Source organism: Staurois parvus, unplaced genomic scaffold, assembly GCF_062004578.1.
Source record: "Staurois parvus isolate SC_StPar_1 unplaced genomic scaffold, SC_StPar_1.0 ptg000327l, whole genome shotgun sequence".
Classification (NCBI taxonomy): domain Eukaryota; kingdom Metazoa; phylum Chordata; class Amphibia; order Anura; family Ranidae; genus Staurois; species Staurois parvus.
The window spans coordinates 32,674-321,031 of NW_028318123.1; positions in this window are offsets into that span (position 1 = coordinate 32,674).

The following is a 288,358-nucleotide window of genomic DNA, read 5'->3' on the forward strand; positions in this document are numbered from 1 at the left end:
CGTCTGGGTCAGGAGACAGACCTGTCTCTAGACCGGCTACCGAGCCACTCTCCTCGCCACTACTTCTTCGCCTGGCTGCTGAAAAGGCGGATGTCTCCCCCCGTTCCTGACCGCCCTCTGTTAGCTCTTCCTCACTGTACAGTGGGGCTGAGCCCACAGCATGCGATACTTCGCTTGGTGAGGGAACACCAAAGGACAGGGGCAGGTAGAGGACACGTGATTTCAGTGGGCTTGGTCCCGGGCCATGCCAACTAACGGTTGTGTCTGACGTACCCACCGACCGTTGGCTGTAGGTGTCAGAGGTGACCTGGGAAGAGGAAGACGACCGAGCCAACCAATCGACGACGGCAGGGTTGTCGGTGGAGACACGACCGCTGGATGACACCGGGAGCACTGGCCTCTGGCTGCGAATAGTGCTGCCTCGACCCCTTCCTCTGCTGCCACGTCTGCTCGCTCCTAAAACATTGCCTCCTCTGCCACTCCTCTGCATGTTGTCTGACATACTCTTTAATTAAACGATTATGTGTCCCTGAGTAACAATTCTGTGTCCCTGAGTAACAATTCTGTGTCTGTGCGAGTAACAATTCTGTGGCCCTAAGTAACAGTTCTGTGGCCCTCAGTAACAATTCTGTGTCCCTGATTAACGTTTCTGTGGCCCCAAGTAACAGTTCTGTGGCCCTCAGTAACAATTCTGTGTCTGTGCGAGTAACAATTCTGTGTCTGTGCGAGTAACAATTCTGTGGCCCTAAGTAAAGTTTCTGTGGCCCTAAGTAACAATTCTCTGGCACTCAGTAACAATTCTGTCTGTCCCTGAGTAACAATTCTCTGGCACTCAGTAACAATTCTGTCTGTCCCTGAGTAAAAATTCTGTGGCCCTAAGTAAAGTTTCTGGGGCCCTGAGTAACAATTATCTGGCACTCAGTAACAATTCTGTCTGTCCCTGAGTAACAATTCTCTGGCACTCCGTAACAATTCTGTCTGTCCCTGAGTATGAATTCCGTGGCCCTAACTAGCGTTTCTTTGTCCCTAAGTAAAGTTTCTGTGGCCCTCAGTAACAGTTCTGTGTCTGTGCGAGTAACAATTCTGTGTCTGTGCAAGTAACAATTCTGTGGCCCTAAGTAAAGTTTCTGTGGCCCTAAGTAACAATTCTCTGGCACTCCGTAACAATTCTGTCTGTCCCTGAGTAACAATTCTCTGGCACTCAGTAACAATTCTGTCTGTCCCTGAGTAAAAATTCTGTGGCCCTAAGTAAAGTTTCTGTGGCCCTGAGTAACAATTCTCTGGCACTCCATAACAATTCTGTCTGTCCCTGAGTAACAATTCTCTGGCACTCAGTAACAATTCTGTCTGTCCCTGAGTAAAAATTCTGTGGCCCTAAGTAAAGTTTCTGTGGCCCAGAGTAACAATTCTCTAGCACTCCGTAACAATTCTGTCTGTCCCTGAGTATGAATTCTGTGGCCCTAACTAGCGTTTCTTTGTCCCTAAGTAACAGTTCTGTGGCCCTGAGTAACAATTCTGTGTCTGTGCGAGTAACAATTCTGTGGCCCTAAGTAACAGTTCTGTGGCCCTCAGTAACAGTTCTGTGTCTGTGCGAGTAACAATTCTGTGTCTGTGCGAGTAACAATTCTGTGGCCCTAAGTAAAGTTTCTGTGGCCCTAAGTAACAATTCTCTGGCACTCAGTAACAATTCTGTCTGTCCCTGAGTAACAATTCTCTGGCACTCAGTAACAATTCTGTCTGTCCCTGAGTAAAAATTCTGTGGCCCTAAGTAAAGTTTCTGGGGCCCTGAGTAACAATTATCTGGCACTCAGTAACAATTCTGTCTGTCCCTGAGTAACAATTCTCTGGCACTCAGTAACAATTCTGTCTGTCCCTGAGTAAAAATTCTCTGGCCCTAAGTAAAGTTTCTGGGGCCCTGAGTAACAATTATCTGGCACTCAGTAACAATTCTGTCTGTCCCTGAGTAACAATTCTCTGGCACTCAGTAACAATTCTGTCTGTCCCTGAGTAAAAATTCTCTGGCCCTAAGTAAAGTTTCTGTGGCCCTGAGTAACAATTCTCTGGCACTCGGTAACAATTCTGTCTGTCCCTGAGTAACAATTCTCTGGCACTCAGTAACAATTCTGTCTGTCCCTGAGTAAAAATTCTGTGGCCCTAATTAAAGTTTCTGTGGCCCTAAGTAACAATTCTCTGGCACTCAGTAACAATTCTGTCTGTCCCTGAGTAACAATTCTCTGGCACTCGGTAACAATTCTGTCTGTCCCTGAGTAACAATTCTCTGGCACTCAGTAACAATTCTGTCTGTCCCTGAGTAAAAATTCTGTGGCCCTAATTAAAGTTTCTGTGGCCCTAAGTAACAATTCTCTGGCACTCAGTAACAATTCTGTCTGTCCCTGAGTAACAATTCTCTGGCACTCCGTAACAATTCTGTCTGTCCCTGAGTAACAATTCTCTGGCACTCAGTAACAATTCTGTCTGTCCCTGAGTAAAAATTCTGTGGCCCTAAGTAAAGTTTCTGTGGCCCTGAGTAACAATTCTCTGGCACTCCGTAACAATTCTGTCTGTCCCTGAGTAACAATTCTCTGGCACTCAGTAACAATTCTGTCTGTCCCTGAGTAAAAATTCTGTGGCCCTAATTAAAGTTTCTGTGGCCCTAAGTAACAATTCTCTGGCACTCAGTAACAATTCTGTCTGTCCCTGAGTAACAATTCTCTGGCACTCCGTAACAATTCTGTCTGTCCCTGAGTAACAATTCTCTGGCACTCAGTAACAATTCTGTCTGTCCCTGAGTAAAAATTCTGTGGCCCTAATTAAAGTTTCTGTGGCCCTAAGTAACAATTCTCTGGCACTCAGTAACAATTCTGTCTGTCCCTGAGTAACAATTCTCTGGCACTCCGTAACAATTCTGTCTGTCCCTGAGTAACAATTCTCTGGCACTCCGTAACAATTCTGTCTGTCCCTGAGTATGAATTCCGTGGCTCTAACTAGCGTTTCTTTGTCCCTAAGTAAAGTTTCTGTGGCCCTCAGTAACAGTTCTGTGTCTGTGCGAGTAACAATTCTGTGTCTGTGCGAGTAACAATTCTGTGGCCCTAAGTAAAGTTTCTGTGGCCCTAAGTAACAATTCTCTGGCACTCCGTAACAATTCTGTCTGTCCCTAAGTAACAATTCTCTGGCACTCAGTAACAATTCTGTCTGTCCCTGAGTAAAAATTCTGTGGCCCTAAGTAAAGTTTCTGTGGCCCTGAGTAACAATTCTCTGGCACTCCGTAACAATTCTGTCTGTCCCTGAGTAACAATTCTCTGGCACTCAGTAACAATTCTGTCTGTCCCTGAGTAAAAATTCTGTGGCCCTAAATAAAGTTTCTGGGGCCCTGAGTAACAATTATCTGGCACTCAGTAACAATTCTGTCTGTCCCTGAGTAACAATTCTCTGGCACTCAGTAACAATTCTGTCTGTCCCTGAGTAAAAATTCTCTGGCCCTAAGTAAAGTTTCTGTGGCCCTGAGTAACAATTCTCTGGCACTCCGTAACAATTCTGTCTGTCCCTGAGTAACAATTCTCTGGCACTCAGTAACAATTCTGTCTGTCCCTGAGTAAAAATTCTGTGGCCCTAATTAAAGTTTCTGTGGCCCTAAGTAACAATTCTCTGGCACTCAGTAACAATTCTGTCTGTCCCTGAGTAACAATTCTCTGGCACTCAGTAACAATTCTGTCTGTCCCTGAGTAACAATTCTCTGGCACTCCGTAACAATTCTGTCTGTCCCTGAGTAACAATTCTCTGGCACTCAGTAACAATTCTGTCTGTCCCTGAGTAAAAATTCTGTGGCCCTAAGTAAAGTTTCTGTGGCCCTGAGTAACAATTCTCTGGCACTCCGTAACAATTCTGTCTGTCCCTGAGTAACAATTCTCTGGCACTCAGTAACAATTCTGTCTGTCCCTGAGTAAAAATTCTGTGGCCCTAATTAAAGTTTCTGTGGCCCTAAGTAACAATTCTCTGGCACTCAGTAACAATTCTGTCTGTCCCTGAGTAACAATTCTCTGGCACTCCGTAACAATTCTGTCTGTCCCTGAGTAACAATTCTCTGGCACTCAGTAACAATTCTGTCTGTCCCTGAGTAAAAATTCTGTGGCCCTAATTAAAGTTTCTGTGGCCCTAAGTAACAATTCTCTGGCACTCAGTAACAATTCTGTCTGTCCCTGAGTAACAATTCTCTGGCACTCCGTAACAATTCTGTCTGTCCCTGAGTAACAATTCTCTGGCACTCCGTAACAATTCTGTCTGTCCCTGAGTATGAATTCCGTGGCCCTAACTAGCGTTTCTTTGTCCCTAAGTAAAGTTTCTGTGGCCCTCAGTAACAGTTCTGTGTCTGTGCGAGTAACAATTCTGTGTCTGTGCAAGTAACAATTCTGTGGCCCTAAGTAAAGTTTCTGTGGCCCTAAGTAACAATTCTCTGGCACTCCGTAACAATTCTGTCTGTCCCTGAGTAACAATTCTCTGGCACTCAGTAACAATTCTGTCTGTCCCTGAGTAAAAATTCTGTGGCCCTAAGTAAAGTTTCTGTGGCCCTGAGTAACAATTCTCTGGCACTCCATAACAATTCTGTCTGTCCCTGAGTAACAATTCTCTGGCACTCAGTAACAATTCTGTCTGTCCCTGAGTAAAAATTCTGTGGCCCTAAGTAAAGTTTCTGTGGCCCAGAGTAACAATTCTCTAGCACTCCGTAACAATTCTGTCTGTCCCTGAGTATGAATTCTGTGGCCCTAACTAGCGTTTCTTTGTCCCTAAGTAACAGTTCTGTGGCCCTGAGTAACAATTCTGTGTCTGTGCGAGTAACAATTCTGTGGCCCTAAGTAACAGTTCTGTGGCCCTCAGTAACAGTTCTGTGTCTGTGCGAGTAACAATTCTGTGTCTGTGCGAGTAACAATTCTGTGGCCCTAAGTAAAGTTTCTGTGGCCCTAAGTAACAATTCTCTGGCACTCAGTAACAATTCTGTCTGTCCCTGAGTAACAATTCTCTGGCACTCAGTAACAATTCTGTCTGTCCCTGAGTAAAAATTCTGTGGCCCTAAGTAAAGTTTCTGGGGCCCTGAGTAACAATTATCTGGCACTCAGTAACAATTCTGTCTGTCCCTGAGTAACAATTCTCTGGCACTCAGTAACAATTCTGTCTGTCCCTGAGTAAAAATTCTCTGGCCCTAAGTAAAGTTTCTGGGGCCCTGAGTAACAATTATCTGGCACTCAGTAACAATTCTGTCTGTCCCTGAGTAACAATTCTCTGGCACTCAGTAACAATTCTGTCTGTCCCTGAGTAAAAATTCTCTGGCCCTAAGTAAAGTTTCTGTGGCCCTGAGTAACAATTCTCTGGCACTCGGTAACAATTCTGTCTGTCCCTGAGTAACAATTCTCTGGCACTCAGTAACAATTCTGTCTGTCCCTGAGTAAAAATTCTGTGGCCCTAATTAAAGTTTCTGTGGCCCTAAGTAACAATTCTCTGGCACTCAGTAACAATTCTGTCTGTCCCTGAGTAACAATTCTCTGGCACTCGGTAACAATTCTGTCTGTCCCTGAGTAACAATTCTCTGGCACTCAGTAACAATTCTGTCTGTCCCTGAGTAAAAATTCTGTGGCCCTAATTAAAGTTTCTGTGGCCCTAAGTAACAATTCTCTGGCACTCAGTAACAATTCTGTCTGTCCCTGAGTAACAATTCTCTGGCACTCCGTAACAATTCTGTCTGTCCCTGAGTAACAATTCTCTGGCACTCAGTAACAATTCTGTCTGTCCCTGAGTAAAAATTCTGTGGCCCTAAGTAAAGTTTCTGTGGCCCTGAGTAACAATTCTCTGGCACTCCGTAACAATTCTGTCTGTCCCTGAGTAACAATTCTCTGGCACTCAGTAACAATTCTGTCTGTCCCTGAGTAAAAATTCTGTGGCCCTAATTAAAGTTTCTGTGGCCCTAAGTAACAATTCTCTGGCACTCAGTAACAATTCTGTCTGTCCCTGAGTAACAATTCTCTGGCACTCCGTAACAATTCTGTCTGTCCCTGAGTAACAATTCTCTGGCACTCCGTAACAATTCTGTCTGTCCCTGAGTATGAATTCCGTGGCCCTAACTAGCGTTTCTTTGTCCCTAAGTAAAGTTTCTGTGGCCCTCAGTAACAGTTCTGTGTCTGTGCGAGTAACAATTCTGTGTCTGTGCGAGTAACAATTCTGTGGCCCTAAGTAAAGTTTCTGTGGCCCTAAGTAACAATTCTCTGGCACTCCGTAACAATTCTGTCTGTCCCTGAGTAACAATTCTCTGGCACTCAGTAACAATTCTGTCTGTCCCTGAGTAAAAATTCTGTGGCCCTAAGTAAAGTTTCTGTGGCCCTGAGTAACAATTCTCTGGCACTCCGTAACAATTCTGTCTGTCCCTGAGTAACAATTCTCTGGCACTCAGTAACAATTCTGTCTGTCCCTGAGTAAAAATTCTGTGGCCCTAAATAAAGTTTCTGGGGCCCTGAGTAACAATTATCTGGCACTCAGTAACAATTCTGTCTGTCCCTGAGTAACAATTCTCTGGCACTCAGTAACAATTCTGTCTGTCCCTGAGTAAAAATTCTCTGGCCCTAAGTAAAGTTTCTGTGGCCCTGAGTAACAATTCTCTGGCACTCCGTAACAATTCTGTCTGTCCCTGAGTAACAATTCTCTGGCACTCAGTAACAATTCTGTCTGTCCCTGAGTAAAAATTCTGTGGCCCTAATTAAAGTTTCTGTGGCCCTAAGTAACAATTCTCTGGCACTCAGTAACAATTCTGTCTGTCCCTGAGTAACAATTCTCTGGCACTCAGTAACAATTCTGTCTGTCCCTGAGTAACAATTCTCTGGCACTCCGTAACAATTCTGTCTGTCCCTGAGTAACAATTCTCTGGCACTCAGTAACAATTCTGTCTGTCCCTGAGTAAAAATTCTGTGGCCCTAAGTAAAGTTTCTGTGGCCCTGAGTAACAATTCTCTGGCACTCCGTAACAATTCTGTCTGTCCCTGAGTAACAATTCTCTGGCACTCAGTAACAATTCTGTCTGTCCCTGAGTAAAAATTCTGTGGCCCTAATTAAAGTTTCTGTGGCCCTAAGTAACAATTCTCTGGCACTCAGTAACAATTCTGTCTGTCCCTGAGTAACAATTCTCTGGCACTCCGTAACAATTCTGTCTGTCCCTGAGTAACAATTCTCTGGCACTCAGTAACAATTCTGTCTGTCCCTGAGTAAAAATTCTGTGGTCCTAATTAAAGTTTCTGTGGCCCTAAGTAACAATTCTCTGGCACTCAGTAACAATTCTGTCTGTCCCTGAGTAACAATTCTCTGGCACTCCGTAACAATTCTGTCTGTCCCTGAGTAACAATTCTCTGGCACTCCGTAACAATTCTGTCTGTCCCTGAGTATGAATTCCGTGGCCCTAACTAGCGTTTCTTTGTCCCTAAGTAAAGTTTCTGTGGCCCTCAGTAACAGTTCTGTGTCTGTGCGAGTAACAATTCTGTGTCTGTGCGAGTAACAATTCTGTGGCCCTAAGTAAAGTTTCTGTGGCCCTAAGTAACAATTCTCTGGCACTCCGTAACAATTCTGTCTGTCCCTGAGTAACAATTCTCTGGCACTCAGTAACAATTCTGTCTGTCCCTGAGTAAAAATTCTGTGGCCCTAAGTAAAGTTTCTGTGGCCCTGAGTAACAATTCTCTGGCACTCCGTAACAATTCTGTCTGTCCCTGAGTAACAATTCTCTGGCACTCAGTAACAATTCTGTCTGTCCCTGAGTAAAAATTCTGTGGCCCTAAGTAAAGTTTCTGTGGCCCAGAGTAACAATTCTCTAGCACTCCGTAACAATTCTGTCTGTCCCTGAGTATGAATTCTGTGGCCCTAACTAGCGTTTCTTTGTCCCTAAGTAACAGTTCTGTGGCCCTGAGTAACAATTCTGTGTCTGTGCGAGTAACAATTCTGTGGCCCTAAGTAACAGTTCTGTGGCCCTCAGTAACAGTTCTGTGTCTGTGCGAGTAACAATTCTGTGTCTGTGCGAGTAACAATTCTGTGGCCCTAAGTAACAGTTCTGTGGCCTTCAGTAACAATTCTGTGTCTGTGCGAGTAACAATTCTGTGTCTGTGCGAGTAACAATTCTGTGGCCCTAAGTAAAGTTTCTGTGGCCCTAAGTAACAATTCTCTGGCACTCAGTAACAATTCTGTCTGTCCCTGAGTAACAATTCTCTGGCACTCAGTAACAATTCTGTCTGTCCCTGAGTAAAAATTCTGTGGCCCTAAGTAAAGTTTCTGTGGCCCTAAGTAACAATTCTCTGGCACTCAGTAACAATTCTGTCTGTCCCTGAGTAACAATTCTCTGGCACTGAGTAACAATTCTGTCTGTCCCTGAGTAAAAATTCTGTGGCCCTAATTAAAGTTTCTGTGGCCCTAAGTAACAATTCTCTGGCACTCAGTAACAATTCTGTCTGTCCCTGAGTAACAATTCTCTGGCACTCAGTAACAATTCTGTCTGTCCCTGAGTAACAATTCTGTGGCCCTAATAACGTTTCTGTGGCCCTAAGTAACAATTCTCTGGCACTGAGTAACAATTCTGTCTGTCCCTGATTATGAATTCTGTGGCCCTAACTAGCGTTTCTTTGTCCCTAAATAACGATTCTGTGGCCCTCATTAACAAGTCTGTGTCCCTGAGTAATGGTTCTCTGTCCCTAAGTAACTTTTCTCTGTCCCCAATTATCGTTTCTGTGGCCCTAACTCTGTCCCTGTCCCTAGTACAGAGCGGTCTGCCTCTGTTCAATAACTGCAGGCAAATGAAGAATTCCAAAATGGCCGCTATTTATAGCTCGACCATTACACAGTGCTGGCTGGCTGGCTGCTGATAGGCTGATGCGATCACATGTAGTTGAGGAATGCATTATGGGTCAGCGCGCCTTGTCTGCGCGCCTTCCCAGACATCCCCGCTCCGTCGCCGCACATGTCAGCCGCCATTTTCTGAAAAATTTCGATTCGCGCGTCCGAATTAGGCTATTTTTCGGATTCGGCACGAATCGAAATTTTTCCGATATTCGACTCGAATTCCACTTCGGATACTTCGATTCGCTCATCTCTATTGGCGATGCTAGGTGCGAAACGGGCACCCATCGCCACACCCCTTACTTGTAAGTAATACTCTCCTTTGTACCAGAAATAATTGTGTCTAAGAGAGAATTGTATGCATTTAATCAAAAATTTAATTTGTTTTTTGCAAAGAGAGGAGTATTTATTCAAAGCCCATAATGCTGCATCTAACGCTCCTGTGTGATCTATAATGGTGTATAATGAGGAGACGTCCGCTGTACTAAGAATCAAATCACTATTTACCTCAATCGTTTGTATGGTGTTGATAACATGTGTAGTATCTTTAATATGTGCTTTAGTTTTTTCTACCAGGGGTTGAAGGAATTGGTCTATGTACTGTCCTATCCTGGATGTTAATCCATCTATTCCATTGACTATGGGTCTCATGGGAGGATCCTTTAGGTCCTTATGTATTTTTGGTATAGAGTAAATAATTGGTATTTTACTCACCGATGGCACCAAATATTTCGCCTCTTTCTCATCTAAAATATCTTTTCTCTTTCCATATTCTATTATTTTATTTAACTCCTTTTTATATACCTTTGTAGGATTACTGGTCAGTTTGCAATATGTTTCTGTATCTTCTAACATTTTACTCATAGATGTTTCATATGATTCTTTTGATAATATTACTATTCCTCCCCCCTTATTGGCCGGTCTTATCACTATATTGTCTCTATCTTTCAAGGACTTAATGCCTTTGTTGATGTCAGATTCTCCTTTAAACGTTTTGATCTGTAATGTTTCTATATCTTCCATTACTAATTTTTTAAAACTATTAATATATATATTATCTTGATTTTTTGGATTGAATGTAGATTTATTTTTCAACGTGCTATGTAGTATGTTACTGACATTCTGGCTGCTAGTTTTAATCGGATTTTGTATAAAATACTTTTTTAAATTTAATTTTCTCACAAATTTTTGCACACTAATATAAGTTTCAAATTTATTCAATTTGTTGGTTGGTGCAAACTTTAAGCCTCTATCTAGTACTTTAATCTCTTCTATGGTTAAAGGTATTCCACTTAGATTGTAAATGCCCTGACCTATGGGTCTCTTCTCCTTTTGTTGTTTCCTGTTTCTTCCTCCTCTCTTTCCCCTCTTTCTGATCTTTCTATATTGTGTGTGGGGTTGGGATCCCAACCTAAAAAAGGGTTAGGAATGGGGTTCTCTTGTTGTAACTGCTCCAAAGGTGAATAACTATTGTGAGTGGGTACATTATACACATGATTAGGTGGTGGAGGATAACCTTGTTGTTTGTATCCTGGGGATCTATAATAATTAGGTCTGTAACCCTGTGTGTGCCTGGGTGGATGGCCATAGGGTCTTCTATAACCTCCCCCTCTATATCCTTGATTGTAATATAGTTTGTAGCCTGGATGGGGGGGTCGGTAAGAATCTCGATTTTGAGGTGGGTACTGATCATATTGTCTCCAATTATCTCTGTTGTGACCATAATGGGATGGTCCCATCTCTTTTTTGGATATAGGTGTTTTCTGGGTTAGGTTTGCATTTTTAGGTGTTGTAAATGCTATAGATTTTTTCACTACTACTTCACTATTTGGTACAGATTTAGTAGGTGTACTTTCTGTAGATGTAATGCCTGTGTTGTTAGTTTTGCTTTGCCATTTGTACACCTGTTTAGAACTATAATCTTGTGTAACTCTTTGATATTTCCTTTTTTTCTTATTTTTATTTTCCTGATCTTTATTTTTTACGTACTTATTCAATTCACTCATATATTTGCCAAACTCAGAGTGATCCTTAAATGCATCTATTTTTTCTGCTTGTTCTTTTACATTTATTTCAATCTTCCTCATTTTCCTTTGTTTCCTTTTGGTAAGAAATACCAACAATTCTAAACTTTTCTCACTAAAGAAATTGTACCATTCAATTTTGTCCTCCTCCTCCGTTAGTCCATCTGCAATGGGTAAATCCCATCTCAATTTCCTAGGTATTAGTTTTTCTTTTATGTATTTTTCCATGGTTATGATGTCCCACCATGTATTAATTTTTTTCTCCATTAAATGTCCTGCCCGTCTGAACACGTTATGAATATTTATATCATTTTTATCATCTGCCTTAAATATAGCTTCAATATCTATATTTCTATTTTCCAAATAGGTGAATACTTCCATGTTGTCTCTAGCAAGTGTGGTAGATTGTTAATCAATTAGCAGATATCTGTGTGACTTACGAGCCAATTTATATCCACCCAATATTAACCTCCCAAAATCATCAAAAAAATCAAAAAAATGGACACACACTGTCCCAAATATAAATAGGATCGCTAACACTCAACACACTACTACCTCTGTGTCCATAAAGTTAATAATTCATATTGTGTTGCGCTCCCAGTGAGAAAATCTGTGATATTAATAACTCTATTTACCCTTGGTGAACAAATATATAATCAGGGGATTTTACAAAAAATATACAGAATAAAAAATATATATATTATTATAAATGTATATATTTTTATTGGCATATACATTTTATATAAAATAAATAATTGTTTATATATGGGTGTGTGTGGTTCCACACATACATCTATATGTATTATTGAACTTGTTATTTTTGAGGTATTGGATTGATACATTGATGTATATAAATGATTGATTTGCATACCGCTCAGCCGTAGAGTCATGTCACTATGTATCTCCCCGGGTGGACATAGCAGTAAGGATACAAATGAAACAATTGGCACTAATATCGCTGTGCAAAGTGCCCCCAATAATATGGCCGCCTCCATGGGATAGACAACAAAATGGCGCGGCTGGGCTATTTAAACCGGCAATGGAAGAGTGACTAACCTATCACAACCCCCTGATGAAGCCACGTGACCAGTGGCGTAACGCGTAGGGGTGGGGCTGCGGTGTCACTCGGAGAGAGCCGGAGTGTTTTACAGACGGCGAGTGCATGGCTAGACGGCTGGCGGATTACTTGAGCTGAGCAATTCATCCTATACCGCATACTATTTATGTGAGTGTACCTGTTGGAGAGCAATAAAGCAAAACCTTTTTATAAGGATAAAACACTATGTTTGGCAATTTGTCCCCACATATGGAAAAACGCATATGGGCTAATTGAGGATAACGGATATCCACGTTTTTACAATCTGTAAAGGAGGAATTCCATCTAAGCAGGTTCCATAGGAGGTGAACCACAAGTGTGTATAGCCTAATTGCAGGCTAATAAGGAGGTGAGCATACATCTTCACTAATTAAGGATTCAAAGAGAGTCACGGATTCACAATAAGTCACCAAATCAAGATTTAATCAAGCACAAAGTCACTGTATTTAAAGGACATTAATATCACAAATTAATTTGCAGTACATATATATATTTTAAGTTATTTGTATTTTTTGATTATTCACCAATCATGATGCATATTGATTTATTTATATTTATGTTTTAGTACACAATATTTTATCACTTATTGTTTCTGGGGATATTATTTCCACATTTATATTTTCATCAGTGGATTATATATATATAAATTTTTAATAATATATATATTTTTTATTCTGTATATTTTTTGTAAAATCCCCTGATTATATATTTGTTCACCAAGGGTAAATAGAGTTATTAATATCACAGATTTTCTCACTGGGAGCGCAACACAATATGAATTATTACCCAATATTGGTATTAAGGGCCCCAGCCTGGAAGAGTAACCATATGTAGTAATGATCTTGTCCCAAATGTATAGAAGTGAAGAGAGCAAAGGCATTAGTTGTGATATGGGCGGGCAATCATTGGGGTGCAACCATGGAAGAGAAGTCAATGGGACAGATGACAAATCTGACTTAAGAGTGACCCACTGTTATGAAACCAGCCTAATACCCTACTGAGCAGTGCTGCAGCATGAAAAATTTCAGGTGAGGCAGGCCTGCACCACCATCCTCTCGCCTCTTCACCAAAATATCATACCGAAGTCTAGCCAAAGACCTGCGCCAAATGTCTTTAAATAATAAAGACTGTGCCAATCGAAAGAATGAATGTGGGCCCTGAATCGGAATTGTTTGAAAAATATATAGAAATCTATGGAGGATATTCTTCTTAAAGCGGGACTTGTGACCCAGCTAAGAATGGTGCATTAACATGTTACTAAACCCACATCAGTAAAATCAGGTTATATATGCAGTAAAGCATGCTTGATAAACTCACTGTGGAACCTGAGGGGTTAATCTTTTGCATTGCGTAAAAAGGCTGTTTGATCCTGACTTCTCTGATCCTTCCCTTCTTTCAGTGTCCCCCTCTTATCTCCTGATAAGACATATTGTGTGTCACTCTGCACATGCTCAGTTTGGTGCTAGAGAGGTTTTTTTTTTCTTGGGAGAGTGCATGTGATCAGCAAAGGGCCAATAAGCACTGCCCAGACAGAGGTCAAGGATTCTGCATCCTCCTAGAACATAAATTAAACTCTTCCTACAAGCTTTAACGAGTGCTCTGCTGAACATTGATAGAAGTCAGAAGACTGTTCTAACTGCTGATGAGAAAGGGTATATAGCAGTTTATATTTACTAAAATAATTGCATTTTCATGTTGTATGTACTGTGGGTTTAGTAACACTTTAAGGAACCAGCAGATATCCACTGAATGGGGACAATTGGAAAAAAAGACCAGGACAGTAGCTGGCTGACAGCAGGAGGCAGGTGGACACTGCCAACAAGCTAAAGGATCAGAATCGGAGCTGGAGCTAAAGCAGAGGCTAGATCGCAGTGCTCACTATCAGGTATTGCCTGTCTCCTGAAATCTCCTCCATGCTCTTGATACTGTGCTGGGAGACACAGCAAACCTTCTGGCAATGGCACATATCGATGTGCCATCCTGGAGGAGTTGGACTGCCTGTGCAACCTCTGTAGGGTCCAGGTCTCGCCTCATGCTACCAGTAGTGACACTGACCCTAGCCAACATGGCCATATCTGGGGGGGTACTGGGGTGGGCTGAGCCCCTCCAGATTTCTGTTGTGCCCCCCCTGGCTGACGGCTAATGGCCGGCCCGGGATGTGAGTGCACAGCCTAGTGCAGTGATCTGTGTTCAGGAGAGAGGCTGTACTTTGCCCTCTCCCTCCTGTCAGCACAGCACTCCTACACACATCACATCACACAGGATCGCTAGCTGGGATGGCATACTGTTTCATTACCTGCACCCTGCACATATTTCCTTCTGCCGGGACTTGGAGGAGGCAGGGTGCAGGTAAAGTAAGTGTGTATGTGTGTGTGTGTGTGTCTGTGTGTGTGTGTGTGTGTGCTTGTGTGTATGTGTGTATCTGTGTGTCTGTGTGTCTGTGTGTGTGTGTCTGTGTGTGTGTGTGTGTGTGTGTGTGCTTGTGTGTATGTGTGTATCTGTGTGTCTGTGTGTGTGTGTGTGTGTGTGTGTGTGTGTGTGTGTGCTTGTGTGTATGTGTGTATCTGTGTGTCTGTGTGTGTGTGTGTGTGTGTGTGTGTGTGTGCTTGTGTGTCTGTGTGTATCTGTGTGTCTGTGTGTGTGTGTCTGTGTGTATCTGTGTGTCTGTGTGTGTGTGTGTCTGTGTGTATCTGTGTGTCTGTGTGTGTGTGTGTGTGTGTATCTGTGTGTGTGTATGTGTGCTTGTGTGTCTGTTTGTGTCTGTGTGTGTGGGTGAGTATGTGTCTGTGTGTGTCTGTCTGTGTGAAAATAATTGTTTAAGATTAGAGGTGGAGGGATTAGCGACTATTTGCACTGGGGAGGGATATTTGCTAGGAGGGGGGATAGGAGGGGAATATGTGCAAGGAGGATGGATTGGGGGGGTGGGGGTGATATACACAAGGAGGAGGGATTGGGGGGGTGATATGTGCAAGGAGGGGTGATTGGGGGAATATGTGCAAGGTAGAAGGATTGGGGAGAACATGTGCAAAGAGGAAGGATTGGGGGGCATGTGCAAGGAGGAGGGATTAGTGGGGATATGTGCAAGGACTAGGGATTAGGGGGGATATGTGCAAGGAGGGGGGTTAGGAGGGGATATGTGCAAGGAGGAAGGATTGGGGGGACATGTTCAAGGAGGAAGGATTGAGGGATACATGCAAGGAGGTGGAATTAGGGGGGATATGTGCAAGGTGGAGGGATTAGTGGGGACATGTGCAAGGAGGAAGGATTGGGGGGATATGTTCAAGGAGGAAGTATTGGGGGGATACATGCAAGGAGTAGGAATTAGAGGGGATACGTGCAAGGAGGGGATATTAGAGGGGGTATGTGCAAGATGGAGGGATCAAGGGGGGGATATGCGCAAGGAGGAGGCATGGGGGAGGGGATACGTGCAAGGAGGAGGAATTAGGGGGGATACGTGCAAGGAGGAGGGATTAGGAGAGATATGTACAAGGAGGAGGGATTAGGGGGGACATGTGCAAGGAGGAAGGATTAGGGGGCATGTTCAAGGAGGAAGGATTTGGGGGCTTCATGCAAGGAGGATGGATATGTGCAAGGAGGAGGGATTAGGGGGCAAATGTGCAAGAAGGGGGGGGTGGGGGGATTTGTGTAAAGAGGAGGGATTAGGGGAAATATGTGCAAGGAGGAAAGTTGGGGGGGATTTGTGCAAGGAGGAAGGATTCGGGGGGATATGTGCAAGGAGCAGGGATTAGGGGGGATATGTGCAAGGCCAGCTACATACTGTGCAGATGGATGCTGTGTCTGTAAGAGAATCTGATCTCGGCTATGTGCTGTGTGGGGTGGAGGAGATCTGAGTACCCAGTCTGTTTGCAGTGTGGAGAAGGGAGGAGCAGACCTGCTGTGTGTGTGTGATTTTTTTTAATACTATTTTTTTCAATATTTGACATTCAGAAAGATATTTTGTATTTACTTAAGGTATATCTAAACAAAAAAATTTTTTTTTTATTTGGATGGGGTGGAGAGGTACCAGATTTACCATTATCATTGAAAGTGACATGAAAAGAATATCCCAAATTTGAGGTTGTACCCAGAAAAGTAATAGAGGGGGCATCTTCCAATAGGGACACAGATGGCAAAAAATAAAACAAAGAATGACAGGGGTTATAGCCCTCTCTTACTCTATCCAAAATTAAAAAAAAAGTGCTGCCTATAGTTACACATTCAAGCAGCCTTTTTCAACCTTTTCAACACCCTTGACATATTTTTCTAGTCTCAGGAAACTCATGATGCATTTGTGTGATGGTGAGTGGGAAGAATTATTATTATTATTATTATTATTATTATTATTATCACCATTATTCAAAATCATTACCCAAGCAAAAAAACATTCTTATAGTTATACATGCAATGCAATAAAGTTATACGCATGCAAAATGTTTACAAAATGTTAGGTCCTCATTTACTGTTTTTTTTAAACATACTTGCAGTAGTAGCATGAATACCAGAATATACATTAATGCTTAAAGTAGAACTATAGACAAAACATCTTTTTTCATTTTGGACAGAGTAAGGCAGGGTTATAACGCTTGCCGTTTTTTTTTGTTTTGTTTTTTGTATTGTGGAGATTTGCATTCACTTACTGTCCCATTACCAAAACTGGAAATAAGAGAAAATTCCCTTCAAATTAAGGGAATCCCCTGGAGCCCCCTAGTCACCAGAACTAGTGTCCCTAACTTTCAATTATAACAGTAAACAGGACATATAGAGAGGTTGAATCTCCCTAATAGGGGCACAGACCAATAAAAAACTGTAAGGTGTTTTAAGCCATCTCAACTCTATCCAAAAAAAAAAGTGTTGCTGTTATTTATACTTTAATTTAAATATAACTGGCATGTCTACCAGTTGTGTTGTCAGATAATATGCCAGCAGAACCAGTATGAAAATCCAGTAATATGACAAAAGAGGAGGAGTGGAATATTTGTTCAATTCTTTAAATAACAGCTTGTTCAGCTGTACAAATCAGTTCAACAGGTGTGTAATAATCCTCCATTTATCAGGGCAAACTGAATTTAAAATATTTTAGAAGCCCTATTTTTAGTTTTGAATAAACTAGATAATTGTCAGTTTGTAAGCTTTTTTTTTGTTGCCTGCACATCTCACTGAGGACATTTGCCACAGAAATTGTATAGAAACACAGTAACAAATATCCTCCTATAGAAAGGCATCACTAGAATGGATGTCCCCATTTAAATACATTTGTTCATTTACTGTTTTAGTGATGACAATTGTAACATGTAACATTATGGATAATCAACAATGGTCATCATGGTGTATAAAATGAATAAATCTCTCTAGTAGTGACAAGGCAACAATAAAAACTTGCAACCTTTAAAGCTGTATTGACATTCTATCAAAGAAGTCTGGACACTAATAGTACTTAAAATATCTTAAGCCTACAGTTACATCATCACATAATTATCAGTAAAATGTGTATCTTAGAAGTTTATCAGATGAACAAAATTACATATTCATATTCATTTCTGAATGATCAAGCTCCTAAATCCAAGAGGTGACAAAACCAACAACTGTAGATAAATGCTGAATATAACAGTCCAAAAGTTTAAAGTTGACCTTTCTTTCAAAATTGTATTAGATAGATAGATAGATAGATAGATAGATAGATAGAGGTGAGTCTTATTCATTGTTCATATGAACATTGTTTCTTGTTTTCTAAAGCTTTGATTTGAGATTACATATTGGTGTTTAACTCTCAGAAGCCAGCACTAAGAGGGGATATCAGACAGGCTGTAACAGCCTGAACGCAGAGAGAGGAAAAAAAACCCACCACCAAACAAAAACATACCACTCAAACTTACCTCTCAATAATGTTAACCCATCTAAAATAAAGTATCATGATAAAAAAACCACAGTATCAAAGTATGGAAAGAATAGCCTTACGTGACTATGTCATCTCTGTAAAAAAAAACAACTTCAGAATACGAGGGGAATACACACAGTCAACCCCTTCCTGCCTACCACATTTCATTGACCTATTGCCAGGCAGGAGCAATGTCACATGATGAGTGAAGTTATAATACACTAGTTACAGGGGTGATGTACAGTATACTGTGCATGCACTATTAGATGTCCTTATTTATGAATTGCTGTGGAAAAATATGATGAAATATGTTGTTGTCTGTGCTACATAATCCTGTATTATATTTACAACTTTTTTTTTTTGGGGGGGGGGGTAAGCTTTAGTAACACAAGTACTTGTAGATGATAATGTAGCAATTTAGTTTAAAGCAACAAACTATACTCAAGATATGTTAAGCAAATTAGCAGTGTCAATGGAAAAGCCTCATTATTAGGGGCATTGAATTTCCCGCAATACACCACTCTCCTGCTGTCCACACAAATGCTTTGCTTGTGAATCATGTCACAACAGAAAAGGATGAATGTCATCCTGTGGGGTTTGTTTGTTTGACTTTTTATAAATTAGAGAGCTAACACAAGCAATAGACTAATCGGGCTGCCAGAAACACAGTGCAAGAGCTAATCCATCTTCTTTAAAATGTGCTGACAGGGTAAGTACAGATTGCCTGGTTCTCCCATTACTATTTTCAGTGTGAAACTCTCTGCCAATCACACTTTATTGCATGATGTACATACAGTGTGGTTTCTGTTTGTTCAACATACACATATATCTATATTATCATTATGTATGTAAGTACATGAGAAGCACCAAGTACCAAGCTTAGTTATAGTTTGTTTATATTTTATGTAAATATTATTTTATGTCAGTTTAATGCCACAAATAAAACATTACGTTTAATTAAACAGGATGTTCAGCTTATGACTAGGGAAGATCTCCCGGCTTGGTCCAAACACAAGGTTAGATCAAACCTTGCTTGTGCAGGTGTTCATCTGAATGCCAGACTTTCAGGCCATTTGGCAGGATTATAATATATAATATAAATAAATAAATATATATGTACAACTACTATTATTTATTATTTATTTCAGGTACTTATATAGCACCATTAATTTACACAGCACTTTACACATATATACTGTATATTGTGCATTCACATCAGTCCCTAACCCTCAAAGGGTGTACAATCTAAGGTCCCTAACTCACATTCATTTACTAGGGCCAATTTAGACAGGATCCAATTAACCTACCAGCATGTCTTTGGATTGTGGGAGGAAACCGGAGTACCCGGAGAAAATCCACGCAGGCACAGGGAGAACATGCAAACTCCAGGCAGGTGGTGTCGAACCAATGGCCCTAGTATTGCCAGGCGGAAGTGCTAACCATTTAGCCACTGTGCTACCCACTTTATATATATATATATATATATATATATATATATATATATATACTATATATTACAACTACTATATAGGAAAGTTTCTCTTACTGTCAAAGTCATTATGGAAGTGGCCTTAGCAACCGTTGATACTGTTCAGCCCCATTAATTTACTGGCTAAGAATCCCTGGCCATGTAAACAAAGTTGCGAGTATAGTTTGTAAAAAAAACAGCATGCCCCCCCCCATCATTTATACCAGGCCCTTCAAGCCTGTTATGAACTTTAAGGTGGACCTAATGGAAAAAAAAAAGGCACGGGGTTCCTTCCAAATTCCACACAAACCCGTACACATAAAAATTAAAAAAATGGGCATGGGGTCCCCCTCCAAAAATCCTCACCAGTCCCTTATCTGACCATGAAGTCTGGTAGGACAACAAAGGGGAAGAATGAACATTTGCACCTCCCCCCAAACCATGCCAACATGCCCTCAACAAGGGGGAACACCTTGCTTATGGGGATGCTCCTGGTAAAACATTTTCCCCATGTTGATGAGGACAAAGACCTCTTCCCCACAACCTTGGCCTGGTGATTGTGGGTGTCTGTGGGCAGAGGGCTTATTGGAATATGGAAGCCCCCTTAAAGAGGACTCCCAGGTATGGATATGCTATAGCTAGGACCAATGTATCATACCAGACTGATGTCCCTGGAAGCTGGAAATCACTGAAGTAGACACTGTTACTCCAGGTGATCTCCACTTGCTTACCATACCTGAAATTCATCTTTACTAGAGAGGGGATACCCAGATACCTGTTCCCATGTGAATAAATAGGAGAAACATAGTACCCATACTCATTCACAAACAAATTGAAAAGGAAATAAAAATACACACAGTGTTTGACAAGTCCTATGATAAAAAAAATTCCCACAATGTAAACCCACTGTCAGCCATATCATCCAGTGATGTAGATCTATGTCAATCACAATGAATGATGATTGCAGACCTGCCAAATACCCCCCTGCCAATAACCAACAAAATCCAATCCCAACTACTGCTTGCCTGCAAATGACAGCACTAGCAGATGACAGCTAAATATAAACAAAGGGGTGGGGTTTCTTGTGTGATATAATTTATCAAATATGGATATAAACATGTTTAGTGAATGACATTAGTTAAGAAGAAAATAAATGTGCACCCTTTCCAGCTGATTCAGAATACAATGCTCATTTTGTTGAGCGGATGATGTAGCACTGAGAAAAACTTAAAGTATACTATGGTCCTGCATACTGTTTCCTGTAGTGCTGATCAGTCCCATGAAGCCTTTCTTCCTGCCACTCCCTGACTGGTTGTGTCTGCTCATCACTGCAGATCCTGCTTTCTATGGGATGACATCAGAGGTCTCACTCACATTCTGGAGTGGGAGCAAAAAGGACCACAGTCAGCTGTGGGATCATGGAGAAAAGGTATGTTTTACTCTCTTAGATCATATTCTAGACAAAAGGAGTGTTATATGTTATAGTCTTCATAAGTCATGGAGGTGGGAGCATCGTTTTTATTTAGTGCTGGAAGATCTGCTTTAAAATATTTCAATATTTACATTTTTCTTCTATTCATCAGGTCCTGTTCATAATTCAGTTTAAAAGCTCTAATATATAAATGTTGAATACTTAGGTAACATTTAGGCTAGATCGCTTTTCAGAGGGTCTAAATAGGTGGTGAGGAGGCAAAGTGAAACCTGATTTAACCCCATTTTTGCCTACAAATGAGCTGCGACTGCTTGCATTGCATGTGATAATGGGGAGTTTGTGGCACTTCCCTCTTCCTTTGAATGGGTCGAGTTCAGTGGGCTTGCTGCCTGACAATTGCAACATGTTGGATACTTTTTGTTACGAGTATGAAGCGAATCGTCATGACCACAGCATGCAAATACCCCCGTTCATTACCATTGCAGCTTGCTGTAAAAAATTAAAAGTCAGCAGCTACAAAAAATGTAGCTGCTGTCTTTTAAAACCAGCCACTCATCTGTCCCACTATCCCACGGTGTCCTCCCCGCAGCCTGTTTTAAAGCATCTTCAGTGTGGGCACCCGGCTGTGAAATCTTGTGGCTTCACAGCCAGGTGCCCACTGTGCATGCGCAAGTAGCGCTGCGCTTCCTGAATGGCCCCGTAGTCTTCTGGGACCTGTCACATGTCCCAGAAGACTACGGGGAAGGAGGGTAGGAGGACAACTCCACGTCCAATCACCTAGGTGATTACAGCGGAAGTGGGAGTGGGTACCTGTCAATTTCAGGTACCCACTCCCTCCCACTCCCCAAAGTTGCCAAGCGTTAATGAGGAACGGGGGACTAGTCTTTAAAACGGAACTTCCCCTTTTGGGTGGAGCTCCATTTTAACTCCTTCACACAGGCCATATGCATATATGTGGTCTCTCAGTGGGTAGGCCTTAATGTCGAGAGGCTGCACATATGTGTACCTAAAGACAAAACAGAACTGTGCCAAGTTCTACTTGTGATCGGGAGCTTTCCGATTATGTAACTGCTGTGACCACAAATCATGGCGGTCACATGATCAGAAACCCCACCCCCGCCTGCCGGGGTGATAAAAATCCCCAACACAACCATGCACTTATACCACCCCCCTAACTGCATGTCTAAATTTAGTGCTAATCAGGTAATGGCAGTGTGGCTCATACTACATATGTGTTATTCTCTAGTCTCTAGTGTCTATTGAAAACTGTAATATTAACAGTAGCATGTTTTTCAACATGTGACATGCATACTTTTTTAATGTTAAAGTTCACATATAGGCAAGAATATGTAAAATCTTTTTGGAGAACCACATAATTTGATTCTGAATACGGCTGCCAGACTCATTCACCTTTCCAACCGCTCCGTTTCCGCCACCCCCCTCTGCCAATCCCTCCACTGGCTTCCAATTGCGCAACAGATCAAATTCAAAATCCTAACACTGACGTACAAAGCTGTCCACCATACTGCCCCGAACTACATCACTGACCTAATATCCAAGTACCGCCCAGCACGCACACTCCGCTCCTCACAAGACCTCCTTCTCTCTAGTTCCCTGGTCTCCTCCTCCCATGCCCGCCTCCAGGACTTCTCCAGGGTGTCACCCATCCTCTGGAACTCCCTGCCCCAACCCATCAGATTATCACCTACTCTCCTCTCCTTTAGGCGCACCCTGAAAACCCATCTCTTCAGGGAAGCCTACCCCACCCCCTGCTAACTTGCCAAACTCCTCCACTCTTCCTACCACTCCATCCCCCACAGCTATCTCCTCCTGTGCCACCATCCCCTCCCTCCTAGATTGTAAGCTCGAAAGAGCAGGGCCCTCAATGCCCTCATGTTTTGCATTGTATTGGTATTGTTCTGCAACATGTTCTGTCCCCCTTTGTAATGTACAGCGCTGAGCAAACCATTGGCGCTTTATAAATACTGTATAATAATATTAATAATAATAATTTGTTTTTGACCAGAAAACTTCTGACTGCTGTGGTAATTTTGTATTATTTTAGCTTCAAAGGTCAATTTCACACATTATACGTAAATGCTAAATGTCACTTGTGGCCAATCAGCTGTAAAGGGCAAGTTTCTCTGAAACTCTGTACCATCTCTTAGTGACCAAAAATGTATTATTGTGGCAGTGCTACATCTATATTGTATACCTTTTACACAGTGTTTAAACAGATTCTGTAGAACTGCACATAAAATTATTGTACCAGTCCACAAATGTACCCTGTACCCCAATTTGGTCATTTTCAGTCCAAAGCTTGTCTTTTTTTTTTCTGCAACCATGTTTATCAATAGTCTTTTTTTAGGGCTCCTTACTTCAGGTGCAAAACTGTTTCTTAACTGCTGCTGAACATGAACAATTAAAAAGACTCGGGTTTATTTACTAAAGCCGGTTTAGAATCTTGTGCACTTCTGCATGGAAACCAGCTTACAGGTATAATTGCTAAAGCTGAAGTTAGAAGCTGATTAGCTACCATGCACAGGTGCACGAGCTTCTGAGTGAACCAGATTTTGTCCTCATGCACACTGGACGTTTTAAGTCCTCATGCACACTTAACGTTTTTACAGCTGCTGTTTTTTGGCTTTTGACATTTTTTTCTACAGCCACTAAAACACACATAGACTGTAATCAACGTTTTTTTGGCTGTAAGAAAAACCCAGGACTAGTGGGTTTCTAGAGGAGTTTTTTAGCTGTAAAAACATGGCAAAACGTTGCTGAATGCTAATGCAAAAATGCTAAAAAAGCTGAAAAACTCACATTTTTAATGTGACTTTACACAGCTAACTTTACCATCTTTATCAAAACATCCAATGTGCATGGAGACTGAGTAAATCTCCCCCTGTAGCTGCAAAACCTTTGATATAGTATATTTAAAAAGGCAGGGGAACTTTTGAAAATGACCAGAAAACCCTCAAAACCACAACCCTAATTAAAAAATATATTTTGCAAAGTGTCCATGCACACATAAACTGTAATCAACGTTTCTTGGCTGGGATGTTTCTTGGCTGAAAAAAAAACAGAATTAGTAGGTTTCTAGAAGAGTTTTTTAACTGTAAAAATACTCTAACTCTGAAAAACCGGTGCTTTTGGAGGTTTTTTTGACCAAAAAAAACGCTAAAAAAAGCAAACGTGGAAAAACGCTGCTAACCGCAGCAAACGCTAATGCAAACACGCTAAAAAAAGCTGCAAAACTTATGTTTTAAACATGACTTTACACAGCTAACGTTACCAGCATTATCAAAATGCCCAGTGTTCATGGAGCCTAACAGCTGCTGTTTTTGGCTTTCGACATTTTTTTCTACAGCTCGTAAACCCCCCAGCATGTGTCCATATACACATAGACTGAAATCAACTGTAATCAACATTTTTGGCAGGGACGTTTTTTGGCTGAAAAAAAAAACAGGACTAGTGGGTTTCTAGAGGACTTTGTAGCTGTAAAAATTCTCTAACACTGAAAAACATGTTAAAATGCAGCTGAACGCTAATGCAAAAATGCTAAAAAAAGATGAAAAACTCACATTTTTAATGTGACTTTACACAGCTAACATTACCGTCTTTATCAAAACACCCAATGTGCATGGAGACTGAGTAAATCTCCTCCTGTAGCTGCAAAACCTTTGACGCAGTATATTAAAAAAGGCAGGGGGACCTTTTGAAAATGACCAGAAAACCCCCAAAAACCACAATCCTAATTAAAAAATAGATTTTGCAAAGTGTCAGAAGGGGTTATTGTTAAATATCTTGAAATAGTTTTTTGGAAGATCTCAGGTCATGTGTTGGGGTTCATTTCCTAAAGCAAATAGACTATTCACTTGACAGGGAAGTTTCACGTAGCAAGAGAATTATCTCCAGAGCTTATTGAATGAGGTGAAGCTGCTGACTTCCATCATTGAAACACGTGCAAGCAAAAATGCTATTTTTTTTCCCCTAGCACAAAATTGAGCATTCTTTGCAAAGTGAAATTGCACTAAGTTCAGTAAGTTCTGGGACAAATTCCATCCACAGTGCAACATCTCTTGTAAAGCAAACAGCCTATTTGCATTTAGTAAATCTTTGGATTTACTAAATCTTTAGAACTTTAGATGCAGTAGTGGGGAAGTCCTTCCTGTCTATATGCATGCAGTCCAGTGATGGTGGCTTCATGAAATTGTTTAAGACAGGTTTCCTAATGGGGAAAACAGTGGACCATGCCTGCATGATGTGTGAATGCTCAGTTTAAGTCTATATCAAAAGGAAATGTGGCCAGGTGATACACAAATGCACAGAAGGAAAGCAGGGACAAAGCCTTATCCTATTGCAGGAAGTGTCTGCAGAAGAACAGTATCTTCATGGTATGATCATCAGATATTATTTTAACCAAGTTGCAGATTTAAGATTTTTGAAAAGTACTTTAGCATATTAAAGCTTATATTTTAGTGGTTGAGTCCACACATACTTTAAAGGATAACTAAAGGCAAACCTTGTCTTGGTTTTAGAAAAAGTGGAGAGAGATTAGAACACCCACATAAACCACTGCTATGCAACACTGTGCTACTTTAACTGACAACAACGCAGTCATGCAGCACTGTACTGAAATTAAAGTTATATAATTTTTTTCACAAAAATTGAACTTTCTTTTGCTGGCATTTGATCACCATTTGATTTCTTTTATTATTTATTATATAAATGAAAAAAAGATCAAAAATTAAAAAAAAAATAGTTTTTCCTTTTTGCTATAAAACATATCCAATACAAAGTTTTAAAAAAAATCTATTTTTTTCATAAATTTAGGCCAAAATGTGTTGTGCTACATGTTTGTGGTACAAATAAATCTCTATAAGTGTATATTAGTTGGTTTGTGTGAAAGTTATAGTGTCTACAAATGACAAATGGAATTTTTATTAATTTTTTTTATACTAGTAATGGCGGTGATCAGCGTCTTATAGCAGAACTGTGATAGCACAATATGACACTAACTGACACTTTGTGGGAACTGACTAGCTGCCACTGACATCATCAGTGACACTAATATTGTGATCAGTGCTAATAATATGCACTGACAATGTACTAATGACACTGGGTAGGAAGGGGGTTAACATCTGGTGTGCCTAGGAAGTGTTAATGTTTGTACTGTGTGCTGAGTTTACTAAGAGATCTTGCTGTTTTTTTCCCTGCTTTGCAGGGAATAAAAAAACATCATGATTGTCTGATACTATACAGAGCTCTGTGATGTTTACCATCACAGAGCTCTGTCTGTGAATCACTGAGCCAATCAGTGGGTCATGGTGGGTCCCACTGATCTGCTTGTGCTGTAACGAATCACAGCACAGCAAGGTAGGCGATTGTACGTACCTTTCCCAAAATTGCTGATCACGTACTAGATACGTGATCTAGCACAGAAGAGCTGCTCTGCCGCCGTATATGTAAGTTATACAGTTAAGAAGATTTACTCTTTCTATTTGTTGTGTTTACTGTTTTGATTTCTTTTAGATTACTTTCGATTATATGAATGTGAAATAAAAATAAAATTCCAATTTTTGGGTTGTTCCCAGAAATGTAATATAGGGAAAACCTTTAAATGAGGACACTAGTTCTGGTGACCATGGTGACAACAATGGATTCCCTTACGTTTAGGATATTTCCTCTCACATCCTGTTTAGGCTATAGGAAAGGAAGTAAAGGGCAATCTCCCCAATGGGACACAGATGGCAGAAAAAAAAAAACTGACAGGGGTTATTCTCCTCCCTTATTCTATTCAAAATGGAAAAAATTGCAGTTAGCTGTACGTTATAGCTTGTGTCAATCATTATATTGACTATTGAAGATATTTATTAAAATCAGTGGTTACCAAATATTGCTGGCTTAGCTATGAAATACATGTAAATACATATGGCCTTGTTAAGTAAACAAAAAAATAAAAACAGACAGAAAATGTATTTTACCTTCCCAGACTAAACTAAATCCTCCTTTATTTGCTTCTCACATGCTCTCCCTTCCAGACACTGCAGCTCACAGTGGGAGAGTTTCAGCAAAAAACAGTGCTGTCAATCCAGAAAGCAGTGGTCAGGACTAGGTACAGCCAAGGGCCGATTGACAAGCTACAGACTTGTTAATCACTGGTAACATTGTTGATAGACCTACCTCCTGTAATATCTCATCTTGCTGTACTGCAAGCAGACACTGCCTACATGAGCATGATAAAGCTGCTCTAAATTTAGGAGCAGTGCAGCATTTTTTAAAACATTTTATAATGGAGGAAAAATGTATATGTGTGTGTGTGTGTGTGTGTGTATGTGTATGTGTGTGTTTAAATGGTTTTTATAAATGTTTCCAGAGAGTGTTAACAGGGTAAGAAAAGCAGGTTCATAGTTGTACAGTATGGACAGGCTAAATCTTAGATATTCCAACATAACAGGCAGTATAATCTAGGAGATTACATGTGATTGTCAAACATAACATACAAATTGTGATATAGCAAAGAACCTGGGGAAAGGGTTGAATGGGAGGTGGGGGATCAGGATAGGGTGTAGGAACAGGAACGAGCTAGGACAATAACCAGATCAATTATGTACCAGTGAAGATAAAGTTAGTAGTACATACTCCATATTTTGCAGGCTATCAGAATTGAACTATACAATTAGGATTGCATGGCCATAGTGACCAAGTAGGTTTGAATTTGGGATAGGAGAAGTTGTTAAGGGCAAATCTTTTTTCCATTTCACTTTGGAAGTTTAGATCATGAATCATCATAGTCATAGATGGTGGAGTGAGAGCTCCACAATCTGGTGATACTATTTCTGGCTGCAAATAGTATGTGTATTATTATGGTACGGGAGTCAAGAGGGAATTCTTTTATTCCTACATGTAATAGTGCTAGGGTGAGGTTAGGGACAACGTTCTTTCTATCTAGTTCAGATATTAGTTTAAAACACTATATTAAAAGGATCTGAGATATTTACAGGACCGTATTATATGAAATGTGGATCCTGGATAGTTACACTGTCGCCAAAAGGGTGGTGAATGAGTAGGGTATATTTTTGATAATCTGACCAGTGCAGCATTTTTGCCACTCCGTCACAAGAAGCTGCATTAGGTGAACTTCACTGGCAATCTCAAAATGTATTTGTGGATCTTTGCAGGGGATTAAGGGAAATTGTAAGTGCAGATAACCTTTTATCATAATAGAAAATAAAAAATAAATAAGTGTGTCAGCACATATTTTTTATTAATGGGAGGTCATATATCTGCTTTAAAGAACTCTGTACAGTGAAACACAATAGATTGCTATGGATTGTAACACCTTGCTTGTAGTTGTACTGTACTCTAACAACAGTGTCTCTAATACATGTCTAATGTTTATCAATCCTGCTACCAATGTGTTAAATCTTCTCTCTCTTGCAGAACTTTTCTTTAGGTCATCCAATACTTCTGGCAGCTACATCACCAGTGTTACCAACTGTATATTTTTCTTTTTCTTTGACTTCAATCAGGCTTTAACATTTGCTTTACTGATTAAGGTTGTGTCATTTATATAAGCATGAGAATATACATGCTAAATATAATAAGAACAAACAAAATGTAAATACCATTGTTAAAAAAACAGCCGGATAACGGTATGAAAATCTGGCAGATTTGTTACTTCTGTTCTTTGTCTACCCAACATCACATAGTAATAGTTATCTCTTAGTGATAGCATATTGTTAAAGGCTAAATATTTAGAATTAGAAACACTAGTGAAGCTTCCTTTTGTCTTTTCTTTGTTAACATATATAATGGCCTGAAATCACAGATGCAATCAACGCAAAGCATAATGTGCTTGCACATGTCCAAGATTATCCAAGAAAAGACATGCTGTCTGTGCAAAAATAGTGTTCTCTGCAGTATCATAATGTGATGTTCTAAAACCATTTCTAAAAGCGTTATTTAAAAATAGTTCCCCAATGTCAAACTGTTTTGCTGAGAAAACATCTAAACTGGATACAAATGCAATATATGAGCAGCAGTAACCCACAGAAGCTTTTAAGAAAACATTAAAGCTTATCTTAAAACACAACCATAAATTTAATATATTGCAACTTACCAGTCCTTCGAATTGGTGGCTTCATTACTTTTTTCTCTTTTCAGGCCAAGAATGTTTTCAGCAAGTACTGAAAATACCTGCATATTGACAGAAATGCAATGTCTTTGTCACATCAGGTGAGCTTAAAAGAAAACACAAAAAAACTGTATCTTCATTGTGTAAACTACTAGTGTCATAAATCCGCCATTTTATGGGGATGAACAATGGCAGCATGTTTGAAGTCCAACCTGTATGACAACTATGGCTGTCTCCTCACATATACAGTGGAGAAAAAAACATAGACAAGAAGGGATGGAAAGTGTGTTATTTGCAGGATTACCAGATTAAATAAGGAAAAAAGGCCAGGGATAAAAAGAAAACTAATGCAGCCACCACATGGTTGCTACAATATATACATTTTTTAGCTTTGGGTTTAGATACGCTTTAAATTTGGTGATTTATTTACAAATAATATGCATGTAATAACATGGCTAACATGGTAGCACTACTAAAATGTCATGTTACTAGTGTTTATTTCTATAGCAATCTGTCTAAAAACATTTCTGACTTCAGAGCTAAGCACAGGTATGAGAGTTTATTGGGCAATAATATATAACTCATTAAATGCTTTCACTTGTGCTACAATAACTCATTACAAATCTAACAGCACTGGTTCCCAGATATCACTGAAGTTTTCTAAATCACAATCACAACATTTTGTGTACTCTGATGATTAGGGGTCACCAATGGGTCTATTGGATATTTGGTGCACTTTGTAATCATGCTCCAGAAAGCTCTTGAAAAAATGTCTAAAAAAACCATCAGATCAACTATCTAAGAAAATCTGAATCAGCTCTAGAGTCTCAATATTATGAACTTACTACACTCTTAGAAAAACAAGAGAATGATATTAAAATACCACAAAAAGCAAATTCTGTTTTACACTCTCAATTAGAAGATCAAAAATATTGAGAATACCGTTCTAACTTCTATATATGGGCCTTCCTGAGTCTATGATAAATACAGGTGAAACTCAAAAATTAGAATATTGTGCAAAAGTTTACTTATTTCAGTAATGCAACATAAAAGGTGAAACTAATATATGAGATAGACTCATTACATGCAAAGCAAGATAGTTCAAGCCGTGATTTGTCATAATTGTGATGATTATGGCTTACAGCTCATGAAAACCCCAAATCCACAATCTCATAAAATTAGAATATTGTGAAAAGGTGCAATATTCTAGGCTCAAAGTGTCCCACTCTAATCAGCTAATTAAGCCATAACACGGCAAAGGGTTCCTGAGCCTTTAAATGGTCTCTCAGTCTGGTTCAGTAGGAATCACACTCATGGGAAAGACTGCTGAGTTGACAGTTATGCAGAAAACCATCATTGACACCCTCCATAAGGAGGGAAAGCCTCAAAAGGTAATTGCAAAAGAAGTTGGATGTTCCCAAAGTTCTTTATCAAAGCACATTAATAGAAAGTTATGTGGAAGGGGAAAGTGTGGAAGAAAAAGGTGCACAAGCAGCAGGGATGACCGCAGCCTGGAGAGGATTGTCAGAAAAAGGCCATTCAAAAGTGTTGGAGACTTTCACAGGGAGTGGACTGAGGCTGGAGTCGGTGCAGCAAGAGCCACCACACACAGATGAATCCTGGACATGGGCTTTAAATGTCGTATTCCTCTTATCAAGTCGCTCCTGAACAACAACAGCAGAATCGTCTTACCTGGGCTAAAGAAAAACAGACCTGGTCTGTTGCTCAGTTGTCCAAAGTCCTCTTTTCGGATGAGAGCAACTTTTGCATCTCATTTGGAAGCTAATGATCCAGAGTATGGAGGAAGAATGGAGAGGCACACACTGCAAGATGCTTGAAGTCCAGTGTGAAGTTTCTACAGTCTGTGTTGATTTGGGAAGCCATGCCATCTGCTAGTGTTGGTCCACTGTGCTTCAAGTCCAGGGTCAATGCAGCCGTCTACCAGGAGATTTTGGAGCACTTCATGCTTCCTTCCACAGACGAGCTTTATGGGGATGCTGACTTCATTTTCCAGCAGGACTTTGCACCTGCCCACACTGCCAAAAGCACCAAAACCTGGTTCAATGACCATAGGATTACTGTGCTTGATTGGCCAGCAAACTCACCTGACCTGAACCCCATAGAGAATCTCTGGGGCATTGACAAGAGAAAGATGAAAGACATAAGACCGAACAATGCAGAAGAGCTGAAGGCCGCTATTGAAGCATCCTGGTCTTCCATAACACCTCAGCAGTGCCACAGGTTGATAGCTTCCATGCCACGCCGCATTGAGGCAGTAATTGCTGCAAAAGGGGCCCAAACCAAGTACTGAGTACATATGCATGCTTATACTTTTCAGAGGTCTGATATTGTTCTATGTACAATCCTTGTTTTATTGATTGCATGTAATATTCTAATTTTCTGAGATTGTGGATTTGGGGTTTTCATGAGCTGTAAGCCATAATCATCACAATTATGACAAATCACAGCTTGAACTATCTTGCTTTGCATGTAATGAGTCTATCTCATATATTAGTTTCACCTTTTATGTTGCATTACTGAAATAAATGAACTTTTGCACAATATTCTAATTTTTCGAGTTTCACTTGCTATTATGTAATTATTACGTATATAAAACCAATATAAAATTCTATTTTAGTTACCTAGAAATTGCTACATTTAGTTAACAACTTGCCCTCTGGAAGATATTCCCCCTATTCGGCACTGCGCTATTCCAACTAGTAATTGCGCGGTCATGCGCTGCTGTCCCCAAATGAAATGTATGTCTTTTTTCACACAAATATAGCTTTTTTTATATTTGATCACCACTGGGTTTTTTCATTTTTAGAGATATGAATGAAAAAATACCAACCATTTTGAAAAAAAAAGATATTTTCAACTTTCGGTTACAAAAAATATCCAGCTAACTCAAAGTTAGTCATAAATTTAGGCCAAAATGTATTCTTCTGCCTGTCTTTGGTAAAAAAAAATCACAATATGTGTATATTAATTGGTTTGTGTGACAGTTATAGAATCTACAAACTATGGTGTATATACTGGAATTTATGCAGCTTTTACTTTCACATTTCTTGAGGCGCTAAAATGCCAGGGAAGTACAAAGACCCCCAAAATTACCCCTTTTTGGAAAGTAGACACCCCAAGAAATTTGCTGAGAGAGATGTTGAGTCCATGGAACATTTTATTTTTTTTGTCACAAATTTTTTAAAAATGACAATTTTTTTTACACAAAGTTGTGAATTAAATTATATATTGCTTATGTACGCAATGGATATATGTGGAATAACGCCACAAAACACATTCTGCTGCTTCTCCCAAGTATGGGGATACCACATGTGAGATACTTTTTGGCAGCCTAGCCACATTCAGGTCCTCAAAATCCAATGACCACTTTCAGGCTTTCAAAGGGTATATTTCCTCATATCACTTCCTCACCACCTATCACAGTTTTGAAGGCCCTAAAGTGCCAGGATAGTACAACCAACCCCCCCCCCTCCCCCCAAATGACCCCTTTTAGGAAAGTAGACAATCCAAGGAATTAGATAAAAGGCATGCTGAATATTTTGTGCAAAACACCACCTCAGTACATATACAAAAAAATAACTTCCAAATTAATAATGAAAAAATAATAATATATAGTGAAAAAAAATTAATATATGAATTAATTATATAGTTAAATAATAATGTGATATAATTATATAGTGTCCAAAGCAACTAAAAAGTCCAAGTGAAACATCAAAATAAAAATAAAAATCTTTTCTTTCTAGTGCCAATAGTGATCCTTCCACCATCCACCAGTGAGACAACCAACATACACCGCACTCACCAGATTTTGGTGAGTATTGCACCTTTTAGGATTATTATGGGCTCCTAGACCCCCTTTAAGACTTCCAAGATTTCTTCCACCCAAGATGGTAGATAATCCTTCACTTGCTCCTCTCACCAGCTCCACAGCAATGTAGGGAAAAAAATTCTAATAGTGTAATACTGCTACAACTCTGTAATAAGTTTAAAAACCTTTTTGCCAGACCACTCACATTTTCCATGATCATAAACAGCGTTTATTATAGCCTTTTGAAGCTTCCACAGATTCACAGATTCCACATTCCTTTAAAATCGAGACCTCACAGCCTGATTCAACAACAGGGCACAGAATGCACTATTCACAATAAGCAAGATGGCCGTTTGGAACGCACCACTCAGCGTGCGTTCCACTCACCTGAAATGACGCGGGACATCAGGACAGCCAACCAGAAGTACGTTGGCACGTTTCGCCCCACCCACAGGGCGTTCTCAAAACGCACACCTCCTGTCATAGGCCGCTTAAATAGCAATGGGAAGTCCCTCCCCTCCATCACCATGGGGATTAACCACAATGTACACAGTATGTCTCTGTCATCCTATGTTCACACTCCGTGAGGTCCCTTCACATATGGGATACATTTAAGTCCCTCAGCTTTCCATACAAATAACAGAAACCCCATAAAAGGAATTCCAATCCATTATTATTATTATTAGCTATACACGCCAATATCCATGAATTAGCTCACATAAAATTAAACATAATAAAAATAATAAAAATAATTTTAATAAAGTAATTAAAAACCCTTATATACATATATGCATAACCCTCACATATATCCATCTAAAGAAAAAAAGAAATCAAATAATAAGTTTAAAATTAAATGAGTATAATTACAAAACCATATGTAGGTGCATAAACTCCATCAAAAAATAAAATAAATTAATGAAAAAAAATTAAAAAAAATTAAAAAAATGAAAAATAAAATAAAAATAAAAGTGAGTCTAGTGAATTTAAAGAAAAGGTTAAGCACATTCAAGATTTTATCAAAAAGGTTGATGAGGACACACACAAAAAAAATAAATAAAAAGTATTGTAGAGACATTCAGGATCCCATTGGTTCCCATGTTTCCCACTTGTCTGAGGGACAGTGGTGATCTGATTAACCTGCTTAGGGGGATTAGTGTAGAGGGAGTCTGTGTTATGGCAAGTGTTGATGTGAACTCCCTCTATACAAACATTAGACATGCAGATGCGTTAGGGGCAGTAGAATGGGCTCTAGATATCAAATCAGGACTGAAATCCCGACAAAAAGAATTTATACTTAATAGCCTAGATCTAGCCATGTCACATAATTATTTTTGGTATTCCAGTAAATTTTATCGGCAAGCAATGGGTGTGGCTATGGGAGCTAAATATGCGCCGTCAGCGGCGAATCTGTTTATGAGTAGGTGGGAAAGTGAAGCCATTTTTGGGAATATGAATTTGGAATTGTTACTCTACAGAAGGTTTATAGACAATATTATCATAATCTGGAAAGGTACAAGAGAAGGATTGGAGGAATATATTCAAGAAATGGGGAATAATTCCTTCAATATATCATTTACTAAGAATATCAGCAAAGAAGCAATAGATTTCTTGGATCTTACAATTTATAAACAAGGTGACAAATTTTGTACTAAAACACACTTCAAGGTAGTAGCCATAGTTGTCATCATAGAAACTGGCTGAAGTCCATCCCTAAAAGTCAATTTATTAGATTAAAACGTAATTGTGATGATCAAAGCATTTGTTTAGATCAATCAGACATGTTATTACAAAGATTAAGAGAAAAGGGATATGGAGAGGAAAGTCTAGCTTGCTCACTGGAACAGGTTAAAAACATTAAAAGTGAAGACCTGCTGAAGAAAAAGGAGAATAGGAAAAAGGTAGGTGATTTGGCTTTCGTTACTGGATATTCGAAGCATTATAAATTGGTTGAGAATATAATTAAAAAATACTGGCCAATTTTGAAAAGGGATGAAGTCCTGAATAAAGTACTACCTGTGAAGCCTATGTTCATCTATAGGAAGCCACCAACTTTGAGAGCGCGACTTGTAAAAAATGTTCCAGATGTGCCTAGGAAGTTGGTAACCTTCCTTGATAGGGTTGGCTTCTTTAAATGTAGGAGGTTTATAGCTTGTAAACATCTAAAAGGTGATGACAAAAGATATTATGATTGTTTCCAATCATGTTCTAATGGCGCATCTTTTAAAATCCAGAAATTTATATCATGTGACAGCTCATATGTCACCTATTTGCTGGAGTGCTCTTGCAAACTCCAGTACATAGGGAGGACTACGAGAAAGCTTTCTGTTAGACTGGGAGAACATATTAGGAACATCAAGATGGGATTCAAACATCATAGTTTGTCATACCATTTTAGAGTCCATCATAACAGGGATCCGACATCGTTGAAATTCTGTGGGATAGACAGGATTGAGATCCCTTGGAGAGGGGGTGATATGGTCAAAAGTGTATCTCAAAATGAAACGAAATGGATATACCAGATGTGGACATTGTACCCCAAAGGGTTAAATGCAGATATTGGCATCAACTGTTTTTTATCTAATTGGTAGTATTATCCGAGTGCTGTATATGTGTATGTGGGTGTATACATTCTTACATTTGACATTTTTTTATTTTTATTTATATTTATTTTTATTTATTTATTTATTTTTATTCTTATTTTTATTTATGTTTCTATTTTTATTTTTACTTTATTTTTATGTTTATTTTTATTTATATTTTTGTATTTATTATTTTTTATTTTTATTTTAATTCAATTTATTTTTATTTTATTTTTTATTTTTCATTTTTTAATTTTTTTCATTAATTTATTTTATTTTATTTTTTTGATGGAGTTTATGCACCTACATATGGTTTTGTAATTATACTCATTTAATTTTAAACATATTATTTGATTTTTTTTTTTTTTCTTTAGATGGATATATTTGAGGGTTATGCATATATGTGTATAAGGGTTTTTAATTACTTTTTATTAAAATTATTTTTATTATTTTTATTATGTTTAATTTTATGTGAGCTAATTCATGGATATTGACGTGTTTAGGTGTTTAATAATGGATTGGAATTCCTTTTATGGGGTTTTCTGTTATTTGCATGGAAAGCTGAGGGACTTAAATGTATCCCATATGTGAAGGGACCTCACGGGGTGTGAACATAGGATGACAGAGACCTACTGTGTGCATTGTGGTTAATCCCCATGGTGATGGAGGGGAGGGACTTCCCATTGCTATTTAAGCGGCCTATGACAGGAGGTGTGTGTCTTGAGAACGCCCTGTGGGTGGGGCGAAACGCGTCAACGCACTTCCAGTTGCCTGTCCTGACGTCCCGCGTCATTTCAGGTGAGTGGAACGCACGCTGAGCGGTGTGTTCCAAGCGGCCATTTTGCTTACTGTGAATAGTGCATTCTGTGCCCTGTCATCCTGTTGTTGGGTCAGGCTGCCCGGTGCCTGCTGTCGAGCCAGACGATCCGGTACCTGATGACCCGGTGCCCGCTGTCGTGCCAATTGACTCAGAGCCCACTGTCGTGCCTGGTGATTTGGTGCCCACTGCCTTGCCAGATGACGCGGTGCCCGCTGTCGAGCCAAATGACCTGATGCCTGGTGACCCGATGCCCGCTGTCCAACCAGACGATCCAATGTCTGACCCAGTGCCAGCGGTCATGCCAGTTGACTCGGAGCCCACTGTCGTGCCTGGTGACTCGGTACCTGTCGCTCCGCCTGGGGGTCCGGCGCCCGCCGCTCCGCCTGGGGGCCCGAGACCTGTCACTCCGCCTGGGGGTCCGGCGCCCGCCGCTCTGCCTGGGGGCCCGAGACCTGTTGCTCTGCCTGGGGGCCTGAGACCTGTCGCTGTGCCTGGGGGCCCGAGACCTGTCGCTCTGCCTGGGGGCCCGAGACCTGTCGCTCCGCCTGGGGGCCCGAGACCTGTCGCTCTGCCTGGGGGTCCGGCGCCCGCCGCTCCGCCTGGGGGCCCGAGGCCTGTCGCTCCGCCTGGGGGTCCGGCGCCCGCCGCTCCGCCTGGGGGCCCGATGCCTGCCGCCCCGCCTGGGGGCCCGATGCCTGTCGCCCCACCTGGGGGCCCGGTGCCTGTCGCCCCGCCTGGGGGCCCGGTGCCTGTTGCCCCGCCTGGTGGCCCGGTGCCTGCTGCTTTGCCTGGTGATCCGATGTGCCTCTGCCCGGAGTCCAGCCCGATGTGCCTCTGCCCGGAGTCCAGCCCGATGTGCCTCTGCCCGATGTGCCGCTGCCCGGAGTCCTGCCCGATGTGCCGCTGCCCGGAGTCCTGCCCGATGTGCCACTGCCCGGAGTCCTGCCTGATGTGCCGCTGCCCGATGTGCCGCTGCCCGGAGTCCTGCCCGATGTGCTGCTGCCTGGAGTCCTGCTCGATGTGCCTCTGCCTGGTGTGCCGCTGCCCAGAGTCCTGCCCGGAGTCCTGCCCGGTGTGCCGCTCCCCAGAGTCCTGCCCGGTGTGCCGCTGCCCGGAGTTCTGCCCGATGTGCCGCTGCCCGGAGTCCTGCCCGATGTGCCGCTGCCCGGTGTGCCGCTGCCCGGAGTCCTGCCCGGTGTGCCGCTGCCCGGAGTCCAGCCCGGTGTGCTGCTGCCCGGAGTCCAGCCCGGTGTGCCGCTGCCCGGAGTCCAGCCCGGTGTGCCGCTGCCCGGAGTCCTGTCCGATGTGCCGCTGCCCGGAGTCCTGCCCGATGTGCTGCTGCCCGGTGTGCCGCTGCCCGGAGTCCAGCCCGATGTACCGCTGCCCGGAGTCCAGCCCGGTGTGCCGCTGCCCGGAGTCCTGCCCGATGTGCCAGTCTTTGATATCCCGCCAGTTACCAGACCCGGGCGGTGGAACATTTTGCCCAGCTAGGACTGTTTGGAGCGTCCTGAGGCCGCTCCTTGAGGGGGGGGTACTGTTAGGGATGGACTTGCCAGTAATGGTGGGACTCACCTGCCTTGTGGGCTGCAGTACCAGGGCTGGCCAGCGGGTGCTCCCAGCAATCAGAGACTCGACCCTGCAGCCAGCCAAACACCTGAAACTGCTTATGTAGGTGTATTTAAGTGATGGCCAGACCTGCAGTCTTTGCCTTGGTGTGTGTTTTTCCTGGGCCCCCGTATCTTGTTCCTGCATCCCTGTTCCTGTTCCTGTTCCTGTCTCTGTCTGATTTGTTGCTGACCCTGCCTGATCCGGACCTCTGCTGACTTCTCCTGTTTTATCCCTGGCTTGTGACCCCGACCATTCTCTGCCTGACCCCCCTGTACCTACCTGCCTGATTGTTATTGACCCGGCCTGCCTGACGACGCTTGCATTGTATGTATTATCTGTGGGTGGTTTGGTTTGGTTCGTTTGCACTGTGTTATGTTTTAGTATTGCACTGCGTTTATGTTTGTATTGTTAGTCTTTAATAAATTATATTGTTTATAACTTATCTGAAGCCTGCGTTTCCCTGCATCAGTCACATACCTCTGGTCATACCCTGGAGCCCTGACAATAAGATTTGTTTCTGCCTGTGTGTGTGGTCAGCCAGCTAGATTGGAGTCTCCCTCTAGTGGTGGCCAGAGGTTGTGCAGGTTATGAAAGTACTATGAAAGTATATGAAAGGCCGGTCTTATATAAGTATATATATTCAGATTAAGTCCCCCTTATTCCCTCTTACCCCAAATCACGGCTGGACATGCACGCCTTGGTTAGCTAGTCGCTGTGGGCGTGAGCGTGCGGGTCGGATCCGTGACAAACCCCCAAACATTATATATTCATATTTATAGCAATGGCCCTGTAGAATACAATGGTGGGTGTTACAATTTTTTATGTCACTTTTTTATGTAACCGCATTTGCGCGGCAATTTTTAATAGCTATTTTATGGGGAAAAAAAACGTTTTTGAATCTTAATGTACAAAAACGTAATATATTGCCCAAGTGTTTGATAAAATATTAAAGATGATCTTAAAATATTAAAGATGTTATGCCAAATAAATAGATACCAAACATGACATGCTTTAAAATTGCACATGCCCATGCAAGGGTGACAAACCAAGTACATTTTTAATATCAATAGGCAAAACTTTAAAAGCCTTTACTGGTCAACACTTTATATTTACACAGAAGATTTAGTGCTAGAATTACTGCCCTTGATCTGACGTTCATGGTGATACCTTACGTGCATGGTGCAATCTCTTTTACATACCGACACAGGACCTGCACTTGCATTTGCCTTTGCGAATGAGCACAGGAAGGGGGGCAGGGGCATTTTTTTTTATTTAGATTTTTTTTTCTTTTATACTGTCCCTATCTTTTTTTTTAATCACTTTTATTGTTATCGCAGGGAATGTAAATATCCCCTCTGATAGCAATGGGCAATGACGGGTATTCTTTTCTGAGAAATCTGAGGTCTAGTGTGAACCGAGTTTAAGGTAGATATACTTCTAACTATGATTACTGTTGAAACCTATGTATGTTTGTTTATTTAAGGCCCCCAGTTAATATACTTTATATGCCTAACTCAGTGTTAAATAATTAACATGATATTGTATGTTAAAAATAAGCAAAAATATTATTTTATGGTTTTTTAATGCTTGTTTGACAGCTCGTCTCCAGAGGTGATACATCATTGCTTGTGAACTAGATGAGCCTATAGATCATCAGAAAACTTTACTACCTACACCTGGCCATCTCAGATTTAAAATAATTCATATGATGAAAAGAGATCTAAAAAACATTTTCATTTAATGTGACATTTTATCAAATGTAAAAGCGAGAATGTTCCTTAACCACTCATCTTCCACTTCCAGTGTTATTTAAAAAGGGTGATTAATGAAATGTAATATTAAACATGCTACTTTAATGTGTTTAGTTGTTTTAAGCCAAGTGTGAGCTTTTAGGTGGATGTGATTTGGGTGGCAGTAAAGTCACCCAGTCAGTTCACTGCCCTGCCAGAGGTACCACCCTCAGCCCAACTGCCCCTGCCATGTATTCTGAGCTCTGCTGTCCCACCTGCACATGCGGAACTGTCATTGCCCCAGATCTAATCTTGATATTATTTCCTATTTCAGCAAACCACATTACCAACCGGGGCGGACTGAACAACTCATGGGGCCCACAGGCAATAGGGGATCATGGGGCCCCTGTATCCTTGCCCAAACTCAAAAAAGCCTATGAGAAAGATGCCAGGGGCATCTCATGGGGCCCCCTAATGACCCCGGCCCTCGGGCACTGCCCAAGTTTCCAAATGGTCAGTCTGCCCCTGTTACCAACCCTTTTGCAGGAGGACTCCTCAGATGCGCCTTTGACTGGAATTTTTAGGAGCGATTAAAAATCTTAAAGTGGGGAAATGCCCAAGCCCTAATGAGTTTACCCTTTGGTTTTACAAGACCTTCACACCACTCCTGACACCACTATTAGCAAAGAATTTGATTTGATAGACAATTCTCACCTCCCATCACCACACTTTCTCCAAGCTCAAATTGTTGTCCTGCCCAAACCAGGCAAAAACCCATCATCCTGCGGTAGTTACAGACCAATTTCACTCCTCAGTGTAGACTTGAAGCTGTTTGCCAAGGTCCTAGCCAGTCACATATTATCCTTGTTCTCCAACATCATCCGCAAGGATCAGGTGGGTTTTGTCTCCAGGCGTGAAGCCAGGGACAACACCACTGAAACCATACACCTGATATCTTTTGCACACCAACATAAGATCTCAGCTTGTCTTCATTCTTTCGACGCAGAAAAGGCCTTCAACCATGTGGACTGGGTCTTTCTCTCCCAATCTTTGGAACAAGTGGACATGGGCTCCAAGATGCTTTCTCAGATCATGTCGCTATGTTCCTCCCCATCCGTGACCGTCCCTTGTCACCCCTACTATTTGCCATAGGCATTGAAGAACGCCTAACCCAAGTACTCTATCAGAACTCCTCAGTCAAAGGTATTCAGACCCCAGCTACATACTGTAAACTTTTCTTTTACGCTGACCTCATCATCCCTTCTATCTTACCTGAAATACAAAATCTTTGGCTCCCTAAGTAATTACAAATTGAACTTAGCTAAAATCAAAACCCTTAATATCACTCAGATACTGCCCTGTCATTTACACAAGCAACTTTTGCATTCCATTGGCAACAAAAATCCATTGCTTGGGGGCACATGCGCAGCAGTCCAAGATGGCAGATGCATGAAGTCTGAGCTCAGCTGACCCTCAGACTTCAAGGCCCTCCTGCTCCACTTTTACAGGCTCTGCAGCTTTGGGAGAGCCCTCTCCTAGGTTGTGACACACCCTGAAAATCTCCATGGAAAAAATGGGTGCTATAAGCCGCTCATGCCACCTCCTCCAGATCCTCAACCTTCAGTTCTGGACTGCTTCTTCACTAGGTCTGCATCCCCGGCCTCGAGTAGCGGCGGCAGCCCTAGTGAGTGCTCCAGAGGATCTGCTGAGATGGAGGGGACAGACACAAATTCCCCTGCAGCCTACATCCTTCACCGTTGGTCCCTTCTCTGATGATGGATACCTTAGAGGGCAAACTGCAAGTATTTTTATGTAACATTACTTCCTGGATTGGTGAGCCCTGCCACCTGACTCATCCACATGTCAGGTTTCACGCCATGTTAATTTGGGTCTTTTTTTCCCATGTGTGCCTTAGCGTTTTTTCACATTGATGTGTCTTGACTACAAATGCTATATTTTTTACTGAGGTAGGGATCTGCCAAAATGGGTCAGCTGCCATGTTGCCCCCTGCAGCATCAGGCCCCTAGCCCTGATGACTCAGGATATTCCCATTATCCCGGGTGTTTATCTTTCATGATATCTTTGTTTCTAGCCGTTATTCCTACGGCCTTTGTTGTGAGTGATACATTTGTATGTAATAGGCCTGTTGCCTTGATAATCACCTTGTTTTCTATCCCTATTTTCTGTTTTGCCTCCTCGATGATAATATTTCTGTATACTCAGGTTACCCAGCCAATACACCCACTGCTGATTTATAATGGCTTTAAAGCTGTTGTCATATAATGTCAAAGGTCTTAACTCAATTCAAAAATGGTGGATGGCTCTGAAGGAGTTCAGATCCTCGGAAGCAGACATCATATTTATCCAAGAAACTAATTTTAAACAGAGTGGCTCTTTTTGTTTTGCTTCTAAGAATGTTCCACAATCCTATTCAGCTTTTGACCCCTCCAGGAAAGCCGGAGTGGCTATTCTGATTAGAAAAAACTGCTCCATGAGGGTCTCCTCCTCCAGGGTTCAGCTACTTGGTTGCTACGCTTTATTGGAATGTATGTATGAGGGCTCTCCACTTGTGCTTCTGAACTTGTATGCACCTAACTCTGGTTAGCTACTCTTTCTCTCTCAAACTTTAGATAGATTATATTTCCTATCTACTCCATGCATGATTGTTGGATGGGATTTTAATTTGATTATGTCTCCTCACAAGCATAGAAAGGTTCTACTCCATCTAAAAGGCTATGCTCCTCCTCGATGACCTTCCGTAAACTGATCCGGGAGCACCGCCTCTTTGACGCCTGGTGGGTAAAACATCCACTCCATAGGCAATTTACATTTTATTCTACTCCGCATTGGGTATTCTCTTGCCTAGATAACTTTTTTGTCACAGCCCACCTGCTACCCTTTCTGTTTTCTTCTGAGATCAACCCTATGATTTGGTCTGATCATGCCTCACTATCGCTTAATCTCCTTCTCCCTAACTCCTCCCCTAGGGTCTTTCATTGGTGCCTCAACAAAAGTTTCTTGCATTCGGACCACCTTCGAGAGGAACTCTATCGGGGACTGGAAGCTTATTGTCAACACAATGTTGGCTCGGTAGCCTCACCTTCCGCCCTCTGGGAAGCTCACAAAGCAGTCTTCAGAGGCCTTTGTATCTCCATGGGCTCTCATTTAAAGAAGGCCTCTGTCTGTACCAGACAATCTCTCTTGCGCCAACTGTCCTTAGCCAAAAGACGTCTAATAGACAAGCCGTCTAATAGACAAGCCGTCTATACCTCAGCTTCAGAAAGTGTCCCGTATACGTGACCAACTCAGAACCCTTGACCTATATAAAACTACCCAGTCCCTTGCTTGGGCTATGCAAAAATTCTATGAGTTCTCTAACAAATGCATTGCAGGCTTGTAAATAGGCTCAAATCTCAAGCATCCCCCTTGCTACCAGGTCACTTACTCCAGTCACATGGCAAACCAACATATGACCCATATGTAATGGCTACTGTATTTGGGGAATATTATGAGAATTTCTATAATTGCCTAACCCCTGATACCCATCAGCCTCTTCAGATTGCTGCCTTTGATGCTTTTTTTTACTCCTTACGACTACCAAGTTTGTCACCTGCTGATGTAACAGCTCTAAACACGGACATCTCTACTGAAGAATTACTGGATGTTGTCAAATATCTCCCTACACACAAATCCTCGGTACCAGATGGTTTTCCTTACACCTATTACAAGACCTTTATCGGCATCCTGGCTCTCCACCTTTTGTCTTTGTTTCAGGATCTCCTGAAGGGGTCACATCCACACGATGATTTTACTCACATCTCAGTGATTCCCAAACCGGATAAAGACCACTCCTTTCCGGATAATTATTGTCCTATAGCTCTATTAAACTCTGATTATAAGATCTTTATGAAAATACTAGCCGACAGATTGGTCAAGTGTGTTTTCAAGCTTGTACACAGAGACCAGGTGGGTTTCGTGCTGGCTAGACATGCTGCGGATAACACTAGGAGGACTATTGATTTGATCGATCTTGTTAATAAGTCCTTGACTCCTACTCTCTTGTTGAGCTTGGATGCCCAAAAGGCATTTGACCAACTTAGCTGGCCTTATATGTTTCTGGTCCTGGAGAGATTTGGGTTTAGAGGTCCGTTTATAGCTGCTTTGAAAGTTCTTTACTCCACCCCCACCTCCCAGGTCAAATTGGTGTCATTTTATCACATTCCTTCTGGATGTCAAATGGTACGCTCCAGGGATGTCCACTTTCCCCTTTGTTGTTTGTCCTCTGTTTTATAACCCCTGGTCATAGCTTTTAGATCCAACCTGGATATCCATGGGATACGCACCCATAACAGTGACTATAAACTGTCCCTGTTCGCTGATGAATTCTAGTTGATGCTGACGGATCCCTACACTACCTTACCTGTTTTGCATCGCACCTTACAGCTCTTTGGAGCCCTATCGGGATATAAGGTTAACGCATCTAAAACTGAAGTACTACCACTCCATATTCCATCTACGATTTTATCTTCCCTCCAGTTAAATTATCCATACAGTGGTGTCCCCATTCCTTGAAATATTTAGGTACCAACCTCACTTTCTCATATCACTCTCTTTATGATGTTAACTTCTCTCCTCTATTTCATGCAATTTGTCAATCTTTAAAATCCTGGGACAACCTTCCCATCTCTTTCCTTGGATTGATCAATGTCCTAAAAATAACCATATTGCTCAAGCTTTTGTATCTGTTTGAGACGCTTCCTGTTCCTATCCCCATGTCCAAATTACACTCCCTTCAGAAATCCTTCCTTCACTTTATTTGGCATAATAAATCCCATCGGATTGCCTGTACTGTTCTACTCTCTCCTTGATCTCGGAGAGGGGTCTGGGGGCCCCAGAAATTGTGTTGTACTACTTCGCCACTCACCTTTGGGCCTTTGTCTCATGATCCTCCCAGCACTCCCCTAATAAATGGGGCAAGATTGAATGGCTACAACTAAGTCCGATGCACCCTTGTTCTCTCCTCTGGTCTAAGACCAACACTGAAACCTCCTCCCATAAACATCTCCTGCTCAGACCCATGCAGTTCATGTTATCCATATGGAGGTGATGAAGGGCTATCTTCACCCTGTCTTCCCTGTGTTCCCCCTTGTCCAATGTCATATTCAATCCCTGTCTCCCATATAGCCTGGCCTTGACTCGTATGCATCCCTGGCCTGAGGCCAATCTATTTCATTTGCAACATTTGGTCCAGCCAGTGACTCGTAAGTTTAAATCCTTCTCTGAGATTCAGAAAGCCACTCGTATGCCACCCCATCAATAGTATGTTTATCTACAGATGTGTCACTTCTTTTCCTCCTAATTCTCTTCTCCCTTTGAGCGTATCTGTAGCCAAGGCCCATACCAACAGGGCATATTTTCCTCTATGTATAAGCTGCTTTTAGACTCCCATCCCCTTTCTATTGATACCCATCTTTATATGCATAAATGGTCCCAAATTCTCCACTGTGATATTACCCTGGATCAATGGAGTAGGATTTGGGAGGCAGCCTCCAGATCTTCTAAATGTGTGGTATATAAAGAAAACACTTATACAATTCTAATGTTTTAGTATAGGACTCTGAAGTTCTCCATGCTCGTAATCCGACTGTTTCTTATGTCTGCTGGCAGTGTGGTGAGGAAACTGGCACTCTTTTCCACATTTTTTGGGCTTGCCAGTGCATTACACCCTTTTGGAGAGAGGTCCATAGCCTACTACGGCTACTTTTGTGGGCCCCTATTTCATTTGAGCCCCTCCACTTTTTGCTGGTCCTACCTTTTTCAGACCTCTCCAAATTTGCACAGAAACTTTCCTCCCACATTCTAACAGCGGCCATCATTTGCCAAGTACTTTGTCTCAATTCCAGGGGTAAGCACAGTGGCTAAATGGTTAGCACTTACACCTGGCAGTACTAGGGTTGTTGGTTCAAATCCCAACCATGGCATCTCTTGCCTGGAGTTTGCATGTTCTCCCTGTACCTGTGCAGGCTTCCTCTGGGCACCCTGGTTCCTCCCACACTCCAAAGACATGCTGGTAGGTTAACTGGATCCTGTCTAAATTGGCTATAGTATGTGTATGTATGAATGTAAGTTAGGGAACTTAGATTGTACACCCCTTGAGGGTTAGGGACTGATATGAATGTACAATATGTATATGTAAAGCACTGCATAAATTGACAACACTAAGTACCTGCAATGCAGAAATAAAAATAATGATACTTATTGAACATGAAAAAGTAAAGCTCTGCTTTTAGTATTTTTTTTGCTATCAGGCTGAATTCACACCTATACTTTTCCTCTGATGCATTTTGCATTGACATCAAAGACAACACATCAAAACACATGTCAATGTGCTGTGATGTGCATTAATGTGTGTTGTCATATTTTTTAATGTGCGCTGCAATAGATTTTGTATTAAATGTCAACACACATCATAGCACAGATTGATGTGTGTTGATGCATGTCATGATGTGTCAGTGTATGTCAGGACATGCCTTGATGCATGTCTTAACCCATGCATTGAGATGCATTTTGATGCATTAACACTGATTTCAGTGGAAATGCATGAAGCAATAATGCAAAGGTGCAATTCTAGTCCAAAAGTTTTTTTCTTAACCCTCTTATATGCTATTAGCACTTGCTGGTATTTGGACTTGTCTTCCTAGGTTATTATTATAACTCATACAGCTAAATTGGACACAAATGCAGTAAACAACAGAAATTTTTCACAAGCATTAAAGTAGAAGTTCAGTCAAATCCTAACTATACTATACTACTAATAAACCTGCCCCCCCCTTTCTAAGCCGAGTCTAACTACCATGTAAAGGAAAGACATCTACACTTTCATATGCTGAGGTGCTCCTGTCCAGTCATGTGATATTTCCAGTGCCTAGCTTCAGTGAAGAGGAGAGATTGCCGACAATGGCTGCTTACTATGGGGTATTTGTTTTCTATGCAGTGACATCACCCATAGTCTTACTAAGGGGCATCTGTTGTTGGCTGTTCCTCCACTACACTGGAGCTAAATCGGGAGCTGATAAAGTGACCTATCCAGCATGCTGTCAGCATAGGCATGTATAGACATCTTTCCTTTACATGGTAGTTAGAATAATCTTAGAATAGGGGTGGAAGCAGGTTTAGGTATAGTAAGGATTTGACTGGGTTTCCACTTTAGATTAAATAAAGCTAAATATGTTGTTAATCCTTTTTTATATCCTTTCAAATAAATCATACCAGCATCCACAGGCACATCCATTTTCTAGGGTGACAACGTTTACTTTAGCTCCAATGATGTTACCCTTTCCCATGTACTTGTGAGTTGGGCTCTAAGCCATGTCAACACATTACTCTGGCACATACTGTCATAGTCACAACAGTAAAACTGTGATATTTAGCCACTACTGAAGCATGCACACATCTACAAGAACTCCCTACAGAAAGTCTATAGGATGTGCATAGTGCAGGGGAATCTGCATTAAAGAAAAAACTTTAATTTTACTTACTGTGCTCTAACAACTAAGGGGTCTTGGGGTTTTGTTCAACAAATATCTGCACAGATCTCATGTTGTAACCAAACAATAGATTAAAACATCCTATGGTGGATAATGCATGGTTATCATGTGAACTACATTCAGCTAGAAAGTAATAGCTTAGAAAGTCTGACCCAGGAAAAATGCTTAAATCTTAAAGTGCAACATTATCCACTTTCAATGTGCTGTGCTATGAATTTCCAACACGAGCGGCCGCAGACATATTGATACACCCAGTACACCCAAGTCAGCACATGTGATTGATGCCTCGTTTGATCTGTTCCCATGTAAGTGTGCATTTGTCTTTACAATAAATTTGATTAATTTACAATATTACACTATGGAAGCCCTTTTTCTTGTCTTCCTGGGAGTGCTGTGAGCTGGCTGATTTTTACGTGTCCAAAGGTGAAAGATATATTACCACCCCTGAACAGTATGGTCCACCAGTAAGGGGGATATCATCCCTACATCGCCCCTGCAGTGGGTGTCCTGAAAGCCTTTTGGCCCCTTGGGGTCTGGGCGCAGAGGTGAGGAGGCATTTTAGTCAGTGTAGGATTCACTAATCATTTACCTATCCACGGTTTGTCTTTTGTATTTTTTTTTGGATGTGTTTTTCTTAGACGTTTTTGCACATGGACTTTATGTCGCATTTATGATTTTTTTTAGTCACGTGTTATTTATTTCCTTATTGTGATTAGCGTAACATCAATTTTCTGTTTGTTAAATATAAAAAATAATGGTCTTAATCAAAGTTTGAAGTAAGTCAGTAGTATCCCCTAAATATAAAAGCGTGTCATCTTCATAAAGGGATATTTTTTCTTCTACTAAGCCTCTGCGAAAACCTACAATAGAGGGTCTATGCAGATCAGGATTGCCAAGGGTTCCACCACTAAAGCAAATAGAAAGGGGGATAGAGGGCAACCCTGATGAGTGCCCCTATACAACGGCAAGCAAGGGGAGAGCACGTTATTAATACAGAGCCTAGCATAGGGTGGTGGAGTAAAGCACCGGCACCCAATTAACAAAGCGCTTCTCTAGCCAAAACCGTGTTAAAATTTACCAGAAGTAGGGCCATCAATACTGTTGAAGGCTTTGGCTGCATCTAAAGAGAGAATAGCTCTACCTCTGGGATTAACTACAGGTACCTGAAAGTTAAGAAACAAATGTCTAATATTATTGGCTGTCGACCTAGAGGGGATGAATCCAGACTGATCAGGATGGACCAGTTTGTCAATCACCCTAGATAGTCTGGTGGCAAGGGTCCTTGCAAGGAGTTTTACATCTGCATTTATTAATGAAATGGGACGATAGGAATCTGAGTGCAAGTTATCTTTTACAAGATTCGGGATCACCACAATTATTGCCTCCTCCATAGAGTCTGGAATGACCCCAGTGTCCACGGCTTTATGCAATCCACAAAGAAGAGGGGGTGAAAGAATGTCTCCATATCTACAGTATATTTCAGATGGGAGCCCACCAGATCCCTGAGATTTATTAGAAGGGGTAGGGGACAATGCCACTGTACATTCCTCATTAGTAATAGGGGAATTCAGTTTGGCTATATCAGAGGAAGGTAATTGAGGAAAGGGGCTAAAAAAATCCCTAACTATGATGATGTGGCAGAAGCCTTAGATACATAAAACTCAGTGCAAAATTGGTGGAATGTATAAATAATAGCAGTATTAGATGTAACCACTTCTCCAGTCGCCAATGTAATGGCGTCAATAGAAGAAGTATCCCATTGTGCCCTTGCCAGTAGAGCCACAAGATGACCGGTGTTCTACCCTTCCTCATAATAATGCTGTTGAAGAAAATAGTGCTTCTTCTCCACTGCAGAAAGCACTACCAAATTATACAGGGATTGTGCTTCCATCCATTGCTGCTGAGTGGTAGGATTGGGCTTTTCCACTAATTCAATCTCCTTGAATTGTAGCTCCATGTGAACTGTCTCTTCCCATTCCTGGGACTTATGTTTAATAGTAGTAATCTCTTGTATGATTAACCCTCAAATGAATGCTTTAAGCATGTCCCAAAGGATAGCCGCTGAAGCAGAGCCTGTATTCAGTAGAAGGGGGTCAGAGGGCGGAAAGAGTGTCAGCCAAAGTGGACTGACATGCCATAGAGGATGAGTAGGCAGCGCAAAGATCCATAAATGCCCCCAGAATGGGGAATGGTCTGAAAAAAGACAGGGTTCATATGCGGAGTCCTCTATGTAGGGCATTAGCGCAGTTACCTAACTCCAAAACTATGCGGGACAAACCACCATGGGAGGCTGAGTAGCAATTAAGGGCTACATGTTTTTCCCTCCACACATCTTTAAGACCTAATTCGAGGAGATTAGCAAAGGGAGTACACTGAGTAGCTGGAGGCGCACTCCGCAAAGTGAGAGACAATTTATCTAGCATAGTGTTTCAAAATTTGTTAAAGTCCCCCTAGAGCTAGGACTGGGACATTCGGATATGGGGCTATAAATTGAGCAAGCCTTTTTGAAGGTTCTGAGGAGAAGGGTGGAGGGACATACATAGCAGCAATTATACAAAGAAAACCATTCAATTTGCATATTATAAAAACATATCGGCCAGTTTTGTCAATCTGTTGCTTTAGACACACAAAAGAGATTGAATTTGAGATCAGTCACTCACTTCCCAGGAAGAAGAAGAATACGTAGAGTGAAACTGGATAGAAAATTTTCAAGATCGCAACAGATGGATGCAATCGGGTTTTAACAGTTTCCTGCACACATATTAAGGACGGCTGTAGATGAGTAAAATAACCAAACATAGCCCTTCTCTTGGTCTTATCTTTTAGGCCTTGCACATTCCAGGACAATAAGAGTGAATATTATGTACTGTGTTCTGCATAAAATAGAATATCAATGAATCAGAGGGGAGCCCAAGGGCTTTCTCCTCCGTACAGGGTAATGACTAATGCAATATTTTGCAAGGCTACAGACCCCAGTAGCACTTGGATGTTCCAGCTTATTATATTATCATAGTAGTTAGAGTGAAGGCCAATAGACAAGAATATATTTTTAACTAAAAAAATATATCTTCTATGACTTCCAGCCTCCTCCAAATCTCTTGTGCAACTGGTTTAAACAAGTTAGACAATTTTATTCTCAATGTATAGAAACCCACAAACACAGCCTGATATAAATCTCTTCCTGCCTGACACATCCGACACATCCTGTACAATTTAAGATTCCTTCTCAAATACATTCCTGCAAAACAGATTTTTACCTTCATCACCAAGGGGGAAAACTACTCCACAGTATGATATCTACACAATCCAACAGAATGTTAGAGAACTTTCCACACAACCACAAGAGGTCTCCCACACCCAAGCAGCAATGGACAACAATATGAAAGCCCTGCAATGGGTCAACATCATGACTGCAGTCCTCCTCATGCTGATTCAACTACAACGTGAGGACCTTGAGGACTACAGTTGTGGAAATAACAGCAAGATAGAAGTCCACTCTAGTTTCTCACTCCAGACAAGACCAAAGATTCCAACACTGAGCTGGTCAATGTACATGGGAACACAGCCAATTGTTTACTGACAATAGGCCTTGCAACCTCCTCGGACAGGTAAATGTTTTATGGTAAAAGAGGAAATATTCCAGAATTCTTGGGGTATAGGCAGGTAGAATTTACATTGTACATTATTTTGAACCTTTCCAGGATTACCCTCTGACTCCATACTCTCATGAGGTGCTTGCTGGATAAAATCCTTTAGGTTGGAGCCACATATTTATGGGGGTATACTCTCCAATTCATTGCTTGGAAGGCCTCCTTAACTCTCACAGTCATATAACCTGCTGATATTCCAGGCCTCTGCAACATGCTAGACATACATCTGCCACTGTGTAAGACCTGGTCATGCCACCTGTCTGATCATGAACCACCTGGTACATGACAGGGGCTCTAGTGCAAGATCACTATCTCAATAAGTTTGATGCCACTCCTGCTTCATTAGATTGGACACAATTCAACACAATGAACCTGATAACTTTCCCACACTCAGCACACGACTCACGACATGTATGACTTTTCATAATTGCTAGTGAATACAAGGTATGACATTGCTAATGGAGCAAGGGATTAGATGAAATCCTTGTGGCTGACACTTCAGAGGGATATAGCACATGGTAATTTAGTTGTGGGTGTATGCCTCAGGTCCCCTAACCTGAAGGATGAAGAGGAGACCAATTCCTCTCACAGTTACAAATAGCAATAAGACTGGGCAATGTTATTGTAATAAGGACTTCAATTACCTGGATATTGACTGGGCAGATGAACTGCTCACTCATCTAAAGCAGGGTATACATGTAGATTTTTTTTTCATTCAATATAGGAATCTCCCCCGCTGTGAGAGAGAAAGGAGAGACATATAGTGAAAAATAGTAAAAAAAGAAAATGTATTTAATTTATTAATAGTAAAATGGTGAGGTCAGATCATATTGGCCCAATAAAGGATACTCAGGGGAAGTTGTTTACAACTGACAAGGAGAAGGCAACTGTATTAAATATATTCTTCTCCAGATTGCAAAAGATAGCAGGGCAGTTCTGCTTTAACAGTACTTTGCATTCTCAATAACTAATGATACCTAAAGGGCCTCCCAATGTCCCTATTGTTTTCATTTTAACATCAGGGCCAGTCTAGACATTCTAGAAATTCATATTGGGCAAATCCATTCATCTAAAGTGGATGCATATGCAAACAATTTCTTTTTATAATTCGTTTATTTATTTATTTTATACTCTCTGGATATCTCTATTCCTAATCCTTTGATTTATATATGCAGAATTATCCAACTTTCAGATAAACTTTCAGAATTTAGAAGCATTGACAGGAACATATTCCTCTCTAACATCCTATACAGTAGAATTCAGCAGAACTTTTATTTTAAGTGGGTACACCAATCATTAAAATATTTTAGGATTTACCTGCCAAGAATTGGTCCCAAATTTACATTACTTCCAAGACTCTCTGGTGTGTATTGTAGGGAGTGTCATCATCCCTACTACAAATTACATTTATTTTAGATACAGATATTGGAAATATGCTGGTATCAGATGAAGATCCACAGTGGCAACTCCAGTAAAAAGAAAAAAAAATTAGTTTTAATTAAAAAAAGTTCAAATGTTGTGTATACATCAATGCATAAAATCATACAGGCCATATATTGCAACATGCACAAAGACATAATAAGATCTTCAACAGTCGCTTCTCTTATCATACTTAACCATATTATTATAACAAGCATTGTAATGTGACTTTGTTCTCTCTACTTGTTTTGTGCAATTCATTCACTTCCTCAAGAGAATATGATGAAGGTTATCTATAATGTAACATAATGTATTGGTACCATTATACATATTTATACCAAGTCAAAAGATAACAGGAATGTTTACTTACATCTATATTACACAAAAAGTAAAAGAACTCCCTTAAAGTGATATTATAACCCAAAAGCAAGCATTAATTATATTTCATCTTACCATTTCTTGGATGTGAAGGCTGTGTTCATTTTCTTTTTTAGGCTTTCTTTCTTCTATATTCACCTGGTAATCCAGCCAATATGTATGTTGTTTTTCAAAAGAAGAAGCTCTCCAGCAGAATATATTAGTTGCAGAGATAACCACTTATCTATCAGGGGTGCCTACAATGATCAGCTTTTATTTATTTATGTAAAACCTTTATCTTAAAAGGAAAAAAAAACTGTTTGCTGTAACTGCTTATTAAGTATTAGCTGGAGTTTGGCATCAATTTGTTAGTTTATTTAAATCTGATAGTACAGCTAACACTCCCCTCCAGTCAGACTGACAATGCTGCTGTTCAAAGGTTCCCCCTCATCCATCTTCAAGCTACTTCATCCAGAGAGGGGGCACTCCAATACAGGAGGTGTGTTACTCGCCCGTTCATCAGATGAAAACTGAAGGAAAAAAGCCTTAAAAAATAAAACTGATTCAGCCACCACATCTAATGATTGGTAAGCTGCAATACAGTACATTTTTAAGTTTTAGTTCACACAGGTACATCCTATCTCAAGGGAGAGTTAGTGGGGATACAAGGTGATAAGACATACAATCCCCAATCAGATGCATTTTCAGTAAATGTATCATAACATGTTTTAACCAATCACCTCGAGATTCCCACTATATAGATACACAAAAATAATAAGTGGCTCATACCTCTCCATGCATGACTCTATGTATGGGTAATCACACAGGCATGCAAATGGTAATATACAGTATATACAAAGGCTTCATTATTCCATATGGTCAGATCCATTCCCTCTATTCATTCCACACAGGAAACAAGCTGGTTTATCCAGTTATATTAGATCCCTAAGCATGCAGGCATCCATATTAAACGTAATATGTCTCAAAATTACTACAGATTTCTACAACTCCTGCAAAAAAAAAAACAAGACCTCAATATATGAACTCAAGGGACATTTTCATAGCTTGATAGGAATAACACCTTCAAGCAAAACATTTTTTAATTCTAGACCAAGTTTGCAAGGTTTGCTCATACTAATTCTGCATTATCTTTGTAAACAATCCAATTAGCCCTCTCTAACTTTGTGTGGGCCAACAAACCAGCCAGATTAAGACATAGCATATTGTGCAAATCTGAAAATGATTCTTACCTCATATAAAATTCTATTATATCTTGATCCACCTTACAATATATATAGATTGGTTCAGACGTTGACACAGTAAACTTTGGATTGACAGGGAATAATCTTTCATTTCATTCCATTAGACATACTTCCATTGTGTGATATATACCTTGTTATCTTTAATGACTTCCTGGTTGATAGAACAAACCTTTGGTATATGCTTGTCCCCTCAACCTTCCCCTCTAGTCCCTTTTCTGGAAATACCACCTTCATTCCTAGCAAAGATCAAACCTTTATACATGTGAAAAAATGGGCAGGTATAGAGCTAAGCCCTGCATTGCAACTCTCCAATATTGTTCTCATACCATCATGTCTAAATATGTTATACTGTATGTTCATGTTTGAGCAGAACTAACATGCTGTTGAGATATAACAGTATACAACTGTAGCACTACCCCCTTAGAAGTCGCTGAGTTTTGGGTCCTCCTAGAGTTCTGCACAGCCTGGCAACACACATGTTCCTCCACACTTGCACACTGGAGACAGTCAACAGTCCTTGAACTTGGTTTTGTAGTTTTATTAAGGGGTATTGAACTTGGATGGGGTTTTGGCATGCATGGGATGCCGAAGGGAACTGCAAACTGCCAGGACAAACTTCCTAGCAACTATGTACAAGTTCGTAGACAAAGTCTCTCCTTGAAGAGCTCTCCACCCCTTCTGGTGTACCACCTCAGACCCCAGACTAATCTTCTCCTTCCCTGAGCAAGAGAGACCATAAACTGCCACTTTAGAAGAACAGACCCAAATGAGGAGCTAGTTGGGTTTCCCACCTGACTACCCTCTCCCCTTATCTGGCCCATGGGGTGTAGTATTACTCACTCTTCCTCTCCTGTAAGCTTGTTGGGTTTGTGGATGCCTTCAGGCCTTACACTGGGCTGGTTCCTTCCCTGCTTCCCAGTCTGTTCTTTCTTAGGGGATGGTTGAGGATGGTTGAGGTAGAGAGATCCTCCTATACAGCACCTGCCTGTAGGTAGGCTTCTCCCTGGGTCCCCTCCCAGGCTGCACACTCCAGCCTCTCACTCCATCTTCCTCCCGACACAGACCACTTCCTGATCAGGCCCTCTCATACTTAAAGGCTGTCCTGTCTTCATGCCAAGCCTTCTGCTTGGGGATGGGTCAGAGTCCCTTGAGTATGCAGATCAGTCCCTCCTCCCCCACCCACTGTATTTGACATAAAGTAACCTGACTGACTCAACCCAGACTGACTCATCCCAGGCTGCTACTCAGTCTCTATATAAAAACCTAAGGTAACTAGAGGGGCACTACACAAGCTTTTTTTATATAATACTGCTAATTTGTAATTGTAATTTGTAATCTTGAGAGGTTGCTGTCAAAGAAGAACGCAGTCTATAGGCCCCAACAATTTTTTCCATGAAGCATTTGATATTTTTCAATTAAAGTTTTCTTTAGATTTAATTTAGTTGAGGAATAGAGAAATATACAGTATATTTGAGGTAACTTATCTAGCCACTTTAGCTGCTCAAGGTGCAGGTAGTAACCCATGGGTTCTATCAATGGCAAATAAACTTTCTTCTGCTGTTTACTGTTCTTTATTAGAGATTAACCAATCTATAGCTATTACAAATGCGTTAGTACTTATGTGGCCACCAAGCAAAATGACAGGAATCTTTTCACCATGAGCCCTAATGTTAAGACTATTACAGTATGTACTGGACCTAGAAAAGTACTAGTGTTAACACCATAAATATATTGTGCCTTCTCAATAAAGAACATTGAGCTTACTCAACTGACAATTAGTGAGCATTTTGACTAGTTACAGATTATAGTGTTTCATTATATAATTTTGCAATATCTCTGTCAACACATCACATTTGAAATACATATGAAATACATATAGGTCAACATTTGCTACTGATATTTTTATATTATATATAAAAATCTAAAAGACCAAGGTGAACGGTGCACTTAGACAATATAACCTGAAATAAGAAAAAATAAACAATTCTTAGAAAAAAATATTTATCATGCGTCTGCATTTTATAGTTCTGCATTTAAGATGACTAGATAGTGCAAAGAGAAAAGCTTAATTATGCTCCAAACAGAATACTGAATGCCTGGTATATAAAATAATTGGATTATATATTTCTGTATGTAATCAGGACTGGCTATGAGCACCAAAATATACCATTTCCTGGCAACAAAACAATGTGAAAACAGTGGTTATTAAAACTAATAAATATCAAAACCCATGAACTAGAGCAATTTTATAGTGTGAATATGCTTCTTATAAAAAAATATATCTATATATCTCTATCTGGAGTCACGGGTGGGCTTTACATTCTGCTTTCTCTAAGTTTTTTGTGCTTCAGGCTGCTGCCATTTTGATGCAACAACAAGTTTATCAGTAGAATCTGGCACCGAAGCAAAAAACTAATAGAATGTTGGCTGCCCAGCAGAAAAATGCTAATGCAAATCATCAAGAAACTAATAAACTGTTGGCTGCTCAGCTGGTGAGAACTGAGGTTCAGATGACTACACAGGCCCAGGTCTCTTAGACTCAGGTGATTGCTTTGGCCATAAAGAGAGACCAACAGGTCTTAACTAATGTGCATCAGGTGTTAGGTGTTTCTTCTGGTCACATCTTTTCCCATTCAGGCACAGTAAGCCACCTCCTACAAAGGATGGTGATGCAGCATGATGTGTACTTTGGAAAGAACTGTGAAAGGCCAGGCCTTCCCAAAAGAATAGTGGGCAGGACCACTATATTGTTATAGGGAGACTCTCAAAAGGCATACTTTGACCTGATGTCAGTTGATGGAAGGAACAGCAAAGTCTGTAAGAACGGTTGGAGGATCACTTTCTGTTAGAAGGCTCCACTTGGCAAGCCCTGATAGAGCTCATAGGCATCTTCAGGGTTAGTATTATAGTGTGTGGGTCTTATTGCTGCCAAGTGCCCTTTAACCCAAAAGCCTATGAAGTGTGACCTAATCTGGGTGGTTGCTGATCCTGTTGTGCCAGTGGTAAGTTGACTATGAGAGCCTGGTTACCTTGATCCATACCCAGTTTGTGGATCCTGAGCAACTGATAAAGAGCTAAGTAGGAGTAGTGTACTTACACAGTGACTATAAGAAGTACATCACTGCATCGTTAACTTCTAAACCAGTGGCAGAACTGTATGCCATGCAGTATCAATATCCCTATTAATAACTGATGGAAAAGACTTTTCATTGTTCCAGGAACTGTGCAGTGGGGAGGAAATGACCCTTGAACTTAAAAACACCATAGTGTCTGTGGAATGGATGGCTGATCCATTTGAGCATAACTCTGATAATGGTATTGTAGGGTTGGACATTGATGAAAGTGTATCTCTTTCCCTAGCAGTTTTTTATTTTCTGGTGAATCAGAGGTATCTCCAGGGACTCCTAAAATGCCCTCTGTATCGGAGTTGGAGGCTTCTCTGGACAGCATTGAAACTTCTTAATTATGTGACCCAGCTCTTGGAAAAGCATGGAAAAATGTGAATGTGAACAAAAGGAACCAAATAAATCCAGGAGTTGAGATTGCGTTTCCTCATATAGCTGTCCAGAAAAGTTTGTTGTACCATATTGATAACATTTTGCTGTGAAATATTAGAACAGCTTGTGGAGTCTGGATCTCAATCGAGGACTGTGCTGGATTTGGCCTTTACACATCCCTGGAGGATACCTTGGCTTATGGCTTAAAGACACGGAACATTTTTTACAGCATTTCTTCTAGCTCAAAATACATGCAGACAGTGGGGGGACAATTGTAAGTCTTGTCCCAAGTGTCAAATGTCAGCCTCTGTGCCCCATTACCACAGTCCACTGGTACCATGAGGTAAAATATGAGTGAATAACAATAAAAAAATATATGGCCAGTGGCTCAAGTCCACTCGAGGCCACAGTTCATCTTGGTGGTTATGGACTATGCCACCGAGGCTGTTCATTAAAGAAAAACGTCCTTCAAAACACTCACCAGAGAGTTATTCCACATGTTTACCTGCAAATGGATCCCAAAGTAAATCCTAACAAGCCAAATGACTTCCTTTATGTTGAAGGTAATTTTGAGTTGCACAAATTGTTGTCAGGAAGTTTAAATGATTAATCAAGTCAGTGATATTTATTATCTAATCAATTGATACACAACAGAACCTCCAATAAAAAATAATTTAGTAAATATAAGTACACTGTTAATAATTTCCTCAATTTGTTGTTCGATATGGATATTTTAAGCATAATAAAAGTATAGATTACTCAAAAAGAAACATAAATAAACATTTATTTTAACAATTAAGTCATTAACAATCACATGTATCAGTAGGATTAATTGCATAACATAGAAAGATTAAGTTAATTTCCCACAAATAAAACCACAACTGATATGGCTAAAATGTATGCCTAAGAATAGGACGAATTGGATAATTTACTTATAATCACAGTATCAATTATTTGCCTAACCTAGCAGACAACCAGGTCCGCACTGTTAGACCATGCCCTTTTGCTTCTTCTGCAGCAGAATAAAAGGGTTTGAGTCTATGCTATAGGCTGTGTTAATGCAGCCTGGATTTGATTACGTATTCCGTAAGGGACTGTGATACTGTGAATGAAGTATAAGATCACAGCAAAATCTAATACCCGATTATTGTAATGTACAGCTAGTCAAATTCAGAAGTAAGAGGAACTTTTTTCAAAGTAATAATCAAACTATACTTTACCCAAAAAGTTATTGGAGCTAAAAATAAAGCCATAAACCAGGAGGGCCTTCAAGAAAAGTGATCATATCTTAGATCGATATGGCACGATGTATGACAGGGCAATAATGATGATTATCTGTGTAGAGTGATGATCAGAAGAGAGAGCAAAGATCACAGCTCCAAGATGGGTATGGTGATGATGATGGTGATGATGATAATGATGGTAAATCCCTGTCCTCTCTGAATTTTATTCCCAAAAATCCTTTTAACCAAGAGGGAGAAGCCTAGGGCGTGTAACTTGGAATATTTACTCTGATTGGGGACTAATATTACCAATGAACTGTTTACTAAGTCAGTGGTTTCACTTGTCCACCAGATGGCAGAATAGAACTAGGAAGCACAATGAGAATCTAAGGGAAAAAAATGCAATTTAGGCTGGAGAATACCAGGATCACAAGCCCCTTGTTGTATAAATAAAATGCTGATCAGAAATATCAGTAAAAACAAATATATATAGAATTACAGAGGTAGACTAGGTAGACTATCAGGAAGGTATATTGTTGGGAATCCCATGTATCCCATTTAGCAAAAAGCAAGGATAATTTGTCTTGAAGAATGTAAACAATTGTTTCCATGAGCATGATGGAATCAATTCTGATTGTAGAAAAATGGATAATTTCAGATTTCCAATGCAAAGCTATGGACCACAGGGTAGCAATATATTAATGATATGGATGAGCTTCTCTTTATACAGTGAAGCCCTTGGAATAGGCGTAAAGAGAAGACACATCGAGAGGGTCAAGACTAAGGTATAACCATTGATTTTAGGAGGAATATGACAAATTTTACACCAGAGAGAGTGATCCAGGTGCATCTGTCAGACAGAACAGGCCGGTCTGATCCTCCCTACAGATTTGCTGCTTTAAGAAATGCATTCTGATTGAGAATATATCCAGATCCAGAACTGATTCTAACCTTTGACTTGACCGAAAAATACCAGCAGCTCACTCATGAGGCCTCCCTGTTCTAATCCTTCCTGTAAGCATCTTTAGTGCAAGACTGATGTTGGTCAGAATGTTGACCATACTTTTGCCAAGCAGAGTACTTTGCAGGAGAGAAAAGGAGACTACTATTAAACTGTTTCGGATACTTTATTATATGTAAAAAATACAGTTAGAGATTGTTTAAGTGACTATCCCTTTGAATTAAATTGTGTTGTTATCTGTCAAGAAGCCAGCTTTAATAATAGCTATTGCATGCATAGACAGAAGCCATCACACAATAACAAACATGTAAGCATGAAAGTTTCTTTTTTGATAACTAATTATGATAATGGTTCCATCAAACTTTTTACCGATTTTCTATTGCATACAAATTAGTTTTCTCAAATGCAGTTATTATAGGCTATGCAAAGCATGGAATTTAAAGCAGTAGTATATTATCTTAAGAAGACATTGATTGCACATTCTTGTGCATAAGCATGTTCAACTGACCAATGCTCTACAATAGTAATGTGTGAGATCATAACAGGATTAATTAATGGTAGTCATAGGTTAAGCTCAGTCCAGACTTACAGTATACCAAAACATTGTCAATAAAGCAGAATACTGTGGGCTTTGATAAAATATAGAGGTAACCTATTGTATTTTGACAGAGGGACTCCTCCACTGTCAAAGTACACAGATCAGCGCTGCAACCGATAATCAACAAAAGTTTTCCAATATTCCCATTCAACAAAATTTGATCGCTAGATCAACTTCTGTTAAGCAAAAACTGCCATAGATGGATTGAAATTCAGCAGGTACCTGCTGAACCAGCCAAATTTTGATCCATCTATGGCTAGTTTACGTAATTTACAAAGCAGCATATATGGTGCAGCAGTCAGGATGAGAGGGGGGTAGAAAAGGGGATGGAGGGAGAGGGAGAGACAGAAGGGGAGAGGAGGGAGAAACAGAAGGGGGTGATGGGAGAGAGGGAGATGGGGAGAGGGGAGAGAGGGAGGGGGCAGAGAGAAGGAAGGAAAGAGAGAGTGTGGGGAAAAAAGAAAGGAAAGAGCTGAGAGAGGTCATTTCCAGTGGTATTTATGCAGGGGTTACTCCTTTTATAGGACTCTGCATCTCTGCTTTTTTCTCATTATTCTTTCACAAGGGATTCTTTGTGAGGTAAAACAACGCAGTTGAGCTGAGGTTTTACTGCCCTCCCCCTTTAGTTGACAAGGCAGTGCAGGAGGTGTACACATGCTACAGCTGTAATGCTTAACTTCATGGTTGTGGCAGTAATTATATTTTCTTTTGCTTTCAGGGGGCACTATTGCCCACTGAACGTGACCCATTCAATTGAATGTGGTTGTGATGCAACCACATGCAATGCAGCATTTAGAGGGTTAAAATAGGCAGTACGGAGCTGGCATATCACCTTTTCACTGCCTGTCACACGTCTCTGAAAAGCAATCTACAGTCAGGGACTTACACATGTATGGTAAAAGTGATCCCTCATCATGTTTGGTGGGCAGTACCACCCGTTGAATGTAACCCATCCAAGTGAATGGGGCTGAGCTGCAACTGCCCTGTAACCACATACAATGCATGCAGTTTTGGGGTGGTGGTAAATGATTTTAGGGGTTTAAAGCACATGGTGAGGAGAAAAGTGTTCCAAATTGGTCTTCAGAGGACTACTACAAATAGTTATGGCACTTTCATACTGCCACAGTGTGGTTTGGCCAAAGTGAGGTCACAGTGCAGTGTGCAGAGTGCGCTGTCAGGCACCAGTGTGGAGCAGAGGAGAGTGGTGTTCCATTGGCAGCCTGACTTGTCCCAGCATCTAAGCTGTCAGTCAGACATTATAACGACCAGTGAACTGCGGAAATAAATCCCACTTTGTGTTCTGATATACCTGTTTATAGCTAACATTGTGGGTGCAGCTTTAAGTGGATCTGGGTTTTATGCAGAAATTACTATCAGTTTCTTTCTTTTGTATCCTTTATGGGTTATATCTGAGGTTTGGGGCTGTCTGGTTTGGAGAATTTAGTAACAGCAGAGTGCCAGCCACCTTAAGCTGATCCCAACTCTTAAAGGGGAACAATCTTGTTGAGACCAAAGGTCCACAATACAAGGTAAGTGGTTATCTTCTATTTGGTGGTGGGGTTCTTCTTTTATGTCAACTTGGAACTCAAAGAGGATTTTTAATTCAAGTTTTTATTCACCATGTTGTGATGTGGACCTGCAAGTGGATAGACTATTTATAATCATCATTATAATCATAATCATTTTTCGTGCTTAAGAAACTCACCTTTTTATTTATGTGAATAAATTAATTTCATATTATAACTTTGGATTTTTACTTTGCACAATTTGATTAGCATGGCACTGATGTAGTATTATAATAAATGTACTCTGTGTGCTCATAAATGTGCTAAAACAAGTCAAGGCATGTCAGTGGTGTATTGTCACCTGAACACATGACATTAGACAATCACTTACTGCAGGTACATTTACAGGGTGATAAACATATATATACCTAAACATAAAAAGGCAAAGACTGAACTCTTCTGACTTAATTTTCTCAGCTGAATATATTGCAATCTAGTAGTCTTGCTTACTTTGTTCCTTGGATTAGACAGACTCAGCTGGGGTTTATTCAGACAGTGAAAGTCCACAGTTCAATTTCTCCTTTCCCTTTGGTCATGTTTGGAGAAATTGTAAGGAAAAGAGGAATAACACAGTATGCCCTTACTCAGGTGAGTTCTCAGCATCTGCATGCCTTCTCTCTTCCACCCCCTGCAAGCAGGAAGGGGGAAACAGCCTAATCCTCCATCCAGGAACTATTGGCCACTGCTTCTTACAACAGGAGTGAGGCTGAAGAAATTCCTTCAGTGAGGAGAAGGACAATCTCCAATTCACCCCCCCTCAACATGGTACCTGGGGCATATACCCCTTCTCCCCCCCTTCCCCTGCCATACAGGTCCTGCTCACATCCATATCATATGACTAAACAGGCTGAAATACTGACGCTCAGTGGCTGAATGCATCCTAGCTATGGGAACTCTGCCAAATTGAGACATTGTTATCTGTCAAACCCAGCTCTAAAGAAGAAGGGATCACCCTTCGAAATGCGTTAGTTTTTATCTCCCCTTTGGATGGAATTTGCATGTGACCTGTAACCCTGTGTGGACTATGGTTATTTTATGCCTGTTTTATCACTATAATTGTGAGTATATTTCTTTAATAAAATTATTCATTGTTTACTGAGGTAATGCACAAGGTTGGTGCGCCCTTTCTTTTATCCCCTTCTACAGTTTTATCAAGCTTCCCCAACTTCATGATAGAGCTGCACAAACTTTGATTAGCATTGGATAAACATACTGTTTGGTAAATAATCTTCCTCTGGTCTGAGTCCTGGAGCGCAGGAGATAGTGGATGTGTGTGATCTGCTCATATCCATCCCTTGAGGCAAAAGATCTGGCTAGGCTAAATGCAATGCATCACATTGAGTAATTGCTTCTCATTGCAATTTTAGGCTGGCTATATATCATTAATTTTGTTTCATTCAACCAGGGGGTGGAAAGAAAAAAAAGAGCTGACCTTGAATGTGTGGATGGGGAAATTCTTCCCATTGTGGTATTGTATTCCATCAGAACACGTTGCTGGCTATGGAGGGCAGCACTAATCAGTTGGGAAAACCTGACAGGCTGGTTGTACACAAGTGAAACGACAGATCGACTTGTGTACAACCAGCTAGCTCATATATGGATCAAAATTCGGCTGGTCCCTGCTGAACCAGCCAAATTTAATTCCATGTATGGCTGACTTTAGAAACTCTCTATGTGAAATTCTTCTCCACTGTGTCCTTCTACAAGCTAAATATACAAAAGAAATCCCAACCAACAGCAACTCCTGTAACCTAAGTCAGTCCACTTTTCAGTTCAGCTATTCTCATGCTTACCTTTCTGTATTTCAAGTGATTTTTAACCTCAGAATGTGTATGTGTAATATACATTATATTGCCAAAAGTATTGGGACAGTACTTAAAATCATTGGGTTCAGATGTTCTAATCACCTCCATGGCCACAGGTGTACAAAATCAAGCACCTAGGCATGCAGACTGATTCTAAAATTATTTGTGAAAGAATGGGTCACTCTCAGGAGCTCAGTGAATTCAAGCGTGGTTCTGTGATAGGTTGCCATCTGTGCAATAAGTCCATCCGTGAAATTTCCTTGCTACTAAATATTCCATGGTCAACTGTTAGTGGTAAAATGACAAAGTGGAAGCAACTGGGAACAACAACAACTCAGAAAGTAGTAGGCCACAAAGTGGTAGGCTACATAAAATAGAGTCACCAACTGTCTGCAAAGTCAATAGCTAAAGACCTCCAACTTTGTGTGGCCTTCAGAATAGCACAACAACAGTGTATAGAAAGCTTCATGGAATGGGTTTCCATGGTCGAGCATCTGCATTCAAGTCTCACATCACCAAGTGCAATGCAAAACGTTGAATGCAGTGGTGTAAAGCATGGACTCTAGAGCAATGGAGACATGTTCTCTGGAGTGACAAATCATGCTTCCCTGTCTGGCAATCCAATGGACTTGTCTGGGTTTGGCAGTTGCTTGACGTTACTTGCCTGACTGCATTGTGCCAAGAGAAATGTTTGATGGAAGAGGGATTATGATGTGGGTTTTTTTTCATGGGTTGGGCTTGGCTCCTTAGTTCCAGTGAAGGGAACTCTTAAGGAGTCGGCATACCAAGACATTTTGAACAATTTCATGCTCCAAACTTTGTGGGAACAGTTTGGGGATGGCCCTTTCCTGTTCCAATATGACTGCACCAGTGCACAAAGCAAGGTCCATAAAGATATGATTGAGTGAGTTTGGGGTGGAGGAACTTGAATGGCCTGCACAGAGTCCTGACCTTAACCCAATAGAACACCTTTGGGATTAATTAGAGCAGACTTTGAGCCAGGCCTTCTCATCCAACATCAGTGCCTGACATCACAAATGTGCTTCTGGAAGAATGGTCAAACATTCCCATAGACACACTCTTTCCAGAAGAGTTGAAGCTGTTATAGCTGCAAAGGGTGGGCCAATTCAATATTGAACCCTATGGACTAAGACTGGGATGCCATTAAAGTTCATGTGTGTGTAAAGGCAAGCGTCCCAATACTTTTGGCAATATAGTGTGTATATATATATATATATTTATATATATATATATATATATATATATATAGACATTAGTCCATCCAAGTCAAAATTGTGTGTGTATGTGTGTGTGCATATTTCTGTCACTGCCATTTTCCATATCCAATTTACATTGCCTTCTCTAAGAAACACATCTGAAATTTTTTTGAATTTACCTACATTTACTGCTGATTGTGGAAGGAAGTTCCACATCGTTACCACTCTATTAGTAAAGATCTCTTTTATGTAGCTTAAGAATGAACTGCCATGTCCAATATCATTATATGGCCACGTAACTTTTTAGCAACTTTAAGTTAGTTTCCTCCCAATGCTTAATGTTCTGTCTCTCCAATCTAAGCATGGATAGTGTGATCTCTGTAACTTACTGTGATCTCTGTAACTTGAGATAGCGATAACTTCAACCTCAGCTGGATACTACAGTCAGTGACTCAATCGATAAGACACCTTGTAGATCTTGTGACGTTTATTCCATAAACTGAGAGAATCTTACAACAATGAACATTCGATAGGTCAAAAGATCATAATGTTTCCTGCTCCATGACATGAGGCTACAGCTGCAATGCATTTCTGGGAAAGGGGGAGGGCTATCTATACAGCATTAACTAAACCAAACGAAAGGGAGGAGCAGAAACAAGATATAGAAACACTTAAAGGCATATGACAGTCAATATGACAGTCATGTGGAACATGACACTTAACATTTAAGATTTGTATATCACAACCAAATCCCCTCTAAAGCATCTTTTTTCCAGGAAGAATATGTTTAATTTTTGTAGTCATTCCTCATAACTACGATCCTCCACCCCCTTTTTTATCTTTGTTGCCTATTTCTGGACTCCAGTTCATGGACATCCTTGAGCATTGGTGACCAAAACTGGACTGCATAATCAAGATGTGGCCAAACCAGAGTTTTGTAAAGTGGTAGAATTATAGTCTTATCTTTTATGTAAATACCCTTTTAATCCTTGCTAATAGTCTGCCAGCCTTTCTTTCTGCAGCTTGGCATTGCCTGCTATTGCTGAGTTTCTGATCTGATTCTTTACCATCCTTGATTCCCCTAGAGGTTCTCTCCCTAGCGAATAACTTGAATTTATACTTTTAGCTCCAAAGTGCATTACTTTGCAAATTGTACTAATTTCATGTAGTTGTCCATCCCTCTATTTTAACTTTCTGTAAAGTTAATACAGTATATCCTATTGTGAAGTTATTGACCTGCTTAGATTGGTATCATCAGCAAACATAGAGAAGTTATTCCAACTTTTATATAATTTATAAACAAGTTAAACAGAGCCCTGGGGTATCCTGCTCATAAGTTTAGACCATTTAATTGCAACCAGTTTTCTATCCACGTACATAAAATATCATCAATGTCAGAAAAACTAAATTGTAAATTAAGTGTTTAAGGGCTACTGTAAAACTGGCATGTTTTAGTAAAAGATAAAGCATTTTAGATAAATCATGGTTCAAGATAACTGTCCTGTTGGTGGGATCTGCTGAAAACCCTCTGGTATGAAACCCTAAAGGAACTTATCTTGTAGTCATTCTATTGTATATCTGTTAATTTTAACAATGGTTGCAATCACAAAGCAAAATTGTTGTGTTGTATTGTATTGATATGTGTATACAGTTTGTCTGATAGTGGTAAGAACTGCAGTGCTCATAAGACTCATGAAGAAGCCAGTTTATGACGAAACATGTTGATCGGAAGCTGCTGCAATAATCCACTAAAAAAGTCACAGTGATTTCCAGAGTATTTAAGTGTTGTTTTACCAATACCATATTTTCAGTGTTTGGTTTATATGTTATCATACAATAAAAATGTTAAATTTTACATGGTTGTTAGCATCATGGTTCTTGGCACCTATAAAAAAAATCTCTTTATTTTTTTCATTTGTGTATCTTAATTGTTATTTGGGATTGGTGCCTTTGTCTCTGCCCACTGGACTATTTGTATTCAGTTTTATTTCTATCCATTAGTTTACATAACCTTAATGTTAGGCTGACTGCTCTGTAGTTTCCATATATATACTGTATCTCAGCCCTTTTTGAATGTTGTAACCAATTTTGCTTTTGCTAGTAAGCTGTGCCTTAAAATTTGGAATAATGGTCTGGCTGTAACATGGCAAAGTTCTTTGAAAACTCTCAGATATAAGCCATCTGGTTCTGGTATTCACATTCAGTGCAGTTGCTTTAGATCTTTTACATATCTTTTAGTATACACTGAAGAGAAAAAATCTATTTAAAACAGTTACCTTCTCCCTGTCACTTATAACCAACTACCCCTAATTATCTTGTATGGGGCCAATATGTTCTGACCTTACTTTTTTACTGCTGATATATTTGAAAATATTTTGTGGATTTTTTTTTATTTTTCCTCAATTTATATCTCATAACTTATTTTAGCTGCCCTGATCACTCTCTTGCATTTCTTATTGCAGTTTTGGAATGCTGGTGGTGACCTTTCACCTTATACTTTTTAAAGGACAGTTTTTTCTCATAATATGGCTTTTTACCTTAGTATTTAGCCAGCCAGGGTTAACTTGTGTTCTTTTATATTTCTTTTCCATTGGAATGCAGTTGTTTAATATGTCCTTAATATATTCTCACCTTTTTTCAGTGTTCTTTAATGCAAGAATTTGATCCCATGCAGTATCATGTAGTATGGAGTACAGTTTAGTAAATTTGGCTCTTGAAATTTAGTGTTCTTGTCCTAATGTCTCCTTTTCTTATAATTTATGGCAAATGTAATTACTCTGTGATTACTAATTCCTAAGTTATCCCTCACTTCCTCATCTGCAATCAGATTTCTCGTTAGCAATGTCATTCCTCATATTCACTAATAATTCTCTCTTGAAATACAGACACACCCCTTTTCCTTTTCTACCTGCCTGTCCCTTTGATACAAGGAGTACCCTCGGACAGTCGCAAGTCAGTCATGTGAGCTGTAACAACATATTTCTGCTATTTCCACAAAGTCAAAATCCTTGTCATATATCAAAAGTTCTAGTTCTTCCATTTTATTAAGCAGACATCAAGTATTTGTGTACAAGCCTTTTAACTTTGCACAAGCACATATTTTTATATTCTTGCTCACTCTTCGGTTGCAGCAAGTTTCAGCCAGCCTACAAGCATTAGTCTTGGATATTTTGGTTTCCCTATCATCTGGTTTGATGCCCCTCCCCCCCCCCCAACTTTGCACACATCTGCACACTTTCACCTTTGTTCACTGCATGATGTACCTCTCACTGGTCCCTCACTCCACATCCTAATATATTGCAAGGGGGACACAGAGGAACAGTTCAAGCAGATTTGCTCTGCAATGTTATTGATTGAGGCAGCAAAATAAACAAAGCTTCAAGTCCAAAGAAAACAAAACAAAACCTCTGCTCACCTGAGCCACTAGTTACCTCAGATCAGTTCCTGACTAAGTGCCCAGTCATACCGGTGCAAATTCAGGTGCGATTTATGGATTGAAATCGCACCTGAAATCGCATCTAATGAATGTGAATGTTAGTATCATAACATGTGCAATTACTGCCATGTGATTTCTAAAGTAGTTCTTACATTATTTTTTCTGAAGTTTGTTGCGATTTCACACAACGAATATAATGGAAATCACACTGCAAATTGCAAAAAATCATTGAAAGTCTTCACAAGTAGCAATAAAGTCTTCATAAATCGCACCTGAAATTTGCTCTGAAATTGCACACAAATTGCACAATTTTAAATCGCAGTGGTGTGACCGGTGACTTAAAGGGTGTCCCCTAATAGGTTCCCCAAAACTAACAAACAATACTATACCTTTTTATTGTTCTGTTAACAGTCATCCTTTTCAAACAGCAGCAGGCTTCCACAACTGAAGAGAGAGTCTGGAGCACCATTCAGCTCACATATATTTAGCACAGCTGAGACTAATCAGGAAGTCTGGCTACCAGGTAACATGTGGACCTAAGAATGGAGGCTTTATCCCTCTTAAAGCTCTACAAAGCCTCCAGATTTCAGGGCCCAGACTAGGACTTCCACATCACTCACAAACCTTACAGCCCCTCACCAAGTGTAGCTGAGAAACCTAGGTGACATATGCAGTATACATCATCCACAGTACTGCAGTCCAGTGCCTCACTATATATATATATATATATATATATATATATACATATATATATATATATATATATATATATATATATATATTTGTTTGTTATAGTTTTGCCATCTCAGTTCACTAAAAGCATATACTGTATAATTTATGTAACTGTATAGAAACAGTAATTGGAACGTGGTCACACTCAGACTACATATTACATACTGAACTTTTAAACACAATTTTATGCTAAAATATATATTATGCGGTGATAATATTGGGTCTCTGTGAATTCATCAAAATATACATTCCACAGAAATGTGATGCTTTTAATAATATCCAGCTGCTATAACAGTACAGTCTTGTTGTCAGGACAGGTTGAGACATATCAATCTGAAAATTGCATCACAAAATAAATATAAAACAAGGCTAGTGTTTGAAATCTCAGTACATTTTGAAGCCACCTTTACAGACTTTATTTCCATTTCCTGAATGTGGAAATGAAGGAGATCAAACCAGAAAATTTTAATTCACTCAGAGCATGTATTATATTGAAGGAACTCTTCCTATTTTATATTATCTAATTGTTTTCATTATTCTCCTTTTGACATATGGTGAAATGACTTTTTTAATGACTTAACTATTGAGAAGGCATGTAGAGGATACAGTAGCACAAAGCCATTGAAAAGAAAAAGAAAACTTTACCTTTCTTTCTATCACAAAACAAAAAGAAAATAGAGAATGCAAGAATGCTATCTAATCATTCTACCTTTTTTGTCACTCATGTGGTCTGGAACAAAGCCTTAACCTTTTCATGACACTGGGTATTTTGTGCTTTTGTGGTCAGTGTCTCCAGTGAAAAAGCGTTAAATGATTTTAAGAACCTGTTTTTCTCCTTAGATGGCAATAAAGCGTTTGTACACAGTATAGCAGCGCTCTCTGCCCTTCACAGCATAGAAGATGGATATTTCTGACAAAGCAGTGTTTTTGCAACACTGCTTTGTCAAGTGATCATGGTCAAATTACACTGTAAAACCAATCACCTTTATTTTGTTGTAGACTCTTACAATTAGAAAAATGTTATAGTTTGATCTTGTGATGAGGGAATTGTCATTAACTCATGTATAAAATGTAAAGACGTACAATCCTATTTTAAAATATTTATTTGTTTTCATTATTCTCCTTTTGATATATGGTGAAATTGCTCTTTCAATCACATACTGTAACTATTGAGAAAGCATGTGTAGTGTACACAAGCAAAGAAGCCATATAAAAAAAACAAAAAACAAAAATAAACAACTTTTTTTTATTACTAACAAAAAGAAACATGAGAATGCAGTAACTGCGGTAGAGTCACTAAAACTGCATTTTATTAGAAAAATTGCATATTAAAAGCATTCAAATCAATAGACAAAGCACATGAAGTTTATAGTGTATATACAAATAAAATCAAAATTATACAAGATATGCTTAATCTGCATATTACATAATAACATGAAACATGCTCTCTACAAAAATCTTGATGTGTTTCCTGAAGCAGAGTTTGTTTCTTCAGGAGGTAACAAAGCTTGTAGATATACCATATGGAATGGTGTCTAGAAGGGGAAACCAGGTCAGTAGGAAAAAGAAAATTATAATATGAAATCTTACCACAAGGTTAATCAAAAACTGATATAAATCAAATGAAGGGCTGGAAATCCACCCAACAACACATGGTGACTGGAGGACAACCACCCAGGAAAGGCTATCCTGGCCAGGAGCTGTGAAGAGGAACAGATCATCCCACTAGGGAGATACAACCAAAGGTGTAGATGGATACATCAGAAAATAGACACTATAAGCATATATACAAATGAAAAAAAAGAAAAAAGCGAAGAAAAACTATATTGACTGCAAAAAGCCCAAAAATCAATAAATAGTGCAAGGTGTGAGTAAATATGCCCAGAGAAAGCAGGACATACACAAAATATGTGTAGTCAATATATATTTTTTTCTTTTTTTCTTTTCTTTCCTTTTGTATTTCTGCTTATAGTGTCTATTTTTTGACAGTATCCGTCTGCACCTCTGGTTGTATCCCCCTAGCAAGCGGATCCATTCCTCTTCACAGCTCCTGTCCAGGACGATCTTTGCTGAGTGGTTCTCCTCTAGTCTTTTTGGGTGGATTTCCAGCCCTTCACTTGATTTATATCAGTTTTTGATTAACCTTGTGGTAAGTTTTCATATTATAATTTTATTAATTTATTTTTTTACTAATGACCTAATCTCCCCTTCTAGACACCATTCCATATTGTATATCTACAAGCTTTGTTATCTCCTGAAGAATTTAATGCTGCTTCATGAAACAAGTCAAGATTTTGTGAAAATAGCTTGTCTCATGTTATTATGTAATATATGAATCATGCAGATTTTGTATAATTTTAATTTTATTTGTATATGAACTGTAAACTTTATGAATTTTGCATATTGATGTTTCTAATATTCTTAATATGCTATTCTTTCCAATAAAATTTGATTTTTTTATAAAGTATAGTCTGTGTGCCTCTCCAAGTCCCTTGGGCATTTTTTCCATTTCGTATTAATTGTATTTGGGATTGAGTCACACTTCATCCACACTCACTACAGCCTCATACTTTTATTGTCATTTACTAAAACTGGAGCACTCAGAATCTAGTGCAGCTGTGCATGGTAGCCAATCTAACTTCAACTTGTTCAATTATGCTTTTACAATAAAACCTGGAAGCTGACTGGTTTCTATGCAGAGCTGCCCTAGATTTTGCACTCTCCAGTTTAAGTAAATTCCCCCTAGATGTCTAGTTATTCTATCTTTGTTCACTTATATGGTTTGGAACTTTTTTTTCTCCTTAGATGGCAATAAGGCATTTTTACAGAGTATACCTGTCCCTTCATAGTATAGGAGATGGATATATTGGACAAAGAAGTAGTTTTTATTGCTGCATTGTCACTTGATTATGATTAAATGATAGTGTAAGACCATTCACCTTTATTTTGTTGTAGGATGTTACAATTAGAAAACATTATAGTTTGATCTTACATGAGGGACGTTGCACATATTCATGGATAATGTTGTGTTAACTTAGAACTGGGCTAGCTTTGTGACATGGATGCAATGGTTATTTGATCACCCATGCTCCCTTGCCCTTTGTTAGCAATTACACTGTTTTGTATTAGCATTCAGATATGAACATTGAACATCAGTCTTCATCTACAGTATATGACAGTTTACATCTGACAGTGGCGTTGGTTAGCTTCTTAATGTATTGTTTAATTGTGACTGGCAACAGTGATAATGGTGGTCTATCTACTCTGTCTGACAGTGTGAGGCCCTGCCACAGTGTGAGACTGGAAAATGGATCTAGAAATGACACAGGATTCTTAAAGTTAAAGCTGAATTCCTGGCATAAACATATTTTCCATAGCTTTACTGCTGCTTTCCTGCATTCATAGAAAATTTAGTTCATCTTCTGGTTGTCTCTGTAGTTTCTGAAAAACAGCATGTGCATTTTTTAAATAATGGGGTTAATTCCCTGTTGTTTCCTGTTTGCAAAATCAGTGACCGCTATGCCTTGTATTCCTCCAGCCATAGGTCTTGTCACATCCCTCCTGTAGTTCTTAGTTCAGTGAGAAATTCCTGCTAGTTGTAATTGGTGGACCAGCTAGTATGAGACCCCTGGTCTCCTGGTGCCCCTCCTACCATCACAAGCTGAGCTGCAGCCAACAAGTTCACTGAAAGCATTTAACTCTACACATGTTGCACAACAACACAGGCAGGCAAGGTGTATAGATTTCACTGGTGAATTCAGAAGGCACTGTGATAGCCAAGCATTGAGATAGACATCAGTCATCACTATTAACAGTGCGGGTCCCTGGGACACACTGGAAAAAGGGGGGGGATACAACATTTTATGGCCATTCTGTATAAGCAGAGGAGAGCAGGATATGAGCAGCTGCACAGACGTAACCTCATAGCTGATAGGGAGGGAGCTGAGCCTGTGGCTAACAGTTAACACCCTCAATTGCCAGACACCTTTACCATGTATTACTCAAATCACTCACTAATTAACTTAACTGTCTGGCAGTTGAGGGGTTAATTTTTAGTCACATGCTCAGCTCCCTCCCCTGCAGCTATGGGGTAAGTCTGTGCATTTGCTTATCACCTGCTCTCCTCTGCTCCAGGGGGCAAAAAAACCCTATTTAGAGGCCAGGAATGGGTCTGTGCATTGAGGTTCTGCAACTGTGGCTGAAGCTCCCATGGTCTGGGAGACTAAAGAGAGCAGTGGTGTTGATGACAAGGAGCAAGGTGACTTGGATTTTTTCCAGCTGTTTGCTTTTCCCATTAGGTCTTCCCTGGCAAGGTGCCTCCCCATACTGAGTGATGGGGGAGAAAGGAAGTCACATGACCCTCCCAATTCCTGGCTTGTCAGGCTGCATGTTTGGATAAAGATCTGGTATGGATTTTTTTTTTTGGGAGGGGGGGGGGGTTTCAAGCTTTCTTTTTTTGTGCATGGCTCCTCTTTAAATTTATATGAAGTTTGGTGGGGACCCCATGCTATTTCCTTTTTTAGTGTGTGTCCTCTATTAACTTCTATATCAGACCTTCATCTAAGATAAAGGTCTGGTACATATGGCAGGAAACTTTGCTTACAAACAGAATACGTGCCTGCATGTCAGTTGTGCTGTAGTAGGTTGTATACATCATTCAAGTGTACAGGTAGGACACAGTTTTTAAGAGTAGGGTGGAACTGGGCATGAAGATACCATATAGACCAAGCTACTTATCTGCACCACATACTAGCAGTGCTGTTGTTACCTGACTGATGCTGTCTAAATAAATTATATGTGGGTAGTAAGGAATCTAGTCTCCCTGTTTGTAGAAAGCAAGCATCAATGACTGGTCACTTTGACAGGTATTTGGCACCTTCTTAAATAAAGAAGCCACATGTTCAGAATATTATGGACCTCTGGAAAATTGTTGGTCAGTATAAGGGTTAAACCTTAGTCAGGTGAGCACCCCAACTCTAGGAAAACAAGAAAGGGGGAAATGTACCATAGCACTCATCTTTTCCATGTCTTAATAATCTATTCTTACTATCACAAATCCACAAAAACACATTTGAAACCATTGTAAAGTGATCTTCAGGGTGCCAGGTGGTCTGAAGTAGCTTGATGTTCTCATCACTGCTTTGGCTAACTGGTCGTGTGCTCTCCTTTGTGTGGCATTACTATTGATTGTTGTAGGACCCCTGTAAAGGGTCAACTAATGGGCAGAGCACATATTATTAGTAACAAATCTGGACACTACACTCAAAACTCTCCTACACTACCAAGCAGTGGAAATGAGACTGATCACCCAGTGTGTCACTTGACCATGGATTCAGGTGAGTAAGCAGAGCTTTTTGTTAAATTATTTTAAACAAGGCCTTCAGATTAATTAAAGGGGATGTTAAGGGTATGTATTTTTTTTGTTTGAGCTTTAAAATCTATATAGTTAAGAGATAAGGCATTGAGGCATTGACTGTCAGGGTTGCAGATTGTGTAAATGTCACCTAGTTCTCTCACCTACACATGTTGAGGGGTTCCATGATTTATGTCCATTATGCAAAAAATAGAAAAAACATTTTGTTTTCTCAGATCTTAATAAATTCTGGTCTGGGTGCTGGAGCGTAGAAGCGTTCCAAAACTTTGGATGGGAAAGAGCCTTCATATCTAGGTCTGCTAGCCAGACCTTTCAGTGTCTGCCTTGCACTGGTCTTTTTAATGTAAGCTGTCTATCTCACTGTCTCTACTGTTAGAGCCTGCTGGTATAGGTATAGGTATAGATGTCTGTTTGTTTGGGAAAGCTGTTTTGGGGCAATCTGTTAGCCAGGAACTGACACAAGTTTAGTTAGTATTTCTAAGAAGCAGATGTTTGGTTTGTTTTCTGGTATGAACGTTCTGTACAAAGTACCTCCTGCACTGAACTGTATATGTTTGATTTGATTAACAAAATTGCAGGACAAACCTGCATGAACTGTTTCTGGGTGTCTCTGTCTCATGCATGGTTTACTGCTGCCAATAGTAGTTGAGCCTGAACCCTTTACAACAGGTACAAAGTGTGAGCTGCATAAATAAGGTTAATAAAATAACTTAGATTATAAAATCTTACATTTTACTCAAATTAACTGATGCAAAAATGATTACACCCCACAACAAAAACACCGACATCTAGTATTTTGTATGACCTCCATGATTTGTAAGGACAGCACTAAGTCTTCTAGGCATGGAATGAACAAGTTGGCAACATATTACAACATCTATCTTCTTCCAACAACTTCTTTTAGAGCCTGGATGCTGGATGGAGATTGATGGTCAAATTGTCTCTTCAGAATTCCCCATAGGTGTTCGACTCGGTTCAGATCAGGAGACATACAATACTTTGCCACTGAATCACGGTTCTTCTTTAGAAATGCAACAGTGGTCTTAGATGTGAGTTTTGGATAATTGTCTCTTGGAAAAATGCACGATAACAAAGGGCTCGGAGTGATTGTAGCATCTTCTCTTTTAATATAGAGCAGTACATCTGTGAATTCATGATACCATCAATGAAATGCAGCTCCCTGACACCAGCAGCACTCATGCAGCCCCACAGAAGGACATGTTTCACTGTAAACACCATTTTTTGTACTCCTCAACTTAGCAACGCCATACAGTTTTGAAATTTTCATTTCCAAAAACATTTATCTTGGTCTCATCAATCCAGAGTACAGAGTCCCAGTAGTCTTCTTAATTTTCAGAATAGGCCCTGCAATATTCTAGGCAGACTTTTTTTGTGCAATGGCTTTAGGAGAGGATTCCTTCGTGGATGACACCCATGCATGCCATTCCTCTTCAGTGTAGACCATATTGTGTCAAGAGAAACAATCACCCCAGTTTGGTTTTCTATTACTTTAGCTAACTGCAGGCAACTTGCATGGTGATTTTTTTCAACCCTTCTAATCGGAAGATGCTCCTGTGGAGGTGTTAACTTCTATGGACAGCCTGAACATCTCTGTGAGATGGTTTGTTAAATGTTTGCATCACTTTTGCTACAGTATTCTGACTGATAAGTAAAGCCTTGTGACATTTCTCTTCCATATGGTGCCATTGCTGACAGCTTGAAGTGGAAAGGGGTTTTCTTTTTAATCAACTGTCTGCTGGACATCTGTTTAATGAATAATCAGACTCACCTGTAGTTGAATTCACTGAATTAATTAGAATTTTGTTGTCTAAAATTTAGCTTTGCTCCTTAGACTTTCATTGGGGTGTATTCATTTTTGCAACATGGTCTTAAATGAATTTGTTAGTAAAATTAACAAATCTTGTTTGCAATCAATGGTCCGCATTTGTGGTAGCATTTTGCAGTATAGTGTCCCATAGAAAATGGTAATTAATTTAAATATTACATTCTTGTGTGCAAATACAAGTACAGCAACTATATTATAATAACTTTAACAATTTTGTAACTCAATAAGAAATTAAAAGAAAATTATTGAGTAGGAGTACTTTATGTTGATATCATGTAATGAACCTATCCTTCAATGAAAACTAAACTGATATTAATATAACATGGATTAGATTAACATACATTTTTTTTCTTTCAATAGATTTTTGTGGAAAGTTTTAACTCAACAAACATATCATTATCATTGGTATCAAAATAGACTAGTACAAGAGAATGGAGGATAATGCATACATAGAAAAGCACATATTCTGATCGCTTCTAACTTTAACAGAGAAGCTCAAATACATCCAAAACCAGAAAGAAATAGAGAGGGTGATAGTCAACATCCCCTGTGTATCGCACAGTTCCCTCCCACAAACAATTAAAACAAGAAACCCCAAGGGACTGCCTGAGATATCCATTGGAACATTATAAACTGGTAACAGACTAGCAGAAAAGAAAAGAAAGGGAGAAAATAGGGGAAAGGAAAGGGGATTAGAAAGACAGATCTGGAGTAGGATGTTAAGGTGGCACATACCCCCTGCGTCCACAGAGCAATCATAAAGCAACATTCATATATTCAGCCCAGGGTTCCCATGTTCTTTCAAAATTTGCCACCGTATCATGAAGCATACTAAGGCTTCATGTACATGAGCAGCTCCTAAACTCGAGTTTTTTTATATGTACACATAGACTTCTAGCAGAGTTTAGGAGCTGCTGCGTATAGGTGAAGTTAAGCCTCCCTCTCCTGAACGTGGAAGAATCACGTTCAGGATAGGAACGGTTTTACCGCAAAATTGCGGTACCGTGATTGCCACATTTTGCCTCGATTTGCATTTTCCCACAGCCGGCAGTCAGGGTAGGCTTGTGCACATGGAACCTAACAGCATTTTCCTGCAGCATAATCCAGTAGACATGTACAAAATAAAAAAATGTGTTTAGTTTTGTTTCAATTCTAAATCTAACAAATTTTGTGCAGTTGGATTCGGTAAATTCGTTACATTCGTTTTCGGGATTCCTTTCTTTAATTTGTATTCTAATTCAATTTAAAAACATTTCAAACAAATTCAAAAAGTCATTCACATTCAAAATTGGTTCAACCGAATTCAAATTTGATTCAACGAAATTCAAAAAAATTCAACCAAATTTGAAAAGTTAAGCTGGCCATACACATGTACATTTTCATCCAAGAATATTTGTTTCAAGAATATTAATTTGATTTTCTAACCATTAGTGGGGTCAAATTGATGTTTGTTTTCAACAGCAGTGAAAGAAAAATTCGAAGGGGCAGGAAGGAAAACTTTTGTCCATCAAAAGAATTTTCTGCCAGTGTATGTGGTTCTCATTCAGAAATTGCATTCATTTTAAAATCGAATGTTCAAAGCAAAAGACAATTTTCAGATGACATTCGTCCATTCATCGAATGTGCAAACAATTTTCAAATGACATTTCTTATGAATATTCTAGGCCGAAAATCTAAATGTGTATGGCCAGCTTAAGGCTGGCCATACACATGTAGATTTTTCAACCGAGAATATTTGTTTCAAGAATATTCATTTGATTTTCTAATCGTTAAGCTGGCCATACACGTATACATTTTTGTTCTAGAATTTTCATTTCAGGAATATTCATTTGATTTTCTAATCGTAAGTGGGGTCAAATCGATGTTTGTTTATGACAGCAGTAATGGGAAAATTCGAAGGAGCAGGAAGAAAAACTTTTCTCAATCAAACAAATTTTTGGCCAGTGTATGTGGTTATCGTTCAGAAATTACATTCATTTTAAAATCAAATGTTAAAAACAAAGGACAATTTTCGAATGACATTCATCCATTCATCGAATGTGCAAAGAATTTTTGTATGACTTTTCTTTCGAATATTCTCGGCCGAAAACCTACATGTGCATGGCCAGTTTAAATCAGGGGAAAAAATGTTTAACTTTGAATTCAATTGAAATCTTTTGAAATCGGTCAACATTTTTTTAATTTGAACAAGGCTAGCCATACATGTGTAGATTTTCATCCGAGAATATTAGTTTCAAGAATATTGGTTTGATTTTCTAATCAGTAGTGGGGTCAAATCGATGTTCATTTTCGACAGCAGTGACAGAAAAATTTGAAAGGGGCAGGAAGAAAAACTGTAGCTGCTGATTTTTAACAAAACAGTGGATAAGGAGGAGGTGGGAGGTGGAGTGAAAATAGCTCTCCCAATCCTTGTAAAATGGTTTTACTGGTACCACACCACTAATGAACTAATTGAAACAAGAACCCTAATTTCAAAAGCTAATGCGGATTTAAAGGTACCATATCATACCAGTACAAATTAAGTGAAAACATGAAGACAGTAGCTAAAAATGAAATCCTTTTATTAGGTTAACCTCTTCATGCCGGTGCCTCCAGGCCCTTTAAGGGTTCCAGAAGCCAGGAGGCGGGGAGGGGTTTAGGGTCATGTGACCGCTGTGACACGCTGTCATGGTGGTCACATAATCTGGAAAGGTCCCGATCGAAAGAGGAGATTGGGACCTTTCTGTGAGTACTGGACATGTGTGCTGGGAGCGCGCTCTCGGCACATATGTCTTTTTTTAATAGACGCAAATGTGCGGCCGCTCGGGGTCTAGGCCCAGATGCCGGGAGGCAGCACATTTGTGTGCGGCTGGCGTGAAGAGGTTAAAAAACCACCCATTGGTGGAAAAAGTTACTCAGACATAGACACAGAAAGGCATTTAGGCAGACATATACACAAAAAGGCATATGGTTAAAATCAACAAGGGGTGGCTATAGTAAGCAACAGCTGCTGCCCAAGGTGTAAAGAACGTCACGGGCATCAGCAATGGCGAACTACAGCCACTAACTTAGAGCAAGAGAGACTCAACTGTACAGATAACATATGAAATGGTAAATAGTTATCAGTGGAAAAAAAAAAAAAAAAAATATATATATATATATATATATATATACATATAGATAGAAAACACCCAACCATAGGACATAATAGGTGTTAATGAAACTGGTAATACAGTATCCACTTGAAACCATGAAAAATGCTTTGCATCATAGATTTGAACACGTTTCGTGGGATGAAACCCACTTCTTCAGGGAAAGAGGGTAAATCATGAGTATCAGTCGATGATATCAGCACACACTGAGACAGCACAAACTAGGCATAGATCAATGGTATCTGAGTGAACAGGAAGAAGCCTCCAATGACCACAAGAAAGGGTCATCAATCAAAACAGAGTTCAAAAGTATTTGAAGACTTGTGGAAACCAAGTCAACATTCATTCAAAACAAGAATGCAATGGCCAGGTGGTATAGGTCATCATATATAGCCAGACATAGATTGCCTTACATAGGTGTTGAGACAAACATCTTGTCAAGAAAGGGGGAGGAATGAACCTCAAGCTCACTTCCCCCTGTGTAGTTCTTTTAAAAAACAGTCACTCACCTGTCCCTCGATCCCACAGTGTCCTCCCCACAGCCCATTTGACCGGCCACCCTGTGTTCCCAGTGACATCAACTTCAGTGTCGGCACCTGGCTGTGATAGCTTGTGGCTTCACAGCCGGATGCCAACTGTGCATGCGCAAATAGCGCTGTGCTTTGTGAATGATCCCGTAGTCTTCTGGGACCTGTCACGTGTCCCAGAAGACTACGGGGAGGGAGGGGGGAGGACAACTTCTAATTCCGATCGTCTTAGGCAATCGCAGCAGAAGTGGGAGCAGGTACATGTCAATTTTGGGTACCCGCTATCCCCTTTGATCCCCAAAGCTGCCAATCCTTAACGGGGAATGGGGGACCAGTCTTTAAAGTGGAACTTGCCCTTTTGGGTAAAGCTCCACTTTATTTATTCCATAATGTTCATTAGGTTCAAAGAGACAATACAAATCAAAAAGGGGGTATCAAAAGGATCACAGTGAACAAGGCAGGTAAGAAGGCACAGTGGTTTAGGTGATACAGTTTGTCTGATGTACACAATCAATACACAATGTGAGAAGAGAATGCAGACTGCAAGGGATTACATAAAAAATAGAGGATAGGCTATTCCTATTCACTGTTCCGGCATAGGTCTCTGCATAAGGGAATGGATGTATGTCTGACCGAGAAGTAATATATCTTGAATTCATTGGAAGTTCAATGAGAGATGAGATGTGGAATGAAATCAGGTGAATCTACATATGAATGAATTGCAGATCTGGATCTGTAATAGCCTCTTATTAAGTCAAGGGTTAGGTATCGTGTTTTCAATAGTGGTATGTGTGCCTATCAGTATCATCTGAAGAAGGTCTGGAAAATGTGAATGGGAGAGTGTTAGTGTATCTTGTGGGGAATTAAGTAAAATTAGGAAGTTAGCAAAAAGAGGAGGAAGGGGGGAGGAGGGCAGGTAGGAGGTAGCTAGGGAAGGAGAAGGGGCGGGGAGAAGGGGAAGAAATGAGGGGGGGAGAGGGAGAAGGAGCGAGAGGGGGGAGAGGGAGAAGGAGCGAGAGGGGAGGGAGAGGAGAGGGGAAGGAGAGAGAGGGAGGGAGAGAGAAGAAAAAAAAAGGGTGGGGGGACAGAGAATAGGGGTCAGCGTATTCTGAGTGGTAATAATGACAGTTTTTTATGTTTCACAGGAGAATTTAGGCCCTGGGTGTTATGAGAACAAATTCCCAACTGCAAATTATTAATGGGACACATAATAAAAGACCAAACAGAGTACATGCTCAGTCAACAGACTACCACTTACCACTCCCGTACGTGATAACTGGAGACCACTGGACCAGCAATAACCCTGAATGTAATGAGGAGTTGAGGCACCTCAACTCCAGACACAAGAGAAAGAAAAGAAACATAATGAGAAAAGGATAAGAAGAACATAAAGAAATACAACCAGACAATATACAGCAAGTGAGAGAGGACCAGCCAGCCCCCACTGACCGCACCCAGAAAAATTGTGGTCCATCTAACAAGGGAGCACTTGAGCCACAGTATCACACAAGATACAATGGATTAGGTGGGGCATCGTGCCACCCCAGATCAGCCTATAAGCCACCATAGAAAGCACAAGCATTATTAAATAATGCTCCAATCATAAAACTGAAGAAAACTGTCTGGACTTACCCCCTCCGGAGACCTCCGTGCCATCACAGCAGGCTGACCCCGGGAGACCCCAGGAGGAGCCCTCCTAATCTTCTGGACCTTAGAAACCTAGGAAAACCCGACCAATATAATTGATCTAAAACTGGCAGTTAACAGAAAAAAGGTTTATAATTGTCAACATAAGTCCCACAGAAGTTCTGAGATATCACAAATATCCCATTCCAACACATGGATAAGTAGAAGATACTTCAAGTTGCTTGTAGAGCATCATGGGGGTGGAGAGTCCCTGGTTCTTCTAGACTTGGATCTTTCCACAAAGGTGAAATTGGAAGTGGTGGCAAACTGCATTTAGAGGAACAGGAGCCACTGTGATTTGGAGAAGAAACAGGGGGACCCTGAGTGATGATTTCCAGCTGCAGTAGTAAGAGTTCCCCCTTCTGGAAGGATGGGAAGCTATAAGCCTTGTTCCGGAAAAAGAAGGCAAGCTGGAAAGGGAAGGACCAGAGGTATATGATGTCTTTCTGAGTAAGGGCCAGCAGCAAGGGTTTGAGGGCCTGCCTTCGCTGAATGGTATAAGGTGAGAGATCTGCAAAGACATGGATCTCATGGCCCTAGATATGAAAAGAAGGGGTGTCCCAAGAACATCTCATCACAGCTTCCTTGACAGTGTAAACATGGGGCTTCACTATTATATCTCTTGGTAACCCATCAGGATGAGGGGGTTGTAAAGCCCAATGTGCCCTATCCACCTCCAACTTGTGATCAGGGATGTTGGGGAGAAGTCCTTTTAGGAAGTCATGAACTATAGCAGGAGTATGGATTCAGGGACCCCCCTATTCTGAAATTATACTTTAGTATAAACGGTTCTCCAAATCATTAATCATGGCAAAAGCACTCTCAAACTGATCCTGGAGATCTTGGATGCACGCTGTATTCTGATTTGTTCTGGCCACAGTTAGTTTGTATTTTTTTTTATTGTATCAATGTGATTGCCTAGTCCCTTCAGATGTGCCTTAATATCAGCGGAAATCTGAGACGCTATCCTGGTCAAACCTTTATCCAGTAAGTCAGAGAACTTAGCAAACATAGCAGCAACATCCAGGCAGCTGGGGGATGTAGGGCCAGTAGCCAAGTTATGGGAGGTAGGGCTGGAAGGCCTAGGCTGTGAGAGAACCAGATCATCCATAGTGCGTTCAATGAGGGATTCTGTGGATGCTGCCAAATCCCTCCTATAAGCTGAAGTACTCACATGAGTGCTCTGAATGTCCAGCAGGTCTCACGGGTCCCCCCTCCTTCCCCCAGTAAGGAAGGAGATAGACCACATGGCTGTGCAGTGGAGCCAGGAGCAATCTTGGAAGTCTCAGCCTGAAAAATGTGGTGGGAGCGGGTCCATCTCCCCTGGTTCCTCTCACCGCTGGAGCCCCTGTACCTCAAGGGTGTTGCAAATGAGGGCTGTAGGAGACATGGCTGTGTATCCTCGGCCATCCTGGGATGGAGCACTCAGCTCAAGTGGCCATCTTGGAGAGCTCTGAGCATGAGCATTTCTAACAAAGATTAATTTTAAAATACAAAACTAAATTAACCATTTTCACTTTTTTTCTTCAAATATTTTTTATTGACAAATATTACTTTGTTAATATTTAAGCAAAAACCCCTGGAGAATTATCAGTGCTTGGAAGTAAAGCAGTTTTACACCATTCTCTCCCTTTTATCTATCCACAGACTGAGAGCAAATGGAACTAAAATACACGAGGTCTTAGTAAAAAAATAACTTTTTTTCATTTCATTTTAGAGTATATACCTACTAGTGTCCAAATTTCATGAGGTTTTCCAGCTTGTCAAATTCCAATAATGAATGGATACACCAAAAATTATATAGAAATATGTACAGTGTATAGACTCATTATTACAAAAAAAAATATTAAAAATAGGATTAGAAAAACCCTAAGCATATTAAAAGCACATTCCTGTTGTCCTCCATATTTAATTCTCAATCTATGCAACTGTGTAAAGACAATTTATAGCACATAACTTAATTATATAAACAGTTTTACATGAAATCATCACTACAAAATATCAAAAAGCTTCCTGGAATCCCACACATCAACTCGTTTTCCGGGTTACCCCCATTTCCTCAGGATGAAGAAAACCACTCAGTGAAGCTGATTAGAAACATAAGCCTATTACAGTGCACTGTGTATCCATGGATTATTTTGTTTTATACACATTACTTTTCATACTTTTTATGTTCTAAACACTTAAAGTCCAACTTTTTGTATTTGCATACCAATGGTTATGAATGAAAAAAAAACCTTTATTGCTTTCAGCCTAGGAGACTGAGGACATCTTGTGCAGGAAATTCAAGGAGTCATGGACTCTACCCCTCACAGGATGTCACTATGCTGCCCAGCACTCACTGAATAATGATGCAGAGAGCAATGTTGACATTCTTGTTTTTAGCATTATTTGGGACTACCTAGCACCAGCAAAGAGGTGAAGTGAAAGAGCACTTTGGACATCATGTGGTAAGTATCAGAAAAGCATAAGTATACAATAAAAACTATAAAATACTTGGCGTGGTTTGAACGCCGGTGCAGATGGCTGCACACCAGAAGAGCTCTGAAATCTCTCCAGAGATTTCCCGGTCCCTGCTTGCTTGAAAATGGGCAAACTTACCTGACATAATTCGCTCACACGTCCACACCATCCAGTGATGGCATCTTCTAGCACAAACATCTTGGACATGTTCAGATCTCAACCCCCTTGATCCAGCGTGGCAGTAGGCAAGATGCCGCCGGCCCACATGGAATATAACTACAGTGAAGAGCCTCCCTCAGCATTGGAGGACACAGTAAGAGAAGCTAATGACTTTCCTCTCACATACTATAACCACTATAGCAGCTGACATTAAAAATACTCTCTCGACTGCCATTACTGACCTAAAAGCTGATTTCTTAGTCCTGACTGAGAAGCTAGCCACTACTGAACATGATGGGAAGAGGAGGGCCAAGGCTATATCTAGACAGGAAACAACTGCTGAATCTCAAGCCCGCCACCTTATTGCCATTAACAGGCACATTGAGATCTTGGATAATAAAGGCAGGAGACATAACATCAGAGTAAGAGGGACACCAGAATCGGTTCTGGCCGACGAACTACAGCAAGCTTTACAACGGGTCTCTAATAATTTATTAGAAAGGCCAGAAGATTCCCTCACTGAATATGATCAAGCTCACAGAGCGTTAAGACAGAGGGGCCCAGGAGACGTGCCACCGTGCGATGTGATATGCTACTTACAAGATTTTAAGCTAAAAGAAGCGATCCTAACAAAAGCCAGGCTGAACAAACTGACTACTTTTAATGATGAAACCATCACTCTCTTTCAGGATTTGTCTCCCATTACTCTCAACAATAGGTGTGCCTTGTGCCCCCTTCTGGAGATCCTAAGACACAAAGGTATCCCATATTGCTGGCGCTTTTCCTTCACCCTTTGCATTACTCTCCAGGGGAAACAACACTTTCTATGTACACCAGAGAACTTGCCCATATTCTGCGATACGCTACAGCTACCCAGCTTTGATCTTCCAGAATGGTATCAGGAATTCCGTTTGCCTCCTTTGATGTATACTCCTCCACAGACTCTGCAGGCTTCTCCCTCAAAACCACCTTCCAAGAAGGGCAAATACCACAAGTCTACCCCTGTAAAACAGGGCTACCATGCTCTTCTGCAAAATCCTTCAAGCCATTAGTGGATGATGGTCTTACATGAAGTGCTGCCATTTTATATTGTTCTTTGCAGAAATCCTGTTAACCTCTCTAAGCACTTACAGCTCTAACAAAGTTCAGTTTTGGAGACTCTTACATTGTGGTCACCATGCACAACTCTCTTGATCGCCTGGTGTGAAAGGTGTAAATAATTTCCCTGTGTCTACTGGTTACCGAGTGTTCCCAGGGTCACTTACCGCTACATAATCTCTAGACAGTGTGATGTGCTTCTCATCATATTGTATTAGAGACAAGTTTGCTGTAGTTTATACATATTTGTTTATGTTGAAATGACATAGAGAAGTTTGCATTCAGGTTATCTTATCTGCTATTGTTCTCCTATTCCCTTTCTACCCCTCCCCATCCCTCTTTTTTCTTTGTGTTCCTTTACCCCCCACTCCCCTCTCCTCCCCTCTTTTTCCTTCCACCTTACCATTCTCCCCCCTTTTTTTCTCACCTTTTCCCCTCTCCCCCCAATCTTTTTGATGTTTATAACTCATAAGGGACATGGAAAAAGTTTTAGCAAACTGAATATATTTTCTATGAGGCGCCGCGGTATGTAATGAGCACCTATTGGTTAATTAGACTTTCCTCCCACATCACCTCACAACTTTACATGTACATACGAGTGTATAAGTTATTATACGTTTTCCTGTCTTTTTATTTACGCCACGTTGATTGTTTGCCTTTGGAATTTGCTGTAGTAAGGCATTACTTCCTGATTCGTGCCCTTGTGGAGTGACAGTTTGACTACACATAAGTGTACTATTTTCTATCGATATTTGTGCCCTCCACAGGGTGGTATACTTTATTGTTTCTCAACAGTTAGGTTGTAGTATTCAGGTTTTCTGTGTGTGCTCTCTGTTCTTCCCCCTCCCCCTTTTTTTTTTTCTCTTTTTTTTTTGTTCTGCAGGACATATGGGTTCCAGGCTTGAGCTTCACTAAGAAATCTTCTACTATCCTCTCTATCTACTCTCCAGTAGGATACTAACGTGCCAACAATGGCATTGTCTGCAACGTGTAAGAACCCTACTGTAATTTCCTTCAATACCAAGGGCCAAATATTCCTGAAAAAAGAATGACTTTATTGTGGGAGTTGAAGAAAGTTTTTCTGCAGGAAACACACTTTGAAATAGGACATATCCCTAAACTCGCTTCAAAACTCTACCCTCACATGTATCATGCATCCAATCCTCTAGCAAAGACAAAAGGGGTTTCAATTTCAATTAGTAAGGCAGCACAGTTTTCCTTGGATGACCAACTTGCAGACCCACAGGGTCACTACATTTTCATCAAGGGCACCTTAGAGGTTTCCCCGTGACTTTCGCCAACGTTTATTTGCCTAACACAGCACATGTGAACTTTTGAAAACACGTAGTTGATGAATTGAAATAGTTCTCATCTGGTTGCTTAATACTTGGAGGCGACTTTAATGTCCCCTTGAATCCACTCCAAGACACGTCAACGGGTAAGACTTGCGTGATATATAGGATATTGAAAAAATTGAAGAACCTCCTACAATCCCTGTCGCTGGTTGATACTTGGCAATTCGCTCACCCATCAAGCAAAGATTATCGCTTTTTTTCAGCGAGACTTGGATAATAAACAGACCTGGTTCCAATACAGAAAGAAAAGAAAAGGGCAGGGGAAAGTGGGAGAAGGAAAAAGAAGGGGGGGATAATACATCCAAAGTGTAACTTGCAATAGGTCACTTACTGACACAAGAGACAGGCAACGGATATATTCATATACAGGTATTATCCATACGCAGTGCATTCCATTAATACATTCCATGAAATAATCTAAATGTAACAATATATATGGGGGTCAATAGAAATATCCATATTCTAAAAAATCATAACAATATCCGGCACAACATTACCAAACCCCAACCTGGTTACCCCATCCAAATGAGAGGTGTAAGGACAATACAAAACCGAACACCAATTGCATCCTACAGATATACTCCTTTCAATATCCATTGTCTCCTATGTGTCAGTATATAGAATCTTCTGAGTATGGTTCCTGTAATCACATAACATATAGTCATGCTCTATAACCCCTTCATATAACTCCTCCATCCATCAAACTAGCTCACACATCACATCACATACCTATTGTTCACTGTGTCATGTCCATATCCACATTTCCAGCAAAGGTCACACATCTGTGGATACCAACCATGGATCCTAGCTGGGGTTGCATACAACCTATTAAGAAGCTTATATGAATTTTTTTGAGTACGTGTACACAAGGAACGTTTGTGTGCAAAAACAGGCTTTTTGCCATAAATCATCAGGAATTTCCATGTGTAGGTCATGCTCCCATTGTGATAGTATCTTATCAGTCTCTTGTGGAATACCTAATTGGAGCCACAAGTACACCACCGAGGAGACTCTTTTAAGTTTCGCTCAGGTCCCATCAGGTTTTGTTTCTTCTTGTTATACTTCTATCATTCACCTCTTTTCTTTTTTTTCCTTAGGGACTAGAAATATCCATAACCCCCCCTTTCCTGAAAACGTTTTTCCTCCTTTTTTTTTTCCTTTTTTCATTCTCCTTTCTTGTTATTTCTCCACACACAAGAGGCATGCATATTGCTGTTTTTGTTTTATAAAAATTGGTTTGAATTATCAGTTTCAGATTGAAATACTACTTGTTTGACTTAAATTATGTGAACGGTGGATTATTTCATTTTTTGTCCGTTACAAATGAGAGATGGGGCTCCAGAGGTGCGCCAGGCCGATGGTTGTTTCCAATGAAAAACTTTTTTCCCTTTGCTGACATGAAGCTGTATCCACCATTGTGCATTACTCATTTCTGTTTGTTCATTTTTAATCTGTTTAATAAAAACCTTATTGAATAAAAAAAACTTAAAATACAGTGGTACAGGAGGGCATCCAGGGGGAATGATAAACCTGAATGGACTTTAGTTTTCAGTACTGACATCAGGATTTTAAAAACATATCTCTAAAATATAGCTGTATAAAATTGTTGTACATAATTGTAGTATATAAATATATAGTGGTTAATTACGTTGATCTGAGAGCAGTTATACAAATCACCCTAAGTCCTTAAAAAAGTCCAAGACCTGCATATCTATTATTGAAAACTGCAAAATTAGTAAGAAAAAGGCAACACAATGTTAATTCAATGGTTCAACTAATTTTAAGACACATTGTTCTGACAGCTCTGATTTATTCATGTCAGATGTAGATGCAAATTTAGCACAGCCTGTTCTAAAATGTACCACCAACCATAAATAAACGTTTATGTTCTGCACTTCTACTGGAAATGCTATATTTTATTTCTCAGTGAGTGGTGGTGATTGTAAAAGACAAATAGGACAAATGTATTTTTATAAAATTTGTATTCTTGATGGTATGTATCTGGAATGAATCTGGAATAAATCATCCACTCTTACAACATAAGAATTGCCCAATTTGTGTTCTTGTAATGTAAATACTGTGTTATGTTCTTCAGAGAATTTTAAAATCTCCCTTCTTGAGAGGAACCGAAAGGCTGCCATTGCAGGCTCATTATGAAAAGTAGTTATTGTGCTAGTTGCCTCTGGTGTCAATATTTCAAGTTAAAAATACAGATCAAGTATGCAAAGAAAGACTTTCTACTGCTAATTTTTGGACCTGCAAACGTGTCCTGGTTTCCTAAACCATGTAACTATCATTTTTTGAAGGAGGCAGGCAATGGCAGCCTCATGGCAAAGTTTCCTTTAAGGATAAACTTTATTAAGTCTGTTACATTTATTTAATCCATCCTCCTGTCTGGAGTTCCACCGTCTCCTATGCTCACCTCTGCTTCTGCCACTGCTGGCCGAAGCTCCTATAGAGTTGTAGGGGTGTGATGATATGGTAAACTTCCAAACTCCTCAACCAAACCCAGTAGTTGTGCTTTAAGATCAAGGGGTCATAGGACTGTGACTATGGCAGTAAAATAGGGTATCTATGCCCCCAAAATGTGTTCCCAGGTTACTGTGCATCATACAGGAGTCTGCACTTCTGATCTGCAGCAGCTTCTAGCTGCCAGGATGCCACCATCATGCATATTAATCATGGTCCCCACAATAGCCACAGAGGAGCACTTAAGCTGTTTATTTAATTATTTTGGTCATGGTGAGCTATTTGAAAAACATTTCCAGTTTGTGAAGACCTATAACAGGTGTGTTTCATTGCTTCACTTATAAATGCATGTTATGGTATATTCTATTAAACTTTTATTGCAGTAAGTCTGTGTGGTTTTTGTTTGTGTTTATAGAAATGTAGCATAATTAAGCTTGTTTTTCACATTTATAATTACATACAAACCCTCATTACATTCCTTTCTCATCAGAAACTGATCATACACACAGTTCTGGTAACTAATAAAGTATACAATTAAGCGTGGACTGCTAACAAGGTTATTTTATGGTTAATGTGGTCAACACAGATTTATCTTTGTTTAAAAAATAATTAAAATAGGGATACCTTGAAAAGTTAGAGATACAGGAAAAACACACGAGTACTCTAGGGCAAAATAAATTCACTAGCTTTTGTATTTATTAGTACACCTATGTTGGTTCTCCTGCAGCAGATATTCTATTGGGAACATCTGCACTGATCTTGTGCATGCAATGGGCCTCCCAATGGCCTTCATATACTGAAACTTAGGTTAAAGAGAGATGTGTGGGAATTTATTGACAAAGAATTGAACCAAATATCAAATAAAGAACCATATTTTCTATCCAAAATAGATCTGCATCTAATCATGACCCAAACCTGAAATAAATCCTCCTTGACTACTTGTAAATTACAGAGGAATGTGTAATTGTTTTATGGTCATAGCCACTTATCCTGCACCTGACATTATTATGCATGGTGTGGCTTCATTAGTAACCTGTTCCCTCAAGCTTTCACAATGTCTGTTGCACTGTTAAAAATACCCGGTACAGTGAATACACTGGGCATCCTTCTGTCCAGAATGTTCATATGCATATGTGTGTCAATTCTCTGTTCTACCATTTTTTTTTACTGAATACCACAACAGTTTAGTACTACACTTTCTTTGAAGGTCAGTCTTGGACAAACAGTTGGACCAAGAAGCTTGTAGAGGTTTCATAGTAGTAAAAGATAGTGGCTACAAGATGTGTTGTAAATGATGGATAGGAAGTGCTCTACAGGGACACATATATTCATATCCATTGCCATGTACCACTTTGGAACATATTTAATTAAAATAGATCAGTAAAACTTGTAAAACTGTGAAACAGCAAGCAGTATGTCAAATCTAGGAGTAGAACCCAAGACACAAGTACCTGAGGCTGCATTCAAATTTTAACTTCTGCCAAGGTCTATCTTTTCTCTGCTTTTAAATAAAATAAATTTTAGTGGCAAGGGAGAGTTGGGCCAACACTCTTTTACAGTCATTTTGTTTGTAGTATTCACTGAAGGTAGCTTTGATTATACACATTTTCAGAATCTGGTTAGTTTAAATTGCTCAGGTTTGTGATATGATTTTTTCAAGCTTTATTGAATCATATTTGGACAGATGTTTGCCAAAAATTGGATAGGTCCATTTTTTCTTATTCTAAAAACAAGATCTTGGAAATATTGGAAAAAATAATTGAAGTTGAACTCTGGTAAAAAAATTACATACATAGATCAAATACATACAGTATATGGGAGCTGTTTTATCTTCCAAAGTATTTTTTTTGTCTAATAAGTTCTGGAAGTTACACAGCCCTGCTAAACAGCAGAACCCTTTCTTGCAGGGCATTAAACCTTATTTTTTCTGTTGCAGTTCAGCAACACTGACAAGCTTTCTCTCTACTTTCAGCCTGGGCAGTGAAAGAAGAAGCTGTGGGCTAATGAGTTCACCTCTCTGTCACTTTGCTATCTCTTCTCCCAATTTACATGTTCCATGCACTGCAGCACAATTGATTGACTCCTTGTGCTACATGACCCTTCCTTAAGCCTTGTACATACTTCTAGTTTACTTTTTTGTTTAACCCAGCTGGCTGAACAAAAAAAAAACTGACAGCTCAGGAGGAGACACTGTACTAAGTATCTGATGTCAGTACAGTGATCTCCCCCACTGTGTTTTTGTGTTCTGACAGGAGGAACGATCCCCTCACCAGAACACTCCTATCAGCATTCTCAGTCATTGACTGAGAGTGCTGATCGTGAGCTGATCGGCAGACATTTTTCACTCATGTCCCTTCGAGAGAAAGTCAGCTTATGCCTTACACATGGGTCAAATGTTGCCCGGTTTATATTGAACCAGCCACGCTGCCCTGCTAAGGATTAGTGTAGGATCTGCTGTGCATGACTGGGAGAAAACAAAATTCAGGTACTTGCACTGTTTGCATAAAAAAAATGCATTGAAGCATGTTTTAATTAAAAAAAACTACACTCATTTCTGTATTTTATATCTGCCTGAAGTTTAGATTTAATTATTTTTGCTATGAACAATTTTCATTTCTGGATAGAGATATATTAGTGATAGGCATGGACTTCACTACAATGTGAAATCTAAGCAGCGTCCAGTCTAAAAGCCTGTACTTATCTGATTCTCTGCTCCTCCAGCAGCCAGCACTTTTCTCTACTCTCTCTCGCTCTGTCAGAGTACTGCCCTTGCCATCCTCAATTCCAATATGTAGCTATAGGCTCAGCATTGGGCTTGATGATGTCTGAGGACCTGTGATCTCCAAAGCAGAAGTTTTGGGAACCAGTCTTACAGCCTGGAGGGAGCCAATGGGAAAGGAATAGGAAATAAATGTGCTTTTTTTTTTGCTCCCTAGATTTAAATGAGCATTTAACATTTGAGGTGTGGGGCAGCCCCACTGCAAGGGAGTATTTGTTTTTATTTCCCTGCTGTTCAGTTTTAACCAGGACTGTAGCAAGGTTATATAAATTTAATTATAAAGCATGACATCTTAGGTCAAGAACTTTAGATTTGCTACAATGGCAACAACTGATGAGCTGACATGCAGCCAGAACTAATTACCAAATAATCAAGTAGGGTTTTTTAAAGTCAAGGCATATGATTTTCACTTCTATTAATAACAAGTAGAAAAAAAAACAGGAGACAGACAACCAACAGGAGCCAACTATTGGGTACAAGTTATACAAGCACCTTTGTGGAATAAGCTGCTACTAAACCCCCTGCATGGTGATGTCATGGGAGAACTAGAGTATGATTGTGCTGAGGACTGCATATCAAATAGCAGAAAGTATGAGTGAGTATGAATACATTATCTATAAGAATTGTCATTATTTATCTAGAATTAGAGTTTTACTGTAGAACCATTTTGGTTCTCAGAAAATCAATAAATAGGTATTAAATAAGTACTCTAACATGGTATTTGCATGGAACAGTTAATGTAAGAGTGCTATGAATCACATAAAAATGAAAAGCAACACGTATTGTTTTGGATAAGAATGTGCACATTAAATTAAATATACCTACTGTGTTTGAGAATTTTGTTACAGATTTTTTTTTTATATGCCACATTATAAGGTTTGCCTTTTTTTTTAAATATCAATGTGCATATCATTTCAACATAAAAATCTATTCTCATCTCAATAATGATCTTGATTTGTTTAAACTTTAGGTTTTAAGTATTCCATTTGTATTTAATTCTGCAAGTAAAGAATAATATAATATTTTATGTGAGAATTTAGAAAACAAAATTTCAAAATGTTAAATTAGTTTGTCATTCAATTTCCCTATAATTAACATAATGTAATTTTAGTTATATTAGGTCTCTCTTTATTTTCAGCTGTGAAGCTTTATTCAGCATAAGAACAAACCCATTTTGATAAATTTGGCTTAAAATGCATTCTAATTTAATTGTATGCAAATAGGTTAGAAAATAAACTGGAAATGTTGGCTTAAAGAACAAAAAGCCATGTAGTTTATCACAGAGGAATTTCACTAAATTTGTCACTTTTCTATTCAATTCAATCACCCATCTTACAAAACCTAGTGGTAACCAGAGAGTAAATTGGTTGGATTACTTAGTGACAGCAATGAAGATTAAAAGGAATGTACTGGGACAGGCATACAACATGAGCTTTCTGTTTTAAAGTTTATTACCATAAATAGACTGACAAATAGAGAGATTGAAACCTAACATCCCAATGAAAAAAATTAGTAACAATACACAGGGTAATTGCTTCTTAGGTTGTTTGACAACTATTTAGAAGCTCAAAAGTAGTAGTTAATTCAATATGTCTGATAGCTCAGTATATTCAGTTTGGACAAAAGACCCAATTACATTTTTCATTCTACAATGTATCACAAAAACCACAAGCAACCACTGATTTTGTCTTGTTGCAATGAACTATCTCTTTGAATTGGTCTGTATGTGGTTGTATTATTTTCTTTGCAAAACTATTACATATTGGCAGTAGATACATGTTATATGTATATATAAGCAGTATATAGATATAGTCCACACTCACAAGGCTTGGCAGGTGAATGTGCAATGATGAAGTTTTATTTTGATGTTTGAATGAGGCACAAGCTTGTATTCCTCAGGACAACAGTGAAGTGAAACAAAACAACATGTGTACCCTAATAAAAACTCCTGCCATCTTTATCACACAGAAGTGCAAAGGTCAAAGTTCCAGGTAAATTCTATATTAAAAACACAGAAACACAATGCCAAAGTAGTACATAAAAATGGTCATAAATGAAGGATGGAGCCAAACCCAAGCATCAATATAGGATAATATATGAGTAGCTTCATATGCTACTTTTAAAAATCACATGAATGATATGCAGAGAATCAAGAATCTTGTACAATTGTCAATATATTTTTTCTTTCTTTCTTATACTTTAAAAACAATGTTTCTTTGAGGTGAAATGTGAAATTTTAGCATTGCAAGAGTTGTATCAGTTATTTTGGTTACTTTCCCGTATATACATAATATTAACCTGATGGTTATTTGTTAAATATTATGAAAATATTTATTGTTTTCATGTATTTTACTTTTATTTAAACTTGAATATGTCTTATCTACTGTTTTTCTAATTTCCTTATCCCAGTACTTCCAAGATAAGGATTGTTACATGCAGACTAGGTGCTTATTGTCTATGGGATTGCCATGCAATTGTATCCTTGAGAGCATTTCTTCTATATTTGCAGTTTCCTCTAGAGTTAAGGATGGTTCAGGGGTGAATCACACCAGTGGCAATCCTGTCCATTATCTTTATGTTCTGCGAGCCGTTAGTATGCCATCTGCCACTCAACCATCACTCAACCGCCATGGCTGTCCTTGATTAAGGGGGTACATTGAGGTTGACCTCACAGTTCCTTCTTCTTGCATTTGGTGCATTCAAGTTTTTTTTTTGTTATTTGATATTGACTGAATGCTAAATTGCTTGTTTGTTTTTTTTTCTATGGGCTATTCTGGCTCCACATGTGCAGGTAGGGGTGTTATATTATAGTCACTGTTATGTTAGTGAACTTTTTTTATCATTCTGATCACTCTGCAGTGTTATATATATATATATATATATATATATACATATATATATACATATAGATATGTTGAACTAGATGGACTTGTGTTCTTTTAAACCAGACTATGTAACTATGATCTATAATATGTTGTGAAGTTTATTTAATGTGATACATATGACACATAATAAAGTTTGATGGCTTTCACTAACTTCCCTCTGACCTGACGGTTTGAATAATGAATATGAAAATAGCACTCTCAGCTTCGCCCTGCACATAGATTTTCTAGCTCATGGGACAACAATAGGTAACTCTGCAGGTAACCCCCTTGTGCACACAAACAATAGCTGTCACCATGTTTTTTAAGAGAAACACACACAATTGCCTGTGTCTACTGTAATGCTTCTAACTTCTAAAGCCTAGTATACACTGTAAACTTGGGCTGAATGAAAAAAAACTTTAGAAGCTTATGAGGAGCTCACTGAACTATGTGATGTTATTACAGTGATTTCCCTGCCGAGCTATTGTGTTCTGATTGGGGGACGGCCCCCTGCTAGAACACAATGGTCAGTTCTTACAGCTATTGGCTGTGAGCACTGAATGGATGCAGATCGACAGCTGTGTTTTCAGCAAGCCCATTTGACAGAAGCTGGACATTTGCCCAACTTCTGTCAGAAAGGCTGCTGTAAACACAGCAAGAATGTCATCCGGTTTCTGTTGAATTGGCAGATATTCAGCCCATGTGTACCAAGTGGTAGGTCTACAAAGCTAACTGCCATCTCAGACAGGGATATATGGTAACAGGGCAAACATTATTTAGGTTCTGGTCTAGGGCATTAAGAGATAAAGCTTAATTATTTTAAAATATAATTGTAAAGAAAGAAAGAGAAAAATGTATGCCGAAAAAATATTTACAGCAAAAAAATACCAAAAAACAGACGATAGGACAGCAAAATAAATGGGAATAAAAATGAAAGTACTCAATCACTTGAAGACTATCAAACCTCCTTCCAGTCCAGACCATTTTTTTCATTTTTCAGCACGATCACACTTTGAATGACAATTGCTCCTAGATTGTAAGTAGAGATGAGCGAATTTCTCAAAAATTCGATTCGGCTGATTCGGCGAATTCCAGTGTGAAATTCGATTCGATGCGAATTTCTTCGCTACGAAGATGACTTATAAAAAGGGTTTCTAGGCTTCAGAGAGCCTTTAAATTAGTGCAGAACACTGTACCTTTAATTTAAATGCCCTTGGAGATGAGGAAAGAGAAGAAGAAGGAGAAGGATGAGAAGAAGGAGAAGGATGAGAAGAAGGAGAAGGAGAAGGATGAGAAGAAGGAGAAGGAGAAGGATGAGAAGGAGAAGGATGAGAAGAAGGAGAAGGAGAAGGATGAGAAGGAGAAGGATGAGAAGAAGGAGAAGGATGAGGAGAAGAAGGATGAGAAGAAGGAGAAGGATGAGGAGAAGAAGGATGAGAAGAAGGAGAAGGAGAAGGATGAGAAGAAAGAGAAGGATGAGAAGGAGAAGGATGAGAAGAAGGAGAAGGAGAAGGATGAGAAGAAGGAGAAGGAGAAGGATGAGGAGAAGAAGGATGAGAAGAAGGAGAAGGATGAGAAGAAGGAGAAGGATGAGAAGAAGGAGAAGGAGAAGGATGAGAAGAAGGATGAGAAGAAGGAGAAGGATGAGAAGAAGGAGAAGGAGAAGGATGAGAAGAAGGAGAAGGATGAGAAGTATGAGAAGAAGGAGAAGGATGAGAAGAAGGATGAGAAGGATGAGAAGAAGGAGAAGGATGAGAAGAAGGAGAAGGATGAGAAGGAGAAGGATGAGAAGAAGGAGAAGGAGAAGCAGAAGGAGAAGGATGAGAAGAAGGAAAAGGAGAAGGATGAGAAGATGGAGAAGGAGAAGGATGAGAAGATGGAGAAGGAGAAGGATGAGAAGAAGGAGAAGGATGAGAAGAAGGAGAAGGATGAGAAGAAGGAGAAGGAGAAGGATGAGGAGAAGGAGAAGGATGAGAAGAAGGAGAAGGATGAGAAGAAGGAGAAGGAGAAGGATGAGAAGAAGGAGAAGGATGAGAAGAAGGAGAAGGATGAGAAGATGGAGAAGGAGAAGGATGAGAAGAAGGAGAAGGAGAAGGATGAGAAGAAGGAGAAGGAGAAGGATGAGAAGAAGGAGAAGGATGAGGAGAAGGATGAGAAGAAGGAGAAGGATGAGAAGAAGGAGAAGGATGAGAAGAAGGAGAAGGAGAAGGATGAGAAGAAGGAGAAGGATGAGAAGAAGGAGAAGGAGAAGGAGAAGCAGAAGGAGAAGGATGAGAAGAAGGAGAAGGATGAGGAGAAGGAGAAGCAGAAGGAGAAGGATGAGAAGAAGGAAAAGGAGAAGGATGAGAAGATGGAGAAGGAGAAGGATGAGAAGAAGGAGAAGGATGAGAAGAAGGAGAAGGAGAAGGATGAGAAGAAGGAGAAGGATGAGAAGGAGAAGGATGAGAAGAAGGAGAAGGATGAGGAGAAGAAGGATGAGAAGAAGGAGAAGGAGAAGGATGAGAAGAAGGAGAAGGAGAAGGATGAGAAGAAGGAGAAGGATGAGAAGAAGGATGAGAAGAAGGAGAAGGATGAGAAGAAGGAGAAGGATGAGAAGAAGGAGAAGGATGAGAAGAAGGATGAGAAGAAGGATGAGAAGAAGGATGAGAAGAAGGAGAAGGATGAGAAGAAGGACAGTTCTGTGACAGTTTCTGTCTATTTCTGACAGTTCTGGGACATTCACTCCATACAGCTGTTTCAACCGCTGTATGGAGGGAATGTCATGGAACTGTCAGAAATAGACTATTAATGACAGTTCTGGGACTGTCCTTCCATGCAGCGGTTGAAACATTGTATGTATTTGTTTCCATAAATGGATCCATTTATGGAAACAAATACATACAATGTTTCAACCGCTGGATCCATTTATGGAAACAAATACATACAATGTTTCAACCGCTGTATGGAAGGACAGTCCCAGAACTGTCATTAATAGTCTATTTCTGACAGTTCTATGACATTCCCTCCATACAGCGGTTGAAACAGCTGTATGGAGTGAATGTCCCAGAACTGTCAGAAATAGACTATTTATGACAGTTCTGGGACTGTCCTTCCATACAGCGGTTGAAACATTGTATCTATTTGTTTCCATAAATGGATCCATTTATGGAAACAAATACATACAATGTTTCAACCGCTGTATGGAAGGACAGTCCCAGAACTGTCATTAATAGTCTATTTCTGACAGTTCCATGACATTCCCTCCATACAGCGGTTGAAACAGCTGTATGGAGTGATTGTCCCAGAACTGTCAGAAATAGTCTATTTCTGACAGTTCTGGGACATTCACTCCATACAGCTGTTTCAACCGCTGTATGGAGGGAATGTCATGGAACTGTCAGAGTCCCAGAACTGTCATTAATAGTCTATTTCTGACAGTTCCATGACATTCCCTCCATACAGCGGTTGAAACAGCTGTATGGAGTGAATGTCCCAGAACTGTCAGAAATAGACTATTTATGACAGTTCTGGGACATTCACTCCATACAGCGGTTGAAACATTGTATCTATTTTTTTCCATAAATGACATTCTGCAGATACACTTTTTGCCGGCTTGGAATTATTCTTATTTTCATCCTACTTCTTCTTTTTCTTCTTATGAGGATGAGGATGAAGAAGAAGAAGTAGGATGAAAATAAGATTAATTCCAAGCCGGCAAAAAGTGTATCTGCAGCGCTCCTCTAAGTGTATTTGCAGAATGTCATTTATGGAAAAAAATAGATACAATGTTTCAACCGCTGTATGGAGTGAATGTCCCAGAACTGCCATAAATAGTCTATTTCTGACAGTTCTGGGACATTCACTCCATACAGCTGTTTCAACCGCTGTATGGAGGGAATGTCATAGAACTGTCAGAAATAGACTATTAATGACAGTTCTGGGACTGTCCTTCCATAAAGCGGTTGAAACATTGTATCTATTTGTTTCCATAAATGGATCCATTTATGGAAACAAATAGATACAATGTTTCAACCGCTGTATGGAAGGACAGTCCCAGAACTGTCATTAATAGTCTATTTCTGACAGTTCTATGACATTCCCTCCATACAGCGGTTGAAACAGCTGTATGGAGTGAATGTCCCAGAACTGTCAGAAATAGACTATTTATGACAGTTCTGGGACTGTCCTTCCATACAGCGGTTGAAACATTGTATCTATTTGTTTCCATAAATGGATCCATTTATGGAAACAAATACATACAATGTTTCAACCGCTGTATGGAAGGACAGTCCCAGAACTGTCATTAATAGTCTATTTATGACAGTTCCATGACATTCCCTCCATACAGCGGTTGAAACAGCTGTATGGAGTGATTGTCCCAGAACTGTCATAAATAGTCTATTTCTGACAGTTCTGGGACATTCACTCCATACAACTGTTTCAACCGCTGTATGGAGGGAATGTCATGGAACTGTCAGAAATAGACTATTAATGACAGTTCTGGGACTGTCCTTCCATACAGCGGTTGAAACATTGTATGTATTTGTTTCCATAAATGGATCCATTTATGGAAACAAATACATACAATGTTTCAACCGCTGTATGGAAGGACAGTCCCAGAACTGTCATTAATAGTCTATTTCTGACAGTTCTATGACATTCCCTCCATACAGCGGTTGAAACAGCTGTATGGAGTGAATGTCCCAGAACTGTCAGAAATAGACTATTTATGACAGTTCTGGGACTGTCCTTCCATACAGCGGTTGAAACATTGTATCTATTTTTTTCCATAAATGACATTCTGCAAATACACTTAGAGGAGCGCTGCAGATACACTTTTTGCCGGCTTGGAATTAATCTTATTTTCATCCTACTTCTTCTTCTTCATCCTCATCCTCATAAGAAGAAAAAGAAGAAGTAGGATGAAAATAAGAATAATTCCAAGCCGGCAAAAAGTGTATCTGCAGCGCTCCTCTAAGTGTATCTGCAGAATGTCATTTATGGAAAAAAATAGATACAATGTTTCAACCGCTGTATGGAGTGAATGTCCCAGAACTGTCATAAATAGTCTATTTCTGACAGTTCTGGGACATTCACTCCATACAGCTGTTTCAACCGCTGTATGGAGGGAATGTCATAGAACTGTCAGAAATAGACTATTAATGACAGTTCTGGGACTGTCCTTCCATACAGCGGTTGAAACATTGTATCTATTTGTTTCCATAAATGGATCCATTTATGGAAACAAATAGATACAATGTTTCAACCGCTGTATGGAAGGACAGTCCCAGAACTGTCATTAATAGTCTATTTCTGACAGTTCTATGACATTCCCTCCATACAGCGGTTGAAACAGCTGTATGGAGTGAATGTCCCAGAACTGTCAGAAATAGACTATTTATGACAGTTCTGGGACATTCCCTCCATACAGCGGTTTCCGGCAAAAAGTGTATGTGCAGAGTTCCTCTATTCTGCAGATACACTTAGAGGAGCTCTGCAGATACACTTAGAGGAGCTCTGCACATACACTTTTTGCCGGCTTGGAATTATTCTTATTTTCATCCTACTTCTTCTTCTTCTTCATCCTCATCCTCTTCTTCTTCTTCTGAGGATGAGGATGAGGATGAAGAAGAAGAAGAAGAAGTAGGATGAAAATAAGATTAATTCCAAGCCGGCAAAAAGTGTATGTGCAGAGCTCCTCTAAGTGTATCTGCAGAGCTCCTCTAAGTGTATCTGCAGAATAGAGGAACTCTGCACATACACTTTTTGCCGGCTTGCAATTATTCTTATTTTCATCCTACTTCTTCTTCTTCTTCTTCTTCTTCTTCTTCATCCTCTTCTTCTTCTTCTGAAGATGAGGATAAAGAAGATGAAGAAGAAGAAGTAGGATGAAAATAAGATTAATTCCAAACAGGCAAAAAGTGTATGTGCAGAGCTCCTCTAAGTGTATCTGCAGAGCTCCTCTAAGTGTATCTGCAGAATAGAGGAACTCTGCACATACACTTTTTGCCGGCTTGGAATTAATCTTATTTTCATCCTACTTCTTCTTCTTCATCCTCATCCTCATAAAAAGAAAAAGAAGAAGTAGGATGAAAATAAGAATAATTCCAAGCCGACAAAAAGTGTATCTGCAGCGCTCCTCTAAGTGTATCTGCAGAATGTCATTTATGGAAAAAAATAGATACAATGTTTCAACCGCTGTATGGAGTGAATGTCCCAGAACTGTCATAAATAGTCTATTTCTGACAGTTCTGGGACATTCACTCCATACAGCTGTTTCAACCGCTGTATGGAGGGAATGTCATAGAACTGTCAGAAATAGACTATTAATGACAGTTCTGGGACTGTCCTTCCATACAGCGGTTGAAACATTGTATCTATTTGTTTCCATAAATGGATCCATTTATGGAAACAAATAGATACAATGTTTCAACCGCTGTATGGAAGGACAGTCCCAGAACTGTCATTAATAGTCTATTTCTGACAGTTCTATGACATTCCCTCCATACAGCGGTTGAAACAGCTGTATGGAGTGAATGTCCCAGAACTGTCAGAAATAGACTATTTATGACAGTTCTGGGACATTCCCTCCATACAGCGGTTTCTGGCAAAAAGTGTATGTGCAGAGTTCCTCTATTCTGCAGATACACTTAGAGGAGCTCTGCAGATACACTTAGAGGAGCTCTGCACATACACTTTTTGCCGGCTTGGAATTATTCTTATTTTCATCCTACTTCTTCTTCTTCTTCATCCTCATCCTCTTCTTCTTCTTCTGAGGATGAGGATGAGGATGAAGAAGAAGAAGAAGTAGGATGAAAATAAGATTAATTCCAAGCCGGCAAAAAGTGTATGTGCAGAGCTCCTCTAAGTGTATCTGCAGAGCTCCTCTAAGTGTATCTGCAGAATAGAGGAACTCTGCACATACACTTTTTGCCGGCTTGCAATTATTCTTATTTTCATCCTACTTCTTCTTCTTCTTCTTCTTCTTCATCCTCTTCTTCTTCTTCTGAGGATGAGGATAAAGAAGATGAAGAAGAAGAAGTAGATGTAGGATGAAAATAAGATTAATTCCAAACAGGCAAAAAGTGTATGTGCAGAGCTCCTCTAAGTGTATCTGCAGAGCTCCACTAAGTGTATCTGCAGAATAGAGGAACTCTGCACATACACTTTTTGCCGGCTTGGAATTATTCTTCTTTTCATCCTACTTCTTCTTCTTCTTCATCCTCATCCTCATCCTCAGAAGAAGAGGATGAGGATGAACAAGAAGAAGAAGAAGAAGAAGAAGTAGGATGAAAAGAAGAATAATTCCAAGCCGGCAAAAAGTGTATGTGCAGAGTTCCTCTATTTCTGACAGTTCTCTCACAGCTTCTTCACATGTACAGTGGTTGAAACATCTGTATCCTAAATGTAAACTAATAGATACAATGTTTCAACCGCTAAACATGTGTTCCTTCTGTCAGAGAACTGTCAGAAATAGCGGAGCTCACTGCAGGGACACTTTTGCCGGCTGATCGGGAAATGTTCGATTCGCGCACCCGAAGTAGGCAAAATTTCGGTTTCGCCGCGAATCGAATATTTCCTGAAATTCGACTCGAATTCCGGTTCGCCTGGTTCGATTCGCTCATCTCTAATTGTAAGCTCGAAAGAGCAGGGCCCCTAAACCCCTCGTGTATTGTTTTGTTACTGTATTGTTTCATGTTCTGTCCCCCACTATAATGTACAGCGCTGAGCAAACCTTTTTGGCGCTATATAAATACTGTATAATAATAATACTCAATCATGCAACACTGTACCTGAATGAATTTTATATATTCATTTTGCTACAGAAAGAGCTTTATTTTGATGGTAATTAATCACTACAATTTTTTTTCTGTATAAAGGAACATTTTGAAAAACATTTTTTGTTTGTTTCTAATATGAAACTACAAATAAATCATCTTTCTTCATTAATTTAGTCCAAAATGTATACTGCTATAAGTTATTAGTGAAAAAAAAAAGTGTATAATATTTAGTCTTTCTCAATGTTAGGGAGTCTACAAACTATTGTATATGATGTTCTGACTGCCTATCTCGTTTCTTGAATCCCTAAAATGCAAGGTCAGTACAAATACTCCCAAAATGACCCCTTTTTTGGGATGTAGACAGTCCATGATATTTAGTAGGAGGCATTGTGAGTTTTTTGAAGCTGTAATTTTTTTTGTCTAAATTCTTTAGAAAATAATGAAAGTAAGTAAAATGTGTTTTTTTCACAAAGTTGTCATTTTAATAGGGTAATTCTCACACACAGCATAAGCGTACTTAAAATTCCATCCCAAAACACATTCTCCTGAGCTTGGTGATCACACCTGTGAGCCTTTTTCACAGCCTAGCCACATAGAGAGGCCCAAAATCTAAGGAGCACTTTCAAGCTTTCTAGGAGCAGACTCGATAGACCACTTTTGTGAAGAGCTTTAGTAACCTTTTTGAGGCGTGGGATGGATTTGAATGAGTTTGCATTTTTTAGGTAGGGTAAAGCTCTCTTAAAGAGAGGAAAAGACAAACATTTTTCCATCTGTGGTGATGATCAATTTGACAGGGAATCCCCATCTGTGGAGAATATTGTGGTTTCATTTTCTTTTGAGTGGCACATTTTGTTGGTAAGAGATTAGTAAGAGATAAGTACTGGTTAGGAAGCTTGGCCACCAGCATAAGTAATTTTTTTGGGATAGAAGTGTAGGCAAGGAATGGTATTCCTGTGAACTGATTTAGGCAGCTTTGTCTATAATTTCAGTCAGAGGTGTGGAAGGCAAAAGTTCATTCATCAATTGTTGCAGATACTGCAACAATTCTGCTAGTTTCACTAATTTTGCTATCCCTTTTAATTTAAAGTTATTTTTGTCTGACTGATCTTCTAGGCTGGCTAGTTAAAGTTGTTGAAGATTGCCATCATGTGAATTTTGCAAGTCCATTCATTTGTTAACAGTCTCTGTAAAATTTCTCATTTCATTTTCAATGTGGTTCACTCTTTCACTACCATGTTATTTGGAAACCTGTTATACATGCCCAATTTCTCGATCGGAGTCCCTGGTTGGTGCCTTGTCCTAGATTTCACCAGGCTTCCTGATGCAGGAAAGGAGAGTAAAACAGTGTCAAGAAAGATGCCACAATAGGTCAGGGGTTCTCCAGCAGACAGTGCAGTCTGAGGAGGGATCCCTGCATAGAGAGGAAAGAGCAGACAGAAAGACTTGAACATCTCACCCAGGGGCATACAGCCTGGGTGGTCAAAAAAGAGAGAAATAGTAAGCATTTAGCCCTGCAGAAGGAAAAAAAATGGGGTCAGTCTAAAATCCATATGAGACCCTTGTCTTAGATAGGATTCTGGCATGTTTTCAAGGGGATCCCATGCAAAAACAGCAAAAAAACACATACCCCAGAAATTTACAGCAGACCCTTTTCCTCCTAAAACATTCTAGACTACATGCCCTGCAAATATCCCCCCCTTGAATGAGTTCCCCCTTGTACACATTCACAAAAAAGTAAATGGATCAGAGTATAATATGGATTTTAAGTGGCGTCCCTCTTAAAAATCCATACAGAGCCTCATCTGGGCATGTAACCTGAGAGGCCAGGATATTACGGGACAGCAAGTGTGTCCCTATTCTCCTGAAACATACTAGGCCACATGCAGTGCATGGTGTACCTGGCAAACCACCATGTCCTTATGTTCGTGAGGACAAAGAACTCATCCTTACATCCCTGGCCTGTTGGATGGTCTTCCCCAGATATGTGGCCTCTTCCACATGAATGAGTAAAGGATACATAATACCCCTTGCTACTTATTCACAAAACTATGAACAGAATAAACACACAGACTTGGTGTAAATGTATTGTCAATAATGTATTCCAGTGATGTAGGCTGCAGGAATGTAATGATCAGGGACAGGGAACCTGGCTGATATTTGACATCAATGTCATCACCTAGGGTTCCCACTGGCTTGCTTACTATAAAACAAGCCAGTGGGGAGCTGGGAAGCTTCTTTAGTGGTGGTAGTGAGAATCAAACTCACTGTCAACCTGAACCAAAACTCATCCTTAGTCGTTGACTTTTATAGTGACATTAAGATTTTCAGCTTCCAGTAAAGCCTTATCAGTAATTCATATATAGTATAAGGTCATTGATACCAAGTAATATTGATCTAAAAGTACCCAGGTTTGGTTTGGTATATGTTCTGCAAAATAAAATCAATGGGAGTCAATTCTTAGAAAATGGTAATGGCCTAATTCTAGAATAAATAACAAGGGATTGTCAAAAAATGTATGGGGATCTGGACGTTGACATGGAGGCAGGGGCAGACTGACAACTCATGGGGCCCCCGGGCAATAGGGGATCATGGGGCCTCTGTGTCCTTGCTCAAACTCAAAAAAGCCTATGAAAAAGGTACCAGGGGCAACTCATGGGGTCCCCTACTGACCCCGGGCCCTCGGGCAGTGCCCGAGTTTCCAAATGGTCAGTCCGCCCCTGCATGGAGGGTATGTACCATTGCAAAAAAAAAAAAAAAATCAGTATGGCAGAGAATAGCAATTTTAATATTGCTTAAAGGATAAGTTCGCCTTTTGGACAAAAATAATAAATGCACATTTTTTTGCAGGTAAAAAAATGTGCATTTATTATTTTTGTCCACAGGAGACTGTAAAGCATTGCACTAGCAATCGGTAGATCGCTGATGCCATGCAGGTCTCCTGCAGACCTGTCAGAATATCTGTCTGCCGTACGGGATATACGAACAAGCATATATACTGACGGGAAGCTTCAATGAACTACCATGGTGCTCCACATCACCATGGTAGTACATTGAAAACTACAAGCTTGTATGTACTCATTCACAGAACACTGTGAATGAGTGATGGGGCCGTGTGGGCAGAGACCCACACAGCCTTGCTGTTTTTAAATCTGACAAATAGTATGGGGAAACTTCGGGGGGAGAGTAATGGGGGCGGTGGGCATGGCTGTGGTTATGGTAATATGTTACATGTTCTACCATAAAAACGGGTGGAACATGTAACATGGTCCAAAGGTGATCTTTACCCTTTAAAGTGAAGTATTAAAAATGCTAAATTATTTTAAATAACTTGCTTGGAGGATGACCTGAACCTGCCTAGGACTTAGCACATGTGCACAATGTTTATGACCTACAAAAGTGACAATGTACCAAAAAAGTTATTTAAATTGCTGGTGACAATTCCTGGCCACTTTGCTCTGTTTGTAAAAAACAGATACTTCATTACATTCTGTACATTGAAATGTTACTGAACTGTTATGGAAACTATTATCCCCTAATACAAATAAAAACATATTGAAACAAAATGGAAAAAAAACTAACTCTTATATTTCTACCTTAAAGTGGTAGTGAAGTCAAAATGGTAACATCCGCTGACAGGCAGGGAGTTTTATACTAGAAGAGACCCTAGTGGTCTCTTCTGTCATAAATGTCCCCTCTGCTTGTCAGAAGCAATGTGATCTGAGCATGCACATGCTCAACTCGGACCACATTTATGGCCCTCTCTGTGTGCAATGTAACCCCAGTGTACATGCAAGGGAGTTATGTCACCTTGGCCCGGCCGTTCATCCAGCTGAAGATAGGAAACACCAAGTGAAGATGGATGCACCGGGGGTGTCGAGGGAGCCATGACAGCGCTGCATTGGAGGACTACGCTTGCAGGTAAGTCTGTCATAATGTGCTAATATGCAGTGCATACTAGTACATTATGACTTAAACCTGCAGGGGGCCATTTTTTATCTTCATTCTGGAGACTTTACTACCAATGCAATCTAATCCCTCCATTTGATTATCATTATTATGTAACCTTATCATTATTATCTTGTCATGGGTTTAACCTCATCTTAAGTCAATGTCCACTACCCAATAGGATAGTTTCCAATGTACAGAACATAAACTCAAAGACTCTTTGTTGTCCTTACCTTCTTGTTTTGTTTTGTTTTTTTTTCTTTTCATTTCATTTTATTCAAGTCTGTATTATTTTCTGCTTTAATCAATACAATATACAACTTAACATGAATCAGTTTTGTATTGTGAGCTGCGTGGTTAGTAATATCTTTCGTTTTGGATGATCATATATATTGTAACTCTGATATATCCCTTTGGGATTTTTTTCACTGTTTTCAAATTATTCTGTACATTGACCTTTATCACATAATACTACTAAAAACATATTGAAACTTAAACAATGGACACAGTTTCCCTTCATTTATAGCAGAAGATTATCCTAGATGAGGGTATAGTATTGATTTTAAGCTAAAAGCCAAAAACAACGGCATGAAGTTCACCATAAAATTACATACCAGACCCTTGTCCTTGATAAGGGTCTGCTTGTGATGTCAAAGGGGACCCCATGTAACCCTTTCCAAAAAGTGGTGTAAGGTTTCCCCATACTTCCATACCAGACCCTTTGATCCTGGTATAGATTTTAAGCAAAACCCACATAAAAGAGAAAGGAAAAATGTCCCCTAAAAATACAAACCAGTTCCTTAGCCTTAGGGTCTGGTAATGATGTCAAAATAGAAAAGAAAAATATAGATTTAAGGGATTTTAGAGAAACTCCTCATAAAAAACTGAGAAAAAAGCATGGCCCCCCCAAATCTATAACAGACCCTTATTTGAGTATTCAGCGTTGAAGGCCAGGAAAGGGTGAGATGTGAGCATGCTCCCACTTTCCTGCCTCTTGAACCTTACCAGATCACATGTCCTTAACCTCCTTTGCGGTATGATTATTTCAGATTTTTGGTGCTGAGAGCGGTACCATTATTTTGCATGGAAATTTGGCGTTTTATATTGTAGGCCTGTAATTTTTAGGAATAACTCACTGAAATCTGTCCGAACAAGGATAAAACTTGAAACACAAAATCATAAATTATAATTTAATAAATAATCATAAAAAATAATAATATAATAATAATAAATTTAATTCAATAATATAATCAAACCAAAACACTGAAATTTGAAATATAGCGCCAAGTTCGCACATCACTGAGGAAAGTCGCAAAATCGTTTTCAGTGTCTGATGACAAATTTCCTCACAAATCATTATCACTCAATTCTGCAAGTGGTTCTGATTTACTATCGCTGTATTCTTGCTGGTCTAAAACCACTTTTGACCTAAAGGGACGCTTTTTGGACACCATGGACATTTCTCAGTTTCCAGGCAGAAAGAACAGTAAAAATGCAGGCAGGGCACAGGACAAAGCACTAGGAACAAAATGTATGTGAAATGGCTTGATACAGTAATGTTTTACTATGTGATTTTAGTGAATGTCACTTTTTGTCATTTTCAAATTTTTCGTCCCCCGTACGTCCCGACGCTCGCAGGGGATGGAACCCAGAAGACAGGTGCCGGCATCTGCCGGATTACATTGCCGGGGACACTGCAGGAGGGACACTGTGGGAGCGCAGGACAAGGTAAGTGATCGAGGGATAGCGGAGCAGCGCCGCATGGTAAGCCCGAGTGTAGCTCGGGGTTACCGCTTGTGGTACTGAAACTTTACCCCGAGCTACACTCGGGAATACCGCCAGGGAGGTTAACATGATGCCAAGGGGGACAAGGGCCTCTTCCCTACAACTCTGGCCAGGTTGTTTTTGATTTTGTTGGCTGGGGGCTTATTAGCATCTGGACGTCATCTTAAAATATGGGGTCCCCTAATATCTACCCCCACATGCATAATTAAGGGGTGCCTAATAAACCAAATAATTCACAAAAAATGAAGTAGAAATGAAAACAAAACACACACCAGTAGAAATGATTTACGTCCCATGATGTAAATCATTTTTAATAATCACATCAGCCAGATCCATGTCAATTATGATGAACAATGCCCATCAACCTGTCAAAAGAAAAAAAATAATTGACTGCCTGCATGATCTGCTCCCAAGGACTGCTTGCTGTGAATGCTAGCTGCATACCTGACAACCCAATGTAAACAAAGGGGTGTGGTACACCTAGTGACACCAATGGACAAATATGGACATGACTATATGCCACACTGCAAGGAAGGTTCTGGTTGGGCCCCATGCAAACACATACTGTATACTAAGTTCCTTGTGTTACAATTGATAAAAGATACAATTTTATGATCTTTGTTGTCACTAGTGGAATGTACAACATCCCCTCCTTTAACATGTCACAACAGGGACATCCATTAGATGTGTCACATTTTAATGTGTCTTTAAACTGGGATTCTCCTTCTTGCTGGGAAATAAACTGGGAGATAGATACCTCTCCAAAATAGAGGCTCTAAGGGAAACTACTCTGATACCTTTAGCCAACACCTGTGTATAAACTGAATCATTGAATAATACTGGTAGGTACCTTTCAATTATTTTCCTGATCTTATTGAACTCAGCACTGTAAGAGGGAGAATCCCTCTCATTGGCTACAGTTTAAAGGCACATTTAAATGTGGAACTAATGAATGTCTCTGTTGTTCACACGTTAAAAGAGGAGATGTTGTACATTCCACAATAGAGATAATAAAAATGCATCTTTTATTAATTACAACACAATGTACTTTTGCAGGTACCAAAACATACTCAAGCTATAGTTATATAATGGATATGGGCTGAAAGTACACACTCTCATGTTTAATTTGAAGGTATGTACATCCAAATTGGAGGAAGGGTTTAGGAATTACAGCTCTTACAAGAGCTTACAGAGTAGCCATCCCCCATTTTCCATTGGACCAAAAGTAATTGGACAGTTGAATCAAAAGCTGTTTCATGGCCAGGTATGGGCTACTCATTCATTATTTCTTCATCAATTAAGCAGGTAAAAGTTTATTCTAAGTGTGGTATTTGCATTTGGAATCTTTTGCTGTGAACCTACATCATGCGTTTAAAGGAGCTGTCCATGCAAGTGAAACAGGCTAGTGTAAGGCTTCAAAAACAAAACAAATCCATCAGAAAGTTAACAGCAACATTAGGAGTGGCCAAATCAACAGTTTGGTACATTCTGAGGAAAGAAGAATGCACTGGTGAGCTCAGTAACATAAAAAGGCATAGACATCCATGAAAGACAACAGTGGTGGATGATCGCAGGATCCTCTCTATGGTAAAGCAAAACCTATTCACAACATTCAGACAAGTGAAGGACACTCTCCAGGAGGTGGGCGTATCATTGTCAAAGTCTACAATCAAGAGAAGACTTCACAAGAGCAAATACAGAGGGTTCACCACAAGGTGCAAACCATTCATAAGCCTGAAGAATAGAAAAGCCAGATTAGACTTTGCAAAAAATTTTTTAAAAAGCCAGACCAGTTCTGGAAAATAATTCTTTGGACAGATGAAACTAAGAATATTCTGTACCAGAATGACGGGAAGAAAAAAGTGTGGAGAAGGTTTAGAACAGCTATAAACATGGTGGAGGCAGTGGGCATGCATGGCTTCCAGAGGCACCAGGTCATTGGTGTTTATTGATGATGTGACAGAAGACAGAAGCAACCGGATGAATTCTGCAGTGTTTAGAGATATATTGTCAGCCCAGATTCAGCCAAATGCAGCAAAGTTGATTGGACAGCACTTCACAGTGCAGATGGACAATGATCCAAAACATACTGCAAAAGCAACCCAGGAGCTTTTGCGGGAAAATAAGTGGAATATTATGCAATGGCTGAGTCAATCACCTGATCTCAACCCAATTTCACTTGCTGAGGCAAAATTAAAGGCAGAAAGACCCACAAAAAAGAACAACTGAAGACAGCTGCACTTAGAGACTGGCAGAAAGGAGGAAACCCAGTCTTTGGTAATGTCCATGGGTTCCAGACTTCAGGCAATCATTGCCAGTAAAGGATTCTCAACAAAATATTAAAAATTAACATTTTAATTATGATTATATTCATTTGTCCAATTACATTTGAGCCCCTGAAAACAGAAGGACTGTGTATAAAAATGGTTGCAGTTCCTAAAATATGTACTTGATATTTATGTTCAACTCCTTCAATTAAAGCTGAAAGTTTGCACTACAATTCTTTTGGATTGCTTCATTTTAATTTATTCTGGTGGCATACAGAGCAAAAAGTATGACAATTGTGCCTATGTCCAAATATATAAGGACCTAACTGTAATTGTGTGTAATTACATGTGGTCACTGTTATCCTACACTACACAGACAAGATAGCTTTTAATGTATATGCATATATACTGTATGTATATGATGGAGTTTGCTTACTTACGTGTGTCTTTGCTTCTCATAGAATGTATCCTATGCAGTATGTACAACCTTTTTTCTTTTGAACAATTTGTTTTGGCCCTGAGGAAAGTGGACAAATTGCAGTTTTATGGTAACCACCAGTATTTAGCACCCGAAGCAGCAAAGCACTGTGTGGCAAATAGAATACTGCCCTATGTAAGTAGCTCCACAATACTGAAGCACCTAATTGAAATGGCATCTGGTCAGGTGAACACATTTAAGGAGTACAATTACAGAAAGGGTAATCTATGCCTAAAAAAGTGTGTCTTTAACCTCCCTAACGGTATTCCCGAGTGTATCTCGGGGTAAAATGTCTATACCAAAAGCGGTAACCCCGAGCTACACTCGGGCTTACCATGCAGTGCTGCATAGGGAGTCCCTGCAGCACTTACCTTGTCCTTGGCTCCCGCGATGTGTCCCCTGCAGCATCCCCAGCCATCTCCTCCGGCTGATGCCGGCATCCGCCTCCTGTGTTCCGGTCCCTGTGACGTCGGGACGCACGGGCGCCGCCGGAGGCGGGAAATTTGAAAATTTTTAAAAAAATGTCATTTTTTTCAAAACGATTTTACATAGTAAAACATTGCTGTTTCAACCCATTTCACATACATTTTGTCCCTAGTGCTTTGTCCTCTCCCCTGTCTGCATTTTGATTGTTCTTTCTGCCTGGAAACGTAGAAAAGTCCATGGCGTCCAAAAAGTGTCCTTTTAGGTCAAAAGCAGGTTTAGATCAGCTAGAGAACAGCGATAGTAAATCAGAACCACTTGCAGAATTGAGTGATAATGATTCGTGGAGAAATTCGTCATCAGACACTGAAAACAATTTTGCGACTTTGCTCAGCGATGTGCGAACTTGGCGCTATATTTCAAATTTCAGTGTTTTTGGTTTGATTATATTATTGAATTAAATGTATGATTTAGAATCTTGTTCAGACAGATTTCAGTGAGGTATTCCTAAAAATTACAGACTACAATAAAAAAACTACATATTTCCATGCAAAATAATGGTACCGCTTTCAGCACCAAAAATATGAAATAATCATACCGCTAGGGAGGTTAAGGGACTTTTGCCCCGTACTAATTGTCCCTGCCAAGTTACAGTTCCAAATGAAATTGCCTAAATGCTGGCTGTCCACTACGGATAATATTATAAGCCATTGAAGGGAACCTTAAAGGTGAGAGAGCGACCTCAAGGCTTTATCAAAATCAAATATACAGTGTCTGATACCATTCAGCTTTTTTTTAATAAAATATATAAGAAATTGTGTGTGCTAAAATAACTGTGTAATCTTTAGACTTTTTATACGACCCAAGTATGGTCCATTAAGCCCCATTTGTTGCCAGAGTAACCACTTACTTGTTTCGGCTTCCTTTTCACATATCCATATTTGGTTGAAATTTTGCATGTTCAGAGTTTGGTGAATGGTTGAAGTAAATGAAGTATTCAGCTGAGCCAAACCTCAAGTTGCAGTGGAAGGTGAAACATTTGGCAGTGGTATCACTAACATTGACAAATCTGACAGTTTCCCACTCAGGTTGGTTGCTGTTGCTGAAGAATTTTTTCATATACCTTTATTGGTTATAGTGACAGCACTGTACGCAGTGAATAAACCAGGTTTATTAGTGGGAGGATTCCTTCCTTTATTTGTTCGACCATGGGTGTGGTCTGAGCCCAAAGATCATCCCTGATGCCAGGTTGCCAAGGCCAAATTTAGCAGTGTCAGCATATGTCAGTTAACTTCGCAAAGACTCATTTGCATTCCCACATAAAATACATATCTTTTTAAAGACATGGGAACATATACAGATTTAATTTGGTACAGTGTTTATAAAAATAGGCTTACAAAACTAGAAAGAAATGCAAAAAAACAAAAACATATGTTTATTTCTTTTTTTTAATCACATTATTATTTCTAGCAATTCACTGGCCACTTTATTAGGTACACCTGTTCAATTGATGGTAACCTACATTGCTAATCAGCCAGTCACATGGAAGCAACTCAATGCATTTAAGCATCTAGACGTGGTGAAGACCACTTGCTGAAGTTCAAACTGAGCATGAGAATGGAGAAGAAACGGGATTGAAGTGACTTTGGCATGGTTGTTGGTGCCAGAAAGGCTAGTCTGAGTATTTAAAAAACTGATGATCTCCTAGAATTTTCATGCACAACCATCTCTAGGGTTTACAGAGAACGGTCCGAAAAAGAAAATATCCAGTGAACGGCAGTTGTGTGGATAAAAATGCCTTGTTGAGGTCAGACTGTTTCAAGAAGATAGAAAGGCAACGGAAACTCGAATAACCACTTATTATAACCAAGGTATGCAGAATAATATCTCTGAATGCACAACACATTGAACCTTGAAGCAGATGGGCTACAGCAGCAGAGGAGCACTCCGGGTGCCACTCCTGTCAGCTAAGAACAGGAAACAGAGGCTAAACTTCACACAGGTTCACCAAAATTGGACAATAGAAAATTGGAAAAACGTTGCCTGTTCTGATGAGTCTCGATTTCCCTAGAGATGGTCATGCATGAAAATCCCAGTAGATCATTTATTTATGTCAGGTACTTATATAGTGCTGTCAATTTATGTAGCACTTTACATATATATTGTACATTCACATTAATCTCTAATCCTCAAGGGATGTACAATCTAAGGTCCGTAACTCACATTCATACATATACATACTAGGGCCAATTTAGACCTGAGCCAATTCACCTACCAGCATGTCTTTGGAGTGTGGAAGGAAACCGGAGTACCCGAGGGAAACCCACGCAGACACAGGGAGAACATGCAAACTCCAGGCAGGTGATGCCATTGTTCGGATTCGAACCAATGACCCTAGTACTGCCAGGCAGAAGTGCTCAGTTTTTGAAATACTCAAACCAGCCTGTCTGGTACCTACAACCATGTCACATTCAAAGTCACTTAAATCCCCTTTCTTCCCCATTCTAAAGTGATTGGTTTGAACTTCATCAAGTTGTCTTCACCAGGTCTAGATGCCTAAATGCTTTGAGTTGCTGCCACGTGATTAGCTGATTAGTAATTTTTGTTGCCAAGCAATTGAACAGGTGTATCTAGTAAGGTGGCCAATGAGTATATATCACATTTAAGAAGGTAGACAGCACAAGCTATTAAAAATAGTTATCTTTGCAATTATCCAAATGGATCTCAAAATAAGCACAAAGCTAATCAATATATAATGCAAAGGAGTTTCAGCACAGTAAATATAAACATGTAGCCAGTAATATAGCAACTTTGGGCATCCCTACCCTTGATAGTTACCTACCTGTACCATGCAATAGAGATGGAGAAATTAATGCTAAGGTCCAAATAGCTTTATAAGTACAACACATGAGAAACCAAGAGGTTTTGCCACTTGTTAACCCTTTCCTGTAGCAAACTATTGCTTGTAAAATGGTAATTCTTAATTTCCATATACAATATGCAATACATATTCCAGCTGGCCAACTGTTTCAAAGTGATTCATCTCTGGTCAGTCCTAGCCTATCTTGCAGAATTCTGCAAGTCTAAGTAGATTATATTTCTACTGGTGATGTCTAGCTAGAAATGTGCATATTATAAAAAATAGTAACACTGACACTTTTATAGTTTGGATTTATTGTTGTGTGATTTAGAGTGTCATTTAAATCCAGTTATAACCTTCAGATATGAATTAAGGATATGTTTAATGGTTTAAAGATGTATTTTTGCCTATCCAATGTTACTGTTCCAGTGTATACTAAGGAGCTTATGATTAAATTATTATGTCGAGTGCACATTCCATTGAAACATTAAAACTTCTATCTTGACAATGGCTGACCTGTGCTATGAAAGACCTATAATACAGTGGGATTAATTTACTAAACCTGGAGAGTGCTAAATCTGGTGCAGTTCTGCATAAAAACCAATCAGCTTCCAGGTAACTTTGTCAAAACTTAAGTGAACAAGCTGAATTTTGTAGCTGATTGGCTACCATTCACAGCTGCACCATATTTTGAACTCTCCAATTTCAGTAGTACAAACCCCAGTGTGTGGACCTTTTTCATTTTAGTGCTTTCATAAAATATATAGGGGGGAAACTTGCTAAAACTGGGGCACACATAATCTGGTGTAGCTGTGCATAGTAACCAATTAGCTTCTAGTTTAAGCTTGTTAATTAAAGCTTTGACAATAAAATCTGGAAGCTGATTGGTTGCTATACACAGGTGCACCAGATTCTTTGTGCACATGTTTTAGTAAATCTCCCCTTTAATATTTAAAATTAACATTTAGCCCCTATCTAAACTTGTTATTAGACACTGGTAAAACTGTGACTATGCAGCCTCTGTATTGTTAAGCTTTAAAACACATCGAACCCCCCCTCCTAAAAAAAAAATAATTTATGTGGGAGCAACTGAGGCAACCTTAGACAACAGCATTGTCTGGAGAGGATAGTGTTAGATGAACTACTACATGGGGTGAGTTGGCGCAAAATTAGATGTCCATAATTAGGTCCATAGTCCCACAGGGGGGTGATAGGTAAAAAGGGGCATGATGGAGGGGAGGGGGAGAGGGAGAGGGGGACAAAGACCACTTGGTGGATCCAGTAGAAAGACCACAGAGGACCATGAAATGGTTAGTACAAAGTAGAGCAGAAGCAGATCTCCAATGTCACATGTAAAAAAGGAATAGAAGAAGGCACCACTGAGCGCAGACCGTTAATATTTAATTGTAAACAATGGTGTAAATGAGCACTCACATTTTAAAAGATAGATTAAAGCACATCTGTAGTCCAATGCAATGGTATCCGGGAGTGGTTACTATGTGCTGCAGGTCATTGGCATCCAGTTCCTAGATCAAGAGGCCGGCTGTCAGAAGACGGGACCAGAAAACTGCTGTGTACCGCCGTGGAACGCTGGTGGAGCGCAGCGTACGGAGTAACTTCCGATTCCTTTTTTTTAGATGGACTACTAGATTTAGATAAACTTTACACAAGTGACTAACAAATTGAAAATTTTTTTTTACTGTGCGATAAATGTTGTAACCAAATAAATAAAAGATCCTTACTGTAAGCACCCCTGTCAATGTTAAATGGCTTGTTTCAGCCCTTTAACTTCCACATTTGTTGGACAGCTTGGTCTGTTAAAGAAAGTTGAAAAATAATGGACTTACTGTCCAGATCACAAAGTGAAAAAAAAGAAAAAGCCTAATAAACTAATGTAACCACCATGTTTAAGATTTAGCAAGTTGAAATATATTACACTTTGGCCTTTAGACTTAGATAATGCTTTAAGCTAGAAAATTATATATAGAATCAATGGAAGTAAAATTTTATGTCTTTCTAAAAGCAATCTTTTTTTTGTTTGTTTTGCTAACCCCCAGAATTCCAATAAGTTCTAGCTTAACAAAAAAATCTCCTGCGGGGCTGTGGTTTGGCCTTGTTGCATGATGGCTGCCTGACTGCGGCGCTCCCACTTGCTGAGAAGCTGCCTTCATATATTCCCATGGTTTAGGTGAGAGAACAGCGGCTTCACAATGGGGAAATCAGACCAGAGCACCTCAGCATCCTGCTTCCCCCTCCCAACTCTGGCATGCAGCTGAGCCACAATATTTCAGAGCTCTTCCAAACCCAGCAAAGAGACACACAAGAACCAGTTTCCTCCCCTCCCACTTCAGGAGCCACGTGCAACTCCCATAACCCAACAAGAGACAGTCATCCACAGTATGACCTCTCCTCAGCTGTCCAACCACTCTGCATGGGATACCTGCACACTGTTTCAGCTGACGTTAAAGACACACTGACTACAGCTATAACTGATATACATAGTGATTTCCATGGCCTCTAGACTAGAGGAGATAGAACACACTACCAGCAACCAGGCGGTGGCCATCTATAAGGCAAAAAGTAACTGAACACCACTCACACCGTATCCATGATTTCTATAGGCACCTAGAAGATCTTGACAATTGGTGGAGCAGACACAACATCAGAGTGCGGAGTCTCCCAGAATCGATTAAACCAGGTGACATCTCCAAAGTGGCGGAGGTGATCTTTAATGATCTCCTCGTTCTACCCCTCCTGACTCCCATTGAAAGGAATGCATCCATAGAACCCTCCGCCTTAGAGGCAGAGACACCGACCCTCCACATGACATTGCATGCCACCTAGTGAGCTTGCCCCTCAAGGAAGACATCCTATGGCGAACCAGGGAGAGATACCACATCCTTTACTGTAACATGGAAATTCAGCTATACCAAGACCTCTCCAACATAGCTTTGCAACAGAGAAGAGAGCTCCAACTGTTGCTGGATACCCTCCATACCAGAGGTGTCTGGTCCAGAAGGAAGTTCCCCTTCTGCCTCTTGGCAACTACTCATGGCCGAATGGCACACCTGCCTCAGTTCTGCAACACACTAGACATCCCCCGATTGACCTACCAGATTGGTACTGCTCTCTCCATCTTCCAGTATACTGGAGCTCTAACACCTCAGAGAATACCATGGAATGGCAAGGTCAGTTGCCTGATTTCTACTGAAAATAGTCTGACAGCCTCTCCAGCACACAAGAGACCCTGCCATGAAGTCAGAATTTGAAAGATTGGATGCAATACCTGCAGAGATATGTAATCTCTTGTATAGTTTTTCTTTTATGGCTACTCGAACTAGAGCTGAACTGCTTGTTTAAATGCATACCCTCATGAGGGCTAGCCGCACTGACTTGCCCTCTCACTACATGTTCCTGGGTTTACCTGATTCCTGCTTCTGTTAGGTTATAACTCTGCTTACATAAAGTTGGGCTACCAGACTCCCATAAGCCCAACAAGAATCTTTTGCAAGTCTGCCATCAAGAACTGTTTGGAAAGATGCCACCAGCCTCCACCATCTATGTCAAGTAATTACATTTGCACACTTACTCTAGAGATACCCACAATCCTGGACACAGTTCTCTGCACCACTCGTATCTACCCTTTGGCTTCTTTCCTAAAGCTTACTGTACTTGGCTCCCTAGGGTCTGTTTTCATTTCCTTCTTGCCCCAAAGACAATCCCATCATTGGACCCGATGTTTCAAACAACCTCTCCCCTCTGTCTTTTGCTTGCAGGTCCTGGTAACTCCTCTCACCCTATGGCTATATATACTTCTATTTATGTATTGTATTACCTTCTGTTCAACCTGTTTTCTATGGGTGTGTAATGCTGTGAGCATTTTACGGCCTCACTGATAGGAGGATGTGAGGCCTGCTCATAATAAAAGGGCTATCTGCCTCCCTCTCCCCCTTTTTTTTCTTTCTTTAAATGAACATTTGTCGTGATCCTGTCCTTCCTTCTTTAGATGCCATTTACTCTTACCTTTTCATTTTTGTGTTAGTCTAATGTTCTACTGTCAGGTACCATGGTATGGTATGTGGAAATAATACTAGTATGATCCTTAAGATGCTGAGCCAGGGTAACCCTTTATTCTCAAGTGTTAGACCTTACCCTTGATGATGGCAGTGAGTGATGACCTCCAATAGACATCACTGCAAATCAGTGGCTTCAGGCTCCACAACCACTTCCTCCCATCTTGTGAGTACCATGGTTGACACCTTTTAGTGGTCACAGACCCACACTGATATTTTGTACTTAAATATAGATACTCTTGGCTATCTACTCACAGCCTGTGTCCTGAGGGTTAAACATTCCTGGTTTAAACTGATTCTCATATTGCCACAATGTTATTCACAATGTTATTTGCTCATGATTATCTTGATTTATGTCTACAGAATTTTAAGCTTTACATGCAGGCCTCTCATATAATGCCTTTTCTATCTCTGTGATGTCATATATTTTTCCTGCTGGTCTCCACCCCGGTAATCTTCACTTGCACTGGCCTGTCGGCTCCTATCACTCCACTTCCTTACCACCCAGAGATTTTTTTACACCATGGAGTGTCCCTTAACCTTCCCTTCACAACCTCAACCATCCACCGTGTTGGCCAATCCAGGCAACCTTAACACTTTTCTACCTCTTTTAATACCCTGCATGGCAGACCTTGTGTCAGCCCAATGCTACACTAACCCAAACATAGCTGCCCTTCCACACCTCTTGCTCCATACTCTTTTCTTTCAAAATGGTGCCATGTGATGAGTCACACTCCCCAATACTCTCCTATCCCCTGCCGTGCATAATAATCTCCATTCTTACCCAGGATTCATGATACCCCAGCAGGTTGATACTCTCACTAACACCCCTCACAACCAGTTGTGTCCTCTTAGGGGCGGTAGTTCACCACTTGAATCTATGCCTCCCACATTACCCACACAGTAGGCTCTGAGAGCTGTAACTGATTAACCCAGAACTTTCCCATCCCTTGCTTTGGGAGTAGCTGGTCTACTCTCAGTGGATTACCCTTTCATCTCCCTCTTTCCTATTTATCCCCCTTATCTGTTTCCCATCTTTCTCTCTCCCCCCCTTTTTTTTTTCTTTTTCTCCCTCTCCTAACCCTCCCCCTTCTTCCTAATTCTCTTACCTCCTGCACCTTCCCGTTTCTTTTCCTTACCCCCTCCTCAGGCGACCCACGACACCAACCTCCCCCCTTTCTTGAACTACCCCTTCCCCCCTTAAACTTCCCCTTCTTCTCAATGGGAACTCCAAAGGTCTCCTCCAGTCACTCCTCCTTGAACTTACTTTCCCTCAATGCCAAAGCCTTAATATCCCTGAGAAATGCTCTTTTGCTCTCCACCATGTATAAACTCAAAGCCGACGTCTTTCTACAGGAGATGCATTTTCCTTCCGATTCCATACCCAGGCTTTATAATGCATTCTTCCCAACAGTCTACCATGCTTCTACCGAGCTGTCCAAGTCCAAAGGAGTCTCAATTCTAATTGCTAAACATCTTCCTTTGGTTATATCTGATAACTTAATCAAGATGGTCGCTACCTATTCTCAAAGGGGATGCTAGCCAACAGACCAATCACATTGGTTAATGTGTATTGTCCAAATGTCAAACAAATGTCTTTTTTCTGCTCGATCATATACCTTCTTGCATCCTTCCACACAGGAATTTTAATCTTAGGAGGTGGCCTTAATGTACCCCTACACTCTCTGATAGATTTTTCTTCAGGCGTATCTTCCCTTTCCTGCAAAGCACTGCGCCAGATCCACTTACAACTCCAAGACCTCCTTCTTCACAACACATGGCATACACTTCCCCCTACTGATAAAGATTTCATGTTTTTCTTCCTGCTCCAGAACAGATATTCCTGAACTGATTATTTCTTCCTTACTCATAATGACCTACCCTTCCTTCACAATGCCACCAATGAACCAATGTTCCTCTCTGACCAAACTACATTTCCCAGAAAGACAATACCATACAAAAATTTGATGCTTTCATGCTTCGCTCCTATCTGACAAATCCTATGAGACCACTATCTATACTGAACTCACTGGCTACTTTGAATCTAACCTTATACCTCACATACCTCCTTCCTAACACAATGGGAAGCCCACAAATGTGGCATACATGGGACACTCATTGTTCTTGCTACAAAACACAAATGGGAGAAACAAGCCCACATACAAACCCTACTTGATCAGATCACCACCCTGGAGAGAGCCCGTAAACGAACCCAAGCAACATACACTTTCCAACACCTGACGCGTGCGCATTCCCATCTTTTAGAAGAACTGGATAAATCTACTAAACAAAAAGATCTTCTATGAGCAGGCTAACAAGAGCTGCAAACTTTTAGGAAGAGCTTTATGTGCAAAGAAAGCCTGCATAACGATCCATCGAATACGGGGCAAAGATGGCGCTATAGCAACTTCTAATGCTGACATCGCTTCTCACTTCAAATTCAAAAACTTTTATAATATTCCCCCTGAGACCATACCACACAATGGTGGAGATTCTAGATATCATCTGGTTGCTGATTTCTTATGCCAGTATAGCCCAAAACCTGTTACTGCTGACTCGGCCCAGGACCTAGAATGGCCAATTGCTACAAAGGAACTGAAACATACAATTTAAACCTGATAAGAGCTCTTGCCCCAATAGCCTCTCAGGAGCTTAATACAAAACGTTTTTAGACATCCTAACACCCCAGTTTTTATTGGCCTTCAATACTTTCTCTACTCACTCTCAATACCATCTATTGGAATGCGTACATCATGGTCATCCCCAAGTTAGACAAAGATGCTACTTCTGTGGCCAATTACAGGCCCATATCAATGCTAAACATTGATATCAAATTGTTTGCTAAGATCCTAACTAATCGTCTCCACCCTCTTCTTCCCTTTTTAATCATTAATGATCAGGTAGGCTTTATCCCTGGTAGGGAAGCCATGGAAAATACTATTTAGGCCCTGAATCTCCACTATTGGCTACACACTTCTAAGGACAGCAGCTTGTTCCTCTCCGTGGATGCAGCGAAGGCATTCGACAGGGTGGCTTGGGAATACATGGAGGCAGCCCTGTGAGCCCTTGGCCTTAGAGAGCACATGCTTAATTTCATCATGGTCCTTTACTCACATCCCAGCTCCCAAGTACGTGTGAATCACCACCTGTTGAATACCTTCTCCCTTCGTATTGGCACGCGTCAAGGATGCCCCCTCTCACTGCTATTGTTAATTTTGACGCTCGAGCCATTTTTCTGCTGACTGCAATCTAACACAGACATAAAAGGCCTCTCTGTCTCAGGGATTACTCACTACTGTTCAGTATTCATTTGCCAAAGGCGTTCCCAGTCTGTCACTCCTGGAAAAAAGACCTATCCACTAATCTGTCTGAAGTAGATTGAGGACATACCTATACTTATACTCATAAAGGCTCCATTAATGTTTTGACCAAAGAAAGCGGGTATAAAATTTTAATGCGTTGGTACAGGACTTCATCGAAGATCCATCGGTGCAACTCCTCGGCCTCGAATCTTTGCTGGAGATGCAGCGTGGCAGTAGGATCCATGGTGGGACTGTCCATCACTCCAGACCTACTGGGTGGAGGTACTGTATTACCTCCTCAGTCTCCACTGTATTTCAAGTCATTGGCCATGCACATGGTCAATGCTGTGAGACTTTGTGTGCCTGTTTTCTGGGGTTCCTCGTCTTAGTAAAATAGCAAACAGGGAGAAACTGATTGCAACAACACATGATAACCCTTCCAAATTTTCACGCATTTGGTCCTGTTGGAGCCATTTTCTAACTACTCTTGAATATCACAGACTCATGGGGGACCTTCCACAATTGTCTACTTGATGGAGATCTCACAATAAGGAAAACAAGAGACTACCTGCCCATTGTCTATACGACTCCCCAAACTTTACCACCTCTCCTTGAGGTGCCTGTAGATGTGGGGCAGCCCTGGTTGTTGGTGCCCCTCTCCCTCTTCCTTTGCTCACCCCCCATATGCCCTATATGCCCTGTAGCCACAATTTGGCCAACTCCACATCACCCAACTCCCTCCCTTTCACACCTCCCTTCCCCCTACTGTCCCCTCCCCTCCACTCTTATCGCCCTCTCCCCCCTTTTACCCCTACTGCCCCTGTTTTCCCCCCTTCCCCTCACTGCCCCCCTCCTTTTTTTTTTCTTTTTCGTCTCTTCCTCCTACCCACCTTCCTCCCCTTTTTCCATAGGCAGCCACTCATCCTACTGTCTTCTCTCTTATTTCCTGTGTCTGCTCCCTTGCTTACTCCCTTGCCTGCTTCTGTCTTCAGTGCCCACCTCTCCAACCTCTTTTGCTGCTATTGTTCCCCCTTGAACAATCTGATTCTCCCCAAGCAGTTTGATGGCAAACAGCTCCTAAATCCAACCTTATTCTTATGATTCACTAAACATTCACCTGAAACTCTGTCCTGCCCTTTCACTTAAATGGGGTCTTGTCCTCCACCAAACTGGCCCCTATTGTATCGGATTCACCACTCACTTCATGACGCTAACCACACATCTCACCCTCCCCTTCCTATCTTTTTCTTTCTGAATAGGGACCTTAGTGCTATATTGGTAGACAATAGCTGATATGTAATTTAATCTGACTGTGCCATTTAATACATATATTGTAGATGCTCTTGTGAGGTGGTAATGACTATCTCTTAAGGGAACATTTCTATGCAAGCATTTTTCTATGCAAGTGTTTTGTGTATCTTTATGGTTGGAATGAATGTTATGGCCCCTTGGGCCCCCTTTCTTTCCCGGTACTCTTTGTAACTGTTATTCTCCAATAAAAATTTCCTTTGTTTATGGAAAAAATTCTCTGCAAAAACGAATTCAAACTGAGATTTAACATGCTGATTATAAAAAATTATTATATGGTAATAACATGACGTTTTATTGTTAAAGGGCAACAAATGCAACTATTATTTTAAATAAACTGTTAAAAAGAGTATAGCTTTTTTACCTTTTTTATTCTTTTTCTGTCCTGAAAGTATGATGCTTGACAGAGTGATGAGAGATGTTAGCCAACTGAATTAGCTTATTGACCCAGAGCTGTTAACACTTAGTTATTCCCGTCTATTGCTTTGGACTATATAATCCAGATAACGTTTTCACTCTAGGTTTTAACACATACAGTGAGATTAAATAGGACCAATGTTTTCATACCATTCTTTTGGGAATTAAACACTTACGCACCACAATCTAGTATTAGAAAAAAGGGTTCAGAGCATTGTAAACGTGAGAATTTCCAGTTCAAATGTAAACCTAATGCCTAAAATAAAAAAAAATATATAAAACCCTTTTTGCTTTGAATGTTTGAAGCTAAAAAATAAAAACTTATTAGACAAATACATAAACTAGAAAATTATTTTGCTAAATAACTAAAGTTATTCCTTCAAGTTTGATGATTTAGGCTTACTTCTGCAATGCTTATCACTGACCAAACGCGACCCAATAAACGGAATAGAGTCATGCTGCAACTACACCTCAATCACATAAAATGTAGTACGGAGGTGTAGGATCTATGGTAGTGCCTTCTCAATGCCTGTCAAATGCCCTCTGAAAAGCATTCCACAATGAATCACTCTTCTGAGAGCTAAACAAGTATAAACAAGCCCTTATAGAACAAGAAACACAAGCTGTTATTTTGTGATCAGTTTCTGCATAAAGCCTAGAAAAAAGGCATAATAAATGTCAAAACTATCTTGACTTAGGAACCATTATTGGCCAGTAGTGATGAGCCAAACTGCTCTGGGTTTGGTTCAAGTAGGGTTCGACAAACCTCAAAGAAGTTTAGATGCAAAATCTGAGTCAGATTGAAATCAATTGGAACTGAATCGGTCCAATTAAGAATGATATTTTCTCAGCTAATAGGCAAGAAGTTGTCAAAATAATAGCATGGAGCGTTGACACTGTCCTGGGGAATATGCACCAATGCATGAAAATGCAAGTCAAGCAAAAATATTGCCTATGGATTTGGTTCCATCTATGTACGTGGTTTAGTGTGAAAGTTAAATTACATGGACTTATTCACATGTGTATTAACATATCCTTGCAACACATGCCTGGGCGCAGTCTTTGCGCTAACATCCTGTGGATACATCAATCTCAAGCAATGGTTCTTTACCAGCTATTTTTCTTTAACTCTTGGATGTTCCCATGTACCATTTGGATGCTTTTATGTACTGATTTTATGTATTGGCCATAGTGTAGTATTTTATTAAGTACTACACTATGGCCACTTTCTATCTGCTCTATTTGTAAGCTTTAGTGATACAATGCTTACTGACGTAAAACTCTATTGTGAGAAAATGTCAGGACAGTGGGGTAGATTTACTAAAACTAGAGAACACAGAATCTGGTGCAGCTGTGCATAGTAACCAATCAGCTTCTACTGTCAGCTTGTTCAATTAAGCTTTGACAAAAAACCTGGAAGCTGATTGGATTCTATGCAGAGCTGCACCAGATTTTGCACTCTCCAGTTTTAGTAAATCTCCCCCATAGTGCCAATATGGGTTGAGCACAACTGGAGGTGGAAACAGATCTGGACCAAAATCAATCCTTGCACATCCATATCTCCAGTTTTAGTAAAGAAACCCCGGTGTGTCTATCACAAGGCTTGGCTTGGCTTTCAAAGAGAGAGCGATTGGTTCAGAGTAATCAGGCTGTTGTTGCTGCACTTACTGTAGCTGAAGATTGCAGTGAGTGGGTAATTCACTGGGTGGTGGTGAGCGACCACACCTTGGAAGATTTTGCAAAGATTTATTTGGATGGTGGATGACACTTTTTTAATAATTGCAATAAGAGGTGCATAATAGCCATAAGGCATAGTTAAGTCATGGGGCTGAGATCCAATACATAAAGGTGTACAAAAAGGAATCGCAAGTGTATTAATGAGTACAATAAATATATAGGAGACAGCAATTTCATTCAGACCAATACAAATATTGCACCAAAAAAAGTGGTAAAAAAGAACATTGTTAAAAAATGAATTTGCTTTTGATTTATACTTAACCATTGCACATCAGAGGATATGTGTCAGGTGTGAGAAGCTATTCTAGTCCATTTATTTCCTCGTTTATCCTGGGTTGCTTAGAATAATTCCAGTTACCAAAAGTCTATGTCTATTTAATTGATAGTGCATGGGTAGTTTGTTTTTTATTTATTTTACATTTTTTTGTTTTTCTTATAAACAAGCAACAAGAAAGAAAGCAACATTGAGAAAACAAGTCTCAAAGATATCAAAGTAAAGAGAAGGGAAGATACTCGAAACTGGATTACATAGAGAAAATACATGTCAGTGAAGGTCACAGCACAAATTATTTGCTTTGGGTGGAAGAAAGAGGTGTTCCAAAAGAAAATTGGTCCCATGGCTCCTAGATTGTTTTAAAAAGGTCCAGAGAGTCCCTGTTAAGAGCCGTGAGATGTTCTATTTTCCTGACATCTGTGATGATGTTCAAAGGAGATGGTATAGCTGTGGATAACCAGTGCAGAGCAATGGTTCTTCTATATGAGATCAGTTTTTTTAGCGTGCTTGGAAATGCCAGGAAAAGGTAGACCCAGCAGAAAATGTACTGGCTTTAACAGAAAGGAGACACTGAAAAATTGATGCAAAATTAATAGTAAATCATCCCATAAAGGGCAAATGCATGGACAATGCCAGAAAATGTGAAAGAGAGAGCCACTACCATGTCCACATCTACAGCAGCTAGCAGGTTTTGGTTGTTTTGGTTGTTTGGCATCTTATACCAGAACATCAGAATTTTGTAAGTATTCTCTCTGTACATTACTCACTGAGATGACTTGGAAGGATAATCCTAGATTTTGTCCCATAATTTAAAAGGAATTGACTGCTGCAAGACCTGTGACCGTTTGCACATGTACAAGGGGGAATTCCTCTTGAAGGAGTTTGCATATTGAGAATATTAGTCCTAATTGGTATGGGCCTTGGGCACAGATATAATCAAGTGTGGTAGGTTTCATCAAGGTTTGAGAGGGGGCCCTTGAGGAGAAGTGTTTGATCTGTGGATGACACTTTTATTTCTGTTTCTGGGCTTAGTCACACTTGGATGAAGTTTGAATAGAGACTTTTTATGTGAGTACTAATTGGATAACATGTTTAAACACATTTTCACTTGCAATTGGTGGTTTAATTATTTACCTTCATTATTATTTACATTGCTTTTAGTTTCAATACTGTGGGAGGAAGAGAGATGTACACTATTTTTGGTTGCCTATATACTATATCCACTTCCAGACCAAGCCTTTTCTGGCACCTTTTGTTTATATGTAATAATCAGTATTTTTTACTAGAAAAGTACTTAGAACCACCAAACATTATATATTTTTTAAAGCAGAGGCCCTAGAGAATAAATTGGTGGGTTATGCAATTTTTTATTACGTCAGACTGTATTTATGCAGCGTTTTTTTGGAAGAGACACACTTAAATTTTAATGAAAAAAAACACAATGCATAACCCAATTTTTTGTAAAATATAAAAGATTCTGGCATTCTGAGTAAATAGATACCAAACATGTAACGTTTAAAAATTGCGCCCACCCGTGCAACGGCTCCAAACAACATACATTTTGCTATTATAGGCGATGTTTAAAATCCTTAACAGGTTACCACTTTGGATTTGCAGAGGTTATGCGATGCTAGAATTAATGCCCATGATCTGACATTCGCAGCGATACCTCACATATGTGGGACGATCACTATATGAGTGCGTACAGGACCATCGCATGCGATTGACTTTGCACACAAGTTCAGGGGGACAGGGGCACTTTGATTTTTTTTTTAAATTATTTATGTATTTTTATCTTTACACTATTGCTTTAATTTTTTTTTTATTTCTTTTATTGCTGTTCCAAGAAATGTAAACATCTCTTGTGACAGCAATAAGCATGTGACAGGTACTCTTTATAGAGGGATCTGAGGTCAATGAGACCCACAAATCCCTCCTCTGCCCTTAAACGTATTCAATCACACCAAGACCATTGAGATTGAATGTTTTTATTTTTTTTAAAATGGCTCCTTGACCTTACGAGTAAACCAGAAGGGATGTCAGGTCACCGAATCCGGTTTACAATTTAATGGACAGAGCCGAACAAAGTTGTCTTTGTTTGGCTCTGTGACTAGCCGCCAGCAGCACCACTTTATTTTTTTTATTATGTAGTACGTTTTAACCAAGTAAGACAAGGTTAAAATGTACATTTCATTTCTATATGCCTGATGATCCATCATCTGACTTGTTTCTCGAGTTCTGGTTTATTGAATATTTTCTGTACTTTTTAATAAATACACTTTTTTAAAAAAAAATTTACATTATTTACATGTCGCTTTAGGATAGTTAGATGTTGCATCAAAATTTATGTTGATGGTAATGGATATAATGATATGGATTTATAAAACATTGCTATAAATAATAAATATATTTTGTGAGATTTAAAGAAACGGTATTTAAGTGAATATATTTTATTTTACCTTAAAGAGATATTAAGCACAAATCCAAAAGTGTAATACTGTATATTACAGCTTACAAATCATTAGATGTAGTGGTTAATTGGTTTTCTTTTAATTTATTAGACTTTTTTCCCTTTTTTTCCCTGGTTATCTGGCTAGTAACACACCTCCTGTGTTACAGTGCACCAAATCTGTATGAATGAGCACAGGGGACATATTTAGAAGAAGCATTGTTAGTCCAGGTAATACTTTAGAATCGGTTAAAGCATACAGCTTTTTTCCCTTTTGGGATAAAGGTTGTACAAAAACAAACAAAAGCTGATCATTTTAAGCACCCCTGTTAAATGATTTGTTTCATCCCAGTAACTGCAAGAGTGCTTGTTCTGTTGAAAAACAAACTTATTGGCCAGGTCACCAGAAAAAAATAGAAGAAAGAAAGACTTTTTTGTTTATTCTTCATTTAAAATTTGCAACTTTTGAGTTGTTAAAGCATGATCCAATCTTCATTTACGCTATAAAAAAGACATTATTTAGCAAAAACAAAAACCAATGTGCATTTTTTATTACCATATTTTTTTCAACAAATGGGTTAAAAGGAAATTATAATTTTCGCCATTCTTTATTTATATTTTTTCATGTTTTTAATATATTGTTTTCTTTGTTCATAGATGAAGAAAGTTGTCTCTCATGAGCTTCATTCAGGTCTATTTTTACACAGTAAAAATAAAGATTCACTTGCTAGTTTCAAGTAGAAAACATACAATTTTTAAAAACAATATTTAATATTTACACTATGAAAAAGAAATGTTTAGATCTGAGCACAATTTATACAATAAATGAAAAAGTTTACTAAAAGCTACAGATTACCTTAAAATGATTTTAATTCATGGAAAGTTACACATGCCTGAATCATGATTTATAGGTCAGATGTTTAAAACAATTCATGTATGACTTTTAACTGGCCTTGTACAAAGAGAAAACACACATTTTTTTTTGCTCTATTGAAAAACAATTTTCATGAAGTGCAAAATGTTTCAGTAGCCCTTGGAAAAAAACTCTACACAGCATTTTGTGTATTTAAACTATTCTATTATAAAATCTACCTGCAATTACATAGGCAATAATTTTTTTCTGTGTAAAAATATTAACATTTTTTGTTATACTTGCAGAAATATCATTCATTGAATTTGAGACAGATCTCAGTGAGTATATTTTTTTTAATGACAGTGGGGACAATTCACTAAGGGTTATCACATGCGTTATGTCAGTCACGTGACAACACATTGCATGCGATACTGAAAATGTCAATTCACTATTGCTAGCATGTGGTATTTACCAAAAATAGCAAAAACGGTCTATAAATACAGCATAAAAATACTTTTTATGGAAGGGAATAAGTAATTTAATGCATGCAGTAATTAAGTAGAGGTCCAGACATAACCGATATGTACTGGTAACTGTCAGCAACTGTCATGGTTGTTATACTTGCAGAAATAAGTTCATTGAATTTGAGACAGATCTCAGTGAGTATATTTTTTTTAATGACAGTGGGGACAATTCACTAAGGGTTATCACATGCGTTATGTCGGTCACGTGACAACATATTGCATGCGATACTGAAAATGTCAATTCACTATTGCTAGTATGCGGTATTTACCAAAAATAGCAAAAACAGTCTATAAATACCGCATAAAAAGACTTTTTATGGAAGGGAATAAGTAATTTAATGCATGCAGTAATTAAGTAGTGGTCCAGGCATAACCAATATGTACTGGTAACTGTCAGCAACTGTCATGGTTGTTAATGAGCGTGTGGCAGCCGCGACCTTAACAACCCATGAGTTATCAGCAGTCAGTGGGTTTCCCCGTTGACAGCTGAATGTAAAAAAAATAATTGCCTGCAATTAAAAATTAAGCAAAAAAGCAGCATAGAGTCCCCCCCATCCCTACCAAGCCCTTCGAGTATGGTATGGATTTTGAGGGGAACCCCCATGCGAAAATAAAAAATATGATTTAGGGGTCCCCCCAAATCCTTACCAGACCCTTATTTGAGCAAACAGCCGTACAGATCAGGAAAGGGGGTGCAAGTGAGTGCCCCCCTCCTGAACCTTTCCAGGACACATGACTTCAACATAGGGGGGGTTCTTTGGGACATGGGGGCTTCCCCCCAAAGCACCTTGTCCCCATGCTGATGAGGACAATGGCCTCTTCCCCACAACCCTGACCAGTGAAATTTTGCTGCTGACAGTGACCACCTTTTGCAGCTGAAAAGGAAGATACCATTGCTTGAGTGGGACTAGTCATCTGGATTGGATGTGTTAGTGGTTTGGTGTCTTTTCTTTGGTGGGTTGGTGGGTAATGTTCATTGTGATTAACAAGGATTTGCATCACTGGGCTAAAGGACTTGTCAAAGTGTGTGGTATCTTTATTTACTCAGCAAGAAAGCAGGAACTTGCACTCCAATGATGTCTGATCACATCCACCTTTATTAAAGCCAGGCAAAACACACTGCAGCCCTGCCTTGGGCCGCCACTCTCTAATGTTTCATGAAACATGGGTTAGATCACAAAGACAGAGATCAAGCCCTTATCAGGTGAAATGTTTATGATCCAATATGTTTTGTCCAATGAGGTTGGATGTGACCTAACAGCAATGGTGTGTGACTTCCAGAGTCCGTGGAACTTAGGCTTCTTTTGATAGGCACTTATAGTTCTGGAGGCAATGCATTTTTTAAGCAGGCTTGGAGAGGTGATGTCTTTGCATGTCTACTGCGTGTCTTTATTTACTATAAATATTTTTCTGAATGAGTAGGGGTAATATGTACCCATAATAAATGTAGGGAGGGTTGTACCTGGAGCAACCTTCTTTTTAGGCGTGTTTGACCTTTGTGTTGCAATAAAGATTCAGCTTTTCTGGTGAGTTTGTGCTTTCCAGAGCGTGTGCACAGGATTTTGACTCTTTCGTATTGGATGGAGAACATATTAATTTACAATTCTGGATGGAGCACTTCTGTGAAGCTTGTATTTCTTCACTGTTTGGAACTGTATACTATTGGACTTTTTGATTGCGTGTGGAGCACTTTTGATTTATGGATGGTGGAGTGGATATTGCTGTTTAATATTGCACTTTATTTACCCTGTTTATTGCACTAGTGTGTGTTTTGTCGTATAATGGGTTTTTGATGAGTTTATTTTATATTTACTTATTAATTTTTAGGAATTTGTGATATTAACATTGCCTTATTTACACTTTCTCTTTAAACTAAGGTAATTATAATAAGATTTATTAAGAATACAGCAAGTGACCAAACCAAGCCAAGCCAAGCCAAGCCAAGCCAAACCAAAACCCCCAAAAAATATACAGCAAAGGTAAAACACACGACAAATAAAATCTAGCGAAAAATACCTAACAATCTAACTATGGAAAACAATATACAAAGCAAAGTTAGAGATTAGATAAGGCTGGGCAGGAATATGTACAAGGGACAGCAGGTAGGGTGGATCAGGAAGGGGGCCAGAGTGGGGATCTAGTACAAGAAGAATATGGGAACAGGTAGGGGCCAGAGTGGGGATCTAGTACAAGAGGAATATGGGAATAGGTAGGGGCCAGAGTGGGGATCTAGTACAAGAGGAATATGGGAATAGGTAGGGGCCAGAGTGGGGATCTAGTACAAGAGGAATATAAGAATAGGTAGGGGCCAGAGTGGGGATCTAGTACAAGAGGAATACGGGAACAGGTAGGAGCAGCAGTGTCAGGTTAACAGGTGCAGGCGGTAAAAAGATCAGGGTAACAGGTGCAAGGTACAGGTACACAGACAGGATAATGGGAATAAAGGCAGAAGGATCAGGGGGTTTGGGCACATAAGACAAATGTTGAGGAACTGTTGAAAATAAGAGGAAAACTAAATACTCTCTCAGCAGCCAGTATCAGGTGCAGACTAATTATTGGGATCCTCTGCCTGCTGTCGAGACATCTTCTGGTAGAAACTAGGGACACACCCTTCATTTCTAGGAACTACAATGCCACCAGCAGGTGATCAAGCTCCTAACTCTACCCATGGATAAAAAGTAATTAAGTGTAGCTTATGGTGTGGTTGCCATCATCCCTATTTCCATAATAGAGAGAATTGCACCTAAAAGTGTATGGGATTTTTAAGGCAACATTGAATTGTGTACAAAGAAACCAATTGTTTAAAAATCAACATTTTATTTGAACAAATTTCTTTTGCTTGGCAAATCAACACATATTGGGTAAACAATGCATACTGTATTAGACAGTATAAAATACAACAATTTTAGGCAACTCATTCACTTCGCAAAATTGTAGATATTGCAATATGTATCCAGTGGTATCTCCCAAAGCTGATTTCCATTTTGCAACCTCAAAATTTGACTGCAGACATAATCAGCCTGGGATCCAATGTGTTTTAAATACATTAGCATAGATTCTTCATCAGGGAAAGGATACCACGCTATAACAATAATTATTGTCAATAATCAAATATTAATACATATCTTTATAATTATGTAATGGTAAATCAACCATATAAAATACATGACTTACATAACCACCAGAAATAGTCAAAAGAAGATGCTTCACTACGTTTGGAAGGTGAGTCTCCCCGAGAATAAGGCCATCAATTTGACGTGCAAGGACCACAGGTGCCACATCACATACACTGTCATTACAGAATATATATATATATATATATATATATATATATATATATATATATACAGTCAGGTCCATAAATATTGGGACATGGACACAATTCTAAAATTTTGGGCTCTATACACCACCACAATGGATTTGAAATGAAACAAACAAGATGTGCTTTAATTGCAGACTGTCAGCTTTAATTTGAGGGTATTTACATCCAAATCAGGTGAACGGTGTAGGAATTACAACAGTTTGCATATGTGCCTCCCACTTGTTAAGGGCTCAAAAGTAATGGAACAATTGGCTTCTCAGCTGTTCCATGGCCAGGTGTGTGTTATTCCCTCATTATCCCAATTACAATGAGCAGATAAAAGGTCAAGAGTTCATTTCAAGTGTGCTATTTGCATTTGGAACCTGTTGCTGTCAACTCTCAAGATGAGAACCAAAGAGCTGTCACTATCAGTGAAGCAAGCCATCATTAGGCTGAAAAAACAAAACAAACCCATCAGAGAGATAGAAAAAATATTAGGCGTGGCCAAAACAACTATTTGGAACATTCTTAAAAAGAAGGAACGCACCGGTGAGCTCAGCAACACCAAAAGACCCGGAAGACCACGGAAAACAACTGTGGAGGATGACTGAAGAATTCTTTCCTTGGTGAAGAAAACACCCTTCACAACAGTTGGCCAGATCAAAAACACTCTCCAGGAGGTAGGTGTATGTGTGTCAAAGTCAACAATCAAGAGAAGACTTCACCAGAGTGAATACAGAGGGTGCACCACAAGATGTAAACCATTGGTGAGCCTCAAAAACAGGAAGGCCAGATTAGAGTTTGCCAAACGACATCTAAAAAAGCCTTCACAGTTCTGGAACAACATCCTATGGACAGAGGAGACCAAGATCAACTTGTACCAGAGTGATGGGAAGAGAAGAGTATGTAGAAGGAAAGGAACTGCTCATGATCCTAAGCATACCACCTTATCAGTGAAGCATGGTGGTGGTAGTGTCATGGCGTGGGCATGTATGGCTGCCAATGGAACTGGTTCTCTTGTATTTATTGATGATGTGACTGCTGACAAAAGCAGCAGGATGAATTCTGAAGTGTTTCGGGCAATATTATCTGCTCATATTCAGCCAAATGCTTCACAACTCATTGGACGCCGCTTCACAGTGCAGATGGACAATGATCCAAAGCATACTGCAAAAGCAACCAAAGAGTTTTTTAAGGGAAAGAAGTGGAATGTTATGCAATGGCCAAGTCAATCACCTGACCTGAATCCGATTGAGCATGCATTTCACTTGCTGAAGACAAAACTGAAGGGAAAATTCCCCAAGAACAAGCAGGAAGTGAAGACAGTTGCAGTAGAGGCCTGGCAGAGCATCACCAGGGATGAAACCCAGCATCTGGTGATGTCTATGCGTTCCAGACTTCAGGCTGTAATTGACTGCAAAGGATTTGCAACCAAGTATTAAAAAGTGAAAGTTTGATTTATGATTATTATTCTGTCCCATTACTTTTGGTCCCTTAACAAGTGGGAGGTACATATGCAAACTGTTGTAATTCCTACACCGTTCACCTGATTTGGATGTAAATACCCCCAAATTAAAGCTGACAGTCTGCAGTTAAAGCACATCTTGTTCGTTTCATTTCAAATCCATTGTGGTGGTGTATAGAGCCAGAAATGTTAGAATTGTGTCGATGTCCCAATATTTATGGACCTGACTGTAGATGTAATGCAGTATATGATAATATATTAAAAGTACCACCTGTCTGTTTAAAAATCACTACTCTTTGATCTGCTAGACAGATGGGGAACCGATCCCATTTGCCTGTTTTTAGCATATCAAATTTGATGTAGGCATCTGTTTACACCTGCTGCTCCACAGAAGATAATGAAGGGTCCAATTGGATCTGCCTGGAAAATTGACAGGCGGATCCGATCGGTCCGCTCGTGTGAAAGGGGCTTTACTGTTGCTTGCTGCTATATCCTGTGTACTATACCCAAATTTATTTGTATATTTTTAGTGTATTTGAAAACTTCTAGCAGTGTGTTATGCTTACTCTAGTTTTTGTAAAAATATTTCTCTTCTCAACTTCATGTCTTTGGATAAAGGCTACAAATGAACCCCAAAGTTCACATCAGGGATTTGTTTCTGTGTCCTAAATACATTGAAATAAAACTGGATGTTTAATATGTGTATTTGATAAGGCATCTGTTGAAGTGGTAGTAAAGTCTTTTTTTATGTTTTACCTACAGGTAAGGCTTTAATAAATGGATGGCATCTCACCGTGGCTTGGCCAGTCAAACGGAAGAAACACCGGGTAAAGATGGAAGCCCTGGGGAGCCATAACAGCGCTCCACTGGAGGGCTTTGTTTTCAGGTAAGTCTTTAAGAATGTGCTAGTATGTGATGCATACTAACTAGCACATTATGCTCTTAACTCGCAGATATTTATTTTTTGTGGTTTACTACCGCTTTAAGAAGTGGGGGGGGGGATAAAAAAGCCAGTATCCATTCTAAACCAAATAATCACTTTTTGCTGGACTTAAATATGTGACATCTACAGGTACGGATATAAATAATTTCAAATGTCTTCCTCCTGCTGTAATAAATATGTTGCAATGTTTACCAACAAAACATCAGAGATGGACTTTTACTCTAATTGCACTGCAAGTCAAGCCAAGTTTTAAAGATGTGCTTTCAATTTCTGCAAGTAAAATAATGGTTTCCCAAACATGATGACAAGGTGTGATAATTTACCTAACAATGTTTTACTACCATAGAGAAAACAGCAGACCTCTGTGATGAGCTGTGTTACCAGACCTAAAGAAATTATTGATTATGGTGACAATATTTACAACAAAGGAAGTGAAAGCAGTGATATTTATTATGTGCTTTTAAGGATCAAATGCTTGCTAGATATGATCTAGACAAATTGTGATGACATAAAATTTCATTAGAAAAGATATTGTGGCTACTGTGGCTTGTGTAAATGTATCATTTATATCAACATGCATTAAAAAAAAGATTAAAAAAAACAAGAATATTTGTTATAATTATTTAGGTACACTAAATAATTTTTGCACAGCTTCATGGTTCCCAGCCACTTATGATATTGGAGCAGCTGAACCTGGACTACAGCTACACTATCCTACCTCATATATAGCACGTTATTGTAACTCTTGGGATTAATCTCCTAAAGGCATTAACTTGAATACAAACACCACTAAAATTAGTTAAAAGAGCAGTGCCACATACCCATAGAAATGTAAAATGAAAGAAAGGAGGACACCTCTCAAAACACCCCCAAGGTGCACCCTCCTGGATAACAATTAATAATTACACCAAGAAAATACAAAAGGCAAATATATGAAACAGGGATTTCACCTGTTGGAAACCTTTGGGTCCTCTCTTCTATAGTAATATATCCTGAGCACTGCTAGCTCTCTGCATCTGACATCAGGTTTATGATATTTTGAGGTATATGTTTGAGGGAGTCTTTGAAGTTCTAAGATTCTTTATTATGATTATATAGATTATGTTACATTGTGTGTGTGTTTTTTTTTCCTTTTCTTTATCTTCTTAACACAGTATACCCTTTGATGACATCCTAGAATGCTTTGAAAAAGTGTTTCCCTGTTCGGTGATCATTGGAGGAAAGCATATTGGTTTTATTAGCATAGAATTGATCCACTGTTTCTCTCTTCTATTAGCCTTGGGCCCGCTAACAATATTAAGTGAATATTGATATATGACCTAATTTTTCAACTGCTTATATTTTGAAAATCACGGCTATGCTGGGGACACTGTTGCAGGGAGGTAGGTGAGGTGTGGTCTGGTTACTTCGACATGCTTGGGGTTGCTATCTTATTCTAGTTACTCCGGGATGGTGTATCTTTCATTGATTATGATTTTTTTTGTTTAGATTGCTTTATGCATAAATATACTGACTTTTCCCGAAGAAGTGGATGCAGTCCATGAAATGCATAGGGCACAAAAAATCAGTATTTTATGATACAATGCATTGCCATGTCACAAAGATGTTGTAATATTTGTACTGCATTTAGAGTGTTTATAATATGTTGTACAAGAAAATGGAAAACAATTTTGTGAGTGTCAATTTTGAATAAAATAACGGTGTTTTAATGTAAGATGTCGTGCACTAAAAGTCTCCTTTCATTATAACTCCCTGTGAGATGGGGATTGGTAGCCTGTACATAAGCCCCTGGGGTAGGAAGCCTCTCAGACACAGATACCAAATTCAATCAGGTGGTGACAAATAGTGCAGAGTTTATTGGTGATATTTACAAAACTATGCACAGGTGTTGTACAGTTATTCAGAAAATGAACAAGGCAAATAAATACCAACATAAAAGCCTAGCCATACCACGGCACTAACTACACAAAAATACAGATCCTAACTAACAGGCTAAGCAAGCCTATGACTTGTTAGTCTCCACCCATGCAGCTTGTTGTCTGTTACCAATCATTCATTTCTCACAGAGAGGATTGTCTGATCCCCAATTAGAGCTCTGGCTACAGGTTCAAGATGAGATTAAATTGCCAGTGCAGAGAGGAGTAAATTCCGCACTGGACCACAGATCAGAAATCCCTAAATGTATGAGAGAAACCTGGGACACCTATAAACCGTAATTGGACATTCCCAGGCTCCCTCAGGGACACTCTTCTAAATCCCATTTTATGCTTTTGGTGAATAGCTGAAATAAATGTTTGGCCAAGCTGAACCTCTGGCTACAGAATGATGTGAAACATTTAAAAGTGCTATTACTACTGCTGCTAATTGTACCAGCTCCTCGCTCAGACTGGTTAAGGAGCTGGAAGCCACCAGGGAAGTTCTCCTCACTTGGACCATTCAACTGTCAACCAGGGATTCTGAGATAAATGTAAACAAAGGGAGGTGGCTGCCATTTTTTAAAAATTGCATGCCAGACACTTATCAAATAATGCAGGATGAACATGCTACCTCACTACCACAAAGGGGGACCATTTTCTGGTATTTTTATAACCAGGGGGCACATCAGAATAAAAAGGGCTCACTTTAAATTGTGCAGCTACACATATCATGTCACAACTGCTTTTTTAGGATACTAGCACTTGGTATCATAACAGGTGGACATTTTCTTAGTAACTGTAAATCTCTAGATATGGGGGCTGCATTCATTTAAATTTTTCAGGATATGGACATTTTCATCAACTGCAGAAAATACAGTACCGTTCATCTGTGCTACAACTTCCATAAATGGAAAGCAATCTATGACTCAAGGATGAGTGGATGAATTAAATGTTTGCCTCCTCTATTCATAGATCATGTTTCATTCATACTAGTTATTGGCTGGTGATATGTTGCACCTGGGGCATTGAACATGACATCTAAAACCCATATGTTGCAGTTTATCTGGTGTATAGTATAACTGATGGATACATTTAAATTGAAAAAGCTTATTGGCTAATAACATTGTGTAATAGTGAAAGCCTGGGTTCACCAGCCACCCACTTTGTAAAACAGTATTTATTGTTTTTCAAAATCAGGCAAACAAACAGCTTTCTTCAGCAAAAGTAAATATAGACAGTTGAAATTCTGGCATAATGAAAAAACCAACATGATGATTCACCACCAGTATACCCATCCCACACCAGGGTTTTGGGTTCCTGTCTGCTTCAGAAGATCACAAAAGCTGCAGGAGCTCAGCAAAAACTGTCTCAGACACCAGACAATCCATAATTTCTAACAGATATTACCTGCCTCATACTCCACCTTATATACAGGAGCTGAAGGGCTAACCCTTTTAGGACTAAAGTCCCTGTAATAAGAGATGGAGGCTCTTTTCCCCCCAAAGTCTCTCCAAACCTCCAAATTCCAGGTCCTAAATAAGGACTTACAAACCCTGAGACCACTGTAAGTCAGTCTTCTCCTCTCCAACTAAACTACCCCAATACTCCTCATCCTGCATGGGTGAGAACCCCTGAGTACTAAAATTGTGGGGATACTTACTCAAGTCCAGGACCCAACCCTAGCATCTTATACAATTGATAAACCAAGTTTCCATTACCTCATGCCATCCCTCTCCCACAAAGCCAGTTTGACTTTGGCGCTATTGATAGTGAGAGGTTGCAAATGGTCAAGCCCCCTTGTCTTGTAAACATTTGTAGATAGTGATAGTCAACTTGATTTAATCTGCAGCATAAAAATATCATTCCAGGGGGGAGAGGACAAGTCCAGTTTCAGTGCACCAAACTGAGCTTTAATATCATGCCTTTAACAAATGGTATAAGAAGAGAAAAACATTTCTGAGCTGTTCCTTTCCCATAAGAACTTCATTGATAAAAAATAAGATGCATTGACAATTAATTTTGAAGGGTAGGCAATACTATATTAGATCAACATGTAGAATCAGGATGATTGTATAGTTCCAGCCCTTGATTATGTCACAGAGGTGTCTGAGGTAATAGATGTAATTAAAAAGGTAGTAAAATAACTTCAGCTTTAATCCAGGCTATCAAAGAAATGTCCACTAGTGACCTAATATTACAGGTCTGCAAGGTCGCCTTATTAAGATCATCCTAGGGGACCTGGTGAGAGACTTTAATAGCTGCTATGAGGGTAGAAAAATAAAAATGAGTGCATCCAATAGTAAGTACGGTATATGTGAGCCGGGAGAAAATTTAAAAAATTGTATAGATTGGGACTAGTCAAGTCTTCCTCTGCTTGTGTAGCTTGTAGAGAGAGATTTGCCTTTTGTAGAGAAAAAAAACATAAAATAATGCCTTCCCACAGTATCAACTAGTAACTATATCTACAAAGAAAATGTAGCAGACTGGTCTAAGTACTGCTGTTGGACAGCAGTGGTGTCTGTTGTCTGTTAGGGGCACTGAAGGGTACACTAACATCCCTAGCTTTACAAAGGCAGTCCTCAGCTCTTCTCTGTTGCATGCTTATTCCCCATTTAAAGTGTCCCGGAATGATTCTACAAAATTCACAAACCTTACAAGATTAGAAAGGACCACAGTGGAGAATGTGCAATGTCCATGACCACACCTGACCAAATACAAATTAATATAAATACATTAAGTGTTATTAACAAATGTCTTCTCATGCAGCAATACACCATCTGCTCTTCCTTTTCATCTGGTTCCATACAAACTGCTCACCTTAAATAATAATCATAATAATCATAGTAATAAACTGAATTTTATAATGGTAACTTTTCAAAGCATTTTACAAAGGCAAGAACAAAAAACACAAGAAATACACAGGATAAAAGTAAAGGAAAAATGGACAATTACATTAAAGTTTTTTTTAAAGAAAATGTTTTTTTGGTTTTTTTTTACCATTCTTTTGATTTGAATATGTTTAGAGAAGACAACTCTCTGATAGTCTTTGCAGGGGAATTTCAGAGTTTTGGGGCAGGAGAAGGCTCTGTCTTTCATTGAGTGTAGGTTAGTAGGGGGACACACAGAAGACCAGTATTTGAGGAGCAGAGGTTACGATAGGGGAGTAAGTTGATAAACGTTCAGACATATAATGGGGTGCCAAGCCATAGAGAGCCTTATAGGTGAAGAAGAAGATATTAAATTCTATGCAAAACTTGACTGGTAGCCAGTGCAAGGACTACGAGTAGAGCATTGCACTAGTCAAGTTGGGAGAACACAAATGTATGGATCAGCTATTCAACTACAGTGTATGAGCATAGGGCGCAGATGAGCAACGTTTCTCAAGTGAAAAAAAATGTTCTGACAACATTGTGTACATGTGGATCAAAGGTTTAATTAGCAGCAAATATCATCCCTAGATTTTTCAATTTAGACTGAAGTTTAACTACAGTGCCATCTATAGACAGGCTACCAGGACTGGCCTTACATAATTGATGGGGTTTCAGTAACCTATCAATGGTGCAGAAAATTTGTCTAGGGTTGCTAAGACTATTTTCAATGATACAGGAGAAATAGTTTGATATAGCAGTGCCAATTTGACCCTTATAGTCATACAAATGATCCTTCCAAACCTGATAATGAACTTTCAGGCCACAACAGCACCATTTTCCCTCAAGTCTGCCTTCATTAACTGCAGGTGGTAAATATAGCATGGAGATGGACATAAAAATGAGACAGTTGGAGTTTTTAATGGGGCAAAGGTGTCAAAGTAAGATGAAAGCACATGGTTAAGGGCATCTATTTTGTCAACAAGGGTGTCAGAGAAGGAGATGCAGGATAGGGGGGGCATAATAGAATTTGCATATTTGCACTGATCAATAAAAGCTCAGTTTTGACCATTTACAAATCATGACAGGGAGGTGTTTGAAACAGCTAATTCCAGATTGAAAAGAATAGCTATGTGGTCAGACAGTCCTAAAGCTGGGTGCACTCTGTCCAAATACCAGCCATCATTCTGCCCATGAGTAAAGCTGTCCTTCTGACAGAAGCTGATCTAAGGACTGGCTTTTGTCAAAAGGGCATGATGCAAAACCAGCATCCAATTACTGTGTTCTGGAACCCAAAGGCACAGTGTGAGAAATTGCTGCACTAACATTGCTAAGTTAGTAAGGCAATCTCTCTTTTTTCTTATTTTATTTGTTCAGCCTGCTGGGTTGAACAAAAAAAAAACTGAATGTGTGTATCAGGCTTAAGTCAAGGGAAGAGCAGTCAAGAGAACCTGACACACACATTCAGAGCCATTAGCAATGATAAAGTACAAGGTGTGTCCAAGAGCGGACTGACAACTCATGGAGTCCCCAGGCAATAGGAGATCATGGGGCCCCTGTGTCCTTGCTCAAACTCAAAAAAGCCTATGAAAAAGGTACCAGGGGCAACTCATGGGGCCCCCTACTGACCCCGGGCCCTCGGGCAGTGCCCAAGTTTCCAAATGGTCAGTCTGCCCCTGGATGTGTCCTTTAAGATGTGCAGGGGTGAAAACAATTTGATCAAAGCATCACAGCAAAGCCAGAAAATCTTTAGCTAAACTGGATAACACAGTGAGTCAATGTGTATATAAAAATCTGAAATTATATTACAAGAGTATGATAAGGAAATCCTGTATGCTGGATGTTCACAACACCAAAGTGCACCACCACCTTGTAAATACAGAACTCTTACCAGAGCATGTGGACTCTTATTGTATAAAAAGATCCATGGTGACATCACAAGCAATGACTCCGCCCTACACATTTCATCACATTGGTTTTGCACTACCTACCTGGAGTTTGCATGTTCTCCTTGTGCCTGCATGGGTTTCCTTCCACACTGGTTTACTCCCACACTCCAAAGACATGCTGTTAGGTTAATTGGCTTCTGTATAAATTGGCCCTAGTATGGTTGTGAGTTAGGGACCCCTAGATTGTAAGCTCCTGGAGGGCAGGGACTGATGTGAATGCACAATATATCTGTAAAGTGCTGCATGAATAGATGGTACCATACAAGTACCTATAATAAATTAATGAAAGTTGGTACATTAACAGGGAATAAACTGTAGCAAGTTGTCGATTACAATAATGCCTCCACTTTTGCCCAAGAGACATAGGAGGTCAAACAATACGTACCTGGGAAGGGTGAGTTGGTTGAAAAGGACATCATCAGTTTTTTCTTTTTGCGCCAGGTTTCACTTAAGCACATAAAGTCCAACTAATTATCTGCAATAAAGTCTGATATAAGTAGTGCCTTGTTATTAGCAGAGCGAGTGTTCTGGAGCACTGATCTGGCCTTCCTTGGAGGATCCATGGGAAAAAGAGTAGAGTCAGGGCATGTCAGTAGGCTTTTGAGGTTGGCGCCAGTGCGGAATGGTCTTGCAGCCTTGTGCTAATATGCAGGGATATAGACAGCACAGGTACTTGAAGGGAGGAGACAGAGTCCTGTGCCATGATGCATGTATCTCTTTGGTCATAAAATCCCAATATAATTTGGCAGAAATCATATGCGCTTTTAGCCAAGAAATAGTTTTAGTTGCAGGAGATGCAGTGCAGTGTACCTGAGCAGCAATACTGAGAGATCTAAGTACAGTAGAGGAAAAAATGTCCAGTTATTCACAGTGCAGTGCTAGGAAAATGGTCCAGTGCAAGGAAAGGAAAGAGGTCCAATGATCTAAGGAAGATTCAGAGAAGATTCAGCAGCAATCTGGGGCAATTTGTGAAACAGGGAGCAGTCACTTATACAGAAAGAGTCCCAGAGAACCAAGAGACCAGAGAACTCAATCCAGGGAATCTAAAAATACCATGAATCATCCTAGTAGTCAGAGTTTGAGTTTCAAAATTCAAAGTCAGAATTTAAGAAAAAGTGAAAAAGTTTAAAAAAAATTGTGAAATGTAAAAAATTGTAATTGATGTTGGAGTGGCAGCCATACATGCCAGTATTCCCTCCACACAAGGGAGAGCTTTAATCACAGACCCCTTATTTAACAGGAGGTCAGTAAGCACTTGGTTGGTACATGGGTTCAATTCATCCACAATCAAGTCCAGTTGGAATTAGGCCCATGCCGTGTATATACAGTGAAAAGTGACTGCAGACCTCAATTTCAGTCCCGTGAAGACTGAGATTGAGCTCTGCAGTCACTCTTGCAGCAATAGCTTTCTTATTCCAGGTCACAATTCTGCACAATGTCCTTTTGTCTCTGTCAGGTGACCATGTCAACTGTGTTTATGCTTATCAGAAGATGTTTTTCCTGGAAACTGTATATAGCATCATAGCCTTTCATACTGTACCTCGTGACAGGGCAAATAAATTGACAACTTCAGTTACAGAGGCACCAGCTAAGCGGGCAACAACAATTTGCCCTCTTTGAAGCTCAGTAAGCTCTGACATGATTCCGTATTATTAGCAATGTACGCAGTGAATGATGAAAATTAGGTTTTCCACCTGTTAGCTAGGTGTCTCATCACACAGCGGAAGCAAAAGGACGTTACACTTTTGTTGTCCAGCATCTTTATATCTATCTATCTATCTATCTATCTATAGACAGTATATTCAAGAGATGAAAAACACTACAATAGTTCTCACTGCATATCTTTGTTAATGCCTACCGAACACTTTTACTCCTTTCCTACCCAGGCTAATTTTCACCTTTCAGCGCTGTTGCACTTTAAATGACAATTGCACAGTCATCTGAAATTTTTATTTTTTTTTACACAAATAGAGATTTATTTTGGTGGTCTTTAATCACCACTGAGTTTTTATTTTTTGCGCTATAAACAAAAAATGTCTTTGGTTAAAATAACCCAACTCAGTGTTTATTATTTAGCTGGTAGGAAAGTTATAGACTCCACAAACTATAGTATATAGCTAAAAATTGATAAATCCTGATGTACTGATGGCTGACCTCATTTCTTGTAGCCCAAAAATGCCAGGACAATACAAATACCCCCAAAATTATCACTTTTCGGAAACTAGACAGTCTGGGGTATTTAGTAAGAGGCATTGTTTTTTCAACTTGTTATTTTTTTGTCATAATTTTGTGGAAATTATACATTTTTTTTACTATATGTTTCTACTCCTGTGACCAGAGCAATACAATGTTACCATAGTGACATTGTACTATGCTAGCCAAGTGATCAGATTTTATTTTTTTTTTACACATTATTATTGCTTATACCATCAAATGACACTAGTATAAGCAAGCATTTTTACTGAATGATACTGATTCACTCAGTAGTTTTTGTTGTGATCAGCTGTGATTGGCCATAGCTGATCACATGCTATTGACCTATCTCAACTCGCAAAACAGTTGTAAGCAGTGGATGGCATGGAAGAAAGCCATTCATTGTTTACAACTATAATGTGCTCTGGCTGTCGGCAGGTCAGTGTAGTGATCTGTCATCAGCCATGTTCCATGGACATAACTGGTGACAGATCGTGTTGGAGTGCGGCCCATGGGGCATGCGTGAGGCACGATCCCGGGAGGACGTCAAATTTTATAAGTAAACAAATCTGTCCCCAAACCAATGTAGTTTCTTTCTAAAAATAAATGGGTTGAAGTTATGAATATATTTAAAAGCTTGTGTAAAAATCCATGGGAGGTGGCAGTTTTCCTTTAAAGGAACAGTTAACTGTACTTAAATCAATGTCTTTTGAACAATTTTATTGCTTTGTATAGTACACATGTAGCCCTTTTCAGCAGTGTCAGTGCAATGTGAGATGAATGCTGATGCAGTTCTAAAACATTTTTTACATCAGGCATGTAAATTGCAACCCTAGACTGCAATGAATAATAATTTAAGGAAAATTATCATGTTATAAAGCTACCATGTTTCAGATTACATTTGTCTTTAAAATATATGCATATCTATGTTTTAAACCTTAATGTATAACAATAATATAACTCTTTACAGTTCATTTACAAACATAGGGATTCATCAGAATGATGCGTGGCAGTATTAAACATTTAAGCATTTTACTGACACCAAATAAAGAAATACTGTTTGAAAATGGATACTTTATTTTACAAATAAACATTATTTTCACAATCACTGGCATTTATGTATGAAATATACACTCACAGACCACTTTATTAGGTATACCTTGCTAGTGCAAAGAAAATATCCCCCACACCATTACACCACCACCACCAGCCTGAACCATTGATACAAAGCAGGATGGATCCATGCTTTCATGTTGTTTACACCAAATTCTGACCCTACCATCTGAATGTTGCAGCAATCAGACTGCCCATTCTCCTCTGACATCAACAAGGCATTTTTGTCCACACAACTGCCACTTACTGGATATTTTCTCTTTTTCTGACCCTTTCTCTATAAACCCTAAAGGTGGTTGTGCATGAATATCCCAATAGATCAGCAGTTTGTAATTACTCAGACCAGCCTGTCTAGCACCAACAACCATGACACCTTCAAAGTCACTTAAATCCCATTTCTTCCCCATTTTGATGTTCAGTGTGAACTCCAGCCATCTTCACCATGTCTACATGCCTAAATGCATTGAGTTGCTGCCATGCGATTGGCTGATTAGCAATTTGTGTTACCAAACAATTGAAGAGGTGTCAAAAAAACTTATATCAATAAAAACCAGCGCAAACCCACATAATCAATTGCATTACTCAACTTATTAAACAAACTTAAAGACTGTGACAAAAAAAAAAACCACTTTTGTGTTAGTAAAAATTAAATTATAAAATATATAAAAATAAATATATAAATATAAAAAATTGAAATTCATAAGTCCAGTGACAAAAAAAAAAGCCTGGTATACAGCAGGATGGCAGACCTCAGATGCAGACTCATCCACTATGCTAAGATGGCCCCTTGGAACGCACAGGGGTCCAGGAACCCTTAATATTCCTGAAAGGCGTGTGACTCACTAATATCTGGTGAGTGCGGTTAATGTTGGTTTTTGCACTGGTGGATGGTGAAGGGATCAAAGGCACGGAAGAATCCAATGAAAATTATAATTTAATTATTATTTGATTTATTTTGTCACGGGACTGTCTACTTAAGTTTTTGGGATTTTTTTTGTCACTGGACTTATGAATTTAAATTTTTTAGATTTATATATTTATTTTTATATATTTTATAATTTAATTTTTACTAACACAAAAGTGGGTTTTTTTTGTCACAGTCTTTAAGTTTGTTTAATAAGTTGAGTAATGCAATTGATTATGTGGGTTTGCGCTGGTTTTTATTGATATAAGTTTTTTTGGTTTTTGCACCTGTGTACAGCAGCATCTCACGGGGAATTGTGTGTATAATAGGAGAGTCCTGGGCGCTGAGGTTTTGTCTTTTTTACATAATTGAAGAGGTGTACCTAATAAAGTGGCTGGTGAGTGTACTTTTTCAGCTGCAGAATTTTTTTGGTACTTAAATTATTTGGTAAGCATAAAGTGACTTACACTGATACTATATACTGTATGTCGATTGTCTAAGAACTGTTTTAGTTTTTACTTTTTTTGTAAACAAAAGATATTTAACCTCCCTGACAGTATTCCCGAGTGTAGCTCGGGGTAAAGTTTCAGCACCACAAGTGGTAACCCCGAGCTACACTGGGGCTTACCATGTGGTGCTGCTCCGGCATCTGTTCTTCACTTACCTTGTCCTGCGCTCCCGCAATGTCCCTCCTGCAGTGTCCCCTGCAATGTCCTCCAGCGGATGCTGGCATCTGTTATCTGGGTTCCGTTCCCTGCGACGTCAGGACGTACGGAGGACGGAACGGCGGGAAATTTAAAAATGACAAAAAGTGACATTCACTGAATACACTAAAATTACATAGTATAACATTACTGTATCAAACTATTTCATGTATATTTTGTCCCTAGTGCTTTGTCCTGTGCCCTGCCTGCATTTTTACTGTTCTTTCTGCCTGGAAACTGAGAAATGTCCACGGCATCCAAAAAGCGTCCCCTTAGGTCAAAATCGGATTTAGACCAGCTAGAGAATAGTGATAGTAAATTAGAACTACTTGCAGACTTGAGTGATAATGATTCATGGGGAAATTCGTCATCAGACACTGAAAATGATTTTGCGACTTGGCGCTATATTTCAAATTTCAGTGTTTTTGGGTTGATTATATTATTGAATTAAATTTATTATTATTATATTATTATTTTTTATGATTATTTATTAAATTATAATTTATGATGTCGTGTTTCAAATTTTATCATACCCGGGATGTTTACTAGACTCTTGTTCGGACAAATTTCAGTGAGTTATTCCTAAAAATTACAGGCCTACAATAAAAAAAATACATATTTCCATGCAAAAAAATGTACCGCTTTGAGCACAGAAATACTGACATAATCATACCGCTAGGGAGGTTAAATAGGAATTTTTATTAAATCTCTGCTATTTTCACTCTTCAGGAGAACCATTTTGAATCTAGGTCTGTCATGGTCCAGATGCATATCTATATTTATGCTAACTAGTAATGAGCTCATGTTTGGTCCAAACACAAGTTTGGACTGAACTTTAATTGTTCAGAGGTTTATCCAAATGCTGATTTTTTTTACCAGTTCAGCTGGTGCTAAACACCATAAATAGTAGAGATACTTATGGCCCTACTATCTATGACAGGTTCCTGTAAATTTTTGCTAAGATAGCAACAATTGCCAGCAGCTGCCCTATTCTTAGCAACCAATAATGTCACCCAGCCCCATTAAGCCATGTAAACAAGGGGTGGGATAGCTCTGAAACCATTGTTCAAATATGGCCACATAGTCATATTTGGGCAATGATAGTGGCCAAATAAAACCATGACCATCAGAATCAGTCATGGCTGTTAGTCAGCGGGATTTTTTTCTGTTGGCAGGTATTTTGTGTCCAACATCATGTTTGCTGTGGATCTAAATCACTGGATGACGCAATTGGTGATTGATGTATGTTGTGTAACTTTTTGCTTGTTTTAATAAAATCATCTAGAATAAAGGAAAAAAAAAACTTGATCTAGTTACCTAATCTCTTTAATTATTTTGCTACAAATTAGAGCTTCACGTGCACATATAAACAAACATTTTTAAAAACAAATGTTTCCATTACAAATCCATTACAAATATACAGAGAGCTGACAATTTTCTGAACCTACCTTAGAGAAGAACTTAATTTAAAAAAGTCAGGGACTACTTAACAAGCAGCAACTGTTAAGAAAATGAAAACTATAGTAAGGAATATGTACTTGTAATTACTATTGGGATATAAAATACAAAGATTAAGAGTATATAATGTACAGAGTGCAGCAGCCATAAATATGTAACATACAATAGTAAGGAGAAGGGCTTTTTTTCAACTGGAAATCCGTTCTGGGACCTCTGGGAGCCCTATCCTCTCTAACCTGTCATTTAACACAGAAGCGAGTAAAGGAAGATTTCTGCACAGTTCACTTCCTCTACTGGCTTCTCTTTACTAGCCTTAGGCAACCAGAGAGCCCTGGTGAGTTTATCAGGTCTCAGCACCACAACCTTCAGCTGCCTGTGGGGTTGGCAGGCAGATTTTGTCCCTGCATGCTGCTGCTACTCTGACATTGTAGCATGGAGACAAGGAGCCCTGAAACTCCTCCTCACCTCTGTGCTACATTTCCATTAGGTGGAGCTATCCGATCATCAGACTGTGGTAAATTAAAAAACCACATAAGAGTGGAGGCAGAAGAGGTGAGGGAGCTGTGAATGAAAAGGGGGAGGGCTTTCTGGAGTCTGGATTCCTGCAGAGAGCAGGGGGAATATGTGCAGGGAGAAGTGTGAAAGTGTGGGGGGGAAGGAGGAATATGAGCAGAAAGGAGAGCTGGAGGAAATTTGTGCAGAGAGAAGTGAGAAAGTGTGTGTGTTGGGGGGATTTTAACAGAGAGGAGAGCTGGGGGATTTATACAAAGAGGAGAACTGGTAAAATGGGGGGAATTTGTGCAGAGAACTGTGAAAGTGAGGTGGGTGGGGGTTTAGTAGAGATGGGAGATTTGTGCAGAGAGGAGAATTGGGAAAATGTGTGTGGGGGGGGTGATTTGTGCAGAGAGGAAAACAACTGGGAGGGGGGATTTTGCAGAGAGAAGAACCAGGGAAGCATATGTGTGTGGGGGGATTGATGCAGAGAGGCGAGATGGGAAAGTGGGGGGGATTTGTGCAGAGAGGAGAGCTTGGGGGAATTTTAGAAGAGAGGAGAGCTTGGGGAGGAAATGTTTGCAGAGAGGAGAACTGGGAAGGGGGAGCTTTGTGCAGAGGTGAGAGCTGCAGAGGGCAGAAGGCAGGTTGTGCAAAATGAGAGATGTAGAGGGGGGAGGTTGTGCAAAATGAGAGCTGTGGAGGGTGGAGCAGGTTGTGCAGAGGCAAGAGCTGTGGGGGAATCTGGAGGTGGCAAAAGTGAGAGCTGTGGATTGGGGTGAGCTGGATGGGGGACACACAGGTGAACAAAGACGTGTGCAGAGATAAGGATTTGATGTTATTTTTTTTGGGGGGGGTACTTGAGGGAAGGGGAATTTTTGCTTGGGGAAGACCAGGGAAATTTTCTGGGGGACAGTAAAGCATACAGAGTTCAGTGATCAATAGTTTGTAATAGATGGCGCAGCATTCAGGGTGGAGTGGTGAGAATTTTGTAACACCTTGTACATTACATAGTTAGAACCACTATACTCTGTATGCTGTGCTGTATGTTACATATTGTATTAAAGGCTTCTGGATAGTACTCTTGAAAGCTGTACCCTGTACAATGGTACTTCTGAGTCCTGTACTTTGTATATTACACACTCCTTAACAATGTGTCTTGTGTGATAAGCAGTTTGAAGCTTTAACCTATTACATTTGACACCACTATACTTCTCTCCTCTAAGGAAGGTGTGGCTGTGGGTGGGGTTTGGGCATGGTTGGGGACGGGGAATTTGTCAGGGAGGATGAGTTCCTGCACCTTTCTCTAAAAAAAATAACATACCATTTTCAACTGTATTGCTATTAGAAGGGGGCTAACAATCCCCCTTGTATTATCACTGGGGTATGGTCATTTGGAGAATGAAAAACACATAATATGTTACATAGGCCTGACTGCTGCACTCTGTGTGTTCTGCTGTATATGTCCCAGAATACAAAGTGCAGCAGTCAAAAATATTTAACATACAGCACAGAGTATTACATTCCAGAAAAAAAAAGTCTTAAGCAAAAGGTTTCTCCATGAACTCCTTTAAACTCTCTCAATCCAACCCCATCCACCACTCACCTCTGTCTCCGCTGCACCTCATATCTGTCTCTCACTCTAGCCCCCCCATCACCACTCAGCATCCCCTTATCCACTCTTCATTTCTGCACCTCCGCACCTACCATTTGCTCCTGCACCCCCTCATCCACCATTCGCCTCTGCATTCCCACTGTTCCCCTCTGCACCCACTCATCCATCACTCTCTTCTGCACCCCGTCATCCACCATTCTCCTCTGCATTCCCACTGTTCCCCTCTGCACCCACTCATTCATCACTCTCTTCTGCACCCCCTCATCTACCATTTACAATACTAACAAACAATGCATATCCCACCCCCTCCTCATAATCACAAACAATGAAGGCTCCTTCTTACACTTGAAAAAAATGCAATCCCCCTGTCCTGTTCCTCAGACCTCAGAAAATGGCCCCACTCCCCTGCACTACTTACACACACTGCAGCCCCTTCTGTCCCCCTCACTCAGAAAAAACTCAGCTCTTTGCCTCTCTCACAGTGCAGACCCTTCTAGACCCTTTTTTCACACACAATACCCCCCCTTTCCCCCCTCTCCTCACACTTAATACAGCCCTCCTCCCCCTCCTCATACATAGTACAGCCATTAATCCCTCTCTCCCCACACACAGTACTACCCTTCTTCTCTCCCTCCTTACATATAATATAATACATAGTGCAGCCCCCCTGCCCCCTTCCTCAGATACAATACAGCTCCCCCACCCCTCATTCCACACAAACAATTCAACCACTTCTCTTCACACATAATGCAGCCCCCTCCATCCTCTTCACACATAATATAAACCATTTGCCTCACCTTCTCATACATAATACTGCCCCCATACCCCCCCACTCACACATAACACAGGCTTTTGCCCCCCTCATCAAATATAAAGCTTCTGTCCCCTTCATTACACATAATTCAAGCTCCTTCCTCAAAACTCACATATAAAACTGCCCTCCCCCACTCTCACGTGTATTATAACCCACTTCCCCCTCCACACAATAACTTACAATCAGAATCTCAGAGACTACACAAAATACTCAGGGACACAGATGAGGCCATGAGTGGCCATGATTACTTGTGAAGAATCAACAAACAGAGTACTTGTAGAGTATTTCTGTTCCTATTTCTAATCTATTATCTGATTGGGAGACATTTGTTCCTTTTTTAATGTTATTTTAACTGAGCCTTAGCTGAAATGACATACAGTATTTTATAAAACAGTTTCAGTAATGCAGACCATTTGAAATGCACTTTTCTTTCAGTGCATCATGCAGTGTTCCCAATATTCACTTCAGTGCTATGGTACAGTAAGTTTTCTAAGAAAATTTACAGCAGAGAACTCAATGACAATTTAGGGTTTAATTAGGTTATACATTATATAACTGATTCTGAAATACTTTCTATTGCTGACACACGGTGAAGTTGACCTCTTCGTAATTCTCTTCTATCTGACAAGTTCTAGCCATTTGGACACAGATACAATTTCCTAGGGTTGTCAAGAAGAACCAATGCTAATTTTCTTTGTTTTTTTATTTACAACAAAATATTTCCTATATGTTTTTACCTGAGTCTCTTGCGTCCCCTGAGAGTCGGCTTGGTTTCTGTTTGCCTAAAACAAAGAATTCTATGACTTATTCTTCTGCTAAGTAAAAAGTATGGTATTCTTTTGCAAAGTCTAAACCATGGCTCTGATTGTATTAACATTTGTAGGCCAATGGTTCTGGCATTCCCTAAGCTAAACATTGTAATTATAGTTTTTCTTTTACTTTAGCTTTGTTTGTATTTTTCTTTACACCTAACACATCCAGCTGTTCTTCATCCTGCTCAGGGTACATTCTGTTTTAAAAGCAGCCCCAAACTCAAGAGGTGGAGATCTGATAGTTTATCAGGAACAGCTAAAATTGTTAACTGTGCCTAAGCAGTGCCATAAACAAATTACCTTTTATCTTGAATTCCTTCCACTGCCTTAAAAGAGAAGTACAACCAAAGCTGTTTTGTCTATCATACTCCTAAGGATCACAGGAGTACTCCTGTGATCCATTTTTAGCCCGTTGTCAGCTGATGGTACTCAGCCAGCCAAGGCTCTGGAAATATCCTGGCCATATGGTAGGGATCCAGCCAGAGGTCTGAGCAGCAGCTGACTCAGCTTCTCAGCATGCCACTGAAAGCCTGAACCAGCTGCTCCTGACTCCTCTTCCCCCACAGCCCGGTGCTCCAGTGAACGCTGGAGGGGAAAATCAGAAAGCTGGTGACTGGCAGTGACTAGCTCTCTACTCACTGAAGACTGAAAACCAAGTGATCAGCAGTCTTTGATTGCTCAGTTCTCAGTCTTAGAAGCAGTGGGGGACAGATGCAGCATTGAACTGAAGCTGCATCCACCTAGGGGAGTATATATATTTTACCATCTTTCACAATCATTTGTGAAAGAATGAGTTGCTCTCAGGAGCTCTGTGAATTCAAGCATGGTACCGTAATAGGTTGCCACCTGTGCAATAAGTATATCCGTGAAATTTCCTTGCTACTATATATTCCACTGTCAACTGTTAACAGTATTATAAGTGGAAGCAACTGGGAAAAAGCAAAAAATTACAGAGCGGGGTCAGCGCATGCTGAAGCGCACAGTGTGCAGACATTGCCAACTGTCTGCAGAGTCAATAGCTAAAGACCTTCAAACTTCATTTGGCCTTCAGATTAGCACAATAGTGCATAGAGAGCTTCATGGAATTGGTTTCCATGGCCGAGCAGCTGCATCCAAGCCTTACAGCACCAAGTACAATGCAAAGTGTCAAATGCAAAGGTGTAAAGCAAGCCACCACTGGACTGTAGAGCAGTGGAGACGTGTTCTCTGGAGTATTGAATCATGCTTCTCTGTCTGGCAATCTGATGGATGTGTCTGGGTTTGGTGGTTGCCAGAAGAACTGCACTTGCCTGACTCCATTGTGCCAAGTGTAAAGTTTGCTAGAGGGGGATTATGGTGTGGGGTTGTTTTTCAGGGGTTGGACCTGGCCCCTTAGTTCCAGTGAAGGGAACTTTTATAGCGTCAGCATACCAAGACATTTTGGACAATTTTATGCTCCCAACTTTGTGGGAACAGTTTGGGGATGGCCCCTTCCTGTTCCAATATGACTGAGCACCAATGCACAATGCAAGGTCCATAAAGACATGGGAGAGCGAGTTTGGGGTGGAGGAACTTGACTGGCCTGCACAGAGTCTTGACCTCAACCCGATAGAACACCTTTGGGATGAATTAGAGCAGAGACTGTGAGCCAGGCCTTCTCGTCTGACATCAGTGCCTGACCTCACAAATGCACTTCTGGAAGAATGGTCAAATATTCCCATAGACACACTCCTAAACCTTGTGGACACCCTTCCCAGAAGAGCTGAAGCTGTTATAGCTGCAAAGGATGGGTCAACTCAGTATTGAACCCTACGGACTAAGAATGGGATGCCATTAAAGTTCATGTTCGTGTAAAGGCAGGCGTTCCAATACTGTTGGCAATATAGTGTATTACTGTTCAAAAAAATTAAAGGAACACTTTTTAATAAGAGTATAGCATCAAGTCAATTCAACTCCTGGGATATTGATCTGGTTAGTTAAGTAGCAGAGGGGGTTGTTAATCCGTTTCAGCTGCTTTGGTGTTAATGTAGTTAACAACAACTGCAGTAGATGGGCAATAATGAAATGACCCCCAACACAGGAATGGTTTTACAGGTGGGGGCTGAAAGGAATGATTTTCTTTTCCCCTCAGAGACCCCCGGTCTGTGGAGAGATTCCTGGTTTATCAGCAGAATTCTGGGAACACCCCTTGAACACGGAAATCACGACAGCTAATGTTCAGAGATGTTCAAAGTTTATTAGACATTAATAAGATTATATAGACTACAGATAATCATAAGGGAGGGGGGAGCGAGTTTCAAAACTGTAACTTGTAACTTTCCATTATGAGCTAACTACATGAAACATAACATATACATTTCTTGGTACAAATTGTTTTGTCTAACTTTTAGAGAAAACAGACAGACAAAAACATTGTCAGGGTCGTGTTAGCTTCTGTTGATACATCCTTGAACAACTGAAAACAGTTTCATTAAACTTCTAATATCTCTACGAAAAGCTAACTTAATACTTAATACTTAAAATGGCGTACATAATACAAAATGGAAGTTATCTAGATTCTTTCAATCCCCTCTAAGATCATGAACATGATCTCAATTCTTTACTTCATTCATCTTTTTGTACATAGCTAGATAACCTTCATTTGTATTCTGCGGCTTTGTAGCTCTAGCAATGCAATATAATGAGCATTTAAAACATAGATATAAAGATAAAACAAAAAACAATATCATGACTATGCTTACCGCGATACCTTTTATCCATGAAAAGATGGAACCAAATCCTGATCCTAACCAATCAAAAGGAGTCCATCCATCTTTTCCTATAGCTCTAGCTTCTTCCATCAAACCATCTACCTGTTCCCTGTGTTGCTTTATTATTTCATAATAATCTGGAACAGTCATTGTGGTATTATATATCCAAGTACAACATTCATAATCCTCTGTCATCTCACACAAACCTGTCAGAGCAGCACTCATACTTTCAATAGCTAATTCTTGCATCTCCAGCTGTTTTCTAATAGCTCTGGTCTCAGTATTTAGCAACCCTATGTCCTTAGAGTTCCTCTCCAGTATATCATCAATAATGTTTGTGTAATTATTTATTTTGTTCATAAGTGTTATTCCCCATCCCGTGTAGGTAGGGAACCATGACCAAACCTTATCCCCTGTAGAGAATAGATCTACCTTTTCTTGTTTGGTTTCCCTTCTCTGTCTCAGAGTTAGTTGGTATTTTGGGTATGTACTGGCTTTTACCTGGTGTTCCTTTTGGTCTATAGCTGCCATAATTGGCACTAATTGGGCTACATAGCACCAGCCCTGGACATTACTCGGTATCCAAGGGTAACAGATCTTACCACAACAGATATAGGTATTGTTTCCCAAGGAGATCGGCAATTTTTGTATTGCAGAATGAAATTCAGGGGTGACAACAAGTGTAAAATAAAAAAGAAGTTTTCCAAACATAGTTTTCCCCACATTATCTTGTATCCCTTCTAAACTTTCATTCAGGGTTTTACCATTTACTTGCCAGAGTTTCACAGAAGAAGTTCCATCCCTCCTTCCAGGATCAGATATGTTTAATATGGACTGAGAGCACATTCCCCTTCCCTTGTGAGAAGTATTCCCCAGTCTAAAACACCAATCGGGGAGTTGAGTGACTCCCAGAGTTGGAAAAGATATGGTGGCATTAGAAGTAATATTGGTCAAACCAATACTTACATTCCCTTTTATTAACAAAAATATTTTGACTGGAGCGGCCAGAAGAGGAATTTCATATGTGCTAGGATGTAACTTACTACAGATCCAACATTTATCAGAACCTGACTTTTGAGCATAAGCATATTTAAACTGCATCATCAACATTTTTCCTGAAAAAGGATTGTTCTCTTCAAAACTTCTTTTTGACTTTCTTTCACTTTTGGTTATCTGGGTCTCATTTAAATCTAGTCCTTGACCACAGATACCTTTTATTAGGCCCAAGTCCTCAGGGTGATAAATACAGTTAGTTAGGATCCATACTGGCAGGAAAAAGAGCACAGTCAGTGTGCCCAATAGGACCCAGAGTTTCAAAGCACCATGAGGGGCAGTAAAAAATTTCATCTTCAGGGCCTTTTTCACTTACTTCACCCACTCTTCGAGGATTTTTCTCTCATACTTCACCTCCTTTTCCGTTTCGTATTTCTCAGGTGTTTGGTTCACCTTCTTCACTCGACTAGCATGGATCCAGGACTGGGAATTCTCCACCAGAACAGCCGTTCTGGTAACCGCTATCACCGTAGTAGGTGGTCCAAAGGGGTAGCCTTGCTTCTTGTCTTTAGCGAGTTGGCGGACCACTACGACATCTCCCACTTGGAAAAGGTGTGTTGGTTCCTGAAAAGATAAAGGAAAAGTGCGAGCAACATTTCTTTCAACCTTATCTAAACTCTGAATCAATTTTCTCACATGTTCTTGTTGTACCAGGTCAAGGTCCCCTCTTTCTAACATAAGTGGCTGTCTAGCCCAAGGAGTGGGGAACGGTCTTCCCATTAATATTTCAAAAGGAGATAACCCTGTAGTCTTATTAGGTGTCATTCTTACCTCTGCTAGAATTGCAGGTAACATCTTCTTCCAGTGGGTATAGGTTCCTCCAGTGGCCTTCCTCAACTTATCCTTAATCGTCCTGTTCATCCTTTCTACTATACCCGAACTTTGAGGATGATAGGGAATATGAAACTTCCAATCTATCTTAAGTACCTTTACCAAATCTTGACATACCTTGGCCACAAAGGCTGGTCCGTTATCAGAATTTATCTGCAGCGGACATCCCCATCTGGGTATTATCTCCTGTGTGAGAATTCTGACTACAGTTTGTGCATCTTCTTTATTAGTGACAAATGCTTCCACCCATCTGCTGAACATAACCACCATTACCAACAAAAACTCTTGCCTCTGTCCTGTTTTTGGCATGTGGGTAAAATCTATTTGTAAATGGGTGAAAGGTGTAGTTGGGTACACTAGATGCTGGTGTTGTGATTTCTTTGGGTTCTGTGGATTGTACCTTATACATGTAATGCACCTAGAGACATATTCTTTCACCAACCTAGATAAACCTGTAATGTAAAAATCCTGCAATAATGTTTCACATGTTGTTTTCCATCCTTTGTGTCCTAGACCGTGGTACTGTGCAATGAACAATGGGGCACTTGACATGGGAATGCATGGTTTCCCCTCTAAGCACAATAGACCAGAAGCTGGATCTAGTTGTGCTCCAGAACCATCCCAGTCTGCTAAATCGATTTTCGTAGCAAATTTTTGTAAATCTACATACATCTGGTCATGTGGGGTAGTTGTGGCGCCTGAAGTGAGCAAAGGCATCTGCTCACTGGCCACCTGTTGTAATGCGGCTTCCTTTGCTACCTTATCTGCTAATGCATTTCCTTTGGCAATATGATCTCTGCGATTTGTATGTGCCCTGCAATGTAGAATGGCTAATGTTTTTGGTAACTGTATGGCTTTGAGTAGATCAGATATCAAAGAAGAGTGAGATATGGTTTTGCCATCAGCAGCAATGAATCCTCTTCTCTCCCAAATGACCCCAAAATCATGTACAGCACCATGGGCGTACTTGGAGTCTGTGTAAATGTTGACGTCCTGTCCTGCAAATAATTGACATGCTCTTGTAAGGGCAATCAGTTCGGCTGCTTGGGCTGACTGATATGGAATTGGCTTTGCCTCGAGTATTTTGTCAGGAAGTTGCACAATGCCGTATCCAGCATGGTAAGTACTATCATTTGGCCTAGAACATGAACCATCTACAAACACATCTGGGGCCCCATCAAGAGCCACAGCTGACATGTCGGACCTAGGGGAAGTGTCTTGCTGTATGTGGGTTATACAGTTGTGTTCTGGTGCCACTTCATCCAGTTCCCCCTTTAGCCCCAGTAGGGAATTCAAAATTGGAGCAGGACCTGAATTTGCTGAAGAATATTTAATAATCAAGTTGGGATCAGATAGAAGAATCACTTCATATCCGCTCAACCTTTGTGCTGACATGTGTTGAGTGTGTATGTTTTTCAGTAGTAAGGACACTTGGTGTGTGGTGTGTAGGGTAGTTTCATGTCCCAATGTGAAAGAAATAGCCATCTCCACCAGAATTGCGCACGATGCAACAGCTCTCAGACAAGCAGGCATGCCCTGAACCTGAGTTGGCACTACTTTAGAAAAAAAAGCTACAGGGCGGAGCTTGCCTCCATGTTCCTGAGCCAGGACCCCCCCCATAGTTGTACAATTTTCCCTAGCATACAGATGAAACATTTTCTTATAATCAGGTAGTCCAAGACCAGGGGCCGTTACCATAGCATTCTTCAGGTACACAAAGGCATCAACCATTTCATTTGACCATGTGAGAATGTCAGGTGTTTCTGAAAGTGTGGCAGACCTCAGAGTGTGATCATAGAATGAACAATCAGGTATCCATTGGCGGCAGTAACCAATCATACCAAGAAAAGTTAGCATGTCCTTTTTTGTTTGTGGGCGGGGCAGACCCACGAGAGCCGCAGCTCTTTTGTGACTGACACTCCTCTTACCATGACTTAGAATAAAACCAAGGTATTCAACCTGTTTTTGGCACCATTGCAATTTCTTTTTAGATGCTTTGTGACCATTCCCTGACAACCATTCTAACAGAGACCAACTATCCTCCTGACTGGCCTCCTGACTTGAACTACAAATCAATAGGTCATCCACATATATAATGAGGACCGAACCATTGGGAGGGGTCCAGGACCTCAGTGTGGTCTGGAGGGCAAGTGAGTAGACTGCAGGCGAATCTACATAGCCCTGGGGCAATCTACACCAGGTCAACTGGCGGTTACGGAACGTAAATGCAAATAGCGCCCTCGTCTGGTGGTCCACAGGAACCGAAAAAAATGCATTTGTTAAATCAATCACTGTAAAATATTCTGCAACGGACGGAATGGAGGTGAGGAGTGATGGCATATCAGGCACTATTGGGGCTAATGGAACTACCAAATTATTTATGGCCCTCAAATCTTGTACAAACCTGTAAGAGCCATCCGGCTTCTTAACAGAATTGATAGGTGTGTTGTAAGGAGAAACAGTTTCTCCTGCCTTCTGTTTACATGCTGTAGCAATAGGGAGGGAAGCCTTATTCTTGAAAACCCTTTTTAATTCTGTGTCAAGCTCCTCCCACATAGTTTCTCTCCCTTCTGTGGTGTTCAGTTTATAGGCAGTAGCCTGTGTATTACTTGGTTCTATGTGACTAATGCTTTTTACATTTATCCAATCCCAAGCTGGATTATTTCCCAGAATACAATCAATGATCAATCTCATATCTTCCTGTGTGTAATTTCTTCCTAAACATGCCTTTTTAAAATAAGCAAGTGTACCTCCAGGAGATACTGTAGGCTTGGGACAATGTTTAACAATCTTATTAATATCTTCTAATTCTATGGGGTTTTTTTAGAATTAGTTCTCCTGCTGTGAGAAAAGGTAGTGTCAATATAGCCAACTCCTTTCCTCCTACGGCCCCCTCATCTTCTCTTTTTCCCTCTTGTTTCTTATCCATGGATCTAAGCTGCATTCTAAATTCCTCCACCTCTCTGCCCTTTCTATGACTGGTGTCACTTCTTCTCCATTGACCATCCTTTTTCTGTAATTTTATTATATTTACCTGTCCCTGTTCTTCGTATTCCAACTCTCCCTCGTTGTCATTATTCTCTGTAAGGATGCCTTGAACTTGGCTACCCTCCTCTGGTGATTTTATACTAATGATCTGTTTGGGTCTAGTGGAGGGGCCTGGCTGTATTGGTTGTAGATCCGGGACGGGAAGTGGCGCAGGGACAGGGGCAGGGACTGGAGGGCCAGGGGCAGGAGCTGGAGCTGCAGAGACAGGAGCAGGGGCTGGAGGGGCATTAGGCTGGGGAGTAATCATCCCCAAACTAATCAAAAAATCATCATCAGCAGCATTTTTAAAACCACTTAATGAAGGATATATATTATACGGAGGGGGTGGGGTTGGTGTCTGAACTGTTTTCAGTCCAATCTTGGGTCTGCATGTCTTTTCAGATTGATGCTTTTCCTGGCATATTTTTAATGTATCCAATTTCAACTTCCTCTTTTGTTTTAAAGAGAAAATCAAATTGAACTTTCCCTTGCTATTATCAACCCAATACGGTGACCATTTTAACCAGTTTTCTCCCCCTTTCTTCATATAAGCTTGGTCCCATTGTGGGTCCCCCTCATACCAAGGAAAGGCTTGTTTGTCCCCCATACATAATCCCTTAATCATATCTGTATGAAAAAGATCATTTGCCCCCTTTCTTGGGAATGGGTCTGTACTCCCCATAGCTTCTGTCCAGCCTGCCATACAATCCACCCAGGGATTTATTAAATAATAGTCCGTCCCACAAACTCTAGCAACATAATCCTTACAATTTTCTCCCTTTTCTGGGGGACCTGGTGGGTAACTACCTCCTTGACCCATAGTTAGACAGTGGATAAAACAATTTTAGCTTAAAATCTTATTTTGTTCCACACAACAAATTATCTTATACTTCTACGCAACAGAAAGAAAAAGCAAAAGACAGATAAACCAGAATCTGCTCCACAGACTTATTAACCTCTTGATAACTTCCCAAAAGTTATCTCTTCACTGTTTTACCAAAAACAGTGTGTTCTTCCAGAGAACTGTGTTTACCAAAAACACCTTTTTTTTTATATATATAGTGCACTATTTTGTAACTCTACCAAAGAGTTAAGTCTGCTTTACCAAAAGCAGCTACAGGTTATCACGGGTCTATATAGACAATACAGAATGATTCAAGACCTTCCCTCAACACAGGGCAAGAAAGAGCTTTTAGTCATAAAAAGACAAAAGGTTTACTTACCAAGTGAGGTGGGTGGTCATCCCGGGCCGAGCCCCCAGCTGAAAGGAATGATTTTCTTTTCCCCTCAGAGACCCCCGGTCTGTGGAGAGATTCCTGGTTTATCAGCAGAATTCTGGGAACACCCCTTGAACACGGAAATCACGACAGCTAATGTTCAGAGATGTTCAAAGTTTATTAGACATTAATAAGATTATATAGACTACAGATAATCATAAGGGAGGGGGGAGCGAGTTTCAAAACTGTAACTTGTAACTTTCCATTATGAGCTAACTACATGAAACATAACATATACATTTCTTGGTACAAATTGTTTTGTCTAACTTTTAGAGAAAACAGACAGACAAAAACATTGTCAGGGTCGTGTTAGCTTCTGTTGATACATCCTTGAACAACTGAAAACAGTTTCATTAAACTTCTAATATCTCTACAAAAAGCTAACTTAATACTTAATACTTAAAATGGCGTACATAATACAAAATGGAAGTTATCTAGATTCTTTCAGGGGCCAATGACATTTTTTCCCTATTCATCTTTTCTGACTGTTTTTCATTAGTTTTACATTTGGCTAGGGTCAGTGTCACTAATGATAGCATGAGGCAATACCTGGACCCTACAGAGGTTTCACAGGCAGTCCAGCTCCTCCAGGATGGCACATCAATACAACCAGAAGGTTTGCTGTGTCTCCCAGCACAGTATCAAGAGCATGGAGGAGATTCCAGGAGACAGGTAGTTATTCTAGGAGAGCTGGAAAAGGCTGTAGAAGGTTCTTAACCCATCAGCAGGACAGGTATCTGCTCTTTTGTGCAAGAAGGAACAGGATGAGCACTGCCAGAGCCCTACAAAATGACCTCCAGCAGGCCACTGGTGTGAATGTCTCTGACCAAACAATCATAAACAGACTTCATGAGGGTGGCCTGAGGGCCCAACATCCTTTAGTGGGCCCTATGCTCACTGCCCAGCACCAGATGAAAGAATGTCCACCCTGAGCTTATGTGACAGACGTGAAATGGTCTGGAGAAGCCGTGGAGAATGTTATGTTGCTTGTAACATCGTTCAGCATGGCCATTTTGGTGGTGGGTCAGTGATGGTGTAGGGAACCATATCCATGGAGGCACGCACAGACCTCTATAGGCTAAACAATGGTACCCTGACTGCCATTAGGTATCGGGATGAAATCCTTGGACCCATTGTCAGAACCTACGCTGATGCAGTGGGTCCTGGATTGCTCCTGGTGCACAACAATGCCCCGCCTCGTGGTGAGAGTATGCCGGTAGTTCCTGAAGGATGAAGGCATTGATACCATTGAATGGTCCCCACTTTTGTCTGACCTAAATCCAATAGCACACCTCTGGGATATCATGTTTCAGTCCAGGTTGCACCTCAGACTGTCCAGGAGCTCAGTGATGCCCTGGTCCAGATCTGGGAGGAAATACCCCCGGACCCCTTTCATCGTCTCATTAGGAGCATGCCCTGCCCTTGTCAGGCATGCATACATGCACGTGGATATCCAGCATGATATTTTTCCTTATTGAGATCTGATGTGTTTTCAAAGTGTTCCTTTTTTTGAGCAGCATATGTTTATACAGTTGTGTTCAAAATAATAGCAGTCAGACATCACTAACCTGATCAATCACTGTTTTTGGTAGAAATGATATTTCTACATGGCAAATAATTTACTAGCAGGTGTAGTAGAGTAATACAAATCCAACAGACCCAACAGTCATGACATGCATGCTGCTGATTCTGTGTAATTGAATCACTAATTGAAAGAGGCATGTTCAAAATAATAGCAGTGTGGAGTTCTATTAGTGAGGTCATTCATTCTTTGAAAAACAGGTGGCAAATATTGCCTTTATTTAAGGAAGGAAGGCTGCAAATGTTGTACATGCTGGTTTCAGTGCATTTCTCTCTGAAATTCTGAGGAAAATGGGTCATTCCAGACATTGTTCAGAAGAACAGCGTACCTTGATTTAAAAATTGCTTGGAGAGGGGAAAACATATAAAGAAGTGCAGAAAATGATAGGCTGCTCAGCTAAAATGATTGCAAATGCTTTAAAATGGCAACCAAAACCTGAAAGACGTGGAAGAAAGCGAAAAACTACCATTCGAATGGATAGAAGAATAGCCATGATGGCAAGGACTCAGCCAACAATCAGCTCCAGGAAGATCAAAGAAGGTCTAAAGTTACCTGTGAGTACTGTTACAATTAGAAGATGCCTATGTGAAGCCAAGCTATCTGCAAGAAGCCCCGCAAAGTCCCACTGTTGAAAAAAAGACATGTGCTGAAGAGGTTACAATTTGCCAAAGAGCACATTGCTTGGCCTAAAGAGAAATGGCGCAACATTTTGTGGACTGATGAAAGTAAGATTGTTCTTTTTGGGTCTAGTGGCCGGAGACATTTTGTCAGACGACCCCCAAACACTGAATTCAAGCCACAGTACACTGTGAAGACAGTGAAGCATGGTTGAGCAAGCATCATGATATGGGGATGTTTCTCATACTACAGTGTTGGGCCTATTTATCGCATACCAGGGATCATGGATCAGTTTGAATACATCAGAATACTTGAAGAGTTCATGCTGCCTTATGCTGAAGAGGAAATGCCCTTGAAATGGGTGTTCCAACAAGACAACGACCCCAAACACACCAGTAAACGTGCAACATCTTGGTTCCAGACCAACAAGATTGACATTATGGAGTGGCCAGCCCAATCCTTGGATCTTAATCCAATAGAAAACTTGTGGGGTGACATCAAAAATGCAGTTTCTGAGGCAAAACCAAAAAATAGAGAAGAACTGTGGAATGTAGTCCAATCATCCTGGGCTGGAATACCTGTTCACAGGTGCCAGAAGTTGGTTGACTCCATGCAACACAGATGTACAGCAGTTCTCAGAAACAGTGCTTATACAACTAAATATTAATTAAGTGATTCAAAGGAAAGCAAAATCTTCAAACATTTTTCAGTTTATATAGTGAATGTTTGAGTTTGTAAAGAAGAATACAAACATTGCTATTTTTTTGAACAGTCTAATATTCACTTTTCTTCAATTTCTTCAAATTTGATATATTTTTCTTCAGGTTTTGATTTGGAATAGAATGTGTAGTGTTCCCAATGCATTTGTGTGTATGGAAGTAAAAGCTATTAGAAGGATTTTGAGCTTTATTTACTTTTTTCAACACACTGCTATTATTTTGAACACAACTGTATATATATATATATATATATATATATGTATATATATATATATACATACACACAGGAAAAAATATGGAAACATGACATGATTTGCAGGTGTGAAAGTGAGTACATGTTTTGCATTGAAAGCAGAAGTAATGTATCATTCTTTTTCTTCTGCTGTGTGATAAGACACCAAGCTAACAGGTGGGAAGCCTCACTTGCATCAGTCACTGCCTGCGCTGCTAGCAGTACGGAGTCATGTCAGAGCTTACTGGGTTTCAAAGAGAGCGAATTGTTGGTGCCCGCTTAGTTGGTGCCTCTGTGACTGAATTTGCCATGTCATGAGGTACAGTACAGTACCAGCGACTATGTGCAAATCTTGGCCAATCATGTGCACCCCACGGTGCAGACATTGTTTCACAAAGACAGTGCCATTTACGATAATGCTCCAATTCGCACAGCTTGTGTCATCAAATTGTGGTTTGACAAGCATGCAGATGAAGTTTCGCACCTCCCCTGGATCCCGCAGTCGCAGGACCTCAATATCATACCACTATGGTCAATTTTGGAGAACAAGGTTTAACTCATTTTCCTCCTCCGGCATCTCTGTGGAATGATTTTTGCATGAAGAGCGTTATCAGATTCCATTATTCAAGACTTTGTCAATGCACAGAAGAATTCAGGCCGTCTTGGTTGCCAAGGGTGATCCAAAACCATATTAGGTAACAGTTTTGTTCTTTTACCTGTTGTTTCCTTAATTTTGTCCAACTCCGGAATATATAGCATATATATATTTACGTTTTATTTTTTTTTACAGAAGCCTATACTTCTCTTTTAAACTTTATACAGTTTATCTGTAGTGTGAGATAATCTCAGGCACTGGGGTTAATTTACTAAAGGCAAACAGGCTGTCTGCATTGCAAGGAATTTCTTTCTTTGGAAGGAAATGCTCCTTTAGCCTAAAAAAATTCATTTTGCAAAAAATATTTAATAAAGTGCAAGAAAAATTTTAAAAAAGCTATTTTTGCATGCATATGATTAGATGATTTAAGTCAACAACTTTTCGCATCATCCACAAAGCTAAATTCTCTTGCCTTTTGTGAATCAGTTATGCTGCATCCCTGACTTTTAGTCCAATGATATTTGGAGTGACATCTGGTAATGTCATTAGTATTCTAATATTCAGCATTTTTATAAATAAAATATTTAAAAATTAATAAAATGAAATAGTAATTGAAATTAAAATAGTGGATCGCCTACACTCTACACATATTCATACCAATGTGTCATAGTAAAACCAACATTATAAACAGTGTCGAGCTCCATTGACAATAGTAATAAAAAGTGATGAAATAGTAAATAAATAAAATACAGTCCAAACACAAATTATATGTGATAACACAATCGTGCTTCTTCAGTGGAAAATGTCCTTAATCAATCCATGACTTTCATATTCCTTCTAGTGATGTGACAAGAAATGGTTTGTGTGCAATCCACCAATCGTGAAAATGTGCACCTTCCTCAGCAGTGCTCTCACCTGGTATATATGACCAAACCATTAAGTGAGGTCATATAAGGCTTGTGTCCCTTTAATTGGACTTAGAGCTGGATGGAAATATCCCTCTTTACAGTTAGGGTCTCCTCGCTTCCTTAGGACTCTCCAACAGTTGTCCGTATGTAGTATTCCTCCAATATTCCAAATATAGCACCACGCGTTGCTCCAAACCACAACATTTGCACACACTCCAGCTATTAAGCTACATTAGAAAGGCAGCAGACAGCATTCTTAGCACAGGCAAGGTGTCATAGTAGGGGAAACCATCCACATTGTAATCCTTCAGTTGCACAGGGGGCCACCAACACAACCAATATATCAAGCCTAGGAGGAACACTGACCACACTCCTTGCTGCAGTGCTGTTCCTGATTCCTTTCACATGTGTGGTTTGTCTGTGCTCAGATAGGTGAACCAGAAGGAATGTGAAAGTCACAGATTGATTAAGGACATTTTCTGCAGCAGACACACAATTGTATTATCACATATAATTTGTTTTTGGACTGTATTTTATTTATTCACTATTTCATCACTCTTTATTGCAATTGTCAGTGGAGCGCGACACTGTTTATAATTTTGGACATACACTAAGTGGTTTGCAGCAGCTGAAATTGATTATACAGTATATATTTTGGTCACATTAAGGCAACCCGTGCCAGCGCATAAGTGTTTTGGATTTGACTGACATCTGGTAATGTCAATAACATTCTGCTCACTGTTCTCCTTAGTGATATGGACCTACAATGAATTAATCTCCCCATTTCTGCTTCAATCATTCTGTGGATCTGTGCTTTCTTCACCTCTCCTGATACGTCTTGTATATCCCCCCATCAGCCTTTAGATTAACAGTCATCAGGGGCAGCTCTGACACGAGGAAGCAGACTCTATTCTTTCAAGACTACATCCGCATACTGCAGAACTTGATGTGGTAAGTCAGTAATAGGGAAAAGATCAGTTGCAAGGAAACTTACATGCAATATTGAGCACTATGCCTTTGCCCTCTGCTATATTTTTTGAACACAGCTCCTGATTTTCAGGTGCTCCATAAGGGCACATTTGACATAACAGGCTACCATAACATCAGTTACATACTGTATGTAACTGTATTTCTTTAAAACAAAGACCCATAAGCTTCTTTATTAAATCGATATTGAATAAAACATAGAAGTATTCCAATAATTTGAAATAGATATCTAAATGATTTTTTACAACTATATTTATTAAATCGTATTTAACTTGCAATCATTCTCTTCATTTCAATACAGTATAGCTCATAGAGGGAGGGTCAGTACTTAAAGTCATTAAAGTCAGTTAGACTTTAATTCTGTTAATCTAACACTGAAAGTATGCTAAAAGGACAAAAAAAGCAGAGTGATGACTTCATAAGTATGGTGCTCCTGATGGCTAGTCACAGGCTGGGAAAGGTTACATGTTTACAAGATTTACATGGAATTAGTTTACATGTTGGAATTAGTATAGATCTGTTTTTATTCCCTGACTGCTCCCGATGTAGGATCTGCATAGCTTCTAACTGTGTCTCATTTTTAGGGGCTGTTCCTCTTTTGTAACCATATCACTTTGTCCTCTTTTTGGACAGGTGTGTAGGCCTCTATAACAAAATGCAATTATTAACTACCAAAAATGTAAAGCCTGTTATAGATGGTTAAAATCTTGGCCGGTTCAGCAGGGCCTGGGCAAGATTCAAGATTCAATCCATCTATGGACAGACTGCTCTATGACTTGGGTACTGCCAGCCTGTTGGATGTGGATGTTCATGTGATTATTGCCAACATCTATAGCACCAAGCAATAATCACTGCCCCCCCCCCACCGAAAAAACAGTAGCTCCATGGGAAGTGTTGAAAGTGTTGATGGGGGAATCAAGTTGATGGGAGAGTCAAGTTATTTTATTTCCAGCAACCTCTGGTCTATATCCGGCTTTACACTATGCTAAACCTTTCACAGAAGGCTTTTTTTTTATCACACTAGTGTTTTAAAAGGGCAGTACAAAGGAAACAAAGTGATAAAAAAAATATTTTTTGCTTATTAATTTTTCATGGGCTCTGTAACCATGTCTTTTGCCCACACACTTTGTGCTAAAGCGGATACAATTTACCCATCTTAGAAGGTGGAAATTCCGGATCTGCAGGTCTCATAGTTCCTGTGATCATTTACCTGCCCCCTCTCATCCTGGCTTTTCAGAAAACAATGTCAGAGAGGTGTGTTTCATAAAATGATCAGGAGGAGCGGGGCTGGTGACCTGGCCATGCTATTTGGCAGGGGTTCCTGAAGGACTGAATTATAAATCTTTTTTTGTGGATAAGACATCTCATACTGTATATACAGAATAAATTACAGTTGTTTATTTAGCTGTTTGGAACCCAGTCTTTAATTAACAACATGAAAGGAAATCTCTACTAGTGCTTAGAGCAGAGAAAAATGTTTTTGTAACGTAAACCTCTCCTTGTGCTCTGTATAGGATTTTCAAAATGGATGTTTTTATTTAGTTTCAGTGTTATGTCTTTACTGATTTATGAAGAAATTGGTCAAAGCCGTTCATAGTATGAGGTACAAAAACAACACTGTACATTTATTTGGGTTGATGTTGTATTATTTGTGTGAAATCTTTATTGTTCTAGCCAGTCATGAAACAAAGATTTTTGATGCTTGCAGTTCATTGTATCCAAATGTAGTATGATTTTTGTATTCAGAATTGTAATGCCGGAAGAAAAAACATATTAGCTTATTTATAAAGCAGTAGTTGTAATATTCACCAAACGCTCTTTGTGTGGTTAATTAGCTCCTGTAATTTAAAAAACACACCTCATATTGATTCACCTGCAGTGAATATTTTTTCAAAATTCCATTTGTTAGTTTATTAAAATGCCTTTCTAATTTTTTTTCCTGCTAGCTCAGTATTACACCTAGGGCTTGTGGTAAGTGTCTGCTGGCAACATTGCAATGTCTACAGCCTTGTTTTAATTGCAGACTGCTCTGTTGGCATTTTATTTACTTTAATAATAATGAGATCTTTGCAAAGTCCAAAAATCTACCTCTGTATTACTTTCTAGCAATAATCAGTGCTTTATTGATGCTTGAAAGAAGCTAAAGTGTTGTATGATCCCAGTGACTTTGATGTCAATGCCAATTTCGGCATGTACAGAGAGAGATTGATCTCATCTGATAAACTCTGCTGGTTGGGACTTTGAGATGTTGGATAATTTCCAATCACTTTATCTTCATCTCCACAAATTAGGCAAATATATATTGCTGCTCTTTTAGTTTTTGAAAGTCTTGCCCAGTGTGAACTGTCAAATTGATTAAAGGTACCTTTAAGGGACCGTCAGACATTTAATGAAAGTCAGGAGACACAGCTGATTGTTTAATTTGTTTAATTGATTTGTCTCAGTGTGTGTATGATGTTGGAACAGTTGTAACAGACCTTAACAAACTAACATTGCACAAAACGTTGACTAACCAAAATGTTTTTCTTTCGGAACTTTAATCTTGAAATATTGCATGAAATCAGCAGAATTCAGAGGCAAAATTTAAACTAGTAGGGATTGGTTAGATAAACATCATACGTTGAAATGCCCTAATGCATTCATTCTACATAAACCATCATCCACAAGGGGGTTACACATTATCATAATTTAAAGAAAATGATAATTAGCACAAATATTAGGACAAGACATGGCTTTTTCACAAGATAAGAAGAGTGTCAGAAGGTTATATATCATTTGGTATTCTCACTAGCATTGCAGTTTTCTCAAGAATTGGTAAATACTAGTATGGGTTCTGGAGCCTCAAGGTTTTGTAGAGTATTGACAGGAATTAAGCCTCCAGCCCTGCTTCCATGGTTTTCTGGCAACCAGTATTCTGATTGTGCAGGTATGTACAACTGCTTGCATGAAATGGCAGTATAAAGAGAAGTGGAGGAGTAATTCCAAACCCAGGACACTCATTTGCAGATGGCAACAGCTGCTGGGGTGGTGGGTAAGTCTATCTTCAATGAAAAAAATTCTCGAACTGCTAATACAGTATTGAGGATAAAACTGTTTGCTGTGAAGGGGGAGTGACCTCCTTTGGGAGACTATCTATCAGGATTTTGAGAGAGACTTGCCTCAACGCAGTGCTCTTTATAGCAGGGAGGCAGAAATTAAAGCTGAATATGTAATGTGACGCTTACAAATGAGTTTGCAAAATGCTTCTGTGTATTCACCAGTGTCAGTTAAGGAAAAATGCTGAATTAAATGGAGTATGGGAGACCATGTAGAAAAATGTGTTAAATCAGAGGTATCCCTGCAAATCTCCAATGGGCTTGAGGTGTCAGAGCCAGAGGTTAGCATGGACATTTAAGAGTAGTGACAGTTTCCTTGGGTTTATACAGAGCTATAAGCTTAAAATGTGGGAAACTTGGTAATGCAGTCTGATATGACTAAAAATGTTGTGTACTAAGCTGATACTGTCCCTGGCGAGGTTGTGGAGCAGCTCACTATCACTGAGTCAGAGTATGATAGTAGATAAGGCACATGGCAATGCCTAGGGATAGCATCAAACTATTTTGTTGATTAGGGATGAGGCTACCTCCAGCTCTGAGGAGACTCTTTAAGAAACTCATGTTCAGCAGTCTCTCTACATGCTCAGCCACAAGGGTCTCAAAAAAGATTGTGATCCTGGAGTTGGGGTTCCCCTTTAAGCCAGGCATGTTACAAAATGTGTAAGTCTTCAATGTTCAGCTGCTTTATATGTCTTTGGCCACTCCAAAGTTGGATGGGCTGGTACTGCAGAGTACCAATGATTGGAGCAATGTGTCACGTGACTCACAAGCTATTCTGCACAAAGGCAGACAAAATTGAAATCAGTTGATACCTTTTTATCAATGGTGTTGAAAGAGGTCTCACGGTCCATTACTGGGTTGCTTCATGGTAAATTGGTATATGTGGGACACTAAAGAGGACTGCTAGATAGGTCTATGGTAACAGAGATGTTTTAGGCATCTCTGTATAGTAGTGTGATGGAAAGCATTTCTGCTAGTTTAGTCTGAGGTGCTGCTGATCGGTCTTTAGCTAAGGGCACACAAGCAGCAGCAGACAAACTTTGGAGAATGAAACACCAAGAAATGACAAATAAATCCTGTCTGTAGCCCAGCAGAGGTTAAAAAGCTGTATTGCAAAACAAAATAGTATTGCCAAAGCTGACAGATGGCATTGTATTTTAAAAGATTGGTGGAAATCTGGATGCATATGATGACTGTCAATTGTCAGGAAGATTGCCTTCAGAGGGTTCTGTGTTCAAGAAGTTGGTGTACTGTGAGGTTGCTGCAGCAGACCACTCCACCATGTGTGTGTCCACTGCAGACACTGTCGCACAAAATGGACCCAGAAAGGCGGCGTGACGTCATCGTGCTGGCATCATGTGTGAAGACACACGGCTGAGGAGTGTTGCGGCCCTCCATGTGGAGATAGGCTGCCTCTAACAAGCTTACTCATTATGGATGCTGATTGGTACACTTTTAAGCTATCCATGTGTTACATAAATGCCATCTTGTGGGTCTCTAAATTGTATGTGCAGCCAACGGATACATCCTACATCATCTCCTCTGACTTGGTAGGTCACATCCTTTTGTGAATTTTTTCAAGTGGCATGTTGATACGCCATTTATTTGATAATATACTATTATCTAATATTGAGCATGATCTGCTACTTTTTCATTCTCAGTAAGCATTTTTTTCTGTCTCTATAGTAGTGACAGTGGCTTTTCTCATGTTTATGTGCACCATTACTTTCTGTCCGATTTTCTTATTGCTCATTTATATATTTCCATAGAAGTCATCATTTGGAATTGGGCATCCCTAATGGTCGCCTCTTTGGGGCCTTGAAGGGGTATTTCTTGGAGGCGAGTGGGACAGCATCTTTTCTCCTCTTCCTCCTTTCTTTATTTCTTCATCTGCCTGGGAGGACCTTGGAGATACCAGCCACATCTATTCTATTTATGGTTTTAGTCAATTGGCGGTTTCCTCATGTTCTCCGCCCCTACGTGGGGCTATGTAAGTGAAATTTTCGCAGTTGAGATTGTAACTCCGTTTTTGAGATATATAAAGATGCAATACTAATTTATTCATAGGTGTCATGCGTTCTAAGCACTTCTGAAGAAGAGATTATTGTCTGTCTCATAACACGTCAAGTGCATGCATGATTCGCTCTGTGTTTTTCTCATCTATGTATTCATTTTGACAGTCATATAATGTATAACCACCACATTCTGTGCCTACATGTTATTTTTAACATTTTTTAAAAATAAAACATGGTCTATTAAGTTTTTATCTTTTCTATAAGTCATTTGTTTTGTCTGTGTCTTTAAAGTCCCACAAAAAAGAGGATATTTCTATATATGCTTTGAAAGGGATGATGGCACTTATTGTTTCCACACCCATTATTTTTCTTCTTTATTTTCTTCCTTCTTTCCCTATTTCTTTCTTTCCCTCCTTCCTTCTTTCCCTCTTTCTTTCCCTCCTTCCTTCTTTCCTTTCTTCCTTATTTCCCTCCTTCCTTCTTTCCTTTCTTCCTTCTTTCCCTCCTTCCTTTTTTCCATCCTTCTTTCCCTCCTTCTTTCTTTCCCTCTTTCTTTCCCTCTTTCTTTCCCTCTTTTTTTCTTCCCCTTTTTCTTTCCCTTCTTCCTTATTTCCCGCTTTCTTTCCCTCCTTCCTTCTTTCCCTCCCTCTTTCTTTCCCTCCCTTTTTCTTTCCCCCCTTATTTCTCTCCTTTCTTTCCTTCTTTCCCTCCTTCCGACTTTCCTTCTTTCCCTCCCTCCTTCTTTCGCTCCTTCATTCTTCCCCTCTTTAATTCTCTCCTTCCTCCTTTTCCTGAAATATATACCAAACATGTCAAGATTTAAAAATTGTGTAACCCCAGAAATGGTAATAAAGTAACACTATAATCTCTAAAATACAGGCCATCAGTATTCGGTTAATTGTAAATAATGTCCCTAGAATTATTGCTCCTACTCTGACTTTTGTGGCAATACCTCACATGTGTAGTAAAATTTTTATTTTTACTATTTTTATTTATTTTCTTAAAATTCCTTTTAAGTTTACATTTTTTTCATGTAAAGTAGAACTAAAGCAAAACTTTTTTCATTTTGGATGGAGCAAAGGAGTTTTATAACCCCTGTCAGATTTATTCCTTCTTTCCTTCTTTCATTCTTTCCCTCCTTCTTTCTTTCTCTCCTTCCTTCTTTCCCTCCTTCCTTCTTTCCCTCCTTCCTTCTTTCCCTCCTTGCTTCTTTCTCTCCTTCTTTCCCTCCTTCTTCATTTCCTCTTTCCTTCTTTCCATCCTTCCTTATTCCCTTCCTTCCTTCTTTCCCCCATTTCTTTCCCTCCTTCCTTTGTTCCCCCATTTCTTTCCCTCCTTCCTTCCTTCTTTCTCTCCCTCCTTCTTTCTTTCCTTCCTTCTTTCCTTCTTTCCCTCCTTCCTTCTTTCTCTCCCTCCTTCTTTCTTTCCTTCCTTCTTTCCTTCTTTCCCTCCTTCCTTCTTTTCCTCTTTCTTCATTTCTTGATGGGCACTGCTGGGCAGCACTGATGGGTGACACTGCTGGGCAGCAATGATGGGCAACACTGCTGGGCACTGATGGGTGACACTGCTGGGTGGCATTGCTGGGCACTGCTGGGCAACACTAATTATTAGTGCAGATCTCCCCTGTCACATTTGCCAATTATCTTCAGTACTTTCCTCACGCTGTGACAGCGTGAGGAAAGTGCATTCGATAACCGGCAACTATATTTACATTGATATAGCCGACATGATGAGGTAAAAGGCCAATCACAGCGGCCTTTTACCACATAATCAGCTGTGTCCAATGACACAGCGGATCTTTGCTGTGTCATTGGACACAGCTGATCATGTGGTAAAAGGCCGCTGTGATTGGCCTTGTACCTCATCACTTGATCAGCCATGTTCATAGTACATAGCGATTACCAACAGCGCCAGGTGTGCACCGCTGGAAGAGCACACAGGGGACTCATTTCGGGAGGATGTCCATGGACGCCCTCCCAGAACTGGACAACCACACTGTAGCCGTCTTTCGGCTATAGCCTCCGTTGGTCCAGCTTTTAAGTATGGCCAGAGGCGAGTATGGCGAGCTAACAAATACAGCCCACCCGTTCACGGAACAGAAGCACTGTCGTCCATGTTGTAATCATGTTGTAATCACAGCATGACAACAGACATTACCCAGCAGTTATGGACTGTTTTATACTAGAACAAGTACTACTAATTTAATTAACACTTTATGTACACAACATACAGCCTACATGTACCTTAATAGAGTTTAAGCCACCTTTGTTTTCTGCCACAATAACAAGTGCGTCACATATGCCCACTTTTTTTATCAACGCTCAATACGTGCAGATGGAACCGGCTGTATGCAGAATCCATATCTCGGCTGGCTGCAGTGGCTGGCAGGCAGCATCATCACTGTGGATGGCAGACGTATCAGATGACACGTCTGCTGCAGCCGCTGCAGTGATCTTGTGACCGATTTATTACCCTTGTTCACTTATTATAATGCAACGTTGTAAGCCTCATTTTGGCTCCCCTGTACCTTGGCGCCCGGGTACATATGTACCCCCCTGCCCCCCCCCCAGTTGCGCCTCGGCCAAGGGCGCTTACAAACCCCCTATGGAATAGCTTCAGGCAGGTGATAGCTGCATCAGAGGTTGTAACAGCCAGGGAATGACAGGTCTGAAACCAGAAGTTATGAAATCATTATCACTTTCAGCTTCATTATTTACAGAGGAGATCGGGGAACAGATGTTCCTTCATCTCCTCTGTGTGAAGCCATCCCAGCCATTTACCCTGGTCCTGGGCTCCCCAGAGGTTTGTCAGCTGTAAAAAAATGATACCAAGATCTTGGTATACCACTTGCTGACAAACTGTATACTGTATATACATACACAGTCAGCAAGAGGTTAAATAAAAAAATTTTCACTTATACGTCAGCATTTTTATACAATGTCAAAATTTTCTTAGCACATTAGCAGTCGTTTTAATTAGCATTATTTACCCTTTTGTTTTCATCAGTTACCATTGTAAAGCCCTGACAGTACATTTGTTTAGCAGTTTAACAGGGCTTGTTATAGGTTGCCGACTCAGCCAATACACATAAACCTCTGTGGGATCATTAGCTAAAGCCATATTCAGGGACGATAAGTTAGTGCCAGGCTTAATAAATGTGTTATAAGAATCTGCACAGAAAAACATAAAATCTCAAAGGGTATTATTGTACTATCCATGTATCATACTGCACATTCCTCAAAAGAATCAAAGAATTTGAATTCTATAACCTGAAAAGTGTTATTCCTGTTCTTAGACATATATGTTAATGTAACAATTTTATAAATCTCATACTTTTTTATACATTCATGGGGATACACAGGGAATCTCTAAAGACAAAGGAATTTTTTCATTATATGGTATTTTTTGTTGAAACACATTAGTCTTATTTATTCAGTAGCATCAGGGAAAAGCATGGTTTCCATAAAGATATGGATTTGCAGTGCTGTAGTGGGGTTATTGAGGATAAAAATTGAATATATGAAGAAAGTGTGTGCTAGTTACAATTTTTTTTATATTTTAGGTATACTTATGCATATACAGTACTAGCGAGTTGCTACTTGAATTTATATACAGCTTGTCCTGGGGTAATTTTTACCATTAACCATTATGCACTGCATAACCTTTGAACAATGATAAACAGGGGCCAATAAGGGGGCTTTTGGAAAAACCAGCCCCGTCACTATAAAAGGTCCATTTACTAGCTCTTTCTGCCCATTTCCTGCTATTTTTTCTGTACATTGGGGGCTTTTGTTATTTTGGTTTGGTTGATTTGATGTTAGCAGAAACTTTTACCTGCAGTTCAATCTATAGCATACTGTTTTGTGTAATTTTTTTTTTTACTTTGTTGCAAGGATTCCCTATATAAAAAGGAACTTTTGCATCCGGGGTGGTATTTTAGATTTTTACCAAACATCATTTACCTTTTACTGACAATTTGTTTTTGGAGTTGTCTTTTGTTTGCAACACGCAGCTGCATCATTTGAAAAAAGAAGTAATTGCATGAACAGTATGTACTTTACCACTTCCCATTACATTACTCACTGTCACCACACTCCCCTATCCCCATAGATACATTAAAAGTCAGGCATACACTATTTTGGCCTATTAACCTTGATTAAATCTATCCTGCTGGGGGTGTGGCTGGACCGCCAATGTGAGGAGACACTGATTCGTGCAGAGACTATTTTCAGGTATTGAGCTGGAAATGTCTGTCCTGAGCCCCGGGCTGCCACCTTCCTGCTTGGCCAGGGAGAGTGACTGTCATCTCTGTGGACAGGGCTACAGCATGATGAAAAATATGGATCAAGCTTCATCAGATCAGATGTCACAAGATGACACCAGCCTGCAGCTACAGAGATCATAGAAAGACCAGAACAAGGATGCAGCAAATAAACTTGAGCACTTCACCTGCTCCCCTGCTAGGGATCCTTCCCCCAAATTAGCCATAACACATACTGGGAACATGTAGGAGGACTAGGGGCAAGCAGTGTCAACTAGTTCCCAGGGAATTGCACAGAACCTATAGATGGGGATTCTTTGTGCTCCTGGGCCATACAAACAGACTTGAACCCCTTATTGCCATCCAAGGGTCCTACAGGACCCATCCTAAGAGATGTCCTCTTGGCAATGCAGATTGAATTTTTGGATTTACTCTAGCCTCTATTTCTGGTGACGTTGATAACCAGAATAATTTGAAAGTGAATCTCTGGGAACACAAACAGCAATCCTAACTTCATTTCTTTATCCAATTTAAAAAAAAATGTCTTTTACTTTTACTTTCACTCTTGATACACATGTGTGTCCAGTGTGATGCTTAAAACACTGGAAATGATAGGTACACAATTATTCTTCCAAACATTTTCTAGGGACACAACCATTTCTTTTAATGTTTGGTAATGTTGATAAGTGTTTATAGTGATATTTTAAATGCCTATACTGTGATTATGTTTTTTTCTTTAACACTGGCCGACCTATTCACAATAAATGTACTGGGAGTGGGCGGCAAGTGCAGGCACGGCAATGCACATGTACATTGCCTTTCTTCCAGGTTTGGGGTTCACATGGGCATTTCCTCTGCTGACCCGTGCTGTATTTGTACACAGCATGAGTTTGTGAGCAGGTTTAAGCCAATGATTGAGCCTGAAACCTGCTGATCGGCTGTGTCCAATCACACTACAGAGTTCTGTGTTTACAAACACACAGAACTTTGTGTACACAGCGATTTGGCTGTTTCTTCTCCTCGAAAAGCAGGGAGAAAAAACAGCCAAATCTGTGAGTAAAATCAGTTACTTGTTAGGTACACAGTTAACCTTGATTGCCCCTTGATGGTAAACCCTTGCCACCCAGTATCATTAGTAAAGTGTACACTATTATATATGATCACCGTATTGGTGTCACTAGGAATGTCAGTGTCTGTTAGTGCCATACTACCTGCCACACTATTACAGTCCCACTGTAAGTCACTGATCACCGCCATTACCGGTACAGCTTCCGTATTTGTGTGAAAAATATGATATAAATTCATTTAGGTACAGTGTTGCATGACCAAGCAATTGCCAGTTAAATTAGAACAGTGCTGAAAAGCAAAAAAATGCCCTGGGCCCTGGGCATGAAGGGGGTAAAACCTTCCGGAGGTCAGGTGGTTAAACATTGCATTCATAATTTGTATAATTTTCTAGTTTTATTTATAAAGGAGTATGTTTCTTTCTCTATAAAACTTTATACTCACCAGGGCTTTTTAAGAGAGACAGTCAATTGAGTTGGACCTTTCACATCTCCAGACTGTCCTTCTGTGGCTTGGTTTGTATTCACAGCCCTTTTTAACAAAGCCCTTTAATTGAAAGAAAACACACATACACACCAAAAATTATTTATATTCATGTTTTCCTGTGCAAGCCAACATAAATGAAATCTTCCAGCAACATAATCCATGTCAATTACTGCAACCTATCACCCACTCATCTGTACACAATGCACTCCTGCAGCTAAATGACAGATTTCCTGATACAGTTATACAGGAAAAAATCCCTGGTGCTGTCAAGATTTGCATGTGGGTGTGCATTTTAATGTGTGACATACCAGCGGAAACATGCCACTGTGCCTGAATATGTTTTCATTCTGGGAACCACCATTCTCCTAAATGTCAAATATAGGTAGAAGTTGAGCATTGTTAAGGTACATTTCATTTACAAATACCACCAGTTGTATATATAAGGGAATGTGTGTGTGGAGGGAGGGTGCATCTCAATTAATTAGAATATCATCAAAAAGTTAATTTATTTCAGTCATTCAATTCAAAAGGTGAAACTCATATATTATATAGATTCATTACACACAGAGTGATATATTTCAAGCATGTCCTTCTTTTAATTTGATGATTATGGCTTACAGCTAGTAAAAACCCAAAATTCAGTAACTCTGAAAATTAGAAAATTACATAAGACTAATAAAGAAAAGGATTTTTAATACAGAAATGTTGGCTTACTGAAAAGTATGTCCATGTACAGTATAGTATGCACTCAATACTTGGTCAGGGCTCTTTTTGCATGAATTACTGCATCAATGAGTCATGGCATAGAGGCGATCAGCCTGTGGCACTGCTGATGATGGAAGCCCAGGTTGCTTTGATAGTGGCATTCAGCTCATCTGCATTGTTGGGTCTGGTGTCTCCCATCTTCCTCTTGACAATACCCTGCAGATTCTCTATGAGGTTTAGGTATGGCAAGTTTTCTGGCCAATCAAGCACAGTGATACCATGATCGTTATACCAGGTATTGGTACATTTGGCATTGTGGGCAAGTGCCAAGTCCTGCTGGAAAATAAAATCAGCATCTCAATAAATCTGGTCAGCAGTAACTGAAGAGTTGCTAGAAGAGCATGAAGTGCTCTAGAATTTCCTGGTAGAGAGCTGCACTGACTTTGGACTTGATAAAACACAGTGGACCAACACCAGCAGATGACATGTCTCCTCCAAACCATCATTGACTGTGGAAACTTCACACTGGACCTTATGCAACTTGAATTCTGTGCCTCTCCACTCTTCCTCTAGACTCTGGGACCTTGATTTCTGATAAAAATGCAAACTTTACTTACATCCAAAAAGAGGACTTTGGATCACTGAGCAACAGTCCAGTTCTTTTTCTCCTTAGCCCAAGTAAGACGCTTCTGACATGGTCTCTAGTTCAGGAGTGGCATTACACAAGCAATGCGATAGTTGTAGCCCATGTCCTGGATACGTCTGTGTGTGGTGGCTCTTGAAGCACTGACACCAGCCATAGTCCATTCCTTGTGAATCTCCCCCAAATTCTTGAATTGGCTTTGCTTCACAATCTTCTCAAGGCTGTGGAAATCCTTGTTGCTTCTGCACCTTTTTCTACCACACATTTTCCTTGCACTTAACTTTCCATTAATATGCTTGGATACAGCATTCTGTGAACAGCCAGCTTCTTTAACAATGACCTATTGTGACTTGCCCTCCTTGTGGAGGGTGTCAACGACTGTTTTCTGGACAATTGTCAAGTCAGCACTCTTCCCCATGATTGTGTTACCTACAGAACCAGACTGAAAGTCAATTTAAAGGCTCAGGAAACCTTTACAGGAGTTTTGAGTTGATTTGCTGATTAGAGTTTGACACCGTGAGTCTACAATATTGGACTTTTTCACAATATTCAAATTTTCTGAGATGCTGAATTTTGGGTTTTCACTAGCTGTAAGCCATAATCATCAAAATTAAAAGAAATACATGCTTGGCATCTACAGTATTACTCTGTAATGAATCTATATAACATATGTGTCAGACACCGCCCGGCGGGATCTCTAGTGATCCACAGAACGGGAATCCCCAGTACGCGGAGTCTAAGTCCCAGTCTGCCTTTTCACCAGAGCCCCTGATGGTGGGGACGGACTTGGTGCAAGACTGAAACCAGGTCGCGGCCCCTGAGTGCACCCAACTGTGGTAGAGGAGTCCCGCTGAGGGTATGTGCCAGGGGTGAGCCTGATGTGAAGAGGCTGACAGGTCCAGGTCCCGAGCGGGATGGATGGATGACAGTCAGGAGTGAGCGTGGTCAGACTAGCCGGGTCAGTAACAGTGGAGGCGGGTAGGTACCAAGCAGGAGACAGAGAGTAGCTGGGTCACGAGCCAAGGTTCAGCAACGGGAGGTACAATAATAATAATAACGACAGGCAGAGGAATAGTCAGGGATGAGCCGGGGGTCAGAGCAGGAGAAGGTCAACACGAATCAGGACAAGCAGGATCGGCAACAGGAAAACGCACTTCAGAAACACAGTACAAGAACTAGACCTTGCGGCAACGTGATCACCGCCTAGCCAGTTTAAATAGTGCGCCTTGCACCGTCATTGGTGCCAGGTGCGCGCCCGCGTGTGCGAGTGCAAATGCGTGGCTGCAATTGCCGCCGCGGATGCCCAGGTCCTAGTGCCTGCACATTGGTGCGCCTAGGCAATCTGCGCATGCGCAGACCTGTGCGCCGTGGTGAGACCCGCAGTCCCTGACAATATGAGTTTCACTGAATTGAATTACTGAAATAAATTAACTTTTTGATGATATTCTAATTTATAGAGATGCACCTGCATGTATCTACTGTATCTGTCGATAATATTTACTGCCTGGAGAGCTGTGGTGTATCTGCCCTACCGATTGCTTCAAAAAATCATTGAACAACATGAGCAAAACAAACTACCCAGACAGGAGTACACCACAATTAGGGTACATACATTAAAGCACATGCAGAGTATATCTTTCCATGGCTTCCAATACCATCTTTATGTTGACATCGAAATCTATCTTCTATACTCCTTAACTCATGCCTTCACGCCTCCTCATACATCAATCAATTTAATTACATATTATTATGAATGCCATACCACTTTCCAAAACTGAATTTTTCTGAAATTAAAATCAGAATATTTCTTACCATCCCACATGCCCCCTTATCCAACTTTTTCCTCAAGATCAATAGCAAAACGATGTCAGGGTGCTAGGTAAAATCCTGGACTCTGATCTCTCCTTATGGCTCCACATCCAATAACTTCCTGAATCTTCCACCTTCCCCTTCATAACAATTCCAAAACAATGCCCACCAAACTTTCTTGTTATCTCTTATTTTGACTACTGTAACTCTCTTCTCATTGCTCTACCTTTTTACCTTTATCTGTGCTGCCAGACTCATCTACCACACCAACTTTTCAGTGTCCGTCATCCCTTTTTGTCAATCCCTCTATTGGCTTCTGTTCACACAATGAATAAAATAAAGGATACATCACCAACTTAGTCTCACAATATCACTTAAACCATCCCTTTTGCTCCTCCCAACATCTCCTACTCTCTAGCTCCCTCATCATCTTCTCCTATGCTCACCTCCAGGACTTCTCCAGAGAAGTAGAGAGGAAGGATGATGAGGTCTCTGACATTACCTGGGTAATAAATAGAATAGGGAAATAAATTGAAGAAGAGGCACAACATCAGCAAAGGAGAATGTCATTCAGATGCAGCTCCAGCTCTCATTGGAGAGGAGGGAAAACTGTGAAATTCCACCAAATGGCAGAGCTTCATGGGTGCAGGCCATTATTATCTCCAGGCCCCCCCCAGACAAGGCCATCTTTAAAATTGATTGGATCCTGGGCAAACATTTTTTGGGCCCCCTCAGCCCTCCACTCTGAAACATAAAGTAAATAGCAGTCAGACTCAAAATCAGTTTACTGCAGCAGAACAGGCAGAAATTGGTTGCCAGAGGTTACAGCACACATTACAGCTCACTGATCAGTAGCTAGAGCTTACACCACATCATTTCTGCTTGCTTATTGGTTGTTAGAGATTAATGCACATCATTACTGCTCACTGATTAATTGTTGGAGGGTACTGCACATCTCAACAGCTCACCCATTGGTTCTTAGAGGTTACTGCACATCATTACTGCAAACTGATTGGTTGCTAGAGGTTACTGCACATTATTAATGCAAACTGGTTTCTAGAGGTTACTGCACATCATTACAGCTCACTGATTGGTTGCTAGAGGTTACAGCAAACAATCTCCTCCCTTCCTGCACACCACAGACTGCAGAGGGGACAAGACCTACCAACAAACAGAAAATTCTAGAACTTGTTATTAGCAATAAGCATAGCATACTATGAAGGTTGACTGAGTGCATGTAGAAACAGAGCCCAATGTGAGCAGCATCTCTGAGCATGGGCTGTCGAGGGTATATAAAGAGTGCAGGGTTGAAGGGGCACTATGTACAGACTGCAGGGTTGAGGGGTGCACTTTGTACGAAGTGCAGGGTTGAGGGGTGCGCTGTGTACAGAGTTAAGTGTTGCTCTGTGTATGCAGTGCCGGATTGAGCTGTGTGCTATGTATGCAGTGCAGGTTTGTGGGGTGCGCTATGTACAAAGTGCAGGATTGAGGGGTGTGTTATGTATGAAGTGCAGCATTGAAAGGTGTGCTATGTTTTGAGTGCAGGGTTGAGGGGTGTGCTGTGTATGGAGTGCAGGGTTGAGGGGTGCTCTATGTATGGAGTGCAGGGTTGAGGGGTGCAATGTGTACAGAGTTCGGGTTACACTGTGTATGGAGTGCAGGATTGAGTGGTGCACTGTGTATGGAGTGCAGGTTTGAGGGGTGCGCTATGTACAGAGTTCAGGGTTGAGGGGTATGCTGTATACAGAGTGCAGGTCTGAGGGGTGCACTATGTATGGAGTGCAGGGCTGAGGGGTGCGCTATGTATGGAGTGCAGGGTTGAGGGATGCACTATGTATGGAGTGCAGGGTTGAGCAGTGCACTGTGTATGGAGTTCGGGTTACACTGTGTATGGAGTGCAGGATTGAGGGGTGTGCTGTGTATGGAGTGCAAGATTGAGGGATGAGCTGTGTACGGAGTTCAGGGTTGAGGGGTGCCCTATGTACAGAGTGCAGGATTGAGGGGTGCACTGTGTATGGAGTGCAGGGTTGAGGTGTGTGCTGTGAACATTTAAAGTCCACCCCCCCACACCCCCCACAAGTACAAAGCTCTCTTCTTAACAAATTTCATTTCAGAGCCAGGGGTGGACTGACAACTCATGGGGCCCCCGGGCAATAGGGGATCATGGGGCCCCTGTGCCCTTGCCTAAACTCAAAAAAGCCTATGAAAAAGGTACCAGGGGCATCTCATGGGGCCCCCTACTGACCCCGGGCCCTCAGGCAGTGCCCGAGTTTCCAAATGGTCAGTCCGCCCCTGTTCAGAGCTCACCCACTGAAAACACACATACACACATATACAGACACACACACACAGGCAGACAGACAGACACAGAGACACACACACACACATATACAGACACACACACACACGCACACACACACACACAGAGACACACTCAGACACATACACATACATAAACACATGCACTCAGACACACACACAAATACACACGGACACACACTCAGAAACACACACAGACAGACACACACACACACTCAGACACACATACATACACACTTGCATGCACACACACACACATACACGCACACAGACATACACAGACACACATACAGAAACACTCAGAAACACACATACACATACACGCAAGCACACACACAATATTCACAGTGGAGCTGCAGAGGAGTACTTACAGTGTGTCCGTTCAGGCTGCCGGTGAGGAGGAGCTTCTGCCTGTGTGGATTCCCTACCCCCTCCCTTCTCTGTTCTCCTATGGAGATCAATGTGTAGCGCAGGGAGGGTTTTGAGCAGCTGCCAGGAGAGGAGCGCTGTTACTTGTAAATACAGAAGCAGTGCTTCTGTATTTACAAGTGACAGAAGTGAGCAGTGCTGAAGGTGGGGGAATTAAGGCTGAATAAAAAACCCTGGCGCACAGCGCAAGCTCAGGGGGCAGATGCCTTGGGACCCACAACAATAACTGGACACTGGGCAGCTGCCCCTCTTGCCCCGCGTTAAAGATGTCCTGCCTCCAGAGGGTATTTTTCAACCCATGTACTGCAGATTGCACCATAATCATTTGCAGTCTCTGTCAATAGCATATCAGGTGTAGTAATACCATCAAGCATTTGGTTATTACAAGAAGAGACATATGAGTGCTCACTGAGCACCTCAGTGGAAATAGTAACTAAAGCAGGATTCCAAATTTGGAACCTCAAGCAATAAGACTGAAAGTATTTCAAGGGGTGTTAAAGGTTTACATTTTGGCATTTCCAGCAGGGAAGAGGTTCAGCATTGGGCCATACAAAGTAGGGGAAAGCATAGGCTGCAAGCCTGCAACCATGCTATGAATCTGTTAACCAATCCTGTCATATTCTGCTTTAGCATTGGGTTGTCAGGTAATTCTGCTTCAGTTGCTGAAATATGCAGAAAATATGTCTGGCCCCAACTATGTCCATGCCAAGCATCTCATTGCCAGCTTAGCAAAATTGCCCACTTTATAGCTGTTGCCATTTCAGCTCCCTTTTGTGAATTTTCAGCCTGTGCCGTACCACAGTGGCAGGATTCCAACCTCCATTGTTTGGCCATCCCTGCCCTCCACCATCATGCAAAAGGTAATGTTTCAATGTTGCTGGAGCTGGTTGTGCCACAGCATATTCTGACATCTGATGACGGTAAGAAATCAGTCACCTCCACCTCCTCCTTGATGTCATTTCCAGTGAGCCATCCTCAGAGCTTTGCTTCCCCTAGCAATGATCTCCATTATGTCTTTGTATCTGTCCTTTAGGACTATAAAACTGTAGTGTTAAGTACTTCAGCAAAGCACTTCAGCAGCTGACCTCATTAAAACACACCCTGCACCAGGGGCGGACTGACAACTCATGGGGCCCCCGGGCAATAGGGGATCATGGGGCCCCTGTATCCTTGCCCAAACTCAAAAAAGCCTATGAAAAAGGTACCAGGGGCATCTCATGGTGCCCCCTAATGACCGCAGGCCCTCGGGCAGTACCCGAGTTTCCAAATGGTCAGTCCGCCCCTGCCCTGCACCTACCCTCACCCTAGGAGATTGCTCCTGCCCCCCTCTACAGTTACATGCTTTTTCAATGCAATCATTTTCAGTTAGCACCATTTTCACTGAATACACAGCCAATGACCTCCTCTGTTGATCATACCTTACCTTCTTCTTGCATAGATTGTTCATTTGGCAAAGTGTGCAGGAGCTGATTGATCACATAACAGCCTATGAGGAGCAGAGCTGTAATATTGAATACAGGAGAAGTGTGTCTCTGGATGTCTTTAAAGCTCACCATACACTGTACAATCTGATTTCTAAAATCTTCTTTAGCTCTACCATCAACTATGTAGTGCAAGGGACTGCCTGATCGGAAACACAGTGATTGGATAGATAGGTGTGTCCTCTTATTATATAGTTATAAATCTAAAGGAGATTGTACAATTTCTGTACAATCAGATTGTATAGTGTATGGACACCTTTATACAACTAAAAATAACTAGTCATTCTTCCTGTGCCATTAATTGTTACCAGCAGCCCAAACACGTAAGCAAACATGCATTTTGACAAAAGCAGCAAAAGGCATGGTAAAAAATGTGCAAATGGCACATGCCAAAATTCCCCATGTAGATACAAAGGAGATTGTACAATTAGATTGTACAGTGTATGGCCACCTTAAAGGAAGTAGTAGGAAAGTGGGTAGCAATAAAAAAGAGGTGGTATAGTAATGAGGAAGTTGTGGTCCAGAGAAGTAAATCACGCCCTTATCTGTAATGCAGTAAGGCAGTGCATAATGGAATATGACGTTTCCTGGATAGTCACATGATGCTTCAGGAAGTTAGGGCTTAGAATGCATTTTCTTTAAAGTTTTGAACAGAGAGGTGCAGGTGTAAAGCTGCCATGGGCTAGGAAAGCGAACTAAAGACATTTGAGAAGGGGTCAGCCAAGAAATCCTGCATAGATAATGTTAGGCATAACACCTATTCTTGTGTTGTAAATAAATGAAAGCTTTATCATGAAGGCCAGGAGTAAAAGCCTAACACCTGATATTTTGAAATAGGGGTGAAGGATGGGAGGCCAAATCATACACGGTCAGAACTTTAGTACTCATTCGCCAGGTAGGTCTAATAGTGGGATACATTCCAACATCTAGTAGAAAGAGTAGGAAACCAGATAATTGTTTCCAAGAGTATCGGCAAAGATTCCTTTTAAAGAGACACACATTGTTTGAATTTGTTATATTTGCATCAGTCAAGGGCCCTAGGTACAATTCTTTGAATGGTTGGGTCCCCTGATCCATATGGTGTTTGCAGCTCCTTATGTCTGGGAATAAACCAGAAGTCATCCTAGTCTCCTAGTATTAGGTAATGCATACATGTGGAGAGATTCTGAGTATAATACTTGTATTTACAATGTCATACTGTTAATCATGTTGTCTTTGTAACTTTAGAAATATATTTCAGATCTCCCTGAGGCAGTGGGCTTGTCCTGTGAACGCATCTGAGATGACCATATGAGACCGTCCCCAGGATCAGTTTGTGATGTGACTGTCAACTGCTGGCATAACATATGACTGTCTTTTTTTTTTAATATTCAATGTTTGTGTGTATTACGATTCTGTAATATTTTGTACAATAAAATTGTAATAAAAAAAAAAGAAATATATATATATATATATATATATACATATATATATATATATATATATATTGTGATACCTTTAAAATCCTATTAGTTATTTATATGCTGGGGATTGGTCTGTATTTCAGTGTGCTATATTCGGGGCCTCTGATTTCTGAAAACTAATATGGAACTTAGATAGCTCTCCATTCTGGATTCTGACTAGATTTGGGAGGATAGACACTGGTTTCCTTAAAAAGACTAGGAGGTTGTTAGCGTATGCTGAGACCTTATACACCTGGGATCCTACCAGTAGTACCATTTTAATATAGTGTCATATCAGAAACATATCACCCTGATGGATTATTTCTATCTGAAATATGACTTCCCCCTATTTTTGAAATTGCCTTGTAATAAAAAGATGCAATTCTGTGCATCAAATCTGTTAAATTTTTTTAAAGAGGGGCGTGTCCAAGATGGCAACCGGAGCGGCTTTATAATCACCGGCTCCAGCGCTTCTCAGCAGAATCTGCAGCCATCCGGATGGCAGCGAACCATCGGCGGGCACCGGAGGTCTCCCCGACCCTGCCCGCACCTAGAGGAGTGGAGCGGAGTGTCTCTGGCCCTTTTCTGTGGCGCCGATCATACCCAGCCTGGCGGTGCCTACCATGGCTTACCGCATTACATCTTCCCCCTATAATCCGCTGCCATCCAGACAGCAAAGGGCCTTTTGTGGGCACCAGAGGTCTTTCCGACCCTCCCCGCACCTGGAGGAGGGGAGCGGACCGAGTTTGGCCCCTCTCCACAGCAGCTGACATACCTGGCCTTCTGGGGCCTACTGCGGCCTGCCATGATACAACCCAGCCCCGATCTGAATACCATTCGGCCCCCACAGTGAGTACGGCCAGTGGGGGGAAGCGCAGTCAGCACCCATCAGGTCCTCTATTGGTGCTCCAGGGACTGTAACAGGGGTCTGCAGCCGCTGATACCTATATCACTATACACGCAGCCCCTTTTGGGCTTGGAGGCTTGCAATGGCCTACCATTGTCTGGGGATCGAGTGTCTGGGCTCCCTATACCCCATCTGACCAGCTTTGTGTTTTAGAGCCCTGGAGATCCTGTGCCAGGCAATCCCCTGCTCCTCATCTGACCCTATTATAGTGATTGGGCCAGCATCTTGTTCTCTGACCCTTATTGCATATAACCACACAGCTGATATCCACATATTAAACCCATATGTTGAATCTCATTTTTACAATATAGAAATTGTGTTTAGACGCCTGATTGCATCTATGTAACTATACTCTTGCACCAGTACCAGACTTTATAGGTTCCCTGGGGTCACTACTATCCTTGGTTATATAAAATTCAATTTATTACCTCCAGGAGACTTCCTGCATGTCGTCCACCAAAAAGAAAAGAAGGGGTAATGCTCACAAATCCCTTACAACATATCTAATGAAAATGCACAAGATTTGCAGCATGTCTCAAGATACCACAGAACGAGCATCTCCTTCCGATGCCATACAGGATACCACAGCCCATCCTTCAGCTCAAGACAGTGAGTACGCACAGCAACTTACTAAGGGGGATGTGGAATCTTGCCTGGAAACTATGTACACCAAGTTAGCCGCTAAATTCTAATCAGAATTCCACAAGAGCACAAACGTCCTCTCTCAGGAAATAGCTGCGTTAGGTTCCAGAACTGACAATTTAGAAACAAAACATGACAAGCTCAGCTTAGCTTATGGCGAGCTGTCCAGAGATCATGATCACCTGCAGATGGCCTTTACGCAGCTGCAGGTGCAGGTTGAGGATTTGGACAACCGCAACAGCAGACATAATCTACGAATTCGGGGAGTCCCAGAGCCTGTGACTGACCTTTCACAGGCCACAACTAAGTTATTTAGGTCCCTCCTCCTGAACCACGATACTGGATCCTTCATTTGTGATCGCATCCATAGGGCTCTGCACCCAAAACCTCCTAATGATAAACCGCCTCACGACATTGTCCTGTGTATGAAAGATTTCCTGACCAAAGAAGATATACTCAGGGCTGCTTGCAATATTTCAACGATCACTTTTGAAGTTTCAACATTGCAAATATTTCCAGATGTCTCTCCGGCTATTTTGGAGAGGTGCAAAAAAATGAAGGAAATCACATCTACCCTTTTTTCAGCTCGTATCCGCTACAAATGGGGCTTCCCTTTTAAGCTGATAGTCCCACACAATGGTAGCACATATTTAGCTACATCTCTTCCTGAAGGCCGAGAAATCCTGGTTAAATTAGGCCTGGCGGACACTCCCTCACCTCAACGTCCACCGTCCACTCCTCAGGTATCCCCCATTTGGCATACTCCTTCTCCACGAAGGGAAAGGAGGAGAGTCAGGCAAGAACCAGGATAGGATTCTGCTCAATTGTATGTCATACACCCTTTGGATGGCTTTTTGGTCAATGCTGAGATCTCTTCATACTCATACGTTTATTATGTTTGATTTCCTCTTCATCTATCTGGTCGAGCAAAAGATCAACAGAGGTCTCCAGACCTTTACTTTACTGCCCATATGCTAATGTTTTAAAATTCTTGGACACGTGACCCCACCCTGCCACTTAGCATGGCCTGAGATGTCACTGCCCAGTTGTGGGGTAGCCACTCCATTCCCCGTGTTTCACAGCGGCAGAGTTTGGGCACAATGTTTGATTTTTATGTCTTTTCAGGTATGGCAGATAGCCCACCTGATCCAAGGTTAATAGCGATTCCTTTAGTTGTAGGAGCTCTTAAAGCTCCAATTCTATTGCTTTATGTTTCTATTTCTTTGACAATTGTGGTACATGATGTTGCTTATACACCAGTTTGTGGATGTCCCAGCCCCCATATTGGGGCTTGGATGCTCCATAAATTGATACTGGTAGATTTAACCTTGTCTGATGTGGATCTGTATGTTCCACTGTTTAGACAAACTATATGTGATACCTTTCAAATGAATACAATAATGCTGATAGATATGATTCTTGTTTGCCATGGTAATCCAGTATATTTTACATAATGTCCAGAGTTTCAACTCTCCAAATAAGAGCAAAATTGCCTTCCTTCAATATAAACGCCTAGGGGCAAAAATTATTTTACTGCAGGAAATCCATTTTGCAACCGATAAACACTCAACATATTTTCATAGATCTTACAAACAGGGGTTGTACACATTTCACTCTACTAAAAGTAGAGACGTGGCCATTTTTTTACACAACTCATTTCCCTTCAATATTCAACATGTTTATCGTGACCTCGAGAGCAGATTTATCATTATTAAAGGCACCTTCTCAAGTCCTGAACTCACAATTGCTTTTTTTTTTAATTTAAATATTTATTAAATTTTTCATGTTAATACAAAAACCCAAAAAGGGAAATAATTCTCATACAAATAGACATTAATAACATTTCTACCTTTCCCTTGCTAAAAACTCTTTTCTTTCCCTTCCCACTACCCCCCCTTCCCGGACCTCATCCCCCCTCCTCCCCCTCTGCAGACTCTAGCCCATTCTAATCTCTTGAGGCTTATTAATTTATTTTTTGCTAACATCCTAGTTCATATTTTCCTAAATTTCTCTTTCAATCCTGCTCTTTCCCACTTTTCCCATCTCCTAAAATAAACTCTCATCCTATCTTCCTGCATATGGTATGATCTTTCCATTCTACCTATCTGGTTTACTCTATTAATCCAGTCTTCCTCCTTCGGTATCTCAGCTTTCCGCCAAAACTTGGGTATCAACCCTTTCGCCGCATTCAAGAAGTACCAAATACCTGAATCTTTATATTTATTTACAGATGTCTCCACATTGTGTAGGAGGCACGTCGCTGGGTCTAACCCTATGTCAATTTCAGTTATTTCTTCAATCAATTTGACTATTATCTTCCAAAAAGCCTGAATTTTCGGACATTCCCACCATATGTGAAACACCGTGCCTATCTTTCCACATCCTCTCCAACACATATTTGAGTTTTCCCCATTCATCTTGTGCTCTACACTCGGTGTAATGTGCCATCGTGTCACACACTTATAATTAACCTCAACCTCTCTCATACTAACATTATCGTGTATCAATCTAAACATCTTTCTCTGTCTATCTTCATCAAACCCAACTCCCATATCCCTTTCCCATTTTGTAATAAAAATTAACTTTGTGTTTGTGTCTAATTCTGTGAGTATTCTATACACTTTTGAAATACCGTTCCCATCCCTTCGTGTCTCTAACAACCTTTCAAACATATTCCACTCCTGTTTTATTCTCAGGGGTTTCGGTAAATTTCCAATAAAACATTTCAATTGAGGATATTTCCACTCATCTATTCTAATAAAAATATCTCCCTTCTTCTCTATTAAATCTTTAAGTGATCTCAATTCCCCCTCCACCAAAACATCTCTCAGTTGTGTATCCTCCTTTCTAAACCATCTCCCTGATATCTTATTCTTTCCCGGGGGAAAGTACTCAGTATTTGTGAGAGGCATTAATATAGAATTAAATTCCCATTTCATGTTTTTGTGTAAATTGTCCCATACCCTAAAAACATTTAAAGTGTAGAAACTTGTGCTTTCTTTAATTCCCCTGAACTGTGATGGAACCCATATCATCTGACTCAATCTAATGCCACTAAGATCATTTTCAATTGTTACACAACTTTTCCCCTTATGGTTAAATGTCCAGTCATATATTCTTGCTAAAACCACTGCTTTATAGTATCTCTTGACATCTGGTAGACCCAATCCCCCTTTCTCTTTAGTCCTACTCAATGTTTCATATGCTATTCTAGGTTTTTTATTCTTCCATATGTATCTTGTTAACATTTTTTTCATTATCTTAAAGAAGGCTTCTGGAATTTTAATGGGTACCATTTGAAATCTATACAGTATTTTAGGCATAATTACCATTTTAACTAGGTTTATACGTCCTATCCAGGATGGATTTCCTCCTTCTAGTCTTTTTAAATCTTCCCTGATCTCATTTATCAAAGATAACAGAAAGAAGTTTAGAGGGATAAAGTACTTGCCATCAGCCTTGGGTTAAGCAGATCAGGTTTCAGAGCCAAAAGGGTCTTATCTCCAAAAGTTATTTCCAATGTTAAAAGGGAGATTCTTCAACTTCAACTCAGCTTGCCCTAACATCACGCATCACAGCCTTTATCTAGGAACTCACCAGGGTGTCTCCCTGAAGCAGAGAACCAATAGCCTCATTTGGGCGGGTGTGGCAGGCGAAGACCTAAGCTATGACCAAAAATCCCTTGTAGCTTATATTATGGTTCATAACTTACCCTGGATACATATAACATTCTATCCATGAGTAGATTAATACGCAGAATCTTCTGCGGAATGTCTACATATGAAATATGAGATCCTTGCTTGGATGGTTAAGGAGATATAATTTTCTGCTCTCTTGTATATGCCAGCTAGGGGGTGTAATATACCAGGTGACTTATCTTAAAGTGAGCTGTCCGAATATGTGCTCCATGTTTATGTAATTATGTCCTATTTAAAGATATAAAATCATACGGAAAAGTGAGTTTTTAAATGTAAGTCTGTTTTTACGACTACCTGGAATGTCTTTGAAGCTCCGTGAGGGCTGGTTTATGGTTTTACGATCCCTTCTCCAGCAAGAGTCTAGCAGACATAGGGGCACCAGCTAGTAAGGTTTATAGCCATGACGCCTTCCCAATGAGTTTGCTGCCTGTAATCTCTGTCATCATCCAGACCACATGTCACTCAACAGAGAGGGAGGGGGGATATCAGAAGAATCTGATTTTGGAGAGATACAAAATGGAGGGGTTTGGAGCAAAATGGATGACCGCGAACATCTCTGTGTGCAAGATTGCTACAGACCTGAGCAGAAAATCTGTAAAAAGTGTGTAATAATGGAACCAATTTTTTATTGCAAGATGAAAATTGTCATTTCCCCTTCCACATAAATTGTGACTTAGCAATTTAAGGCTTCAAACATGTAGTGAAAATGTTTACAATGTTTATCTTTTCAATTAAAAACAAAAATAATCTTTTTTTTTCCATTTTCAAATGCAATATGCCTGCTCTATTCCTCAGAAATTGTGGCCTGACCCAAAAGGTCAGGATGCAGTACATTATTACCCCTTGTTAATTATTTCTAGAAAGAGTAAATGTAAATAAACACTCAAAGCCTTTGACAAAGTCTTTGAATTTATGGTCACAAACAAAAATGTATAAATTGCCTTCTTTGTCAATCATGTCATCCTGCAATGTTATCAGTGTCAATCATGATGACCCACTGGCCCACATTCTTTACATGACATATTCTTGCTGCAAAAGGACAGATTCTAGGCACGGTGGAATTACGGTTCATATTTGACTAATTTGAAAATGGATGTCCCAAATAGACATGCTGATCTATAGTTAAAGGAAAGTCTAGTAACATGAACTATTAAACTATTAAAGTTATTTGAGAAGATGGCCACCAATCATAGAGTGTGCTATATTCTGCCAATGACAAAACCAGCCCCTTTTGAAAAGTTTTCACAAAAGAGGCATGTAGAAGACACCTATACTAACAAATGAGTACCATTTCCAAATAGCAGTAATCCCCCCCCTTGTACCATCTGTACTGGTAATGGTAAGATATTAACACATTTTTGATGTTGTATTATCTCCGCTCAGTTGAAAATATTTCAACATTAGTCTATACAATACTAGTCTCGCACTAGTATTTTTGATTACCTAAAGTTTCTCCCTGTGTTGGAAATTTTTTTTCAAGCACAGCAGCAGTTTTCAATGCCTAAATCAACCCCACTGAGAACTAAAATAAACATGTAGTGATGATCAAGTCTCTGTCCTCTTCAATCTGATATCTCCATCTAAAAAATGTCACCATAAATCACTTCTTAAACATCTTCTAAATGCCTTGAGAGCCTGTTTTCCTAGTGCGTGGAAACCGCATTCCCTACCTACAGCTGTGAAATAGTTTGGCAAGGTGAATGACATATGATGACACATGAAGTAGCTTTAGCCCTTTGGGATAAAGCTGCAGAACATAGGGAAAGATGGTTCTACTGTGAACAATTTTGAAAGCACTGAGTAGCACTCTTTCAAATTCAACTTCTCTGTATCAGGAGATACTCCCTCAGACACCCTCTCTGGCCTTACTTTCCTCTCCTCCCCCCTTATATTTTTTTTCTCTTTCCCTCTTCTTATTCTCCTATATTTTAAACTCCCTATCTCCATATTTGTTTTTCGTGTCCCTACTTCTATCTCCCCCCCACCTACACCTATAAATGTCAGGAAACTAGTGCAGCTAATGCTAATTCTTTTTCAGCTCATGCAAATTCTTCTTCAGCTAAGCTGCCTATTTAAAGGATACTCTGCTGTGTACTAATCACTGGATATTCGTCAGCTTCCTGTGATCTGTGTTCCTTTTTGTACCGACTGATCTTCCATTGCTGACCCGGCTTGCTCCTGACATTGCTCTGTGGATTCTGGTTTCTGACCCCTTGTCTTAGACTACTCTCTGCCTGATCTCCTGGTGCTGACCTCAGCTTGCCTTAGACTACTCTCTGCTTGATCTCCTGGTGCTGACCTTGGCTTGCTACTGAACCTCGCTCTGCTTACTAACCTGGTACCAACCCCAGTCTGCCTCATGACCACACTGCTGTCTCACTGTGTATGACCCTGGCTCACCTTGACTACATCCCTGACCATGACAGTCACCTGCTATTAAGCTACCAGCACCTGTGCTTCTTTGAGCCTTGTACCTCTGTCACCATATTCAGGGGTGCTCGGACCAGAGCCACCAAGGAAGCCCTCGCATCAATTCAGCCTGTAACCAAGGCATGTGACATTTACTAAAAATGCAGTCACTATCATCCCATATACAGTGGGGATCAAAAGTTTGGGCACCCCAGCTAAAAATCTGTACTAATGTGCATAAAGAAGCCAAGGAAAGATGGAAAAATCTCCAAAAGGCATCAAATTACAGATTAGACATTCTTATAATATGTCAACAAAAGTTAGATTTTATTTCCATCATTTACACTTTCAAAATAATAGAAAACAAAAAAATGGCATCTGCAAATGTTTGGGCACCCTGCAGAGTTAATATCTTGTACTGCCCCCTTTGGCAAGTATCACAGCTTGTAAACGCTTTTTGTAGCCAGCCAAGAGTCTTTCAATTCTTGTTTGAGGTATCTTTTCCCATTGTTCCTTACAAAAGTCTTCCAGTTCTTTGAGATTTCTGGCCTGTCTGTCACGCACTGCTCTTTTAAGGTCTATCCATACATTTTCAATTATGTTGAGGTCAGGAGATTGTGAAGGCCATGGCAAAACCTTCAGTTTACGCCTCTTGATGTAATTCCCCATGGATTTCGAGGTGTGTTTAGGATCATTATCCATTTGTAGAAGCCATCCTCTCTTTAACTTCAGCTTTTTCACAGATGGCATCAAGTTACCATCCAAAATTTGCTGAAAATTTATTATATCCATTTTTCCTTCTACTCGTGAGATGTTCCCTGTGCCACTGGCTGCAACACAACCCCAAAGCATGATTGATCCAACCCCATGCTTAACAGTTGAACAGAGGTTCTTTTCATTAAATTCTGTGCCCCTTCTTCTCTAAACGTACTTTTGCTCATTTCGGCCAAAAAGTTCAATTTTAACCTCATTGGTCCACAGAACTTGTTTCCAAAATGCATCAGGCTTGTCTATATGTTCATTTGCAAAGTTCAAACGATGATTTTTGTGGTGAGGACGTAGAAGAGGTTTTCTTCTGATGTCTCTTCCATAAAGACCATATTTGTACAAGTATCTCTTTATAGTGGAATAGTGTACCACAACTCCAGTGTCTGCCAGATCTTTCTGGAGGGATCGTGCAGTCGTGGGTTTTGAATTGTTTTTCTCACAATCCTGCGAGCTGTTCTGTCTGATATTTTTCTTGGTCTTCCAGATCTTGCTTTAACTTCCACTGTTCCTGATGACTGCCATTTCTTAATTACATTCCGAACAGAGGATATTGACATCTGAAAACGCTTTGCTATCTTCTTATAGCCTTCTCCAGCTTTGTGAGCGTCAACTATTTTCAGTTTCAGTTTTCTAGACAACTGCTTAGAAGAACCCATGGTGCTGATTGTTGGGGCAAGGTCAGATGAGTCTGGGCATTTAAAACCTTTGAGATTGACATCACCTGGTCTTCCCAGACGATGATTGAGAACAATCCATGACACTGGCAGGTCTCAGCTTGGCAAAGGGGGCAGTGCATGCTATAAATTCTGCAGGGTGCTCAAACTTTTGCAGACGCCATTTTTTTGTTTTCTGTTATTTTGAAAGTGTAAATGATGCAAATAAAATCTAACTTTTGTTGACATATTATAAGAATGTCTAATCTGTAATTTGATGCCTTTTGGAGATTTTTCCATCTTTCCTTGGCTTCTTTATGCACATTAATACAAATTTTTAGCTGGGGTGCCCAAACTTTCGATCCCCACTGTACATGACTGGCAAAATACCCCCCCAAGGAATGTAGAAATGACAATTGATGCACTTCATACCATATTGTAGTATCACATGTTAATTTATGTTTATTTGTATCAATATGTGTATCAATACAGATTGTCAGATGCAGAGTATATTGTCATTATGTCAAATACTGATGTAAACAGTAAACAGTGTATATTGTAATTTATGGCATTTTGAAACACTCAAAAAAGAGCACAAAGAAACAAAGTCTGGTTCTCCAAACCTGCAAAACATAGATAAAAGGATTGTGACTAGATCATAGTAGCACATTTTCTGATTAGTCTTCTTTTATGTTTTGGGGAACATTGAACTGTTCATACAAGTTCTTATTCTTTGAGGATCTTAACTTCTAATGTTTCTGCCTCTGTCATCCATACATACTACGAGCAATTAATAGGAAGAATATTTGGCTATTATTATAGTTTTGGATTGTGGCTGTATATCACAGTACCCAGGGAAACCAACATTAACACAGGAACTGTACAAAGTCTGTGAAGTTATAGTCCCTATTGAGATTTCATCCCTGTGCCCTAGATCTGTAAGGTCACTGTGGTTACTATTAAGCATTGATAGTGCAATCTCATGATTTGTAATGAAAGAAATGAAGGGAATTAGGAACATGTTATTACACAGTATAATGTGTCTTTGCTTCAGCATAATGTCATCTTTTGTTCAATAACCTCAAAAGAGAAGGTGGTTAAAGTCTATTCTCTTGCTCCCTCCTCCTGGACTTCAGTACTAGTTTTGATTCTATTAACAGTTCCATGGCTTACATATTGTTTTTGCTGTACCAGAAAGAGCAATTATTTCAGTTAATTTTAGGGTAGTTAAAATCTTCAATTTTATTCATGGCCGTAACCTGCCTATTCATTACGTCCTCCTTAATTTTGAGGACTTGTGGAATATTCCACTTATTAATGTATTAACATATAACTCATACAGTATGGTATTCCACAATATTACTTTAAAGGTGGCACATTTTTAATGACAAGGTCATACTCAATATCAGATAAGTTGTTATAAAGAGTAACAACTATCTTTTTAAGTACCCTGTCCCTTCAAAACAGAGCACACCCAGCAATATTAATAGTCCAATCATGTATTGAAGAAAAGATAGTTCAAAACTACATCCCATAGTGCAGAAAAAATGCAGCCTATGAAGATCACATTGGCTTTTCGAGTTACTTATAATTAAATGGCAAATAAACTAATATTTCAAATGTCTTCAATTCTGCAAATACTATATCTGTGATAGATGAAGAAACAAAAATATCATGGGATATATTTTGAAAGTAGACATTGAGTAGTTTATGGAAGATTATGGAACATTTAATTTACAACATCCTAGAACATGCCTTATTGCATCTTTCCAGGTATTACATCTGTGATAGGGGAAGAAACAAAAATATCAGGATGGGGTTTGGCAATGGAGATAGCTGCCTAAGAGAGAAACTATGCTGTCATTAAGGGAACTCTCTGATCTATGCGTTGCTCTGTGCTCCACAATGGGTAAATGCCCTTCGCAACCCACCAAGACCCCCTCACTTGAAATTGGGTCACAACTAACCTAAGATCTTCAGGACCCAGCCGTAGGACACTCTTCTGAATCCTCTCCTTCTACATGACTGCTAAAAGCTCTGGATTCTGCTGCAAAAAGCAAGGCTCACATGGACAACAGATAAAACAACAGATGCCTAAGATGACTTTTCTGCAGTCCATCGCCTAAAATACTTTATCGGCAGGTGTGTCAGATCTCAAGAAGGAGATCTCGGGTGGGAGGATCTCTTTACAGAGAACGAGCTGTCAGACAACCACCAAGACACAGGCATTCAGGATCTGCAGAATGAAGCAACACAACATTAACCATCTCATAGACATGCAACGCAAACTGGGAGATCTGAGTAACCATGGTTACCTGCACAATCTGCAGATAAAGGGGAATACCAAAATCTGTTGAACGCAATCAGATCTCCATGGCCTTACAGACCTTTTTTATTAACCTTATGGACGATCCACAAGAAACACAGATTGACCTGGAGCTTGCCCACAGAGCTCTCAGACCACATGAAAGGGGATTCAGCCCTCCAAGAGACATAATTTACTGTTTTATGGATTAGATAAATTGAAGGAACAGATAGTACAAAGGGTGAGAGAACAAGAAGCTTTTATGTTCAATGGATTGAATGTCACAGTGTTTCAGGATCTCTCCTCCATAACTTTACAAAATCACAGAGCGCGAAGACCTTTGCTGAATGTGTTAATCTTCTTTATATTTAAGTTTAGCTGACTTCCTTTAACTGTTACTACAGTGATTTGTCATATCATGGATAAATAAGGTTTTGCTAACCCTCATATCCTTAGTGGACTGTTTATTTACTCCTGCATCTTATTTATTTATTTATTTATTTATCGTGTTTATATAGCGCCAAAGGGTTTGCTCAGCGCTGTACAATAGGGGGGGACAATACATGAAACAGAACAGTAACATCAAACAGTACACAAGGGGTTAGAGGTCCCTACTCTTTCGAGCTTACAATCTAGGAGGGAGGGGGTAGAGGCACCGGAGGAAGCGGCTGTGGGGGATGAAGTGGTAGGAGGAGGGAAGGGCAGCGGCTGTTAGGTGAGGGTGGGGTAGGCTTCCCTGAAGAGGTGGGTTTTCAGGGAGCGCCTGAAGGTGAGGAGGGACGGTGACAGTCTGATGGATTGGGGTAGTGAGTTCCAGAGGATGGGGGAGGACCTGGAGAAGTCTTGCAGTCGTGCGTGGGAGGAGGAGACCAGGGAGCAAGATAGAAGAAGGTCCTGTGAAGAGCGAAGGGTACGGGTAGGGTGGTACCTGGGGATCAGATCGGTGAGGTAGTTAGGGGCAGTGTTGTGAATGGCCTTATAGGTCAGGGTGAGCAATTTGAATTTAATGCGTTGGGCAATGGGGAGCCAGTGGAGGGAGAGGCAGAGGGGGGTGGCAGAGGTGGAGCGGCTGGTGAGGTGGATGAGTCTGGCCGCTGAGTTCAGGATGGTCTGAAGCGGGGAGAGCCTGCACTGGGGTAGGCCGGTGAGGAGGGAGTTGCAGTAGACCAGGCATCTCTGGTCTCTTTTAATGTGACTGTCTGCCATCTATAGATATCCCTTCTAGCACAATGATATGTTGTTTGCTATAGTTAAGTAATGATACCGACTTCAATATTTATTAAATCTGGAGTTCACCAACTTAACACAATGCTTTTGGGTGACCCGGGCAACTTTAAGGCTATTCAATCTTTTTTGATGAATTACTTCACTCTGAATGACATCCCTGCAACATCCTCCATGGTCAATGGAAGTGCATAAATGCATTGTCAGATGTGAGCTTATTGTAATGATTGGTATATTGACAAAAGAAAAACAGGCCCAGAATCAATCTTTAATGACATAGATTCAAATGCTAGAAGCAGCCCATAAAAAACACTGGCATCAAATACCCTCATTGCTTTAAATCAGGCAAGACCCAAGTTACTTAACCTCCCTAGCAGTCTAATTATGTCCATATTTCTGTGCTCAAAGCGGTACATTTTTTTGCATGTAAATATGTATTTTTTTTATTGTAGGCCTGTCATTTTTAGGAATAGCTCACTGAAATCTGTCCAAACAAGAGTCTAGTAAACATCCTGGGTATGATAAAACTTGAAACACGAAATCATAAATTATAATTTAATAAATAATCATAAAAAATAATAATAATATAATAATAGTAATAATAATACATTTAATTCAATAATATAATCAAACCAAAACCACTGAAATTTGAAATAGAGCGCCAAGTTCGCACATCACTGAGCAAAGTCGCAAAATCGTTTTCAGTGTCTGATGACGAATTTCCCCAAGAATCATTATCACTCAATTCTGTAAGCGGTTCTAATTTACTATCGCTGTTCTCTAGCTGGTCTAAAACCATTTTTGACCTAAAGGGACACTTTTTGGACGCCATGGATGTTTCTCAGTTTCCAGGCAATAAGAACAGCAAAAATGTAGGCAGGCCACAGGACAAAGCACTAGGGACAAAATGTATGTGAAATGGTTTGATACAGTAATGTTTTATTAGGTGATTTTAGTGAATGTCACTTTTTGTCATTTTCAAATTTCCCACCGTTCCGTCCCCCGTACGTCCCGACGCTTACAGGGTACAGAACCCAGATGACAGATGCCGGCATCCGCCGGATTACATTGCCGGGGACACTGCAGGAGGGATATCGTGGGAACGCAGGACAAGGTAAGTGATCGAGGGATTGCAGAGAAGCGCCGCATGGTAAGCCAGAGTGTAGCTCGGGGTTATCCCTTGTGATACTGAAACTTTATCCCGAGCTACACTCGGGAATACCGCCAGGGAGGTTAAGGAATTGGGGAAAGAGGTGAAAATACAATTTGTTCTTAATTGAAAAATGATCTACGAACATGTTAAAAGAAGTAGCAAGTTGTTTGCCAAGATTTTACAAATTAGGAAAGCCGATAAGCACAGGAATATACACCACAAAACAGATGAAATAGCTTAGCAATTCAAACAATACTATGAGAAATGTTTTAATCTTAACCACGATACTGCAGTGGACCATTTTTCCAGGTGAGCCAGTGTTTACTTTCAGGCTACCTATCCACCTATTGTTCCCCTGATATCATGCAGTAAACAGCAGCTAAGCTCGAAAAGCAACTTTCTGTTGAGGAACTCACAGAACTAGCTCTTAAACAAATGAATGCCATATTACAAAATCCTCTTTGAGGTCCTCACACAACATTATTTAGGGCCTTCAATTCGCACACAAACCATCTTACTCCCTTCCAACAACTCCTGAAGAATCTTATCACTGTTATCCACTTGTCCTCCAAAAGGTTTTACCCCCTTCCTGACCAGGCTATTTTTTGCTGTTCAGCACTGTGCTACTGTAAAGGATAAGTTCTCCTGTTTGGGCAGAAGTTCACTTTGCATAATAAATAGAAGTTCTTTGTTCTGCTACTTTTATAGCTCCTTCTAAAATCCAAGATGGCTTTTTCTTCATCTGCAATGCTCTTTCAGCTTCTTTACTAATTATGGTTTTGATGTCATCCCATAACTCTTTGGGATCTCTATCTCCCATATTCAGAACTACAAATCTGTTGTTTAGTTTAATCCAGTGATCTTGTGGAATATTTTCAATATCATATCTTGGAAGGCCTCTAATGACCTTTTGCTTGCAAAGCTTTACTTTGATCTGGTATGTCAAAAGCTTGTGTTCACTGCCACAATCGCTCCTAGTTTAGTCTTTGCTGTCAAAACTGCAGATTTCCACCTCTGTCCCATACAGATGTAATCAATTTGATTACGATGTGTCATTTGGAGAAGTCCATGTGTGTAGCTGACATTACTGGTGCTGAAATTGTGTATTCATGAAGGACAGTTGGTTAGTTTTGCAAAACAGTACAAAGTTATCACCTGCTTCATTTCTTTCTCCTAAGCCGTACTTTCCAACCACTGCATCTTCAGATTTACATCAAATTTTTGCATTGAAATCCCTCATGATAATTAGCAGATCTTGAGTCACTGCCTGATCTATTGCACTTTAAAGTAGTTCATAAAATGAACTATTGAACTAAGCCCTAATTGTAAATCATCATCTTTTGGCAAATAACAAATCTATACTGGATGAGGGTGCATTTCCATATACACCATCTGGCCAATTGATGAATGTAAAATATATAACCTTTATTCAAATATAAAGAAAATGTATGCTCAGCTGTAATTAATGCCTATTGGAGTAGAATGTACTGTGCATAACAATATGACTGGATACCATTGCAATTATTTACCTGTGCTATTTACCAGTGCTGTGGCAAGATCTGTCACCGGCTGTGTACCTTGGACATGGCTGATGACAAATCTGTGTACCGGCCCTCTTGCCTGTACTATGTGACCTGCTGTGACCAATCACAGCAGGTCACATGACAGTTGTAAACAATGGATGGCTTCCTTTCATGCCATCCATTGTACACAAGTGTGTCTAGCTGTGAATGGTCACAGTGATCACATGCACAGGCTGGGCCAATCACAGCCCATCTGTGTCATGTGATTAGCCATGGCCAATCACAGCTAATCACAACAAAAAACCTGAATGAATCGATTTCATTCAGTTAAATGCTTGCTTATAGTAAACAAATTATTTGCTATAGGCAATCAAATTGTGTAAAGCAGAAGTGGAAGAATTGATACACATCTCAAGAGAGACTTGTAAAATATAGTAAAACCTGGTTATGCTGGGGTTATTTCCAAACTACTCCTGTACATGAAAACATCATGTAGAATCCAAGCTGAAAAAGACCACATATAATGGATCAGACCCCTGAGTAACCTTGTCCCACCCCTACCATACTCCTCAAGAGAATGATTACATTACATTCTTTCATTTGATTTTGAATTACCAGACCTCCCACCTTTAGACGACCTCCACTTTTTTGTGACGCTCTCATGATGTTGTTTATAGCTGACAGGGCAATGTCAAGCTTATTTCTGCTCGATATGATTCCTCCAGTGGTTGCCTTTGAGCTATGGGCTTAATTAAACATGGGTAGGCTGTTCTATGTAGACTGATGTTATGTTTTTGAAGCAGATGCTCCATATGTTCTTCTGTTTACATGGTAAAAAATATATAAATATCTTATAAACCAAAAAAAGAAATACAAATATTATGGAGATATATGTTCTAATTAGACAAGAAATAGATTTGGAAAATTAAGTTTACAAAATCCTAGAAGATGCCTTATTGCATCATTTCTTGAGGATCCTCAGAAATGACTCCCCATAAAGTGCACCTGTGTGCAAGGTCATTAGTACAGAATGTTGTAACTGTATAAAGTATACATGGAGGGTAGTGTATATGCGTGCATATTCCAAAAGAGTCTACAATTACACTGCATCAATCTGATATTCATTTGTCAATTTCTTTGATGCAGGAATAAAAAAACGACTTGATCCAAAAATGTAATATAAGCATAGCTGGTTGCCTGACCTAGATAAGACCCATGTCTGTAATTCTAGAACTGAAGTTTCCCAGCCTCTGTGAATAACTGATCACACATATGCTTCTTGCAGCAAAAGCACATATTCTGAGACAGACTTAAAGCAAACTCCTTTACTTGCATAGATTCTCGAATAAAGGTGACCATAAGATTTTGGATGCTAAGGACTAGGTCTACACCTGTTGTGTTTGAATTCCTGGGCTCTATGCCCCTAAAATAATGTGTCCATTGCAATGCCCTGGAATATCTAGTAAAGGAAACCAGATAAAATATGCAAAGTGGCTGTATTTACTTCATTTTATCTTTATTGAGTTTTTTTTAGATCAATGATTTAAAAAAATTGAAGATAAGGATGTCAGTAAAACCAGCACAAGTTTACTTTAAAATCTGGGATTTGGTTGAGCTCTTGTTAGTTTTGAAGTCTGGACACTGAAAAACATTGAATGCATGGCAGCTCATGAAATGGGAGTACATCAAAGAACAGAATGCTTATTAAACTAGGAGGAAGACTTTGGCAAGTCAATATGAGGAATCAAATCTCGTGTGCATGGGAAAATAGTGTGGTAATAATCATCCTATGTAAGCAGAACCTTTTGTATTCAACATACATAATGTATGTGGGCATTGTGCTTCATCTGTGAAGTGTGTGAATCAGTATTTCAGATTAGAAGAAATGGTATACATTTTCATTGATAATTTGCTGTAAAAAATTTAAAGAGATTGTATTCTTCCATTGTGTTCTTTTCTTCTTTTTGACATGTTTACTAAACCAATTTTTGATTCTTTTGATGACACCTATGTTTGGACAATTCTTTCTATTAAAAACACAAAGCTGGAAAATAGTGGAATCCTTGATATACACTGCTAATGATACATCATACCATCCTAATAGCAACTCAGGAGTCAGGACCACAGCGCTTGTATAATATTTTTCAATTTGGTTATAATGAAGCAGGATTCTTCTTTGAGTAAACAAAGCTACAGAGTTTGTTACCGATCTAAAATGTTTTAACGTGCAAAATCAACAATGAGTCACAGCTACAATATGACTATAGCAAAATGCTGCTTAAATTTGTTTTTGACACTTTAAAACTCTCTTAATAAGCTGCATTGCAGTGTTTTAGGTATAGGAACTTTTATTTTCCTATAAAAGTTATAATACATGAACCAGTTATATGACACATCAAGCCTATTTGTCATTCATAATCACGTCACCACAGTTGTGGAATTTTGAGGGAGGCGTGCAAATCCCCAAATCCTTGTCCACTGTTGTCCATCTAACCCTGTCCTTCTGGGAACTGTTGGATCTCTTAGTTCTGCAATTTTTCCACAGTTTGCAATGCTGTAGCTATGTAAGATTAAGCTAATTATAGCACATTATGATATTGGCTCACATTTATTTTACTTCTCCACTCCTGGAGGAACTCTATCTATAATTGTTTCAGTGATAATGATGTACAGAAATTAAAGTGTTCATGTTAACTAGAGCAATATACATTCCAAGTAGAACAAATGAGTGACATCATTTAAGGATAAAGATAGCAGTATATGATTTTAAAACCACTGGCATAGAATAGCAAACTGAGGGTTCTATTCACTAATGGCTATCACGTGATATTGGTGGGGTTTATTTAAATATTGCATGCGATAATAAAAGAGTCAGTTCATCAAAGTAAAATATCAAACTTAACCACTTGCCGACCGCGCATAGCCGAAAGACGGCTTCACCGCGGCCGGCCAGTTCTGAGTGGACGTCATATGACGTCCTCCCAGAACGCGCTCTCCTGCGCGCCCCAGGGGGCGCGCACCCGGCGATCTCCATGATCGCTGTGTCCTACGGACACAGCTGATCACGTGATGTGGTGAAAGGCCGATCCCACCGGCCTTTTACCACGTGATCAGCGGTGTCCAATGACACGCTGATCACAGGAAAATGCAAGTGCCGGTTCTCGGCTGCACTTTCCTCACGCTGTCAGATCGTGAGGAAAGTACTGCCGAGAACCGGCAGTTGTCAGAGCGGGGATCGGCACCGATCATCAGGGCACTGATGATCAGTGCCCTGATGATCGGTGCCCAGCAGTGACCCCCGCAAGTTCCGATCAGCAGTGCGCCCACTAGCCCCGCCCACCCATTCCCAGCAGTGCCCCCACCTGTGCCCAGCAGTGCCCCCACCTGTGCCCAGCAGTGCACCCACCTGTGCCACTCTGCAGTGCCACCTACCTGTGCCCAGAAGTGCCACCTACATGTGCCCAGCAGTGCCACCCACCTGTGCCCACCCACCTGTGCCCACCAGTGCCACCCACCTGTGCCCACCAGTGCCACCCACCTGTGCCCACCCACCAGTGCTGTCCACCAGTGCCACCCACCAGTGCAGCCCAGCAGTGCTGCCAGTCAGTGCCACCAGTCAGTGCCCAGGGGTTGTGCCAGTCAGTGCCGCCAGTCAGTGCCCAGAAGTGATGCCAGTCAGTGCCGTCTATCAGTACCCATCATCAGTGTCACCTATCAGTGCCGCCTATCAGTGCTGCATATCAGTGCCGCCTATCCGTGACCCCTAATTAGTGCTGTCTATCAGTGCCGCCTATCCGTGCCACCTCATTAGTACTGCCTATCAGTGCCCTTTAGTGCTGCCTATCAGTGCCCATCAGTGCCGCCTATCAGTGCCCATCAGTGCCGCCTCATCAACGCAAATCAGTGAAGGAGAAAAAATACCTGTTTGAAAAATTTTATAAAAGAAACAAATAAACTTTTTTTTTTTTTCAAATTTTTTGCACTTTTTTTTAATTTATAGCGCAAAAAGTAAAGCGCCCAGTGGCGATTAAATACCACCAAAAGAAAGCTCTATTTGTGAGAAAAAAATGATCAAAATTTCATATGGGTACAATGTTGCATGACCGCGCAATTGTCAATCAAAGTGCGGCAGCGCTGAAAGCTGAAAATTGGCCTGGTAAGGAAGGGGGTATAAGTGCCTGGTAGGCAAGTGGTTAAGGGAAATACCACAAAATTAGTAAATATGTGAGATAAAAGTGGCAAAAATTTACATATATTCCATTTGCTAATTGTTATCGCATGTAATATGTGTGGTTTATTCTTTTTCAATATTGCATGCTATAAAAAAAAGAGTAAATTCATCAAAGTAAAATATCAAACTTGAGGTAAATATCACAAACTGAGTAAATATTTGAGATAAAAATGGTAAAAATTGAGATACATCATTAAAGTTGGTTCACTATTAGTATAGTTGGTATTTTAAGAATGTGTATATTCTGCGTTATTTTAGGAACGTGCAAAATGAGGGGAACTCAGTAAGTTAAAAGAAAACAATGCATCAGTGTGGAAATGTTATGCCCTTGGCTCAGAAATGTAATCAATTTGTAACACTGCACCAGTGGGAGATCATTCTGTAAATGAAGGCACACTAAGAATATTTTCATAGTTTCACTCACATAACGATCTCACTCTTGCACAGTGTTAGCATGTTAAAAAAAAGAATTGTGATAAACCAGTATAAAAAGTAAATGCAAAGGTATTTTGCAAAACATACTTTTAAAGCGTTTGTTAAATAAGACAGGTGGTTTAGTGAATGTACTACTTTTGAGTTATTTAAGGCAAAAATCCCTGCAGTAATTATCTCTTAGTGAATTTATCCCTGAGTGTTATATTAAGAAATAAGAAGGATGGAATAGCTTTAGATCAGCTTGGACTCAAGACGTACTTGGCAAAGTCCTAAAGTTTACCCTAAGTCAAAAAATGATGATCTGCTATGTCATAGGGAACATCTAGTGATGTTAAAGCCTAAGTTTAATCACAAATGAAAAAATATGATTCCGCACAATAGGCATAACTTACAGTTAATTGGATGTGTTTCTGACTCCTGCTTTAGCTGAAATCCTTTTCTTCTATTCTCCCTAACGCCATCGCCATCATATTCGAGTGTGGAGGTTAATACAGCTGATGGACCTGTGACAGGTACTCATCAAGCGTGCTGACTATGCCCCCCCCCCCCCCATTTTTGTCCATCTCCTCCATTCATTTAAGCTATAATGTAGCTTCTATGAATAAAATGTGATCTATTAATGGAAGAAGCACACATTTCATTTAGCTGCTCATTCAGCATTCATAGATTGCTTAGAAAGCTTGCTACGTTTGGCAGTCTTTCCCCTTGTAGATCCCAAAGTTTGCTGCTTTACTCACACTGTCCTCTTTGCTCCCTGCTGCTCAAGGCCTTGATCCCATCCATGCCTGTCTGCAGAATGCATCCTCCTGAGCCAGCTCGAGCCCAGCCTTGAGGCCTCCCCCTCCCTCTAAGACCTAGGGGACCCCTCCTAGACACTGATAGTCTCCTCAACACTCCGGCTTCCACCCGACTCCTCTGTCAGCCTTACTCTTCTATATTTTTAGACCAGTCCACCACTCTACAAAGGCCTCAAAACCTGGGATTGGCTCGAACCTCCTGAAAATGCAGATTAGGCCTTGAACTGACATGCAATACTCCAACCTTAATCACATAGCCCACATAACTACCATGAGTCACTAACAATGATTTTTCCTATATGAACTAGAAGAATGAACATACTAGCATTTACCCATTCAGTAGGAAAAGAATGTCATGTTTTCATAGGGCTATTATTACCATTGTTATTCATGACAGCTTCCCGCTGTCAGTGCCTGTTAAGAATGCCGGCAGGCATGGGCACCCCTGAGTCATTAACAAACAAGGATGTTGTCAGCCTCATTCACTTACATGTCCAGAAATCCCCAGCCATGTAACTAAAGGAGTCAGGTATAGATTTGGTTAGGGATTCTCCCATAATTCATACCCAGCCATTCAGGTGAGATGAATTTCAAGGGGGGACCTAATATAAAAATCATGAAAAAAATACATATGGCCCCCCCAAAAAAATTCATACTTGACCCTTATCATTCCAGACCACATGACCTCAACATGGGTGGTACTTTTTCCTTGATTTTTGCACGAGGCTCTCTCTTAAAATCCATGCCAGACCAAAAGTTCATGTTACAAAATAGGGTAGAAACCAAAACTTTTTTTCTGTGTAGGGGCCCCCCTTTAACAACTATACCAGTCTCTCATCTCTGATAAGGGTCTGGTATAGAGAAATGGACTGCCCAGCTACTTAGTTTACACATGGAACTAAATATTTGGGATTTGCCAGTTTTCTGTTAATTTAAACACACTTTATTTTTTTATTGCAAATGCCATTTTGTTGTAGTTGGTTGTGTATATCTCATACATGTGCCATTTACCAGGCAGGGTCAGGGCATCCCCAGGCATGTTATTTAATGGAGTTTTGCATTTGTTAATGTTTCACTTTAGAAATTACTTAAATCAATACTCCCTCCAGGACAAACCATTTTTTTTTTTGCTTTGGTACATGTCCCCCAGGGCAGTGCCCAGCCCCAGTGTCATTTGTTTGAAAATCCCTTGCCTATTAGCCTAGAAAATAAGCAGAATTGTTTTTTTAACATTCCATGTCTATTGATGTTAATTGGATTTGTATTTAGCACCCCGACTGAACTGAACCCAGGTCTGTTTGGTCTGAAATGTATTTTTGTTCACTGGACACATCCTTGCTTCTGAAAACAGCCTCACTGGGTCCTCTTCAGCATGAGTATGCATGACACAGCCCATTCAGTACTATGGGGAGAATTGTACTCTGGAGGAAAAAAACTCAAAATCTTTACACTTGATAATAGGAAAAATTTGAGGTCTGAGCATATAGGCCAATACAAGATAACCCAAGATTTGCTCACTTGAGAGGAAGAAAAGGCGTATCTACTAACTATCTTAATAGTTTGTTAGCTCTTTGTTTACAAAGGAAAATATTAGTGATTAGATCAAAAATTGGGATAGTTTTCCAGCAGCCTCAAATGAACTACAGTGTCTAAAAAATTGATACAGTCTGGAAAGAGACAAGGTAAAAGTGAACAAGGCACATGGACTAGATGATTTACACCCACAATAAGTCAAAGAATTGAGCGCTGCTATATCAAAACCATTTCTATTTATAGAGACTAATGTTTTGGTACCAATGGATTACTGATATTTAAAAATTGATCTTTCCCAAGTAAGTTTATCTTCTACATGTAGTAAAATACTTGAGAGTTTGATAATGTACCACGTAGAAGTGTTTTGCTAAAAAAACTAAATTTTAAGCAAAGGTCAGCATGTATTTACAAAAGACCATAGTTGTCAATCAAATCTACCTTCTTTTCAACCTTAGATAAATGAATGTCTTTGCATGCAGTACGTGTGCTTTATTTTAGCGTTTGAAACAGTTCCTCGCACAGGGCTTTTAAGTAAGTTAGGGTCTAGAGGATTAGACAATATAATCTGTAAATGGAAAGAAAACTGACTTAAAGACCAAATTCATATATATATATACAGTATATATAGTATAGTGATTAATGAATCACATTCAGAATGGTCTATGGTTGTTATTGGTGTACTCCAAGGTTCAGTGCTGGGACCCTTTTTTTTTTTAAACAATTTATAAATTATATATCATTTGAAATTAAAAATATTATTTCTGTGTTTGTAGATGACACCATGACAGAAATACGATTTTCATCATAACCATGTTATTCCGCAAGGAAGAAAATTGCATTATACAGTACAAAACAGTACCATGTAGTGGCAGAACTAGTAGTAACAGTATAATATATGAGAATGGTTGTTGAACGTATATCTGTATAAACAGCATGCTAACACCCCCACTCCACAACTGCTTTTCATATAAGTACCAATTTATTTCAGAGTTCTTAAAATGTTGGCTTTGATTTTGGTTATTCCATATCATTCCATTTCTTTGCCAGAGTTTTCTTATGCAACTGGAATGAATTGGCATGGCAACTCCTTTATCTGGACATGCAGTGGTGCAATGTATAAATGTTTCACCACTGCTTACCTGCACTGTCCATTATTAGGTAGAAGATTTTTTTTTTTCTTTGTCCAACTTTAGCTACTCTATTTGATTTGGTGTGCTTACAACTTTTCATTCTATCTTGGAGCTGACCTAGAGATGTCCACTCTTCAAATGCAGCTTTAATCCACATTTGATTTTCATAAACAGGTAGCTTTTGCATTTCTTCCTATGACACAACCATCTAGCTGGGATCTTGTAGATTTTCTAACTGAGGTTGCAGGCATTTCAGCTTCTTCTTTTTCAGTGGATAAGCCACTGATGCCGATTTCAAATTTAGTGAAGTTCTGTTCTTTGCTCAGCTTACCTTTAAGAAGGTGCTGACTTTATCATTATGAGAGCTTTTTAACACATAGGTATTTTACTAATAATTACATTTCTGCTGATTGTTACATTATTGGTATCTGGATGTGAAATTCTGTAACTCTTTTGAGAGGCAATGTAGCCAACCAATATACCTTAATTATCTCAAGGCTCCCATTTTGTTTAATTCTATTTAGGAACATGTAAATAGCTATGATTCCAAAGCATCTCAGGTCATGCTTCTTTCCATTGCATAGCTCATAGAGTTTTCTATCTGGTTGCCTCCAATTTTGGAGAAAGCAAGTTGTCACAATTGCCTATCCCCAGTACGTTGTAGGCATATCCATATAAAATGCAGACTTCTGCCACTTTCACGTGAAGTGCAGTTCATTCTCTCTGCATGACCATTTTGTTCTGGATTGTATGGTACAGCAGTCTGGAATGCAATTTTAATACCATTGACATGCTGATTTTCATCTAGTTTTTTAATAGTTTAAGGATTCCTGTGTCCAAGATGACCAGGTGTGGATATAGTGTATATATTTTTCCTCTTTGACTGTGGTAACCACTTGATTGCACTTCAGCTGATATACAGTAGCTCACCTGTGATTTTTTTCCTGTATCCAGAATGAGGTTTCCATTTGTTATAATACAGTTGTTACCCTTGATTGTGCATACATATTATGTTAGGTGAGCTTCCTCACTGAAAATAGGTTACTTTCAATAGTAGTAACATATAGTATATCTTTTATAGGTATCTTCCCAGTGACTGTTTGAAATAGAGGGTGGTATAGATAACATTTCCTTATTTCTTTTATCTATTGTAATTAGAGATGAGCGAATCGAACCAGGCGAAGTGGAATTCGTTTCGAATATCGGGAAAAATTCGATTCGCATCGAATCCGAATTTTAGCCAACTTCGGGTGCACGAATCAAATTTTTCCCGATCAGCCGGCAAAAGTGTCACTGCAGAGAGCTCCGCTATTTCTGACAGTTCATTTACAGCGGTTGAAACATTGTATCTATGTGTTTCCATTTAGGATACAGATGTTTTTATTCGGAAATAAATAGATACAATGTTTCAACCGCTGTAAATGAACTGTCAGAAATAGCGGAGCTCTCTGCAGATACACTTTTTGCTGTACTGGAATACTTCTTCTTTTCATTCCTCTTCTTCTTTTCATTCTTCTTCTTCTTCTTCTTCTTCTTTTCATTCTTCTTTTCATTCTTCTTTTCATTCTTCTTCTTCTTCTTTTCATTCTTCTTCTTCTTCTTTTCATTCTTCTTTTTATTCTTCTTCTTCTTCTTTTCATTCTTCTTCTTCTTCTTTTCATTCTTCTTTTCATTCTTCTTCTTCTTTTCATTCTTCTTCTTCTTTTCATTCTTCTTTTCATTCTTCTTCTTCTTCTTTTCATTCTTCTTCTTTTCATTCTTCTTCTTCTTTTTTTCATTCTTCTTTTCATTCTTCTTCTTTTCATTCTTCTTCTTCTTCTTTTCATTCTTCTTTTCATTCTTCTTCTTCTTCTTTTCATTCTTCTTCTTCTTCTTTTCATTCTTCTTTTCATTCTTCTTCTTCTTTTCATTCTTCTTCTTCTTCTTTTCGTTCTTCTTTTCATTCTTCTTCTTCTTCTTTTCATTCTTCTTCTTCTTCTTTTCATTCTTCTTTTCATTCTTCTTCTTCTTCTTTTCATTCTTCTTCTTCTTCTTTTCATTCTTCTTTTCATTCTTCTTCTTCTTCTTTTCATTCTTCTTTTCATTCTTCTTCTTCTTCTTTTCATTCTTCTTCTTCTCATTCTTCTTCTTCTTCTTTTCATTCTTCTTTTCATTCTTCTTCTTCTTCTTTTCATTCTTCTTTTCATTCTTCTTCTTCTTCTTTTCATTCTTCTTTTCATTCTTCTTCTTTTCATTCTTCTTCTTCTTCTTTTCATTCTTCTTTTCATTCTTCTTCTTCTTCTTTTCATTCTTCTTCTTCTTCTTTTCATTCTTCTTCTTTTCATTCTTCTTCTTCTTCTTCTTTTCATTCTTCTTTTCATTCTTCTTCTTCTTCTTTTCTTCTTCTTCTTCTTTTTCTGGCAACTCCACCACGCAGCTCATTTTTGTTCCAGTATTACTGTATTTTGCTCCTTCAAAATCCTGAAACTTTCTTTTGGCAGGTGTACAGACTCAGGTACTCAGTGCAGGAATGGTGGGAATCCCTCACAATGGACACAGCAGGTGTACATACAGACCCAGGAATTCAGCACAGGGATGGTGGGAACCCCTCATAATGGGCACAGCAGGTGTGCATACCCAGAACCTCAGCACAGGGATGGTGGGAACCCCTAGTAATGGGCGCAGCAGGTGTGCAGACCTGGGACCTCAGCACAGGGATGGTAGAAACCCCTCATAATGGGAACAGCAGGTGTACAGACCCAGGAATTTAGCACAGGGATGGTGGGAACTCCTCCTAATGGGCAGAGCAGGTGTACAGACCCAGGAACTCAGCACAGGGATGGTGGGAACTTCTCATAATGGGCGCAGCAGGTGTGCAGACCTGGAACCTCAGCACAGGGATGGTGGGAACCCCTCATAATGGGCACAGCAGGTGTGCATACCCAGAACCTCAGCACAGGGATGGTGGGAACCCCTCATAATGGGCACAGCAGGTGTTAGGGGGCTTAAATCTCCAGCATCCATTAGAGACTGATATAGTAATATAGTTCATTCTTCTTTTCATTCTTCTTTTCATTCTTCTTCTTCTTCTTTTCATTCTTCTTCTTCTTTTCATTCTTCTTTTCATTCTTCTTCTTCTTTTCATTCTTCTTTTCATTCTTCTTCTTCTTCTTTTCATTCTTCTTCTTCTTCTTTTCATTCTTCTTTTCATTCTTCTTCTTCTTTTCATTCTTCTTCTTCTTCTTTTCATTCTTCTTTTCATTCTTCTCATTCTTCTTTTCATTCTTCTCATTCTTCTTTTCATTCTTCTCATTCTTCTTCTCATTCTTCTTTTCATTCTTCTTCTCATTCTTCTTTTCATTCTTCTTCTTCTTTTCATTCTTCTTTTCATTCTTCTCATTCTTCTTTTCATTCTTCTTTTCATTCTTCTCATTCTTCTTTTCATTCTTCTTTTCATTCTTCTTCTTCTTCTTTTCATTCTTCTTCTTCTTTTCATTCTTCTTTTCATTCTTCTTCTTCTTTTCATTCTTCTCATTCTTCTTTTCATTCTTCTTTTCATTCTTCTTCTTCTTCTTTTCATTCTTCTTCTTTTCATTCTTCTTTTCATTCTTCTTCTTCTTCTTTTCATTCTTCTTCTTCTTCTTTTCATTCTTCTTTTCATTCTTCTTCTTCTTCTTTTCATTCTTCTTTTCATTCTTCTTCTTCTTCGTCGTGCCCCGTGACTGCCCAAATGAGTGAAGTGTGCGGTGATTCTAAGATCGACGGCACTCATCTGCATGTCATACTGACTGACAGTATTATTTCTCTTCCCCAGCAGACTCCAAGGGCATTTAAATTAAAGGTACAGTGTTCTGCACTAATATAAAGGCTCTCTGAAGCCTAGAAACCCTTTAAATAAGTTAAATTTGCGGCGAATAAATTCGCATCGAATCAAATTTCTCCCGCAAATTCGGCGAATCAGCCGAATCGAATTTTTGAATAATTCGCTCATCTCTAATTGTAATTTACTCCTGTCTTGCTTTGATCAAGGTGAGTGGTGGTCATGTGACTTGTAGTTTTGAAATCAATGCCCTGAGTGAAAATTGATAAGATACTCTCAGTATCTGAAGTGTCTATAATTTTTTTTCTAGTTTGCCTTAATGACCAGTCTTTTTTGCACAAACATTCATGTGTTTTCACATTTCAGATTACTATCATTGTGGTAATTGGTTCTTAGTGCATATTCTGCTGCAGGAGTATTTTCAGTGTATGCACTTTCTGTGTTTCACTTATTATCATCCAAAAGCTTGCTTTAAACATATTTGAGGATAAGTTCATCATCTAGGTGAGCATCAAGTGATAAAACAAGTGTGCTATAGCTGTCTAGGAAACCACTGATTAGCTGTTCTATGTGAAAGTCTTTTAATTCTTCCCCTATAGTTTGCAGGCATTCCACTACTTCAACCACTTCTAAAGTACATCACATATATACTTGAATGTGCTGGCCTTTCATTAGTCTTGTATAGCTTTCTAATTTAAAATATATTATTGCTAAAATTTGCACTCCTGTGTACTTTCTGTATCTCTTCAAACATTTCTTTTGTAGTTAATTTGATAGTTGGCTATGTTCAGGAGTATAATACTATAGGCTCATAGCCTGTTGGAAAGCTGTTGCTTTATCAGTTTTACCAGTCAAGATGGTGCTGGACACATGGTTGAGGCCTTACAACACAAACACAGGGACACCATCTAGACCTTGTAGTTTCAAAAGGAAGAACAATATATTATACAGGAACACTACAACCCAGTGGCAGAACTCGTATTAAAAGTCTAGTATATGATAATGGTTGTTTCTATGTCTGTATAAACAGCATACTAACAATCATGCGATGATTACAACAATTGTGATGGAAAAATATCTGGGTGTTCTGGTATATCATTAAATCATGGACTTAATAGTAGCATGTAATGGTAAGCTTTGGTTTCTAAAGAAAGCAAAATATTCATTTTTAATAAAAGAGGCTCCAGGGAGAAAGATACATTCTTGCTTCTGTGCTAAACATTAGTAAGACCTCATCTGGAATATGCAGTTCAGTTATGGGCACCAGTTTACAAAAAGAAAGTTGGGAAACTGCAAACAGAGAACAGCAACTGAATTGATTAGAGGCATGCAAGACCCCAGATATGAGGAAAGATTGATTGAACTGATTGTTAGAAGAGGCTTTTAAGAGGGATTTTATCACCTAGTATAATAACAAAAATGGCCCATATTGTCAACTTAGTGCATGATAATTATTTTAGGCAGTGAAGTTGATCACTTTAGGGTCATTGCAAAGGACAAGGGGGACTCTTCATCTGGAGGAAAGTAGGTTTAATCATTGCATACGGAAAAAATACTTCTGAAAGTGTTTGAAAGTGCATATAATCTAAATAGCTATATTTATAAGTAATAACACCATAGATTATTTATCCAGGGAATATCTTATTGGAGGATGAGGAAGGGGTTTTCACCATTAGAGCAAATTAGACAAGGCTCTAGATTTTTTTGTCTTCCTCTGGATCAACTGGGGGTTTAGGTTTCTGTATATACAGGTTTTTTATTTCTTCTTTCATGTTTCTTTTGGTTGATATGAATAGACGTATGTGTTGTTTCAACTTGAATAACTATGTAGCTAAAGTAAGTTCCACTGAGCAGGGTGGCAGGGCAGCATTTATTAAAGGACAAAATGTGCCAAAGATACACTTGCTCTTTAAAGAGTAACTTTTTTTTTAGAAAAAAACATTCCCCTCTGGGTGATGAATGTACATTGCAAGGATTTTAACAAACTTTGTTGCAAATTCCTACCTTTTGTTATTCTGAAGAAATAGCTGTTTGTTTGTCTGTGCCCATGTGCAGAGTGAATCTGTATAGGAGTGGTTTCATAATTATCAATCAGCTGCAGGGCTCTAATGAGGAAAATGTCAGGGTCTGCATCCCTTTAGACGTGATTTCCCTATGGGAGTATCTCACCAAAAATTACATTTTTGTTGCACGGGATGCCAAAAATTCTGACTTGTATCTTAGCAGGAAATGACATTGATAGGGGCGTTCCGTACACCATCTGTGTACTGAAGACCCCCAGGCTGCCATATTGCATTGCATTTTACAGAAAATTAAAGCACTGCAGATTGAAAAGGAAAGGTCATTTTTAATAACATTCAATTACAATATGACTTGTGTCACAATTGTATATGCTATATTATTTATTTTTTATTTGCTATTTTTTTCCACGAAAGTGAAATTACCCTTTAAGTCCACTTTACTCTGCAAAATGTCCACCTAGTATGTCTCAGTTGTAAACCTGCCATTTCTTTATGATGTATGTGAGTACTTTGCAAGTGGATAATCACAAAGACAGATGTAGGCAAATAAATATAGTTTACATACATTCCACAATCATTTAAGCATGATGTTGGTGTTTCTCCTACATGAAAATTCTTATTGTGATTTGGTTTAAATTGATTACATAAGGTAGTAATTTATGATAGAATATACTGCATGCATATGAAAAAAGTTTAAAGGAGGGTGGACAATTTAGGGGAGTAAGGGAAGACACTGGACCCCCTGTCTATGATTGAATTTAACACTAGAAAATAAAGGACTAAGAGGATTATGGAATAGGCAGATATGAACTTTATTGCATAAGATATCTCCCATAGTGATGGGTATATTATGTTTAGTAGTAGGAGAACGGGGTAAATGCATGTCTAGTCTTGGGCATTTTAAAGGTTAGTACTTGCTTTGGATATCTGCACATTTGTGCTACATTTCATGGAAAGGATCCTTTCTACACATGGATAAACAAAGGCCTGTGTCGAAAACTGAAAATAAACTGTCGTAAGAAATGTACTCTGCATTAAAAATAACTCCCTAGCAGTCATAATGCTTTGATAATTTGAGCCACAATTGCAAATCAATATACAAAACGCTACTGGGTGAGATGTTTATTGATTTACGTTCTGCTGCTTTTCCGATTTATCCCCAAGATAAAGATGTATTTCATCAGTGCACAGCTGTTTTTAGGCGCTGAGGTCATTTAAAAGATGTAAAGGCATTTTTTTTATTAAATTAGCTTGGAAATGATTAAATAGAAGCAATCTAGAATAGTAATGTTCATATATTGAATATTAGAAGTTAATTAAAGTTTTCTGATCAAACTAAAAATATCAAATTATTTTAAATTGCATTGCTGTACTTTATATAAAAGAAATTCAAACACATATTGTATAATGTTCCCACTTTCAAAGCTTTCTGCATTTCTAAGCGTGCAGTGTAAGACAGACTAAGAAGAAGGTGGTACTATCAACTTATTTTTACATGTCTTATTTACCCAACTTGCTAAGTGGTTAGCACCTAGTAGAACTAGGGTTGTTGGTTTGAATCCCAACTACAGAACTACCAGGCTGGAGTTTGCATGTTCTTCCTGTGCCTGTGTGGGTTTCTTCCCACACTTCAAAGACATGCAGGTAGGTTAATTGGCTCCTGTCTAAATTGGCCCTTGTATGTATGAATATGAGTTAGGGACCTTTAGATTGTAAGCACCTAAATTACACTTTTTTCACTCCATAAAGCCCTTTTATGGGTGAAACCTGTTGAGTTTTGGGGTCTGGGTTTTCACAATTTGATGTGTGTTATATTATCAGGGGATGCAGGACACAAGTTGTAAGATGAATTTGAGAGGGAATTAATTAGCATGTCCACTGGAAATTGGAATAATCCTGACTAATGACTGGTGATGATTTCTAGTGCTAAGAGGGATGATGGAACAGCCTCCAAACACTGTTCATTGCATCTTGAAGACACACAACAAAGATGGCCCTGGAACTGTTTGATAATGGTGATGCCACATGCTACTCAGTGGAAGCTCCAACAGTTAGTCTTCAGCAATATACTTTGGTTCTGCACACTCCAGAACCTGAGCCCAATGCCCAGTGTGTGGATAAAATTCATGTCATAGTGATGAGATCACCTGAGAATGCTCTCTTTGGCCATCTTTATCTACTTGACAGCTGACCCCTGAGAGCTGGAAGGCATTTCAAAACATCCTCTTGTTTATGCAGCACATGTGCAACCTCTAGCATGCACAACAGTACACTTTGTGATCACTGTGTCCATCTAAAAGCAAGGAACATGCATGTATAATAATGTTGTCTGCTGTGAGAGGAAACAGTGTTTTAAAACAGTGATTGGCACAGTACAGTCTCAATATGGTACCTGGGTGGCTAGTGATCAGGGATACTGAATATCAGTCCGAAGACATCTGGAAAAGTCTAAGCCTTCAAAAATACAAACATACATGCAGAGGCGTCTAGCAGAGGAAATATGCAACATACTAATTAGGAGCTGAGCCAGAGTAGATTTTTAAGGAAATAGTAAAGGCTTAAGGGAAGAACTGAATGGAGAGGAAATGGTTTTGTCTACTGCTAAAGAAAATTTCAAAGAAAGAGGTGGGTTGAATAGGAAAATGAAAATGGTTCATGAAGTGGTATAAGTCTAATTGCCATGTAATTCAAATAAACTAGATAAATTGCTTCTTCAACGTTTATTTTAGGCATGGTACTTGGCAAGTTATTGTAATGTAAAGGTGAATTGTATATAATGTATAATATATCTATTTTACATATTGCACAAATGATAAATACAGTGAGGTAGGAAGAAAGTCAAAAGGCAACTTGCATCCCATATACTGCATATAAGGCATTTATTTACAAAAGAAGCAGAACTGTTATAGTGCCATGGATAAGCCAAACATTCACAGTTAAAATGCAATCCTTTTATTCCAATTCTTACATAAAAACATTATAAAAACATGGAATCATGGTTAGCTAATGTTTTTATCTATAAATTTGAATGAAGGGATTGCATTTTAACTGTAAATGTTTGGCTTATGGACAAAGATCCAGAATATACCCTTTTTAACCCCTTCACGCCTAGGGGTAAAACAAATGTAAATGCCTAAGCACAATTCTGCAACGTTGACATGTGTTAGTTAAACCATACATATCATCACAACTACTTTGTACATCCAGGTGGATTATACCTTGTTTTTTTCAGGACAAATTGGGCTTTTATTTTGTGGTAAATGGTAATGGATAGCTCCTATTTTTTTTTATTATCAAAGGAAAACTGGCCCAAAATAGTAAAAAAAAGATTGTTTTTTTTATTGTTACTACCATAACCTACCTCCATAGAACAACCCAAAATAAATTCTCCAGCTCTTGACGATCGCAGCAATATCATATATGTGTATGTTATTTGTTGTTTGTACCCGTAGTACAGCCCAGAAACAATAGTGCGCATTTTGTTTTTGTCTTTTTTTTTTTACCTAAAACACACTGACACTGACATTAACGCTAACTGACACTGATACCAATTTTTAAAAAACCCTGACCTTTGACCCTGGTACTGATCTAGATCAAACCTTGATCTAGGTATTTTTCTTTATTTTTTATTTTATTTTTTAATATTTATTTATTTATTTATCTTTTTTTTTTACAAACTTTTTTTTATCTCTCTATGTCAGGAGTTAGAGGGATACAATGTATCTCTCTCCTCCATTCATAGAGAGAAAGAAAAAAAAGGGGGCCGGACTGCACAGTGACTGATCACTGTGATAGCCAATCAAAGGCTATCACAGCGATCACATGACCCGGAATCGGGATCGTTAGAATGGGACACCAGGGCTCTCAGCGACACCGCGGTCTCTGTGCTGGGAGCGTGCCAAGCAGCGCGCTCCCAGCACAAAGACAGGTGTGCAAATATGCAGACCCACGGAAAAAAGCCTAGTTCCGTGAGACCGCATATTTGTGTGCCGTCGGTGTCAAGGGGTTAATCTATAATGATACCCCAATCAGGTTTACACAACCTGTAAAAAACAACTAATACATACAGTATTTTCTGTAAAAAAAGAACAATATCCAAAAGTATCCATCTACCACATATATTTTATTTGTATGTATTAACTTTATTAACTTTGCTGTATGTCTTTATTGACCTTTACTTCAAGACTTTAACTGTTAACAGGAGAAAAATATCCGAACCACGGTATCACCTGCATGGAGTTTGTACTTCCCCTCTGTGCTTGTGTGGGGTTCCCGTGGGTGCTCCGTTTTCTGCTCAGATTCCAAAGACTTGCTGGTAGGTTAATTGGCTCCTCCCTAAAATGGCCCTAGTATGTGTATTTATGAATGTGAGTTAGGGATTTTAGATAGTAAGCTTCTTAAAGGTTAGAAACTGATGTGAATATATATATATATATATATATATATATATACAGTATATATATATATATATATATATATATGTGTGTATTTATATATATATATATATATATATATATATATATATATATAAAATGGTGCTATATATTTCTGTAATCAATCAAAAATATATTTGACCATCCCAATCAAAATTTAAGTTTTAAATGTTCAATATCAGTAAAGTCCCATTCACACCTGGGCGTTTTGTAGCTTGACAATCACAGCTACAAAGCTCTCAACAAACAAAATCGTATATATAAAAATGGTGACCATTCACATATGGGCACTAAATGACAGCCATAGATGGTTTGAATCTTGGCCGGTTCAGCAAGGACTGGCCAAGATTCAATATTGTATGGGCATGCTGATTGTACCTAAGTTGATGCATCAATCTACTTGGGTACAACCAGCATGTCATATTTCTAGAATTAGTTTATTGCCAGCGGCTATAGCCACTAGCAGTAATCTATATGTTCTCCCAGCAGAGGTGCTCCCAGTGCCCCCTGCTGGGAGAACACAATAGCTCCATGGAAGGGATTCCCCGATCAACACTGACTGTGTTGATAGAGGAATTGAACCCATGGTTGCAGAAAAGAAAATTGCATCATCTAGGTCCCACCTTAGGCACTTGACACTCCAAAAGCTAGATATGCTATTTTGAGTAGGAAGTTGTAATTTTATTATCCCTATAAACTTCAATGGGAATGCCTGTAGTGTCTGAATCAAGCATATTTCAAACTTTTTTTTAGACCATAAGAACTTGTTTCCTCTCCATATTGCTTTCTATTGGCTAAAGCAAAAACACCTGATACTTGAATAAATGCAGATGCTTAATATATGCTTCCAACATGCTCGCTAACACCCCAGTCGCAAATTGTATGCCAAGTTGTACCCTATTGTCCACAATTACAGTGGTCAAATCGGTGCAGTTTCAACTTGGTCAGAGCCGCACCATTTTCTAAAGTAGTACATGCACTACTTTTCATGCAATTTTCATAGACATCTTTGTCAGATGTCTTGCAAATCGCACTTGAAATCAGCATGTCCCCCAACTTTGAAATTGTGCTTCTTCACTGTAAGTCACACGATTTCAAAGTCGGGCTTGATGTGGCTGGGGTGTTATGCACACAAAAACAATCACTAAGTGAAAATCACTTAGATGTGAATGCAGCCAAAGAGTAGGGCTTCTCTATTCTAATAAAATCAGCTTTTGATACTTAACATTGGTGGAAACCTATATGTGCTTCCAGGGGCGAACTGACCATTTGAGCACTCTGGCACCGCTCGAGGGCCCAGGGTTAGTAGGGGGCCCCATGAAATGCCCCTGGTACCTTTTTATAGGCTTTTTTGGGTGTGCTTTGAGTGTGGGCAAGGACACAGGGGCCCCATGATCCTCTATTGCCCGGGGGCCCCATGAGTTGTTAGTCCGCTCCTGTGTGCTTCACAGTAGAGTTAAAATCAACTGGCGGGGAGATTGAGTCCTCTTTTTTCCGTTTTTTAAATGTATTCTTCCTTAGCAAGTAATTTGGTTCCTTTAGTATTGCAGGAATACTCAAGCCATCTGATAAAATTATTTTATTTTTTTGCTGCGTAAAGATAATCTGATTTCTGAGTCTTTTACTTTAAAGTATACGAAGGCAAACCCAACCTGCTGTATATGTACATCTTCAGAAAAGCCTTACTTGTAGAAAAGCATAATTCTAGGTTCTGAGTCCTTATATTTAACATGAATATTAAATGTTCTTAGCAAAGTAATCTATAAAGTTGTGATAATTCACTATAAGTCAGCAAGAACATCCATTGCAATGCATATACTGTACAGTCAAGGAAGGCTCAATCTATGTATTTGTTCCACAATAAAAAAATAGAATATTGCCAAAAACCTTAATGTTATTTAATTCAAGGTTTGTATGGATCCTGGAAGATCAATTGTTTTTAACCTAATCCTTCTATAAATGTTTCCCAAATTATTGACCTTTGCTTGACGGACTTCATTTGATTTCTGTAGCATATCCTTCTGAATCTTCTGAGCAGTGTAATTATCCTTAAAATTAAAGTGACTTTACTCTAACTCCATGACACTTTAAGTAAAATGGTATAAGAATTCTCTTAAATTGGCAAAATTGTGTTTCAGTTAGTAAAACGTGTAAATCATATGAATAGATATTTACTTGATGATAGTCTCTGAAGTCTCACCTTCCTCCACCTCCATCAGACACACAGAAAGGTTTGTCAGGGCACAGACAGGACTCAGGAGGCTCATCATCAGATGGCTCTTTGGCCACTCTCCTGTATAGTGAACATTTCCTTTTAAGATTTAAGGACACTAATGCCAGGTGGCTCCTTATTTTGAGGAGACATCAGCACCCCATTGCTAATATATGAATTGAAACCTTTTGTGGATTACAAACACCTTCATTAGAAGGTTCAATCTTCCTGATTTTCAAGGGACCCACTGCTGACAGACTGTGTGGTAGCCTATCCACTGGCCAGAGCTGTATGATTGTCATTAGCCCCCAGTAGTTATCTGCACTTTTTTAAAACATACACTTTACTATACAAGGGCATGTACTTTTGTATTACTGATTACAGTGTCCTTCTCTACTTACCTAGTGCATATGTGGAAAAGCATCTCACCTGTAGTAAAGAGAATAAACTCTCATAGTGTTCACTTCATCTTGTGTCTTCATTGTACTGCTATGATATCCTTCTTGTATATTTGTTATCATTGCTTTGTTATTTTTAATCTGTAAAATTTTTCCTGCCTTAATAAATACCAGAATTGTGCTATAGGTGTGTCAGCGTACTATCAGGTCCAGTTGCAGGGAGGGTCATCACTGGAAATCTGGAAATGGTATAAAATCAAAACATTTATAGCAGCTTTTGTAGGAGTCATTACCACACAGTTATAGCATTCTGCAAGCCAAACACCAGCAATTCAAAAACTAACACATAGAAAGAATGGTATATTTAAGGCACCAAAAGTAAAAACAACAACAAACCTAAATATTTGAATCCATGGTGTTTATTACAAAAAAATATAAAAATTTGTATACAATCCAATAGAAACTTTGTTTTTAAAACGTAAACCACAAGGAGTTTACCTCCATATAACCAAGGGGTTACTCTAATATCTAGACATACATCAGCTGTCTATATTATAGTAGACATAGTTATAGATTAACCATTTCCAGAGTGTTTGAGTCCAGTAGATACAATCAATAACTCCCAAAGTTTCAACTAATTATTCAAACTTCTTCTGGAGTAAATTTTACTATATACTATTGTATAGAAAAAAAGTGGTAATAAAAAATGACATATTCTTATAACAAAAATAAATCAAACATTTTAGTGCAAAATAATAGTATACAAATTGCGCACTGCTTACATGTAAAATGTATTTATCAATTGATGGAACCCCATACAATATGCCATCAAAGGGGAAAAGAGCCCAACCTGGTGTCTCTGCTTCAAGTCCCACAAAATATACAAGGACCCCATAATCATATAGAAATTAAACTTTATTTAAGAGGGAAGGAAACATGCAAATTTCACCTGGATAAGAACATCCCAGGAATTCATGTCAGCACCATCACAATATGTCAATAGTCATAGGGTGCATAAAGCTAAGGGTATTTCAACAGAAAGACTATAAAAATAAATAAGTATAATGAACTCAATCCCCTAATGAGCTCAGGATTTCCACCATTAATCCCCAATAGCTGTAATACTATCATGTAGGGGATATAAATTGTTTCATCTGATGGTCATATAGATTGCAAAATGTGTCCAGCCATATTAAATAAAATAAAATTGAGTAAATCCACACACTAAATATACTGTAGATGCTAATGATATACTGTATATACACTGAGCAATGTTCATTTTTCCCAATGGGAGAAAATAACAACCCAAACAATTTGTCATTTGCATTATTACAGGTGTGATCTATATTATTTATTATGTTTTGTCCTTGTGGTGTTTATTGCATGGGCAAAATATAACTTGAATTCTGGAAATGGATCTAAAGTTACACTCAAAACATATGCTCACCTATAGGCACACATGTGGCAAATACATACATGGCCATACATGAATATCAGGTCAGCTTAGTTATGGCACTGAGGGGGGGAAACTTGTGATTTAAACCATTCTACAAACGAATCAGAGTGGATTTTTAATTTGGAAGCTAAATGAGAATGTACGTTATAAACCATTTTTAGACAGGGATTCTTTACATTCTGTGTTAGTGTATTAGAGACAATATTAATGATTTAGAAATATATTTAATAAAAGAAAACAGTAAGACCTGGTCCACACTGATGTGATTTCTGATGCATTCTAGAATGCATGGAATAGCATGACAACTGAGATAACATGAGTTCCTGCGGAGGCCTTTCACATATATGCTATTAATTAACTGATACAGATAACATACAGGTATGTCTTTATTCTTACTGCACTGTTATTATCTCAGAAGTTAGGAATAGAGATGAGCGAATTATTCAAAAATTCGATTCGGCTGATTCGCCGAATTTGCGGGAGAAATTCGATTCGATGCGAATTTATTCGCCGCGAATTTAACTTATTAAAAGGGTTTCTAGGCTTCAGAGAGCCTTTATATTAGTGCAGAACACTGTACCTTTAATTTAAATGCCTTTGGAGTCTGCTGGGGAAGAGAAATAATACTGTCAGTCAGTATGACATGCAGATGAGTGCCGTCGATCTTAGAATCACCGCACACTTCACTCATTTGGCCAGTCACGGGGCACGACGAAGAAGAAGAAGAAGAAGAAGAAGAAGAAGAAGAAGAAGAATGAAAAGAAGAATGAAAGAAGAAGAAGAAGAATGAAAAGAAGAATGAAAAGAAGAAGAAGAAGACGAATGAAAAGAAGAAGAATGAAAAGAAGAATGAGAAGAAGAATGAAAAGAAGAATGAAAAGAAGAATGAGAAGAATGAAAAGAAGAATGAAAAGAAGAAGAAGAAGAATGAAAAGAAGAATGAGAAGAAGAATGAAAAGAAGAATGAGAAGAATGAAAAGAAGAATGAAAAGAAGAAGAAGAAGAATGAAAAGAAGAAGAAGAAGAATGAAAAGAAGAATGAAAAGAAGTAGAAGAAGAATGAAAAGAAGAAGAAGAAGAATGAAAAGAAGAATGAAAAGAAGAAGAAGAAGAATGAAAAGAAGAAGAAGAAGAATGAAAAGAAGAAGAAGAAGAATGAAAAGAAGAATGAAAAGAAGAAGAAGAAGAATGAAAAGAAGAAGAAGAAGAATGAAAAGAAGAATGAAAAGAAGAATGAAAAGAAGAAGAAGAATGAAAAGAAGAAGAAGAATGAAAAGAAGAAGAAGAAGAATGAAAAGAAGAATGAGAAGAAGAATGAAAAGAAGAATTAAAAGAAAATGAGAAGAATGAAAAGAAGAATGAAAAGAAGAAGAAGAAGAATGAAAAGAAGAAGAAGAAGAATGAAAAGAAGAATGAAAAGAAGAAGAAGAAGAAGAATGAAAAGAAGAAGAAGAAGAATGAAAAGAAGAAGAAGAAGAAGAATGAAAAGAAGAAGAAGAAGAATGAAAAGAAGAAGAAGAAGAATGAAAAGAAGAAGAAGAAGAAGAATGAAAAGAAGAAGAAGAATGAAAAGAAGAAGAATTCCAGTACAGCAAAAAGTGTATCTGCAGAGAGCTCCGCTATTTCTGACAGTTCTCTGACAGTTCCTTCACATTTACAGCGGTTGAAACATTGTATCTACTTATTTCCGAATAAAAACATCTGTATCCTAAATGGAAACAAATAGATACAATGTTTCAACCGCTGTAAATGAACTGTCAGAACTGTCAGAGAACTGTCAGAAATAGCGGAGCTCTCTGCAGTGACACTTTTGCTCGGGGAAAATTCAATTCGTGCATCCGAAGTTTGCTAAAATTCGGATTCGATACGAATTGAATTTTTCCTAATATTCAAAACGAATTCCACTTCGCCAAGTTCGATTCGCTCATCTCTAGTTAGGAAATACACTGAATTTGAAGTTTGATTCTACCTGGAAAGATAGACAGCACTGTGTATTAGCCACTTATTCCAGTCAAGCTATTTGCAATGGATGATACACCTAATACTCTTAGGAAGAAGGTTGCCTGTTACATTTCTACTTAATCAAGCAGGAGAGTTTGACAGTTTTATGAGTGCCCTTAGAGTGGGACTTGGGATATGGAATTCCCTGTTAATGGGGTGTAGATAAGCTAATTTAGCTGGTTGCCATGCTTTGCTTTGATATTGGTTAATTTGGTTAAGAGGTTCTGCTGTGTCTATAAAAATGCTGATAAGGATGTTTGAAATGCAGCTAAAAGTTTGCTGATTGTGTTAGATGCTTACTTGGGATGATGTAAAGGGGTCACAACTGCTCCTATTGTTACAAAAAGTCATGGAAGATTTAGGACTTCTGAACAACATGGTTGCCTGGTCCTCTAATGCAGCTGTTTTGGGATGTTCAGTCCACATTATCATCACAGTGAACAAAACCAAGAATGTCAGTTTAGTAAATATCTAATTATGAAGCATCTTAGGCTTCTTTGCCTTAGCAGATAACTATGAGACCTGTGTATGAGGATGAGGTATCTCTCAGCTCTCCACTGAATTTTTGCCTCCTCCATCATAAGCAGCATTATAACAATATGGTGATGTAGTATTTTGATGACAATCTCCTCAGATAACTGAGGCCACAACCTCATACATTTTGGCACTGCACACTGGACCTGTGGCACCTACTTTTCTAGTTAGTTATTTCTCTTGCCTATCCTCAAATATCCTTGTTGAAAGGTTATTTAGCACATCAGATGGAGTCAGTCATATTAAACAGGACTTTTAATTTTTTCCAAATTCTAATGACTTTTGAATCAGCCCTGGACTTGAAAAAAATTTAAAATACATCTACCCCAAGCAAAATAACCAAAGAAATTGTCAAGAATGTTTGCAATATTCTTTGCAAAACAATTCTCAGCATCATAATTTTTTCATTTGGATTTATCTTTTTATCTAGACATTTGCATTAGGATCAAATGCCCCAAGAGGGTTGTTCATAAGGGAGCAGATTTTACAGTGTACCAATTTATCTTCAGCCTTTACCAACAGGGTTGAAAGGGTTAGATTTGTGTTGCTTTCTCCTTAAGGTAGATGTTACCTTACTTTCTGTTGACAATAATGTCATTAGAACAATATGTTATGGGCAATTTCCCCAGTAGAGCCTCATTCAGTATTCAGAAAATAAAAAAATGAAATTTTGATTGGAGATACACTTCAAAGCTTTGCACTTTTGAGATCCTTTGCACTGCATTAACACATATTGCATTAATGCAACCCATTCATTATGCACTGCAAGGGGTAAAAATACACATGACTAATCTAACAACAGACTCTTCCCCACCACAACCTACTACTGAGGCCATATATTTCTTTTTAAACTTGATTAACCTCCCTTCTCTATCCTTGTGACAACAAGAACAACTTTCACAGCCCTTTGCAGCAACTGAGAATATAGATGCAATTAAGTCTCTTCCCATCCACAAATAATGAATATTTCAGACAATTCCCTGACCTATTGGCACCCTGACTAGCTACGGTCTACAATTTTGCTTCATCTTATGGCCTATTTCCTCCTGAAATGTTGCAATCTCTTGTTATATCTATCCCAAAACCAGGTAAAGATACCCAGTCACCAGATAGCTACCAACCTATATCTCTATTGAATACAGGTATTAAACTTTTTACCAAGATTATTGCACATAGACTAATACCTCAAATGCCTTCCATGGTCCATCCTGTCCAAGTTGAGTTTATCGCAGGACAGCAAGCTCTCAATGCAACCAAACACCTAGTGAATGTAGTTCATCATAGTAGCACTCAAAAAATGCCTTCTCTGCTTCTTTTCCTGGATGCAGAGAAGGTGTTTGACCGAGTACATTGGGGTTTCCTTAAAGCAGTACTACATAAATTTGGTATTCATGGATGGTTCCACTCTGCTATACTCTCCCTCTATTCTAATCCTGAAGTAAAAATTACTAAATTTAGGGACCCTTTCTATGCCCTTCAACATCACGAACAGTACCAGGCAGGGATGCCCTCTGTCCCCTTTAATATTTGCATTAATAATGGAGCCTCTTGCAACAAAAATCAGATCCAATTACCAAATACCAGGTATTCCCCTTCACAGTGTTGAGCATAAACTTAGTCTTTTTACAGACTACATGATCCCTATGATCACTAATCTATTAAAATCTCTCCCAACTGTACAAGCGACTCTTAATGACCTTAATCTCCACACCTGGCACACTCAAAACCTTACGTATCTTCACAACATCTACTGAGACCAGACGCTTAAACCTCTAGACTCCTTTTATAGAGACCACAAATTACCACCCACAGAGACATTCACCTACATCCGGCTCTCATACTTTCTTTGCTCAAACCCTCTGACAACTTGGGCCTCCATTCCATCCAATGCATACCTATTCTATTCCAGCACCCAATACCCCAAAAAAGACATCTCCCTCCTCTACGCCATATTGAATGATGATCATGCATATTCTCAGATTCCACCTTTACAGAAATGGGAGCAGGAGTTGGGCAAAACCTTTTTGACACCACTGGGAACTTTACGTAAAAACATTACATTGGTGGTAAATAACACCTTTCAAACTGGCAAAAATGTAACCTAATTGTTCTATAGGTCTATAATTTTTCATCTGCAGCTAGCAGCTAAGCTAAACATTACTAGATTATGGCATACAATGACCCCTCCTACTATTGCTAATACAATCCTAGACCTAAATAAACAATGTAATATGGAGAAGCTAAGTGCTCATAAAAACTTAGAAATGGAACATTTCTCAACAGTATTGTCCTCCTGGCTTTTTCACCCTAAATGTACGGTAATTTGATGTTGTACAATGTTTCCAATGTTTTGCTTACCATGGGCTTCCTTTCAATTTTCCTCCCCAGTTATTACCCTTTCCTCATTATTTTCATCCCCCCCACAACCTTTAATATGGTATTTCCATTAAAGGTCTCAATGGCTCTAAACATGACCTATAGATGTTTTATCTATTATACCAACGCATCAAATTCAAACTACTCACTCTGACCTACAAAGCCGTTCACAACACTGCCCCTAACTACCTAACCAACCTGATTCCCAAGTACCACCCTACCCGTACCCTTCGCTCTTCACAGGACCTCCTTCTATCTTGCTCCCTGGTCTCCTCCTCACACGCACGTCTGCAAGACTTCTCCAGGTCCTCCCCCATCCTCTGGAACTCACTACCCCAATCCATCAGACTGTCACCTTCGCTCCTCACCTTCAGGCGCTCCCTGAAAACCCACCTCTTCAGGGAAGCCTACCCCACCCTCACCTAACTGCTGCTCTCCTTCATTCCTCCTACCACTCCATCCCCCACAGCCACTTCCTCCTGTACCACTACCTCCTCCCTCCTAGATTGTAAGCTCGAAAGAGTAGGGCCCTATAACCCCTTGTGTGCTGTTTGTACTTGCTGTAATGTTTCATGTATTGTCCCCCCCTCTATTGTACAGTGCTGAGCAAACCCTTTGGCACTATATAAACTCGATGTAATGTAATGTAATTATATCATGCATACTGTAGCTTATTCATTATACTATTCTTTATGGCTTTATGAGACATTATGACTTTTTGATTATAGTGTGCTTTTTCTTGAAAACTTCAATAAAGATCCATTAAGCATTAAAAAATACACATGACCCTTTTTAGCAAGCCAGTATACAACAACATATGTCTGTGTTGTTGTGAGATGTGGGGCAATGGGCATTGCCCTCTAATGTAAAGTGCATTGGGGTGCCATTGAATGGCACTGCAAATCAGCTCATGTAGAGCAGATGTGTTGCTGTACCTTACACAAGCCTAAGCTGGCATTAGGTTCACTATTTTTTAATTATTATATATATTATCAGAACATATTATATTCAATCAGTTGCCTGTAATTTGTAATTTTGAATTTGTACAAACCTCTCATATGGGCAGTGAAAATAACAAACCACACAATAAGACCGTCTTTAATATTGATTGGACCCTGGGAAAACATTTTCTTAGGCCCCCCCATGCAGTTTTGGTCTGCACCCCAACATCACAAAAAACACACACATAAAATAATGTAAAAAAATGTAATAGTATAAACATAAAGAACTGGTCCACACTCACTGATTGGTCCAGGCTCAGTGATGGGTTGCTAGAGGTAACTGCACATCTTTACTGCTCACTGATTGGTTGCTAGAGGTTACTGTACATCATTACTGCTCACTGATCAGTTGCTGAAGGTTACTGAACATTATTACCGCTCAGGGATTGGTTGCTCTAGGTTACTATGCATCGTTACCACTTACTTATTGGCTTCTAGAGGTTATAGTACATAAGTATGGCTCACTGATTGGTGGCTGAAGGTTACAGCACATAATTTCCTCACTGCCTGCACACCATGAACTGGGGAGGTTAGGGGACTCACCAATAGGCAGAAGAACACTCCTAGAGCTTGTTTTTGGCAATGAGCAGTGTCCTGCCTTCGCTGCAGTTATGAAAGGGTTACAGAGGATTACAGACAGTATAACCTTTGATGTCCACACAGTAAAGAGTCGATGATTGATAACCGATGATCTTTTACTGATAACATGTGACATAATGAGAATGCGGTAAAACTGAAATACAAACATAATAAAACAAACATGAGTACATATCTAACTTCCTAGCTATGTGCATAACATTCCACAGTACATAGGAAGGGTACTTACAGACTTTGGGGGTCTAATCAAGCCTATATATGAAGAGAGAACAGCATCCCACATCTACTTGCATAGTAGAATTTCTTCAGTCTGAAGAGATGAGGTCAATTCCTCCCAAGTTAGCAGACAGGACGTCCCTAGCCTTAAAGGGGACAGACACTGCTGAATGCTAAAGAATGCCTTGTGTAATACAAGGCAGCACACTCCCCACCTGGCATAATAATGATATGCCACTATTAAACTCCTGGAAGGAGTAAAACGACTTCCGTGATGGGTCTAAGGTACACCTTAGGGGTGCCCTGTTTTACTACTCTGACCTCTACTTTCCTGACTCTGCTATCACTACTAACATCAGTCCCCACAATGAGTCCAATTGGCCACTCGTTCCTGTGGGCCTGAGAGTCTTTTAGTAGAACAACATCTCCAACTTGTAAGTTGGGCTTGTCGGCTTGCCATTTGTTGCGTGGTTGGAGGGTCGTCAGGTACTCCTGTCTCCATCTCTTCCAGAAGATATCGGCAAGGCTTTGAACTTGTTTCCATTGCTTGGTGTACAAGTCTTTAAGATCAAAGTCCCCATTGGGAGCTGTCACCATCTCCATCTTCTGGGTCAGCAACGTTGCAGGTGTCAAGACGGTTGGCATCTCTGGGTCAGTAGACACTGGGACCAAAGGTCTGGCGTTCATGATAGCCATGACTTCAGCTATCAGCGTGGTTAGGACTTCGTGTGTGAGACGAGTAGATCCAATCTTTAGAAGCATTGCATCTAGAATGCGGCGAGCTACTCCAATCATCCTCTCCCAAGCTCCTCCCATATGTGAGACATGAGGAGGATTGAAGATCCAAGTGCATCTTTGGTTTTGAAGATAGTTACTTGTCTCTGAGTCTGTTGCAATGATCTTCAATTCCTTGCAGGCTCCAATAAAGTTTGTGCCACAGTCAGAATGAATCTGTTTTGCTGGTCCTCGAATGGAGAAAAATCTTCTCAAGGCATTGATGAAGCTTGAGGTAGATAGAGACTCAATTACCTCAATGTGAACTGCTCTGGTACTCATACACGAGAAAAGAACAGCCCAGCGTTTGCTCTCTGCACTGCCTCCTCTGGTCTTGCGAGAAGAAATGTTCCAAGGACCAAAAACGTCCAGGCCCACATTTGTGAATGGAGGATCTGAAGCCAGTATGTCTGGAGGTAAGTCTGACATCTTCTGGACTTCAAGTTTTCCTCTGATTTTCTTGCAAGTTACACATTTGTTAATCACACTGGAGACTAGTCTTTTACCTCCTAGGATCCACAATCCAGCTGAGCGGACTGCTCCTTCAGTGAGGTGGCGACCTTGATGTGCAACTTGCTCGTGGTGGTGTCTTGTCAGAAGAACGGCAACGTGATGATTCTTGGGTATGACAATGGGATGTTTTTCTAAAATAGTCGTATCAGCTGCAGGTAGACGACCTCTAAGTCTCATCACTCCATCTTCATCAAGGACAGGGTTCAACTTTTTGAGTGGGCTGTGTTTAGAAAGTTCTTCTTTCTTGAAAAGACCTTGAATTTCTTCCTTGAAGGCTTCCTGCTGAACACATCTGATAATGGTGACATTGGCTTGCTCAAGATAGTCATTGTTACCCTGGTCAACACTGGCTGTTTTGCTGAAGGATCTGGCCAAGCAGATGAGTTTCCCTATGGCACGGATGAGTGACTTCCAGCTGGAAAACCTTTCAAACCTACATGAGCCAAGACCTTCTCTGGTGGTTAGAGTCTTGTAAACTGCAACTAGAGGTCTTACCTCTTTGTCTTGGTCTGGTTCTACAAGCTGAAAAGTTCCTTTCTGATCAGTCTCTTCAGTTTCTGGTCCAGTCAAGAAGGATGGACCTGTGAACCAGTTAGTCTGTTTGAGGACAGCAGCTGGTACCAGTCTAGTCCCATGATCAGCAGGGTCCTTGTCTGTACTGATGTGATGCCACTGTTCTGGACTTGTACACTTTCTGATACGTGTCACTCTGTTTGACACGTATGTGTAGAATCTTCTTGAAGCGTTATGGATATAACCTAAAACAATCTTGCTGTCCGTGTAGAAGTTCACTGCATGGATCTCGATGTCCAGTTCTGCAATGAGTAAGTCTGCCATCTCCACAGCTAGGACAGCAGCACAAAGTTCTAAGCGTTGGACTGTGTGAGCAGGTCTTGGAGCAAGTTCATCTTTCCCAAGATGAATTCTGCATGGCTTTGTCCCTGAGTGTCTATGACTCTAAGGTAGGCTACAGCTGCTATAGCCACGGTGGATGCATCTGAAAACACGTGTATCTCTCTTCGTTTTGTAACAGACAAAGAAACAGAGACGTATGGTCTTTGGATGCTAAGTCGCTCAAGCTCCAGCAAAGAGTCTTTCCACAACTTCCACTGCATTTCTTTCTTTTCAGGTAGAGGTGTGTCCCAATCACTTTGTTCTAGCTCAGTTGTAATCTCTCTCAAAAGAGCTTTGCCTTGAATGGTGATGGGTGCTACGAACCCCAAGGGATCGTAAAGACTGTTGACCGTAGACAAGACACCTCGCTTAGTGAAAGGCTTCTCTTCCCTGGATACTCGGAAGGTGAAGCTGTCAGTTTTCAAGTCCCAACTAAGCCCTAAGCTTCTTTGAAGGGGTGGTGAATCTGTACCTAGATCTAGGATTTTGAGGTCTTTTGCACGGTCTTCTGCTGGGAATGCTTCCATGACTTTGCTGTTGTTGGAAGCCACTTTGTGCAGTCTTATGTTAGATTCTGCTAGCAAGTCTCTAGTGCTTTTCAAAATGTCAATGGCTTCTCCACTACTGGAGAAGGAAGCAAGTCCATCGTCTACATAAAAGTTTTTCATAACAAATTGTTTGGCTTCAGGGTTGTGTCTGTCACCTTGCTGCGCTGCTCGTCTCAAGCTGTAGATAGCGACAGCTGGTGAGGGACTGTTCCCAAACACATGTACTTTCATTCTATACTCTATGATACCTTTGTTGAGGTCGTTGTCTTCATACCATAGGAACCTCAGGTAGTCTCTGTGGTCTTCACGGACAAGGAAGCAGTAGAACATCTGCTGTACATCTGTTGTTACTGCAACAAGTTCTCTTCGGAATCTGACAAGGACTCCAAGAAGTGTGTTGTTCAGGTCTGGTCCGCTGAGAAGTACATCATTAAGGGAAATACCTTCATGCTTTGCACTAGAATCAAATACTACACGTATCTGACCTGGTTTTTGAGGATGGTACACTCCGAATATTGGCAAGTACCAGCGTTCTTGTGTTTCATGCAGTGCTGGTGCTTTTTCAGCTTGATCTTTGTCAAAGATTTTCCGCATGAATTCTTGGAAGTGTTCTTTCATGTCTGGCTTTCTTTCAAGAGTGCGCTGCAATAGCGCAAGGCGTTTCTCTGCTTGCACTCTGTTGTTGGGAAGACGATGTCGTGGTGTACGGAATGGTAGTGGGGCTACCCAACTGCCTGCTTTGTCTTTGAAGACTTCTCTGTCCATGATCTCAAGGAAGAGGTTATCTTCAACAGATGGTGCTAGTTTGTCATCATCTTGAGTTCTCTCAAACACTTTGTGGCCTAGCTGATCTGAATCTTCAGCTGAGGCTGTATCTTCCAGGAACCTCTGGATGTTCTGGGGATGTGTTGGGTTAGATAGTTTCTCTTTAATCTGCATGCTGTTGTTACATGGGCAAAGACATGATGTGCGACCGTTCTGCAACAGATTTGTTCTGTAGACATTCACCTTTGCGGGTTTGTGAAGTCCGTCCAGACATACATTTCCAACGATAACCCATCCAAGATCAAGACGTTGAGCAAATGGTGCATTGTGCGGCCCATTGTATTGTTCTCTGACCTTGTGCACTCTCAGTATGTCTCTTCCTAGTAGAAGGACGATTGCAGCATCTGGGTTGAGTGTTGGGATCTTGTCTGCTATTCGCATGAGATGAGGGTAGTGACGTGCCACTTCAGATGTGGGAATCTCTGACCTGTCATCTGGTATCATGTCACATTCTATGAGGGTAGGAAGAGTCAGCTGCGTCTTTCCATCTAATGACTCGATGGTGTAGTTGTTTGCTCTTCTCCCTGATGTCTCTATAACTCCAGAACATGTCTTCAAGGTGTATGGAGTTGAACTTCCTTTGTCCCCGAAGAGGTCGAAGAACTCTGTCTTTGCTAAAGACCTGTTGCTTTGTTCGTCTAGAACTGTATACATCTTCACTGCCTTTTCTCTGAGACCGTTGGGATACACTTTGACTAAGCATATCTTGGAGCATGATCTAGAGAGTCCTGGTTCTGTACAGATCTCAGTGCACTTTGAAGTTATCGCTGTTGTTGCACTTTCTTTTTGCTCCCCACCATGATCTTCTTGAGTTGCTGGAACTTCTGATCTCCATGGTGGTGGTCCTGGGTGCAGTGCTGACAGATGTCGGTCATTGTTGCATTCTGTGCACCGTATTTCTCTCTTACAATCTTTTGCAAGATGTTGCATTGAGGCGCAGCATCTGAAACAAATGTGATTGTCTTTAAGGTAAGCCTTGCGCTCCTCTAATGTCTTACTTCTGAAACTGCGACATTTTCTTAGTGGATGAGGCTTGTTGTGTATTGGGCACTGTTTGTCTGGATCCTCAACTTCTTTGCTTGTGTTGTCTTCCTGATTGGCTGCAGCCTCAGGCGGTACTTCTGTCTTCCGCACAGACACTGTTGCTCTGCGTTCTTTGTAGTGTACTGGCGGCTGCTTCTCTGTCCTTGGGGAGCTTGCAACTCTCTTGTTCAGGAAGGCGAAGCTTGGGTCATTGCGTGTCTTAGCTTGGTCTACAACGAATTCAGCGAGGAAGACAAACGGTGGAAATGCAACTCGATAGTCTTTCTTGTATCTGGATGCTTTAGAGACCCACCTTTCTTGCAGGTTGAAAGGGAGCTTCTCGATTATGGGCTCTACTCCACGTGCTGTGTCTAAGTATAAGAGACCTGGCAGAGTTCCACTAGTCTTTGCTGCTTCTATCTCTAGGAGTAGGTCTCCGAGCTCTCTCAGCTTCTGATTGTCTTTGTTTGTCATTTTCGGGCAAGTTTCAATTTTCTTTAAAAGTGCTTCTTCTATTACTTCAGGTGACCCATAGCAGTCTTCCATTCTCCGCCAGACCATTGCAAGTCCTGCTGTTGCATCATGGACATGCACTGACCTGATTCTTTTGGCCTGCTCTGAGGACTCTGGTCCTAGGTATTTGGCGAGTAGGTCGAGCTTCTCTCTGTCTGTCAGCTCTAAGTTTTGGGTGCTGCTTAGGAAGGATGACCTCCAGGCCCAGTAGTTTTCAGGACGATCGTCAAACTTAAAGAGACCAGTGCTCACCATCTCACGGCGCATCAGGTATTTCGACACGTCTGTAACCTTTGCTGTGTCAGGTGCGTTTGTTCTGGGTACAAACACGGGACTGCTGGCTAATAGTGACTGATGGGTTCGTTGAGGTATTTGACTAAGTCTATTTTGGTCAGATGGTTGCTCTCCTCTATTGTAGTCTAGATCTGGTTTTGCACGAGGAGAGGTTATATCGCCATCTACTTGGTTACTTAGCGTGTTGGCGGTTTGGTATCTGAGCCCATGATTGGTTGACTTATCACGTGGCGGTTCAGGTTCAGTCTTGTAGTGATGCGTAACATCAAAGCTATCTGCTCCCAACTGGGTCCTTGATGGTTTCGGTGCGTCACTAGGCTGTTTATCAGGGTACAGGGTTGCTTGTGATTGCACGTACTCACGGGTGCGTTGGAATGTATTGAAAGGTGTTATCGGGGTTTCCAGTACATCGCTCTCTACAAACTGAATATCTGCAGCTCTCGCGAGAACTTCGGCTTCAGCTATGGCTGCTGCAGCTATTTTCTGTTGCTGGAGTATGTGTAAAGAGGCTTGTACTTCTGCCTTTCTCCTAAGCGTTTCTGCTTCTCTCCTTTTCATTTCAGCTTCCCCTTCGGCTTGTCTCTTCTTCTGCTCTTCATCTAGGTAGCCTTGCTCTTTCATAAGCTCTGCTTCCTGTATGGCATAGGAGGCCATGGCGCATGCGGCCTTGGCCTTGGCTTGTGCCCTGGCGGCGATAGCGCTGACTGAAGACAAGTTTGTGACGCTAGAATGTCTGGAACTTATATGCTTACTCCTGGCTGCCCCAGCACTGAGTGACGATAGGTCTGTGACGTTTGAATGCCTGGAACTTGAACGCTTAGATCTGGCGGTTTCTGCTTTGGATGACGACAGATCCGATTTGTTATAAGTTCTCGGCGTGCTGCATTGTGACCTAGTTTCCAGCGTACTGTGCATATTTTCTTCCTGTTTGCACGAGATTTTAGGAAGGGTTAATTTAGTGATATCTTTCATATCTGAGTTAGTTTCACTTTGCTATGCCTAGACTGGCTGTGCTGTGGGGATTTCACACACACATGCTGCTGTATTAACAGTTAAGAGTCTTTTCTGTGTTGTGGGGCTTGCTGTAGCGTTTTCACACAATGTGCTCTGAAGTAACCGTGTAAGTCTTTTTACTGTCCTGCCTTCTCTGCAGTTATGAAAGGGTTACAGAGGATTACAGGCAGTATAACCTTTGATGTCCACACAGTAAAGAGTCGATGATTGATAACCGATGATCTTTTACTGATAACATGTGACATAATGAGAATGCGGTAAAACTGAAATACAAACATAATAAAACAAACATGAGTACATATCTAACTTCCTAGCTATGTGCATAACATTCCACAGTACATAGGAAGGGTACTTACAGACTTTGGGGGTCTAATCAAGCCCATATATGAAGAGAGAACAGCATCCCACATCTACTTGCATAGTAGAATTTCTTCAGTCTGAAGAGATGAGGTCACTTCCTCCCAAGTTAGCAGACAGGACGTCCCTAGCCTTAAAGGGGACAGACACTGCTGAATGCTAAAGAATGCCTTGTGTAATACAAGGCAGCACAAGCAGAGTGGAGCACATACAACTATAGAGGTTAGGTAGGAACAGAGCCCAATGTGAGTAGCATCCCTGAGGATGGGGTGCCAGGAATAAATAACTGGTCATGCTGCCTGTAGCAGAAGGACTGGCCAGGAATAAAGAAGTCATACAAGACAGGTGAGACTTGCACAAAGTTTGTCTTCCCGGTACAGCTCGTTGACCCACACAAGTCAGTGCAGCCCAGCCAGGCATAGCAGCACTCTGGAGCCCCAACCTCTGCCCTGCCAACACTGGCTGTGGCACCCTGCTATCTAAGCCGGGCCACCATTCTCAATGGCCCTTTGCGCTGTCCATCTAGCATCAGGCTGCTGCTGATTAGGCAGGACGCTGAAGACTTCTAGGGTGGAGGCTGCATGTGTTGTGTGTCTGCACATTGCGGAGTGTGATTGATGGAAAGTAAAAGCCAGTGTAGCAGCACCACCCCCAAATGAGTCACTTGGTAAATTTGGGTTCTCTCCTCTTCACAACTCTGCATACTTCCTATGTAAGCAGATATGTGGGCTCTGCACCCCCATCCACAGTTCCCCTCCGTACCTCCCCATCCACAGCTCCCCTCTGTACCCACCCATCCACAGCTCCCCTCTGTACCCCCCATCCAGAGCTCCCCTCTGTACCCCCCCATCCACAGCTCCCCTCTGTACCCCCCACTGACAACTCACCTTTGCACATCCCCATCCTCAGCTCATATTTGTGCCCCTCCCCATTTACAGTTCACCTCTGTACCCCCCCATCCACAGCTCACCTCTGTACCCCATCCACAGCTCACCTCTGTACCCTCTCCCCCATCCACAGCTCACCTCTGTGCCCCCCCCATCCACAGCGCCCCACTTTTTCCCCTGTCCACAGCCAACCTTTTCTTGCCACTGTTCACCTATTTCCCAATTTAGAGCTCAAAACTGCACCACTGTACACAGTTCGCCTTTTGTACCCATTGTGAATAACTCAACTCTTCCCCCCATGCACAGCTTACACCCCACGCTGGGGATGAGAGGCACTTTACACAACCTTCCCCCCTCCCTACACAACTCTCATCTCTTTTCACAAATTCACCCCCCTCCCCCCCCCCCCCTCAGAGCTCTCGCCTCTTCACAAATTTAGTTCCCCACCTCTTTACAGCTTTCACCTCTTTTCACAAATCCACCAATCTCCCCCATCACAAATTCACCCTCCCTCCTTCTCAAAGTCCTCATCTCTTCACAAGTCCCTCCACCCCCCAGCTGGCAGCTCTGCACTACACCTCCAACCTCCCCACAGCTGATTCTCTGCACAAGCGACTCCCATTTCCCCCACAGTTCTCTCTCACCTGTTTACAGAAGCTTCAGTAGGCATGGCTCTGTTAGGCGTGATCGGGTCAACACTCTGCAGTCTCTGCCTATCAGACCTATAGAACACAGCCACAACACTTCACTCTGCTGTGTGCTACACAAGTCTGACAGGCAAGGGTGGGGGCGGGGGAACGCAGAAAGCCACTCTGCCTGATTCCATGTCACAGCCGCTCCGGTCCTGCAGCTCCTGACAGAGGGAAAAGTGGGAGGCTGTAGCCCATGCATGCTTTGGGCCCCAGAACAATGATAGGGCCCAGGGCAGCTGCCCCTTTTACCCTGTGTTAAAGACATCCCTGCCACACAATGGTGGAAGGAAGGAAGGAAGGAAGGAAGGAAGGAAGGAAGGAAGGAAGGGAAAAATATTATTCAAAGAAAGTTTTAAAGTAATTCTTCAGTCAATTATATAACATCACATACTGTATAAATATTTGAGATTATTTGTTTAGATTTTTTAAGGAAAATCAAATACATTTTCCATTCCACAAACATACAGTATACAGATCTGCGGTTTACCTTGCTGAATAAACACAATTTAAAATGATCTGCCTCAAAATTAAATACTGATTCAATATTTTATAGCAAACTGTGGCACAAATAAAATCTCACACTGTGTCTTACAACAGAACAGTCAAACAGTGCTCAGTTTATGTGATTTGTTTAAAAACTAATAAAAGGAGCTTACCAATCATACGCGCTCTGTCTCTTACTTGACATTCTCTTCTTTGAGTATTTGTATCTTTCCTTATTATGTTCTTGACATAAAGGCTTATGCTACTCAACTGTATGTGAATTCCAATATTGAGGAATTTGCACTTTTCCCAGTAGATGCTGTCATAAATATCCTCACAAATATACCTGATCCAATATATCTGCTACTCCTTATATCTTTCAAGATATAAAAACTGCTAAAACAAAGTCAATTTCCAAATGAAAAATGTGTGTTCATGGGTTTTAATGCATACTTTATTCAGTCTATATACTGCATTTGAAATCTAATACTCCCATTAATCTTATTATAAAATGACCATACATATGCTCTATTATTATCTTTTAATTAAGAACAATTTTAAATTCTCACAAGGCATGAGTTCACTATAAAAAAATTGATTCATTTGCTGCAGCTTGTGGAGCTGTCCTTTAGCAAAACCATGCTTGCAATCAGGGGCTTCAGGGAAGACTAAGCACTTCCATAACCTGTGTCACTGGTAAGAGCTATCTTGCTGACGTCAGGTAGTGATAAAATAGACAGTGTACATGTTCATCAGTGTGAAAATAATATATTTCCGACACTATAAATATACACTCCTTGCAGTATAAACCCTTAAAAGAACAATCCCAGAGTTATCTCCTCTATAAATAGGAGTATTGGATCCATATGCAAAACACCATATCTACACACCCAAGTAAAATGAAGAGGGAAGAAAAGAGCACAAGGGGAGGTAAATTGAATGTAGATGGAAGATCTCCTAAGAAAGGGAACACAAAATAGCCAGTATTACCACAGGGAAACATCTACCCACACCTTCCAGGGATTCATACAGTTGAGCATCAGATCCAACAGGAATACTATCGGCAGATGAATGTCTGAGGTTCAGTCACTTGCACTTCCTTAATTGACATCCGAAGGAGTGAAGGAATCAGCCCCCCTTCGGTAGGTATTTATATCCTCTGCCATGCCACAAATTACCATGCTCATCCATTCTGTTTGGTAGTAGGAATGGCCCTCATTGCATCTCATCTGGCATGGGCTCCAACATGAAACACACATCCAGGGTCATACCATGGGCACTGCCCACTGATGTGCACCAACACTATGCACTCCCACACGTAGTGTGCAGGCATGAGGGTGCACAGTAATTTTTGGCCCTCTCCTCACTACATGTTTTTTGTTAACTATTTGTTTGGAATATACATGTACCCCATGACACTCCCCAAAATTCATAGAAACACCTAGAGTTTCATAAAAGAAACCAACAAAACAAATTAAAGTTCTTTTTATTGTAAGCCAAAAAAACAACAATGAAAAACATAAGCCTTTGTTCCTGCCAGCCATAGTTTTACCTGCTAATATGCAATGCCCATATAAAAGAAAGGAATAGTGAGGCTGCTGCTCAACTTCTAAACTACCTCTAGCATGACAGGGTGTTTAAGCAGTTTCTTGACTATACTACCTTGCACCCACAATATACTCACTTTCTGTAAGAAAGATTAAGCAAAGAACATAACATTGGCTTCCTCCAGGAACCTCATGCAGAACCACATCTGGAAAGCCAGGTTCCCATATGTGCTATATATTTGTTTTAAAAAAAAATTAAATATCCCTTTATACTTTAAACAAAAATAAAAATACATTTTAGTCCTCGCCAGTATTTACTTAGTATTTTATCCCATGATTTCCACTCTACAACTGTGATTTGTGAAAACTCTAACCAAACAAAGGGAATCCCAAGATACTGAGGTCACTTGTATACTTTAAAAATAGGGGTCATTTCTCAAATGATAGTATGTAGCATTCATCGGCAAGACTTCACTCCAGAATTTCAAAAGCCTATATCAACAATAAATCATGTAAAGAGAAGAACTCTCCACACGTGCAAATATGTAAAATCATTTAATTTAATAATGAATAACAATAGCACTCATAAATATGTGTGTGACAACAGGCAATGTATGATGTCAGCATGCTATGCTCGTTCCTAACAAGTTGCATCACAGATGGCATTATCATGGGCAGGATCATAGATCCTGACAGTTTATAAGGTATTATAAAGGCTTGTTATGATGCAGAACAGATCACTTCCCCTAAATAAAGCTACATCAAAGGTAGTTAATTATATATACTAACAAAATAATAATAAATAAATAATAATAAATAATATAATAAAACAATTTCAAAGGATCCCCACAAGCATTGATCAAATGGGCAAGAAACTACGGAAAGTTCTTTCCATGAATAGAGATGGAACGTTGCAGGATATAGTAGGAAACCAACTTCAGAAAGAGCTTAATGGGTTTTAGTGGTTATTGGCTGCCATGTTTTCCACACAATATCACGTGATTAAAAGGATAATCAAAAAATACTGGACCATATTGAATAATGATAAGGTGTTTACCACTTTGCAGGATATTCTTGCTACCATGCTTAGACAGGTTCCATCTTTGAGAGATAAAATTGAGCCTATTATAATTCAGCCACCTGTCAGACCATAATTGTTTGGTAATACTTTACTGGGCTCAGTTGTCTAGGTAATTTTGTGCATCAGATCATGGTATCAGAAGGCATGATGGGAGGAGGGTCCCAACATGAAATGGTGGGACTTGGAATGCTTTACAGAATTACAGGAGATTTTCTAGAACATGCAGTGTTGTGGACTTGTTAGCCCTCTTAGCTGTCAAGCTAAATGGGAACCCCCTTCGAATAGTGATAACATTTTGCCTCCGAGTAGTGATTAGTGGTTGAAAGGTACCCCTATGTTGCAACAAGATCCAGAAATGATCTGGAAATATCATTACCCCATCAAATTCTATGGAACACATATCCTTAGCCATGCACATATTTTTTTCCTTTAGAGTGAAATCATGTATGTTGCTGATAGTGTCTCTACTGTAGGTGGGAGACCCAAGGGCAGAAGAGTCCAAAAGGATCAATAACGTTTAATTTGTTCAGCAGTAGGACAGCACAAAATATCGTTGAAAATGATTTGCAAGAACAATTTGATGACTTCATCCTCAATCACCTCAAGAAGGCCAAAAACTCTAATGTTACTATGCCACCTCTATTGTCCAAGTCCTCCAGGTTTCTCTAATGGTGGAAGCTGAGACCTGGGTTTGGAGAGTAGTAAACCTATGTTTAGTTAACTGAATAGTTTTTACTCTATCTGAAAGATGATGCAGGTCAGAGAGGAGGGTGTTAATTTCTACACTAAAAGCCTTCTTTAAATCTATAATTAAATGATGTGAATTACTGTTATTTGTGTGACAAGTTGGGGGTTTTGTAGCTCATTGGTAGTGCAAAACTGCAAGCTTACTCCATGCCAATTCAGACCTATTCACTTAAGCTATGGACCACAGTGTACTACATACTGTATTTATGGCCATTTCTCCATGTGTTTTATAGAGAAGCTATCTATTTTTATCTTGGTATGCAATGTTTTCAATATTAAGAATTTTAGGATGACTTGTCTTTCAGTGACATTACTGAACAGGAGGTCATATGTACTGGAAAAAATATCTTTGCACAATTGTACTTCGGGTGGGTGAATTAATAATACAGTATTTTGCCAGACCTCTGCACAGTTCTGCTATTCATTAAGGTTAAAAAATACCATAGTCTTAGTAAAATGGCATGGTTCCTTTTCCCTAGGGCGCTTAAATAGTATGCAATGAGGAATAATGTACATCTATGCTAGGTCTATAAAAAGATTTTACTGGTTAAATGTCATGGCTTTTCTTCCCACTTTTATTTAAAAGAAAGAAAAAGCAAAAGTTCATAAATGAATATCTCCCCACACAGGGGGTTCTCACCATCAATACAACAAAAGCAGAATATTCAGCCTCATGGCTCTCTTTGCAGCTTTACTGCTCAGGACCCATTCCTTGGTGCTCCAGACCCACTGCTCGTTCACCAATTACTTCATGCCTTGTTCCTCCAAAAGATCTATCATAATTCCCAGTGCTTATGCACCAATCTCTGTCAACTTGACTGTCTTTCCTGCAGCTCCCTGCTGCTCCTTCCTTCACAGGCTCATGCCTTTGACTGTTCCATTCTGGACAGCATGGTGCAGACATGCAACTCTATGCTCCCTTACCATCACACACACCTTCAGGAGGATGGGACACCAACCTCTAATCCTGTCTCTAATATGAAGCCAGCCCACACCTGCCTGTTTTCTCCAAAACCTGGCCTAAACTGCCTTGTCACACAGTGGCATGTCCTCACCCTGCCATAGTTGATATATGTTTAATGTTGTTCTTCCAAGTAATATAATGGCACATGCTAACTTCCAAGGCAGCAGATAGGTCATTACTGACACTGGTATGAAGTGAGTTTTAAGAAATGGCACCTGGTGTATCACCTGGTGGAAACCGGGGTTGGTGAGGTGGTGTATTGTTCTTAGAAATCAACTGAGAAGGATGGTTAGTAGCGCCATGTTCCAGACCTGAAGTCAGGGTAGATGGTGATATCCCATGCAGGGTATTAACTGTGCCCTTTGCATTACAAGTGTGAGAATCCTGCATTTCCTGTGAGGAGGCTTCACATATTTCACTAATCTTCTCTGGCTTCTGGCTTGTCTGTGTGTCTAGGGAGGTGGTTGTGGTAACAGCAGTGTCTGCTTGGCCAGCTGGGAGGTGGATGGTAAAGGTAAATCAGTGATCCTTCATTAACCCAGAGAGTGAGAGACAGTGCAGTATATCAGGCAGCTCTGACATGGTAGCCACCAGAGGTAGGAGGCATTTATTTGCTGCCTTTGTCATTGTGGGATGATACATTGGAGAGTGTAGCAGCTGTGAGTCTCCCCATGAGCATAGGGATGCTGAGTAAGAGGAAGAGTAGCTACTCCCCAGAAATGAATGGTCCAACACAGCCATATTTATAGTCTGTGGAGAGGTAGATGCTGGTGTCAATGCTGCCCCCTCCAATGAATGGTTTGTGTCCAGGTCAAAAAAGGACCTAATGGCAGTATTTCCCATAGAAGGTGTTTGCTCCTAGGAGTGAGCACCCCTTGAGGCCTTTTGACTTTTTGTTTGTCAATGAGTCTGTCTGCAAAGGGTTGCCTCTTAATCTAGACAGAGAGGGTGCTAAATTAAGATGTAGTCAATCCCACTCATGCCTTTAACATTCCTTGTTAAAAAAGTATTTTCCATTATATTATGGCCTACATACAATATTTATTTTATTATAGCGATAAAACATTATATCAGGCTTAACTGTCATCTGCAAAGACTGTGATGCATGTTTGAATATCCTAAAGCAGGATAGATTTTATAAAAGCAATAATGGCGTATATTAAGCTGTCTATAAGTAAGTCCTTCAGCTAAATAAGGGGCACACCAGCTATGTTCAATCACTTAACTAATTCAGAGTTCTTTGTAAGTCATTTTAGTCACAGACCACACAGACTACCTCAAAAGGTTGGTAAGAGAACTGAGGGTTTTATTAAGAATGTACTATGCAGTTTGTTCTCTTTCTACTTGCAGCCAAACACATGCAGACTTCCAAGGTAGGTTTTTGCCTGATTGGTTGTGGGAAACAGTACTGGCATTTGTTTTACTGGAGACATTCTGTATACTAGTGACACAAGTAAAGGTGTTTTAGCATTACATGCAAACATGTTTCAAGATCACCATACTAATGCTGATACAGTACAGCAATGCTGATATGAAGCATTTAATTACTCAGCAAAAAGGCATTGATCTTGATATGCATTGTGAGGTTTCATTTTTAAATTCTGATTGTAATATATCTTTAAGGCTCACAATGAAATGTAGCTATGGATGTGTAAATTGAATAACACATAATTAGTTTACATATTAATCTAATTATTCTTACCTGACTAATGCAACCTGGATTTAGTTCAATTATTTTTAAACAATTAGTTTAATAAGAAAATATAAATGATGGCAAAATAAATCAAATAAAATACTTCAAATTGTTTCAGTAAACTTTGCTTTCTGTATTCATTGTCAGTTTGTACGATTCTAGTAATCCCTAGATTAAATCATTATATACACTTTAATTATTGTCGGGCTCCTGTTTTTGAGTTATGCTTTTTGCAATGCAATTGAAAGGATCAGAATGACACACTGGACATGAAAAATGGGTTAATGTATAAAATCCCAGAAACCAATTCAAAAGAAAATAATCTTAACTTTCAGATGAGTTTGATCTTTTGTACATTTTCTCTGTCTTTCATTTCAGATGAGTCAGCTTTAATACTGACCAGAAACTTAGATGTAATTGTATTCCCTTATGCACCTTTACTACAGTGCATCTAGCTGGACAGTTGCTTCAAAACTTGGGGAGAACAAAGGGAAATCACAGGAGAGATGTGCTTTGTTTAAAAATTCACAAAGATATCCCTTTATAATGAGACACTGGGTCGCAGGATTTACAGTAATAAAAAAAGAAAAGGAATAGCACACAAATGTCTTCAATGTGTGCACATGGTGTGGTTCATTTACTAAGGGAGGGTCAGGTTCATTTAGTCTAAGGAAGATGTGCCAAATATCCAATCACATGTAGGGAAAAAAAAGGGTTTTCCTTGCACACAATTGGAGTGAAGGGATCATTCTCCCCGTGCAATAACTAAACCAGTTGTTTATTTTTGTATTTTTGTTAAAGGCATTTTGGGTAATAGATAATAGATATTGATATCCTCTCTCTGGTATACAACCCCTGGAAAAAAGTATGGAATCACCACTCTTGTAAAATGTTTATTCAATTGTTTATTTGTGTAGAAAAAAACAGCCACAGTCATGCCTCAAAACTATTTTCATTTAACATTCCAACCTTCTGGCTTTAAGAAACACTTAAAAAAATTAAAAAGTAACAAAACTGTAGTAAATTGCAACTCTTTTTGCAGATCAAGCAGAGGGAAAAATATGGAATCACTCAATTCTGAGGAAAATATTATGGAATCACCATGTACTTTGCAGTTCTAAAACAAACATGTGCATCAGATTACATCTGCTAATTAGTTTGCAATTAAAAAAGAGTGCTTGCACACCTTGGTGGGCTGTTGCACCAAGCTGATTGACATGAATCATGGCTCCAACACAAGAGATGTCAGCTAAAACAAAGGAGAAGATTATAAACTTATTCAAGAAGGTATATCATCATGGAATGTTGAAAAAGATGTTGGTTGTTCGCAGTTAGCTGTATCTAAAATCTGGACCAAGTACAATTCAAATGGGAAGGTTGTCAAAGGGAAGCATACTGGTAGACCAAGGAAGACATCAAAGCATCAAAATAGAAAAATTAAAGCAACATGCACAACAAAACAAATGAGGAACAAATGGGCAGAAACTGGAGTCAATGTCTGTGACCAAACTGCAAGACATCGCCTAAAGCACAGGTGTCAAACTAGCAGCCCTCCAGATGTTACCAAACTACAAGTCCCATGAGGCATTGCAAGATTGACAGTTACAAGCTCCTAAAGGCATGATGGGACTTGTAGTTTTGCAACAGCTGGAAAAAGATGACTACCTGAAGAAAACATGCAAATTTCCACAATCATTGATGATACGGGGTTGCATGTTAGGTAAAGTTATGGGGCAGATGACAGTCATTAAATCTTCAATAAATGCACAAGTTTATATTGAGATTTTGGACACTTTTCTTATTCCAGCACTTAAAAGGATGCTTGGTGATGATGACATCATCTTTCAGGATGATAATGCATCTTGCCATAGGGCAAAAGCCGTGAAAACTTTCCTTCAAGAAACACATATAATGTCAATGGTATGGCCTAAAAATAGTCTGGGCCTCAATCCAATTGAAAATCTATGGTGGAAATGAAAGAAAATGGTCCACAACAAGGCTCCAACCTGCAAAGCTGATTTGGCAACTGCAATAAGAGAAAGTTGGAACTGGATTGATGAAGAATACTGTTTGTCAATAGTTAAATCCATGCCTCAGAGAATTCAAGCCGTTATAAAAGCCAGAAGTGGTGCAACAAAGTACTAGTGGTGTACTGTAGTGTTTTTTTTCATGATTCCATAATATTTTCCTCAGAATTGAGTGATTCCATATTTTTCCTCTGCTTATTGTGCAAAAACAGTTGCAACTGATTACAGTTTTCTTTCTTTTTTATTTTTTAAGTGTTTCTTAAAGCCAGAAGGTTGGAATGTTAAATGAAAGTAATATTGAGGCATATCTGTGAGTTTTTTTTTTCTACACAATTAAATAATTCAGTGAACATTTTCCAAGAGTGGTGATTCCATACATTTTGCCAGGTTTTGTATATGTCATTTTTAATGTGTATAGAAAACCTTTAGTGCAATAAGGTATCCTAAAACAATTTGTGCAGCTAGCATATATGTGTTCCCACATGTAACAAAGTAAATGAAATGAAGAAATGCAGCGCAACAATATCTAAATAAATATAATGGTGCTTACAATCTTATACGTACGTGTATAAATAGTGAATCCAGCCTGCTGTGCTTATGAAGATCAATATATGCTATTCAAGATGTCTCCAATGTATACATAAAAATACCCATAGAGACTGCACATAACCAGTGCTATAAATAAATAGTGCACACAAATACAAAACAAACAATCCTAAATGGTGATCTATCCCTTTAAATCCTAAATACCATCACGTAGACCTGTGTAGTACACTTCCTTCAATTACCAATACTTTTGCAGTGCAATTTTAGCCCATAAATAAGCCCGTAAATAAATGAGCTCAAATCGCACTGCAAAGAATCACATGTGATTTTAACAGGTATGCGGTTTCTCTGTGGGTGTGGGGTGACTTGCAGTGTGATTTGAGCCATACATTCATTTTGTGTGGGCTCACATCTTACCACAAAGGTATCAGTTTCGGGTATCGGAGCATTTACATGAGCACAAGTGCAAATGCTTAGTATCGACACCAATACTGATATCAGTATCAGTGCAACCCTAATTTCCTCTATTTTTTTTCTTGTGCTCGTCTATAGAAAAGAGCCCTGAAGCCAGAAGAACTAATTGCTGTACTTTTTAAATGCACATTTTTGTTTTCTTTCTTGCTGCTTTTCAAATGTCTCCCTTGCTGCTCCGTGAGGTCCATGAAAGTATGCTGGAACACAAAAATTGCATGTCTATGTTATCAAAGAAAAGCATGCATTGAAATGATGTAAACAATATAAACTCCACCTGAAAAGGACAAAGGCATGTTAATAACTGTACACTAATTTAACAAAAGCTAGTGTAGAATATAATATTCTTAATGGAATCTATTATAACATAAAGTATGATGGTGTTAAGGCTATTAGCATGTAGTGGAGTGGAGTTAGACATTATGAATTATGTTGCTAAGATTCTAATTTTCTAAAAATACTTGCATTAAATCTAATTGGAAGTTATGTTTTATTACTGTTATACTTGTTTTTATTTTTTTTTTATTTTACTTAGTGTATTTTGATATTCAATTTACATAGCTGAAGTTGGGTGGAACTGTATATAGCAGGAAATAATATGGTATCACTATGATATTTTGTTATAGCTAACTGCCTTCTAAGGTTCCCATATATCATGTAGTTTACAGCATATTAGCACAATTAAACTGATAAAATTATGTTAACAATTTTTAACTTACCCTTTACATTATTAGATCAGTTTGTTGTCTATACTGAATACTAAAGTAAGGTAGTGAGTGTTAATAATTTGTCACTGTGCAAATCTGCTACTAGGCCTCAGGTTAACAGCAGCCAAATGTAGTAAGAAATATGCCCATAAAATGATCCTAAAATGGCCACAAAGTCCTTAGAGCAGCTCCTTCACAGATAGAGGGATATCTGAAATACAGCAGAAGAAAACAAGAGGGTGCTTCTAAGTGCAGAAGAAAACTAATTTATGAATAAAAGCGTAAATATCTATTCACATGAGTCTGAAGAGTAAAGTGCATGTCATGTAACCACACATGATTTCTTCATACTCATGTGAATGTACGTTTGCTATTTTATTAATACATTTATTTTCTGCTGCACTTTAAATTGTCCTCTTGTGTTCTCTAAGTCTGTTAGACTTACTATAAGGAGGTGGACTAAAGCTGGCCATACATGGATCAAAAATTAGCTGGTTCCTGCTGAACTGGCCAAATGTCATTCATGTATGGCCTTTCCCATTCATGAAAAGTTGATCTTTTGATTGACTTCTCATGTATTTAATTTTATTATTTTATTTATTACAGGTATATATAGCGCAATCAATTTTACGCAGCGCAATACATATAATGTATATATATTGTACATTCACATCAGTCCCTAACCCACAAGGAGCTTACAATCTAAGGTCCCTAGCTCACGTTCATACATACATACTAGGGCCAATTTAGGCAGGAGCCAATTAAGCTACTGGCATTACTTTGGAGTGTGGGAGGAAAATGGAGTACCCAGAGGAAACCCACACAGGCACAGGGAAAACATGCAAACTCCAGGCAGGAAGTGCCATGGTTGGGATTCGAACCAATGACCCTAGTGCTTCCACATGGCAGGTTTCTTGGGAATAGGTTTGTTGAGAAACGTTTGCTCTATCTGTGCAAGCAACCAATCTGCTGCAGCACTGATCAGTGTATTCTGATGGTAGGGGATTCCCACTGTCAGAATACAATGAAACAGTGAGGAGGATTCCCGCATCCACCTCAAATGTGTGGCTGTGGAAATCACTTTGTTTTTTTTTCATTTAGCTGGCTGGCTGAATGACAAATGCCCAAGCTATATGTAGCCAGCTTAAGTTATAGCAGGCTATTTTGTAAATAGGTAAGGCCAACAAAGTTACCATGGGAAAAATATTTTGTGACACCATATTCATCAGATCATCTAACTAGCTTTATTTGTTAATTCAACTCCCTATCAGGGACGGACTGACAACTCATGGGGCCCCCGGGCAATAGGGGATCATGGGGCCCCTGTGTCCTTACCCACACTCAAACCACACCCAAAAAAGCCTATAAAAAGTACCAGGGGCATTTCATGGGGCCCCCTACTGACCCCGGGCCCTGGGGCAGTGCCAGAGTGCTCGAATGGTCAGTCCGCCCCTGCTCCTTATTTAAAATATCATAAAGATCAGCTGAAAAAAAGTTCACTGTTACACAGCCCATATGTCTAGCTCTAATACTTTAAGGCTGACTTCACTCAAAACTGATATTTTTGATTTGTGTGCTCCCTGGTTATTTATTTTATTTGAACAAGTAGTTGACAAGCTATACATAATTAGGTCTTCCTAACTGTGGCTACTACAAAGCCAAATGATGATGTATTTTTATAATGTAGAATAAACAAACACTTGGGATGCTGAGAATGACATCAACATATTGGTATTGTGGAATGGGGTTGGTGGGTTACAGGCCAGTCTCTGAGATATACAACGAACTGGAAGATCTTTTAGTATTAAAAATAGTATAGACAGAAATGTACAAACATTTAACATAAAATACAAATTAAAGCCAATGATTAGGCTCTTTCCTAGCACTGTATCAACATGCAAATTACATTTTTTAAATAAAACAATTCTGTTTAAATTGCATACTGTATCTTATTTTAGACCCAATGGCTTCATAACTAGGTCTCTGTGCTTCTTTGCAATGCAGAAAGATGGTGGTTAGTGGGAGGGGGACAATAAGGTACTGTCCCCTAAAATATCACAGTATCCTGTCTCAGTACACATCTTAAAGTGTTACTAAACCCAGGACCCTGCATTCGCTCTATCTGGTCTCCCGCAGTACACACAACATGGAAATGCGGTTATTTTAGTAAATATAAACTGCTAAATACCTTTTCCCATCAGCAGTTAGAGCAGTCTTGTGACTTCAGATGGTTAAAGCTTCAGCTGGTTAAAGCTGGTTAGAGCACTGGTTAAAGCTTGTAGGATTCGTCTTCTTTCTGCTCTAGGAGGATGTGAAACCCTTGACCCTCTGTCTGGACAGTACTGATTGGCCCTGTGCTGATCACATGCACCCTCCCAAAAAAAGAAATCTCTAGCAATACACACCACACTGAGCATGTGTATGTGACTACAGATTCAATCTGTATCAGGTAGACATTTCAACAAGAGGAGGAGCAGGGAAGTCAGGATCAAACAGCCTTTTTACACAATGCAGAGGATTAACCCTTTAGGTTCCACAGTGAGTATAACAAGTATGCTTTACTGCATATACTGTACATACCTATTTTACTGTTGTGGGTTTAGTAACACTTTAAGCGTCCTTGACCCAGATGCTAGCAGTGAACTGGTTTTTGTGAGCAGATATGCTAGTATCAAAATGCCTTGACAGGTGGATGTCAGTCTAGAGGAGTGGGTGTTCCTAGGCAGTCTGTATTTTCATGCAGACTGCTATAGTTAATGCCCACATGTGATGCTGAGCCTCCATGATTGAAAGAACTAAAATACATTAAATGAAAGGATGGGCCATAAACAGTCAGGCTTGGGAGTAAAGAACTAGATGATTTTGGATGTCCTACAGACTGGAAATTAGGTGGATTTTATCTCACTTGCTACAGTTTCTAAAACGCACTGTGAGAAGCTCACAAGGGTTTATTTACTAGAGCTGGAGAGTGCAAAATTAGGCTCACTTCTGCATAGAAACCAATCAGCTTCCAGGTTTTATTGGCAAAGCCTAATTGAGCAAACTGAGAATAGAAGCTGATTGCTTTCTATGCAGAATTGAGCCTGATTTTACACTTTCCAGCTTTAGTAAAAAACCTCACAGTGTGCAGTGAAATCAGAGAAAGTAATTTCAATGCATGACAAGAGCCTTGTGCAGCAATGGTGCAGGACCTAAGGAAATTGTACAGAACATATTTTAAGAACTATCCCCTGCTGTTTCAGATCAATTGTAATGTTGCTATTCACTTGGCACATTTTCATTTAAAGGAGCTAAATACAGTAATTTTATTTTCTGTGCCTAACATTTTTCATTCATTTCACTGTAAATACATTATACAGGAATCCAGTTAAAACATAAAAAAATGCTTTTATTTATTTGATTTTGTTTATTTTTTCCAAATTTTTTTTTAATTCTTTTTTATTGAAGTAAAAGGCATTTTGGATCATAGGCAGATACGGAACACAGTCCGCAAACATACATCTGATGCAATCTCCCGTGACGCAGACGGGTAGTCAGACATGCATTTGAAATATGCATTAAATGGAAACAGGAGATCACGCTACCCAGTAAACAAAGTATAACAACAGATTAGCGAATATGGATGGTAGGCGATATAAGTATAGAGGATGTAAATGTAAGGGGTAGAAATCGCTTAGATAATCGGGCAATGGAGCAAAAGACAGCACTAGCGTCTAAAGCGGACACATTGTGTGATTCCGTATCTTGTTAAGCTAATGCAGGCCATAGATGGGTCGAAAATCAGCCGATTTTTCTGCCGAAAACAAAATCGGCCGATTTTCGGATCGTTAGTGGGCTATTTGTTCGGCCGTTTTTCGGGATTTTGGCCGTTTTTTTTTTTTTGGTAAAGTTGGAAAAAAATCTGCGCATGAGCAGTGACCTGCAAGAGGAAGACAAAAAGAAGAAAAAGAAGAAGAGGAAGAGGATGAAGAAGAGGATGAAGAAGAAGAGGAAGAAGAAGAGGATGAAGAAGAAGAAGAAGAGGATGAGGAAGAAGAAGAAGAAGATGAGGATGAGGATGAAGAAGAAGAAGAGGATGAGGAAGAATAAAAAGAAGAAGAGGACGAGGATGAGGATGAAGAAGAAGAAAAGGATGAGGATGAAGAAGAAGAAGAAGAAGAGGATGAGGATGAAGAAGAAGAAGAAGTAGGATGAAAATAAGAGGAATTCCAGTCCAGCAAAAAGTGTCTCTGCAGAGAGCTCCGCTATTTCTGACAGTTCTCTGACAGTTCCTTGACATTTACAGCGGTTGCAACATTGTATCTATTTGTTTCCGAATAAAAACATCTGTATCCTAAATGGAAACAAATAGATACAATGTTGCAACCGCTGTAAATGTCAAGGAACTGTCAGAGAACTGTCAGAAATAGCAGAGCTCTCTGCAGGGACACTTTTTGCCGGCTGTAGACGGGATGAAAATCGGCCGATTTTTTTTACCATTGGTGGTAACGTCGGCCACTTGAACGACCGATTGTTCGTTTTTTTAAAAGAAAAATTGGCCGATTTTCGACCCATCTATGGCCTGCATAAGTTTCTTCTTGTGTTTAGAAATAGTTGTATAAGAAAAGAATGTGAGACAAAAGGAGAGAAAAAAGAGAAAAAAAAGAGAATGCTGTAGATGGAGGAAGATTTATGCAGGCCATAGATGGGTCGAAAATCGGCCGATTTTTTGGCCGAAAATAAAATTGGCCGATTTTCGGATTGTTAGTGGGCTATTTGGTTGGCCGTTTTTCGGTATTTTGGCCGTTTTTTTTTTTCTGTAAAGTTGGAAAAAATCTGCCGATTTTGCCGATCGGCCGATTTTCGCGGCAATTAGTGGGCAAATCGGCCGATTTTTTGCCGATAAAAAATCTGCGCATGAGCAGTGACCTGCAAGAGGAAGACAAAAAGAAGAAAAACAAGAAGAGGATGAAGAAGAAGAAGAAGAGGATGAGGAAGAGGAAGAAGAAGAAGAAGAAGAAGAAGAAGAGGATGAGGAAGAAGAAGAAGAGGATGAGGAAGAAGAAGAAGAAGAGGATGAGGATGAGGATGAAGAAGAAGAAGAAAAGGATGAGGATGAAGAAGAAGAAGAGGATGAAGAAGAAGAAGAGGATGAGGATGAAGAAGAAGAAGAAAACGAGGATGAAGAAGAAGAGGATGAGGATGAAGAAGAAGAGGATGAGGATGATGAAGAAGAAGAAGAGGATGTGGATGAAGAAGAAGAAGAAGAAGAAGAGGATGAGGGTGAGGAAGAAGAAGAAGAAGAAGAGGATGAAGAAGAAGAGGATGAGGATGAAGAATAAGAAGAAGAAGAAGAAGAGGATGAGGATGAGGAAGAAGAAGAAGAAGAAGAGGATGAGGATGAAGAAGAGGAGGAGGAGGATGAGGATGATGAAGAAGAAGAAGTGGATGAGGATGAGGAAGAAGAAGAGGAGGATAAGGATGATGAAGAAGAAGAGGATAAGGATGAAGAAGAAGAAGAGGATGAGGATGAAGAAGAAGAAGAGGATGAGGATGTAGATGAAGAAGAAGAGGATGAGGATGAAGAAGAAGAAGAGGATGAGGATGAAGAAGAAGAAGAGGATGAGGATGAGGAAGAAGAAGTGGAGGAGGATGAGGATGAAGAAGAGGATGAGGATGATGAAGAAGAAGAAGAGGATGAGGATGAAGAAGAAGAGGATGAGGATGAAGAAGAGGATGAGGATGAAGAAGAAGAAGAAGAAGAAGAGGATGAGGATGATGAAGAAGAAGAGGATGAGGATGAAGAAGAAGAAGAGGATGAGGATGAGGAAGAAGAAGAAGAAGAAGAAGAAGAAGAAGTAGGATGAAAATTAGAAGAATTCCAGTCCAGCAAAAAGTGTCTCTGCAGAGAGCTCCGCTATTTCTGACAGTTCTCTGACAGTTCTTTGACATTTACAGCGGTTGCAACAATGTATCTATTTGTTTCCGAATAAAAACATCTGTATCCTAAATGGAAACAAATAGATACAATGTTTCAACCGCTGTAAATGTGAAGGAACTGTCAGAGAACTGTCAGAAATAGCGGAGCTCTCTGCAGGGACACTTTTTGCCGGCTGTAGAAGGGATGAAAATCGGCCGTTTTTTTTTACCATTGATGGTAACGTCGGCCGCTTGAACGACCGAATTTTCGTTTTTTAAAAGAAAAATCTGCAGTTTTTCTCCCCATCTATGGCCTGCATTAGAGAGCATAAAGGGGAGTGAGAAGAGAAAAAAAAAAAAAAGGGGGGGGGGAGATGTGAGGGGAAGGGTGGGTCAAGTAATAGGTCATGGATATTAAACCAATCATAATGTATTATAGTAGACAAGCTAACATGTTTTATCCTTAGGACTTAACATACACTCCGATTAGTCACAGTCCGCGACGCTATTCCGGAGGCGATAGCTTTGAATGGTATTCACGACCCTTAGACTCGTTTTAGTTATTCATACAGAGATTATAGAAATTGGTGGTTTGGAAGTGTTTCCAACACGCCCAAGTTTTCCGAAATCTCTCGGGGTGGTCCCTTGTCACTGAGATTAATTCCTCCATCTCCGCAATCCTGATCACCCTATGAAACCACTCTTGCACAGTAGGAATCTGTTCTGATCGCCAATGGACAGGAATGCATTGTTTCGCCGCATTTATCATATGTAAGGGTAAGAGACTTACGATACATCCTTAAAGGAATTGAGGAGACGTGAAGTACAAATTGAGCCGGGGTGAATTCCAGGGTGTAGGTGGTCACTTGTGTGACTATATCTCGCACTTTTTCCCAAAAAGGCTGCAACCGGGGACAATCCCACCAGATATGTAGGAGTGTGCCTGTTGCCTGTCGACATCTCCATCACAACTCTGAAATGTTAGGATCAAATTTATGTAGCAGGGACAGAACTCTGTACCATCTAGAATATAATTTGTAATTGCTTTCCTGCGTGGAAACACATGTGGAACCCGAATGTATGTGGTCATAAATGTGATCCCAGTCTTCAGTTGACAAAGGTATTTGTAAATCTCGCATCCAAGCCTCACACGCCTTCCGAGGTTGAGATATACTAGTAGTTTCAAGAAGGGAGTAAAGCTTGGATATAACATGTCTCTGGGGAGAGTTCGAGAAGCAAAGTTTCTCATATGGAGTAAGTGACCTGGAATAGTCTTGTAAATGCGAGGAGTTATGTGTAAAATGATGAATTTGTCTATATATCCACAGTGTTAGGTTCAGGGATGGCCATAACTTCAAAATGTCTTCTCTAGATAAGAACTTATTATTTTTGAAAAAGTGATGCATTGTCAGATTATCTGGAAGGTCACATCCAGAGAGGAAAGCCCGGGACATACCCGGCAAAAAGTCAGGGTTCTTTTTGATTGGGGTTAAGGGGCCCGGGGAGGAAGAAAGCACAGTTCTCTGGAATATCTGTCGACAACAGTTTAATGTGGGGCCTACAAGAGGGTGATCCCGAAATTCAGATGGAATATGAGCATTTCCCAGCCAAGGGGAGAAGGCAAGCGAAATCATCGAAAAATCAGACTCCACACCAACCCAAATCTTACGATTATAGTTCGAGGTCCAGTCTACTACTCTTGCTAATTGACACGCCCTGTAGTACCGTGTAATGTCAGGCAGTCCAATACCTCCACCTCTCTTAGGCATGGTAAGTTGTACAAAGCTAATTCTGGGGTGTTTGTTATTCCAAAGAAAGGAGGAGCAGAGCTTTTTATAAGATGTAAAAAAAGAACTCGGTAATGCAATCGGTATTGTTTGTAGTAGATACAGTATTCTTGGAAGCACATTCATTTTGAGAATGGCTGCTCTACCAAACCAGGAAAACCAAGGTTTGTTCCAAGTCTGGAGGTCTTTGGAAATAGTACGCAAGAGGGGTAGGAAATTCAAATCATAGAGTTCCTTTAGATTAGTCGGTAATTGGATTCCCAAGTATGTAATTGCCTACGACTGCCAGGCAAAAGGGAAGTTCGATTTCGCTTGCCTATTCACCTCCTGGTGTAAAGAAACTTTAAGAGCTTGGGATTTAGAGAAATTTATTTTGAAGTTGGCCAGGTATTGAAACAATTGAAAATATTTTAGCAGATTAGGTAAAGTGGTATGGGGATCTGTTAGAAAAAGCAAGATGTCATCTGCAAAGGCCGCTATCTTATGAATTTTGCCATTAATCAGAATCCCCTTGATATTATCATTTTGTTTGATGCAAGTCAACAGGGGTTCCAGTGTTAGAATAAAAAGGAGGGGGGATAGTGGGCATCCCTGCCTGGTGCCATTGCCTATCGAAAAAGAGTCCGAAAGTAGACCATTAACTCGCACTTTAGCTGTGGGAGATGTATACAAAGACATGATGAATGTACGAAAACGCTGAGGCAATCCAAGGCCAAGCAAAACCGCCTCCATATAATCCCATGCTAGCCTATCAAAGGCCTTCTCTGCATCTAATGATAAGAAAAAGCCTGATTGTTGTTTTTGAGTTAACCAATGATGAACGTTTATGGCCCGTATAGTGTTATCTCTGGCTTCTCTCCCAGGTACAAAGCCCACTTGATCCGTTGATACAATGGGTTCTATAATATGTAATAGGCGATTGGCCAAAAGTTTTGCAAAGATCTTTAGATCAACATTCAATAAAGAGATCAGACGGTAATTTGCTGGTAATGTGTGGTCTTTATCCTCTTTTGGTATAACCGTAATATGTGCCTCAGAAAGATGGCGCAAGGACTGCCCCGGCGTATCTAAGGTATTAAAGGCCCGTAAAAATGGTTGTGCCAGTATGTCGTGGAAAGTCTTATAATAGGCAGTGACAAATCCATCGGGACCTGGGCTTTTACCAGGTTTCAATTGTGTAATAGCTTGTTGTAATTCCGTCAGGGTCAGAACTCCATCTAATTCTTTCGCTTGTGCTCTAGTAATAGGGTTTGGGAGATATTGGTTCAGGAAAGTCTGGATAATTGTCTTACGTGATCTAGTGTCACCTGGTGGTTTAGATGGTACCGGTAAATTGTATAAAGCAGAGTAATAGTTTTCAAATTCAGCTTCAACGTTTTCAATAAGCTTCCCTGCTTTGAAGTAAGCTGGTATATGTGTCGAGCTGCCTTTTTGGCTTGTAAGGCCCGGGCTAGAAACTTGCCACTCGTATTTCCATGTTCATAAAAGAGTTTTTGTTGAAGAATAAAACTACGTTTGGCTTTTTTGTCTACAACATCTAAAAGTTGTTTTCGCACTTGATCTAGTTCAGATGCAGTGTTCAAAGCTCTAGAGCATTTATGTGTGCATTCAAGTGTACGAACTTTTTGCAGTAGGGAGGCAAAGGATGCTTGAGCTAGACGTTTTTGCGAGGCGGATATAGACATGAAAAGCCCACGGGTTACACATTTATGTGCTTCCCACTGTATGAGAGGGGTCGTTTCTGGAGATATGTTTTCTTTGAAGTAATTGGTCAAAGACTCACGGATCTGGAGGGTAACAGAGGAGTCTGTAAGCAGGAAGGGGTCTAATCTCCACGTTTTGGACGCGACTTGTGCATCAGGAAATTGTAAGGTCATCAAAATTGGATGGTGGTCAGATAGGATCATTGGTTCGATCGAAGCAGATTTCAAGTTATGTAAATCTTTCTGAGAAAGAAAAAAATAATCAATTCTAGAATGTCGCTTATGTGGTGCGGAGTAAAACGTGTAGTCTTTATGTTTAGGGTGGAGGGTGTGCCAGGTATCATGAAGAAGAAGATCATGTAGCTCAAGTTTAATCTGTCTGAGTGCTTTGAAGGGTTTAGAGGAGAAACTGGTGGAAGTATCCTCCAATGGGTTCAAAGCTACATTAAAGTCGCCTCCAAGAATCAGAATACCTGATTGAAATGTAGCCAGTAATTTGGCGATTTTGCGAAAAAAGAATACTTGTGCGGTATTGGGGCTGTAAATGTTAGCTAAAGTAAGTGGCTTATTATAGAGGGTGCCTTTGAGAAACAGGAACCTCCCCTCGGGGTCCTCAAGAGATTCAGTGATTGTAAACGGGAGCTGTTTAGAGAGTAGAATAGATACACCTTTTGCTTTCGCCTCCGTGTTGACTGCATGATATACCTTTGGAAAGTTAGCATCCGAAAATCTAGGTATGTGGTCTGCTCGAAAGTGAGTCTCTTGGACAAAGATCACGTCTGCTCTAAGGTTTTTCATATATGTTAGAAGTTGCAAGCGTTTCTCGGGTATATTTAAGCCCTTTGCGTTGAGCGAGGCCACTGAGAGTTTGGGGAATGAACGTGCAAATGGGTGGTTAATAGCCATTATGTTGTATGCCAAAAATACCTATTCGAAACCTCTTGGTGTGTCAAAAAAGGGGGGGGGGGGTAGGTGTGGGGGGGGGGGGGTGAAGAGGGAATTTAAGAGGAAATACTAGAATAAAGTTGTGTCAAGATAGGAATACAGATAGTAGATATGTAGGAGAAGAATAGAGGAGAAGAAGAAAGAAGTGTCAGGCGTATCACATAGAAACTCATATATACATATATATAGCATTTATATGTTCCTTCAACTTCTTTTATATATAGGACTCCAGAGAAGATGTAGGCCAGCTACTCTATCTCTCAATAAAGCTCTAGTAAATTGTAAAGCTGTGTACTTTAATAGAAAATTACACTTGGAGATGTGCCGAACCCAGAGACGGCCGTATTGTGAACGTGTAATATACTCGTGAGAAGGTTGTATGTCCTCAAATGAGAGGTATACAAAGGACTTTGACCAACATAAGATGGCCTTGAAACACAGAGATACGTGGGAAGCAGCCAATGTGCGTCGAGGGTAGAAGGGAGAGGGAGGTGGATAGCAAATAATATATATAAAGATTTAAAGCTATAAAATAGAGGAGAAGAAGAAAGAAGTGTCAGGCGTATCACATAGAAACTCATATATACATATATATAGCATTTATATGTTCCTTCAACTTCTTTTATATATAGGACTCCAGAGAAGATGTAGGCCAGCTACTCTATCTCTCAATAAAGCTCTAGTAAATTGTAAAGCTGTGTACTTTAATAGAAAATTACACTTGGAGATGTGCCAAACCCAGAGACGGCCGTATTGTGAACGTGTAATATACTCGTGAGAAGGTTGTATGTCCTCAAATGAGAGGTATACAAAGGACTTTGACCAACATAAGATGGCCTTGAAACACAGAGATACGTGGGAAGCAGCCAATGTGCGTCGAGGGTAGAAGGGAGAGGGAGGTGGATAGCAAATAATATATATAAAGATTTAAAGCTATATAAGCTAAAGCAGTGCGAATGAGCACAAGGGCCAATGGCAGCCTTTACAGGCGCGGATACACAATGAGGAATATGTAAGAGGTAAGTCTTGAGGGAGAGTTCCTATGTGGTGGATTGTATGTACGTTAATGTGGATAGATACTAAAAATTGTGCTAATCAATAAATTGAAGCATCCTCATACCTCGTAGCATAGTAAGCAAGCACAGGTTCGATCTTTACATAATAAGTAAATAGACAATTCCTATCATTAACTATGAACCATTTATATCTAATAATCGTATCACCATACGAAGATCATCTTTAACTGCATCAGTTTCAAGTAAGAACATCAACTGTATGTAAAACACTGTAGGGATACAACAATAATATAACGTTTAAGTGTTCCGGGATGTAGGCCATAGGCCATCCATTCCGTGTAACCGACATTCAAACAACCTAGTAGATGCAAATCCTAACCGAGGGAGCCTGTGTTATTTAGCATGTTACTGCTTACAAGTGTGGAGTTTTCTTACTTTTACCAACCACGAGCGGCATATTGAAAGGAAGGTACTTAAAATCCATGGCCCAATGTGAGTACTGGTCAAAGTCAATGACAGCATATGTCACACTTTAACACCCTAAGGCGCACCATGGACGTGAACAACAACATGGAGGGCCCTTATCTTATAGCTGAGACACTGAGACACTACCTAGTCCGAGAATAAGTTGGGGGTATATAAGTAGTCTGATCCTATGATTCATGCGGTGGAGATCGGAGTATCCTTTGGGAGAGCCCATAATTGTAGGGGAAGTGAATGATATGCATATGCATCATATTAGCGCAATGTCTACTCAATACCGATCAACACATAAATAAATATGTGCATATATATATATATATAAGAGCTCAATCATGGACACATAGGGACGTGAGCGCCACTAGTAGAGAACCCTATGGGACCCTCCAGTACTGGCCTATTCCAGGAGGCATTAAGGACCCGTTACACATCTTAAGTATGAAGCGACCATGTGCGAGTATTCCCATAGTGTCACATTGTAGCTGATAAAAAGGAAATATAAAAGCTAATTCCAAGATATCTCAGGGATTATAAAACATGTAATCTTCTGGGAAGAAAGGCACTGACTACGTAAATCATTGATAGTAAGACGTTATAAACACGGTCATATAAAGCTCTAATCCAGGTGTGTTTTGTTCAAAATACAGCAGAAATCAGGGCATCAGGCTTAGGTCAAGCATAAGGGTTTAGTCAGTGTTACCAGAGCTCAGGTTGATCTACATATCGGTTTTCCATGAGGACTAGAAAGTTGATACAATGGGCCGTTGCTGATTAAGCGAAAGCGCTCTAGTATCAGCAAGGGAATTCCCAATATCTCCATTAGCCATGTTATCCTATAACCCCTCCGAAACTCATAGCAGAATACCCTCATCAAGTAAATATAACTACACTTAAGACATATGACTGGTGGATAATGTACAAAGAAAATATGAGCATTTGATACGCTAAACATACCCAAATGTCCATTTTCCAGGATCACAGGTGGTTGTATGATGGTCTGCATATAAGGGCCATGGGTTTTATTTCTCATTCCTTTCTTCTTTTGTAAACTTATTCAGACCTAGTGTAAAGAGGCTTCAAGTTGAGAAGCTGTTTCTGCGCCTGTGTATAGATAGGGGGCAGTGAGGTAGAGTCATTTGTGACGTGCTTTACGATGTACAGGGGATGCTGGTAAACTGTCATCAGTAATGAGCCGTCGTCGTACAGGGGAGGTTGAGGTGTGACGGGGGGTTCTGCGTCTTCTGTCTCTGCCAGGGTAGGCAGAGAGTTGCGTATCCATAAGGTCTTCAGCTGATCGTGAGAGGGGGAGAGATTCAATAGACCAGTTGGGTATATCCAGTAGTGGGATATTCAGAGATTCACAGAACAGTGTAAGATCCTCTGGAAATCTCATGAGAGCTGATTTCCCCAAATGTGTTGCCGCGAGGCCAAACGGGAACTTCCAGCAATAAGCTATTCCCTTGGAGCGAAGCAGATCGAGCAGAGGACGTAGGTCTTTCCTACGTTGCAGAGTGAGGTGGGAGAGATCTTGAAATAATTTGATTTCCGTTTCATGATAATGCAGGTGGTGTTTGTCTCGAGCTCTGTGTAATATTTCTTCTTTGAGCCGGAAATTAACTAGACAGCAAATTATATCTCTCGGTGGGTCGGTGTCTTTACCTCTCGGGCGTAGTGCCCTATGTAGGCGTTCGATTTCAATTGGAGATTCAGGTGGCCTTTCCAAGAGATCGTTAAAAATGGTTAAAAGCGCCTGAGTAAGCTGGGCAGATTCGATTGCCTCAGGGACACCACGCACCCTTAAATTATGCCATCTTCCCCTGTTGTCCAGGTCTTCAATGTGACGGTCAAGCTCTCTCAAATGTAAAGTGTGCGTGTCGACCTGTTTGCGCATCTCAGAAATGGCTCGATCTTGTATGTTGACTTTATCTTCTACTGCGTCAAGTCTGTTAGCTACTGCTTGCATATCGATATGTAACTCGGCTATAGCTGTAGAAAGAGTCCCTTTAATATCTGATGCAACCGCTTTCAAATCCCCTAAGGTGAGCGGGGAGGTTTCAGGGTGTCCTGTTGTGGTGGCCATTGGCTGAGTCAGATACTGTGGATGAATTTCCGTAAAAGGCGAGTGTAATGGAGATTCATGGGAAGAGGCTTCCGTATGATCTGGAGTTTGCGACCGGAATAATTCCGGTATGCTGCGATTTGCCGGACCATTCGGACGCCGAGGGGATCATGAGCGGGGGGTATTAGACTTCTTATCTGATTTCCCCATGTTTACGGCTACTCTCTGTGTTATGAATGCGTAATCCCACCTCTGTGTAACAAGGATCAAGATATTATGTAGACATTTTCAATGGGCGCCAGCTGGGACCCCCAGAATTAACGAAAAAGAGAAAAGAGAGTAAATGTTCCTGAACAAATCAGGGATCGCAGTATATACCTCAGCAGATTTGAGAGGAAGAGCAGAGTTCAGCAGTGTTGGATCTGTAGATCTTTGACTTCTGAAGAGTATTAGGGATCCATATGAGTGCAGGGATTTCCTCTGCTTTCCCTATTAAACCTTTGTAGGAAAGTCTGTTGCTTCGGGCCTAGCTGTCAGACAGATCCTAGTGGGGGGTGTATAGGCCCTTACTATAGGCCGACTTTCTCTGGGCTCTTGGGGGGGGTGCCCCGATGGGTAAGGGAAAAGTGCCCACTTATTTATGTGGGGAGTAGCTGAGGACTTGTGGTCCTTTTTCACTCCGGGTGTCTCACTCACCCGGCCTGTACATGTGCGCGCGGCCGCGGTCTCGCCGGGCCGCGACAAGCTCCGCCGCTGCAGACGAGGAGCAGCCGACACTCCCAACGTGGACGGTGGACTCCAGCCACCACCAGTCCGGACGAAGGAGGGAGAGAGGTATGATCAGCAACCCCCTCCTCGCGACCACACCGCTCTCCTCGTGCACCCGGCCTCCTGCCGGGCGAGCGCTAGCCGGGTAGTCTCGCGGTTGTGCTCGGCCGCGACCGGCCACACTGGATTGCCGCCGCGGATCCGGGCCAGCAACCTCCAGACCCATTCAATGTCTTCTCCGGAAGACACAGCGGGGTCTCTCACGTGGTCCCGCTAGCTGCTATCCCTCGGATGGTGGCGGATACGGAGCAGGCCAACAGGAGCTCTGAATTAAGTGGCTTGTCCAGTCGCCATCTTGGACACGCCCCTGATTTTGTTTATTGAATAACATATCAGTAGGGAAAAGAGTTTCACTCAACAGGAGTATCCCGACTCAAAAGAGGTAGAACTGGGTTTCCAAACCCCTTAAAATATCTTGAAACTATTCATCTTACCAGAACACAGGACCTCTACATCCAAACTCAACATGTATCATAGTAGATCATCAACACGACTCTAAATTATGGTTGCCACCTCATCCCTTTAAAACTGAACACATTAATTACACAGATTCTGTGACTGATTAAGGTAGTAATTAAACTCACTTAGTGCCTTATCTGCATTAAATTAGCCCCAGAACTTTAAAGGGATGAGGTAGCAACCCTACTCTGAATTCTTGTTGAATTAGGAAAAAGATTTGGGGATGAAATTATCCCAAGCCTAAAATGTTGATATATTTCTTTTTGCTCACAAAGCCTTGCTGTCCTGCAACTACTAAGACAGTTGGTACAAATTGATGATTGTTGATATAAAACTCTGTAGAAACAAAAGCAAGGATCTCATCAAGTATCCCAAATCTTTTGGAAGTGCCAGAAGGCTGAACACATACTCCTCCATATTTTCAGAGACTGTATTTTAATTACAGAATTGTTAATACAGTGTAAATCAATAAATCTCCTTATATGCATGTATTTCAGAAAAACCAACAATTTACTCACTGCAAAACACAGTTATCCATAAAAAAACTACTCTCTTCTTATACACCTCCTCAATACAATGAAAGCATGTATACCCGTGATGTGCAAAAACAGAACTACCCAGTAAAACACAGTGGTTCACCAAAATAAATGTCTACTCATTTACTTTGTCATTTTTTGTGAATAAGTAACAAGGGGGATTGTATTCATGTATAGGGAGGACAGATATTTCTGGACCAACTTATACTAAAAGGGGCTTCCAGATTATGTTAATTACACCCCATAGACCTCCACATTCAGGGGCATGTGGATGAGGTCCTGGCAAGGCACCCTCCCAATGTTGAGGGTATGTGGCCTTTTATGATTCAAAAAGGAACCTGGTTTTCTGGCTAGCCAGGCTGCATGCTTGAATAAGGTCTGCTTCAAACTTTGAATGGTTTACTATTTTTTTTAATTGCTGCTTATTTTTCTGCAGGACATATAACTTTGCTTAGTCCGGGGCAAAAGGGGTGGCAAGGATGAAATACTATTTGCTGATGCAAAATTAAAGGAGTGTATACCAATGGTAGACATAGTGACAAGCCATACCTCGAGCAGAGTTGAGCAAGCTTCAAAGAAGTCTGCATGCTAAACCTGAACACCACTAAAATCAATGGAAGTTGAATCTGTAAAATCAAAATGGCCCATTAACTAGGCTAATAAAAACATCAAAGTATTGTAAAAAAAATAGCACGAGGGTTACCACTGCTCTGGGGAACATCTACCAGTGCAAGAATTAAAAACAGGTAGAAAGGTGTGTCTGTATGTCAAATATCTGTGTCTGTATGTCAGAACAATCTGATAGAAAATTAGCTCACCAACAAGACTGGGGACAGTGTGGTTTCTTCATGGCTAGGAAAAAATAAATGGAAAAATATTTGTGGATGTATGATATAGGTCCCCTAACCTCAAGCATAAGGGGTATACATTTCCTTTCACAATTATAAATGATTAGGTAGCAGGCAGCAAAATAATTATGTTTGCTGTAAATTGCAGGAAAGAGAGATAGGTGGGCTATGAAACATGACAAGAACACTAAATATAAAAAAAATCTACATTATTAAGCTGTATTATTTACTGTATAATGCTAAGTGGGACTAAAATGGGAACCAATGCACAACAAAGACTAGAGGGCTGTTTTAAGAACATATTAAACAATGGCATTTACCAGTGCATTTCACTGGGCAACAAATATAAAAGAACAAATGTTAAACCTTGGTCACTATATGCTAATGTAAAAAGACATATATATGAGAAAAAACTGACCTTTAAAAATATAAGACCAAATGGTCAGCATTGGCATTGGCATTTCAGAACTACAAAGAATGCAGTATGAAATACAAGAGCACATTCATGGCAGCAAAAATAGAATATGAGAAACATATTGCTTCAAAAAGTAAAATACAAATTATATATGTATATATATATATATATATATATATATATCTCAATAGTGAAACATTTTAGACTGACAGCTGTATTAATTGCATTCTTTAAATACAAATGAAAATAAGGAGTATAAGAAACAACAGTAATGATAATAATACTGTATGGGATGTACCACTGGTTAAAAAAGGGCTAAAAAAAACTCAACCACAATAAATAATTAAGACCAGATGGATTACACCCATGAGCTCTCAAATAACCTAGCCATGTTATAGCCAGACCACCATGATAAAAAGCAATTGTGGTACCTTTATTAAAGAAAAAAGGGTTTAGATACTGTACAGTATATACCAGAAAATTACAGACCAGTCAGCCTAACAACAATTGTATGCAAGGTATTGGGAAGTATGATAAGGTCCATATCCATGACTTTTCTATCAAAAATCTTATTTTAGTAGTAGCCAACATGAATTTATGAAGGACTGTTCTTGCCAGAGTAACCTTTCATCATTTTAAAAGAAATGAGCAGTAATTCGATTGTAGGAAGGACCATAGACATAGTTCACCATATTTTAAAGGCTACTTAATGATTCCAGTAAGCCCCCACCAACAGACCCCCACAATCACCCAGCCATGGTTGTTGTTGGCTGGCTTTTGTCCTCATCACCATGGGGACAAATAACTTTTCCAGAGAGTTTCCCCTGAAAAAATGTGTTGATGGCATGTAGTCTAGTATGGCTCAGGTGGTGGCACAGGTTGGTCCCTCCTTTTCCTGTCCAGCCCGGTTGCATGCTTGATTACGGATCTGAATGGATTTTGAGGAGGGGACCCTCCTTTTTTCTTGATTTTTTCTTGATTTTGTGTGGGGTTCCCCATAAAATTAATTTCAGATTTGGAGGATTAGGTAAAGAATTAGCCAACACTATTTTTAGATTTAGATCAATAATAGGCTTGGCAGTGTACAGAGGTCAGTAGCAAGTAGGGCAGTGTCCATGGGGCAGTAGTATGTAGGTCAGTGTACAGAGGTCAGTTTTATGTAGGGCAGTGTCCAGGGGTCAGTAGTGGATAGGTGTCAGGAACCATGAACCATGTGGAGACAGAAGGTGTAGTTAAAGTCACACTTTTAATGAAATATCAAATACAACATAGATTAGGAATGTAGTCAGAAGCCAGGGTTTGGATGCCAGAGCAGGTTATCAGATGAGCCAGAGTCAGGAAACCAGATGTCAGCGTAGTCAGGAGCTAAAAATTAGAAACAGTAATCAGAAGATAAGTCATCCAGACCAAGTTGTACACAGGAACACAGGCAGGAACACACTGGAGACCATAGGACAAGAGTCAGTGGGGCAGTAGATAGGGCATAAGCAGAGAAGAAGACAGAATGTCAGAGGAACAGAGGACAGGGGGTCAGAAGAGCAGAGAATGTGGAGCTAGCAGGGAAAAGGACAGGAAGTCAGCAGGGCAAAGGGCTGGGAGTCATCAGGGTAGAGGGCTGAGGATCAGCTGGGTAGAGAACAGGGTGTCAGCAAAGCTGAAGGCATGGTTTCAACAGGATAGAGGACAGGGCCAGCATGGCAAAGACCAGGGCATTAGCAGGGCAGAAGACAAGTGGGCAGAAGAGCAGAAGATAGGGAGCCAGCAGGATGAATTACAGGGCAGCAGCAGGGCAGAGAACAGGGTGAGCAAGGCAGAGAACAGGGAGTCAGCAGGGCAAAAGACAGGGGGGTCAGTAGGGCAGAGGATAGGGAATCAGCTAGGAAAATGACAGAGAGTCAGCAGCACAGAGGACAGGGTGTAAATAAGGCAGAGGATAAGGCATTGGCAGGGCAGAGGACGGGGTGATCATGGACATCAGAAGGGCAATATATAAAGGGGTCAGGAGTGCACGGTGCTAAGGGGTCAGGAGGGCATAGTGCTGGGGGTTAGGAGAGATGATAGGTCTAAAGAGAATAGAACTGGGGTCTCAGCAGGGCACTGTACCAGGGGTCAGGAGGGCATGGTACAAGGAGTCTGGAATGCACAGTACATGGGTATCAGGAGGGTAAAGTACTTGGGGTCAGGAGTGTACAGAACACAGGGGTCAAGAAAGCCCAGTACAGGGGGTCAGGAGAGCACAATACAGGGGATTAAGGGGGCACATAACTGAGGGGGTCAGAAAGGCACATTGCTGGGGTGTCAGAAGAGTACAGTACTGGGGGGCAGGGGGTTACATCACACAGGGGTCAGGGGGGCATAGTAAAGGGGGGGGGGTCAGGAGAAAACAGAAGTGGTGCAGCACCAGAAAGCTGCTGTGGCACCAATTCTGGTGCTCTGATCCCCACAATACCACTGTTTTGTCTTGCGGATGCAGAACTTGCTCACCCCATAATAACTCAGACTCATCTATAGGCCTTCTAGACAAGATAAATACAGAGGATTGCCTAACTTCATTAGCAGCCATGGCAATCGGGGGATTGAGAATGCGGTGCTTTTGTGCACTCTATTGTACCAGTCTACTAAGCGGTGCTGTCCCTCAAAAAAAGTGCATCTTTGCTTGTATCAGCTACATTTTATACTACTGACAAACCCTCTGGAGACGAAAAATAAATACCTTACAAAAAAAAACAAAAAAACTAAAGGACAACTCTAAATCCCCAATCCCCAATCCCCAAACGCCAACCCTAAAACGCTAAAACCCAAATATATTGGTTAGGCTAGGTCTTTTCACTGTCAATAGAGAGGGTGGTACACAGTAATATGTAACCCACCACAATACAACACAATATAGGACTGTGAATACAGGAGGGTACACCACATCTTATATAACCCACCACACTGCAATTCACTGCAATGTAGCACAATACAGCACTGTATATAACATGGTACACCTCGGTATATAGCACTGTTTTCCATTAATTGTCTCTTCCTGAAAAGACTCTGTCAGCTGTCCCTATCTATTTCACACCACTCCATGCACACTAATGAAAAACTTGGGGAAACCATGACTTTTATAGGAAGGATACCAGAATATTATAACACCATAAAAAATGATTACCCTTCTAAGTCATCTGACCATACTTTACAAGTAAGGAAGTGAATGATTGGTAATTGGTTATTGTGGTGGTGAATGAACACATTAGTTCTCTGGGGTTATTTTTAACTGCGAATAACTAGCATTTTGGTCAACCTCATCTTCAAATTTTCACTTCTCTATTTTAAGCAAAAAATGTTTTGTCTATAAATACCATGTATTTGGAAAAAAATCTGTATTTTTTTAATGTTCTGCTATAAAACATATTCAATAACAAAAAAATCAAATCATAAGTTTAGGCTAAAATGTATTCTGCTACATGTTTTTGGTAAAAAAAATCCCAATAAGTGTATATTAATTGGTTAGTGTCTTCAAACAATGGTATACATACTGGAATTTGTATTTATTTATTTATACTAGTAATGGCGGCGATCAGTGACTCATAGTGGAACTGTGATAGTGCGCAAGGCAATCTGACACTCACTGACACTGTGGGAACTGATTACCTGCCGTTGACATCTCCAGTGACACTAATACAATGGTCAGTGCTGATAGTATACACTGTCACTGTACTAATGACACTGGCTGGGGAGAGGCAGTCAATGGGTTAATTGTGTGCCTAACAAGTGTTAATGTGTGTACTGTCTGCTGCTTTTTGCTACAGATAGATTTGTTTCTTTACCCTGTTACGTATACTGCCAGGATATGTTGATGCACTCCCTCTATGTAATATTATAGTGGAGTAGGCAGGCGAGGGCACGTGCCCGAAACCCAGAAACAGGCAGGTGCCTGTATCTGCTACCTTACTGCAGTATAAGTACTGTGACGGGTCGACAAGCTATTAATATGTAGTTCATGAGCTGACATACTGTATATCCTTACTTGTAATAACTTTCTCCCCATAGGGAAATCATTGTGAAACAAGGTACTTGGATCACTAAGGCCAGCCATACAGTAGATGGCCCAAATCTTGGCAGTTTTAGCAGGAACTGGCCAAGCTTCGAATCGTGCTTGGGAAGGCTGATTGTACCAAGTTGGTTGATCGATCAGCTTGGGTACAACCAGCCTACCAGATTCACTTGCCGCTAGCAATAATCTCTGTCTTCTCTAAGAGGGAACAGCTTGGAGTAGACAAATGGTTAGCAAGAGGGAATCCCCTGTCAGCACTGTCTATGTTGCTGGGGGAAATCGTGCAAATTTGCACCATCTATGGACTACCTTATACTTATTGAAGGCTCAATTAGCTTCTAAAATGTGTGTTTAAATAATTTAATCTCAAATGACAGAATATAATATGAATTTGTAAGTATACATAGAAAACATTTATAGATTAAAACAGAAGGGTGAACTCAACAAGTTCAATCAGTTTCCTACATCAGAGCTAATTTCACTTAACATTTTTGTTATCAAGCAGCCCTGATAAAGCCTTGATGATAAAACACATTCAATAGAGTTGGCTATGATGTGGAAAACCTATGAGATCTGCTATGAGTTGTTATCGCAACTATGCATAGTTGCGATAGTTTTAGTTTTTACTTTTTTAAAACAATAATAGCTTTAAAATGCAGTTCATTAAGTCAGCTTTAGTACACATACTGAAAGATAATTTTATGTGATCTCCTAAGTGTATGAGATTTATGTATTCTGCCCCATGAATATTCTTCACTGAGAGAACCTGTTTGGAGCATGTTGAAATGTGAGAGAGAGAGAGGTGTCATTCCATATTATGATCTATGAACACTACTGATTTCAGTTATTCATCTGGGGGTTGTGGAAGAAATGTTGCCTGCGGCTAGGTTCACAAGTCCATTCACCCAGGAGCTCCCTGTGCCATCACTAATCATCACAGACTACTGAGTCTTTAAATAGATATTCCTTGCCTGCATCCTGTACACATACACTGTATGATACTTCATGGTGGGCCCCCACCAGGACTGGATGATAAGGATGTCATTTCCAGAAATGTATGCCTGGAGTCAACATGCACCATTCTCTGGACCTGACTTTGAAATATTGTCCTGGATAATGTACATGCATTTTGTATGTTTTGTATTTGTTGTTGCTGTATCAAATACTCCTTGATCTTCACATATGTCAGAGTCTATATTAGAAACCCAAAGGCATAGCTACTGACATTGTATGTGGAATAACATAAAAGCAATATTTGTCCTGAAAACTTGTTTTTAAGTATGCTGAACAGTGAAAACTATACATTCCTTGAATGTAGAAAATGTTGATCCTTTCACCAAAGGGGCAATAGTAAAGAAAACCCACACTATTAAAAGGGAGCATATATACTTACCTTTCTTGTGGCTCTTCTCTAGAAACTCTGCTACTTTCCCAGTCCAAGGCTGCTGAAGGTAATTGACACTTCTAGATGTGTCAAATTCCCCTCCCACCCCAGTTTGTTGTTGCCTCCTGATGGTCTGTATGTCCTTTAGTGATGTACAAGCCAACGGGATTGACCAAAGCATGAATATTAAATGTGCTTCTAGTTTATTAATCTGTGAGGGGAGTTCAAGTAAAACCAGGACTAATTTTACAGATATTAAAAGAGATGCTACATGCAGTAGTAAGGGGAAAGTGTCCTATTACCGATAGGTGGCACACATGTTGCAAGCCAGTCCCGAGACTGTTAATCAAGATGGCAGATAAGAGTTTTAGTGCATGCATGGAACAGCATGTGGTGATGGAGTTTCTTGTGAATATAGGGGTAAAACCCGCTGATATCTACAGAAGATTTCAAGCACAGTATGGTCATGAAATGCTCAGCTGCAGTAAGACATGTGGAAAGAACAAACAGAGGGCGCACAGGCCTAGTGCATTACCATAAAAAATGTTTAATAAAAATTAAAGTAGGTGTTGTACTCACAAATAACAATATAGTCAAGGCACATCATAAAGAACAGCTGGGTCAACACCGCGCTGAGTGGCTCTGAGGAAGAGGCAAGTCCTCAAATTGCGTCAGCCTATTGGATGTCTACACTCCCTATTGCGGACTGTTACTCAGCGCGGTGTTGACCCAGCTGTTCTTTATGATGTGCCTTGACTATATTGTCATTTGTGAGTACAACACCTACTTTAATTTTTATTAAACATTTTGTTATGGTAATGCACTAGGCCTGTGCGCCCTCTGTTTGTTCTTTCCTCATTCAGTATATTTGGATTCCCCCGGTCTATTTGAGGGCAGCAAGGTGTGCATGTTCCAGGACATTCTTAATGTGGTTGTAACCTGCATTGAGTCCATCCACAAGCGCAGGAGCATTTGTGTTTGCTGGTTCTTTGCAGTAAGACATGTGAATGGTATAAACTTTTCAAAGATAGTCGTACGTCCATCAATGATGATCCTGGCTGTGGTGATTCCCAGCCCACAGCATTCACTCCTGTGAATATTCAGCACCTGAACGCCTGAACCTGGATAATTTATGCATAACCTGTTGTGAAATTACACAAGAGACAAATCTTTCTCTGCTTCACTAATGACGAAGTGAAGCAGGCTGTCGTAGGATGGTTCAGGAGTACTGACAAATCTTTTTATGCCAAAGCTTTCCAGGCATTAGTTAAATACTGGGATAAGTGTATAAATGTAGCAGGGGAGTATATAAAAATAAATGCAGTTCTACTCCTTGAATTTATGTTTAGTGATTTTAGTGTTATTTTACTATATAAACTGAAAAGTCCCGCTTTGACTTGAACATCACATATACATAGCTGTGCATTTCTATGATTGCTGAAAACACATACCATGCAAGTAAAAGGTGAGAGCCACAGCTGAACACCACTAAAATTTGAATACCTTCCTTTGGGATCCAAATACATTTGAAAATGCTGTAAAGAAATACTAATGTGGTAGTGGAAATCATTAGGTAACATTAGGTTGACAAAGTTGATGAATTTACTATCCTGGTTTGCATTATTAATTTTGTCAGAAAGGTGTGATTAAGCACGAGCGTAGACGAATTAATCATTTATTCCTTGCATTCCCATAAGGAAAGTAAGTTGAATCATGAACGCTTCGCCCACTGTTATAAATTTAGCAATTAGCTGTATTTCATACAGCATAAACATTAAAGCATTGTGTGTAATTTTATTTTTACTACATGAGAAATTGTACACCATGGAGTCAGACAATAGACTTAAGATTATCAGTACTCCTCAATGAAAAGAAATACCTTTAAATCATTAAAATTATACAATAAAGAAAATTTTATTATATGACTTCATAATTGTTTTAAGCAGTATGAAATAAAAACAGTTACATATATTTACTTCTGATTTTTCTTTGAAAAGTGAGCAAAAGACACTGTGACTTAAAAAGAAAATCACAAAGCTTTGGTAATTTCAACATGATCATTTTAAGTTACGCATCTTATGCCTGATTGTTACATTTAAAGCTTTCAAAAACAGTTTAATGCCTTACAGACAATGACATTTCATGTGGATATTGTGAGGTTACTATTCATGTCAAATATATTTGTATGTAAACAATTATTTAGGCAGAGGAAACTGACTATTACTGTATTGTTGATGTGTTGATGATTACATTTTTTCACACATAACATTTTATTTTATGGTATTGAACTTTGACATTTTTCAATGTTCCTCTTTTTTGTCTGTTCAATCTGTAGGTTTCTACTGTTTCAGACTGAAGTGAAACTAAACTCTCTCAATCAACATTAACTTATTATAATCCTTAGGCCACACAAAAGTCATCCAGATCCTTTCCAGATGCGTTTCTGCATGGGCGTTTTTGATGCATCTGGTGCGTTTTTGATGCAGTTCCAGATGCGATCCAGATGTGTTTTTTTTTCACTGTATTGGGGTCTGTTGTGTTTTTGATGTGAGTGGGAGCATACTGGTGCATTGTTTATGCTTTTTTCCACATTCCAGTACAGTTCTGTGCAGGAAAAATGCAGCATTTTCTACTTTTTTTTTCTGGAACTGGAATACACTGGAACTACAAGCACTGGTGTGGACTGTGCTGTTGAAAACCATGTAACGTACTTTCTGTGCATTTTGGATGCAGAAAAAAAGCACTGTAACAAATGTGGTATGAATTAGTCCTTAGTAAATATATATGAAAATATATTATAGTTATTTATTTATTTTTTTAACATTTTTTTCAGATACTTCCTGGTGTCCGGCCTACATCAAAATGATGTCATACATTCCTATAATCTTTATGCGCGTTTTTTCCTTTCATCTTGAGAGGGAATTTTTCTGCTAAGCACACCTTGTTGCCCTTTGCCTTTACTCAAGGTAGCTGTGACTAGATATGCAAGGGGGTGTTTTTCAAAGTAATTTCTCAATAAAATAAAGTGTGGTGACATAGATGGACGGGGAAGTGAGTTTGCTGTGAATAATAAAAATTACAGATTACAGTTCTGCTTTAAGGACATCCTGTTTTATAGTGTATTTTAAAAAATGGATGGAGAAATAGCTTAAATTAATAAATAAATTACATTTTAGATAAATTCATACATGAAATAGATAATAACTTTAAAAGAAATGATCTTGAACTAGATCAATGTATTTAGTAACAGAACTCTTAGCACAATTTTCCATCACCATTATTCCATGAGTATCCATATTATTAGCTGCATAAATTCCAATGTACAGGATATACCATTAAATATATTTATATATATATATATATATATATATATATAGATATATATATATATATATATATATACACCAATTATTATTGTGATTTTTTTTTTACTAAAGACATGTAGCAGAATACATTTTGGCCTGAATTTATGAAGAAATTGATTAGCTTTTTTTGATATTTTATTGGATATGTTTCATAACAGAAAGTAGAAAATATCATGGGGTTATTTTTTTCAACATTTTTTTCATTCATTTAATAAAAAAATTAAAAACCCAGTGGTGATCAATTACCACCAAACGAATTCTCTATTTGTGTGAAAAAAAATTAATTTGGGTACATGCTAAAATGTAAGTTAGTACAGTGCTGAATAGTAAAAAATTCCCTAGTCATGAAGGGGTAAAACCTTCATGAGGTCAAGTGGTTAAGCAAAATTCAACTGCAGCAAACTGCCTATGTTTATCTGAAAATATGGTGACCCCCCTTACATTTTATCCATATAAGTGACAATTAAAGGCCAGTGAATTCAGTGCACCTGATGATGTCGTCTTTGATAAACTAGTAGGGCAGAGACGGAACACAAGCCACTATGCACACGTGATCCCGCTCGGGATTACACTATGGAGAGCGTGTCTTTTTCTTTTTCATGATACTATGTCCAACTGATTATATATGCACAGCAATCTGCTATAACACAGCAGTACCATCATTTGACATGTGGTTTTGAGGAAATCTGGATATCTTGGATTGATACACAAGTGCTGGTTACCACTCTTAATTGGGGATCATATGATTCTGGTAAGCCTCCCTCTATTGTACACCGAGGTGTTGTGTGGTTTATCAAATCTAAGCAGCGTTTTGTATCTACAACTTTCATTTCTCTCATAATCGAAGAACCACTGAATTCACAGTTTTTGGCTTCACATATGGATTCATTTGTTTTATTTTTTCAATATGTGGTGACTTTGATATATTTGCATTACACTACTGTATTGCACATACATCTTCATTTATCCTAGAGCTGCACTATTGTTTTGTGATGTTTATTATGCTATGTATTATGGTACTGTGCTAGCTGCTATGGTTTTTTTGTAATATCTAACAGAGCCCTAGTGCATTTTTTTATTCTTACAGTGAATTCATATGGCTGACATAATCATTATGTAACTTAACACTAAAAATCCAAATGTCTTATTTGGTACATATATTTCACAGCTGGACATGCTATTCAGAGAAACATGCTGTTTTCTGGTCGTTTTCTTTGTAATGATAACATTCAGTAAATAACCTTTTTTGTTTCACATCTTTATTTTACTTTTCTGTACATGTAGCCTAAATTGTCAGCCAAGAGGAGTGACAGTTACAGTACTTGTGACAAACTGTAACACTGCTGAAGGTGCTTACAGGACACTTGTTATTTATATGGTTTAAACTATAAAAAAACAATTTGCTTTAATGGCTGAAAATGTTTTAGCTGGCGTTAAGCTTTAATTTGTCACTTTCTTTAAAGCCATCTAAAACTACGTTAACCATTTGCCCTCCTGAGGATTTATCCCCCTTCCTGACCAGGCCATTTTTTGCATTACGGCGCTGCATTAATTTAACTGACAATTGTGCGGTCATGCAATGCTGCACCGAGGTGAAATTTACGTCCATTTTTTTCCCACGAATTGAGCTTTCTTTTGGTGGTATTTGATCGCCTGTGCGTTTTTATTTTTTGCACTATAAAAAAAAGCGACAATTTTGAGAAAAAAAAACAATATTTTGGACTTTTCACTATGAAAATAGTCCAGTAAAAATTTTTTAAAAATTCTAATTTCTTCATAAATTTAGGCCAAAATGTATTCTTCTACGTCTTTGCTAAAAAAAAATCCCAATACGTGTAAATTAATTGTGTAAGTGAAAGTTATAGCGTTTACAAATGGAGGTATAGATACTGGGATTTTTCTTTTTCTACTAGTAATGGCGGCGATCAGAGACTTTTAGCGGGACTGCGGCAGACATTCTGACACTGGGGGGAACTAATTTGGTGTCACTGACATCCCCAGTGCCACCAATACAGTGATCAGTGCTAAAATAAAAGCACTGACACTGTACTAATGGCACTGGGCAGGAAGGGGTTAACATGAGGGGCAATAAAAGGGTTAACTATATGTAGGGAGTGTTTTACTTGGGGGGAGGGGTGTGTGCTTCACTGTAAGCACACTGATCGAGATGGCTGTGCTGTGCACAGCCATGCCGAGCAATGCAATGTGCCCGAGCTGATGGGGAGGAAGACTGTTTGTAAACAAAACAGTCTTCCACTCCGTCAGAGATGTGCAGTAATCGCTGGGCGCTGGCGGGTAATCGCCAGCTGGGACCCATTGATTGACAGCCGGGGCAGTGAATGGTGGCACAGGTAGGGCGCACGGGCGCTGCCCACGCAACCCCTACCCGAAAATACAAAATCATGTATATATATATATACACGTGATTTTGTGCACCCGTGCCACCCTGTACCAGTATTGTTTTGGGAGGTCTTTTAAACCCTTTTCTTAATGCCTTTGTTGATGGGATTTTGTTTTTTTCCAGCAGGTTTTGCATTCTCATAGTAGTCTTTAGACATGCAGAACTCAGAAGACGTTCAACTACAGGTCAGATGCACCTGTCAACAAAACTGGTAACATCCTTATGCTACTGACATAAGCTTTAAGCCCATCAACACGGACCCTTAGTAAAGCAGGTCATAGATGTGCAAATTTCTTTCTCACAACCAAGGTCTTGATTCTCTCATCAACACAAACAGTATTAACAGCGGAATCCTTCCCTCTGAGCCATTGTGTTCTCCCAGGGAAGGGGGTGAGCCACCCCACAAGACAGTGATTATTGCTAGCGGCTCTAACAGTTACTAGCAATAATTGCATGTAAGATCTGGCAGGTTGGTTGTACCCAAGTTCATCGATCGATCAACTTGGGTACATTCAGCCTACCCAATTTTGGCTTGAATCTCGGCCGATTCCTGCTCAACAGGCCGGGATTCAAACTATCTATGGCTGGCTTAAGACAGGATAAAAGGGATGAGAAAAGGACTTGTTTTTCTGTAATAGTTAAAATCTGTAATGAAGAACATATATAAGCTCTGTAGATCAACCAAATTATAATTTGTTTGCCTTAAGACACACTGAGGTTGATTTACTAAAACTGGAGAGTGCAAAATCTGGTGCAGCACTACATAGAAACCAATCAGTTTTCAGTGCTTTTTGTCAAAGCTTAATTGAACAAGCTGAAGTTAAAAGCTGATTGTCTACCATGCGCAGCTGCACCAGATTTTGCACTCTCCAGTTTTAGTAAATCAACCCCAATGCGAAAAGTTGTGAGGATGAGTAAAGTGCAAACTTCTAAAGAAACCAAACAGACCTTAGTGCAGTCCAGTTAAAAAAAAAAATTGAAACATGAATTCTGATTGCTATATGGTTGCAAATAGCCATCATATCTCTTTCTTGGCATGTCTTTCTTACTCTGCTTTCTAACTTAGAAATGAGGTGATGTTCTGCTGACTTCCATTTTTCTAATCCCATACAAGCAAAGATACTATTTTTATTTTCATTGCACATGATTGGGTAGTCTTTGAAAATTACATTTTCTAAGTAAATTAAAGTAAATTTTCACCACATTTACAAAGGAAAGGGGAAAAAAGTTCCTTGCAAACTGAACAGCCCATTTCACTACAGTAAACCAACCCCACTGAGTCAATTTTTCTCTAAACAATGAAACAAGGATACAAAAGGTAAAAATACAGAAAAAAAACATAAAAAGTGCCTGAAACTGTCTTAAATTTCTTTGGTGCTCGTTGATCATGACAAAACATTTATTATCACTTCCAGGGGTAAAGCTAGGAATTCTTTAGTACAATATGATAAATGACAACTTTTATTCATAGAGCTGAATCCTTTTTAGAAAATAAATGCAGGACTGTCTGAATTTCAGCCTCCAAACCCCAATATATTGAATTCTTGGCTCTTTAGCCACAACTTAACATCTCAGAACCCCTCACATAGAACATTCTGAATCCTTTACATTTAGATTTCCTCTTACTAAATTGCAACATAATCACATTATTTTTTCTGCCAGTTAATCTGCTAAAATTACTAAAAGCATATGTAAATCCAATCACTAAAATCTCATCTAAGCTTTAATATGTTAAAGTAATTTCAAAAAGAATTTTAAATAATTTTTAATCTTTATCTTTAATAAAAATGTTACCTGGTGTTCCTGACATAAAGGTTTTTGTGCTGGCCCTTACATTTACATGTTAACAGTGCCCTGTCCTTAATCTTTCCCTCTCATACACTTTCCCACTGGAAGACTATAAGTGGCTACCTAAATGCAAATTATACAGTATATTCTACTCTTGTCATCATAAGGGAATCGACTCTGAGAAATTCAATGCATATAGATAGCATGCATATAGACAGAAAAGAGGCTGAAGCAGATCAGCAGCACAGAGATGCTACAAAAGATGAAAAAAGTGAAAACAAGCATTGACTTAAAAAAAATAACATTTACTTATGATACACATTGTTTCATCAAATTAAAGGGTTGATTTACTAAAACTGAAGAATGCAAAATCTGGTGCAGCTCTGCATAGAAGCCAAAAATCCGCTTCCATTTTTTTTTGTTCAAGTTTAAAGAATATGTAAACCCAACATTTCATATTACTGATATGTGCTTGCTGTACTTGTATGAAAAAGTATCTGCTCTTTTTGTATTGGTTTCTTTGTGTGAAATTCCTGGTGTCCCTGCCAGTCCCTCTGCTTTCCTATTAAAAACTAACCACACAAGGCAGGGAAGCACACCGCTGTCAGTTCTCTAGCTGTGCTGGGAACTCATCCTGCTCTTCTCCAATGATCATACTTGCCCCCCCCCCGCACAGCCTTTCACTAGGGAGACCAGTGTACTGCTGTTTCTGCTCCCTGAGCTCTTTATGTAACTGAGGACAGAGGGTATGTGATCACTATAAAAAATTATTTACAATTTTTTTTTTATATCTACACACAAAAGGTTTGCCTTTAGTTTCTATTTTATACTAAATGGGTGGCTTTACAAGGTGAGGTTTTACAACCACTTTAACTGAACAAGCTTAAGTTAAAAGCTGATTGGCTACCTTGCACATCTGCACCAGATTTTGCACTCTCCAGTTTTAGTAAATTAACCTCTAAATATCTTTTATCTAGGACATAACTAAACTGCAATTTTTATAATACTGCAAGCATAAACTAATTTCTTTTTATTATTGCACTATACAAATGCACATTTTTTAAAGATTTTTAAAAAATTCAGTGACATCATTGAACATAAAACAATTTAACCCTTTTGCTGCCAGGCCCTACTCTCTACTTTTAAACCCAGGTGGCCAGGCCATTTTTGTAATTTTGCCATCGCTTTTTTATTTTTCCCGTACAGCTTTCAGGGTTTGTAAAAGACCCACCAAACAATGTATTTTCTGAAAGCACATGACCTATAGCATAAAAATAGGGTGCTACTGAACTTTAAGACTCTACAATATTTTTGCAAAATGTTTATCAAAACAATATTGTCATTAAAAATACACTAAACTCTTTATCAGTAAATGTAAACATTGAACATTTTATGAAATTCCTACTAAATATAAAAGCTTAACCTGTATTGCATTAATAAATAACAAATATTTGTAAATTTTAAATTGCACCTTTTTGCAAAATGGTGAAAATTGAATGCATGCAAACAATCTTTAAAAATCTGGAGGTTTTAATTTTTCACTTTCAGCTTTGTAACAGAGTTTATAAAACACCCCAAAACCATGTATTTTTTGAAAGCACATTACCAGTAGATAAAAATGTGTTACTTTTATTTTTTTAGGCCCTGCAATAGTTGTGCAAATGTTTATCAAATTGCTATTTGCACAAAACAAAACTAAAATCCTGGTGGAAAATTTGTGAAGCAACACAAATTCTCTGCAACCACATGCAATGCATGTAGTTGCAACAAATTTGTCTACAAAAATGGGGTTAAAACAGGTAGTGAGGAGGCATTTCATCACTTCCTCACTGCCTGTCAGTAGGCACTAGAGTGTTACCTTGGACTTCAGAGGTAAGGGAGATTTAAACCCTTAACCTTAGTTCACAGTAGCCAGAAGGCTATGGGCTGGTTGCAGGTGCAGGAATCGCAATTGTTCCTGCACCCACAACCCCCCAAATTCTGAATACATTCTGAATAGCACCCCCATGCATCTCAGCCCACAACAAATCACGGGTGCATGGTAAAAAAGATCATGCGGTTTATTTGCAGAGGCGTTTTGGAAGAGGTGTATGCACCTTTTTTTGCATGAAATGCCAGCACTGCAGCCCATTAACATTACTAGGCTGCAGTGCCAGCACAAACATAAGCCACACGGCCTGCACTAGTGTTAACCTTGCCTTAATATTTTATTTATTTATTTTTACAATTTTTATTTTGTTTTGTTAACCAAATATTATGTATTTTTAATTTTTTTTTATATTTTTTTGGGAGGCGCAGCTTTGGAAGGACAGCATGTGTCTAAACAAACCTCTAATGTCTCTTTTTTGAGACAGAGAAAAAGACTGAAGACAGATTCATTCATAAAATGGGATATAGCAAACAATGTTTACTATGTCTCATTCACAAACTGAAACATAATGAACACAGTTGACTATGTGTCAGTAATTAATAATTACAGAAGCAATCTGTACATATCACTGTCTGCATTCAGGAGGTTGCAGCGTCTCTCCCTCTCTGACTCCACTGACAGCTGTCAGGATGGAGAGTGGGGGGCTTAGTAAACATGTTATTAGTGTTGGGGGTGGTTGGAGCATTGCTGGGGAACACAGAGAAGGGGGCGGAAGGGGCCAGTAAGGGGGGTTGCAGTTAAGGAGCTAGGCAGGAGAAGTGGAGGGGAGAAGGCAGCGGGTGAGAGACACAGTAACAGCAGCGGGTTGGAGTATAAAATTTTAAGTTAATAGCTAATCAGAGCTATTGTTTTGTTCAGCAGAGTCTGCTGAACATTTCTGCTATACTGAGGTGACCATGAGCTTATAGCAGAAGCAGGAATGTCAGGTCTGTACAGCGTACGGACCTGGCCAGTTGGAAGTAGTGCTGTAGGTCCGTACACTGTACAGACCTGGCTGTAAAAGGGTTATAGCAGACCTAAAGGCAGGGGGTGTATTTTTCTAATAGACACAGACAACAGTAAAAGTTGACAGGTGTTCTAATATCTCTCCACTTTTTTTTTTTTAAAAATGAATTTAGTTATACTTTAACATGTTTATCTGTTACCTAATGTGCTCTATTACAACAAAAAAAACCCACACAATTTGTTCAGTTTTATTTTTTAAATCTTTTTAAAATATTAGGCAAACAGCAGCTGCAATATGAAACAAAAACAATTAAACATAAAAACTCACAGCGCTGTCCTATAAATAAAATATATTTTTTTTCTTTTTACAAATTAGTACATCACAATAAAAAAAAAACAAGACAACAATCAAGAAAAAAAATGTAAAACTCATGTACGTCACACACAAAAAAACTCCCAAAAAACAACAACAAACATGCATCCTAAGACCCAGTTCAGATATCATAGCAATCATAATTATTCCGTAAAGAGGGGGGAAGGGCCAGCAGGAGAGTTGGGCTTCCCCCATAAGATTGAGCGAGAGCACATCAATGTAATTCTATAAAAAAAAAATCTTTATTTCAGCATAATGCTATCCAGAAACATTTTGAGGCTGCAATGGGTCCATTTGTTAAGGTGTAGACTTACGCCGGCCATAGATGGCTTGAATTTGAACCATCTATGGGCAGGCTTATTGTATGCAATTCAATTGTTGTACTACTTGGTTACAACCAGCCTGTCGGATTTTTCATGCGATTATTGCCATTGGCTATAGCAATAATCACTGTGTTCTCTTGGTGGGGATGGCTCCCCTCAGTGTCCCCCCTCCTGCAGGGAGAACACAATAGCTGTGTGGGAGGGATTCCTCCATTAACACTGACTGTGTTGACGGCGGAATCAAGCAACCAAGCATTGCAGGAAAGAAAATCACATAATCTATGGCCGACTTTAACCTGGTACGCCATGTAATGGTGGTTTTTCTCTCTTCAGGTACTTACTGATAATATATATCATGTCTGGTATACAGATAAAGACGTACATGAGCATTTACATAAATTTACATATGTTTATGTTTACGTGGGAACTTGTAAGGACCCTCTTTACCAGTCCAAAGAGTATTTCAGTTTGTTTGGTGCAGTGAATTTCTAGTATGCTATGAAACAATCTCAAATTAGCCTAATTAGATTTCAGCAAAAAGAAAAAAGAAAGACATCCACCACTAGAATGCTACATATTCCTCTAGAATGCAATCTTTCATTATTAGTCATTCACACATCTTTTCTTCATTTATACCTGCTTTACTACATTGTTCATATACATCTTCCCTTTTATACATTCCATCATTCATTTCTTCCCAATTTCCCCAACAACTTAACATATTTTCACTTAGTAACTAACCTTAAAAAAGTTATCAATTAAATTTATAATTCCTATTACATCTGATCATTTTCTGTCCACAGAGGTAAGCAGCTGTACCTGTTTGGTTAAATGTTGTAAATATAATGTTATACTACATTGAAAGACCAATGGCACATATAGGGGTTGTGTTACTAAAGGCAAATTGGCTGTTCATTTTGTAAGGGAAGTTGCACTTTGCTAGGCAATTGGTACCGGAGCTAAGTAAATGTGGTGAAGTTTCAGTTCGCAAAGAATACCCAATCACATGTAAGGAATATTTTTTGCTTGTCATGATTGGAAGTAGCAGAGCTTCACCTAATTCTCTACGTTCTGTGGCTAATACCTTTGTAAGGTGAACAGTCTATTTGCCTTAAGTAAATCAACCCCATATAGTTGCATTGGATAAATGATTCTTTTATTTGGATTTTTTGTCCTATTTTTTTATAAGAAAAAGATTTTTTGATTATTATTTTAAAATAAAAAGTATAAAGATATCTCATTAACAAATGATTTTTAGTCAGTGAGTTCCCTTGATTATGTCCAGGGGCAAACATTCAAAGTGTCTCTGATGCTAAAATATAAAATAACAACAAAAGTTATCCGGAAAAAAATCAATTAAATACAGATCACTTCCACTGCCCATGGAAGTGATAAGTACTGTATTTACCATATTTACCATATTTATCACACTTACACCTTCCACTGTCCATGCCATGGAACACAATACTTGGTTGGTCATCCAAACATTCACATATGTTGTGTAAGAAATGTTATACATTTATAAAAAATACATGGATGTATGCTCCAAATGACAGTACAAATCATATATATCTAAAATGCCTTAGAGAATTTGATATTTTCTTCACTTGGTTGTGTAAGAGATGTAATGCCATGGAAAAGTTCAAAATCACTACAAATATAATAACCATTTGGAAAGGTCACTCTCCAATTCCGTGCCATCCTGCTTGTTCATGTTTACAATGGATGACTTAAAAACAGCAGTTGTGTTACAAATCATAAAAAACATGAGGCTATACTTATTAATAGATGAGTATATTGGAAAACATGCAGATTAAACAGTAGGTATTTCTGCTTTTAATATTGTTCATCTCTAAAATGACACAGTCAGAATAGAAAGTAATTGCAGTCAATGGCTTTATAAAGACTAGCTCAAGGAATGTAATTTTGAGCTGGTGACTCTGTTCACTGACTGGGAAGACAGATGTAAGCTCTTGATGTAATTTCTCTCTGCACTTCTGCCAGAAAATTGGAAAAGTGAATTACCTGCAACATGTGATTTATTAATACACTGGACTGAATTTACTAAAGGGCATATGGTCCAAATGTCACAAGATCACATGAACAACTTTAGTAATTATATGAAGGTCTGGAGCTACAGGACTGTAATTTTATAAATTAAATATAAAGAAACACTCAAAACTATGCATATCTACATATATTATAGTATGTTATTCTGTATTTGTTTTAGGTAATCTATCATGGATATTTGTATTAGATACTACATGCAATTTGCAATGTGCATAGTGTGATTACATGTATAGTAGTGTACTCTGTACCCTTAAAACATTCCTTGTCACATCAGTGATGTCATATGCACCTCAGTTTGTTTACAAACAATTCAAATGTAACTTGCAGTTAGTGAAAGATGGACGGGTTACATCTAGTTCAACTAATAGAAAAATCAATCAATCAATCTTCCATATACAGAACTCAACACTGACAGTTGATCGAGAGAGAGGCAAAAACCTCTTAAAGCATGATTCAAATTGCATCAACAGGGGAAAAAATCATTCCCCCTAAGGAAATCAGATATTCCTCTGGTGTTATTACTTAGAAATGCTAATATCTAGTTATAGTTTGTGCATTTGGGATTACATCCAGCTTTTTTAAAACAAACAACTGAATTGGCTAAAGATGCAAGAGAACCCCCTTGACCTTAAAGTGAAAAACTCTTTACAAGTACAGTACAGCAAAAACATTTATATTTTTATATATGGTGTACGTATTCCCATTTACCTCTTCAATGCTGGACACTTTCACTCCCTTCCTGCCCAGGCTAATTTTCAGCTTTCAGTGCTGTCATACTTTGAATGACAATTGTTCAGTCATGCAACACTGTAAACAATTTAAGTTTTTATCATTTTTTTTTACGTAAATAGAGCTTTCTTTTGGTGGTATTTACCCCCCCTCCCGGCGATATTCCCAAGTGTAGCTCGGGGTTAACTTTCAATACCAAAAGCAGTAACCCCGAGCTACACTCGGCATTACCCTGAAGCGTTGCTCAGGGATTCCCTCCAGCATTTACCTTGTCCTGCGCTCCCACGATGTCCCCCCTGCAGCATCCCCGGCCATCTCCTCAGGCCGATGCCAGCATCGGGATTCCGGATTCCGTTCCCTGCGAGCATCGGGACGTACGGGATGTAAGGGAGACAGAACAGGCGGGAAATTCAAAAATTTTAAAATGTGACATTCACTCAATAAAATAAAATCTCATAGTATAACATTACTGTATCAAACCATTTCACATACATTTTGTCCCGACTGCTTTGTCCTGTGCCCTGCCTGCATTTTTACTGTTATTTCTGCCTGGAAACTGGGAAACATCCATGCCATCCAAAAAGTGTCACTTTAGGGCAAAAGCGGTTTTAGACCAGCTAGAGAACAGCGATAGTAAATTAGAACCACTTGCAAAATTGAGTGATAAATATTATTGATTTGTGGGGAAATTCGTCATCAGACACTGAAAACAATTTTGCGACTAAGATCAGTGATGTGCAAACATGGCACTCTATTTCAAATTTCAGTGTTTTTGGTTTGATTACATTATTGAATAAAATGTATTATTATTATTATATTATTATTTTTTATGATTATTAATTATATTATAATCTATGATTTCGTGTTTCAAATTTTATCATACCCGGAAAGTTTACTAGACTCTTGTTCGGACAGATTTCAATGACTTATTCCTAAGAATTACAGGCCTACAATAAAAAAACAACACATTTCTATGCAGAAAAATGTACCGCTTTGAGCACAGAAATACTGACATAATCAGATCGCTAGGGAGGTTAACCACTGGGGGTTTTTTTTTGCTAAATAAATGAAAATAAACAGAACATTTTTTAAAAATCCTCCTTTTTCCTAATTTCTGTTATAAAATTTTGCAAATAATCTTCTTTCATAAATGTAGGCCAAAATGTATACAGCTACATTTCTTTGGTAAAAATAATCCAAATCAGTATATATCGTTTAGTTTGTAAGAAGGTTATAGCATCCATAAACTATGGTGTATATATATGTATATATATATATATATAATCGATATATGAAAATTGATCAATCCCAATGTACTGACAGTATCATCTAATTTCTTGAGGCCCAAAAATACCAGGACAGTACAAATAACCCCTTTTTAGATAGTAGACAGTCCACAGTATTTATTAGGAGGCATGGTGAGTTTTCTTAAGTTGGAATTTTTTTGTCCAAATTTTTTGGAAAATGTAAAAAAATTCGTTTTTTTTCACAATTTTACTGCAACAGGGCGGTAGGGCTGTACAAAATCACGTATATATATATATATATATATATACAGGTGAAACTCGAAAAATTAGAATATTGTGCAAAAGTTCATATATTTCAGTAATGCAACTTAAAAGGTGAAACTAATATATGAGATAGACTCATTACATGCAAAGCAAGATAGTTCAAGTTTGTCATAATTGTGATGATTATGGCTTACAGCTCACGAAAACCCCAAATCCACAATCTCAGAAAATTAGAATATTGTGAAAAGGTGCAATATTCTAGGCTCAAAGTGTCCCACTCTAATCAGCTTGGTTTGGGCCCCTTTTGCAGCAATTACTGCCTCAATGCGTCGTGGCATGGAAGCTATCAGCCTGTGGCACTGCTGAGGTGTTATGGAAGACCAGGATGCTTCAATAGCGGCCTTCAGCTCTTCTGCATTGTTCGGTCTCATGTCTCTCATCTTTCTCTTGTCAATGCCCCATAGATTCTCTATGGGGTTCAGGTCAGGCAAGTTTGCTGGCCAATCAAGCACAGTAATCCCCCGGTCATTTAACCAGGTTTTGGTGCTTTTAGCAGTGTGGGCAGGTGCCAAGTCCTGCTGGAAAATGAAGTCAGCATCCCCATAAAGCTCGTCTGCAGAAGGAAGCATGAAGTGCTCCAAAATCTCCTGGTAGATGGCTGCATTGACCCTGGACTTAATGAAGCACAGTGGACCAACACCATCAGATGACATGGCTCCCCAAATCAACACAGACTGTGGAAACTTCACACTGGACTTCAAGCATCTTGCAGTGTGTGCCTCTCCATTCTTCCTCCATACTCTGGTCGGTTGCTCTCATCAGAAAAGAGGACTTTGGACCACTGAGCAATAGACCAGGTCTGTTTTTCTTTAGACCAGGTAAGACGCTTCTGATGTTGTTTGTTGTTCAGGAGCGGCTTGACAAGAGTAATACGACATTTGAAGCCCATGTCCAGGATCCGTCTGTGTGTCGTGGCTCTTGATGCACTGAATCCAGCCTCAGTCCACTCCTTGTGAAAGTCCCCAACACTTTTTAATGGCCTTTTCCTGACAATCCTATCCAGGCTGTGGTCATCCCTGCTGCTTGTGCACCTTTTTCTTCCACACTTTTCCCTTCCACATTCTATTAATGTGCTTTGATACAGCACTTTTGGAACATCCAACTTCTTTTGCAATTACCTTTTGAGGCTTTCCCTCCTTATGGAGGGTGTCAATGATGGTTTTCTGCACAACTGTCAGGTCAGCAGTCTTTCCCATGATTGTGATGCCTACTGAACCAGACTGAGAGACCATTTAAAGGCTCAGGAACCCTTTGCAGGTGTTATGGCTTAATTAGCTGATTAGAGTGGGACACTTTGAGCATAGAATATTGCACCTTTTCACAATATTCTAATTTTCTGAGATTGTGGATTTGGGGTTTTCATGAGCTGTAAGCCATAATCATCACAATTATGACAAATCGCGGCTTGAACTATCTTGCTTTGCATGTAATGAGTCTATCTCATATATTAGTTTCACCTTTTAAGTTGCATTACTGAAATAAATGAACTGTTGCACAATATTCAAATTTTTTGAGTTTCACCTGTATATATGTGATTTGCATTTCCGGGTAGGCACCTGGCGATCACCTCGTAGAGCTGACAGAGGAGAGACCTGTGTGTAAACAACACAAAAAGGACATAGAAATTTCATT